The 288,358-nt window shown below is 42.1% G+C and overlaps 5 protein-coding genes and 1 long non-coding RNA gene across 19 annotated transcripts in view; 1 reads left to right on the top strand and 5 right to left on the bottom strand.

Annotated features, from left to right (window-relative positions):
- Nucleotides 1-8,370, bottom strand: part of SH3RF3 (SH3 domain containing ring finger 3) — a 259,308-nt gene extending 250,938 nt beyond the window's left edge. Inside the window, exon 1 of the mRNA XM_055802734.1 lies at nt 7,531-8,370. Coding sequence (XP_055658709.1) covers nt 7,531-8,124 — 594 coding nt within the window. The 5' untranslated portion in view covers nt 8,125-8,370. The remainder of the gene's footprint in view (nt 1-7,530) is intronic.
- Nucleotides 8,371-16,220: 7,850 nt separating this feature from the next.
- LOC129784339 (uncharacterized) lies at nt 16,221-18,509 on the bottom strand. The gene is made up of 3 exons (XR_008746942.1): nt 18,060-18,509; nt 17,421-17,615; nt 16,221-17,123 (listed from the first exon to the last, which is right to left on the bottom strand). It is a non-coding gene; the product is annotated as an uncharacterized LOC129784339 (long non-coding RNA).
- A 25,784-nt stretch (nt 18,510-44,293) lies between these two features.
- Nucleotides 44,294-117,654, top strand: EDAR (ectodysplasin A receptor). Of its 2 annotated transcripts, none has more exons than XM_005228650.3 (12): nt 44,294-44,602; nt 90,945-91,013; nt 91,721-91,843; nt 92,952-93,133; nt 97,888-97,973; nt 108,188-108,274; nt 109,404-109,529; nt 109,618-109,692; nt 109,992-110,064; nt 110,778-110,937; nt 113,904-113,964; nt 115,353-117,654. In XM_005228650.3, exons 2-12 carry the CDS (start codon nt 90,963-90,965, stop codon nt 115,670-115,672), a joined length of 1,344 nt encoding a protein of 447 aa, XP_005228707.1. In that variant the 5' UTR covers nt 44,294-44,602; nt 90,945-90,962; the 3' UTR covers nt 115,673-117,654. The 2 variants fall into 2 exon arrangements, with proteins under 2 accessions (XP_005228707.1, XP_005228706.1); XM_005228649.3 differs by having other exon boundaries at nt 109,401-109,529.
- Nucleotides 117,655-127,121: 9,467 nt separating this feature from the next.
- CCDC138 (coiled-coil domain containing 138) lies at nt 127,122-169,240 on the bottom strand. Of its 4 annotated transcripts, none has more exons than XM_055802487.1 (15): nt 169,173-169,227; nt 166,164-166,302; nt 165,308-165,423; nt 162,642-162,826; nt 161,464-161,622; nt 157,919-158,038; nt 156,394-156,471; nt 156,204-156,314; nt 153,881-154,045; nt 152,993-153,109; nt 151,704-151,896; nt 147,425-147,601; nt 146,722-146,799; nt 130,987-131,125; nt 127,122-129,875 (listed from the first exon to the last, which is right to left on the bottom strand). In XM_055802487.1, exons 2-15 carry the CDS (start codon nt 166,295-166,297, stop codon nt 129,704-129,706), a joined length of 1,944 nt encoding a protein of 647 aa, XP_055658462.1. In that variant the 5' UTR covers nt 166,298-166,302; nt 169,173-169,227; the 3' UTR covers nt 127,122-129,703. The 4 variants fall into 4 exon arrangements, with proteins under 4 accessions (XP_055658462.1, XP_055658460.1, XP_055658461.1 ...); XM_055802485.1 differs by lacking the exon at nt 169,173-169,227 and adding an exon at nt 168,781-169,023; XM_055802486.1 differs by lacking the exon at nt 169,173-169,227 and adding an exon at nt 166,967-167,748.
- Nucleotides 169,241-170,990: 1,750 nt separating this feature from the next.
- On the bottom strand, nt 170,991-205,983 carry RGPD4 (RANBP2 like and GRIP domain containing 4). Of its 4 annotated transcripts, none has more exons than XM_055801419.1 (30): nt 205,679-205,983; nt 203,235-203,302; nt 202,629-202,740; nt 201,603-201,755; nt 200,567-200,797; nt 199,983-200,128; nt 198,247-198,439; nt 197,461-197,551; nt 196,367-196,576; nt 195,683-195,861; nt 195,414-195,589; nt 194,978-195,101; nt 194,464-194,625; nt 194,067-194,204; nt 193,830-193,976; nt 193,181-193,357; nt 193,013-193,093; nt 192,403-192,541; nt 192,132-192,229; nt 186,962-191,549; nt 185,859-185,936; nt 181,375-181,542; nt 179,866-179,958; nt 178,778-178,974; nt 175,606-175,834; nt 174,927-175,025; nt 174,616-174,758; nt 173,508-173,781; nt 173,026-173,360; nt 170,991-171,559 (listed from the first exon to the last, which is right to left on the bottom strand). In XM_055801419.1, the coding sequence occupies exons 1-30, from the start codon at nt 205,751-205,753 to the stop codon at nt 171,254-171,256; spliced, it is 9,210 nt and encodes a 3,069-aa protein (XP_055657394.1). In that variant the 5' UTR covers nt 205,754-205,983; the 3' UTR covers nt 170,991-171,253. The 4 variants fall into 4 exon arrangements, with proteins under 4 accessions (XP_055657394.1, XP_013154906.1, XP_027636828.1 ...); XM_013299452.3 differs by having other exon boundaries at nt 181,375-181,539; XM_027781027.2 differs by lacking the exon at nt 185,859-185,936 and having other exon boundaries at nt 205,679-205,982.
- A 2,549-nt stretch (nt 205,984-208,532) lies between these two features.
- Nucleotides 208,533-285,001, bottom strand: LIMS1 (LIM zinc finger domain containing 1). 7 transcript variants are annotated; one of them, XM_055802385.1, is made up of 10 exons: nt 284,844-285,001; nt 226,759-226,918; nt 220,079-220,145; nt 217,943-218,063; nt 216,922-217,071; nt 215,583-215,733; nt 214,656-214,748; nt 213,206-213,254; nt 210,873-210,948; nt 208,533-210,040 (listed from the first exon to the last, which is right to left on the bottom strand). In XM_055802385.1, the coding sequence occupies exons 1-10, from the start codon at nt 284,885-284,887 to the stop codon at nt 209,926-209,928; spliced, it is 1,026 nt and encodes a 341-aa protein (XP_055658360.1). In that variant the 5' UTR covers nt 284,888-285,001; the 3' UTR covers nt 208,533-209,925. The 7 variants fall into 7 exon arrangements, with proteins under 7 accessions (XP_055658360.1, XP_055658362.1, XP_055658359.1 ...); XM_055802387.1 differs by lacking the exon at nt 284,844-285,001 and adding an exon at nt 279,343-279,362; XM_055802384.1 differs by lacking the exon at nt 284,844-285,001 and adding an exon at nt 252,529-252,588.
- Between the last annotated feature and the right edge of the window lie 3,357 nt (nt 285,002-288,358).

Genomic DNA, 288,358 nt, shown 5'->3' with positions numbered 1-288,358 from the left:
AGCAACCGGTGCACAGCAAGTTCTGTGGAGCTGATGGAAGCTGTGCTTAAAAGACTGGGCAGAAAGTGCTCTTAATTCCAGATGTTTTACATTTTTCTCTCTACTTTTGAAAACAAAATGTCTTTTTAATACCAAAAGTAATATTCCCTCCTTCTGTCCTTCCCCTGAACTGAGAATCTCATGTATGTGTCGTTAAATTAATGTTTGTTCTTTCCAACTGAATAAAAACATTCAAATTACATGCAAAGACAATTAGATTAAATTATTGGGCACAAGCTGTGTTTTTTAAAAAGCTGTTCAAACAGTTTAAAAGGTTTTTCAGCAATGCTCTAGCAACATAAGCAAAACTTCCCGCAAAGAGGAGGTAACGAGTTTAACATTACTGCTGAGGAAGACAGTAACAGAGCCAAGTGAGTAAAACTAGCACATCAGCAACCCCACCACCACCCCGACATGTCAGGAAAAGGCATGGCTCAAGCTGTCAAAGGAATCTGAACTGGCAGAAGAAAGAGGATCTGGGGCTGGTAAATGGGGAGAACCTGTTCCCAGGTCCATCTGCATGATGCACTAGGAAGAAATTTTTCTCACTTTTTTTACTCTCCTTTTTTGTTTTTTGATTTTTGGGGTTTTGGGGTTTTTTTGTGTGTGTTGGTTTGTTTTTGTTTTTTTACTCTCTTTTGCATAACGGTCAAGCCAGCAACCTTCCAGCCAAAGTACCAGTCTGCTCCATGCAAGAGGCTTCTGTAATCAGGAGCAGTTTGGTTTGGTGCAAGACTAGGGATAAATAGGTAGCTTTCAGCTGGCACTGCGTTTCCCTGTTGCTCCCTCCCCAGCTGCAGAAGCAAAGCTGCTGTGGGAGCTGGGGCAAGGCCAAGGTCATGCAGCTTTCTCAAATCCCATAGTTTATCTTTGTCCAGGCTCTCATGTCCTGTTAGAACTAAGCCTGGGTTCTTCCCATGACAGCTTACCCCAGATTGGGAAAACCTGTTGCAAAATACCAGATTTTAACAAGACTGCATTGAAAACACTTGCAAAAATTTGGCTTGGTATGAGATAAGTGAGTGCTGGAAAGCTGAAACAGCATGCATCCCCAGCAGTTTTGGTCTGCAGAAGCCACCAATTCCCTGAAACCTGAATGAATCCAGTGAGTAGAGGTCAGCAAATACAATGTTGCAATGCTTAAAGACATTAATCAGATGGAAATATTAGTTACAACTGGCCTTCTGAAGCATAAGAAAAGGCTTCTAAGGAAGAGTGATCTACGACTTCAAAAGAAACTGGCATCCCATAGTTACAGATATTAGAGGTGGGTTACTGACATTCAAGAGGGAGTTATGTTATTTATCTGAAATCTAAGCAGTGCTTCTTAACAGAGACAGCATGAAATGTTGAACAGAATAGTGAAATTAGAGGGGATATTCGAAACACAGCAGTGCAAAGCTCAAGAAGTACCCAGACAGCCTTTTCAAGTTAAAACCATAATGGGATTATTAACCTAAAATTATGGGACAGTAAACAAAAACAACTCTAAAGACCTTCCCAGAGCATAACATCCTCCACAGCATAAATAAAATATTGTTGTAGCATTTTAGGTGGCAGTTTATTGACTGCATGGACAGCTTTGTCTAGCAAGAGCATGCATAGCCTCCCCTTGACCTGTAAGTACAGGCACTGGGCATTAACAGCCAGCACCTTCAGCCGGTCTGACCTGTTGGGCACTTGGCCAGCACCACAAGTCTGCCTGAACATGAACTGATAAGATTAGAAACAAGGAATACAGTGTACTGTTACAGCCCATACACAGCGCTCGCTGCTGCATCCCTGCACCGACGTCCCCCACAAAGTGCAGCATCTCTGCCCAGCTCCATGCAGCAGCAGCAAATAACTGTTGTAGCTCCAGAGTATACAGTCGGTGCTTTTTAATCTTCCCAAATCCCAGCCTCTCTAGTAATAACTCTGTGTTTGTAAGGCAGCTTCCCTCTGAAGATCGCAAAGCACATGAGACTGGGTGAGCGCAGCTGGGGCTGGTTTTCAGCTGGGAAATGTGAAGCTCAGAAAGTTCAGGCAGCTCACAAGAGGTCAATGGATCTGCACAGAACCACACTCGCTCTTCCTTCTCAGCCTTAACACCACAGCAGTGCTGTCACCCCAAACAGCAGAGATTTAGGGGAGGTGGGAAAAAACTTGCCAGAATTAAAATGTGCACAAGATGTTAGGGCTGAGTCAAGCAAGTCTATCCATCTCTCCTTGAGTAACCAGCTACCAAACGCTGAACACTGTCATACACTAAGCGTTACCGGCGTTCCTCATGAATCATTCAGAGGGATGACGTGCAGGGATTAAACTTAGCATTCACATCTGACAGCAAGAGCAGTCCCACAGAGGCAAGCTACACTGACAGACTAATAGGGAGGGTCTGGGGCTAGTGGTGCAAAGTCTTCTCCATGGCCCCACACCTCTCTAGAGCTGACTGAACCACTGCTGGCCATTTCTATCCAGAAGGAAAAGTCCACTGTCAACAGTGGCATCCTTTGGTGACAGCAGGCCCATCATGCATTTTTCTAGCTTGCAAGTAAAAGTTAACAGCATCATCCAAAGACAGGTAAAAATACGCCATTTCTGGAAAACACCATGGACAGGTAGATGACACCTGCGAATGGCAGGCTTTCTGAAAAGCGTAAGCTCAGTGAATGACGAATTTTTCTGAATTCTGATGAATTTCAGCCCCTCAGCAAGCCCCTCTCCTATGTTCACTCACTTCCATGAGGACAGGTTTCATTACTGGGATTTTAAATACTCCTGGCTATATTTTTCACAACACTCTTGTATGATTGTTAATCTCCTGCATTGAAACATATTTTTTAGCCATCTGCCAGACAAAAAAGAAAAATCCTCAAGATCAGAGACTTTGACATGTGGAACATCAGTTCTATTCGCATGGCTTTACACCAAACTTCAGGCACTGGCCAGCCAAACCAAAGTATCAGAAGCAAGTAAGTCAGAGGGAAAGAACAAAAGTATGGTAAGTCCATGGGCCTATGCACACTGTGCACTGGTGACAGGAATGGCACTCCTGTCTGTGCAAATCTGACCATTAGAAACCCAAGTTGAAGAGTCTCCTCTGCCCAAGACCAAGTGTGTCCCCTACACAATCCACTGCTGCTTGTAACAGACAAAAATGCATATAAACACCAGAATCCATCTGCTTCCCTCCCATGAAACCCATGGTGGGATCTTCACCTGACAAAGTATCCAAGAAGGAAATGCGGGGGCAGAAAATTACTGCAAGGCCTACTCCACATTCAATCCACTGTAAGCAGTGGCAGGTGAGGCAGGATTCTCATTAAAAAAAAAAAAATATGCCTCAATGTCTCTTTCTGGAGAATTTCTACAAAGAAGGCGACCGAAAAGCCTAGGCAGCAAATTAGTGCTGCTCCCTCTGCTTGCAAAACTCCTGTGAAGCCAATGGTAATAATCTTTTTTCTGGGCTAGCAAATGGCAGCCTTCCACCTGAAACAGTGAAATAGCTCTGCAAAGCTGATACATGGGAGAAGCATCCAGTGCAACACAGAGGAGCAAAGCCCATCTGTCACTTCACTCAAGCATGCTGACACATCATTTTCCTTATGCGCACATCTTACTCTCTACTGTTACCTATATCCCCGTCTGGTAACCCACCACATGCCCATCCGTCACTTCAGCCATGTTCCCTCTTCTGGGGAAAACATGAGACCTTTTGTTTTTCTAGGTTGTTTTATTTTTCATGCTAATGTTGTTCTCAGTTTGTGTTGCAAGCAAGCAATAAGCCCCACGCCTGGAGGGGGATATGCCTGGTTCGAGAGGAAATTGGTAAAGACTTGTATGCATTTAGCTGGCCATTAGATCTCAAGAACTCCTGAAAAAAATTTGAAGTGATAAACTGCAATAATTGTTAAAAAGAAACCCCAAACCCCACACTCGGTAAAGAAGGCAAATTTACCATAATGCCTCAACAATCTAAGGGAGCCATTTACTTTGACAGAACCTGAATTCCCCAAGCGGTTTGACAGTGGTAATGGAAACAGAAGAGCCAATAAATTATAACCTTGTGTGTAATGCGCCTACCATTATAAACCACTCTTAGCCTCCTGCTTTATCCCCTGGGGGGCTACTCTAACAGTTGCTGGATTTCTTTTCCCTCGTTCTTCCAGTGCGCTCTTTCAGCAGTCAGACCCCTTTCTTTATAATGTCTAATACCATACCCTGCATTCACATAGCATCTTTAACATGAACATCCCCAAATATGCTATACTATTTAGAAACAGACCATTGCTTTTTTACAGCCTGAAATAGAGGCATTGGGCACCTAACTGGCTTACTAAAGGTCACATACCACTATATATCAATAGAATCTCAGATATTTTTCAAGCACGTGTTAGTAGGTAACCACCACTTCCAGTTCTCTCATACTGAAAATGTATATCACATATCTTAAAACATCTACAGTATTTCAGAAGTGTTTCTGAAGAATGGCCTTGTACCCCTTTAGGAGCAGTGCCAGTGCCAGTTCATCCCCAGATCCTCTCACGCTGGGTTTCAGCACTCTGGATAGACCAAGTCTGCGACAGACTATGGGAAAAGAAGGACCGAAGACCAGATAAAGAAATACACCACCCCCACCCCCCACAAGTTTTGCCAAAGTGATAAACAACATTCATTGATTTTAGAAAATACTGTCTATGCAACCTGAAGTATGAGGTGTAGAAGCAAAACACAGACATAGTAGCAACACAGAAGCTGGCCCTGCAGTGTCTTCTAAGGTTAATTAAAATTCTCATAGAAACAGATCCCTGGTGTGATTCTAACATATCGGTCCGAGGATCTGGGCAAGACTGAAGTCTGATAAAAGTGACCTTGGCTCTCTGCCACTGCATTTCACAATTAGCAGTTTCCTTCCCAACTAAAAAGCCCATAATGGTATGTCCCATTTTATATACCACATTACATAAAATGAAAGGTATTAATTAGTAAAATAGTGTAATTTGCATTTAAGCCCCAGGCAGCAAATCTACAGCACTTTCTGAAATTATACACACATATATATATATATATATGTATTGTCTCATAAAGAATCGCTGAAGCTCTCTCCAAGGGAGCTAAGCTGTCAAAGACCAACAAAAGACTGAAAGGGATGCAATTCTGCTCTTCAGTACCAGCCTCAAAAAGCCTAATTCTAGACTGGTTTGTACCATCTATTGTTTAGTACAGGGAGAGGTTCTGTACTCTTGTCTCCAGGATAGCTCAGCGATCAGCTGTATCAGCAGCTCCAAGGAGGATTATTCTCCCCTGCTGCTTTTTTAAAAAGCAGATTAGTTCAGACTTTCTTTCACTGTAATGAACCTTGTAAGGATCAAGCGCATGGCATTGATTTCCAGGATAAAATTGTGCCATGAGTCAAAAGGCCAAGCAAACAGTTTCGCAGACCCACTCTGCCCCAGCAGACCCACTGCCCCAGAATCACCCATTAGCCCTATCAAGGGGGGGAAAATTGCAGTTGTTAAACATAAAAGCTGACATGTGATTCTCAGGTCATGCGTAACTTTGTTTTCTATCAAATTCAGTTGGGTAAAAACCCACACAGAAGCAGACGATAGAACTGAAGATGCTCACCAAAGTGCTATACAATCAAAGCCAGAAAATGACAGAATGGGATGTGGTTTTGTTTACTATATGGTATCTGCAATAACAGATAGGGAAGTGACTTATCAAAAGCCTGCCAATTTATTGTAAAATAATCAAAATTCAACTTCTCTAAAATCTGCATTAACGTATAAAATTACTCTCAAGTAACTTTCCTCCTCAAGCATTTCCTTACATGCACACACACCACAACACCCACCACCCCCTGTAACATCCCAGCTTGACTAGGATTTAAATATATGAAAACCAGAGATTGCCTTCATGCTGGACAGTCACAAAAGCCTGGTCAGGGTGCAAGACCCTGCCTCTGCAACACAAACCCGGCAGGTGCAACAAGCCTTCCATGCAGACCCTACCTCCAGTAAGGTAAGACTCTTTGGGACACGAAACCAGACCATGAGGATACTGTATTATAATCTATCTGATGAATGCAAACTTCCCTTTTCAGAATGCTAAAAATCAAGATGACAGGAGTTGTCTGCTATGACACAGCTGTAACACTAACTTTAGTTGAAAAACAAACAAGCAAAAAAGCAGAGGACAGAATCCCATTGCCTTTTTTCCTTCTCTAAATTTGACAAATCGTTATTAAACACCTGAAAAGCATTGAGGACTACAGCTCAGTAATAAAGGATCTACCCTTTCAGAAATATTGCCAAGCACATTTCACTTCAGACTCCAAAACTGAATTTTATGGAACAATGTATGGCATTTGCCATCATTTCCTGTAGGCAAAACTTCAAAACGCCGGTACAGGTCTATTCATTTTTCTCAGGAAAAAAAAAAAAGGAAATTAATTAATTGAAACATTTACTATAGCAATACAACTTCACAAGGAATGTCTGCATCGACCTTTCCAAATCAAAAGCTTGTACACTAAACTACAGGCTCAAGCAGATTCCATGAGAGATCAAAGACAATTAAATATATCCACTATACATATATATGTATATATGTGACATTAGTCATAAGATGAAGTTCACAGTCTTCAGAGCATCTCCACTCCAAAGCCTCCTAAAGAGGTCCCATAGTAAATTTTATCATATCAGATTATACAATGATGTAGAACACCGGGAGGAATTGATCTTGTCCCCTTTGAGTCAATGAAACCCTCGCCATAGATTTTAAAGGGAGCAAGACCGGGCACTCGATTACCGTTTTGAAATAAACAAATGCATACGCTGCCGTCAGTGCTCTCCTTCAATAAATCACACACCTTATAGACAAAAATGAAATTACATTCCCTTGGGGAGGGAAACTTCAGTCCCCAGCCCCACTCGGTTCCGGCTGTCCTGCAGCCGGGCGGACCCTTCACGGCGCCCGGCAGCAGAGGGGGGCTCGGGGGAGAGATGCCGGCGCGGGGTACCGGCCCGGCCAGCTGTTTCTAGCGACTTATCCCCGCAGGCAGCACGGGAGCGGGAGCCAGCTCCTGCTGCACCTGACGGACACCCGGCAGCGGCCGGCAGCCGAAGAAACGCGCTTTGGAGGCACTTCGTGGTTCTTAACTCCGGGACCCGCGTCCAGCTCCGGGGCCCGTCGGGGCGGCGGCTGCCGGACAGCTCGTACGAGCCCCCGCCGGGGGGTCCCGCGCCGCCCCGGCCCCTCCCGCCGCCCGGAGTACTTCGAGGACACCCCCTTGCCTCCCTCCCACCCCTGCACCGCGGGGCGGGCACCGCAACCGCGGGCCGGGGGCGCGGGGAGAGGCCCCCGCCGCACTGCCCCGCCGGCAGACAGCCCCCGCCGCCCCGCGGGACGTCCCGCCGCCAAACCGCGCCCGCGCGGCGCCCCGCGGGGACGCGCACACGCCCGGCCGCGCTCCCCCGGCCCGCCCGCCCCCGGCCCGGCACCCACCTTTCCCAGCAGGGCGCTGCGGCTGGCGGCCGCCAGCTCCCGCAGGCTGGCGGCGGCCGAGGCGGCGGCGGCGGCGACGGCGCTGGGGGCGGCGGCGGGCTGGGGGTACGCGGGGGCCGCGGCGCTGGGGCTGCCGCTGGCGCCCCCGGCGGCGCGGGGCCGCTGTCGGATGCCGTCCAGGAGGCGGACGAGGAGGATGTTGGCGGGCAGCTCGTCCACGCCGCAGCCCACCAGGATGCGGCACTCGGGGCAGCGCAGCTCGTGGCGGGAGCTGACGATGCTCTCCAGGCAGCGGCGGCAGAAGGTGTGCTGGCACGGCAGCACCTTGGCCGTGGTGTCCAGCCGCTCCAGGCACACGGAGCACTCCAGCAGGTCCAGCAGCGACGACTCGTCCATCGCCGCCGCCGCTGCCGGCTCCCGCTCCGCCGCCGCTCCGCCGCCGCTCCGCCGCCCCCTCGCCTCCGCCTCCGCCCCCGCCCCGCCGCCGCCGCCTCCGCCTCCCCTCCGCGGGGCAGCGCAGGGCCCCGACGCCCCTAGGGCCGCCGCGGCCGCCGCCGGCGGGGGGGGGGGCGGCGGTGGCGCGGCGGGGGCCATCCGGGCGGCGGGGGTGCACGGGGAGGCGGCGGCGGGGCTGCCCCCGGCGGCGGACCCCGGCGACCTCGGGGGCTGCCTGGGCGGCGCTGCCCACGGCCGCGCGGCGCAGCGGCGATGCCAGCGGAGCGGAGCGGAGCAGGGCACCTGCCTGCCCGCGCCTCCTCCCGCCGCCCGGCGCGGCGCGGCTCGGCTCGGCGCGGCTCAGCAGCAGCGGCGGGGCCCGGCGCGGCCCACCGAGCCGCCCGCCGCGCCTCCGCGCGGGGCGGGGAGCGACGGGCAGCCCCGGGGGGGCGCCCGCGGCACGGCGGCCGCCCCGCGGGCGGTCCCCGCCCGCCCCGCCGCCTCGCCGCCCGCTCCATGGCTCCCTGTAACCCGACCCAGCAGGGCTCGCCGCCCGCCTTCCTCCGCCGCGGCTCCCTCCGCCACCGCCTCCTCCTCCTTCTCCTCCTCCTCCTCCAGGCGGAGGCTGCCGGACGGGCAGTGCGGCCTCACGCTGCCGGGGGCAGGCGGAGGAGACTCCCCTCGGGGAAGCCGAGGACACCCGGGCAGGGAGGGGGGGAGCCCCTGCAGCCCGGGCCGGGCGCCCCGAGGGCCGCGGGGGTCGCGGTGCCGGCCGGTCGGGAGGGGGGTCCGTGGGCACTGCCTCCCCCTCGGGGGAGCGGCGCCTGCCCCCGCGCCGCCGTCCGGCCCCGCCATCCCTGGCGGCGCGGCGCCCCCTGGCGGGCGCGGCGGGACGCAGCGGGCAGCCCCGGTGCATTACGCCCCCGCAGCCCGCGAGCTTCAGCGCGTCCCCATATAATCGTGTTTTGATCGTTATCGTGTCGTGCCCAAGCCCTGTGGGGGCTGCAAAGGTGACAGTAAGAGGGAGCGTCGCGCCCCGTGTCCCCGCCGGGTGTCCTGTGCCCCTGCCCCGTCCGGTCTCCCCCCAGTGCCCGCGTCCCAGATGCAGCAGCGGGACGGTGCCGGGACTCCGTGTGAACGGGTGCTCAGGCGCTGCTGGGAGAAGCGAGATCCTGGCAATCTGCAGTTACACATCCGTGGTGTATACTCACCACAGGGGGTTTTAAAAAATCAGGTGCGGCCACTTGCACGTATGCCATATGAACAGGGCTGCCCCTCAGAGAAGCCACAGGAGAAGCCCCATTCTTCAGATTACTGTATCTTTTGAAAAACCCCTTTTTGACTAATGTTCAACCGCTAGTACCATTAAAGGGCCTGCTTAAGGCGGAAACTACAACTGAAATATGTCGTAATCTTGCCAAAGGGAATTTTCACCTCTGGCCAAACCCCTAGCCCAAGCTTTCCCCTCTACCTGTGCTTCTGCTGTAACAGGGAGCTTCTGGATTCCGGGACTGCAATCCAAGCGCTTGCAGAAGCCCTTCTATTGCTCTCTCAAGTGACACTTTTAAAATTGACTTTTTGTGAGAGCTGTGTCAGGAAGGCTGCAGAAAAATCTTTCTGTCAGCTTTATGACTCTACAGTTAACTTCTGATGTATACAGCGAGATGACCCTGTTGTGATAAGGGTAATCGAAATACTGTATAGTAAAATTTACTAAATTGTGGTCTGCAGAAAGCCATGAATCTCTTGCTGCTGTTGTCTTACTCTAGAGGAGAAGGTGTAAGTGTAAAGCTAAAAAGCGCCTGATACAGCGCTCAGATCATTATTTGTTGCTGAGTAATGTCCAGTAATCTAACCTATGTCCTTGCAGAAAGAAATACCAAACTCAACAGTTTTAAACTATAAATAATACTGATGCCTGGAGAAATGTGAAATACAGTATCAAGGACTTGGGCTTTCTCTGGAGTAAAACTGTTAATTTAAGAAAAAAGAGTAATGGAGAACCTTTAAGGATAAAAGCCATTGCTTCAGCAAGGAGGGGGAAGTGCTGGAAAATCTGTAACGAAATGCATAATCGTTTCAGCACCTCCAACTGCTTCCTCCAGAGATGAAAACTTAAATATTGCTGTCAAAACATAAAAGCCAAAAGCGCTTTGTTACACACCAGTGTACCTCCAGGGACTCTTTTCATACATCTTCCTTCTGGTTGCTCCAGGGCTTGCAGCCAAACCAACCTGTCACCAGGTCTCCCAGAGCTGCCCAATCCTCAATCCAGGAAAAACACTCTGGAGAACCAACAGCCAAAGATGGTGAGAGGATTCCTTGTTATTGGGACAGCTTTAAAAAGGTGCAATGTGCAAATATTTTCTTTTTCAATAGAAGAAATTGCTGACGTGCTTAAAATGAGAGACTGCTGTAACCCACCTGTAAAGCACCCTCTTGGACACAAGCTGGTTGCCATCATGGAGAAGCAGAAGCAAAGCTACATCAGAACCCTGCAAAGGGGAGGAGGCAAGGGAGCTCTCAAACCACCCTGGAGGAGCGTGTTCGAGGGAGGGAGTTGCTGAGGGACGTTGAGGAGGATGGAGGAAATGGAGAACCAGGCAAAGACGGGGGAAAGGGGACACAAGAAGAAAAAGAGATGAGGAAAAAGGAAGGGAAGCAAGGATGAAAAGAGGGAAAGATTAACACAAGGTTACACAAGGGACTAGAGACAAGTAAAAGCACACTTCTATGAAAAGGAGGGAGAGACTTGCGAGTTGGGCTTCAACTAGAAAAACCACCTCCTGAGTGTTTGAAAAGTCTTTGATGAAAAAAGAAGCATTTTCACAGTTAAAAGTTTAGCATGTGTTTTTGTGCTTCCCTGTGCCTGAGCCTAAATGAGAGTTAGGCCAGGCCTGAAGGAAATAAAAGGATAAGAAAAAAAAAGTCATCACACATACTTTCTCTTCTTGCCAAAGAGACCATGGGAAATACTACATTAAATATTAAGAAATTAAATACTCAGATTATTAAGTTTGGAAACAGAAAAAAGATGAAACGTTCAGAAGCCCGAGATAAAAACAGAAAGGAATGGAAAGAGACACAGAAGTTGTAACAGTTTTTTATTTACTTTAAAGAAAAGTAGATTTTATTAATTTCCCTGTCTCAGCTGCCAAAACATCTCACTTCAGATTATACGTGTGAAGTGATTATTTGTGAACTAATTAAGTAATGTGATTAACATGGTTCTTAGGCAGAGGTGCTGTTGTACACACCAGGATAGAGCTGCACGTTTTGCCGCACGTCTCTTGGTGAATGTGAGGAGATAGCTGATAAGCAACTGCTGTTTCAGGCTGTGGAAGTGTCTTCACTCCCATGTGGATGAAACAAACCCTTCTTGATGCATTAACTTTGAAGAGTACCTGGAGACAAGAAGCGACTCAAAGAAGCAAAATACTATTGCAGGAGAGTAAAGTGACATTGAAGCACTCCAAGGCTTCATTTGTAGTTGTCCTTAAATTATAATAACTCACTAGGTGTTGCTTAGTGTCTCAGTTAAAAATAGAAAAAAGCCTGTTCTGCTTTCCTGGTTCTTTTCCCTGCATGATCTTTCTTGCTGTTCAGTTCAGAACAGGAGAAACGGACAGTTCTTGCTGTCTGTAGCTGTGTCTATGTTGGTTTTCTGGGGACAGCACATGGATGTTACACCTTCAGCTTTACCTTCATACATTTGCATGCTGCTCTTGAAAATAGCTACCTATTTTGCAGTCTTCTACCACATCGGATTTGATTATACAGAAATTATTCTCAGTCTTTGTTTGTATGCTTGGTCTGCTTATAAGTGTCTACTGCACAGTAACTATTCAGTTTGCACAGCTAGGGAACATTTGCCTACTAAACAATGAGTAGCTCTTATTTGTATGATTCTTCCCAAACCTGGAAAGCATTATAAGAATGGTAGGCATTATTATTTTAGAATGAGTCAATGTAATTAAACTTGCAGTGGAATGCACAGCAGTCCATTTTTACTATCGCATTTTTGCTATATGTTTAAATGATCATTCAGTTATGCTTACATTGCTTGCTTTATTTACATTTAGATTAAAAAAAAATTAAGGCATTCTTGGACTTCTGAAGTGAGTTATATTAATACTAAGCAGAAGCAAGGAGGGGGACTTGTCAGCTCTGCCTTTTCTCCCTTTTATTGGACCTAAACAGTCTAGTATAACTAGCAAAAAATAACAAACTGATTTCAGACCATGATAATACTTCTCCAAAACAGACAATTTTGATTTGATGATGGCATCTTCTATCTGCTCCTTTGATTTGATGGAGATGAGATTTTTGACCAAGATTTATGTATCTGTCTACATATACATCCCCCTGCACTGCAGAAGCCCACCAATAGCTCTGCAGAAAAGCTTTTTCTTACACATGGAGAGGGAAACAACTCTGTTGCCTGTCAAGAGACAGCTTGTACAGAATCAATGGCTGAAAATCCTTATGGAAGCTACAGCAGGGTCACCCTCCCCAAAGTACGTTGGCTGTTAAAATGCCTGTCCTGGCAACCTATGTGTGACAGCGTACCCTTGCATCAAGATCTGGAGATCGTATCTGGGATGCCTCATGTAAGACAGTCATAGTAAATCCATTTCTTTGGAACGTGGATTTTTTTCAGTGCCAACATGGAAGACTGGTTAAGGAGGACATATTACTTAAATTCCTCTTGACAGTATTTTGACACTGTAAAGAAAATCTTTAGTCCCTTTCTGTTTAACTACAACATTGAAATCCAGAAAGAAAAGACATCCATATACCTCTGCTCTCTCCATACACACATGCTGGCTGTGTTGGCCACAGGTCAGAAAGATGTGTGTTTAAGAGTGCAGTGTAATGGCAGCAGATGTTCAGGCAGGCTCTGCAGCTGCCCTGACTTATCTTCCCCAACAGCCCTGCCTCGCTCTTTTGTCCCCTCCCTTGCACCTTCCCTGTATAGTCAGTGTGTCTCCATGAGACTCATCCAGACAAAAAATAACCCTGGAAAAAAAAAAAAGAAAAAGAAAAAGAAAAAAGAAAATACTTTTGATCATAGAAGTGAGAGATAAATGTTTAAAGTCTATACATAAGGAAAATGATTGTATTGTATTGTGATTTTGTTTCAATAAACTTGTGAATTAAAACGGCACTTCCTCTGGGAATATGTGGTGTCCATTGCCAGTCTCAGTATGGCAGCCTATCAAACCACTACGGTTTTTCAACGAGTTTTATCACATTCCTTGTAGTTTGGGGTTTTTAATGACATGGATGGAGCCAGGCAGGCATTGTCTGTGTGCAGCTCTCACTACACATCCAGCCCTCCTAGCAAGGCATTGTCCTTCCCATGTGATTATACAGCATTCCTTCTGCGTGGCTTTCAAGATGCATCTTGGGCTTTTATAAAATTAAAACTTCAGCTTCTACTACAACTGATTTTTTTTTTCTTTTGAAAGGGCTGAGAAATCACTTCAAACATTTATGAGCCTACCTTCTTTGCAGTAAATTTGACATAAATGATGCAAGGAATTTTTAATCTTTGCAGGAATTAGCTTGATGGCATCAAAGGCTGAAGAAGATTATACTAGTACTGAGGAACTTTTTCAGGTCACGACTATAGTGAACTGTAGTTCCTTGTCCTCTCTAGTAGTCTGTTACAGTGCTGTAAGATAAAGAAATATACATTCCATTTTTTTCTCTTCTTCATAGATCATAAATTTGATTAAATTTTCTTCACTTGGCCACACAGACATTTTCTTAAAAGTTGAAGGAAAGATACTTCTGTTAGTGGCGAATTCATTTACCTTATTTATCAAAATACTTTTGCCAGTTTGTTGATTTCTTCCCACTAATTCACACGTAAAATTAACAGCATCTTTGAGGGTATCTGACAAAGTCTCTGTACTGGGTTTGCATCGCATTTTGGTAGCAGGGGGACTACAGGGGTAAGAAGCTGCTGTGAGAAGCTGCCAGAAGCTTCCCCGGTGTCTGAGGGAGCCGATGCCAGCCGGCCCCAAGATGGACCTGACACCGGCCAAGGCCCAGCCCATCAGCAACGGTGGCAGTGCCTCTGGGATGACGTATTTAAGAAGGATGGGGGTGGTGGGGGGTGTGGAGGAATCTGCAGAACAATTGCAGAAGAGAGGGGCGAGGAGGTGTGAGCGCAGCACCCTGCAGCCCCCCGGCCGGGCAGGAGGGGCAGGGGGGGCTCCAGGCGCCCAGCAGAGATGCCCCGGCAGCCCCTGGCGAAGCCCCCGCTGGGGCAGGCCGTGCCCCCGGCCCATGGCGGCGAACGGGGGAGCAGATCCCCCCCCGCAGCCCGCGGGGGACCCCAGGCCGGGGCAGGGGGTGCCCGAGGGAGGCTGCGACCCGCGGGCAGCCCGGCCGGAGCGGCTCCTGGCAGGGCCTGTGGCCCCGCGGGGGGGAGCCCGGGCCGGGGCGGGTTCGGGGCCTGTGACCCCGCGGGGGGCCCGGGCTGGAGCCGGCTGGGCCTGAAGGGCGGCACCGCGGGGGGGCCCGGCCGGGGCGGTGCGTGAAGAGCTGCAGCCCGGGGGAAGGGCCCCCGCGGGGGAAGGTCGCGGAGGAGCCGCTCCCGGGGGAGGGACCCCGGGCTGGAGCAGGGCAGAGCGTGGGGAGCCTCCCCCGAGGGGCAGGAGCGGCAGGGACCGCCTGAGGGACCCCCCAGCCCCCCCCGGGAAAAGGGAGGGGTCAGGGGGAAGGTGTTTTTAAGTTTTGATATTTATTGCTCATTACCCTACTCTGATTTGACTGGTAATAAATTAAACTAATTTCCCCAAGTTGCATCTGTTTTGCCCTGCTGAGTGATCTCCCTGCCCTTATCTGGGCCCACGAGCTTTTTGTTATCTCTCCCCAGCCCAGCTGAGGACAGTGACAGAGCAGCTTTGATGGGCACCTGGCATCCAGCCAGGGTCAACCCACCACTCACTGATATGGTGGCCCAGCTCTCAGTTGTGATTAAAGCAAACCTAGTGGTACCCACGCCTGTGCAAATTTTTCCTTTAACACTCCTCTTGTGGTACTTCACCGAGACTGCAGATACATGACGGCTGCAGGGAGCCTGCGGCGTGGCTGGCACAGCTGCACCATTGCAGTAAGGCCACCCCACTAGCAGAGGCCCCGGCACGGCATTGTAGTTATTCCTGCAATAACATTCTGCAAAACTGTGAGAAGACAAACTATTTCATCGCTGTCCTACCACTAATGAAATGTCCATCCTGTTGTTTTGGAGAAATCCATCGCAGGGAATAAGAAGAGATTGCTGTGGTTAATCTATAAATTTCTAATTGCAAGGGTTTTTAAGAATTCAAAATTAGCTGTTTAATCTTCTTGTGTTGTAGTTGTTTTTAAAGGCCCAGTTGCCAGTAAACTTACACTTGATAGCTGAATTTCTGAGATCTGTGTGCCCTCATAGAGGCTGGACTGTGTTCAGCTGGGGATGGTTAATATTTCCAGTTTTAGTCAGGGTTACTCAATTACTCAACTTACAGCAGCTAGCCAAGAAAACTGATTTCCCTGGAGCCCCGTTTTTTTCCCCAGAGGCCCATCTTGCTGATATCTGCCCAGTACTGCATAGGCACAGGGGTTGTGCCTGTGTCCCTGGGGCAGCAGTCGTGCCCAGGGGGCTGGTTCTCACCTCTCCAAGGGAAAACTCCAGGTCTCACCCCACCCCAGCAGGACCTGAACCATTGTGTTTTCAGTGTTTTCCTCAAACTTTAACCGGCACACCCAGCCAGCAGAAACTGCTGCTAGGCCATTGGTTAATCAATGCACGGTCAAATCAACAAGCCATCTGCAGCTAAAAGATGAAAAAATACTGTGCACTGTAAAATTCTTCACTTCTGTATCACACTTTTGATTTAGTAAATGTCTTTTCTTAAAAAAAGGAGAATTAACTTTTCTTTTCTTGCATGCGGTTCAGGAACAACTGACTTATTTGTAAGTTTGGAAGAATGAAGATTAATTACCATATGTAAGAGAGAACACATGTTCTTTCAATCAGCATTGACTTCTTTAAATTGAAGAGGGAAAACAGCAACCAACAATGCTGCCAAAATAAATGTTTAATGGAGCACAAGGTTGTAATTTTCTCTATAACGAGGCGTACCATCTTTAGGAACAAAATGGGTACCATCTCTGCAGACAGGCATGTACTTAGAAACATAAAGATGCAATAGGCAGAGAAGTCTTCACAGTTTCAGGCTACAAACAATACAGGCAGGGAATAACTCAATAGACTTTATTAATATTCAAACAAGCAGCTGTCAACACTTCATCCCAGAACAAGCTGAAGCTCCTTACATAGCTTTTACTACTGTAATAGTTAGGTTCATTGGTAGTAGACTGGAAAACATGCAATACTAATGAACCCTCCCTGCTGCTCCTGGCCTACAGTTTAATCCTTCCTAAAGTGAAAAACATTTACTACATATGCAATACCACACTCCCAAGAGGCTTCAGGTTCAAAAGAGACATTTCAATTTTGTTTCTTAGCAACATACATCCAATAAAAGTGAAACACTATACAAACTGTAATATGTTTGTGTTGTTTTAATCTATAACACAGTACTTTGCCAGTGCTAAGGAAGTACATTGCTACAAGATCTTTACAAGGTCTCTTATAATTGGACATATGCATTTTATGTTTTCCCTGCTAGATTACCTGCTGCAGAATATATTTCTGAAGACACTATAATGTGTTCATGAATAATAAATGAAGAGGTAAGTTCTACTCTCATAAGGGCATGCTCACCGGCATTATAGTGTGGTTTGTTACATAGGAAGAGATCTTTCGACGTTTCATTTGTAGGCAGCATTTGAGCATCCTGCAAGGACTTGATTTCTAGAATCAAGCCTTCAATGCCAGGCTAAAATTATTTGTACAGCACTTATTTCTTGGAAGGACAGCAGGCATGGCTTAGTATTTTCTTCTTCTGCCTCCAATGGCTGACTTGATGTGACCAAAACCAGTTTTGCGGTTTATCAACTTTAATGTCATGTTGAGGAAGAGGAGGAGACAGCCAGGTCTCTAGAGAAACACGCTGTACAGAGGAACTTTCAAAATTTCACTCATTGCAGCTATAGCTCTTCCCCTCCATCATTCAGTTTCGCTGCTTCCCCAGTGCCTGCAAAGAGGAATAGGAAACATGATATTTAGTTTCTTCCTATGGTATTTATCATTCTCCTGTATAAATATATATATATATATATCTTTAAAACTCAGAAATTACTCATCTCTAGAAAAAAACTATAGCACTTGTATTCTGTAAGTGCCTAGTAATAACAGTTCCAGCATGTGAACACTGCATTGTCAATAGGCATATATTAGAAAGGTGCAAACAACAAAATTCACTTTATGAAGAAGTGCTGGGGTTTTATTTAATGTAGTATGCAAGATAAAAGAAAATAGCATAAATGGTTACCTGTCTTCCATCAGCTTGGAAGTATATGATTCAAGAAACGGCCCAGGGTTTCCACTTCATGCCACAATTCGCCCTCCCGAGGAACCTTGTGCCCTGGTCCTCTTCATGCTGATCTTTATACATCATATTCCCTACGTTAGGCAATTCTGTGGACTAACTCATATTTTCTAGTAGTGTGAGCCAAAAAAAATCAGTCTGAAACATTCAGAGAAAATTGGTTTGAAGGGAGGCCCATAAGTATCTAGCACCATAGATATAACTTATGAATTATTTAACATTGAAGGTAGCTAAGGAAAACAATACCACGCAGAAACACCAGGTGGAACTAGGAGGAGAGGAAAGAAGGAAAGAAAATAATCCACTATAGTTTGCCAAGTTTTCTGAAGAAATAATTTTTCTAAATGCAGCCTTGGTAGAAAATTACTTATTTACTTATATTTCACTAATTATCAGCTTCTCTGGATGCCTACAAAATTTCATAGGTTGATTGGCCCTTTAAAGCAAAGAAGCAAAAAATCTACTCTGAAATAATGAATATGATAACTCAGCCTAATATGATATAGCCCAGCTTGACACCTCCCTTTGCATGCAAAATCCGGTGGCAAGACATAAACTGTCCTCATACTGTGATCTAATTACCTGATTATTTTTTTTTTTAGAAAAGCTTAATACTTAGTTGCTCTTGCTGAAGTCAACTGAAAGTTGTGGTTGCTGCCTGCTTTTGTAAATGAGGTTATAAAAGTCAACAAGCTCCATCAAAATAGAAGAGGAAATTAATCACGTGGTGAAAGGGCTCAGCTTCTCTCGTGGAAATAGTTAACTCAGCTGACTTGAATCACCTGAATAACATGAAAGAAGGGTTTTTTCCCTAGTTCAGACCAGTGCAATGCAAGTCCCTGTGGATCAATAGCTACTGCCTAATTTCCACTTAAACCCTGAATAGGAAATCACCCTCAGCTGCGCTGAAGTGCTACCTATACATTTTGTAGAGAGTAAGAAGCCAAAGACAATCCTGAAGTGAAGTTTTGGAGCAGCCCCTGCTTCTTGCCTCATGGAGAGCTCTCAGAGGAGATGCTTTGTGGTGGCGACTCTAAATCATCTCTGTCCTCAGTAAATAAGAGGAATGCACATCCGTCTCTATATAAAGAAATTATATTAGGAAGTACTTAAGATTTTGTATTTTTAGCTTTTGCTTCTACAGGAAACACAATTGCAGAGTCCTGAGATTTGTAGGATTCAGCAAAACAGACGATAAAATCTTCCACTACTGTTCATGTGCCCTGTGACTATTTTTATAACTTTATGTTGGTTTTGCTACCCATTTATATGTCACTGTTTAGCTTCAAGTGACTCCCCTAGTTGAAATATTAAGTCTTTTTTACCATTAAACAATCCAGGATACATTTAGAGTTTGGGGTTTTTTTTGTTTACTTGTTTATATGTCAGTGCATTATGCTCACAAAGGCACTAATAGCAAAACCTTTACAATTCTATTTCTGTTTAATCAGAAATATTTACTGGAGAAATGATGAAAAAATGCATTGCTTGTAATACAGTAATTAATCAAGTATTCAGTGCCCAGCACTGAAGGTGATTTTCTTAAGTGTGATGTTTACACGGAGGCATCCATGTTTTCTGCATAGAGAAGAGTGATAGTTAGTACTGGATTTTCTGTATTAATATCCCTTCACAGATCAGCATTCACTATTCATATGCTTCTCTGGGATTTGCCTTCCTCAAGATCATTACAATCAGAGCACTTATTTGCTAGATCACTTACAGAAAGAAAACACAAAAAGTCCTGAATATAATCAAAGCACATTTTCTTCCATTTCCAGAATTGATAACTATGCAAATCGAAAAAGCACCAGCTTTCTATTAAAAAAAAAAAAAAAAAAAAGTATTTCTTCCTGCTGTGTTAATTTTCCCTTTTTTATTTCCCATCTGAGAAGCCAAATTATAATAGCTTATAACTGGAAGGCCAGTTCATACTTTCTTACGCCTTCTGTAATAATTCATCCTTGTGCAAAAGCGTTAATGTTGCCCAGCAGAGCGCCATTTATACCTCATTTGCAGAGCATAAACTGTATAGTCCAGGGTATTGCACATTAGGTTCTCCACCCCATAATTTAAAACTGAACATAATCAGTAAAATTACAGACTCTACAATATTGCCTTTCCAGATCACATACGCATGTTGTCGGTGTTACTGTGTGTTGTAAAAATCAGCACACAGAGGAAATGCTGGTGCAAGAAGACAATAAATTTGAGTGGAGATCTTCTTTCCCCCAGAAGAATCATATCATAAACTGTTTTCTCAAAAAATTTGGCTGGAAACTCACCTCTGCTGGGCTAAGGCAGAACGTAATAGAGGTGTTTATAACTGAACACTAGTATACAATAGGTATGCAAGTAATAGCATTTAATAAATATTATTAGGAAATTATACACTTTGGTCCAAAGGAGCAAACAGGTTCAGAAGCAACACTATCATGTGTTTTTTTAGGAAGTCATGCAACAAAAAAGTGGAAAGGCAATGTGATATGACCTCTCTGGCAGTGGGCCTGATACTGATTCAATCACTTCATGCTGCCTGTTTATGCAAAGGGATCACCCAGGCCCTGTAATATTAACTTTATGGGTCAAACTACTATAAATATTCCTGACAAAATGAGCTGTGTAAATAGATAAAGCTTTACTGCTTCCTGCTTTTACTTCGACTTCAATATACTAACAAATGTTAATAATATGCTAAAATGCCGAGCCTGGAATATAAAGGTTTTATAAAAGGAATTATAAAGGTCCCCTCATCTCTCTAACAGACAGGAGAAGGAGAGTTTCCCATCAAAGACTGCGACTCTTCAAGTTGTGCTGCCCAGGTATATGTACATTAAGATGCTGATGATCTCCAGGCATATGAGGGAAGATGCAAAGGGGCAGCCACATCCTTCACCACTGCAGAGTCTGGGGGTTGTAGGCAGTGGTTAGAACACATCTCAGGAGCTACTGGGACAAACTTTTAGAAGCATGGATGAAAAGGAGACATTTCAGGCATGCAGCTGTTCCAGCCTTTTTTTCTTCTCACACAGAAATCAGTATACATCTCTGAAGTGTTGACTGGGTACACCTGTGAGGCATTTTTTCCAAAGCAGGAACCTGAACATGAAGCCTCAGCTACGGAGAAGTGTTAAATAACAGCATGGGCTGACACTACCATCAATACCTCAGAAGTGCCTGAAATACAAAGCTGTGCTGTCAGTTCCTTTCCCTTTTGGTGGACTCTGGCAAAGTAGCTTCTACCTGTCTTGGGAAAAGAGGTCTAAAGAGTTGAACTTCTTCCTGGCAAAGGAAGAAGGAGATCTAGTGCCTCCAGGGAGGGCTTTCTATGACAAGTGGTGCTCAGTTTGGGTCTTTCTATTACCTGTTTTCATTTCAGATGGCTGGCAGCTTTAGATCTGAAGGAAACAATTTTCTCTCCTTCTGCAGGAGTATAGATTTGCAGAGTGGTTTTTTTTTTTTTAACTATTTTGTGTGGCAAAAATGTAACAGAGAAAAGGTATTAAGAAGAATCAGATGCCAGGAAAAATCAAAGAGAACTAAGGCCAGAAGCAGTTCAATGTGTTTTGGCTAAACCAACAGCTTAAGCAACATTGTCTAACTCTCCTTTGGAGGCACATCCCTGCCAAAGATGCTATGGACACCTATGCAACCAGTTCCCTCAGTAGTGAAGAGATACTTTGCAACATGTGCTCAGCAACTTGAATGATTGCCCTGCTGTGGAAGAGGTTGTCCATGGTTCAGCGTGCTTGTGTATCCCTGCAGGCAGCTGGTACCCTTCCTGGTACTGGCAGAAGCAGCTGCTTGGCTCTGGGACACACTTCCCCCACACATCACACAGACAGACAGACAGACAGACAGACAGACAGACACGCCTGCTATCAGCTGTTTCTCCATTGCCCTCCTATACACACCCTTAACCCTTCAGACTACCTGCACACCCTCATCTACCACTGCTCTCCAGACTAAGGCCCCAAGCATGTGCTCCAAAAATAACTCCAAAAATAGCTGTCCCGTGGTAACATCTGCTCCATAAGCACCAACCTACAGGCTGATCTATAGAAACCATCTGCAAGGCAGTTTGGTGCATGTCAGCCCCTCCACCTCGGGAGTGCTACAGAGCTGTGTGAAGAGGTTGGTGTACCAGTGGCTGAGAGAAAAGCACATTTTCAGTGCTTATTTCTATTTTTTTGTAATATCTAATGAAGTGGCACATCAAGATAATAATGCAATAGACCGGGGGAAAAAAGCATTATATATTCACCCCAGTATTTTTTTAAATCAGAACAAGCCTCATTCTGCCTCAGAAAACAGGTAGGAGGCTTTTGCAGGCTCTGTCGCTTGCTGAAAGAGAAATAGTTGGGTTTTAGAGTAAACCACCCTGTACAAAAAGAGAAGTGAGGTTTTTTTAAATAACCTTGCATAAAAAGGAAATGCCATCACAGGGAGAGACTGAAGCAGCTGTATTATTCGACCCTCAAAGCAAAATCTGCCAAGATTTTTTAATGGCAGAAAAAAAGAGAGGAGCATCTGACAGGGAGGAGGAGAGCACCCCAGAACCCAGGTGGGATCTCTTTCCACAGCCCAAACAAACTAGACAGAGACATGACTAGAGTTATCACTTGGTCAAAAGCAATTTTTCATCAGTAAACCTCAGTGCAAGCAGTGGAGCAAATGTGGATGTACGAGCTCAGATGCACCGTATCCCAGGAAAACACATAATGCAACCACCAGTGCAAAAACCAGCAGGCGACAGAGGTGTGATGTCTAAGGTGTCTTACGTACAACTGTGTTCCATGGTCTGCTTGCTCTCAGGAAGGGGAAATGAGTGCATTTGTCAGCACACCACAGGGCCGTATACAGGCAGGGTTAGCAGTCCCCCATATGGTGAGGGCAAAGTTCCCCAGGAGCCCAAAAGTTTCCCTTAAGAACAGATCAGACAAGTAACTACCAGGAATGATGTAAGTACAGATCATCCTGTCTCAAGCAGAGCGTTGGACTAGATCACCTCCCAGGGCCTAGTCTGGTCTTATTTTCTATGTTTTCTGTGTTAATACCCAGCTAAATAATGAAGTGGTAGAATTTGGAGAGTTTATAATATCCACAGCTGTGTTGAGAATACAAGAGAAATAGGTGGAGGTTTTACAAAGGAGTATTTCCTAGAGAAATATTAAGGAAACAAGGGGTGGTTTTGCACTGTTAGAAAAAAAGGCAAATAGAAAGAAGAGCACAATGTTCTGCCATTGCGCTGCATTTAAGAGATCTGTTTACCACACAAGTAAATGGAGGGGATGGTCTGCTCTAGATGGGAATTGCTGGCTTGTAGTCAGACTGGAGAGTAACCCACTGCAGAACAGGCAATATGCAACTATTGGATGAAAACCAAGAGTTTTGCAAAGACAGCACCACAGGCCCACATCTTAGGGCTAGACCCACACAAGTGCGCTGCAAAAGCTGTGGGAGGAACTGGAAGATGTAAAAATATCTCTGGATTGCCAATCACCAGCAAGTGGCTGGAAGTGGCCCTTTCTCAGTTTCCCAAGCTGCGAGACTTGTTTGCAAAGAGAGATGGAGCAAACTAGATATGTCCCAAGTGGTGTCAGAGCCAGAGTCAGCAAGTTCTGAGCAGGGTTGGACATGGGGACAAGCTGGGTGGGATGGGTGGCTCCTGAGTCAGCTGGGCACCTCCAGGGATGCTCAGAGCATGGCTGGGTACTGCTGGGGGGCCCTGGGCACATCCCATAGCTGTTTGGCACCTTCATAGCTGGAAGTGGTTTGAGGAGCACCTGTAATGCATTGTAATTTCTATCCTTCGAAGAGATAGAAAAAATACAGTTTTGTGAATTAGTGCATTTTTTCTGAAGTCAAGTAACTACAGAATATCTTAGAAAGTTTCTAGTTGCATTATGTTGTCGTTTACGATTCATCAATGTGTTTTGTCCTGTTGTGTAAAAATACACCTGTGCTTTGATGGGGAAATAAGGCTTTTGTAGAAGAGAGAAATGAAGTAATTACAGTTGGTGGAGACAGGACTCTCCACATCCAAAAACTGCGTGGGAAAAAAAACATTTCATAACACCAGCAAATACTACTTGCTTTGGGCATCATTTTGAGTCAGGGGAGTTAAATTTCAGAAGTATCTTTTCTGGGGAAAAGAAGTCTCTTTCTGATAGATCATATGGTGCTGGTGAAAACAGTGAAGCTGAAGATAGGCATTTTCCCTTGGGTAACAACCCAGCAGCACTGAGTCATAATGACATTTTTTACAAACTCTCAGAAAAAATCCATGGAAATTGCTCTGGAGATTGAAAAGCTCCAGGCTTGTCTATGCCTAGAGCACCTGGGAGATGGACACAGCCTATGCCTGAGGACCAGCTTCCTTACAATGCCAGCAAAACAGCATTTATGTCATCAGTGTCTGCTTCCTAAGGTAAGTGAAGACCACCATATGAACAAGCTTGTGAAAAAGGGTATGGAATGACTTGGGAACCCAGCACCCTGCATCAACATTAGTTCTTGATCTACACCCCTGACTCCGAGGTGTTTCCATCCGCTCCTCTCTGACATTTGTACAGGTGGAGGCGGAGGAGCACAGGGCTGGAGGGGATCTGCTGGGTCACTGAATCCAGTCCCCATTGACTGCAACAAAGGCTTCGATCGAAGCACCATTTCCCATGCCCTGCACCCACAAAGGTCCTGTCACAAGCTTGAAGCCTGTAGGAAAAGATCAATCATGATACCTTTTAAGGCAGCAGAGTGAAAATCAGGTGAAACTGAAACCATTTCCAGTTCCCACAATAACAGGATATCTGATGGATGCTTCCAGGTAGATCATGGCCTGTATTGTGAATGAAGGACACACTCTGCCCCTTGCTGCTGCTGTCCAGCAGGATAACACCTTTCTGATGTCAGATTGCACACTGCCTTAACTCTCAATGTGTGAACTGGACACACTATGTCTGTCTTAGCAAGTAACAAACTCAATAAATGTGAATTTGTAAAGCAAAACCATAGGCAATGACCTAGGACCTGTCGTTGACACAACACGGTTTGGGGAGGATAACTGCTGGTCTGATCCCCAGGACCACATCGGCACATGTCAGGTGTGCAGCTGAGACACGTCTGGTTTAACCTCCTTTGGGGAACCCCATTACACCCTGTGGCGCTGCCATGACACAGCCCACACTGCAGTGAGTGGGGACAACTAGGACCACCACTTCAAAACTACATTCCTGGTCTGGGTTGAAACACTGACGTAGATGCACCTGCTAACGACCCACCTGAGAGCATTATGCCATCAAGAGCACCTGTCTGTGCCCTGTCTCCCAGCCCCTCAGAGAAACGTGCATGTAGAAAGCAGCTGGTGACAGATTATGCATTTTAGATGATAGAAAGGAGTTCCTCTTTGTGCCTTACAGGTGATCAGCAGACATCCAGAGGGGAATAATATTAGGTGAAAGGATGGTGCAAAGAAGCAGCAGAATAGCATCAGCTCCTCTTGAAGGTATTGGCATATCACAGACCTCTTCTGTCTTCAGTAATTCTCCTTTCTTTTTGCAGCTCTTGCTGCGAGAAGTGGCTAGGAGGGATGTGGAGCACTTTGATGAAGAGCAAACCTGAGAGCTCAGAGTAGTTCAAAAAAGCTCTCACTGCTTGTAAGAGCCAAGGCTTGACAAGCCCCTCTCCTTTCAGACTCAAGAGGACTCCTTCAGATGCTGAACTTCAGGGAAACGAGCCTGTGCAGTTCTCCTTCGTTTTATTTTTAGAGAAGTAGGCCATGCGTCTTTCAGAAATGTGCTTGGTGTCTGTCACTAAGACCACAGCCTCACAAACACGCTTTAGACTGAGGTAACACACACCCAGCCATCGTGGACTGGAGCCTGGAAATTGTTATGCCCTCTTCACTCCTGGCTTTTAGAGAGAAAAAAAGAAATTCCTGTTACAGTTGATATGGCTCAAACAATAGAAAATAATTAACTGTTTCATCTTCTCTTAAATAGGAGTCAGTGCTCAGATTATTCCTTATATATAAATATATATCCTGCAGTGGGATTACAGCATCTAGAAGTGCAGACACGGAGTAGGCTGTAGATAAAAAGAGCCACTGGGTTTCAGTGAGATCCTGTTTTTGTCAGGAGGCTTCAGACTGACAAATGTTCAAGAAACTGACATCTAAGAAAGAAAAAGGACATCATTTTTCCCCCAAAACTCAAAAGGAACATACATGTATGGGTTTTAGTGCTGTTCTTACATCCAGTACGAGAAACCTTGCTTTAGCCACTCATTAAATCAGCACCCATTGATCACCACAACTGACCGAAATGAACCTAACGATAAATGGTTTGTTATACAAAAAACGAGTGAGGGAGAACTAGTGACATTAAGAATATTTCACAATTTAAGTTATAATAAGTCTTCTTTCCTGTAAAGTTATTTCTTTCAATAATCCATTCTGACTTTAGCATCTCCTGAATTAGAATTAGTGACATTAATACATTTTTTTACTATTCAAATGATGGTCTACCTTTTTTCCATAGCTGGGTATTTAACTTAGGAAAGGAGATAAAATTAACATCCATACAAGGAGATCGTTTAAATTAACAAGAAAACTTTCCATGGTTGGGTGAGGTAATAAAAAAGCTTAATTATTGAAAGTTACTGATAAAGTTAAAAAAAAATCTTCATGAAAGGTATAACTTTTATGAGAATCTGGAAATTTCTGTACTTTTCTGTTCAAAAGCAGGCTCTCTCCTTTTCATGTGTACTTGTTATTCTGGAAATCCTAGAGTTCATCAAGAAGGTAAGAATCACAGCATCATCTGAAGAACATAGAACTTGTACATCTAACATCTATTTTATCATTCACAGGCTTGTGCAGACCAAATTAATACACACATTGAGCTCTTTTTAAAAAAAACTAATGGCTTCAGAAGACTTGGAACTACTAGATTTATGGGAGACAATGAAGATTTATTGAAGAGAACTAATTACACCTTGTTATCCATAATTAATGCCTTTCCAATTAATATTGTAAGACCAGAAATTACAGGGTGAAAAAATCTAGTCACAGAAGGAACAGGCTTCTGAGTGGCAGCCCTAGTGGCAGAGCAGCTCTCTGGAGAGAGGGCCAGATCCAGAAAATCTTTACTGAGGCTACCCTTAGCATATTATATTGCTGTCTATCTCTCCATATCTGATATATAATGCTAGCTTTACAGAAAATGTAATGAGACTTGTAATGGACTTCATCTGCCTTTTAATAACACCGTGCTTGCTGAAAATCATTATGAAAAGCAAAATCATTATTATGAGTGGTTTTACATAGGCAGGAGCTGAAAGACGGTAATCTAGGTAATACAGCTATTTATTAAAGCAAAAAAAAAAATTAACCTGGAGAAAAAGTACTTTCAGGGCCTAATCCTAGAGATTTTTTTCATCCTGCATGGAATCTACTAAATCTACAAGCTATCAATGTTTTACAGAAATAGGTCATTTTGTAGTATTTTAGTCAAGCATCACAAAAACAACTTAAAGAACATGGCTTGCATGTTTCCACAGTTACCTCTGGTAGTGAAATTAAAGAAAAAAATAGGCAAGGAACCCATTTGCTTCTCAAAAGAGATACTGAGAAGGGATCACAAGCTTGTGGTATGAGCCCAAGTCCTGCACTCCAGCATGACCCAGAAACATGATGCATCCCTGGCAGTCCACGAGTGCCACTGATTAACTTTGCAATAGCAGATATTCTCTTTTTAGGGCCATAGAAAAAGTTTAGATGGGCCACCAAGCTGGTATGCACCTTATTATTGAAGGTTGTAACACAATACTGCTGCCTTCTCTTAACATAACTCTTGTCTTTATTTCATTTGATTGAGTGATGGCCTGAATTATGAGTTTGAGAGCTAGACCAAGATTCAGCTTTCCCATTACCCAGGGCACTGGATTTGGCAGAGAGATTTCAGCCCATATCTGCACTAATGGGAACAGTTTCGACAAAAATGTAAGTCTGGAAACTGGAAAAACACAGCCTTACCGGACTGTGGTATTATGGTGTGTTCTGGTAAAAGAAGGCTGCTGAAAGGCCACTGGATATGTCCTAAAGAACGGGGGAAGAAGCTGCACCTGAACCCCAGCTACAATTCACCTCCCCATATCACCTTTTGTGCAAGGAAGGGCTTGGCCACAGCAGGGGACACACAGCTCATGTCGTGCTGGGGAGGGCAGCTGGTGTGACCCTCATGCACAGGACAACTCCTCCAGTGACAAGGTGCAGAGGGATGGCACAGCAACCACAGTGTGTATCCACACCGTTCCCCCCCGGAGCAGTTCTTAACTCCAAAACCAACGTAGGTCAGGGGTTTGGGCAGCTGATTCAACCAAAAAGCCTGCCCTTACTCCTGCCCCACATCTCTGCCCATTCTGCAGGCACTGTGAGTGATGTGTAAGGGCAAAGAGCTATTAGATGTCAGCAGGTGCAGGTGCCACAGAATTTGTCACTGGTTAATGTAGCACAATGCATGACACATACCCAACAGTGCAGCCTTATGTCTTTGTATTAATACAAGCCTTACGCCACATGAACGTGTTATTTTCTAGTTTTAAATTTCTAAAGCCACTACATTTTCAGGTCTGCATCTTAACAAAATACATACTTGAAGTGCACAAAATGTGTTTTCATACCTCCAGAATCCTTAGCCTCTGTAAAGTATCACCAGACCAATTCAAACAAAACCAATCAAAACCAAAAGCCAGACTGCTGAAACCCAGTGTCTAACACATTAACTTCTCTTGATTTGTCTTGGTTAAAAGGCCAAGCAAATCAAAACAGATTATAGAGCTATAATTGCTGCTTTACTTGAGATATGACAGTGAAATGAGCTGGTTTACAAATAGTTATTTAATTTGATTTCTAGTTTGAAGATTGATTATGCAATCTTCATCAATGATTTATGTATTTGCAGTTCTTTATCAGTCATTTTAGTACCAGAGGCAAAGCCAGTCCTCCTGTGGGCAAACTTCAGTGTAAGATTCAAGTGAAGTATTTATGGAATGAGGTATTACCTTCATTTCTGGAACAAGTGAAAATGTGCCCTCCACAGTGTGGAAAACAAGCAGGTACTCCAAGTGCCTGATTTCAAGTGCACTGAACATTTCCTTAAGCCATACAGATGGGCATAGCATATACAGTTATAGCTACATCTGTAATAGCTACATCTATAGCATACTTACAGATATCACAAGCTGTTCAGGATAAGAATGAAGTGAAAACATGATTTCTATAAAAATTGTTTATAATTATAATGACACACCCTCTGCATTTTTGACCTGTATTTGCTGCATTTGCTATAAACTTGCCATGCCCTCTCTACTTTGCTTTTCTTTGCTAGCTGCTGCTTCCCGCTCTAGCCTAGACATAACTGCGTTGCTCTGCTACAAAAAGAGCTTGTGTTCTCAGAAGGTTTATAGGACCTTTTCCTTCAACCACAAAGGTGACAAATGCATCTATGTTCTGCTTTTAATCGAAAAAAAGGGAAGAGGAGGGAATAGGAGCCTACAGAAGATCAGAAGTGCCCAAAAAATTGCAACTATAGGATTTCCTTTTATTGAGAAAACTTGTTTTTTCCCCCACATTGTCCTTGTGGTTCTGCACAAAGTAGAAAATTTACATAAAGTCACAGATTTTAGTATTATTATTTGTCTTGACAGTTCCAGAAGAAAGGAAAAACTGAGAGGCAGCAAGAGGAGGACTCTCTGGTTTCACCTAAGCATGGTTGCAGATGATTTTAAACAGAACCAGTTTTAAAGGTTTTATTACACAGTTCTGTCACTGTTCACGAGAAAGAGAGATAAGGGATCAGACTCACTTGAAGCCAGACGGCTCCTGAGCACATACAGGAATTCATGGGGCTATGGGATATAGATATGTCTCGGACAGGTACAAAATACTCTGTGGAATGACAGTGCCAGGACACAACAGTGTAAATCAAAGCCCAATACCCTACCACATTTAGCAACCATGCTCCTTGTGCTTTACTCTATATAGATCTGTTGTATTCGATACCAGAAGTAAATTGGTTTTAGTGGAGGAACTTGAAAGTAAATAACGTGCGCTCTGCTGGGAAGTGCCACATCCCTAGCAGTGGCACTGTCCCTTGAGGAGGATTTCACACAGGGGGAAGGAGGGAGGCATCGTGCCTTCAAAAGATTTCACTGCATAGGAGACTGGTAATGAGTAACACACATTATCTCCATACCCTACTGAGACACTTTCTTCCTCTCAGGAAAAATTATATTTTATAAACACATTTAGACTTTTTCTCTGAAATACAGTTGTAAGGACAAATCCAGCATAGATGGAGACAGAAGGAAAGATGGGATCTCCTGGCACTGTTCAGGGAAAGCTATCTAACTTGATGTCCCAGCAGGGAAAATGCTGTGCACTTAGGGCGGACTATCTTGCTCACTTGAAAGCCATTCTAAGCCTGGAGAGAGGAAGTGGTTTGGCTGCATCTTTCACAGTACAGTAACTCCAGTCAATTGGATTCTTGAAGCAGGCTTTCTAAAAGGTGTACCATTACTTCCTCTTGATATTTTTTGTGTCTTTACTCATTAACGAAATATATGAAGAAGCACTCTGGGATGGAGAGGGAGGGAGCTGCAACAACAACCATTTGCAGAATCCCACCAGGTTCAAACATCACTACTACCTTTTTCAAAGTCAGTAGAGACATACCTTTGGACAGAGGCCAAAACTAAAGGTATATTACAGGCCCAAAACCTTTGATATGTTCCAAGCGCAGTAGGTGTGTCTAAAGCTAATACATAGAAATGCATCTGGGCTAAGACATGCCAGGAGAGAGTTGTCCTCACTGTGGAAGTCAGGTCTATCTTCTCATGAGCCTACCCTACTCAGATGGCCATTGCATGGGGAGGATGGCCATCAGTGTCTCTGCGCTGGAATGAGGCGCATAAGGCATATGGAGCCCAACTGAGGACAGGCAGATGGATGCTGTAGAGCAGTGCTAGGGCTTTGATGCTGAAATGAAAATAAAGGGTGTGGTGGTGCCAGTCTCTTGCCTGCCATAGGTAAAATAGTAGAAAGCTTCCTGAGCCTATCCTGCACAAAATGTAGTGACTGTTTGGTCTCTGATGGAAAAATGTTAGCATAAGCAAAGGGCTTTAGGCCAAGGAAGACTGATAATGCTTCTCCCTAGTCTCCCTACCTTCTTAATTAAAAGGGAAAATGAAAAAAGGATTTAGATTATATTGAAAGAAAAGACACCAGGGAGCAGATTCAATTTTTGAGTCACCACAGAAATTCTTTAAAATTAAATTACAGTGTTGTAGATCTGACATAGGATGTATTATTATAGTGCCCCAGAGAAGGTCAATAAAGTGTATTGTAAGGTCTCCGCAAGATTCTATCAGGACTATAATATAGATAAGTCTCATTATTTCACATGTTTTGCAGCTGCTGTAACTTAATTTTCAGGGGTGCCATCATATAATTATCAAAGATGATTAAATTTTATGCCCCCAAATCTTGCAGGTTATGTCTACAGGGAAAGAGTTCAAACATATTATATAATAGCAAAGATAAAATTAGACTCCAGAGAATGAATAAATAAATCACACTAAGCAAAAAAAGGCAACATATCTACCAACAGACCGGCACATTTACAGCTGCAGTTACTGCCATATGATGAAAAGACCAATTTAAAGCACTGCAAATTTGCAGGTATTTCCCAGAACCTTGACTCTTAACCACTTACCAGTAAAATATCTCTGGTCTTTCAGATACAAAATCTGTCCACACTGACTGATGTTTTCATCTTCTCTACAAATACAGATGGACCACTGTGTCTTAATATTCCATGTGTGGGCCAGATTTTGCCTCCAGCACTCACTGTGAAATTGCAAGAGCACAAAATTTATGTATATTTAAATTCACATTAATTTCACAAGGAAAAAAATGGGAAAGATTGGTGGTGGGCTTATTTAGTCTAACCAAAGGTGCTTACTGCCGTCTGACATGCCCTCAATATCTGGGACATCTGAATTGGGCTGGCAGTTCAGACAAAAGACTTGTGAAAGAGGTCTGCTCCTTTGTAAAATAACAGCTGAAGGCAGGGGAGCATGGTGGGATCTAAAATTAATCTAGATGTCATTATATATTAGCAAGTTATTTTTTTCCTGAGGGGTTATTTAGCTGGGGAGTTTGATCCGGTGCCTGCTGAAGGACCCAGGTGTTTTGATCACTGGGATAGGTCCCAAGACTTATTTTAATCATCAGCCTATGTGGGCCAGGGATTTAACCTAGGACTGGCCATTTATCAGTCTATACCTTTTGTGTGGTAAGGGAATAAATTAAGATTTGCTGATTGTGGTAACTTTAAGTTGAAAAAATGTGGCGGGAATAGTGGCCAAGAGATGATGAGAACAAGGAGGAATGTGCAGAGGCTGAAAAGACCAGCCCATCAGGGAGTGGAGGAAACGTGGACGATGCTAGCTGTCCTTTTTGCCTGTTTGAATATGAGGCCAGCTGACGTCAATGAAAAGCATGCACTGAAAACTGAGGAAAAGACTCTGTATGTGGAAATTTCATGCCATAAGACTGAGTTCTTTAAGCCATGTCTGAAGCATCAGGTGTCGACCACTTCCCAGGCAGGAGAAGTCTCCTTATCGCTCAAGGTAGCTATGCCTGTGTGTCAAATCCTCACCACAGAGAGGCTGATTTACTGCCCCACCGTAGGGTCTGCCAGCCCCTTTTTGACTGCCTGGCACAGCCCTGGGCTGTAGGAGCACCCCCACAGCCACCCAGCCTGGCCCAGGCTTGGCCTTGGCAGCCCCACGGCTGGTCCGGATCAGTCTTGCTTTCACCAGATGCATTTTCTTTGACAATCTTCTGTTGATTCACCAATTTACTTGAAGCAGCTGTGCCTGCTGCATTTGTAGTGTGAGGTGAGGGGAGCTTCTGGGGAGAATTCAGGGAGCCTTATGGAAAACGCAAGTTTTTGTAACGAAGTGTAGATTTTTGTGGATTTAATGGTAGTACAGCTGGTGCTGCTTGGATGAGGCATTTCTGAGAAGATGAGTAATTAATCATTGCTACTTATATCCAGACTGTTTACATTTCAGCTTTTTGTACTACAGTATAACTCTGATAAAGTAGGTATGTTAAGGGCAGTTCAAACTATTCACACTATCAGCTAAGACTCCAGGTTTTTCTTATGTCTCAGAACACCACTTTTGCCTCTGGTACCACATGAATAAAACCTACACAGCAAAACCCATTCTGCTGTGAACTCCATAGTGATGCTGGGCCAGCATTACAGTTCCCAGAGCTACCTCAGTTCTCCCTCTTTTGGCACTGGCTGTCGTCATTATCTGAACGACTTCACCTCAATGCTCTGCAGAGCCCTCTGCACTGCTTCCCAAACCCCTGCACCTCCCCAGTCTCCCACCACCTCTCGCTACAGTGAGTACCTGCATCTGATGTCTTCCCCCCATGACCCCTCCTTAAAATCACATCCAGTTTCCATCTCTCTTCCTAGCTCACATTCTTGCTACCCTGCTCCCAGTCCCAGTCTCCCTCTCCCTCCTTGGTCTCCAATGCTTCCTCACCAGGTTTTCCTCCTAATTTGCTTTGCATGCCCACTCCTTGCCCGCTTAGAATTCAAATCATCCTTTTTCTAGGCTTTCCAAGCACTGGCAAGGTTGTTGTAATTACTGAGTTGGTCTTCCAGTGCCAGAGCATTCTTATTCTTATTACTTACCTAGAGAAAAGGATTTGAAATGTGGTGCCCTGGAGGGGATGGGAATGCCTACTTTAGTCTAGAGCAAGAGGCTAGAAAAATATTCAAAGACCCAAAAGCCCAAGAGCAAAGAATATTTCTAAGATTTTTAGAGAATGGACAGGCTGGGAGTCATTTGTAACTATATTTAAAAGAAGTGTAATATTCCTAGTATTCCTAGAATGGCTTTATATCAAGAAGCTCAAAATATGCCAGTCATTAACTAAGCTTAACAGCTGTTAACTAAGTGCTGCTGCAAGGAAAGCATAGGCTCCATCAAGCCAGCAGATGAGAAGCTGCAGAGGTAGATGCAGAACCCAGAGCTCTCATTTCACAGGGTATTCTGAAGGACTAGCTCGAAAAAATTATAGTACAATATTTAGCATTTTTATTTGTGTGAAAGAAGCATAGAAAATTGCCTTCAGTGTTTACCTGGGTATCATTTTGCATGCTCCCTTCGTATGAAAATAATGTATGGATATGTTTAAATTAAATGATGTATTTGTGCATGCAAATCAGTTTTCTTACACGTAGGCAGAAGTCTCTTCAGATGTATGTGCAATTTAAGAAGCAGCTTTGAACATTTGGCCCTGTATTTGCCTGAAGGAAAGAAATCCAGTACATTAAGATCACATTCTTCTGTGCCCAGCCTTAGCAGTTCATAGAGCATGTTGGGTCACTGACTCTGCTAAGCATTTAAATTAACTTTTCTTAACAATTACAGTAATTAAGTCTCTCCTAAATTACAAATTAAGATCATCTGGATGCATTATAGAAGCAAAGGTGGTATTAGCAGGGGGGACAAAACAAAAAGCTTACCAAGTCTTCAATTACTCATAATTTTACAGAGAAATGTGTGTTTTTACAGATGAGGCTGTGCTGTTGCTGTGGGTGTGTAGGCTGAGGCATCTCTGCAGTACATCCTGGCCGCTGCTTCTGTTCCTGCTGCTCTCCCTGCTCCTCGTGTAGCCTCTTTGGCTGTTTGTAAGATCTTTGTTAGGTATGCCAAAGTGCTGGTGCGAGTTTGCCGTGGCTTAAAACTCTTGTATCCATACAATATGTTGATGTCCTCTACCTCCCTGTCTCTCTGAGCACTTGCCTGACTGGTGAGCAGCTGGCTTGTTCCAGATGTAAAACATTACATGGACCAGTGTATAAAGCACTAAGATAATGGGGGAAATTTGGCTTAAATACAGGCTTGAGCCTCAAGCTAACATGGCAGTATAGGCAGAGCCATTAGGAAAGCAACTTAATTTTTGTTTGTCCAGCATGTACCACAAATAAAGACCAGTTATACTGTAAGCTTCTGGTGTAGACCTGCATAATATTTGGCCAGCAAACGATTCACTTAGCCTTTGTTTTTTGTGGTTAACAGAGTAAAATATCTGGGTAGTATTTCAACAGGAAGGCAAAGGACACAGGAACATTGCAAAGGGTGTGGGTGGAAAGAAAGGGGTGCATTGCAGCCAGAGGATTTAATTTCAGATCATTAACAGGAGAGAACCATTTTCTACCTTTGAAGGATATAAAAACAAAGGAGGCATTTCAGAGCCTGCATAAGCTGTAGAAACAGAATGTCCAAAGGAGACTCTTGGAAGAGTTTAGCCAGGATTTACATAGTGAGAAGTCAGTATGAAGATAAATCAGCCAGTGTGGATGCCAAAGTGACTGGCGCAAGTGAGATCTATCAGTCCAGCTTACGTTATTGTGCACCAGGTATGACCTCATGACCCTTGTTCTTCTGTCTTCCCAAGCTTAACATCTTGTGAAAGTGTTTTCAAAGTCAATTCAAGATACAAACAAGAGGCCAAACTGGCTCCTACATCTTTCTTTTCAGGCACAAGATCTTAAGGCATCTGTGCAGGCTGCCAGCACAGAGATGTTTTCCACTGCCGTTGAACAGTGGTCGCTTCAACTGTAGCTCATTGACTTCACAGATACTATTTACATGCTCACTAATGTTTCTGAGGAGTCTTGCCCAGAACAATCTGGACCATGGGCCAGAGAAAGCACAGAAAAATGCATTGGTTTAAACCAAAATCTTCGGCTGCTGCCAACACCCCAGTCCAGTTTTCACCATCTCCACCCTTTAGTTTAAAAGAAAAAATGAAGAAGATAAAAATATTTAACCAGCAAGCAGTGAAAATGCTTGGAAGAGTTCTTGGTTTAAGCCCTCGGTCTAATTCAGGCCCTATGTACCAAGAGAGTACTTTGAATACTGTGTTGTTAGATGTGCTGGAAAGAGAAACACACACAGGCCTCTCACACATCTACATATGCCTTCTATTCTGAGGATATTTTCCCAGGAATTAGCATTTTAAAACAATTGTGGAAAAAGCTTTGGATTCCTTCTGGGAGATGATCCCAAGAAGCTCGGTTGATATATTGTAGGAACAAAAGACAAGGTAGGGAAGTTGGGTTCTGGTCTAAGAAAGGTAATGAACTGCTTCAGGGCAAACAGAACTAGAATCCTACCTCTGAGCAAGCACATGGCCTTACAGTTCACCTTTAAAATGGAAACAAGAAGGATGCTTGGAGAACAGCCTGCCAATGGGTAGCAGACAGTGCAGACAGTGGTGTCAGCCATGCCTCCTGATTGCCTGCTAACCTTCAACCACCTGCACTCATATGGCGGTATTATTGCAAGGCTGGGTTTGGTTTTTTAACCAGCTGACAGTTTGAATGTATTGTGTATTTTGAAGGTTAGTAATATACCATAGTCATACTTTACAGATGATACAACACCCTACTAAAATATTAATTTTTTTTAAATAATAAAAAAATACTATCAAATCTGCAAACCATCTACATTCAAGAAGGCAAGTAATCTGCCAAGAAAGAAGTTACAAACAAAATGGAAATTCATAGTAATACCTTTGAAAAATATGCTACAAGCATGTATTTGGAAAAGCATCCTGAATACTTCCTCTTCATACAAACTTCCTAGATTAAAGGTGTATTACATATATTAAGTGTAATAAGAGTGTAATTGATTTTAAGGGATGTGAATTTAAATTTTCCTGTCACTCTGGAGAAAGAGCATGGACACCGGATGGGTAGTGAATGGAATGGGATATTCTACTAGACCCAGAAATTTGTTTTGGCCAGATTTACAACCTAAGCTTCCTTGATTTTTTCCACCATTCAAGTGACAAATTGTGACATCATTGTGGTTAGCTTTACATATAATTTTATGATGCAAATTTCATTTAGGTTTTGGGTTTGAACCAATGGCTCAAATCACCACCAACTTAGAAACTTGTTTTAAAAGGTGTTTATAAGGTCAAAACAGTTTATGTCCTGTTTATAATTTTTTATGAAATTGAAGTCAAGTGATGACCATGTATTTGATAACAAAAATCTCTAAGATTATAAAAATTGTAACAAATGCTTAAAACACTGCTTCAGTTACCCCTTCTAAGCGATTCCTCCAAGTCAGATTACTCCAATGTTTTATTCAACGCTTACATACAACAGAGAAAAGCAAACTCCAAGCCGAGCGCCTCCTGGTTTATGTCAAAAGTAAGGCATTTACAGGCTCAGGTCTTGCTTGAAGTATCTATGAACAATTTTTTGCAAGTTAAATCACTTCTTAGGTGGCTAAATGACCTCAGTATGCCATAGCTATTTGAGAACAACTGTTAACTAAAGAATTCCCTCATGTAACTCCCCATAAGTGTAACAGTGAAATACACGCTTTAATATGCTGGTGACTACTGCTCTTAACAGGTGGCAGGGCTTGCTGTCGTCACATCAAGGTTCAGATCCCTTCTGAGGGATGCAGCCTGATCCATCAAAAGTGGAGGCTGCCAAGTAAGATGGTTCATCATTCAAGCACCTCCTATGCCTACTACTTCTTGGCTTTCTGCTCAGATCTTGTAAATTCTAGTGGCATAAGAAATGCATTATTTGTGCTACTTAAACCCACCAGATAAGTGTTCCTCTGGCAATCAAGTGTGAAACTGCTGGATTCCCAAGTGTCCTGCAGGGTTTCAGTTACCTGTTTGGACAGGAAAGCTTATGGCTTTTGCTGAGGTAATCAGGAGTAAAATGTTTTTGAATAATCTGGGTCTTATACTCTTACTGGTTTATTTCTTTATAAGAAGTCACCAGATGAGTATGACGGTGCTAAAGACGAACTTTTCCTGACTGGCAGGGGTTACACAAGATAAGGTAGAATTAGGCACCTGAGGCTGAATTTAAAGAGTTACCCAAATTACTTTGCAAGTGCAAACTACAGTACTCTATTCAATTATAGGCTAAGGTATTGTGCTTTTTACTAGACTTTTCCTCCGCTGTAATGTCTAAACAAGTGAAACTCCTAATCATAGGGGTTGTCAAAGGCAGAGGCAAAGGGATGCAGAAGGAGAAGGAGCATATTCACACTGCAGGCAGCTGAATACTGTCCTGGAAACTCTGTCTCTGACACAACTTTGTCTCAGAGGCTCCCTGCCTTATTATCCTGCTTCCCACGAGACACACAACACAGGCCTGACAGAGCAATAAACTCTTGTGCTGGCTGCTGCTGAAGTCACTGCAAGCTCCTCTGGAATATATCAAGTGCTGTACACTGTGGTGTAGCCTGAAAAAATCAGTACTGAAGCATTTGAAATCAAACATCTGAAGTTATTGGGCATATTTGATCATCATTTGTCCTCCGTTTCTCTCCTTTTTCTATTAAATCAGGCTAACATTACCCATTTTAGAGAGAAGTTGAAGATACAATCAATATTGCTTGTAAAGCTCTGGAATACTAAGTGTTTTACAAGAGACATCCATAATATCTTGGCAACAACCATAAGAAAGTTAATAGATGTGTAGCAGGGCTTGCTATTGTGTCATTAATAATACTCATGCTTCCACATTGCATAAGGAAGAAAAAAGGATTGCAATAAGAGCTACCTGTTCAATGTGCATTGACTGGGGTGGGTACACGTCCGATGTCTGGGGACAGAAGCTGCAGAGGTAACCTTCACTGTGGGCATACCATGAATTCTTCGCTGCGTTAATTCTGGTCTTGTACTGCATCCTCTCTTCCCTTCACAGCCATGCATGTGGTGTCCAGCCATGGATATACATATAGACCCAAGAAGCCTGCAAATTTTAATTTCTGATCTCAAAAGAAAAAAAACTGAAAAAAACCCCCAAGTGTTCCTTTGATATTATATTGACCTTTGGTCATTCCCAGTTTTCTCTCTCCCTCTCTCCCTTTGCAAGTTTTCCCTCATCTTGTTGTTCTTGCTAATTTTCATCACTTTCTTCTCCCTTTATGCTAATACTCCCATCCTTTCTAGCCTGTCATTGTCCCCTTCTCTTCCTTTTTCCCCGCAACCTAACCATTGCCCTGTGCCTTCCTCTCCTCCTTTCCTTTTCTTTCCTCCCTGCACTCACTCATGTTTCATGTTCCTTCCTAGCTCATGTATTCTTCCTGTGCATCAGACGTGCCATTAAAAGCACAGGAGGCAGATTTCTTTTCCTTTCAGATCAGCACTACAATGCCAGTAAGACTAACAAGGAATAATTACAGGGAAAAGTTTGTCTGGCTTCTACAGTGTTGGAGCACATTCACAGCAGGAGGAAAGTTTGGAAAACCAAATAACTCACTTTTCATTGTGAAATGCAAATAGCAACACTCACAGACTCATACCTCTCTGAGATTGGTGTGGGTAGTAGCAAAAAGCAAACTACAAATTTTCCTTTCTCCAAAATATTAATACTTAAGTCAAAATCTGGGTAATGCTAAGGTTTCCTAAAGAAATACTTTGATAAATATTAGCTTAGGGAAAATTGCTCCCTTTCTTCTGTGGTCAAATAACTTGTAGTCTGACTTTTCAGAACTGTTATAGTCTCTGACAGTTTGATACTAAAGACAGATAAGATAAAGTTGGACTGTTTTGAAAAGATAGAGAAAATACAAGGTCAGCGCACATTGTCTTCTTGATTTTGGACAGAACATCAGCATGTGCGTAAGTATTCATAATTTACATTGAATATATACATAACCTAGGGACTGCCCTAAAGGTTAGGGTGATAAAGAAACTGTCTGACATTGACATCTTTTGGGCTGGATGATTTCAGCAGAGAAATTATAAAATTAAATGAGATAGATAAGAACATGGAAGATGAAGATGGAAGAAATCTCTCATAGTTGAGATTTCATGCAAAAGTTTGGAACAACAAACAGCAAATCCAGAAGCATCAGACATTAATGTGCTTTAAAACCATAGTTTTATCTCCTCCCCAAATCATAAAACCTCATAAAATGTGACAAAGTTTTAGAAATATGAATATGGTAAGTAAAAGAAACCAACTGTATGACAAATGTTTTGCCTGGAGATTATGCAACAAGGAATAAAAATAAATGAAACTACATAGAAGAATTTTGATAAAGCAAATAATTTTACAACAGTAAGTACAGAAATGTCAATGCATAGGAAAGGACAACATATATGCAAATGACAAAAATTGCAATGCAAAACAGTACATACGAACAAAGATGCTGCAGAGAATGAAGCTACAAATTCAGAGTGAAATACAGTGTAAGACAGTAAATACCCACTCTTCCCTGGTTTAGAATTTTATATCCAAAGTCTAGCTCAAAAAAGCTTGAGCTACTGACCGTCCTAGCATCCAATCTTTTTATTAAATCATCAGCAAAACTCCAACAGACATTCATAATCAGGAAGAGGCCTCTTTAGATTATTTTTAATACAAGTTCCTACAATAGTGTATCTCAAATGTCCTGTACTCCATTTGTTCCTGGCCCTCCAGCTTAACTCTTTCCTAGCTTCCTCTCTTCCCTTGTCCCCTTTTCAGACATTAGAGAAAGAGTTGTCCTTGGATCCATCCTCCTGTGCTCTCCAAAGCCCATCTGATTTTTTTCAAAGACTGTGAAGAAGATACCATATAGCATATAAAGTGTTCTCTCTCAACAACAAAGGAAAAGGTGGTTTCATTTGGTTTTCATTTAACTACTTCTACAGTAGTTGGCATGAGGTCTTCCTTCCAGGAAAGGAGTCATAGTTAATACATTTGTTAATTACATACACTCTAGAAGGCACAGAAATACATTGTTAAATATTTCAAGTATTACAAACACGAGAGCATGGTTACTGTTAGCGTTTGAGCTAAGCTAATTGCTTCGTCATTTTCAAACGCTAGCTGCCTTTCTTGTAGAAAGACATAATTCTGAAAATTAGGAAAATATTTAAATGAGCTAGCCCGGAACAGTCTGCCTAATGATTTGAAAGAAGTTCTCCAAATGCTACATGGAGTTTTGTGACTGTTGGTAATCAGCTTCAGTTCCCAGGTATCTGTGGGGCTGGGGGCTTCTTATGAGAAATAAACCAAACCTTTCTGGCTGTAGGAAAGCTTTCTCAGACTAGTCTCTGTACAAGCCAACAGCCATGTGCATTTTCTCAGACCTAATAAAAAAAGCAGAGGCTGAAAGGGAGCGCTGTGGTTCATGGAAAAAAGAGAACCAGTGAAGGGCAGAACCTACTTGCCAACCACATTGGAGGTAGAAAGTGTTGGGGGAGAAGGGCTGAGGGTGGCAGTAGGTGTTACAACAAAACTGACTAAAGGGACTGGGTGAATTATGAAGGAAAGGAAGAGGGTTGGAAGCCCTGGATGAGCACATTCAGGTGTAGTCATCAGTTTAACATCAGTGAGTCCAGCCTTTGAAGCCGGTGGATACTTAGAGAAGGTGGAAGCCCTCTGCAGGAGTGTGCTTACGATTCTATGTTTTGGGAAACACATGTAAGCACTGGGGAAGGGGCCCTTTATCAAGCATACCCCCAGAAGTGCTGCCTTTTAACTGCTAGGACATCCTTTTCAGTTATTTTACTTTTCCTTCTTACAGTATTATTCTCTCTTAGCCCTTAGTTTTGCAACAAGATGGACATCACATCTTCTGGGAGAAAAAAAGGGTCTTTAGGTGGCTCAGCTTTAGGTATAAAGCAGATGATTTTCTACCACAAGAGGAGAAAGGATCGCCAAGGACCGAAGTGTCTCACAGTCCTCTCTCCTTCTCCTCCTTGTGTCACCATCTGTGGATGCAGATGTCCTGCACCACACTGGGCAGGGGAGTACCAGCCCCTGCAGAAAAGGAAGAGGATGCAAAATGCAAAAGGGAGAGTACCATCAGCCTTACTTAGTTGATGACAGCAGCAAGAACGTACACAAGGCAAACCCCTGTGTCTGCTTTAGTTATGTAGTGCAGGCACTTTTCATGCCACCCTACCTCTTCTATGACCTGAAGGAAGACACGGGCCCTTTGGATAAACCTAAGGAATATTACAGTGACATACCCTGCCCTTGTGTTGTCTCTCACATGACCAAAGGTAGGGTGGAAGGATGATTACGTGACAACAGATAGCCATGTGCCACAGAACCCTCCACCCCAATAGAAAAGATAAGCAGTAAGAAGCCTCACAAGTCTGGGTGGCTGAATCCATAGGTTATCACGACCCAACCCTCCTTTCCTTCTTCATGGCCACATCTACTTATTTTTGCACTTGTGCTTGCAGGTGTCCTCATTTCAGCTGGGTGCCCAGGGTAGTAATTTCAGCTGTGTCAGAGAAGGTAAGTGGACACACATGGATGTCATAGGGGCTGAAAGGGGGAGTTAATCCTTTCAGCCTGATACCTGATGGGAGGCATTAAAATGACAAAAAAATGCGTTCATTTTGGAGGCCTTTTGACAAAGGTAGCTCTTCTTCTTTCATACTTACTTTTCCACTGTAACTGGGTCAGCAAAAGATGGTATGTTCTTTTCACACAGCTCTTCACCACTAAAAAGGGCACACACTCAGCATGACACACAACCTGCTGAGCAGTTCCTCTGGGCCAGCTGTCAGCCCTGGTAGGATGTGGACTTCAAGATGAAACCATGAGAAGTTCACTCACAGGCAGGGCCCTGGGCACCTGTATTGCATTGTGATTTTACCCCAGGTATGGCCTGGATGCCCTGACATCAGCAGGGCTGCTAAACAGCTGAAAGCACATTCTCATTGTGGCTTTTGATTGCCTTCTGCTTAGAAGACTGGGAGAAACAGAAGAATGAAAAATACCTTAATTTAGGTTAAAGATATAGAACATAAAATCCTATGGCGCCTCTCAGATCCTTGATGATACACCATCTTCAGAAAAACATTTTGCTCCAGAAGTACTGGAACTAATGAATCCTGATTTCCTACAGATTTCTGTCCCGTGGGTTGACTGACTTGTGTGGTTCAAGAAGATGTATGCTCTTTGGGTGGCTGGAGAACGTGTGAGATCTCTCTCTGCATGGATTTGTTGCTTTCTCATAAGGTGTGTTCGCATTGTGCTTTCCTCAAATCTGGGCAACAAATTGGGGATGACTGTCTTTAGCCAGCTGCTTATTGTTAAGAGACTTCTGAGGTCTTTGGTGGCCAGTAGATTCAATAGTTGTTAGAAGGAACACAAACTTCTCAATAGCCTCACTTCCATAGGAAATGGGGCTAAAAACCTGTTGTTCTCCTTCTGCCTTTTGCTCCACACTTTCTTCTGTCTTTCATGGTCCTGCAGCCTTTGCCTCTTGGATGCACCCTGTGGGCTGTAGGGAGGCAACCTCATTCCTAGTGTATTTCATCATTTCCAGTGAACCTGCCCAGCTCAGCTATTACTGCCTTTGTCCTTGTCTCTCCTAAAACTTCATCTCAGCAAGGAACTCAGTTCAGGAATGATTCAGTTGCTGCTAAGAGAAGCAGTCCCTCTGGAAGGCCAGCCAGGCTTAGCCATATTTTGTCTGTGCTGTTGTGATACCAGCCATAAGCTTTTCTTCTCTGTAGGTAAGAAGTAAAAGCAACTTGCCACGTAGCCCAGGGTCAGTCTTTGACAACTGGAACCACTGAATTGAATGGCCTGCTTAATAAAATGAAAAAAATGCCCAATTATAATGTAATGTTGATTTATACCATGGAGTTTGTTATGTGTTAGATAAGAACTAGTGTGTGGCCCTGTTTTCAATGCACACATTTGCCCAACAGTGCAGTGACTGTCAAGTCAGCAGTGGAGTTACAAGAACAGCACATACCAAAATACAGATTTTATGAATCTTGTATTCCAATAAGGCTGAAAGATCTCCTTTGAGAAATATTTTCTACTGATCTTCCAAGCACTGACAGCTTTTCGTCGTACGTGTTGGATGCTCACAAAAAAAACAGTTGTAATGTTGATGTTTCTACTTTATGATCTCTGAGTTAAATGCTCTAGTTGCACTCAAGCCATTTCCAGGTATGTTGTTTTTGTTTGGTTGGGGGTTTTTTTCCACATTTCATTTATTTTCACTTCAGTGTTAAATAATGCTATCTGAGTAGGTTATTTTGCATTTTTCAATTTTAAGGAACACTGTCTTTGCAGAAGTGCTGGCAGTTCCCTCAAGCAGTAGTTGACAGCCAGAATTTCCAACCGTTAGAAAGCTCAACAGTGTAAGTATTGCTGTTCTGCTTTGAAAGAAAAGAATCAGCAGTTCAGAAGGGTGGTTATGACATTTTCAATTTGAAAAATATTAAAGTTATTCCTTTAGAATTTGTTAAAAGCAACAGGGAGCGGTGTGTTCCCTGGGCTGCCCACAGGTCCCAGGGACCCGGTGACTCTTGGGGTCTCCCGTGCTGTCCCGCCCCAATGCAGTCCTGTGAGAAGTGCGGGCGGTCCCCAGATCTGCTGCTGAAGGGTAGGAAAATGAGATGGGCTTCAGAGAAGTCACCCCAAATTCCCTCAAAATCAAGGTATCTGGGCAGAATAGCTTCATTTTCCATATCAACACCCGCTGAACCGAACCAGTTCCATCACCAGGCTTCCCCCTCGCCCCTTCTGCTCCCGGGAGCCTCCAGAAGCCTTTCCCTGCCCTGCGCCCCAGGGTCTGGCTCCCCTCCTGGGAGCCAAACCTGATAAAACCTTCTTTCCCTCCTGTTCGCCAGCAAAACCCGAACGCGGCAGGAGCGGGACAGGGATGCGGAGCTCCTCCTCATCCTGCGGTGCACCTCTAGGTGGGGTAGGCGAGTTTCCGCAGCGAGCGGAGCCCGCTCCGCCGGCCGCGGCTTTGCGAAACTTGCCCAGCAGGGCGCGAGCGGGACGGAGCCGTTGGGGCGCCCCGGCGAGGGCAGCGGGGCCGGCGGCGGGGGCTTTGGTGCGCTTGGGCTCCCCGCGACCCCGCTGGGGACATTCATGACGAGCTCTGCGAGAAGAGGAGACGTGTGCCCCAGCTTCGGCACCTGCGAGAGCCCGACCAAGGGGGTACCCCCAGCCCTGCACCCGCCGGAGGACCTCTTCCTCAGGCTTCGGCGGTGGTGAGCCCATCTGCACAAGGTAGGCTTGCGTCCGGCACCTCTGCCGCCTGGCCCCAAAGCCGGCGTGGCTCTGGTACGGAGCCGCTCTGTCACGGGGATGTCACTGAGGGCTGTGACTGGAAATCGTGTCCCTGATAGGTTTCATTTGAACGAGATCTACCGTTCAGTGAGTTTCTCTGCTCCTGGCACTGGGCTAAAGAACTGTGTTTTTCTGTGAATGCTAGAAAGCAGCTACAGTTCCTGGTAGCATCTTTGATTAAAAGCTAAAATTTCCTCACATCGAATGTGGTTTAGACTTTTTTTGTTACTAAAAGTACCGATGTTCTGACCAGTTCGCAAACTCCAGAGGATCCAGCGGGTTTGTTTTATTTGAGTGGAAGTACGTATTTCTCCAGGCGGTAGTGGAACTGCTGTTTCGGCTTTTGTGTTAACATGGCAAACTAATTTGCCTGTACATTTTAGACTGTTGCTATACTTTTGAAATCACAAGCAACGCTGTAAGATATCGCAGCATCGGTAGTGTTGTGGCTGACTGCATATACATGTGAATACATGTTTGTAGCATGCCAATTTTTATTTTCCCTGCTTCCTCAATCTTGCTGTAAAAGGGTGCTGTGGGACTGAGGGCCAGAGAAGAAAGCAGGCTGTCCGCCCATGCCAAGGATCGTCTGGGCAAGCGGTGGCATCGCATGCCTGTTCCAAACACGGTATGCTGTAGCCATATGGGCTGCCGGAGCAGCTCTGAGAAGCCCAGCTCAGCTACCTCTGGGGGTGCAGAGAGCTCAGCCAGGGCTGCAAAACTTACTGCAGCAGTAAAGTGGCCTGCTTGAGCCTTGCACGACTGTGAAAGGCTGTCACTGGTACTGAGCTGGGCTTTTTTAGCTGCTGCTGCCATGGCTACGGCACTGATAATGTGGATTAGAAAAAGTGCGGCTCAGCACTTGTATGTTTAAGAGAAAAAGTGTTTTCAGTTTTGCAGCCAGTGGAGCTTTAGATATTACATGACGGGGCACTGGGTAGCACTTCAGATCTGTCCCCCATGGGATGACTGGTGAGCTCCTCACCCGGTGCAACGGTGCCAAGGAGCTTAGTGATCACTGCCCCCTTGGGGTACCACCCAAAACCTCTTCATACGCCTCAAGCTACCAGGAAAGCTTTCACACCTACAGCCGCTGCTCATTGGAATAGACAAGGCCTATGGCTACTGCTGCCACTCCTCTACAGCAGAGCCAGGAGAGGTAGTTTCAAATGATCGGTCTTGAAATGTTTTGGACAAATGGTGGAAAACTCTGGCAGCTTTATAAGAAAAATCATGTGAGAATGCAAATTTTAAAGGGAAAGTAATGTGATTGTGCAAAATGGAGTCAAACCCTGTGACTATGATCAGAATTATTCAGTTCTTTGTTCTTCTCTGTCAGAAACAGAAAGTGAAAAGTAAAGAAAATTCAGGCATCCTCTATTGAAGAGCAACACTGATAAGAAATTAATTTTGAAAGTAATAAACAAAAGCAATCAAATGAAGGAATATATTCTATTCATTAGCAGCCCTTTTGGCTCCACACCTCTCAGTGGAAACAATTTCACCTTGGGGTAAGCTCCTGTGAGCCCCATTTCACTGGAGATGTCTGACAAGGGTCAAACTGTTACCAAAGCTTGGCGCAGCGCATTTGGTTGGTAGGGTACAGCATAGTTGTATTGCTGTTTGCAATAGCATAGTCTGACCACAACAAAGAGCTCAGATGAGAATGTGCCCAGAAAAAGCCAGCAGGCTTTTTTTTTTTTTTTTTTTTTTTTTTTTTTTTTTTTTTGTAGATAGATAGCTTGTACAGAAAACTGCTGTTCATAAATAAGCATTTTTTTTTCTATTGCAGCTAGATGGAAAACATGTGATGCTTTCATTTTTCACATCAGATCGTGAGATGGTCATTTTCAAGGGATCATACTGAATTGTATGCCATGGAAATCATCTCACTGAAAATGTTGAACTGAATGTAATTGTACCATAGAAGTGTTTAGAATTCCTCTGAAAATGGCTACATGTAAAACATTGTAACTTTACATGCAAGGGTGACATTTCTTGGAGGACTGGAGTATTTTGACAGAGTCTACAGTTTCTAATTGAACCCATATAGCCATGCTAGATAAATGTTCCAAGTCTCAGTTTTCAAAAAACAGCAGCATAAGCTTTTGAAGATAAGATTAATATTTAGATAATGTTTTTCTCATGTTGTCATCAGTGGAGGAATTCCCCCCTAATATCCTTAACAGAGTTGTTTCCTTTAACCATGTTAGGATGGAACTGGGTTTCAGATCATATCTACCCTGCTTCTCTTCTCAGCTAAAGGGTAGATAAATTGCAACGTGAGCTACTGCCTATAGCAGAATAACCCAGAGGTTCCAGCATGGCCACACCCTACATGAGTCATTGGTGAGGAGCTGGGGATAGATCAGCCTTTCCATTCACTCCCGTTAAAGGTATCCTGTTTCTTCCTCCAATTATTCTCCAGACCAGGCCTTTGCTGCCTTCTGGTGCCCTCCTGACCCTCAAGACCCACTATATTTTTTTATGATGCATCCAGAACATAACAGGTGCCCCTTTTTACCCAACAGCTCCTGGAGCAGCAGCTATTGTTGGAGAAAACCCTTCCTTCCTAATATGTAGAAATGTTCTGGACAGTGCAACGTTAGGGCAGGGAGTCGTTTGCAAAAACATGTATATTCTATGTATATTCTTGCCATGCATATTCCAACGAGGTAAGTCCCTGTAAAGGATTAGATATTACTGAACAAGGATGGAATTTTGACATTTATGACTGTCTGCCTCGGCAAGTATTATTGACCTGTGCCGGTGGTCACCGTGTGGTCAAAGTGCTTGGCCATACTTTTCCCAGAAAACTAAGAACCTGGCTTCATATAGCAGAAGATTAGGACATCCAAATATTATTTGGAGGTCAAGTAACTTGTTGGTTTCTTGTTTGATTTATCACTCATCCAATTCTATAAGAAATGAACTGAGATCCTGGGCCCATGCAGTCAATGGCAGAGCTCCCACAAGGGTGGTGGGCTCAGCTCTTGCTGGCTCTGGGGCAATATTTAGTGATCAAACACAGCTTCTTGAAGCATATTAGTTTTGCACACATTTATTCTGACTTGACATAGCTCCGATCTTTCAGTTTCTTCCAACCAGGGAAATCAGAACAAAAGTACAGAGGAAGCTATTTTCAAATTCAGAAGGAGTCCATTAGAAACAAAAGAATAAAAGATAAACAAAGATGATTTTAAAGCATTATCTGCTATTGTCTTTTGAAGAAGCTAAAACTTTGTCAATGGAGTTTCAAATCTCTGCGGAGACAGATCAGGGCCACATCCTCCTGATCTGTTGCTAGCAACTGCTGGGTTTGAACTGTCACAAGTGGCATGTGAAGTTAATCCACAATGCTTGAGCTGAATCACCCGCCATGAATCTAGCAACAGGTTTTACATTACCACATTACCATAACGTCTGACAATCTGCAGCGCAAAATCAATAGCAAAGTCCCTGGTGGGTTTCATAGAGTTTCTGGCATTTATTCTTTTTCAGACTCAGTTCTGCAGAGCTGATCTTTTTTTGGATTCAGTGCCTTAAATTCTGCTTGTTTCCTTTTTGGGAGGGGAGGGCTGCGAAGTTTTTATGTGGCAGAAGGGACTGCCAGAGCTGCTTCAGTTTTATAGCAGAAGGGCTTTTTCAGGAAGTCAATGTTGCCCCATTCCCTGCCCCACAAGAAACCTCTCCAGCAGTTGGTGGCATCTCAGCTGACCCTCGCCTGACTTGCTGTGCACACAAGGCTAGGAGGGTCTTGATGAACCGATTATCCAGGGGCCTGCTCTGATAATAAACATGTGCTGGATGAACTGTGCTTTGGGAATGTTACTTAGATATAGTCAATGGCCACTAGGGAATTGGGGAGGGAAAAAAAAAAATTATAATATTTAGCTTGACTACACTTGTGACATTCTGAAATGCTGATAGACCTGAGACCCTTTTGATCTTAAAGGCCAAGATCAACCTGGTTGCAAACGTCCGGCATCCAAACCTTCTCAACCAATCTTGAATGAGATGTTTGCTTCCCTACTGGATCCTGGCATAGAAAGATACATGAGCTCCAGTTTCTCACTGTCTTTGTCTCTGCTGTACAAATGCTGATGGATGTACATCTCCTGCAGATCATGTTAATGAGCCTCTGGTTCATTAAGCTTTATAGCCAGGACATGGTGCTGCAAACTTGGCTGAATTGAAGTCCAAGCCAGCTCTTTGGTAAAAAGGAACCCTGGAAAGATTCACTTTTTCCCCCCATCTCCCCTGGAGGTTGTGTTGTATATGAAGCTCTGTTAGACCACCCTTTATCCTCTGTTCAGCAATGTAACAGGCTGGGGACCAAAGCAGAAACATATGGCCTTTTAATTCTGACAGTGCATCCATCTCTTCCTTCGCATGTGTCACAAAGAAAAACTACTGAAGTGCCAGTTAAGCAGCATACAATTATTTGCAGATTGAGTGTCAGGTTTTTTCTCTTCATTTTGAGCAAGAATCATCTAAATAGTTCAGGATTAGATATATTACAATCATCCAATGCATTCTTGTGACATGCTCCATTTTTCTCTCACAACTGTGTACGCACTCTGCTGCTTGGGAGGAGGACCAGGGAGGGGGAAAGATCTGTATACTAATAGTTGATAAATTAAGACTTTGTAGAAGTTGGCTTCTGTTGCTGAAAAGAAGAAGACCAAAAGGTCCTGTGCACCCAGATCACACGTCTTGGAAGATGAAAACTGGGATTGCAAAAATATGAGGAACAGATGAGACTAAAGGCTAAAAATGGCACAATCTGTTAAACTACCTGGTGCTGGTTTATAACCTGTTGTAGTTAGGCACTATGAAACAGACAGCATCCTCAAACATGGGACTTCAATTTGCCTTATAAATTGGACTTATAACAAAAAGGAGTTTGAAATTACCATCCTAAAGTAAAGTTTCTCTTCCTATTGGATTCAACAAAAACAAAAAATTGCAATAGATTTCAAAGCAACAGAATTTAGTCAGTGCTGAGCACAGTTTAATACAGTCCCTGCAGGGCAGTTGCAAAAGAAAATCATAGGATCATAAAATTGCTTAGGTTGGAAAAGACCTCACGTCCAACCATTAACCTAGCATTGCCAAGTCCACCACTAAACCATGTCCCTAAGTGCCACATCTACATGGCTTTTAAATGCGTCCAGGGATAGTGACTCCACCACCTCCCTGGGCAGCCTGTTCCAATGCTTGACAGCCCTTTCAGTGAAGAATTTTTTCCTAATATCCAATCTAAACCTCCCCTGGTGCAAGGTTTCTTCTTGTCGTATCGATTGTTCCTTGGGAGGAGAGACTAAGTCTCTATCACTGACTGACCCATCACTACAGTCTCATTTCAGGTAGTTGTAGAGAGTGATAACCCAGTCAACCAAAAAAAGAAAAAAAAGAAAGAAAAAAAAAGGGGAAAACCCCACCAACCACAAAAACCCAAGAAAAGGCTGATAATGTGTTCTCCTTTTGTCCCTTGAGATTTTGCCATTTCTTCTCTAGGTGGGTAGCTGGTGGCAAGGGGTGCCTCAAGTGAAGAAACGTTTGCATTTCAAAAATAGGAGAGGATGATCCATGGGCTGCCACTGGTCCAGTGGCCTCTGTGACAGGGGGGCAAGCAAAGCAGCACCACCTTCAGCTGACCCCTCCTGTCTTTCTGAGTCTTTTCCACCTGCACAGCAGGCATGGCTCAATGGCTCACAGACTTGCCTCCAAGCTGCAGGAGTTTACGGGCTAGCAGATCCACGTGAGCCGAGGCTGGTGTGAAGTCTGGCAGTCTGAAACTGGATTCATGAGGCGTTCAGTTGTGCTGGCTGCAGGAGGGCAGTAATTTCCAAGAGAGGGGCAGAGCGCACAGCTGAGAGCAGTAACTATCTCAGCTGTCACTATTTAATCCATCACCAAGTCTGAGTGTCAGCACCCTCCAAGAGAGACAAAAGCAGAAGTGAGTATCCAAGCATTGTGGGGTGCAGATTTATTTCATTACATTCAACTGCTTTCCTGTGATGAGCTTTGTCTCTTTAAATTTTCTGCACAGAAAAAGCATGTGCTAACATATTGCCAGTTGGAGAGTTGTATTTTTGTGTGCATGTGTAGATCCAGTTGGTTTGTTTGGGATGTAAAATACAAAGGAAAGAGCCATTGTTCTTTCCTTGCTCTCAGTCTTCAAAAATTACTAGTTCTCATAAGCAGACCAAAACAGATAACAGATGGCATTGGCTAGCAACAAGGAAACCTAGATGCAAATACAGTATGGTATAGAAGGAACGTCTCTGATGTGGCAGGGTTATGTTTTCTATCATGGTTTCTAACCGGTTGTGAGAAAAGATCCAACACTAGCAGTTCGTGGTATTTAACTGGACGTCAAATGTGCAAATAATGCAGCTGATGATCAAATGACGAAATTGATAATAAATAAATAAATAAATGAACATACAGGGGTTCGATCCTCTTCCCAGTGCAGACACCAGGAGACTCTCCACTAATGTCATCAGCTATTTGGATGGGACCTGCATGCCCATTTCTGATTTTCATCCAAGGTCTAGATGTGCATAGACTACACTACAAAAAAGAAACAAAAGGTGCTGTCTGTGAATGCTTTCTTGGCCCAAGCAAGAAGCCACTGGATTTTATGACCTCAAAATCAGACACTGTGCAGGTCACTCAGAGAAGGCAGCAGGTCCTGCACATCAGCCACAAGGGTCCCAAGCAGCGCCTGCTCCCCTCAGCCTGGAGATCTTGCTGATGAACCAGGAGCCTCAACCAGGCTGAACTACAGGGGTTTGGCTGTAGCTGTGTGGTGCAGGTCTCCCGGGGCTTGTATAAGGTTGGTTTTAATTTAGCCTGGGTGGAAGTCAGACTAAACAAACAAGCAGATATCTCTGCTGTGAGCATCTCTGCATGGGGAAACACCAGGAGCACTTTGAGGAGGCAGTGGACGGTGCCCTCGGGGGTACAGCTCATGGGTGAGGCGCACCCACATGTAGATGAGACATCTGGTAGCAGTATGATGACTACACACATTTTCCACTCACTCCTGCCCACAGTGTCACCTCTGCCTTAGCTTTTAAATTCCAGCCTGCAGAGCAGGGAAAGACAGCACAGGTTAAAAGAAACTAAAATCCCACCCACTTCTCTTTCCACTGAGAGTGAATTTCTTCTTGTAGCGAACAGGTATTGGATCCAGCCCCAGGAATGAACAAAAGAGGTCTGAGCAGCTGAAAAGTTGAGGTCTGATGTCTTGGTTGGGTGAGACTACAATTGCATGCTTTCTTCCTGCAAAAATGGATGCTTGCCAAATCTGCAGTATAATACAGAGCACTTGCTCCTTGTGCTGCAGGGCCCTGAGATACAGGGCCTTCAGTGTAAGGCAACAGGCAGACAAACACATTCAGAATGACAGAGCGATTTCTAATATTTACTCTCTTTGCCTCTACCCCCAGTGCTTGTACAGGCAGATCCATGGCAGTGAGCACAGCCTTACCTTGTTGGTAGAAGGATGTGGTTAAATGTGCACTGTTTTTTCTAGAAAATGAGTATGTTGATGTGGTGCCAGTCAAATGCTGGCAGAAATTTGAGAAAGCTGTGTAGCTCACTTATTCGTTGATGCGCCACTCGTAAGTCATGTGCCAGTCCCGTGACTTTGCTGGTAAAATACGTTTTCTCTAGCTCTTCTCCCACACAATGCTGAATCGATACCTATAGAGAGCATCAGAGCATCAGCAGTTTTCCTCATCGTGTAAGAAATGTATAAAATTCAAATTTTCTTTGAAGTACTTAACACTCCTTTTGTTTTCAAGTAAAATTGTCACTGAGTTCACTGAGGTTTGCCCACGCGAGGAGCAAAGACTCTGTCCCCTTGGGAGTATGCAAGCCATTTTCTAGTAATTTGTCTGCTAAGGTGACAGATTTCCTTATTATAGCACTGAAAACAGGAACTTCACTGTCTGCTAACAGAAGTGACTTTACATATTTTATGAAGCTGAGCCAAAGGCACTGCTCTTGTTAAATGGAGTTGGTGGCTGTTTGGTTGGTCTGGACATGAGAATTACCTGCTTCCCCTTCCTCTTTTTTGTTTTTGTTAATGAAGGCTTTATGCCTGACTAAAATACATAGTTATATTTTTCCCTTCAGGTCATGTTATCGGAAGCTTTGAGTTGGGGGTGGGGGTAAAAAAGTTCACTTACTAAGTAAGATTAAAGCAATTAAAGGCTAAGGCTCATATTTAGTTTTCCCTCATAGATGCTATTTTTCATGCAGTGACAGCATCAAAACCTTTTCAAGTTTTATAGCTATTTCACATTTGGCAGAAACAACAGGAAACCATCTGTAGCAAAGCAGGATTGTTGTAAGCATAATATTCAGTAATGAAAAAAAGATTAAAAGAAAACACTGTTATCTTTATGTGATAGCTTTGAAGGTGCAAGGAGCAGGATGCTTGCATTTGCCCATCTATCTACTAACATCGTAAAAATTTTCTAGATGAGGCAACCATGTAGAAAGTTGATTATTTCAGCAAAAGGAAGAAGTCCAATAGGAAATTTGACTTTTGGTTTCTTGTTGAGATTTCTGTGATGACTGTAAAGATGCTTGTGTGGATGAGGTTGTATATGACTGTTTTCTGTATACTGTGACTTAAATGGCAGAGCTTATAGGCACACACACAACTTCAAATAGACAAGTTGTTCCACAGAAGACGAGTAAGCTGTGCATGTTCTTAAGCTTGAACTCCTTGCTTGAAAGTCTTTTCTGGATCAGGGAAATAAAATAAATTTTAAAAAGTAGAAATTCAGGTGGCTCATATTGCCTTCTGTTCCCTTATAGCAAAGTGTATTTGTTCTGGCTTTGTTGTGTTTTATGTGCTAGAAAGGAGACATCCAGACTGAAAGACTGCATACTCAGGAGTCGCAGGTGAAAAACAGTTTTGCTGAAGCTTAGTTTGTTAGTTGGGGTGTCACACCCTGAGGCTGCAGTTTTAGGGGAGCTCATGATAGCCACTGTATACCTCTGAAGACCGTAGCTGATCCTGCAAAGTTATTACAGTACTATAAGTATGCTCAAATTTCTGGTCATGCCAAAATACTCGTTAGTATGTCTGTTCAACAAAGGGAAAGAACCATTTTTTCAGGTGTGTTCTAAGATTTAGCCTGGGCTCTTTTCTCAAAATATGTTGGAATTTTGACTAGTGAATGAGAAACAAATCAGCCCATCTTGTAATTTCTTTGTCACTGACAGTGTTTCACATATTAATAATTAGACCTGGTTTTAAGACAGCATTTCACTGTGCAAAAGTCAAAATATGTCAGGGAACTGCAAAATCTTCTCGTTATTAATGTCTTAAATTATGGCTAGACACCCTGTTTTTCCAGTTTTCAAGGCAAGTTTTGAAGGCTTTTTTTTCCAGTGCTGAGCTGATGAGACATTAAAGGTTTCTTTTTCAAATAGTTTGGCTGTTGGGTTGCTCCTTTCACTCACACCTGCCCCTTGACTTAGAATCGTCTCCGCCTCTTCAGCATCAAACACTGAATTTACATAGGCACAAAGAAAGTGTGGAAGGCCAACAGCTCGCGCTGTCATTAAGATGGGAATGCAAGAAGAACAAAGCAGCACAATGGTAAGAGAAATATCACAATACCCTACCTTTCTGCGAGGCTGACTAACCAGGGCTTTCCCACAGGAGGGAAGGGTGCTGAGGATACCACAGGATTAGCAGATGCATGCAGGGCTGCTGGCAATGACTAAGCCGGTAACAGTGAGGGAGTCAAGGTTCTAGACATGAGTCAGGTTTTGAACTTGTTGCGGTTTATAGCGGCTCAAAGGGCTTTGTACGGCATCACTGTACAAGTCTGCGACTGCGAAGTGATGGGCTTACAGCTGGCAGAGCCACTGGCTGCTGCAGGAAGGAATGCTTGCTTTCAGCAAAACGTTGTAGTCAAGCTCAGCTCCACACGCTACTCACCCACAGTGCAGCCTTGGTTTTGCCTCTCACTTCAATTATTTTAATGCCTTTCCAAAGTACTCCGGCTTATTAATTCAGTACGTTCTTCCTAATCATACAAGTATCCCTGAAGAATTTCAGAGATGCACATAAGAAATGTGGCAAAGATATTTCTTAATAATACATGACAGAAATAAGAAAAAAGCGGTGGAATGATATTATGTGTTTACCACCTAAAGTAAGTAATTTTTTGTATGCATGCAAGGGGTTTTCTTCTGGAATTTTAAAACACAGAAGCAAAGAAAATGAGAGGGAAGCATGGTGTCTAGATTTGTTTTTTTCGTTCACGACTTTACGTTTATCCTTTTTAAAACAAGTTTGGTGGAAAGACTTGAGGTGCTCCCTCAGTCCTGATGTTGTGTGTGGTTTTGCCATTTCTTTTAACAAGCTGATGATGTGCTTTTATTTGCTGTTGCCTGTGCCTATGACAGAACTGGACAAAAAGAAAAGGTACAATTGCTGCATGAGCTGCCAAAACTGTACTAGTTTAATCAAAATGAATGCAAGAGAAAGGCATCCACTTTTCCTCTTGCAAAGCCAAGTGCAAAGGCAGTGCTAACAGCTTAGGTTCCCAGGAAATACATACAGAAGCAAAGCTGCTATCTGTGGTATTTTCCCTATCATTACTGATGCTAGCTGGATTAATTTAACAAGCATTGCACACAGACCTTTGCTTAGCTTTATAGACATGTCCATTTTTGCAGAAAAGATGAAAATTCATAAACAGTTCTGTTTAACTTTGCAATATTTTTCATCTTGAGTTTTCACTCCTTTTCATATATACAGGTGAAACACCTTGCCTTAATCACAGAAGAGCAGTTAGCAATGGGTCTGTGAAAAGTGCATGGACTAGCAGGCATCTTCTGAATCTTTGATTAAGAGGTGCTCTGAGGTGGGAAGCAGATACTTTCTGTTAGATCATCTTCATGGACTTAATCCCATGGAGGAGGAATTGGATGCCAGCAGACCTGTCAGTTCACATGCTAAATCTGAAATTTAGATCCTAAGAAGCCTTGCTCGCCTGCCCCTTCACCCCAGAGGTACCTACATACTTTAACACCCACATCTGCATCCACTGAGTTCCTTGCATGCCCAAACACGTGCTTCTGGACATGCTTTACCTGGCCTGGACCGTGCTGGATGAAACAACCTGCATGCCACGCATAAGCCCTGCTGATGGGAATGGTCACACTGTTAGGTTTAGCCCATGCTTAGGGAACTCAGCTGGGAGATCTGAACTTGATCTGCTCCTCAGCCTGGGGACACTTTAGCTGTTTCTCTCACAGCAATGCCCCTGGCCTTGGCTTTTGTGCGTTCTGGAAGAGACACCTGTACATTCCTCCTTTTTTTAACTATTACCTTTTCCTAGGCATAAGTGACTGTTTGGAGAGCAAAAGAAAAATAATGCTGCCGTGTGGTGACTAGGGTACTTGCCAGGGTGTATGGAGATGCAGGCTTTGGGGAATACTAAGATCTTTAAATTTTTGTCAGAGTAAGAACTGGAGCCTAGTTTCCAAACCCTGTCTCAGGTGGTGCCCCAGTCACTATGTTTGGGAGTCATGTGTCTGAGTGAAAAAGACAAAAAAACTGTCTCATGCAAAGCAGAAAAGCATCAACAGGAGGGGACTGGACAGCCCTGCGAGGGAGCCCCTGTAAGCTGTGCTGCCCAGCTGGGGGCTCGGGGCTGTCCCAGCTCTGTGGAGCCCTCCCAGCCTGCCCCTAGCCACTGGCAGCAGGGAGATTTCTAAAATGATGTTCGAACAAAGGAGGATGCTTTCTGCAGGCAAGCAGAGACATTTGGCTTTGTGTCATTCTGTGAATGATGGAGTTATTAAGTGCAAAGATACGGAGCAGTGGTAGGAGGGGCTCCATAGGCTGGATTTTGGGGGAAGCCTGGAGGACTGGATGGCAAAGCCTTGCCAAGTTCCTAAGCCTTGCCAGGGCCATGGTTGAGGCATATCTGCTGGCTTGTGAGGATCTGTGTTTTGAGGCATCCCACTCCCAGCAGGCTCTGGCTGTAGCAAGGTTGCTACCAGCTCCTGCAGCTTCCCCAGAGCACCGAGTCCATCATGGTACCGCTCCTGTTGTGAATCTGGCCTGATCCCTGCTTTAGCAGGGAGCTTTCTTTGGAAAAATGTGCTAAAGACTAGCCCAGGCTAGATTAAATCAGGGATGGCTAAAAGGCAAGTAGCTCCAGGAGCACCAGCATGGGTGAAGGTTGATTTCTGATGGATCAGTGTCTTGTGGCTGATTGCCAGCTCCAGCTGAAGCTCTCCCCACTGGGATATTTGCAAAGACCTTGTTGCCATGTGCATTTGTCCGTGGCTTACACGAACAGGGATACTCCTCCCACACTGAAGTGCACCAGGTGCCCTGCCCTGGCCACCTGCACCATGAAACCTTTAAAACCACAAATATACTTAAAATTAGGGTAAGTTAAAAAAAATTAAAAATCACCCCTCCTGCAAATATCCAGTAACCCCTGTGTTTTGGTACTTTCTTGAAAGACAGGGGTTGGAAGTTCAGCTCCCTGTTCCATATTAAACAGAGGGAGTATTTTGTGTTGTCCAGTTTTACTCAATGTATGTCATACTACCCTACTAATAAATTGATCTGTGGAAACCATATACCCCTCTGAAATGTGCTAACCATACCCTGTATGCAAGCCTTTAGTGCTTGCTAAGAAGAGGAGCAATGCTTTTTGATGTGTTGAAGAAACAGCCATTCAGAGTGCAACTGGAGAGCACGGCAGAGATTTAGGAGAAAGATGTTGCAGGGGCAAACTTCAGTGAAGGTGTAATAGGTGGTACGAATGTAGTCATTTCAGGTGTTCATTTCCAAGCTTTTGAGTGGCTTTGAAGTAAAAATGGTCTACAGGAACCATAATATTTTGTGAACACTCAAGGTAAACTTCAAAAAATCACTTCTATTGCAGACTATTTGGTTTTATTTAGGAGACTGCTAACTACACTATTACACTTTTCCCTGTGATTTGAGCGGCTGATGCTGCTCTGCGAGTGGGTGCAGCATGATCTGGCCTTTATGTTTTGAGGACTAAAGTTATCCCCTTTTGGAGAAGTTTGTTTTATTAAGCACAGGAAGAGCTATTTTGTAGCTCTGTATACAGTTTTGGCTTCTGCCTACAAGAAGAATATATTTGTGAGAGATAAACAGGACTTCAGGGATTCAGGTGAGGAGCTTTATATATGTGTAACAGTCTGAGCAAGGAGAATTTGCAGAACTGGCTTCGTGCAAACAGGCAGACTGAGTCATTGTTTCCTTAAGGCTTTAAACTTACATCACCATGAAGTGCCAAGAGAAGACAGGGCGGCCTCGTGGCTTTTTTTTTTAACAGATTTGCATACCCAGTATGTCATGACATGACAACAAAAATGAAACAGTTTTAATTGACATAAAATGTATGTGGGTTTGGGTGACTTTTCAAACAGTAAGAATAGTGCAGAAGAAAAGTAACAAACACAGCTTATTAGTAGCAAACAAAAATGCTACCCTTTCCATTGCACACTGGTTGGTCGAGCTTTGATGTAATTAAGTGTAACATAAAAATAACTCATCTGTCAATACCATCGTTTATCATGAAAGGATGAGCTCTCTGTAATGCATGGCTTTAATTAACTGTCACTTGCTGTCGAAGTTGAGATGCAGTATACACATTTGGCACTTAGGTGCGTACATGAGTTTGGAGATGTCTTAGAAGGCAGAGCCAAAAAAGCCAACAACCGACTCTGAAAGCAACCTGAGCTCACATGTGAACACAAGCATTTGCTATGCATTGAAAGCTTTGTCCTTTAAACAAGTTTCCTGCTTGCACCCTTTTTTGGAGAAGAATTAGCTTTTGCTGTTCACCATTTAAAGCACATCACTAAAACATGCCTCCAGGTCTCTGCACAGTGTGACATTTCAGACAAGCTGTAAAAGAAATGTGGTTCCTTAGTTGCTGTTGTGCACTTGGTAGTTGTACCTTCCAGAAATGCTGTTTCTATAACCCCTTATTTACTTCAAGCAAACAGTCACAGAAACGAGGAATTTTCTGTTACAGCCTTTTTACTATAGACACATTGCTACAGCTACAAGTGTGTGATTTTTCTGGTACTTACCCGGGGCAATGCATGTAGGCAGGCTGAGCTGTTTTCTGAGAGCTACCCCAGACAGGGGCCTGGGGGACTGCAAGGGACCACCTGGACCAGGTAGGCTGTCCTTAGCTCTTGCAGAGGAGCAGTGTGCCAGGGGGCAGGAAAGGGCTCTTTCCACAGCCCTCACAAGTCGCAAATGTGACTGTGTTGTTACATCTCACTTTGCAAGGTGATCTTGACATTACCCACCCTGTTGCAGGCAGAGGCTGATGATGCATGATGCCACATTGCCCTGGTGGCAATGGGCCCCAAACAGGTGAGGGTGAGTTGCCTGGGGTTTTGCTCCAAGTGGGATGATTCTGATGCAGAGGCAGCACATGCCCAGCATGTCTTTGCCTCCTCCAGTTTATGAGGGAGTTGAACAGCCATGGAGAACGGCTGCATGAAAGGAGCAGGCAGAGCAGAGGGACAGGATTGCAGCACATGTGAGGGTCAGAGGAAAGGATGCTCAAATCCTGTTTTGGCTCCCAGGTGCATGAAGAGCAGCAGGGACAGGGTCAGTGGCTGCAGGCAGAGCACGGGATGTGGCCAGGGGAAAGGGGTTCCTGCTGCTTTCCACCACTGTGCTGCTCCAGCTGGAGCAAAGTGAGGAAAGGCAGCGGGAGGGGTCATGCAGAGTTAGAGAAGGAGTCATCGGAACCACAAAGCATCTGTGTTGAGGAAGAAGCTGAAGTAATAGGAGGCAAAGCACTGAATGGGGACAAAAATTGTAAACATTTGGAGGACAGGGAGAAAGGTAGCATCTCTCTGGGGGCCAGAGAAGGAATTGCTGGGGAATCCAGGGCATTTGCTGCCTAATTCATTGCTGGTGCTCTCATTAGGCCAGAAGGCTCTGGTAGTGCCTGTAACTGCTTCTGGAAAACTGCAAGTTACTTTTAACAGGCAGGCAGCAATGGAGCAACTGCCTAGAGACACGTATTTCTGTTTCCCTCTCTTGTGGCTCGCTGAGAGATAGGGCAAGCTGAACTGGCCTTGCTATCACTGCTTTTTTCTTTTGCAAAGCTGTGCTCTGTTTATTGCATTTGACTTTGGGTTCAAGCAGCATTCTGTAGCATGCTGTCAAGAGCTGCAATGTCAGAATGAAATACTGAATGCTATTTCCTCAGATGCTTGGTGTCGGAAATTATGGAGGCTCCAGGCTAAGTGTTCACAACAGATTCCCATGATTGCTGCTGTGGAGCCATGCTCCATTTTTCAATACATTGGTCACAGGCTGAAGAAACTGATTTCTTGAGAACCTCTAGCTGGCACCAGATAGAAGACATCATCCCCCAAGGGGAGGGGGGGGAACACAAAACAAAACAAACAAAAAAACCCAACAAACCCAAACAACAAAACACCTCATAGAAAAGAAAAGAAAATGTATAAATGGTAAACCTTTCAAATGTGTAAAGAGAACAGGATACCTGTGGCCAAGCTGAGACTGATGCTGCAGCTTCACAGGCGGTTGTGGCAGTTCAGTTCAGCTCAAACATAGATGTTTCTCCTTCCATCCTAGTGGGCAGATGTTGAACATGTTGTACAGGCGCTCTTCCCACCCTCCCTTTTGCCGTATTTTAAATCTGCTGCAAACTTAACCTGCTTTATTCAGATTTGTAATGGCATGAGGTTTATGTGCTAGCTGGGACATGCAAGAACACAGAGTCCTAGAAATGCTCATAATTTGCATTCTTAATAAAACATAATTTAAAATCCTAAATATAGAAAGTGCTCTATAACTGAAAAGGATTAAACCAGCTCCTTTTTCCCAGATCTCAACATCCCAAACATCCCTGTGAGCCCAGAAATTTTGGGAGAAACCCCGTAAAGGCCTGGCTCTGAATAGTTTGAAAAAGGCAAATCAGAAACCCAAATCTAGAGCTTTCTGTTGGGTTAAATCCAGAACATGCTGTTGGGTCCTCCTCAATGGCAGGGCCAATCTGTGATGCTAGAACAGCCCTTAAGGATGCTTAGTTTTTTTGCTAATCCCATATTGCTTTCTGGTTCCAGGTTCAAAGATAGGCATTATGAAATGCTCAAGAAGGGCAAGTTTTTCTGACTTTAAGTTTCATATTAACCACCAGTACTGTAATTTTTCTGCCTTCTTTTCTCTATCAGTGTGATTTCTGAGTGTCTCCTCATGTATGTTTTTGAGTGCCATGGATTAATGCAGTGTTATTCCAAATGCCGAGATAATTCTTCACCCTGGAAAATGCTCTTTAACTGGTTCTGCACCACGAATGGTATCCTCGTGCCTCAACTTCTATTGGACTTTTGAGTGATACAATGATATGGACATTAAATGTCTTTGCAAATTGCTGGGTGTTTTGCTCTCTCTTTATGACAGACATTTTATGCCCCTGTCACTTCAAAGCCTTTGGCAATTAGCATAACACCTGCTGATGCTAGATTTTCAGCAGCCTGAGCTTTGGGGTATTCAGTTGTGTTTCTCTACATCCTGGCACTGTCCTGAGTGCTTTCTTCTTTCCCTGCCATCGTTTGCTTCATATATCTTAGTGTTCTATGTCTTTGCCTCCCATCAGACAGGTTCATTGTAAAATTAAGTCGTTATTACCATGGGTCTTCTTCCAGAGGAATTTAAGAGGCTGAATGAAAGTGTCTAACCACAGCTTGCTTAGGGAGAGGATGGGTATGCCTAAAATGAGGAAAACAGGCTTTTCTCAGAAAACATGGGGACCTCATGAGCTGATGCCATAGTCCTTCTCATCATCTCCCATCAAGTCAAAAACTTCCTCTTGGTCCTTCACAAGCAGCCGGCATGCTACTGCTTCCTGGCAGTGGTGGTGGCTTAGGCATCCTGCCCGGCGCCTGGTCCTGCAGCCGGGCTGCCGAAGGCAAAGGAAGGCTGTGCCAAAACACAGGTGCCCGCACAGGCGGCCAAACCCATTTCATAGTTGCACCCCATGCCGCAGACTGCCTGCCATCACCAGCTCCTTCCCTGAGCACACCCCCACGCACTCCTTCGTGCCCCTCTGTTTTCCCTCCGCCCACTACCTGCATCAGGGAGTTGATTTATTTTTTTCTTTCTTTTTTTTTTCTTTCACCTCAAAGTGATAGCAATTCCTAGTGCATTTATCTTAGATGATGTGGTCGTTGTAAGATGAAGTACCTGCAGCAGCCAGTCTGCGGTTGATTTGAACACAGGCGAGTCTCGACAATGAGCTTAAAGGAGGGTGTCAGGTATAAATCTTGTCTTCAAACAGCCAGGGTGCATTCCAGACTTCAGAGACACCTCTTTGTGTGGAAGGGTGGTTTTTTTTTTATGCCTCCTTTTTCTTTTTCTTGGACCTGGAAGAGGATGAAAGTGGCGGGGTGTGTGCGTTCGTTTAGGCTGATAATGAGAGCAGGGCTCACGGGCATGGTAATTTGGCAGCCTCTTCACTTCCTGTAACAGTTTTAAAAAAAAATCATCCAAGGGCTGCTTAAAGACAAACATTTTTTGTTTAACTACTGGTGGTTCATTTTCTGAACAACCATGCAATTAATCTTATTTGTATTAAAGAAGCAGGCTGCTTTTTGTAAGCTTTTCTGAGCTATAATTAATGAAGATCAAAAATGTTACAGAGACATAATATTTAACTTTTCATAGGTGTGACTACACAACATCTGCAGCAATTAGAGAAGCAAAAGAAAAAGGCATTGTGTTGAGATTTTTCCCTTCAAAGTGTCTTTGTCAAACCTCTTTCCTGCTCACAGCCCTTCAGTGGTCTAGCTGTGAACAGTTTTCGGTGAGGAGACTAGTCAATGGTAAAACTGCAGAATGTTTTTTAACTGCATTGAGAGATAAACATATGGTCCAAAAATGTTATCAGCTAGGTCAGACTTGCAAGGACTGAGTACATGAAGTGCAGTACTACCTGTATTGCATCTTGAAGGACTGGACCCAAACAAGAGTGTTTATTGCTTGCATAATAGTTTTCAAGCAAATGCATGTGTGTGTTAAAACTTCAAAAACATCACAGCAGTTTCATGATATTACATGTAAAAAATCCTGGATGTTTTGCCACTAGGAATTCTGTAGCACAGATTATCTTTTAGCTGTGCAGCTTAAAAGGATAATTAGTTTGTAATAAGTAGTAGCTTATTTATCTCTGGATGATTAAATGAAGAACAACTCTGGAATGTATCACTTGAAGATGTATGACAAGAAATGTGCATAGTTTTACCTTGGCACTAGCTGCCTCCTGCTCCACCAACCTTTCAGCTACTCTAGCAGAAGGAAAATCTGGTTTCCACTGGCCTGCATTCAAAACGCAGATGGCTCCAAGTGTGTCACTCGGATTCACAAGACAACAGCATGCTTTGCCTTTACACACAAACAACGGGCGCATGACTTCATTACGCCAGGGATCACTCATTTCATGTGCATGTGTCATTTTGCTAACACTTTGCAAAAAGAAGCTGCAGCTGCATCATTCCTATTAGTATCAGAGCTCCTCTGGCACCTGTGTGATCTGGGGCAACTCTGATCTCAAACATGGTTTGAGGAACAAGCTATCCTGGTGTGATCCCAAAACCAACAGAGGCACCATGTTAAGACTGAAAGAGGAATTGATCTTTGTCCTTTCTTTGTGGGGTGTGTCACCCGGGAGGTGACATGCAAAGTCACAACCCAAGGATGTCCACCTGTACATCTAGCTGTACCCTAGAAAAATTTGTGCTACCTGACGTCAAGTCTCTCTGTCTCCAGTAAAAATAAACTGTACTTCTAGAAACTCAGAGGCAAATATGAGCAAGCGGTGCAGGGCAGCACTGAGCACCCTGCTGCTGTGCCCCAGCAGCCTGCACCCCAGCCACTCCTTCCCAGGGAGACAGTGTTTTGGTGCCTTTGTGACTGGGGTTCCTTGCGTTTAACCTGTGCTTGATGTCTGAAGATAGATAGGTTTGGTCTGGAGAAATGTTTGCAAAACTGAATCATGGAAAGTTGCACATGCTGATTATATCGTACCTATTTCTTTTACCTTGTGACTCATAACTTTCCTAAGTATATGCAAGCAAAAAAAGTCTAACAATTTCTTGTATTTAAATAAAAAGCCATCTGCCATATACAAGAGACATCTGGTCCCTAAAGCTGTCCTCCTAATCCCTCTCAAGGTCAGAGCCCAATAAGTTGTTTATGGGATGTTGCGGTGCTGATGTGTGCATGTTGCCCTTAGATCAGGACCAGTGGTTTGAAAGAGGGTGCTTGGCTTGGTGCGGGGACCAGCTGCAGCAGGGTGGCACATTGGCTGCCTTGGGGTTGTCAGGATAGTTAGCAGCAACACGCTACCTAAGTTCTAAGAAAACCAAGCACCAGCACGTGTCAGTAGCTTCACCTTTTTTTCCTAATTGCAGAACTGTTACACACAAAAAATACACACTTCCAGTACCAAAATCTGTATGTTCTTTGAGTGATTTCCAGATTTTTATATTTTAACTGAGGTGAACGCCTCCCATAGTCCCCCCACTTACTCATCTTACCGAATAGTCTTTCATCTTCTTATCTTTCAGACTGTAAGATCTTTAAGGAAGAGACAGTCTTTATTTGTGTACTGTACAATACCCAGCATATTTAACACTAAACTCAAATGTTTGCCTACACTCTAAAATAGTTGCCAAACAGTGTGGCTTAAGAGGGTGTCAAGGGTGTTGATTTCTAACTATTTAGAAATAGGGAGTGAGAAACAGTGTGAACACACTGTAGGTTTTGTTCAGAATGAAATGATGGAGCATGGACCCACCTGAGGACCTCAGTCAGAGAGGCCCAAGTGCAGCGTTGGTCAGTGCATGGCTGAGGTTGCCTGTGCAAGAACAGTTTTGCTCCTTAGCTTCTTTCTACCCCATGCAACTTGCATGTTAATCATAGCCATTTTCAGGGAAATGTTCTGATAAGGACATTTTCAGGGAGAGTCAGAGAGGTCTAAGAAGATACAGTCGCAGTGCTCACACTTAACATGTTCTGCTTGTTCAGGGAAACAAGGTGGTTTGGGTTTGTCTTTGCCTCTCCAGCCTGTTTCCTTTTACCCAATAAATATACTGTGTGAGGCCCCAGATATTTTATCCTGCTCCCAAAATGCAGGCCTGCTTTAAAGTCAGAGGAACAGTGTCTTTGATGGCTTCTACTTATACCGTATAATCTTACACATACGTTCAATTTCTAGGTAAAAACACAGCTAGTTTGACTCCATATGGCACTTTTTCATATGTGATTCTTTTCTCTGGTGACCTGCAAGAATATGAAGGGAGTCAGTCAGAAAATAGTACTTTCACCCTCAGTTCATGTAGGAATAACTAATTGCGTGGGCATCGACCACTGGAAGTTTATCTGTTTTCTTCCCCTGACTGCCATCATAACCTGAAATCAGAAAATCACTCTGCATCTTGCTTTTTTGTGGTCTTACAGATGAGATCTTTCAGTGTTGCTTTTTTTCTGCCTGTGATTTTAAATGAGTAAAAGATCTTTTTGAAGAGCTGTATTCCTTTGCCTGCCTATGTGTGGCTCCTGCCATTTAAGATGTGCTATACAAGGTGCCCATGTGAGGCTGGCAGGTCTGGTGCAGGGCCCGGAGGGGACCTGCAGTCTTTTGGGGGGCCACACTGGGTTCAGGCAGGATGCCATAGGACATGTCCGATGGCACCAGGCGCCTGTGTGTGGGCACCTGTGTTCCAGCCCTTGTTGAGTTCAGCAACTAGAAGTACTGCTTAGCTAACAGCTCCAGAACGATTCTGATCATCTCCCTAGTCAAAAGATTACTTCTTTTTCGCCAAGTACATCGTGCGTTTCTTCTTTCTTGCTCCCATGGTAGCTCCTGGCTCTCCAAGTAACCACAACCCTTACACTTGCTAGTGCATATAGTGGATTCCTAACTTGAATATAAATACAGTCATTTTACAGCATCCTAGTAGGGTTTAAAAATTGTGTAGATGTTTTAATATCACAAATATGAACCAATTACTAATGCTTAACAAACTTTTAAGAAAATCACACTGAGAACAGAACACCAAAAGACTGGCTGAGAGATAAGATCGAAGCCATTTTTTGGGGGGGTCTAGCTCCAAAAACACTGAACATCCAAAAAGTGAGCTCACTCTATTTTTTAAAGATTATTATTATAAATTTCCTGTGCCTTGTTGCCTTGTGTAACTTACCCTCGTGTTTCCAAAGAAGCCTGGAAAAACATCAGACCTGTGACATTACTGAACAAGTAGTATGAGATTTACTTCAATATGTACTACAACTGCTAGATAGAGAAATTGTACCTAACTGGTCATGAAAAAGGCTCTTTTTCAATCCTGACCTATAGCAGTTGCTAGAGATTTAAACTAAAACTTTGTCCGAACCTTCCACTCGGTGTTATAGAGAGGGAGATCACTAGGAATTTTTTAGTCAAGATTTGCTTCTTTCTGTATCTATTTCTTTGTTAAAGACACATGACAAAGTGAAGTTAAAGTATATCTGCATCTGAGGCAGGTCATGGATTCTTCTCTTACAGTGGTAGTAGGCTGGTGAAGATCAACATACCATATTGCTTGTGAGGAATAATCACATTTAAAAGTTTAGCAGAGAATTGCACTTCCTGCATGCCTTCATGCCCTTGACCCCAGATTTCCAGTACTTTAAAGAAATCCTCTTTGTCCCCATTACACTGAATCTGGGAAAAGCAAATAGGAGTGTGTGGTGGCATGCATCTGTAGTAATGAAGTGTTTGTGATAAACGTTGTTTACTTTACCTTGTTGCACTTGAAGCTAGAGGGTATAACACAACAGCTGTCTCAAAACAATATTCCTGATGCCGCTGAGCCTTGGACAGCTCGAGTTCATGGTAATTGCCATCAGAAGTCAGAGTGGAGCTGTCACACCAGGGATTCAATGTCTTTTCTAAATATAAGTTTAGGCTGGCTGGTAGTTCAGAGGAAGTTGTACGAGGCATGAAGTCTGGCACATCTGAGGATTGTCTGTACATTGGTTGCAGTGCCTTAAGTGTGTCAAGATAAGGGCTGCTCTCATCAGCCCCGTGTCCACCGCTGCAGAGTTCCACAGGCCATTTTTGCAGAGGAGTCTGCATTAAAGTTAATAAAGATTACACATAGAAAGGGGCAGTCTTTTCAGCCACTAATTTGTTCACACACATACACAAACCCTGCCAACACTGTTTCTAAGCAACTGAAACCATTTATAAATTCAACTCTAATTCAGGAAAGAGTTTTAGACAATAAAACTGGGAAAAGGTTTTGGAAAATACAAACCGATTCAAATGCAGCATTTGCTAAGTGGAACAGTTTATATGTTTGTGGTACCTTACCTGAGAAAATTGCTTATTTATTTGAAGGGAAGCTAAAATCTTTCTGAAAACCATGGGGAAATACTTTTAACCGGGACTTCTTTGTATGTACAATTCCACCCCATCTGAACTCAGCCTTCAGTTTGACCAGTGGAGCTCCCTGGAAGCCTCCCCTCCAGTCATGCTGGCAAAGCACTAGCTGTCCCGGAGGCACAGACTGCCAGACCTGGAGCAGCAGGAGCAAGCCGTCCCCATCCCCAAAGCAGCTGTGCTTGGCCCAAAAGCTGAGGAAATTTTCCCTTCCTAGACGAAAGGAGTGCTTGACATAGTGGGTTCCCATCATGGAAAGCTAGTTTCTTTTCTCACTCCAAAGCAAAAAGAAAGGGGAAACCAGCCCAAATCACACCACCATAGCTTTAGGACTTAGCGTGTAGCGATCCCAATGTTCACAGTGTGAGACCCAGCACAAGACACAAGTGGTGAGGTGTCCCTGCCAGAGAGCCCTGGAAGGTGCCCTGGCAAGGGTCGCTGACCCCCTGAGCTGCCTGGGTTGAGCAGGAGCGTGAATTAGAGAGTATTGCCTACCTGCTCACTGGCACGTTTGGGATATGGTGCTCGGGGGGATATATAAGCTTCCTCAGGATTACTGCTCAGTGCCATAATGGATGTCTAATTATAGGTCTTTCAGCAAAAGAAGCAGCCCCACAGAGATCTTAAGCGACTAGAATTTAAGTAGAGATGTTATTTCTGGGATATTATTCCCACAGGCCAAAGTACAGTTACAGTGGCATTTTATGTTTCCTCACACACAAAAAAAGTTAAATGAGCAAAGCGTAGGGTTTTAATTTAATCACTTAGGCACAGTGTTTCACCTTCTGCTTCCTCCTGGTAATGCCATTGATACCTGGGAAATTGTTTGGTCTGAACCTTCACACGACACAGGGCAAAGGGTCTGAGCAGGTACAGCCTGGCAAGCTTGATAGTGCAAGCTTGGGTACCTTCTTTGAAATCACCAGAAAACCTGATCCTGTATACCAAACAAACAAACAAACAAACAAGACCCATGCTATCCAGCACTCCTCCAAAACGGCCAAGGGAAAATAATTTTCCCTCCACGTGCAGGAGAACAAGTTCTTGAAACAAGTCAGAGGTCTCCTTTGTTCCTAATGAGAGCCTAGAAATAAGGCTAGCTATGCCTAGCCACTTCAAGGTGAGTGCTTCTCTGCGTGCATCCTAATAATGGCCAAGAAAAAGGTTTCCACAAGTTGTCCATGACTGATCTCTCCCCAAAAGATAAACCGTATGAGGAAAAGATAGGGAAAAACAAGCGGTCTGATTTCCAAGTAGGTGAGAAGCTGTTTTGCCCTCTCTAAAATATCACTTCCTTGGGCAAAGTGACAGAAAGATGGTACAGTCTGAAAGCTTGGAGTTGGCATGGAAACAGTCTGCCGGGGAGTGCGCACATTTCTGACTTGGGAATAAAAATGGGCAGAGTACACCAGGATTAGGAGCATTTGCAAGCTGTGCCTTGGGAATAGGCAGTGGAAGAAAGAATTAACCCATCAGAACTGAGGACCATGCCTTTACTTGTTTACTGATGTGTCTGCCTGGGATATTTTCAAAGTCAGAGTATTGTTTAGAGGATCCTTTGAGTTTACTCAGGATGTCATTGAAGCGCAGAAGGCCAAAGCTTGTACGTGTCCGACACATTGTGCTGTACTACTGAGAAACAGCATGCAGTAGGATGGTGAGAAGTCATTAAACCAGAGGGAAGACAATAGATAGATTGTATTTTCAGTCTTATTCATATAACAAATTCAATCCCAAAACACATGGAAGGGTTTTACAAAAGGAGATACAAATTGTGCATAAGAGCAGGCTTGTTCATACCAGCATGCCACTAGCTTCATGACACAAGGTAGAAAACATGGGACTGTGCTCAGCAATATGTTCAATGTCCTTTTGGAGCATGTGAACAGAGGGCTTATGTTTTAGCTGTTATGGAAAAATATCAGCTGCTGAAATGCAGTTACAAAAATGGGCTCTGGACTGTGCAACATGGCAGTGGCTCAGGTATTTAGTTAAGAAAGGGCAGCGGGGCTTTGGTTGCACAGCCACCCTGCAAGGATCGAGGTAGTCCTTTGTGGTCCTGTGCTCCCTAAATGCTAGCGTGATAGCACTCCCTTTCCCAAGAATCAAGGATCCTTCCCTAACCATAGATAAATAGGGTGCCTGTTTACTCATCTTAAATAGCACCGTCAGCAGTTTAATACTTCAAAGATCTTGCTAGGTTGCTGGCTGGGTGCCATCACCCTGGAGGAAGGATGCCCACATCACTTGGCACAGCTGCCTGTGCTTCTCTTTCTCTCTCCTCCAGTCATCAGTGCCAAACGTGCCCCTTTGGTGAAGCCCAGGATTTCTCCTAACACCATGCCTGCTGACGACACGCCACACATACAATAGCCTTTACAAACACAATTAATTGTCTCTGAGATGTACAGCAGCCTGGGGAGTAGCTCAATCTATAGCAGAAAAAAAACCCTGTTCCCTGAGATACTGGTATATGGGAACTAAGAAGAATGGATGTGAGCACTTTAAATACCAAGCCAGGTAGACTGTTGCAGAACTATCCCAACCCCCAGCTCCCTGAACACATTTCAAGGATGAAAGTGAGTGATTCATGAGCAAAGGGGGATCTGGTTGTGACCAAATATCCCAGTCCTAGAGTAAGCTGAGTATTGTTCTTAAAACCTGTTGGCTTTCCAAAGATTTCAATTTGTGTGACAGGATGCTGGATGTATTGCCCAAATGGTCTGTCAAATCTGTCACAGTGACAAGGAAATATTGTCCTCTTCTTCTTCCTTCTGAAATTCCTTGAATACCTGGTGCCAGCAGTTCAGCTGATAATGCAAAGAGGGATGAAAGCAGACAGCCTTGTCTAGAAGAAGTGACTTTTCAAATGGGCTGTGACAGGCTCCCTTCATCTTTCTGTAACATGTCATTTTGATGTAAGTAACAGACTGCAAATAAGCCCTTTGGTACAGCAAAGGCTACAACAGCTTTCATATTTTCACTAATTGTGAACTTTTACTTACTTGTTAATGTGCTAGTGACTATTCCATTACTCAGAATATATGGAGTGTTGCATTTCAGGCTCTGAGCTAGGATTTGGTTATTTTCAAGAGAATATTAAGGTTTCTGATCACGCTGCTAAGTACGGGTTTATGCTAGGGTAGTTCTGTGGTGCTTGTACTGGTGTTGTTTTGGTAGGGATGTTATACGACTACTTCCTTTGAGCACAGTGAACGCACACTGCTTTTATCTACATGATCATCTTTCATTAATTCTGTCAACTACCATAGTGAGTGCACTCTTTGTGTGTCGTGGCTCAAATCCAGATGCCGCCAGGATCACTGAGAACTTCACCGCAGATTTCAGTGGGATTTCACCTGCACAGCTGTGCCTGGTGCTCCACCTCAGGGAAGGAGCAGTCTTGTTCTTCCTCACATCCCAGGTTCTTCCTTTTAACTAGGTTCACTCAGACAACCCATGTATTCTCAAGTGTCTCAGTCCCTCCTAGTCTAGGGACCATGGTCTCTACCTGCGGCAGGTCTGGAGGCAAAGTCCTCAGCAACCACCCTACTTCACAAGATGGAAGCTCAGAGCATGGGACTGTGTGCGAAGATGCAGCCATGTCCCTCAGTGCCTTCCAGCAAACACTACTGGAGATGAAAGGTTTTAGATCTTTGATACAACAGAAACATCTCGAAAGGCCAGGGCAAGAAAGCCTACTAGAAAGCAAGACAGGGCTGACTAAGTCTGTTTTACTTAGGGCAGGCAAGCACCATCTGAGGTGTGACCAGAAGCTACTGCATGCCCACCATGGAGTTAGCACAGCAGAAGAAGTATCCCTGTGGCAATGCTGGCCTCGGCACAGAGGCTGATGTATGCCTTGGGCTTCACCTCTCCTGGCTTAGTCCCAATGTACGCTAAAGTAGCCTGGGGGCTGTTTTAACTTGTATGCAACTGTAAGGGCTCCAGTGGACCACTGCTGTGCACAGACAGGGTGTAGGAATGGTTACAGGTTTTCTAAGTTATTTGAAGCATCTATGGCAACTTGTTTGGCTGATCCATAGGGGGATAACTAAAGTCTACTCAGCTGCACATGAGCTCACCCTTCTGAGACAGGTCCAAGGCTTTACAAAAATAAACATGTTTACATAAGAGAGCAAATGTTTCCCGTATTTGTCGCTTCCAAGCTGATCTACAGCATTCAGTCTATCATGGGAATTATTCTTCTGCTTCAGCCCCTCCCTTTAAAGCATGATCCTACTATGCAACACAACAAACAAATTCTGCTAGGCTGCTTACTGTGCAGGCCCCACTCCAGCCTCCTTCACTGCAGTGTGCTTTCAGGATGACCTCCCTTCCCTGCAAGATGGCTTAATGGATAATCTTCCATAATGTGAGGCCAAGAACAGGAACAGGAGCAGCGCTGCACAGTGGGGTTGACATGTTGTGTTTGAGCTACCTAAGAATATGCATCTGATAGGTCTGTATGCCTCCTATAGGTTAGAAAAGTAGTACTAGTCCTTTCTGACACTGATTTCTGATACACCTATGAACAGATGTTGTCTTTCCCAGTGAGAAGAGACTCCTGTTTTCCAGCTGCAGCAGAGTCAGTGAGGTTCACATGCATACATCTCAGATAGTTGCATATACAAGCACTGCCAACGAGGGCTTTAGCCCAGGACGTCAGCGGTAAGTATGTGAAGCATGAGAGAACAATTACATTTGTGGCCCTCAGACTGCTTTCTTAGCTGCATGGTGATGTAACTCTTAGGCTGTTCCAGGTTTTCCCATGCTGGATGTTAAGTTAAGTAAGCAGACTGAGAACGCTCTAGCAGCCACGTTCAGAGGAAGCCTTACAGGTTTAAGTGCTTAACTTCATGGGTTTAGTTCATTCCCCCACTCCAGCTCCTATCCCAGACTTCCCCCGTGTTTACAAGCCTTTAGTGTTATTTTAGCTTCTCACTCTTGCATTCATCATAATCTGTGAAAATCCGAGTTGACATGATGACAAAAGTTGTCACATTGAATACATTGTTTACTTGGCTTGAACAGTTATTTTTATAGTCTCTCCAGAGAAAGTTTCTTATTCAAATTTGCCAGAGATACTCAACAAGTTTAACTAGAAACTTGGCATTTCCTCTTCCAAAAATTCTTCGAATGGTATTTTCCAGCAACAGACTAATTGACAACATCTTGCTTCACAGAGGCACACATCCTTCTGCATTAGATTTTCTCCACACATTCGCACCTGGAGTTTAGAGACCACCAGTTCAGCACAGCATTGCACAGCCGGTAAACACCTCACCTAGGAGGCATGCTGATCAATCCCCAAAATTCAGTTTTGAGTAAAAAAGAGATAAAAATTCTGCCAACTCATGGCAAGAGTGATTCTTCACACCCAGACCAAGATTTCTCCAGCATTCTGAGCTGTATATTTTACATACTGAATCTCTCACCAATTTAATTTTCCCCAAGGCTTTCATATTGTTCTGAGGGAAACAACAGCTACGATCCTTTCCAAACCAGTGGAACGAGACATCATGTTTGACAGGAAAGGCCTAAAATTTATGTTTTGCTTGCTTCATGCTTAGACTTTAATTTACCAAAACAACTTCTCTAAGAGGGGATAGTCCCTTGTTATTTATATCCACTGAACACCGCAGTTACCTGTGGGATCCAGGACTGTCTGCATCTGCCTTATTTCCGTATCGATACCTGCAGACATTTTAACCCAGAGGATGGGTAGTCTACTTTAAATTTTATTTGTGACCAATGAGGAATATCCACCCCCTGGAAATTTTAAGCTTGGCAATAATAATAGCTCTCACAAATTTGGGCTAGGTAGATTCACTAGCACCATAAAATATTTTACGATACATGACTTTGGCCTCCAGAAACCATGCACCAGTTTGCAAGATGTCTGCAGCAATCTCTATTAGAGAATCTCTATAGGGCTGCAAAACAATACTTCTAGGTATAGCCAATTGGTAAAGATCAGTGTGATTTGCAATGTACAGTGTAGTTAAGGTAAAGGGGAGTGAGGAGACAGGGTAATCCAGTGGCAGCAGCCATGATTTCAGGGTGGTCAAGAGATCTTGCCACAAAAAAGGAGAGCTCTGCATCCCATAAACACGTTTATTTAGATTATGAAAAATGTAAGGCAAGATCACCACTAACAGATGATCCAGCTCTACAGCAGGCAAAAGAAATGGCTAAAGAAGGTTAGTGGCTGGCTCTCCCACCAGCCACCAGGGAGGCAACAAAGCTGTTTATAAAAGAAAAGACAACCCCCCCCCCCCCCCCAAAAAAAAAAACAAAAAAAACCAAAAAAACCCAACCAACCAAACCAAGCTTTGTCATTCTACAAAGTCTCATCTATTCTGTTTCCAATTTGTAAAACATTTTAGGCTTTAAGGAGTAAACAATGTGTTTCTCCTTCTGGCTCTTCAAACAGCTATTGGATTTACCTTTCTCACCTCTAAGATGGTGCATTTACTGCGTGTCCTGCCTTGCCTCCTGCATCCTCCCAGTGCCTGGATGCCGAGCTGAGTGCAGGCAGCAGCGCCAGGTCCTCCCGAGCCCGCACTGCCCAGAAGCACTGCAGTACCCAGCACTAGTGTCGTGTCTCATTTGGGCTGTTTAGTTTGCTAAGCCACCCATGCCCTGTGCCACCGTTCTTTCCTCCCCACTGCTATAAATGTCTGTCCCTTCGTATATCACACAACAGATGTGGAGGCATTACATTGCTGGACATAAGTTTTTTTTCTAACTTGCCCTGCAGAAGCAACACACACATTTTTAACATAAAAGGTAGCTAATTAAAATATATCAAACTGATTTAGGAGGTAGTTCTCAAAATCTGTCCTGTTCAGAGGGGAGGTTACCCCATTACCTAACTCTAAGCAGCATCTCAAGGTCCTCCAGAAAGTACTGAAGGTGGTACTACCAGTATAAGCTAGTTTTGTGTGAGCTGATCCCGCCAAAGAGCAGGATTTCTCCATTTCAGACGAACCCAGCAGACTAGAGCTGACTTTGATGTACATACTAACTTTCTAATGAGGATAAACTCAAAGTGGTGTGGTCCCAACACAGCAGCTACGATTGAGGATAGCTGATGGATCAGACACACAGTCTTTCCCCCAACCTGTACCTCTCCAAAGGCATCCAGTTAGCACTGGCTTGCTCATGTGATGGTGTAAGTAGAGCCTTGACCTGTTTGTTAGACTCCTTTCAAAGCAGATACTTGACTCCAGCAATTGCTTTCTCTGGGTTCAAACCCAAGCAAGGAATAATACACCTGCAAGGCACTCCAGTCCATTTTTAATGCACTGTCTCTTGAGGAGAAAGCTAAACCCATGTATTTTCATCATCCCTGGGGCTTGATACTACTGCAACCTCTAGGACAGGGTCCTTTAAAATTTCACCACTTGTAGCAATGCAGAAATTCCACTCTATGAATGCCCTGACTTTCTGCTTAGTCAGTGTGACATAGTGTCAAGGATGGGAAATTTTTAGGGTTTGTATGAGATGGAAGCTTCCCATGTTTCTTCTGAGTTGTTGATCTTCAAAATACAGAGGTGCCAGCGCTGCAGGAGCAGTCACTACTTTATATAAAACAAGGCTTCTGAGAAGTTCACTGTCTATGCAAAAGCCATCCTTCAATATTTCATGCAGAAAAAAATACAGACAACACTAAACCATTGCAGGTTTACTCCGAAGAGAGTACCATCTCCTAGGCTCTACACATTACATATCACTCTGCTTCGCTTTTATGTTTCAAGATGGCAGTTCAATAGCATTAGTGACTCCCATTTTTCTACAGGTCACTTAAGGAGTTAACAACCTAATTTTAACATGGTTGATCAAAGAGCAATTGAATATCTGCAATGTATATTTGCTGAGGTCTATAGTTTTGTGTGGTTTTATTAAAATAGATGTTACCTATTATGACATCCTCCAGCAGTTTGAGCTTGGGGTTGGCCATCAAGTGACATACAAGATACTCAGAGAGGTTAATGGACAAAGAGTAACAATTTCTTCGCTCTTTTTAAAGCAGAACTGTTCTTGCCAGCCCTCACAACTGGAATCTCTCCTGACCATGCAAGTACGTTTGCCTGTAATACGTTGAAGTCCTCAAAAAAGAGATATTAGAATTTGAGGATGAAAGCAGACTTTTGTAGCAGAAATATTGCAAAGATGTTCTGCCAGAAAAATCTTTTTCAGCAACTTGAGCATCCGACTCAAAATAGCAGATCATGATGCTGGAGTCATTGCTTTCATCCAGCACCACAGTGAAAAGATTTGAGCTGGCATGGCTCAGCAGTCTGCAGGAGATACGATGACAGCTTTCTGAGGGTGCAGATTGCTTTTGTTCTCCAGATGAAAACACTCTTGCCATGACAGTCTCAACATCTACTTCACCAACCTGGCAAAGCAAGGGACATGGAGAATGGGAATGTGTTGCTATGGCATCACTGGAAAAACAACAAATTTGGTGGAGTTTATTCCAGCAGAATGAAAAACCCAGGGCAGTTGTTAGGCACAAAAGGAATGTATTTGCTGGTGCATAAACAGCAACACTATAAAATTGATGTATATCTTACAAATGCAAAATATTTTTTCACATCTTGGTAGCAATGCCAACAAAGATTATGGGGAAGGAGGGAGAAGAGCAAGTAAAACATTTACCACCTTCAAATATCTAGTAGCTTAATAGATGAGATTTTATGGTTTCTAGCAGATCCCTAGCTGACTGCGGAAACCTTATTCTCTCCACAACCTCATCTGGGGGTGCGTGAAAAAGAGCTTGTACACTCTTCAGTGAGATGCTCTATCCCGGATGGCTGAGGCCTTCATAAAAATATTCTGTTGCATTTTAGACATTCACCTCAAGAAAGCTGGGGACAAGCTGGAGGAAATCCAGGTAGAAGCACAGCCAGTACACTAGAAATCAGAGCTTAGTGGTGCAAGACTGGATGAGTTAGGACTGTTTTGCATAAAATACGATCAAGCTGAGACATGAGGTCAGACTCAAACAGCTAGGAGACTACTGCAGAGCAGAAGGAAATCAGCTGTTCTTCAAATCTATAGTGGGTAAGACAAACAGCAGCAGCTTCAAGTGAATGAAGAGAGACGTGCATTAGACATTAAGAGAAGCTGCCTAATACCAAGACCAGAAAAGCATTGGAATAAATAGAGGAGAGGAAATTGTGTGATCTCTGTCACAGCAGGTTCCCAAGACTCAGTTAGATAAATGTTTGCTGAGGTGGTGGAGAATGATTTTGTCTTAGTGTGAGACAGAAGGGTAGATTAGATAACTTCTTGAGGTCCCATCCAGTCCTTTTCTTTTTGGTGATTGAATTATTTGATAATGATAAGTATATAAGCACAGAACTCAGAATCACCATTTTTTTTACAGGATGCATTTTACCGTACTGATGGATTGAATTGGCAAAAGTCTATATAATTCTCTGTAAAATCTAATGGCTTTATAGTCTGATGGTTTTGCTGCAAAGTGTCTTGGAGGTACATAGAATTTTAAAGAAAGTACAGCTGAGAAGATGCAAGAATCTTGTTTGAATTAAGCTAATTTAATGTAGCTCTGAGACTTGTTTCAGTATAAGCTTTATTCTATTAATGTTACCTTATCATCAAAATCACTCCTGCAAAAATAGTGAGATGAAGTATAGCAAAAAAAAATCCATGCTGGCCTTGCAAAAGGAATTTCTATCTTAAAACACTTGGCCACAAATGTCACGCATATATCCACAAACTAAAAAGCTGTCAGATGTCATAGAAATTAAATACAGGGAGAATTAATTTTTTTCCATGTATAGTAATAAACTGCATGAAGGGCATAAAATGGAGGTGCAATATCCAAACCAGTAAGCATCTATTATCCATGTTTTCCAATAAAGGTCCATGCGAACTGAAGAACTGTTTGCAGTACCATCTGAATTGCAGGCAAGTTTAATCCAAGCAGAGCCTTCAGCCTCTCATTGCGCAATTATGGTGAATTCTTAAGTGCTAAGAGAGTAAAAAAATACTTGAATTTACAGCTGTAAGCTATTCTTTTCTTTCTTATAATCCTGATAAACATGAATTATCCATTAATTACCAAAAATTATTTTTAATCCTCTTAGAATTATGTTAGTTTTAGTGAGCTCTGCTTTCTGCCTTGCACTTCTGCCCGCAAGCTGAGTGGAGTGACACAGCTCCAACCAGACACAGGGTGTTTCTCCTCTGTCGGGACCTGCTGCGCTGCTTCCCAACAGCCCGTCTTCCCTATCCAGAGCCTGGCATATCCGACTTCACCCCTCATCTTCCTATAGCTAACCTATAGTTTCTCAACTGTGTGGGACCTAGTAAGACAATTTCTTTGAGCGCCTCCTCAGCCTCCTCCTCCTCCTGCTTCAGAAGTCTCTTCCTTACAAAGTCCAGATGTGCTCCACCAGCCTGCGGTAAGGTAGATTTGCGTTCTTGGCCACAAGACTCTCAGACAAAGCCATCCATGGCATGTCCAGCCCTGAAAAAAAACCCAAAACAAAGCAAAACAAAACAAAACAAAACCCACAAAGCACAGTGAGAACCTCCTCCTCCACAAGCTCCAAAATCCAGGGACTGATGAGTCAGCACAACCTTCCAGCAAGTTCTGCCTCTTCCTAGCCTAGAGGGATCCTAAATAGCTCTAACACTTCTGCCTAGCTCTGCTCTGAAACCCATTCAAACGTACGCCAACAGGGCTGAGAGCAGTGACTTGGACTAGCTCAAGTCATGGGACACAGGCACAGTCCTGGTGCAGGTATCAAATGTGTGCTTAACATTCCTCTATGGCCTGAAAAAAGACACAGAGAAGCAGAGAAGCACCCATCTCCTCTCAAGAGGGTACAGCCGTGCAACTGCAAAAACACTACAAGGGCCCCAGCGAGAGCAAATTAAGGTGCCAGTCAGAGAGGATTTGCTGTGGCACGGGGAATGGGCTGCAGGCATCACTCTTCCCAGGCAGTCCCTGTCCAGCCGCCAGTGCAGGCTCCTCTCAGCAAAGCAGCTCCTCTACATGCCCTGCTCAGGGGAAGGGCTTTTCTTGGAAAGGCACAACCCACCCAAGTGCCTCCTCTGCTGCGGTCCAGTTGCTGTGTTTCACCTGTAGTACCTGCTTTGTGTATGTGTCCCTCAGCCACCCAGCTCCTGGGTTCAGGCCATAATACCTATACTTCTCCCTTGGGGTGGTGTGTAACCAAGGTTTTGTCCTAACAGCTAGCTCTTTGCTCTAATTCTTGTCACTGTCCCAAGGCACTTGGTGTGGCATTGCAGAGCTTTGCCAGGGGAAGTGCAAGCAGCTCACTTTCTGCTGCCATGGAGCATACAACCCTGCTCTCGGTCGAGCAGTCTTCTCCCATGCCTTCAAGTAGAAGCTTGGCCCAGGTTAGGTTTAAGGCTCACCCTCTGCCCCATCCCACCACTCAGCGTGGGATGGTTGCAGTCCTGCTTCCTGAAGCTTCGGCAGCCTGGGCAATTCCCTTGTGTTGCGATTGCTTCCATCCCTGGAGCCCCCATGCATTGTGATTGTCTCCAGCCCTGGGGGCCTTGTGCCATTTTCTGGAGTCCTGTAACCCAGACCCAACGAGGCAACTGTTCCTACAGCTTGCTGTGGAGGGACCGGCAGGCAGGACCCCACCAAAGGGCAACCACAGCCTGTGCTTGGCTCTGCTGCCTTATAGTTATGTCATGTTCCCCACTCCTGTCCTCACCCTTGGTGCCCTTTCTCCAGCCCAGGGCTCCCGATCCAGACACCAGCCCTCCATGTCTCCTCCAGCTCCATGCCTAGACTTTTGCCCTGGTTCCTGCTTCTATCCAGCTTCATCTCTCCTCTCTGGCTGCCCTCCGGTCTTCATTTCTCTTCTAACCAGAGAACAGGGAGCCCTGTCCCACCCAAACCCTGGTATATAGGTGTGGCAGCACCTTGTGGGGTTTAATGCTTAGGCGGTGCTCAGAATAATTAAGGGGCCAAATGGATTCCTCCCACAGCTTGGCAGCCCCAGAAGAGAGGGGATATGCATACATTACCCCAGCAATCCTGCACACGGTGTTCTGACACCACACAGCTCCTGTTTTCATGTCATTCCAAGCAGCCTTTGACGGATACAGGTTTGCAGCAAGCAGACAGGACCTTTGCCATGTTGAAATGCCTCCAAGCAGCAACCACCCATGTTGGCAGGCTATTAAGTTTCTATAGAATTTTGACAAGCCTCCAGATGAACATCAAACCATCCCAAATCTCCTGAGGGGCTAAGAATGATAAAAAAAAAAAAAGAAAAAAGAAAAAAAGAAAGAAAGAAAAAAAAAAGAAAAGCCAAAAAAAATGATTTCACATGTCATTATTCCCTGCAGCTTTGTAGCTAATTTTGAATCTGTTGATCCTGGTGCCAATAAATATTTTATCTTTAAACTACCTCTGTACTCAGACTTGGTTTCATTCTCAGGTTAGTGTTGGTGGTTCAGCTAGCAAGTCAGTGATCTAACAGCACGTATAGAAGAGAGATTCGCCGTATGTATCTACCCGTGCATATTTGTTCCATTAAGCACAACCTCACACGGCAGCTAAGTATTTCTCTGGGAAAGCTTCCTTTCTCAGGAGAACGTGGCTGCAGCACCAATATACGTGCTAATGCACTGCCCCCCAGTGGAGTCGGGGCCGGGTTTAGGAGGCTGAGCCTTGCAAACCTTCCCTTGCAGGGTGGGTGCCTAAAGAAAACACTCACGGGACATATAGTAAAGTGAAACGTGAAATTAACCCTTCGTGAGGCAGTGTTAAATCTGTTCAAAGGTGTTTTATGGAGAGGATCATTCACATCCGATTTTAAATTTGCAGCACAAAGTGATGCTGTGCCAGAATACCTCCTTTCTCAGCAAGCACTGCGCTCAGAGGGAGCAGAAGGTCTTCAGATGCTTGTGGATGACACTTCACATTTCAGAGCTTCTGAGGGGAGCTATAGGAAGTTCTCTATTTTTAAAGAATAGCCAATTCCAAAATCCCTCGAGGCTGATGAGGTGTTGCACATAACTATTAAAGCAGCTGGAAGGAGCTGCATTCATTCAGTATACCATCCTTCATCATCCAGTAGGAAAATGTGTTCTGGTCTGTAACAGAAAAGATTATGTTTCTTTGATCATAATAACGTTTCTGGAGATAACTTTAAACCCTCTTAGCGGCTCCTTGTCTTTCAGACTTCTTAGGACTGTCATTGCTTCCTAGAGGTCCCTTTCCTATAAGCATTTGGATTTTCCTACAGCAACACCGAATATTAAAAAACCTGAGGTTTGGTTCACAGTTGCTGTCAGACTCTTGGCAGGTCCAAAGACTCTTCTATCAAAAAAACCCCAGCTTTAGATGAATATAATTTTTAAAAATGCATGCAACTGAACATCTAGGTGGTAGAAATCAAGACCATAAGACCACGATGTTCACCATTGCTTTATTCTTTTCTGTGTTATCCTCTTCACTTTTCCCACAGTCCTTTTCCACATTTTCATCACATCACCTCGGTATCAGGACATGGTAATGCTTCTGAAACCACATCTCCACATTTTCTTGTGCTTGTGTCACTGGAATGGGATGAGGCAATAGATGTGCATACGTGTGATAAAAATATATTTTGCTGCTCACAGCATAGTCGGATTGTAGCACCATAAAAGGCCTCTGAATCAGCTCAATGACCAGTTAATGGAAGTGGGGGAAGAAGAAATATAAAGCCAATGTGAAATACAGTATATTGGAAGAGAACGTGTGGGCTAGGCTTAGTCTTCAAGCCAGAAGGAGGCAACTGCCTCCCCCAGGTGACTGATGGAGGCAGTCATGAACACCCTCGTAGTGCATGTAGGAAAAGCAGCATCTGGCATAGCACAAAGAGTATGGCTTCCTTTCTGTACATGTATTTTCTGAACACCCTATAGGCTTGCCTTCCAGATCATTAGTTTGCCAGCCTGAACCCCCTCCTCTGCTCCCAGCTTTGTCTGTGCCTTTTGGGGTGCTTGCTGTCAGGTCAGCAGGTGGCAAAGCCTGACCTTCAGACAGTGTGGGGTGACCAGCAATCTGTGCAATGGTTTCCATTTACCCCCATTCTCAGGTTGCAGGCATCCAGGCTGAGGCACCAGCAGGATCCAGCTACATGCCTGCCCTGGGGCAGCCAGCCTGGTGGGAGACTTGCTCAGCTACCGGCAGAGAACAGCCCCTGGACACCGCTGGCCCCCTTCTCTCAAGATGGGTGCTAGCAACCTGCTCTGTCTCCCACTCAGCCTCCGCAAGCTCCTCTCCCTCATCAGACACCTCTCACAGATGGAAAGGATTTGGGCTGGTTGGACTGACAGTCATTCTTTCTTCTCATGCCCTGCCTTGTTGTGCTTGCCTCGCCTGGTTTCGGCAGTCGCCTGTGGGGCTTGTGGGGAGGGGGGAGATGGTTTTTGTAACACTTTTGGCTGGTGGTACACTAATCCTGAAAATATTGTTCCCTGCCCATCTACACTTGGGGTCAATAGCGCCAGTTGTTTTGTTAGTGGGTTTTGCACAAGACGTGCACCTATGTCTTCTGTAAAAACATAGAAGAAATAGAGACATTGCACAAATTAGATGTGCAGTACAGTACGACCTTGGTAGGTAATAGCAGGCTTCTAAGTTATCCTTGACAAGAAGATTTAATTCCTAAATCAAGCAGGTACCATGGGCTGTCTGAACTTCAGTAAAACATTTGACACTGGTATACGTAAAGAAGGTGGGAGAGGTCCAACAGGCAAAACTTCAGCAAGCAGAGAGCTATGGACGGGTCGTGTCAGAATAGCAATTACTGAACTGAAAGCTCCTGCCTGGTCTCTCAAAACCAGTCTTATTTAAGTGTCCTGAAGTTGCAAACAGGATTGGCTGAGCGTGCCAAGCTGGAAGGCAATGTCCATGCTGCAATGGCCAGGATGCAGTCACAAGGTTGCTGCTTCGTGGAAAGGAGGTCAAGTGGTTGCTCACACACGTTTGCACCTTGCGTGGCATCACTGGTGGTGGTGTCTCAACGTTCTCATGAGGTGCACGATGGTGGTGGAGGTGGGAGAATAGGCATGGAGAGAGATGTCTGTTATTAGACCAAATGACAGACCTAGAAAAAATAAATGTATCAGGCCTAGTTCCTTCAGTAGGCCCAGAAAGCAGCAGTAAAAGCCATGCTAAATGCAAGGTAGAAGTAATCACTCTTGGATCAATCTTTCTATGCTAATCAATCCCACCACATAAGAGAAAAAGGTGGTTAACACCTGTGGTGCATGGCGGGTGTTACCTGGGAGCAAAGTGATGGGCTGTAAGCTCCTGCAGAGGGGAAAAAATGAAGAGGAGGGAAGAAAAAAAAAAAAGGTCAGTAGCACCTGTGTTATATTTTTAACACTTTATTACATTTCTGGTATTTTGTAATTAACCCAAGTTAATTGCAAGCTCTTGGCTTGCACACTTTCAGCCCAGAGGATAACCAGTTTTTAAAACTAGCTTGCTCCCTTGAAAGGCTCTGCTTGACATAGCCTACTAACGGGTTTATCAGATAAGGTACTACTAGGCTTAATGCATTCCTTAATTAGGAATGTAAACACGTTCATTAAAAAAAGAAAAAAGAGAGCTTTAGAGAAATTATTAAGAGATTTTATGATTATCGACTTGAAAGATAAAGTATTCCAACAGGGAAAGCCATTTCTTCCTCCTTCCCTAGGAGCGGAGGAAACCTACTTTCTAATTGTAACCCTACATGACACGTTAAGCACAGAGATTTCCCTCCACTGGGACAGTATCTGATCCAGGCGGAACAGAGATGTGAGGGATAGCCAGCCCCTCTGAGGGCATGTGGGTATAAATAGATGCATTTGTGAACACACGAACATGCAATTTCTATAGGCATGTCCGTATCATGGGCTGTGACTTCAGCTGCTGTTAGCCGAGGTGGTGGTTGCTCCTCTTTTAGCCTGTACACGTGGTTGTTGGCATAAATAGCAACCTGGCAGGTCATAGCTTGCAACTACCCACGGATACGAGGGATTTGTTTGCTCAGGCATGTTCCTCTGCCTGGTGTTGGACCGGGAACTGTGTTTTGGCCTCTATGCCCCATCCCCTCACTGTCCCCCTGGGGGGACCCACGACCACAAGATGGGTGGGTGGATGGGGTGGGAGGCGGGGGGCTGCTCCCACGTACCACCCCGCATCCCTCTGCTCAGGGCACAGGGGCCCGCAAGCCCTGGCTGGTGCTGCGGGCACCCCATGCTGTGCCCCCCAACCGCCTGTCCCCTTGGGCACCCCCAGCATGGCTCCTGCTCGCTGTGTGGCCCCTGTTCCCGGCGGAAAGCTACCCCTCCCCGTGCTCCCTCTCCCTGCTCTTCCCAACAATGGTGGCCCGGGCAGCTTGGGATGTACTTTTGAATTTAAATGCAGCCAGCCTTTAATTTACAAAAATAATAAAACCCCTTCAAACAGAGTTATGTAAAAAGTAGGATAATGAAAAAACTGATGTTTGTTGGCAGTGTGTGTATCCCTTTGTCTGCGAGACAGAGGCCTGTTGACAAACAGGAAGCTTTTCTGGGACTCTGAAGTCAAGTACCAAAGTATAAACGGCCACCACCTAGCACTGACTTCATTGCATTTGCCAAACATGTGAAACTCTTCCACTGTTGCTCAATGCACTTGTACAAGGAAAGAAAGTTTGTGGCCAGGACCCTCCTGAGACCTCCTCCCCTGCGCAACAACCTGCTCAGGGTTGCCTTCAAAGGTGCCACTGTGCCCTGCTGCAGCCCCCTCCCACAGAGCCCCAGCTGTGCCTCTGAGATGCAGTAATTCAGATGTTTTCATGTAAACCGTGGAAAAAACAGAACTGCATGCTGACCTCTCTAACAATTTTCTGGCTTTTAGCTAAGAGATGCAGATGTGCTGCAGAGCTAAGAGCAGACATTATTTATGGATGGTCACCATGGGATTTACCATTTCAATAAATTCTGCTGATGATCAGTGTCAGATTTCACCTCAATTTCTTCCTGTAAAGTATTTCTAAATTACTCCACCTCTGTCCTGTCCATCAACCTTTATTGTATTAAAAAGATGTAAGTCTGCATGGTGCTAAAAATCTTTCACTTCCCAAATACTGGGAGATTTGAAGGTACTGGGCAGCTCACAGGATCAGACACTGAGAAATGGAAACAAGGTGTGAGCTCAAATCCTTACTGATCTTAATAATGCAAGCTAAGACTCAAACTGTTCTTATTAATTATCTGTCATCCAGAAAGCATAAAGCCTAGTAAAAAGGAAAAGGTGTTAGAAAAACATCATCGTTGCTTTGGTGGTTTGTATTTTCCTAAAAAGCCTTTAATTTTCTGCTCCAAATGGGAAGTAATGCTTGTCTTAGGAACTAAGGAGAGCTTCTGAATCTAAAGTCAGTTGTTTTCGTACCAGCAATTTTACTTCACACCTGGAAGCAAAATGCCAAAATCAAGTTTCCTCTCCTTCAGGTAGGGGCAGATGGGGAAGCTTCTCAGGAAGCGGTGATGGAGAAAGCACCGAGACAATTCAGCACTGGGACGACCTGGTAGATGGTGAATGGCTGTACTGTTGTTTGTAATTCTCACCTTAGAATTACTAGGCTGGGGAGTCTAATGTGCTCATTTGCAATTTTTCATGGTGATGTAAGATCCGCCTTCCAACTATTTCCATAGAAAACTCAGGTGCCCTTCGGCAGCTGCGAGCTGGCAGTGGGGCAAGCTCGCCTGGGCAGTAGAGCAGGAGCTCTCCGGGGAGAATGAAGCACAGCTCTGCTGTGCCTCCAGCATGCTGCTCCCATTGCTGCCATTGCCAGTGCTTCTTAAAAGAAAAGCCCAACCCCTCCTAAAGCAAATAAGTAAGCATGCAATCCAGAAGGAATAATATGCCAGTTGTAGCACTTCCCAGCAGACGTTGGGGAGACTGAAAACAACAGGGAAGTCTTCATGTAAATCACTTTAGAAAAAATCTATTTTCCAAGAGATGGAAAGCAAGCCTCTCCCACTAGAAAATCTTCATAGGGACCAGCCCAAAAAGCCAAGATATTTTTCCCCATTACAAATATAAGGTTCCTGATTTTTTTTTAATTGTGCATCACAGCAAATCCCTAATTTCATTCCTTATTTATTTATTTAATTATAGAAAACAAAAGAGATCATGTCACCTAGCCTAAGGGTTTGGGCAGCCTTTTGACTGGGGAGGTATGAGTACCTGCTCACATTTTTGCTCTAGTATTTTCTTGTTTGTATAGAGCAGCACCACCCGCAGCAGCCTCCATGGCAGGAGGTCATGAGTGCCTTTTCTCTACTGCATCATTTTCCCACCAAAATATTGGCTTTTCTAGCAGGAACATCACTGAGGTGGATGCGTTGTGATGGCAAGTTGTGAGATCAAGGAATTACCATTTCCCTGACCAAAAAGCTGTCTCATGATCACCCCCCTCTCACCTCCCCGGGTGGCTCAGGTCACTGGGACAGCAGGGTGGGGGGTTTGCCTGTGAGCCATGTGCCCTGGGAGGACTTTGGGGTGGGGATGAATACCGCCACGTTCCTCTGGTAACCCTGGCCTGGCAGGGTTGGGTTTTGGAGGGATGCTGCTGGCAGACTGGTAGATAAGACCAACATCAGCCTAGAGGGAGGCTGAACTGGGGCCATACCAGTAGCAAGGGAATCAGGGGGCAGCTGGCTCAGCACCAGCTGGCTGTGGGTGCGCTGGGGCCAGGCAGGGAGACCTCAAGATCCCCTCAGCCACGACACCTCATTAGTGCTCCCGTTTCTGCAGAAACACAGGCCAGCCATGCAAAGTGTGTTGAAAAGAGCCTTTCCTTCTTTCTTGCTTTTGCTTTATTCCTGCATCATAGTCTCTTTTTTTTTTTTTCCCTGAAAACCTTTTCAGAAAACTGCTGGCCCATCCACATGAGAGCCAACACATGTCTTTATATAAGGTGAGAAAGCAGATTCGGATACACCTATCCAGATGTAGTTTCCAGATAAACAAATCTGTAATAGGTAGATAGCTCTTCACTAGGCTTGATTGCTCCCACGTCCTCAGCACCCAGTGTCCCCATTAACAAATTAAAGAACCTTTTATGTCCCCTCTTGTCAATGCAGATCTCACTTGAAAATATCTTGTTTCTGTGCCCAAGCAATGAATTCTTTTTCTGACAGAGTTGCCAGATCACAGGGGCAATTAAAGTTTTATGCATAGCTTGAGCTGCTGTCACTTCCTTTTGATGTTTCAGGTAGAAGGAAGAATGGAGTTGTATCATTTTAGTGCTTTTTACATCTCTCTCTGAGGTAATTCTTAAGGTATTTGCAAGGTCAAAGCAATAAAACACAGATACGGGGAACAGTGTAGTTCACGTTGCCCTACAAATGTAATATTGTTCTGTGCAATATTTTTTCACAACAATAAAAATGGTAACCAAGGCTACAAAATAGTTTTCTTCATCATCTCCTTGTTTCCATTTGCTCATATTTCTCCAAGTTTATTCTCTCCCCGAGCTTGTTCTGCCATCATTGTCATTCAGTGATGGGCTCAGAGAACCCTATTTTCTCCTGAAAGAAAAACTCAGACCGCATCTTTTTTTCACAAGACCAGAGCCAGACTGAACTCTACTGCTGAATTCTGAAACCTGTGAGGCCCTGCAGTGAGGATTATGTGTTTATCTCAGTTAAGGAAGATTTAGCAGCATCAGGAGCATACAGAGATTGTCTGCTGAGCCCATGCAAAAAACTGTGATGATCTGTGGTAAAGGACGTTCGCCAGGTTCTTCTCATAAACCCTGGGAACTCCAGGCAAGCACTGGGTTTTCTGGTGGCACCTGTGAAGTACATACAAGCTGCCCACATTTGTTTATATGAAAGCATTTGTCCCGCGTTCTGCTGTTGTTAGTAGTGGAGATCTTGGGTGTGGATTCGTGTTTGATACCAGTTGGCCAGCCTCTCAGGAATTATATTCATAACCACAGTCCCCGTCAACCAAACTGCTTCTTAGAAAACCCAGAAGACAAATGCATATAGAAGTATCAAGGTGGTGTTGTCCAAGACAGCAGTTGCACCTTTCCCTCTCACAAAGTCAAGTTTTGTGTCCTTGAATTATGTGATATTTAGCTTCATTAGTGATGCAAGAAATGCAGAGACATCAAAAAAAAAAAAAAACCACAAAAAACAACCCACCTCTCTGTAGCATTAAGAAAGATGTATTTCTGTACTTCAATCCATAGGTTTGTTTTCCTCCTTTTTTCAACCACATTTTTAAAAAACAGAAGATTTATGGTAGGAAATTACCTTTTGCACTGTGTCAGTTACTGAAGCCACAGAATTAAAATAGCAGCAAAGGTCATCCATCAAAAGCTGTGAGCTTTAGCTTAGACCACCAGCTGTGGTAACCTCATTGTTTGCACTTTTCCTATATTTAGTTTCCTATATTTCCTATATTTACTCCATTTACTCACAGATCCTGTAAATACCATAGCAGTGCTACCTTATCATCTAAGTAAGTTATCACTTTCAAAGGCTGACTGCCATGAAGGGTGCTTTTTCTCTTTTGGACAGCATGAGCTAAGCATTTTCTGCCTGGTGATTTATTTATTTATTTGTATCTACCAGTTCTTGGTAATAAATCCCAAATAACATATAGAAGAGCCTTTTGTCTGGGAGGAGAAATATTTGAGTAATAGGGTCCCAAGTACCTCTTTTCTTATGCCCCCTGGCCAAATTTGTGCCTTGCATTCTACTGGAGAGATGCTGAGACAAGGAGTCTCTAGCATTTCTTGCTGTGATTGCCACTGGGAAAATAGTCTTCCTTTTCCTGTCAGCTTATGTGTATATTCTTAAGAGATATTAACAAATATGCCCCAAAAGGCAAATATGGCTGTAATTAGCAATCCCCTCTGGTCATGACGAGGCTTGCTGCATGTTGCACACCTGATCCACAAAGAGACAGGTCTATGTTTCACACCTCCTCTCCAGAGACACCCACATGGCCTAAACAAAAACATGAATCAGGGTCTGTGGAGGGCTTGGCAGATGAGCTGCTGGAGATCCCAAATTGCTTAGGAGCAATTGCGTGGTTCCAGCAAAAATAGACCTCCAGCTCCTTCCTGCTCGCCGTTGCATGTTGTCCCACAGGAGAGAGTCATTTGCTTTAGTCAAAGCATGGCAGAATATGAGGGAAAGGTGCAGCATCTGATCATTTATTGAGAACTAATTGCTTTTAATGATTAGGGGCCTTAATAACTGGCCACTTCTTTTTCCTGCTTCTTGGCAGAGGTTGGCTGATTGTCTGAGCTTTGCATGTCTTTACAGATGTCAGCTAGAGACAAAAGTGATCTTAGCACTAGAAGATGCCTTGTTGTGTGGATGGGGTTAATGTGTGACAGATAATACAGTGCAGGTATAAATTAATATACCTGAAAATTGACAGCAAGCCCAAGAGCAGCCTGGCATATCTTGGTAGATACCTTCAGGTATCACTCCAGCTGATGAGTTACCTATGGCCCTACTGCCAGAAACCTCCTGCATCCACCTTCCCTCACTCCTATGTTACAAAATTAAAGTTTTGTAAAAGCATTTTGGATTTTAACTCCAAAGGAGGCGAAGGAGGGAAACCAACGGAAAATTACACTGCCAGTTTATGGCAGTGTGCTTGAATAGGGGAATGAACAATTAAATTGAACTTTTTGGTATTCCAATTTGGGGAAAAAAATCTCCCCTGGAGTTCTAATCTGGCCATATTCAGCACTTTGAACTGGCTTTTCCAGTTAAAAAAAAGCATTTCCCATATGCTTGACATATTGCTGTGTATAATGATGGAATGCAGGGAAAAAAATGTATGTTTACATACAAAACATACCCCCACATGCATATTTATATTGAGGAAAAAAAATATTTTATGTATGTATGTACAGCTTGACACTTCCAACATTTTATGTAAATAAATGCCAAATGGATGGAGAAGACTGTATTATACATTAATGGGCTACACTTCTTCATTTCCATTTTTCAAATCTGGCTATGATTGCATACAAGTACCTCAAACAGCAAACATCTGGGTGGCTTGAAATCAACTGAAGCATGTTTGTACTGTGAGACATATTCTTACTGTAAAGTTACAGATTCAAGCTTTACAAGTGAAATTTTTGGTGCTGAGCAACCTCAGACCCAGTTTACAATAAGTATGATCATTTTGCAGTCTGAGTGGGGACGCAACCTTAATAATATTCATATTTAAAGTCTAACGAGCTCTTTTATAATTGGGGTTCAGTTTAACAGACGTGTGTTAAGACTATAGCCTTGGAACTTTTCCAAGCAACTGCACTGTCATAGCCAAAGCCTTCGTCCAACTTACATGTTTGACAGTTTATACAATTGCATGACTATTTTCTGTCTCTTACCTCCAGATTTAGGACAATTTATCTCGGATTCTCTTTTGTTTCTAGGTTTCAAAGTGCAATTTCCTGCAGAAACGAATATATTCATAATTCAGGTTGTCCACCCACCCACCCAGTTACCTGTCTCAGCTAGCCCAATTGCTGGAAGGAACATATAAAGCAAGTTCATAGCTTAATGCTGGAGTGATATAATCTTTGCTTAATCAACTTAATGTTTAAAAATGTAAATGTTAGCAGCTATCTCAAATACTAGAGTGCTGCTTTCATGTAGGTTGTATGCTTGAATGTGGCACAAAGCAGTAATTGTACTTTTCTGGGAGACTAAAAGCCTTGCAGTGACTGAGGCCTGGAAAAGTTAAAGAGTAGTTTACAACTGCTAGGACCAAAGTGTTGCAACTGTATCTCAAACATTTGCAATTTGAAGCTGTAAAATCCCTAGGGCATATTATGTGCTGTAACAATACCATTAAATATGTTGTATCATGCTAACGAAACAATTTGTGCCTCCTTTTCGTGTCTCTTTTTTCCCCTTAGAAAGAAACCCAGTACATGAATATGTAACATTAGCTTTTATTTAAAATTATTCATTTGAAGAAATGAAATAAATTGGCACATGTGTTTATAACAGAGATTGCAGCTTTTCTTTTCCCCAACCACTGTAATAGCACTTAAAATAAAAAGTTGGCTTCTTCCTTGGGTTTAACCTCTTATATCTGCAGTTTGCTTATCAAGAACAAAAAGTAGCCGATGCTCCCTACAGAAGGCAGCTCTGGGCTTTCTTGGTGGATCTGCAGGAGCCGTCAAGGAAGGCGCAGCCCGGGCATGCTGATTGCCCACACTGCTTGCCATCAATTCATCCCCTAGCTCTGCTTTGGCCTGCTCCATCTAGATCTTTCCTAGACAAATCTGACCTAGTGGGGTTGAGCACTAAGCGGTATGGACACAAGCCAGGCTACTGATCTCCAGCCCTCTGTCATTTGGCAGCCGAGACGTAGCTTTCGGTTCCTCTGTGGGAGGATTTCTCAGCCAGCCAAGAAGTGCTGGGTCTCAGACCTGGTTCCTCAGCTTCCACAGATTTTTATAAACGTTGCAAGACTGGACTCCCTTACACCACCAGGCTTCTCAAAGAGAGGAAAGAGATGTGCAGTCAGGGTGTGTAGCGCACGCATGTGTGTGTGTGTGTGTGAATGCACGTGCACATCTCCCCCCTCTTTGTTTACACCTCTGGGCATCGCTCTCATGCAACCCTTGTTCTGCTTATGAGCCTTTCTGTTCTTGTTTTGGCAACACATGCAAATATTTACTCACATCCATAAACAATCACCTATTCTATCTTTTCAGGTAAAATATCAAGACAGCATGTCTCACCTGGGTGAATGTAAATGGGCTCACGTGTTCCCTTTTCTGGTGGTAGGTATTTATATTTCTGTATATGTCTCCCCAGTGTGCAAAGATAACTGGGTTCTGCTTGGGTCTTTGCAAACATCTGCCAATTGTCATGGCACAGCCACAGATGACACAGAGACTGAACCCCAATGCAGGGATCGATTTCCATTCAATAAAACTGGGCGTGTGCTGCTTAAACTGAGGCTGCTAAGGAAGAGGACGAAGGAGAAGAAGCTAGAATGGAGCAGAGGCAGAAGATGCTGGAAGAGCCGATTAGGCTGGGTGTCACACGAAGCACAGCCTTATCATGGTTGAGGCCTGAGGCAGCACATTATCTCAGGTTGTTATAATTGACCCCCACGATCACATTTATGAAGGCTCATTAGAGCTAGGAGGGGTGAGGGTGCAAACTCGGGCATTTGTTGTGCAGGAGAGTGTAAGAATTAATAGGCTGGGGATCACGGACTTCAGTATTTCAGGGAGTGGGTTTGCCAGCAAGCATGAATGTCTATGCTCTGAGAAATTCTTAGAAGGACCAGATTGCTGAAAACTGTATCTGCCTCCATCCCGTATAGTGGCACCACTTCTGTTTCTGAGCTTTAGGGGTGTTTCATGCTACAGTGCTGGTCCCACCACCTTCTGAGCCACAGCAATGGGGCAAGGCAGGGGGGCTAGGCATGGGGGATGAAAGCAATGGAAGTGACAGTGCTCTCGGTGCTCTCTCATGACAGGTCTCCCTGGTGTACTCTGCCAGCGCTGAATACTCCAACTGCGGCGAGAACGAATACTACAACCAGACCACGGGCATGTGCCATGACTGCCCCAAGTGCGAGCCGGGCGAAGAGCCTTACATGGTAATTTCAGCTTCTTCTGCTGGTAGGGGGACACATATTGAACACCAAATGCAAAAAGCAAACGCTGTGTTACATGGTGGTAATATATGGATAGGAGAGAAAATGGGGAAGGACAGAGATGCTTAAGCGGGAGCACTCACGCCTGCAAGCGTGTTGTGGGAGCGAGGCACCGTACATGCACACTAGTAAACAACATCCCAGGAACAGCCTGCTGAAAGTGTTATTGTAAGAGTCATAAGGTAAAAGTTTCACACACAGTCTCTGCCAGTCCATTCTCATCTCAATAGTTATTTAAAAGTCTGATGCTGTTATTCCGGCGTGGTGTGATAAATTGGTTATTCTGGCATGCTCACTGGCCCCCCACACTGAGAATCTAATTTTGCTCTCCCGCTAAGATATTTTGGCACTAGAGGAACTTGGATGCTTCTGCAACATTTTAAATTATGGTTCCTAAGTAACCATTTGATTTACAGCAGATAATTGTTGCTTATTAAAAAAATAAATTACTGAAATCCTGTTTGGTTTTAATAGGATAAACATCCTATTGCAAGAATTTCACACAGTTGGTAGTCCAGAACAAGTATGCTTGAATAATAACCAGTTCGGTTTAGTTTTATTTAATCTAAACATAATGTTCAGCTGGGACATGTGAGTTCAGAGGTTACAAAATCTCATCCAAACATTGCCTTTTGTGATGTTCCCTCTGGGCTCTCCTAGCATGAAAGTAAGATTGTCGATATCCCTGCTGCAGCCATATTTCCCCTGTCATCTTCTCTGCTCTTCAGTTCTCAGTTCACTTTCTGTCTGAGCAGCAGCTGAAATTCACTTCTATTACTTGCTGGAATATGATAGAAAGAGCTATGGGGGGCCATGTTCAGGGAACACCGTGCTCCGCTTCCCTTTTTCGCTCCCCAGCACAGAGCGTGCTGCATCCTTATGCCCCTCCATGGACTTTTTGGGACAGATGCTAAGGGACAAAACACCACACTTCTTTCCCTTGGTGTGACGTTGTGCCGCAAAGCCAGCGGGCCAGGCTATGAACGCTCCCTTTTGCTAGAAGCCAGCACGCAGCACAAGCCTGCTTGTCAGTGACTTCGTATTGTTGCAGACATGTGGATACGGCACCAAAGATGAGGACTACGGCTGCATCCCCTGCCCTTCGGAGAAGTTTTCCAGAGGAGGTTACCAGATATGCAGGCGGCACAAAGACTGCGAGGGTTTTTTTCGAGCCACAGTCATGACACCTGGTGATCAGGAGAATGATGCAGAGTGTGGTCCTTGTCTCCCAGGGTAAGGGACTTAATTGCAGACCTTGGCTCTACCGAGGCACTGCAAAATACTTTTTTAATGTCAAAATACTTGACAGCCTCTCTTCACGTCCTAGCTGACTGTAGGTGCAATACTGGTGACTTATGCTTTTCAGTCTCTGCTAAAATAATACATTTAAATGTTTCAAAAGCATCGGTGAATGTAGTAAATCAGAATATGCCATTAGTCTTACTGAAATCTCACTGAAGAAACAACTGTTGGGAACAACTAGAAAAGCTGAAATTTCTCTCACTAGAAGTGGAAAGGGAACAGCTCATATACCCAAGCGCAGGTGTGTGCTGCTGTTTTAGATGCTCTCAGAAGTCCAGCTTGGCCTCCAGCTGCCGCTTCAGGGGGCCACCTTGTAAGTCCTGCGTCCTACTAACGAGCTTCATGAAGGTGCCTTAGATACAGTGTTTAGGAACATAAAAAATCCTCTCTCCAGGTGTGACCAGCTAGCAGATTTGTTGGTAGTTGACAGCATTAGCTAACACAGCTGTTAGGTGAGATATACCAAGGCATTTTAGTCTCTCAGGGTCTTTCCTAGCCAACAGAAAGGGGTCTAAAGAGTTGCTAACGCGGGGTGTGTGTGCTGTTGTTCAGAGTCAAAACAAGTTCCAGGGCTGGATGAGGGGGCTTATAATAGATGCTGTTTATTAAGTCCATCTTTTTAATGGTCTCTTATGCTCAGGATAATTCTGATAGCAATGGTGAGAAAGCAATTGCTACACTGAATATGTTAGCAATATATTCTTGATTATATTACCTTTGAAAGTCTGCAACCCCAAGCATACACCTGCTTTCTCAACAGTTTTTGGTAGGGTGAATAAATACTCTAAAACACCACCTCACCTGACATACCTTTGCAGGTTCTGCCAGTGTGGCTCTTTGGTTTAGAGAGTAATGCCTGCTGACATTTGGCTTTGGGCAGTTTGCAGACACTGTATAACCCACACCACTTACAGTGCAGGAAACCCTTTTAAAAAGGCCCTGCAAGCTTCCAGGTTTATTACATCAGTGAGCCTGTGTGAAATTTTCACAGTTTACAAATAAGAAGAGGGGCTTGTCTAGCTGCCAGCTGAACAGACTGATGATGTGATTTGAAAAGAGCTCCCTCTTGATGTCCCCTCATACATAATAAAGAGCAAGAAAGTTAAATAGTGGCTACAGTTGCTGTTCTGCAATTTTTGTCAGGGCTAATGAGGTCACCTAGGTGAGAGCAGGGTGCTAGCTGAAAATAATCAGCTTGCACAGCTGGTGCTTGGGGAATAATCTCAAAATACTGTGTTTGCACAGGTGTAACCTGTAGCAGAAACTGGCCTGCTGGAGTCTGGCTGCGTGCTGCTCTGTGTGTGACTCTCAGGTCTTGAGAATGTTTGGCAAAGCCAGCAGTTAAGGAGAAACACCCTCTTCCTCTGAGTTTGAAGAGATGAAATTCTTGAGATAAATTAAATATGAGCTAAAAGAAGTTCTGAAGCTGCCTTAACTCCTTGTGCGACTTAGACACCCCAGAGGTTGCTCCTGTGGGATGGCGGAGAGAATGCAAAGCCCCTGCATCAGAGCAGAGAGCTGGCGAGTGGCATGGACTGAGCAGCCACCCTTCCCTGTTGGCCCTAGTGGCACCGGGACAGCCAGGTGGCAGGGTGAGTGGCAGCTGGCACAGTGCTCCCTTGCCCAGGCAGTAAACCTCAAAGAGTCCCCGAGGCAGTGGGAGGGAAAAGCCAAGGTTTCCATTTCCATAGGATTGTGCCTCCATAACGCGCTGCAGACCTTCCCCAAGTAACAGCCACGTGCCACGATCTGTATTTAGGGGCACCTCCCCCCTTTGCTCTTTGTCACCCTCTCAGTAAAGCAGCCTGAGGAAAAGTTGAGCATGTGGCGTATTCTGACCAAAAGGGTCTATCATTTGCCTTAAAATAGGTGCTGGAAAATTACATATTTTCCCCTCTATTTTTTCACTATTATTGATGATCAATTTTAGGGAAGAAGGAGACCTTTGGTACAAGAGCATGGGTCATCCACTGCTGATCTGTGTACAGGTTCCCTTCCATGTAATATAGGAATAACACTATTTGTCATGCTCACAAGAAGAATGCAAGGCTGTGACCAGGGAAGAATGTAAAGGCTTAGCTCCAAAGCTATGATCCTTAAAACTGAAGTTCAGCTGCCAGTGAACTCTGGAGGTACCTAGCCCTAACCTCCTGGGACACTGCAGACTTCATCCTCCGATTCTGGCCAGAAGCTCTTCCATCTTGTTAAACAAGACAGGTAAAGAATGTGGAATCTAGGTGCAACTCGGACTATTTCCCTCAATCCATTAGGTAGGTGTTCCTGGTTTGGGACTGAAGTCATAACCAACTAGGAGCAGCCACAGCATGTCAGAGCAAGGGTCCCTCTAGCCTGGTCATCTGTCTTCAGAAGTGGCCACGAGTGGAAACCCCCAGAGAAGGAATAACAATCCAAGTGTACATGATACATATCCCTCATGGTGTCTCAGCACCTATTTTCAGCTTGGAGCAAGTCTCTAGCCTCCTCACAAGATGGAATTGCAACGGGGTCATTTTCTTCCCCTTTTCATGAGTTTGTCCATGGTTACAGCAAATCCAGGTTCAGTTCTCTCCTCTGCGGTGTTTTAAGAGCAGGAATGAGCTCTTTCCTCTGTTTTCTGAATGGAAAGTGAATTTCTAATGAAATAAGAACTCCTTCCAGTTCTGGATTAGGCAGCAGATGCCTGCACCTATGTGCTCATCACCTCCCTGTTGCCTCTCTGCAGACTGTCCCCTGTTGAGAACAGTCGTTGTCCCCAGTCCCAGGTACCCTGGTCCTTGCAGGAGGGTAGACCTAAACCTGGGCCTAAGTCTCTTGAGTCTGACACGATACCGTGAAATTCGCCCTGAGATAAACCACCATGGGGTCAAGTGGGAAAACACTTGTCTGTTTTTCAGTCTAGCCTTTACTCTTGTATTTTACAGTTCAAAATCCGAGCCTGGCAGGTGCTAAGGAAAGAGAAAGAATAGTGGAAGAGTAAACACCATGAAAATTCACTATTTCATTCCTGGGCCACTTTTTCTCCACAGATAGTGATATAAAGGGATCAGACATTTCCAACATTGCCTTTAATATTTCGTGCATTGCAAAGTAGCCAGAAACACAAACCTGTTGCCAGCACTTCACAGAGGTGAATCATTGATGTTTGCAGCTGCAGAGCTTCCTACTTATGTGGGTGAACAGTTGCTTGCCATGAGCATCCTCTTCAGTTTTCTTTACATGTCCTCTACCACTCTGCATTGCGGTGAAAACCTAGAAATATTCCACCAGCTTGATTTAAGTGTCAGAAGGGTTGTTTGTCTTTCCTAAACCTCTGTAGCTGTTAGACTGTGGATCCTAACTATCCTGTATTTTTTTTATAGATTTGTATGTATCTTTGGCCCACCACTCTTCTTTTTTGTAGTTTGGCAGTCATTTCCTCCTTACTCATTAATTAATGTTACACTGGTCCCCATAAGAGAGGAAAGATGACTTCTGCTCCTGAGAGAAGGGTGGAGTGGCAGATGAGGCACAAGACACATTTGAAGGGAAGAGTTAGGGTGATCTTTTTAAAACTTTTAAGAAAGAAAGGAGGAATCATGTTCAGTTTATCTGCTCTCTGAGGTACCTCCAGCCCCTGTCTCCCCTTGCAACTCCGCATACTCCATTTCCTGGACCTATATGCCTTACTGGTAGGCTGGGTCATTCACTAATGACCAATTGATTTTGATAGGCAGTTTCAGCAGTAACTTGCTAACAATGCATGAATTTTCCAGAAAAAAAAAAAACTGCACATGCATTGACAGGTACATAGGAGCAGAAAACAGATTCCCCATTGCATAAAGTGTTTAGTATGTTAAGTACCTGTCTGCATAGAATGGATTATGAATTTATTCATTTCCTCATTAAAATTTGTAGTGATTTACAAGTGATTTGTAAAGACATATCTATAACACCAACTGTGTATGATTTTGATGTAATTTACTCATTAGGCTGCCTGTGGATCCAGTTCTTCCATAACCAATTACTTTGTTTCAACGCTAACTTTATTAGCAGCCCAGAAGTTCAAAGCATGAAAACTTTTCCTTCATGCTGCAATTCCATTATCAAGGACTAACTTACAAACTATACAGCAAAGAAGAAAAAAAAAACACCCAAAACCAAGAACAGCAACCACAAAAAAACCCCAAACCTGTAAAACCTATATCTGACTTTCCTTGTAAGGGTGGTGTTTTCCTGTATTTTTTATTCTGGTTTGGATCAGATTTGATTCTAATGTTAAGGAAATTATTATTGTGGTTTTTGTGAATAAAATTAGCCAACCATATACAACTGGTGGTCTTGCCTGAAAGGTTACTGCTTCAAAAAATAGCATTCCCTTATTTTGAAAAATCTTATTTCAGGGCATGCTGTAAACTGCAGCTTGAACTCAGAGGGGAGAATAATGTTGTTTTAGGCAAGGGTACTACTTCTTGTCATGTAGGCTTGATGGTTGATTAATTGTCTTTTAGGAGGAAAGGAAGAAAAGAAACACTGTCTCTATTCAGACAGTTTTTTTTAAAAAAAGAATAATCTTTGCATCAAATTGCTTATAAAAGGTTGTTTTTTTTTAAGTGATTTTATCTCAGTATAATTGGTTGCTGGTGAACCATGCTCAGTTGTAGCATATTATTTTACACTGTTTTGCCTATTCTTGCCCTTCATTTCAGTTACTACATGCTGGAAAACAGACCTCGCAACATATATGGGATGGTTTGTTACTCATGTTTGCTGGCACCTCCTAACACCAAGGAATGTAAGTGTTCCGTGATTTCTATGTATTTCATCTGGTCTTGACTTGGAATCATCTGGAAGCACAATATGAAGCCTTTCAGCGATGATAATTATGTTCAAACAATAAGTTCGTCTCCAGGAAAGCAATTTCTGCTTCCAACTAGCTTTGCCAGCAAAGGGAGCAAATGCTGAACATTTGGGGAGGGAACAGAATCTTTGATTTTAGAACCTGCTATTGTTCAGTTGTGCTCCAGTTGTCATCTGTTAAGACATACCATACGGGACTTGCTATGGTCACTTAACCTGTAGGTACAGGGAGTCACAGATCTGTGTATTTTAAAATTCAGTTTCAGTTCAGCTATGAAGAAAACATAGGACACTTTGTAGATGCTAGTAAAAATGCATCACACCTTTTCATATCCTTCGGTTTCAAAGTGATACAAGGGTTGATGTTGGCATGTAGTCAGCACTGATAAGAAAGCTAATTCTGTAGATTTAATTGATGAAAGAAGCTGTAGTTTGCTAATTGGAAAAAGCACGTATGTATGTGTGTGTGACATCCTAGCAGTGCCTATACACTTGCATGCCATGTACGTGCAATGGCTGACCCATCCTCATGCCATGGAGGGAAGGGACAATCATGCTCCAGTGATGTAATGCAGAGTCAACCCCCCATCCTCCTTTAGGGGGTAAAGAAAGAGAGAAAAAGAAGGAAAAATTAAGTTCTCTCTGAATGACCAAATTACTTTGACAACCCCTCAGAGAATCTGGAGCAGATCAGGAAAAATCCTGTCCATGTTCTGTTCTTTTAAAAGTCTTTATCACGAAAAAGAATTGCAACTTTTTGCCTGCTTGATTTGAAAGCAGAGGTTGACACAAAAGTCCTTTTGCATTTGTTTGTGTACATAAACAGCAATTACTTAGTTCAGATGCTGCTGAACTGTGTATCATCGGTGCTCTCTCTGTGAGCCACTTCAAAGGAGGGTAGGTCATGAAGAGCTGCCACCTTTCCTGAAGAGCAAGAGCTCAGATGAGCCAGGGGATAATTACCACCTCACAGAGCTCCTGGTGAGTGGTAACAGCCCAGGTGGAGGCATCTCCCTGAACTGTCTGCATGCAAAGTGGCTGGTCTGTTGTACAGCTGCTCACCCTGTTCGGCTGCAGAAACCCACCTGGTCCCGAGATGTGCACTTTGTCTGAGACAGCGGGAGTGGGCAGGGGCAGGGTGAGCGTGCTTTTGGGAAGATAAGGTCTCTATTAAGAGGTGAGGTAAGGGTGCTAGGGAGGACCCGAACCTGAGATGTGGGAAGAAAGGGGAGAAGTAAGTGAAAACATGAGGATGGGAGTGTCAGTGGGAGGTGAGGGTATGTGGTAAGAGGATGCAGGCACGCCTCCTCCTGCATGTGTGTGTAGGCTGGCTGCCCCACTGGTGGGAATACAACCATGCCTGCTGCTAGACGATAGCCAGAAATTAATCCCTTCCTCAGCTCCGATGGTCTGTCTGAAACACATGCTGAAATCAGTTTTTAGTAGTATCAGACATGTTGTAGCTTACTGATTTGGCAAGGAACTACCAGAAGATCTTAAGGCCATTGCTGAGATTGAAAACCAGATCTTTGTCTTTTCTAGGATACCTGGCAGAATGATATACAATGTGCTTAGTTCTGTGAGGCAAGTGTGAATTGCACAACTGATTAACCACATGCAATTTTGAACTCGATGAACACAAGAATAGAAATATATTATCTTTGAGAGGAATTTAGGCAGGTGCATAAACCAACAAATTGGCTGGGTACTAAGGTAGGAGAAACCTTAGTCCCAGAAAGAGTAAACATTACCATTTTAATCAAGTCTACGGAACCAACCATTTGATTACAAGTGTTCAAAAAGTGGGAAAGCTTCTTAAAATCCAAATTCCTCAAATCACGAAGCTCAGGTAATTTGGTTTATGATGTCTAAACCTCTGGACTCTGTTTGGAATGGCAGCTCACTAATACATAGGCAATAATGTGTTCTGCAGATGGAAAAGTCAGCCTTGCTACAGGAACCTCTTGAAAGGCTCGCCGTTGTTGTAGCAGGCAGCATAAAATCTGGTATCTGCAAATGATCTTTATCACACGTTTCACTGTCATCAGATTATACCAGTCAGAGCAAAGAAAAGGTGACATGTCAGTGTTGCACAGCTGCATAATTTTTTGAGGTTCGCAAATTCCAGACTCACCCAAGCACTGTGTTGTGAGCACATAACCTTAATGTGAGCACGCGGTTTCTGTCATCTGAAGGATAACATCAGTTCTTTGGTAGGAACAGTTCCTCTGCACGGAACAGCTTCTGCTTGTTGACTGGCTGTCATGGCGGAGGACCCAGAACAAGAGCTCCAAATGGTCCCAGGAATCTCTGTTCCTTCCTTGAGATTTTGAAGTAGCATCGAACAGCGCTCAGGAGCCTAAACCCACACCAAATGGGTGCCTCTGCCCCAGAGCTCCTTTTCTTCCAACACGCCTGCGTACAGTGCACTGCTGGAGAAAGGTGACCCAGTGGGTTGCAAGGACACAAGGATGGCAAAGTACTTACAAATAGGAAGTCGGGGGTGACAGGCTCTGGCTTTACACCCCTAGACAGAAAATGAGGGCAAATAAATCCCATTTCAGGCCTTCATTAGGTCCAAGACAGGGTTGGAGGGCAGTTGTGCTCTCCTTGGCTAGAAGAATACCTTGCTGGGGCAGTGCCTGGCCGGCGTGTTGCCCAGGGCCAGAAGGAAAGAGCAGCTGGGGGAAGTGTGCGTGTGCGCGCGCGTGTGTGTGTGTGTGTGTGTGTGTGGTGTATGTGCCGCTGCGTGGAAACTGCGCCGAGAATTTGCCTGATGATATATTTTATCTGGCAGAAAAGTACTTGGACTTGATCAAAGGGTAAACAAACAGCTTTCAACGCCAAGAACCTGCGGTGCAACTTTCGTCTCCTACACAGTCAGTAAACCCTGAAATGGCTGAGGAAACAAGATGAACACCCCATGCCCCAGCATCTGGAAGTGTTAGTGTAAAAAGGACTGGAAGTGAGAAAGAAATTCCCTGATAGGCCTGTGTCACTGTGTTTTCTTTTCCTCTCAAGGGACTTGAGGCATAAATAACACAAAATCACATGGAAAAGAGCTGGAGGAGAGGGAAGGATTTCACAGCAGTCAGAGATTTAATTGAGGCAAATGTATCACCAGGTTACCACGTTGAAACTCTGTCTGTGGACTGAAGGATGGAAGCAACAGTGTTCTGCAGCCTGGGAGGAATACCAGGCATCAGTGGCAGCTTGTGGACAGCCGGCACGTGTGAGGAAGGGGCTATGCGTATGTGAGCTGGAGGATGTGTGTTTTGTAGCAGGAAAGCTTTTTCTTGCTGGAAAAAGGGTAAACATCACTGTAACGACTGCACGTGTTTGTTTCTTGTGCACTGTGAAATGCCTGTGTCAGAATTCCGGCCTCTCAGCACGCCGCTTGCTCACTCCTACACCACCGTGTAGGAGCCTCAGGGCTACTCCGCCAAGCACAGAGGAGCACACTGCCAAAGCAGACAAGGTGCGAGAGCTTCAGCTGTGCATGAAGCACATCATGAGCCATCAGTGGCCCTTGCTGACACTAAATTGGGATATGACACCTCTGTGATAAATAACAGCATTGCAAAAAGTAGGGGAGGCACGTTTTCTATGCAAATCAAAGAATGAAGGTAATGAGCATCAAACCACTTTAAGATGCGGCTTCCCACAGTTAATGGTGCTGGATTTTCTGTCAACACCTCTGGAACTGGAGTCACTTGAAGCATCTGACTACACAGGGTCGTTTTGTTGTGCATCCTTTCTTTTATCCAGCGTAAAAGTATATGCAAAAGACAGAAGACTTAAACGTATACGGAGTTTCTCTGGCAGAGAGTACAATTACTGCTGGAGGACATTTTTGTCTTTTAGCAGCTGCACCTCTCTGTCAGTTTATGTATATTAACTCCACTGTTCTCTTCAAGCTTTGATATTTGCAGTTCCAGTTCAAAAATGATGGAGGAAAACAAAATCAAACCCTGCTACAAAAACTTGAAGACCATTTACTCTGACGTTGTATTTACGCAACTACATCAAATACACAAATCCTTTTCCACTCACGGATTATTGATCTAGAGAACTTTGGCAATTGATTGAGGGTTTTCTTTTTAGTCTACCGGACCTATTTCTAAGTGTGTATGGGCACAAAATATTGTTATGTCTCTCACCCTTTTTTGCTTGTTGTGTATACGAAAACAGCTGCAATAATCAATCTGTGTAGGTTTTTAAGTCTAACACCTACCAATGATGGCTTAGGAAAATTAAAAACAAACAAACAAAAAAGTAAGGAAAAAAAAAGAAAAAGAAGAAAGGAAAACATATGTAGTCAAGTTGTTTTTTAATTACCAGAGAGAAAATGGCATCTAGAAACAGAAAAGATCATTTTTTATTATTGCATCATTAGAACTTCAGAAACAACTAAACAGATGAGATGGAACAATTGACTAAACAGGCTGATGGCTTCGTGTGATGAGCTGTAATCAGGGGGTCACGTCCATACCCGTATACTGAAGACTGAGAATTCAGCCTCCTTCATTGAAATGCTTAGCACAAACAAGCCTAATGCCAAAAGCACTTGTATCACTGAAAAATAATTCTTTCAGAGATTTTTATTTTAACTCTCCATTCTTTGTAACATCACTAATTTTCTTTCCTTGCCAGTTTTGTCCTTTTGTAATACAATCAACATCAGGACTTCTTTTTCCTGCTGTTTCAAATTATGCTTACAAATGAATAGGCTTGTTAGCTGAGGCTAACAAACTTGTGTGTGTGTGTGTGAGTTGTTTGATCTCTGAACACTCCATTCCTCTTCACATGTGGAATGGGAGAAATGTTGAAGGCAGTGCTTTATTGTGCACCGGTGGTATGGCCTAATTCTCATCCCCTTAGGGTTTGTCTATATTAGGAAAGGTACCTAATCTTAGGACAAAATTGGCCAGCCTCAGCCATAAACTTTCAAGGGGAGAAATCTAAGAAGCGAATACGGGGTTTGATGTCTTCAGTTGTTGGAAAAGCTGGGCCCAGGTACCACTCGCGAAGGCATCTGGTCCCGGTGCAGTTCCCCTGAAAGAAAACTCCAATGCCTGATGTTTTCACCCGTGCCAGAGCTGCAGCTCCCACAGCAAGCACCGCCTGTCCGTGGGAGATGTTGCAGGTTTCTGCAGCATCCCTCTGCCCAGGCTCATGAGCTGCAAAACCTGCAGAGCTGCAGCATTCCACCACTTGTACAGGCTGGCCACCACGCGCAGGGGAATGAGCGTGGTTCCTTGCGGCTCCATTCTCTTCCTTCCAATGCTCTGAAGTCACTGTAGTAAGGCTTAAAAGGCAGTTATCTCCTTCGTACTGCACAGAGAGAGAAGTGGCAACACTGAATTCCTGGACATAGGCTTAGTTCATGAAGCATGTGCCTATGACCTTCCAGTACTGTGCGATGATTACAGCTCCCAGTGAATCCTAACCAAAACTTCAACAGATTGACAAATAAATTGTCAGACTAAGGCCACGTGGCCTATAATTGTCACCATTTCCCTGCCCCGGCAAAATAAAAGGAGAGAGACATAAAATAGTTAAAGACATTACAGAGAGACAATGCATAACATATTTCCTTTTATGTGTCTGAACAGTGGTGGTTACTTACAGTGAGAATGACCAGATTGAAAATAAAAGTCTGGGGGAACTTAGCTGTCACCATTTTTAGGAGGTTCAGTTTCAGGAATTAATTAATTTCACTCTTCCTGGTTTAATAACAACCTACACTAACTGAAGTATCTGCCTGTGGCTGCAGGAAACATTGGGGGAACTTGTCTTATAGGATTCTGTGTGTCCCCTGAAAATAAGACTGTTATTAGTGATTTGCAGAATTTTAAGAGTTGGTTCGTGTTTGATTACCGAAGTCTTATGTAGACGCCTTACAGAGTGGCTTGGCTTTGCTGCTTCAGCTTCCATGACTTGCCAAGTGCACAGGGTTTCCATTTGAAGTGTTGTTTCTTTAAGTCTGAAACCAAACCTGTAAGTACCTGAATATAAATTTACATTAATTTGAAAATCCTGACTTCTGCTTGCTACATATCTAGGTCTTTATTTATGACTAGGTTTAGTTATAACCTAGTTTTCAATTACTTTGTCAGCCATAAACTGTCTAACTTTATTGAGTTTCAACTCAATATAATTTATTTTTCATCTCATATTCCAGGCTGCTAGTTATTTATTTGTGTGTGTGTTTTACCTTACTTTACTCTTGTAAAACAGTCTCGCTGGCCCGAGCAGCTCGGCTGGCAGTAGTGAGTGTGCGGTGCCGTTGCTGAACGGACCGTGGCTGTGAGAAGAGGGATGCATCAGGAGAAAGCAAGCTGCACTCAATGGCAAGAAATAGATGCATATATACACAAAGACATTTTAAAAACGCTTCTTATTTCAGGATCACTCTGATAGTCTGTTGTATACACACTTTGGGTGTTTCTAGAACATATTATTAAGTATTCAATAAACTTTATAAAAAGCTGTTGCTAGTTATGAGCAGCAGTTCTCTGCATGGACCAGTAAGCTGACACCCACAGCAACATATGTCAAGAGCACATATGGTCTCCAACTGCAGCAGATTTTATTCACTCACAAACACTTGCAAGGGTTCATGTTGGTAAAACTTTCTTCCCTGTGCCCTTCTCTCACAAATCTGGTAGTTTTGTTTGTCACTTCATCTCGTAAGTCTGTCTCGAGATACATGAACTGTAATAGTCCTGTTACATAAAGCAGAAAATTCTTTGAAACAAAAAACAAACAAAAAATGTTATTGCTCAACATTTGTTCACTATGAGGATGAAAGGCTGGCTGAATGGGAATTTAAGTTAAAGCTATCTTTTGAGTTCAAAAACCCCAAACGAGAATACAGATCCAATTGTTCTTTTAAACAAATTTTTTTTAAAAAATGAGACTGTATTTAGACTCCAAGAAAGTTATAACTAAATTACAATGTTTGAATAAAAACATTTATAATGCAAAAGCTGACCAATCTTCAGTGATAAACTTTTTTCCTAATGTCTTTATCACATTCCTGCAATATTACCTACAGGTGTCTAGGAATATAAACCACTCTCTTGCACAGCTGTATTACAGCCATCTATCTTTTTTTGTGCTTAAAATAAAGTTGTTTCCATATGTTGCACTGTAGCACCTTAGGATGTCTCTGCCTGAGCTATATCTAAGTCTTTATAGATTATGGGAGTGTCACCTATATAGGAACCAGAATTAATAATGTGATCAGGATACAAAACTGGATGTGCACAGCTGATATTGCAGTCATGTTGTAGTGCTGGACGGGGAAAAAGCAGCAGCTGAGTTCTGTTTCTTTTTGCTCACACAAAACCGATATGAAATGAACTTCTGCAGAAGCTGGCATTTTTGGTTCCTCTTGTAGTGCAGGTGCACGAATTGGCACTTTCTTCTAAGCCACATCTAAAGAAAAATCTTGGCCCATAATGAATATGCCAAATTATTAAATTTGATAATAGGCTTAAAATATGCATAACAAGTAACCCCCACCTAGGCATATGTAAAAGGCCACCACGTTCTAGCACCAGCCTTGATTTTGCCATAACAGGCACTAAAGAACAAACAAGGTGGGCCTGTTCCCATGCAAAGAAAATTCTGCACGTAGGCTCTGGAGCTCACTCTTGTGCACAGGAGAGGCACATGTGTGCACGTGCGTGTGCACATGGCTGGGGCAGCATGCCGTATCCCCACGTGGGGCAGAGCCGACTGAAGCATGATAATGGTGTTGAATGAAGAACGGATGATCTTCCTCCTTACTCTTCCCATGCTGTGTGCTGCTGCATGACTTCCCACTATGGAAGGCTCTACTCCCTTTTAGAGACAGGTGAAAAACATGAGGTTTTTCATGGGTTTTTTGGTATCATGAGATACCAAACAATAGAAAGATTGATTAGGCGGAAATACTTCAATGATTACGTATTTCAGATGAAGGAAAAGAGAGAGAGGAGAGTTTGATAAAACTTGCTTCTGGAGGAGACGAGCTGAAGCTTGTTAGATAAACTCCACACAGACAAAGCAGCATGGCTTGCCCGTGTCGACTGAAAGGCAGTGTAAGAAGAGCTATTGTTGACTTGTTGCAGCTTGCAAGGACTGCACAGAGTTACAATTGGCTGTAATTGCATTTGCCAGGGGGACTGCAAGAATAGGCACAAGCTGGTAGCTACAGACATGAAGTATGGGGCTACAGCACTGGCCACTTACTAAACTTCCTCTGATGTCCAGCCATGATGAGTAAATACAGAGGTCGAGACCAAGGATGACTCACTCAGTTTTGTGAAGAACTGCAGAAAATTACCTGTCTTTAATCTCTGCTACATGCAGATGACATCTTTATCTAATGATACCTAGATGGCCTACTGCTGTATTCAGTTCCTGGAGCTTGTAACTAACTCTTCTTAGAAGGATGTTTGTCACAGAGAAGGGACCAGAGGCAAGAATCTGCCTGTCATTTATGTAATATGAAAAGCATCTGAATTAACAAAATAATGTATTTAAAGCTTTATGAAAACACTTCTCCAGTTTGAAAAAAAAAAGCCTAATTATAATAAATGAATCCATTTCCTTCCAACAAATGAGGTTTGAAAGAAGTTTTACCATTGTTAAAGGAAATTTCCTTTGAAGACATCTGCAACTCATACTTTGTGGCCACTTTAAGTGTACATTTCTCATTCACTACATGCAGCCATATTTTATGTTAGGTAGTACTTTTTTTTTTCTTTTTAAACAACATTTCCCTTAATTTGAAGAACATGTATATTGCTTTGTTCTTAACCATGGAACATTTCTCAGACCATTCCAGACCACTTAATTTCCTGCAAAGTTTACCTGGTGGGGCTAATTTCTCAGAATATTTACTGGGTGAAAAGAACGGCACAGTTAGTTCTCAGCTGCTCTAGCTGCCGAACTAGCTTGTGGAGCCGTGGGCTGTGTGCACCTTACCAGATGACTGGGACAGTCTTTTGTCTTCAGGTCTGCTGAATTTAATTATCACTGGGCTTTTTCCATAGCTAACACAAAGCAGGAGGGATTTCATACCCCTTCCAAGCAGAAGGTGGTTTTCAGTGTCTGTTGATAGTAGCTGTTTGTATTACCTGCTTAGCAATGATATCAAAGTTTATATGAGAATGAAGAGAATGTTTTCTCCCAGGCCTCATGCTCTTAATCTGTTTTGAAATGCTATGCCAAGAGCATCTTGTATGAAAGCATTCCCACCAAAAGTCTTATTCCCAATACTATGTGGTATTGTCAAAATATGTTGATTTATGAGTTGGTCTACCGCTTTGAAAACTTGGTGGATGACACCATCTGAAAAATTTATATTAACTTTTAAACTTAACTGTAGAATTTACACATGAAAACTCCTATTGGACAATCTCACTCCTCTGCCAGCATGAAGTATTCCTCTGAGTCCTTCATTTCACTGTTTTGGTGGATTTGCCCCCTCCCCAGAACACAGATTTGGACATGATAAGAAACGTACTGCCCAGCTAGATTGCAGGAAATTCTAGTATTCCCTGTTATGATAGTAAAGCTCCAAGGAACAAAGAGGCATTCAACACTATTATTTGCCACCTTTCCTAGGTTTCCCTGTAGGGTGATGAGGTTTTGCATACTGTCAGAGTTTCACAATGATCCTGCTAAGGAAGGATGCTTGTGAGAAGCACTACTTTGATGAATCTACCATCTGGTACTTGGGGTCTGCAGTTGCGAATAGTGGAGTGGGGGTTATAAACAGTTTGAGTCATCGGCTGGATCCTGGGAAACTTTCTGCTACCCAGGAAAGATCTGTTATATAGGAATCACCGTATACCCTGCCTGTGTCTGAAGATGCCTGGGTTTCTTCTAAGTTCAAAACCATTCAGGAGCTTTGACTTCTTCCACTCCCTCTAGATGCTATGCAAAAATGTAGTCTGTAACACAATTTTCAACGTGCGAGAAATGCATATTGGGATTAGCAACATTTCAAAAAGCTAAGAGTTCATGGGTTCTTTGCTAATGAATGGGAAATGCAATCAAGCTAAGTAAAGTCTCTGTTTACTTGGGCTAAGATCTTCCTTTGGCTGAACAAAGTAACCGTGGAATTTTATGTCATTTCTGTTTATATTGTAGGTGCAGGGGCTACCTCTGGTATTTCAGCCATTTTCCCAAGTACCTCTGGCACAAGCACTTTCTCGCCTTACCAGCATGCTCACAAAGGTAAGAATGTATTCACAGATTTAATTTAGCAGCTGTTTTGAAAATGGCATCAGCAAAGTGCAACCAAACTGAAAATATCTATTGTGAATTTTATTGCCACTATTTCTGGATTTCTAATACTGCTGCTGAAAATAATTCAGAATGAATTTTGATTTCTTGGTTAATCAACACCACTGTTTTAGTCAGGTGGACTTAAAATGGACTTCAACTGTAGTCAGTAATGCCAGCAATAAATTGATCTTATTTGTAGCCATATGGAAATGGCACTATACCTCAGCAAAGCTTAGCTTAGACTGGTGAAAATAATTTAATACACGTATAGCCAGTGTTTTATTAAGCTAACACAAACAGTTCTTCAGCATGATTATTAGGTTTTAAAAATATGTGAACGTGAGAAGACACAACAGGAAAGATGCAGTTAATGAGGTACTGGCAATGCTGATCTTCCTGGTATTGTGTGGAAACATGATCACGAGGATCATGTTTTCAGGAAAATTAATGTTTCATGCATTTTTACATACCTGCCATTTTCTGCATCCTTTTGTGGCTTTTCAGTTCTAGTCTTTTGCATCCAAATTCTGCTTCTGAATACCTTTTCACATACCGTATTTTAAATTCACCTTCTAGCCACGCTGCATTTTAAGTCTCTGTTAAAAAAACATCAGTTCTTCTACATGTGCAGTGCATTTTCCTTTTTAATGCAAAGCTTTTGAGGAAGCCATAGTTATCAACAGTCATTTCAGCTCTCATCCCATTTGTTTATTTATTTTTTCTCTTTTCAGAAAGTAAATGTTAGGAAGGCTCCTACTCTTGTTTACATATAGCTTCCTATATTATTAGCAGATAATACAACTTTCTGCATCTTTGTATCTGATAGATCACACCATCAAATATATTTAATGAATAGTGTTAACTGCTCAGTACAGCATAAATGTCACAGTTTTGAAAAACTGTTAACTAGTTTGCCTTTGAGATGTAACAATAAGTTTTTCAATGTTTAACAAGTAACCAAGACTCAACTAAATGAGCATGCAGGATGTAAGAGTAGAGTGGATCACAATCTGTTAACTGCTCTCTGATGCTAAGAGTTGCTCCCTTATGAAAGTATTTGTTTTGTTTACTCCAGCAGATCTTTCAGGACAAGGACATTTGGCTACAGCTCTTATAATTGCAATGTCTACCATCTTCATAATGGCTATTGCCATTGTCCTCATCATCATGTTTTACATTGTAAAAACAAAACCTTCTGCTCAAGGTAATTGTTCAGCAAATGAAATTTTAGCTGCAAACACTATTTTTAGATAGCTTCTGAGAATAATTGGTATTATATTTTTATATTCTAGCCTGTTGCAAGAGCCATTCAGTAAAAAATGTTGAAGCTCAGGCTAACACACAAGAAGAGAAGAAAGAAGTACAAGGTATATATTGCTTTAGTTTTGTTTTTTTCTGTACGAGACACCATTGGGCTTAAATACTCTTAATTACCATAATTACAATTTCTTTTTTGAATTGTACAAAATCCATGTCAGTTTACTAAAGAATTGTGTATAATAGTTTTTGTACTTTGAGAATGTCATTTAATCCTCTGACAGCAATTAAAAAGGTAGCAGAGTGACTTGTGTTTGCAGTAAGGTTGCCAGCAGAACCAGCACTTGAGACAAAACACTACTTTGGAAACTCATTGCCAATTTAAGTTTCTTTAATTGTTGATCTACAGATAATGTTGTGATATTTTCTGAGAAAGAAGAGTTTGAAAAACTCACAGCAACTCCAGCTAAGGCTGTTAAAAGGTGGGTAAAAGACAAACGTACTTCCAGTCTGACCGAAGTGAGGGAGGGACATAGTCACCATTCAACCCGGTTACAGAGAAATACATGAAGAACAAATTAGATGGGTATGCTTGTAGTTTACTGCAGCAGGGAAAAGACTAGATGCCTTAGTAGACTTTCTCCCCTTCCATTTCTAACAAAGGATGACAGATGTTACCAAAGAGAAACCTGTGTCTTCCCCACTCCCTCTGGGACCAGCTCTTACAGCTCCATTTCCTCTTTTGACAGGTCCATTTTTGAGACCTGAGTGCTGTTCTTGCATACACACACTTAGTAAGGTTCCCTTTCACCTCTAGGCAGCAGGGGGAAAAACAGCTGCTCCAGGCCTTAAGGAAACTCTTCGTAGCATCATCTGGGTGGCACGGTGTGGTAGTTTTCCTCACCTTGTGTCTGCCTGGTGGCCAAACTTGGTTGGGTAACATGATTAGGGGGGGCTAAACACTGTCCTCATCTGGAAAATCCCTCTATAAAAGGATTCTTGAAAGCTATGTATGACTGTGTAGCTTGGTGGGCCTTGTATGTATGCCCTGAGCAGGTGAATGCAGTTACATTCAAAGGATTTCAGAAGAAAGGCATTAAGATGCTTCTATTCCATTACTCTAGGATAGCAAAAAGATGATCGGAGTCAACCCATGAGAGGCTTCACTAAGATAACAGTATCCTTCATTTTACAGTGAAAATGATGCATCTTCTGAGAATGAACGACTTTTAAGCCGTAGCATGGACAGCGATGAAGAAGCTGCAGTTGACAAGCAAGGGACTCCAGAGAGATGCTTGTTATCCTTAGTGCATTTGGCCAGAGATAAATCTTCTACAAGCAATAAATCAACTGGGGTAAGGCTCTTTTGAAATTTAAAAATGAAAAGCATTTTTCTGCATTGCTTTTTTTTTTTTTTTTTTTTTTTAAGAAAACAATATACAAACTATCACCCCTCAAAATGCATTATAGTGCAGACCAGACTAATTTACAAGAGCTTCTCCAGACAAATTTATTATAGAGTCTCATTTGCATAGTGACATATATGTACATAGATGCTGTTCAGGGCTGAAAAAATAAATTTCCTACAAGAGCAATAACGTTGCTATTTTGACTATCACATTTTATAGCCTAAAGAAAGAAAAAACAAGCAGCAACCCCCCAATATAGCTAATGCTAATATAACTAACCGCAATGCTACACTTACCACAGAAAATCCAAGATGGAAAAATAATGCAGCAGCATGTCTGGCTTTGTACGACAGCACAGCATCTGTGTACCTTGATCCAGTAGCATTGGTATTTCCATGGTATCAGGTTTTCAATAATATCTGGTGTTGTGCTTGGACTTTGTGTATAATTTTGAAAACCGCACATGTGCTTTGAAGGTCACTCCTGTGCTCTGAAAGACACGGTAAATCCACTGTTTGCTTTGCTCTGGAAAATCTTCACTTCATCCTGTTGAGTGTGTACTGCTTGGGGTGTTTTATCTCACTTGGAGTATTTCAAGGCATATCTAAGGCCACACCTCATCCACACAACTTTTTAGCTTACAATAACATGAAACTATTCTTAAAATGAAGATGTCTACTCTGATAGTTTTGATGGTTTTAGTTCTTCAAAAATAATTTTTAAATGGCAATAGCTAGTATAGAAACACATCATTAATATCAAACATCAGATATTTTAAGAATATAAAAGATTTAAAATGCATCTTTTAATGTTTGCATGTTTTAAATTGCTGGGATGGTTCAGCTCAAACTTTCTAAAATAGCTCATTTTTCAGCTGAGACCAGTCACACACAGTCTCACACAAGAGAAATATTTTTGTACTTGTAGACAGTTATGACCATCTGAAAATAACTTATTCCTCCAATGCTTTTATTTTAAAACTCAGTTTTAATATCTCTAAATATCCCACTTTATCATCCTTCTGTGTGCACCCGTTTGAAATTCCACAATACAAGCTGGATAGGCATGAAATTGGAACATGTAATAAGAAGCGGCTTACCTTTTAAAGACCATGTATAATAGATACATTCTCCAGAGTCATTTAGATGGGTTGCTCGTAAGCATGCCTGAAGCACAAACTATTTCTTCCGTACCTTCTGTTCCAACATACTTTTCATGGACTGGAGCCTGCTGACAAGGCTGAAGACAAACTGCAATGAAAGTGCAGATTGTGTCAAGACCCTCTGCTCTATACCTAAGATTTCACAATTAAGCCAGTTGCAAGAAGTTAGAAAAGCAGTAATTTGCTTCAGGCTGGGGAATAAGTATCATTTCTAGTACAGGAAAGAGTATTTAGTTATTGGACAAGGGTAAGCAAAGTTAGAGGCTTGCTCTTAACCAAGTGTGCTCCCTCCTGGTTAAAGCAAAAGCCATCACACAATGAGCTACCACACGGAGGATCAGCAGGCTCAGCTTTACCTGTTTGCTTTCAGCATAAGCTTTACAAATTCCCCATCTTCTGGCTCCAGTAAAAAAAGCATCCTACACAATGCATAATGGGCATAAGTCTTTAACCTCCCTTCTTGCCCCAAAAATGAGAAGAGAAGGAAAATCAGCATCCAGTAATTTGCTTAAGAGGAATTTTAATAAATCCCATTAAAAGAAAATTTTCTTTCCAAGGTTCTAAAACAGCTAATCCAGGCCTACAATAGCAAAACAACCGATTAAGCACATGTAAATTATACCAAGAATATGTGAACAGTCAGTGTCTGCATTGCATTGCCCTGCACATTTGCACAGTGTCTGTGCCTGCGAGACAGGCTTCGGGTGGAGCAGCCGCTTTGTGGTCTCCAGCTGCAAGTCTGTGTATTAATCCAAGTCATTGATGTGCCTTGCCCTTTAAAGCCCAAATAAACCGAGGAAAGTCTTTCCACAAAACAAAATACTGAAAGCAGAGCTTTTTTCCTAGCTGAGTTTGCAGTGAAAAGTGGCAAATTTGTGGAGATAATAGTGGCGTCCCATCAAAAAGACAGCTTTTCAGAAAGCTCAGTCCTAATGAGAGCTGGCAGAAGGATGATAATTCCAGTCCCTGAGAACTCATGACATTTTGACATTTGTTTTCACTCCACATTGAATCCAAAGCCAAACCTTGAGAATATTTTTGCTAAATGAAACTCTATCAAAATGTCCATTTTCAGCTTGGAAAATGTCAGGCTTTCAGTCTGAGTTTCTTTCTTGTCAAAAATGACTAGAGCATCCAGGACCTCACCCTGTCCAAAGCTTCACAGATTTTTATTTTTTTTATCCATCTGCAAAGTGTTTCAGATTCATCCAGGCAATATATCATGGAGGAAAATACAGTTAATTAGTAATGCACTAAGTAGTTCTATGTCAAATGACAGAAAGGAAGATTCCCTCCTCTACAGTCCTCTTAAGACTACTGGAAGAAGGCAATTTCAGTCTGAATTTAATTCCCTGCAGCCAGTCCTGTCCTGGTTTACCTGGTCATCCCTGCATTAACTGTCTGTGTGCGTGCTATTGGGTTTGTCCTCATTGTCAGGAGTTTGCTTCGGTCTGAAAGAGAAATAAAATATACAAACACTTGGAACAGAAAAGTTATTGATCTAAAAAAAGACTAGAAGATGGAAAGGAAGATTTCTAGCAGTGGGAAGTGAAATTGGAAATAGGTTTATGCTTCATGGAATAATTACTGTGTCCTTTTTCTTTGAGTCTTCAAAAGGGACCCTTGGGGACATGATGTGATAGCCCCTAGTGCCATGAAATGAAGGTCTCCAGCAGAATTTCCACTGCTGTCTACTAATTGTTTACTCCCATGACTGAAAAATTAATGAAATAAAACTCTTTTCATTTAGATTCAAAGCCGAAGGAAAAAGATACTTGATGTGTACGCTAACGTATGCGATGTTGCAGAAGGTGAGTGTACAAAACCTGTACCTATACTAACAACATGAAATTATATCGCAAGTGGTTGCTGTAAAATAAGAAAGGCCTCTACCTTCCTACAGAAAGTAGAAAGTCCCAATCTAGAAAAGACATTCCTATAGGCAGATTGGTACTCACTTGGCAGGGAGCCCCGTGGTGCCCTGAGCCCAGAGCTGTCCGGGCTGGAGCACACCTCGGCTTCTCTCCAGGCGTGTGCATGGGCTTCCTTCCCATGGAGAGCGGGAAGGGCAGTGTTGGGTTGTGCTGGGAGACACACACAGACCAAGTTGCAGAGAAGCATTCTGGCATTCCCCATCTAGAGGAAACCTGTTTGATTTATTTGGTTAGTTCCTTGGATAGCAGAGAGTAGCGATTTGGGAAGGGTCAGAACTGAAGGTAAGACACAAGTCTTGACCTACTCTGCTTCTCTAAATACTGTCCCACCCCTCACAACAAAAAATTGAGTTTCTAAGTTTTGTTTTAACCCTCTTTAACACTTGACTACCTAGACTGTTTTGGCAGAAGAGACATGAATTAATTTCCCTGCAGAACAGGAGACGTGACTGCACTTACTGCCCTGCTCCGCCACCCCATCCACCCCCAAAGACACACACACTGTGTGCATGTGTGTGTAGGAGTTTTCTGTGGTTCAGGGAGATCCATCTCCCACCAAATTACTGCTGCTGAGTACGAAGCAGGAAAACTACCGAAGCAGAAGACTAGTTAGGGGAAAATGCTGATTCTCTCCTCAGTTCTGTGACCATGAATATATAGAAAGAATGCCCAGGGGAAAAACAGCTTTTTCCCCACAGGCTGAATGTTAAATCCTCTCTAGACATTCAGTGATAGTGATGACAATCGAGCACTTGCAGAGACTTTTATGCTTGCAAGCATCTAGCATCACTGGTTCACCTCACTCCTCACATTCCTACAGAGGCAACTTCCAGTATGAAAGATGTCACAGCAGCTGCTCACAGAAGGCTCAGGGAAGGGTCAAACCTGTCTCTTGAGCTCAAACACTGTGCCTGATGTGCAGAGGTGTATTAATGGAATGCTCACTAGGGATATGGTTGCAGTATACTTTTTCTAATGGCTAGCAACTTGTTAAAGGAAGGGGCAAGGCCTTGGGAATTCATATGACCCATCTAACACTTTTTTCCCAGATGTACTCTAATTATTGTACCCTATTGTCTCTAGGAGGAATTAATTTGGTAATACACAACCATAACTTTGGAGCTAGACATACCTATCATGGACAATCACTTAAAGATTTTAGCTGTACTTATTGCTAACAGTATATACCGTAGTATTTTAATAAATGTCTTGACTAGTCAAGAGCCATGCACAGAGCCATCTGACAATAAACATCTCACTTGCAGGTCTGAGCCCTACGGAGCTGCCATTTGATTGCCTGGAGAAAACCAGCCGAATGCTCAGCTCAACCTACAACACAGAAAAAGCCATAGTGAAAACGTGGCGCCACCTTGCCGAGAGCTTTGGACTGAAGAGGGATGAGATAGGTGGTATGACAGATGGCATGCAACTATTTGATCGCATCAGCACAGCGGGTTACAGCATCCCAGAACTGCTAACCAAACTGGTGCAAATCGAGCGGTTGGATGCTGTTGAATCCTTGTGTGCGGATATTCTGGAGTGGGCACAAGCAATGCCTGCTCCTGAGCCAGCAGGGACATCCTGACATGCCTGCCTGGGACCCATGCTTCCACATCAACCACAAGAACCATGATTCCAGCAAGCACCATGTCAAAGACTTTGGACAAAAGACCATTGATGTTTCTTCCACATAATCGCTCCCAGTAACCAACGGGAAGCTCTTCTCTTTTGACTTTTTAAAAAAGTGAAGTTACACATCTACCAAAACAAGAGCAAGAAGCTTGGTATGAAACATGTCATTAAACAAAATGATCACGTTAAACAGTTACTGATAACGAGCGGACACACAAACATCCATTTTGCAGTCTGTGTATAAGTGCAGATAACCCTGCTGATACCCTTCCCACCTGGCCTTCAAGAAAGGCATGGAATTGCTTTCTGAAAATATTCCTGTCTCTTAGAGCTTCATTCAATGGTTTAATAGTCACAGTCAAAAGCAGTACCACAGCTACAGTATCAATACACATTAGGCACACACATTTCTATTGGCTCTAACATATTTAACATGTAACCAGGTTCCTTTTCTATACTTCCTATGGTTTTTTTGAATCTAGAAGTATGTGCATAGGTGTATATACACAGTCCTCAGATTAACTAACCATACTATATGAAAAAAAAGAGTCAACATAATCTACAGATTGAAGTGCTTCAAAACGCTGTACATAATGCACGTAAATGATCTCTTGGTCCATACTGACATTTCAGAAACTGTAAATTCAAACTGCTGACTTGCTGAGGACAAGCTGGTTAGCAAGTGGGCAGTGAAAGTTAGCAGACACTCCCTGTAAGTTGAGAGCAGTAAATTTTTCTCCTCTTCACCATTACAAAAAAAAAAAAAAAAAAAGGCAACAAAACCAGATTGTTCAGTACCATGAAAAATGTATTTTTCCAGTAATGGTATCTACATATCAAATTATATTCCAAAAAGAGGAATTACAGACAACAGTGGTGCATATTTGAAACTAAGAGCAAAAAGGGTAGATTTCTTTAGAGACACTTGAAATGCAGAGGAAAAAGTGTTTTTTAGATGTTATACTCTTGTAAACACTGACCATGAGCACAGAATCCACAAGTGAAAATGAAATCCTCTGGAAGGTAAAGCATTATTTTGAGTTTGTGTACAACAGAAATTAAACTTATTTTTTTTTTCCTTTTAACTAATCTCTGATTTTCACAATTGAAAGTTCTCTGAAACTTGCTCAGACTACAAATCAGTAGCTGTTACCAAACCTATTTGCTTGATTTATAGCTAAAATGAGTGATGACGGATTTCAACAAGTGCAACCACTAATTAAGAGACGTGTCAGTTACAAAGCAATACTTGTTAAATTCCAAAATGCATGACTGAACAAAATGCTATAAAAAATATTAACCATTACCCTGAAGTTAACAACCAGTATTCCATCACTTAGTAACCAGATCTTGTCTATGATGGTATCATACTTGCGTGGAACATTTAGTATCACCCTTTAACATCTATATTTAGTACCTTTCCAGCACTTGATTTGTACAGCAGAGGAAGCACATACTGCAACATAAAACCTGACCCACTCATTCTTCTTCCACCATTTCTTTCATATATAACACCCTTTTCATTAATTTGGATATGCCAAATTTGTTGAGAATTTTTACTTTTAATGAAGCAGCAAGCTGCACTTATTTGAACATTTAACTAGCGAACCGATGTTTAATTTAGGGTGCAATTCCTGTTGTCTTGAAATCAATGACAAATTCATACAGATTTCAACAGGCTTCAATAAGAGTTCTAAATCTGCTGACAACTCGGCAAACTTCAACAAGATTTTCAAGACTGAATTCGCAGTTTAGTACTATTGCTAGTAGAATAAAAAAGGGAAAGAAAAAAAAAAAGAAAACATGAAGATTCTATTTTTCTTGTGCCAGTGTGTAACTACAGTGTTATTCAGTGGACTGCCTCCTACACTTCACATGTCATTTAATAGTACACATCATTTATTTGTTTAAAAGAAGATACAGGAATCCTCTTTTTTATGTTTATTGGGCCATGAAAAGTTAGGGTCTTGAAATTGATGGTGCCAATGTGAACACAGACTATTTAACATTATTTTATTTAGTATACAGTATTTTTATTGTTACACAAAAGATGTACAGGAATGAAAAAATTTCCTGTAGATCTTGCCAAAGCTTACTTTCTAAGATTTTTGTTTAATGCTGTATATATAACTTATTATATTGTAAAGTATGAACATAAAATATCCTAATTAAAGAAAGAGGTCAAACACAGTTGCATTAGCCATTTCTTTGATTAAATCATATATTGCCTTATAAATCTGCAATTAAATGAGTTAGCCAAGGGCTAGCAGGCACATTCCTGTGGTATGGGAGCGTCTAGGTAACATAGACATAACATGAAGGAATCTTTGTGTTCCCATAGGATAGTGCTTCACTGCATTACACCTTGGAAACAACTGAAACAAAAACCATTTTGTCAATACAGTTTGGGTTTGATATTTCTCCTTGTAGGTACTACAGAAATGCCAAACTCCTAGCAACACCTTGGAGAAACCGTTTACATTATTATCTATGTATTGAGAGCTGGTACAGACTGTTAGACTGGTGACTAATCTTACAGTAGCAATGCTCTCTCATTAACGTCATTTCATTTTGCCTTCCTAAATTAGCAGTGCTACACCACATTATCAGAGAGCTTAACTGGAAGCCTTCACTGCCTGACAGGATAATTATGTTCATCCAATCTGAGGCTGCACTGGTGAGAATGCCAGCAGAACTGCTCGCTTCTACAAAAAATAGAGCACCAAGCTGCATTTCCCCCAGACCCTGGTGGCTAAGCTAAGACTTGTGGAGTATTTCATACAGATCAGACTTTTTCTAAATGTAAGAAACACTGTCCTACTTTAAAATCAGTTTGGGATTTTGTTTATTCAGACGCATATATTGGTTTTAGCATGATGAATACATTCTTGTTCCATCAAAGATTAAATGAGAGAAAGGCTACAGAAACTGCAACAAATCTTTGAGCTTGCCAGCTGGCTGGGAGGAACTGATGTTCTCAGTTTCACTTTACTGTCTTTTTACTCCCTGTTAACGTCGTGTGAAGCACACTCCAGCAGGCATTGCTGCATCTAAACACGTCACTGCCTGAAAGGCTTGAGGGTTCTGTTTTAATGTGCTTATGGACAGCCACCCAAAGGAGAAACTTTGCCTTCTCAGGTTTAACTTGACAAAGCACAAACTCGGGTCTGGATAAAATACCCCTGTCCTTCCACTGTGCAAAATAATAAAACAAAAACCAGAAACATAAAAATCAAACCACCTGAGAGCTTCTGTAGGATGTTCTCTTTGTTTTGATTTTTCCTTCTTTCTTTTTTCAATTTTTCATTCACGTGCAGTGCTTCAAGCACACCGGGATGTACTTGTGCAAACAGAGGTGCTTGCAGTGACGCTCATCTTGTGCTAAAGCAGGCATCTAAGGTAAGATGGGTTGCATCCTCAAACTATGGGCTGTAGTGTCTCTAGGCTATAAAGAGAACCTGGAGTGACAAACTTTGGTGTAAGCACTTATTGTACAGGTGTCAAACGTGAGAAGAGTCGAATCTTACCAGGTAACGAATGAATTTCATGTGTGTGACTGTATTTCAGCTCAGTAACATCGCTGAAAGAGCTGCAGTCAGCAAGTGTAGAATAACGATGAACCTGAACCTATTACAAATTATGTTAATTGATGTTCTGTTTTGGGGAATTACTGGATCATATGAATGCTTAAGGTGTACTTAAGGTTAATTTCTCTGGGATTATGTAATAGTGTTCTTAGTATTTACAGCAAAATTGGCTCATGTAAGGTTACAGAATCATAGAATAGAACCATAGAATCATTTCGGTCGGAAAGGACCTCTAAGATTGAGTCCAACCGTTAACCTAACACTGCCAAGGCCACCACTAACCATGTCCCGAAACACCACATCTACACATCTTTTAAATACCTCCAGGGACTCTGCCAATCCTAATGACGATAAGTGATTTCCAACAAGAAATTAAACAAAAGTTTCTGAGTTTTCATGTAAGACCATTAAAGATTTTAACTTGTTACAGTGACTTTACCTCAAATGTAAGCACATTTCTTAACACACAATCTCAAATAAAACTCACTTCAACGATCCAAACTCTAAAGAAAGAGTTCGGATCACTCTTGCTTAGAAGTGGCTCTTTTCCTCTCCAGCAAGCAGTTGATCAACTTCAAACTGTCTTCTTCAGAGCAAAATATCAATCCTGCTTTTGGTGTGGAGAAGCCACTTTTTATTTTTATTTTTAGAAAAGATTTTTATTTTCAGCTCCTGACAGCACTTCTCTAGGAAACACTCATTATCTTGGTCTGAGCTTTTCAACCTAATGCTGACCCAGACCAGACTGAACAGGGGGGAAAAAAATCATAGAATCAGATTTGCTTGGGTTGGAAGGGATTTTAGAAGTCATCTAGTCCACCACCCCTGCAATGAGCAGGCTTATCTTCAACTGAAATTAAGAGGTTCATCTTCAACTAAATCAGGTTGCTCAGGGCCCCGTCCAGCCTGACCTCGAACGTTTCCAGGCATGGGGCATCTACCACCTCTCCGGACAACCTGTGCAAGTGTTTCACTACCCTCACCATAGAAGATTTTTTCCTTATATCTACTCTAAATGTACCCTCTTTTAGTTTACAACCATTAGCCCTTGTCCTATCACAACAGGTCTTACTAAAACCACCTGTCCTCATCTTTCTTATAAGCCCCCTTGAAGAACTGAAAGGCTGCTATAAGGTCTCCCCAGAGCCTTATCTCCTCAAGGCTGAACAACCCCATCTGTCTCAGCCTGTCCTCACAGGAGAGGTGTTCCATCCCTCAGACCATCTTTGTGGCCCTCCTCTGGACCCACTCCAACAGGTCCATGTCTTTCCTGTGCCAAGGACCCCAGAGCTGGATGCAGCACTGCAGGTGGGGTCTCACCGGACCAGAGCAGAGGGGCAGAATCACCTCCCTCGGCCTGCTGGCCGCGCTGCTTTTGATGCAGCCCAGGATACGGTTGGATTTCTGGGCTGCGAGCGCACATTGCTGGCTCGTGTCCAGCTTTTCATCCACCGGTACCCCCAAGTCCTTCTCAGCAGGGCTGCTCTCAATTCCTTCATCCCACAGCCTGTACGGATACTGGGGGCTGCCGCAACCCAGACGCAGGACTTTGCACTTGACCTTGCTGAACCTCGTGAGGTTCATACAGGTCCACTTTTTGACTTGTCCAGGTCCCTCTGGATGGCAACACGTCCCTCAGGCATGTCAACCACACCACTCAGCTTTGTGTCATCTGCAAACTTGCTGAGGGTGTGCTCAATCCCACTATATCATTGATGAAGATATTAAACAGTACTGGTCCCAGTGCAGACCCCAGACCCCTGAGGGACACCACTTGTCACTGATCTCCATCTGGACACTGAGCCATTGACCACTACCCTCTGGATGCAACCACCCAACTAATTCCTCATCCATCAAAGAGTCCACCCATCAAATCCACATCTCCAACTTAAAGAGAAGGCTATTGTGGGGGACCATGTCAAAGACCTTTGCCAAAGTTCAGATAGATGACATCCATAGCTCTTCCCTTGTCTGCTGATGTAGTCACTCCATCATAGAAGGCCACTAGGTTGGTCAGGCTGGACTTGCCCTTGGTAAAGCCATGCTAGCTGTCTTGAATCACCTCCCTGTCCTCCATGTGCCTTAGCCTAGCTTCTAGGACGATCTGTTCCAAGATTTTTCCAGGCATAGCGGTGGGGTTTAAAATTTGGTAAACTCCCAGGGTCCTCCTTACTACCCTTTTCAAAAAAAAGGGTGCAATGTTTCCCTTTTTCCAGTCACCAGGGACTTCACCTGACTGCTGTGACTTTTCAAATATCAAGGTGGGTGGCCTGGCAACTACATCAGCTAATTCCCTCAAGACTCTGGGGTGCATCTTGTCAGGTCCCATAGACTTGTGTATGTTCAGGTTCCTCAGGTGGTCATGAACCTGATCTTCTCTTACAGTGGGAAGGACCTTGCTCCCCCAGTCCGTGTCTTGCAGTCCATCCCCTCGAGAGGTGTGGGGGAGAGGCTGCCAGTGAAGACTGAGGCAAATAAGTTGTTGAGTACCTCAGTGTGCTCCTCATCTCTTGTTACCAGTTTGACGGTTGTATTCATCAAGGGGGTACGCTTTCTTTGACCTTCCTTTTCTGGCTGACTTACCTGTAGAAGCCCTCCTTAGCACTCTTTGCATCCCTTGCCAAGCTCAGCCCCAGCAGCACCTTGGCCTTCCTGACCCCACAATGTTTACTTACAGTAGTGTATGTGCTCAGGTATAGTGATTTTAACTTGACTAACCCATAAAGTATCTTTACACAGCTACAGATCCACTTTGATCCATCCCTGGATGTCTTATTCATCACAGGAATTGCCACACAGCCTAAGTGTGCCCTAGCAATAAAAGAAGATAAGCAAAAAATCACAGTCACCGTATTATATCCCTTTAAGAGGCTGCCTTTTCACAGCAGAAAGGCTACTGTTTTACCTTGTCCTAATTGACACAAACTGTCTCAGACTTTTCCTCTGGGCAGAGGAAAAATTGTGCCTTCCTTCAGAGCAAAGGAGCATGCCAGCAGGAAGAGGGAGGCTCAAGAAGGCAAAGTGGGAAAGAAGAGACTGTAGCACAGCAGGGAATGGAAGACGACTGTTAAGGGCAGGGGCAGGTACAGGACAAGGCCTCAAACAGCTGTGATGTAAAGATGAATGTTTCTGGGAGTTAGACGAAGCAAACAGAATTTTCTGCAAACAGAAAGTTATTAGAGTTCAAATTAAAATTAAGACCCAACCCCTAAGGAAATGAGCGGGTCAGGGAGAAAATTACCAACAAGACCTTTCATTTCCTTTTGATGTGCATTTTTCTTTTTTTTTCTTTTTTTTTTTTTTTTAAAAAAAAGCTAATTGTTCTTTATACTCTGATAAAACCCAGCTTTCAAGTTGAAAGGACCCTGTAAGTCCTTGGAAATGGTTACTTAAAATAAAAGACTTAAGAGCCTCATACAAAGCTCTGGTCAACTCAAGGTTTTGCTGCACGGACTTCTACAGCCCATGTCATGAACACTGTAAAAATAGCATTAGGGCTTTTTTCTTTTGTTTTCTATCAGCAGGCCCTCCTAGAGAGAGCACCTAACTGCAAGTCTACAGATAAAACTAGTCCCAACTCCGTTACTAGCCTTTTAGGTGACTTTGTGGAAAGTTCCTCCTAGGCAAGATTAATACTTACTACCTTGCAAGACCTTTCCCACCTAATCCCTTCCTAGCCTGACCAGTATCGTCCCAGTATTTCCTTAGAGAAACTTGCTGGACTTCACAGACTGTCTCTGATCTCAGGTTGCAGTCAGGAATTGCCCTCTACATAGCCTTTGATACCTGACGACATTAATAAAACAACACAACAGGGGTAAGGCGGGCTGAAAAGGATGGGTCTCAGCTTTGCAGCATAAAGCAACAACAGCTGACTGCCTCCATATTCTATAATTGGGGATCAATAATCTATTATCCATGAACAAAAAGATTATGTGCATAAATGCCCAGCAGTATGGGTCGGAGGATGAGCTGAAAAGGCATGCCAGTTCAACCTCTCCCCGTTGAAGTCAAAGGCTCAATCAGTTTAGAAGTCCTGCTTTGTTATGAGGAGGGCATATTTAAGAGAAAAAACCCTTGCTGCTGCAGATGAAAAACACGACCCAGAGGTAAAACAATGACTATTGTATGCACAAGTCTTCTGCAAGCAACCTCAATACTCCTCTGTGATAATGAAAAGCAAAGAGAGCTCATGATCTTACTATGTATTGGATAGGCTTCCTAGTGCATATTCCAGTAAATACATTAACACAAACAGGGTAAGAATGCACTGGCTTAGTCTATAGCTAGTTCTAGACACATAATATTGCATATATATTCTATTTCCCCACATCCAAATAAGCTCTTTTGATTATTTATTGTGCTATGATTTGTAATGCATAGCACCTGTTACCTCAGGCATTATCACTATCAACCACTCTTCAAGGACAGAAAAATGTTGATTCCTTTTTGTCAGTGTTCTGGGACTAGACCATCTGAATGCTTACAGAACAATAAGAAGCCTTTGCATGCTCTGCTGCAGAAGACATCAGTGATTAGCTGTTATACAGGTCACACACAGGCATCTCACTTGTCTACCACCACCTTTTTTTTTAAAAAAAAAGGTAATTCATTTTTTTTAATAGGTGAGGTTGCTTTAGAAACAAGTTTGTAATAGGATTCAAGTTAGTATTGCAAGACAATTCAGGAATACACGATAACTTTCCAATTTAATCCACCATGTAGAAGTAAATGAAAAATCAGCAGCAAGTAACACCGAAGACCAATCAGCAGAAAGACAACTGGAAGAGGAAGGAAGCAGAGTTAGGTGTCTATTTCTGGAATTTGGCTTTGGCGTGCCAGGCTGCTGTGAAAAAAAATAAATAAAAATTGTAGTCACACTTCAACATGGAGTAGGAAAAACCAGGAGGACATCAAACTGCCACATTGTGGGAAGGACCCTGGAAGAGAGAAATTCTGTTTATTTGCATTTCTTATATAAATAGCTCTTGAATCCACATTCTAGAATACTGTTCCTTCCGAAGGACAAAAGCAGTCTGGCAGCGCTATTTATCTCCTACCTTCTTCAAGGGCATACTACTTTTCCAAAAAGCTGATGTGTGAGTAGAATATTATACTCCTGTTTGAAACTCTACCACATTATTTTTTTTTCTGTAAACTAGAAAGATTATTTTTATTTCTTTTCTCCATAACTAACTGTACTGGTGATGCCATTTTATGGAGCTGAAGATGACCTTAAAGCAAACTTATTAACATGAATGTTATCCTATGCTGAGCTTTCATAGCCACTGTTGTTAGCAGCATCCTGGCCACTGAGTTTGCAGCCCTAGTTTGAGTATGTCTACCAGAGCAGTTACTTACCATTAAGCTGCAGTGTTCAGAGAGGTCCTATATGCAGGGACACATGCCTTGGGAAATGTCTAAATATCCTTGAGTAATGGGTATAGAGAGAATTGAGTTTGGAAAAAAAAATAATAGGGCTTCTCAGATCTCTTTTTCTCAGGTAATTCTCTAGGTGTGACTTTAGAGATCAAAATGTCTTGTGAGTTACTTCTCGTTAAAATTCAACTCAGGACCATTCACTCAAAAAAAGTAGCTACAAACAAGTAAACAGTGGTTTTGTTCAAAGTTACCTCTTCTAGTAGTGATCAGGTAGTCATAAATATATGATACACTTGCTTTCAAAATTACATGAAAAACAAAACAAACAGGAATGCTCCTAACCATGCTCAGAAGATGGCATTAAAGGCTTCTGTCAGCCCAAAATGCATCTATTTTTGGCAATGGATAGTGGTGGTTTTGACACATCACACTACAAGAGTCAGTATAACACATAAAGATGCCTTTGCTCATCACAGCGTTTCTCAGGGGGATGTCAAGGGTAGGATCACAACGTTGCACAGCACTACTACTTTTGCAATAATTTGTGTGAGTTTTAAAAACATGGGAGCACTATATCATTGAGAGGAGCAAAAGGGGTCGCTGCTTTGCCACCACAGTTCCTCTAACCATTTGGAAAGTGGAAGATTACTGAATTGTTTTATAGATCAAATTTTCAGACTTTCTGCACTACATTTAAATACGTTACCCTGAAGATAAACGCTTTCTATCAGACCATGATAGAAAATCCCTGAAGCCATATAAGTTTTAGGTGAAAAACTCAGTATATAATTAAAGGATCCAGTGTCATAGGTCTGAATTATGAGCTCTACTTACAGCTCCTTTTAAAATCTGGTCTGGTAAGTTAAATCATATTTTAGACATTGATGCTGATGGTGAATAAAAGTTCCTCAAAAATATGTTGCCTTCAGCATACTTTCACCTTCCAAGTTAATTTATCTGCTACAAGAAATTTTCCCCCATAATATATTAAATTCAGTTATATAACATTAGAAAAGATGCAAGCCAGTCATGTTCAGGAAAACTGGAGGATAACTGTGAAATCCCACTTTAAGAGACAGACATTTTATCAGCTGGTGAAAATCCCAAATATGAAGGAACAGAGCACAACTGTGCAGGCTGGCTAATGTTAGCCCTCTTTATTTAGATCTGCCAAGTTTCTGCAAATATAACTGTCCCCCATCCAGGGAACAACCTTTCTTACAGATCTGCCAAATCTAGACTTTGTAGATCAGGTCTGAAATACTGTCTTGCTCATTTATTGATAAGAAGCCTTTGATAAACAGCAAGGGTGATTACAATTCCACAACAGATAGGTTTGTTAAAAAAAAAACAACAAACAAAAACAAAACACCAAACTATTTCTCTTCAAATTTAGTAGCCTTTTCTGGGATGAAAACTATACTAACATGAGCAGATACAACATCTTGTTGACTTTCCTAATGAGGACTCTCACAGCTGGGCCAAAAAAACAGCAACAAAAAAATACAGCTTAATTCTTTATCTTCCTTTAAAGTGGTAGGTTGCAACTACCAGAAACTTTCTTCGTTTCATGCCAGTGATGGTAGTTGCTCACTTCTGAAGACCTACCTTCAAGCAAGACATGGCAGACTGTAGGAAGTCTGAAGCCACATGTTCTGACTGACCAGCTGGCTGCTCCCAAAAAGCGTGAGTCTCTGCCCTTCTTTTAAGCACAAGTATTCATAAGACCTCTCTTTTCTCCTCAAATTCTCTCAAAAAAATGGTTGAAAATTGATACTCCTGCCTGCTGCCAAATCTGGCCAGAGGTGGCTGGCATACTCAAAATAGTGTATCCCTTTTCAGGAATGCTGATTAACAGTGATCACATAAACCATGTTTCCTCAGGGATTTGGGAACCGTGGGAAATAGCTGGAGTTACAGTTAACTTATTCAAATGCCTCTTGTAGACAGTCTTCCGAATGAAGGATAAAGTAGTAGAAATTCATACTCATATTATAGTACCCAAATGCTACAAAACCAAAAAACCTCCAGGAAATTCTAGATTCCATTTGAGAAGGCAAGACTATATAAAGAGATGCCCAAAGCGTGGCCAGCCTGACAGAAATCCATCCTTCCAAAACCAAAACCAAACCAAACCCACAAGACAGCAGGGAATGCAACCAACTTGCTCCGTTCCCCTTCTCCACGGAGACTGCCAAGACTACTCAGGGAATGGTAACAGGATGGGGGTGTTTGAGCAAGGCCACAACATGGACCGGTGTGGACAGCTGGGGTAGGCTGGCCCACAGGATTGATGTTCAAGACAAGTACAACAGGCAGGTGTGTACAACACTTGATATACCAAATATTTAGAAGTAGAAATATAGAAATAACTGGTTTTGGTACAGTATTTATCCTAGTACCTACTTCTGCTTGTTAATGACAAAGGCAAGCCAGGTTATCTATGCTTTTAATGTAGAAACCATTATTAATTAGCTTACTCTAGATAATCAATTACAACTTTAAACAGAATAGATCTAAAATCTCTATTTCAGTTTCTAATTTCCAGTCATTTTAGTTCCATTTTTGGTAGACAGGCATTTTACTTCCGTTGAAGTCTTGGATCCTGAAATCATGTTGTTGTAAGACAGTCTTTCCACTTGTATTTATAGTCTGCAGGTCTCATAAAACCATGCACACTTAAAGATGCAATCCAACGCAAACTGAAAACCTGATGCAAATAAACCAACGCAAATAAAACCAATTCCAAATCCATCACTGTTCTACCTTTCTAGATATTAGGAGGCTTCATAAATATTTCTGCATTAACAGGATTGATTAGTAATAAATCTGGGAAAAACCATGGCATGGTTTATATTCTTTAAAGATATTCACTGAAAGTTTTATGACAATGTCCTAAGGAACTACTGTAAGTTGTCTGTCAACAACTGGCTTAAAAAAAAAAAAATCACTTCTACCATTGCAAGTCTAGCCTCTGTATGACTCTACTAAAGTGTATTTGTGACTTCCATTTTCTGCGCAAGAATTATTATCCTGAGTTGAAAATCGACATACACATTTTGGAACTTTATTATAGCTTTTTTAATTTATAGAAGTAACTATTCCTCACAAGACATTTCATATTTATTTGTAGAATTAATTTATTTCTGTTTGTGCTTACTGTAACATGAATGTGAAATCAAGAACTTGTATTTTTCTTCACAGAAAGAATATTTAGTTAAATTCACTTAAAAATCAAAATTTTTAGTCTCATCCTTAGTTCATCAATTTAACTGCATTAATATTTAACAGATTCAATTTTTTTTTTTTTTTTGCATTTTAACAGAAACATTCTAGATGATAAAAACTTGAAATTAACAGTGATTCATCTTTTCAGGCTGTAAATGCTACTGCATATAAACCACAAGGGACCAATAGTAAAAACTACACCATACTCTATGCACCTCTTTTATTGCATTACCTTTGCCATTATTAGATGAACACATTGTGTTAAATTGGTACCACAAGGAAGATTAGCAGATTAACAGTGATGAAGTTTGAAAGCCAAGAGCACAATCAACATTCCTGTGGATACAGGAAACCTAACAACTTTCTATAGCTTTTTTTGGTTATTAATTTTCTAGTATTTTTAATGACCAAACAGATGGAGAAGCACATAAGGACTGGGAACACACTTCCTAAATATGAGAATTTTGTCTCCAGCCAAAGGTATATGCAAGATTTTGCACTGCTGGTAAATCTGACGGAAAACCAAAACTACTGATGAAGAAATACTTATTCCAAAACACTGTCAGCAAAAGCTTTTAGCTATGAATAGTGTTATTTAAAAATTACCTAAAATTGGTTTCCTGCCCAAAAAGCATGCACTGCTTGCTCTCCCTTCATACTCTGCCAAATCTGGTGTAGAGGCCTTTCATAGGAAAGTGTGTCAGAAATGTACATCAAATTGCTAGAAAAATATTTGCAGTTAGAATTAAACTTCAAAGACTCAGTTCAAAGACTTCTGGTAAAAAAACCAAAGGAAAACAAAAAAAAAAAAGTATGAAAATGAGAAGTAAACCCCTCTGAAGTTTTATATTGATTGCCAGTGTTATTCAAAGACTAACATACAACAGATCTTTAAATTTTAACTGCCGTTTCAATTTTACAATTACAGAGTTTCAGTAATTACAGTACAAATCAGAAATGGAAGACTAAGTTGAATTTTTAAAAAGTATCTTATTTCCTATGAGTAAGAACTTGTGAACACTGAACGGTGGCAGACAAAAAACATATTCATTGCACTCAGAAATGTGGATACTATGAGGACTGTATTGCAAATTAAGACAAAATATAGCAGAAACAATAAAATACAATAATTTTTACATCAGGGATCAATATTACCAGGTATTTTAAGAAAAGCTTTTATTTACTTTTGTAGAGATACTACATCTCAAAGTTACACTAGAAATTCATTCGAAGCAGGACAAAATACTAAACGCTACAGAAATACAGGAAAAGATCAAACACTATGACATTCTGAAATCAAAACAAAATTTCTCATTCAACATGTCTAGTTATATTAAAGCAAAATCTGGTTTTAATCATTAAAAGTGTAATTATCTCAAAAGATACCTGTCTTTTACTTATCAACCATAAAAAGAAATGAATTTGTAAAACTCTCTGAAGAGTTAAAAGTAACTAAAATTCATACCTGTAAGGAAAGGCTGGTATTTCTGATCTGCTTACTCAAGGGATCCAATTCCTTAGATTGCATGAGTCATTCAGAACAGCAACATTAGTTCACTTTAAAAAGTACTGAAAAGTGATTTATCATATTATGCAATTTTTCAATTTCCTTTTTATGAAAGAGGCAAGTATCAGTGAGATTCCACAAGATACAAAGTAACTTATACAGTACTGAGGTTCTGCTTAATTTATTTATATAAAACAGTATTAAAAAAAATTCCAAATTTCAAGTAACATATGCAGGTGGTATAAATTACGCAGAGCAACAGGCAGATAGAAAGATAATGCTAGTGACTTGTGCTTAGACTGGAGGTAAGAGAGTTACTCCTCAACGATCCCAAATTCAACAGAATTGAATTGAGGTTTATACAGAGGAAAGCATGATCTGGATTTGTAGCCCTATGCAGTTCTTGGATCATTTGGTGAAGAGCAAACAATTCAAACATCTTCTTATTGCTTCTGTAAAAAAAATTGCATAAAATAATTATCAATTGAAAATTGAGAGGTTTCATCTAAATACTAAAGATTCTACAGAAAATTATTTTTTTAATGAAATGTACATTATATTGGGAGTTTCATATCATCCCTTCTATGCTGCATACAATGTCTCTAAGCAGAAGGTTATTAATCAATGGTGAGAAAAAACTTGCAAAAAACACCAAAACCTACCTTTTCACTTAAGTGGTATGTACATGTAGTATAATGAAAGCTCAAGGAAAGGCTGTAACAGGGTTTCACTCTTGTGACATAAGATTCCAGACACATAAAAAGATTAAATAATTAGGATTTCTGAGAAAATTTTACTTTTAGTGTATTCCCAATGTAAGTTATGATTTGTATTCGATTATCGTACATGAAAAGATATTTTTTCCCCTAGAGTTCAGGTTTGTTCCTAATAAAGTCAAATGAAAACCTGTTTTGCCACCAGCTTTAAGTCTAATGGAAAAAGTAGCTCATATATGCTTTTATAAATGAAACACTCGCATTAAGTAATGCACCAGTGGAGTCCAGCAGCACATTACTAGTGATACGATGAACACCTTTGTTACAATAAATGAATAACCAGTAAGCAATGGGAACGTATAAAGATTAACATTCCCAAAAGGGCTTAAATGGCTCAAGACTTTAAATTTTGTTTTTGAAGGAAATGCAAACTGAAGCAACTTGAATGCAAGTTTCAGATTAAGCTAAATTTCCAAAGGAGATTACTGCCAGGTACCGGAGTAAAACTGAAGGTCAGGAGGAAAGAAAAGAAGGGTTCTCTTCTAAACGTTCTTGTCATCTGCATACATAAGGAGCATTTCCTCTTTAGGGTAGGTTGCTTGCTGGGGTTTTTTTAGTTTGTACTCTGTAAATTGAACTAGAGTTATATGCAAATTGAGAGTCTTGTCTTACAAATCTGTGACACATACAGTTTAAATTTAACTGCTAACAGAGAAAGTCCAGCATTATCTACGGTAGAGTGAATAAAAAGCAAAACAGAGATGAGGTTTTTAAAAAGGAGAAAGATAAAGGTCCCCAAGTTTGCTAATCTAATAATAACTAACAGAATAATGGTTATAAGGATTACTTTATTTTGGAGAGTTTTTGCAGTATAACACAGAGCTTTTCCAAAATCTGAATATCTAGCTTAGAACTTCGAAGCAATACAGAGCAAGCACGGAAGAAGGATTCATGACTGCAGGCTTCCAGGAAAGGCTGTAAGGAACCTGTAAAAGAAAATAATTAAAACACTTTATCACAGAGCTCAGTGGAGGGAAAAGTAGAACAGTTATCGATACCTTTAGAGACCTTTAAATGCCACATGATGTGCAACTAGTAGAACAATGAAATAATTCAGTTTATGCTGACTGTGTGATGCAAAACTCAGGTAAAACTAGGAACTGAAAAAATGCAAGTTCCTAAGAATTCTGACATTACTGACCCTTGTATTAAAAGAAGGCCTATCCCCTTGAGAACAAAGAAGAACAGGAAACATAATTTTAAACTCAAAAATTATCTTGAACATATTTATTCAATGCTCATTTATCATGGTTCTTTCCTTTTGATCATGTGAGAGGAACATTAAGCCATGCAAAAAGACTCAGAAGGAAATATTTTAAGCTGCTGCGAATCACATGGACAGGGATTGCACATGTAGAAGCTAATGTGGTACCTGACAGCCTTTCATTATCAAATACTGCCACCATACTCTGCTTCAAGACAGGCAAAATAATAATTGAGAGTTAAAAGTAAGAGCTGGATAAGAACAGTCAAATACCAACAAAACTCCCTTAAAACAGAGGATGAGTTTTTAAGTTACATTGTATAACATTGCCCTCTACCCTGTTCCCCCAAATCTGTAATTTCAGAATAAGGTTCAATCTGTTCCCTTGTTATCTCATTCTTAGTTCTGGTATTATAGATTCATTTATAGCAAAACCAAGAGAATAAGTAACAACTGATTTTTTTGTTAAAATGAAAACATATAGCACATGGCATTTGCATTAGAAGAATACAGATGTGAGGGAAGTTTTTTAATGTTTACATAACATTAAAAACATTAAATGTTATACTTAATAAGAAACTGCAATATGCAAATTACAGCATAAACCAATAAACACAGATGTTAAAATTCTTTGCACATAAGCTAAATACTGTAATTTATAAATAGGATGTCAAGATGCTTTTATCAGTACAAAGAGGACTGGATGTATCTTTTGGTCAAATTTTCCCTTTCCTTGTCCAAGGACATACAATTTACTAAATATAACAAGTAGCCTTGGAGTGAATTCAAGGTTTTAATTTCTTTCAGGAGGCTTACTGATACAAAATCAGAAGAAATGCTACAGAAAACTGCTTGGAATAGGGCTTAAAAAAAAAAAAAAATCAACTTGGCAATTAAAGTCAGCCTGACAGCCTAAACAACTTAGAGTCTTATCTCAGAGCCTGGCATTTATACTGAATATTCAACAAGGACCCAGCAGTCCCCAGACCTTACTGTTAAGAAAATCTTTCAAAACCTGCCTTTTTTTTTCCAAAAAATACATGTCATTTGGCTACATCAATAAATGATCCTGTGCCACCCCTCTTAATGGTGAGTACATCTTATCATGCATTACACTATACAGTGAAATCAATGAGATTCGTGGGCCTTTGCTGGTTTACACTGTCAGATGAAGACACTGAGAAACAGCAAATGCCTTTAGCACAGATCAGAGAAGCTATGGCTACATGTAATCTTTCCTCTCTTTTCTGTGGAGGTGCTTTTGGCAGAACTGACTTAAAATGCTGGATTCAAAAGGCAGAATCCACGAAGTATGTAAAGGAATGTGTGGATGGAAACTATACAGATGCAGGATAATAGACTTCAGTAGCAAGGGGTCAACCTTGCAGCAATAAAAAGCAAGACATCAACTGATGTACTGTGAAATTTGGAAAAGGCAGGCAGATGTTTTCTCATTTGCACAGGTGAAGTGCCCTCTATTCTTTACCCAAAGCAACACAAACCAATGTATATTTATTATCAAGGCAATAAATGGTTATAAATTAATTTGTTTTTCTGTTTACTTCTGTGTTTCTTGCATTTTTTTCTACCATGTTCAATGCACCTGTGGGTTTATGCATACTGTCCTCTCACTTTTAGTACTATCTCTAGTTACAACTTGCTGTCTCAAAATAAATATATAGTAATAAATATAAAACCAGAATGAAAGTAAAGTAGAAATGTAAGCAGCAATCAGTAAAAAATATACTGAAAAAATACAAGTACATATATATTTCTATGTTCTGCCAGTGAAGAGACAATTTCTTATTTTATTTTAGCTTACGGTCTTCAATTAAGAATCCCATGACTGAAGTGATGTGTTAAGTACCATTGAGAGCTTCTAAGACAAGAAAAACATCTTGGATATTAGAATAAAGAACTACGACTGCATTTTTATAAACCTGCAGATACCACAATACATTAAAAGCAAATTAACTGAAGACTGGAAGTTACAGGAGAATTCCTAAAAGGAACAAAGAAAAGGGCACAGCCTCCTTAAGATGAAAATAAGGTTCATGCTGAAGAATTACATTTTACATGTCTGCATAAAGAAGTATTTTATAACAGATACATATAAAAAAAAACATTTGCCAGATATGTTTGAATTGACCTGAAAATGCCTCCTTATCAAATATCACAAGGGACCAGTGGAATGCTGATTTCACACACACACACACACAAAAATTCTCTAAGGAAAATTTAAGTTGGGAATGGGAGATTATGCTGATGTACAACTCAATAGGTAACAGAACTGAACAAATTTGTCAGGAATCCAACAAGAGAACTCAGTAATGACTGCATTCTGCCCCTGGCATGTTATAGTTACTCAGGGCATACCACTTTTAATATTTCTCTACTTTTGCTGCAGAAGGTATAATTTTTCAGAAACTGTGATATCAAAACCTCAGGGCTGTCAATTAGAGCAAGCAGAAAATCCTTAGATTTCAGTATGTGCTAAATTTAGTGATACATGACTGACATAAACTTAAGATTCAGCACTCTTTATTGAGCCACTGCTATGACAGAACTTTGAAGTTATTAAATACATACAGCAGTGTCTTAAACCTGGAAAAATAATTAACCCAGAATTCACTTCTAGTATGATGGTAACATGCCCTAGTGAGTCTAACTTGCTAAAATCCATGAGAAGAAGCAACACAACTACCAACAGAAACAGCAAGTAAGCAAAGCCCAATGAACGGAGTCCTACCATTTTAAGAATACAAAGTATCAAAATCTTTCTCTCACCTAAAAGTGTTTGAAGTAAAAATTTCTACAAAGATATCGAGATAACTTTCTCTAAAGTAAAAAATCTAGGACTACAAATTATAACAACTTTATAGAAATTCTATAGAACTACAACTTTATAGAAATTCTGCTACAACTAGCTAGAACTCCTACAGATGACTGCCTGTTCCCAAGAAACAGAAATAGTCCTATCAATCTGCACCGCAGCACTAATGAAGTCTGTTTTAACAACAACTTGAAACAGTATCTCTTACTTACCAAAGATGTTTATCAGAAAGGTAAGAAAAGTGTAAATTAATGTGTGACAACACTGACATTCAAGAAGTAAACTGAGAAGAAAGGTTTTTCTTCTTTCTATTGCCTGTTAAAACAAGTAGCTTTAGAAACCTCTCATTTAACATGATGTCTCACTCAGCTGAACTCTGATGCACGAGAGATGGTAACAAGACTGCTGGGATGAAGAGGGTGGTCCAATAAATTATTCCTACAAATATCCTTGAATAGCCATAAAATGCTTTACATTCTTTTTCTGCAAGGGTAAACAAATACCATATTCAGGTGACCTGGACATTTCTTTGCTGCCTTGCTCTTAGAGGTTCCTTAAAAATACACACACAGTTCCTAAAAAATACACACACACATATATACGCTGTAAGAATGTTTTGATGGTCAAGTTTACAAACTAACATAAAAAATATGCATTACTTTTAAGACAAAAGGATTTTTACTATAATACAGGAAAGCCAAAGTGGAAATAATTTCTAAAAGTTCACAAAGTTGAATTATGTGAAAGTATACTGATAAAGGCACATATTTAAATGAACTTTCAGTACACTGCTTATCCATTCACTTCAGACAAGTTTTTGCAGAATATATTTTAGGTAATCAGAAAATGTACAAAACAAGCATACAATTTAAATGCATGTCTAGCTGATGAACAGAATATAAGCTTCACATTTTAAAATATTTTGGTAGTTTAGATCCGCACAGATTTTGGTTTTATTAACTATTTCAGAAAAACTGAATTGTAATTCATCTTGACAGGACTTTGGCACAATTTAAATTAATCTGCAAAAGCCTCCACTGTTATCCTTAAAAAACCACAGCATGTTGTAGTTGCATTAGCTTAACTTGATTGGTAGACTTCAATGAACAATGAGCAATTTATCACTGCTGACAGAATTCATCTGAAATTTACCCTCAAAGTAATCAGTCATGCACAGCATAAAATCTCACCAGCTATAGTTATCTGGAAAATTCTGTTCTATACCTTAAGCTATGCCACCTCAGTAAATGAAGACTGTCAGGAATGCTAACTTTAAGTTCATGTTTTAATAAATTAACGATTATAGTTTTGCCTCATTTCTAATTGCATGAGGATCTGCTGGAGGAATGAATGGAGAACACATGAGAGCAATGCGAGCGAGTGATGCAGCACTGTCTACTAGCATGGAAAAGTTAACACAAAAGTTAAATATGCAGCACAGCAGACACACTTAAAAGGAAACAGTAATAGCACTTACATGTTGCTAATATCCAACTGTCTATAATACAGTCACCTATAAGATTTGAATTTAACTGATTAATTTGCTGGATTTAACTTTTTCTCCTGTAATCAACAGCAAGGACTGTTAAATGCACAGTTGTTTGTTAATGTGGTTAAAGCACAGTGGAGAGATGCTGACTGGAATCTCGAACATGAGGCACCTCAAGTGTAGATGCCTATGTGGGTGACCCTGAGTTAAGAGAGCTCAAGTGGCAATTTCAGCTGGTCACCCAATATATGTTGAATTCAGTATACTCTGAATTGCTCTTCATTTTCCTAGAATGTGCATGACATTCAGGCAGACATGAGACTGGACGTATGGGAGATCAATGTCATTCTCAAATGGTAACTGGAGGTTATACCCACAAAAAAATTGTAATAAAACCAGTTAAAAATTAGCAGTAATACTTCTGTCAGAAGAGGTGCCTGGAATGAAAAGAAGCCTAGAAGGAAAACAAAAAAGAAGGTCTTTTAGAGGTCAGAAACAATCTTTATAATAAAAAGCATAGTATGAAAACTCAAGTTAAGGCAGACCTCATTAAGAAAGAAGTTTTCCCAGACTTTTAAGTAAAAATAGAACAAAAAAGTGGTAGCAATGTCATCTCACTAACCAGGCTCACTAGATATCAAGCTGGGGGCTGGCATGCCAATGTTTGAGGAATAGTGTGCTAGCGAGGTCCTTCAATCTGCTCTTTCAGTGGAGGTAGGGGACAGAGAACCATGCAACAGCAAAGATACAAGGGCTACTGATGTGTAAGAAACCACGGAAGTGCCTGAGAATGGTCACATAGGAATTAGGGCTTCTCCCCACATAAAGGTGGCACAATCAATGCATGCAGTGTGGGCAACAAACAGGAGGAGCTGGAAACCCATGACATAGTTGCCATCATGGAAATACGGTGGGATGACTCACACAACTAGAGTGCTTCAATGGATGGATATAAACTCTTCAGAAGGGCTGGGCAAGGAAGGAGATGTGGTGGGTTAGCCCTGTATATTAGGGAGTGTTTTGACTATCTAGAGCTTGATGGTGGTGACGAGAGGGTTGAGTGTTCATGGGTATGAATCGGGGGAAGACCAGCAAGGCACATATCATGGCAGGAGTCTGTTACAGACCACCCAAGCAGGATGAAGAGGCAGATGAAATATTCTGTAATAGCTGGGAGAAGTCTCACAATTGCTAGCCCTTGTTCTTGTAGGGAACTTGAACTTACCAGATGTCTGCTGGAAACGCAACGCAACAGAGAAGAAACAGACCAGGAGGTTCCTGGAGTGTGTGGAAGATAACTTCTGATCCAGCCAGTGAGGGAGTCTGCTAGGGAAGGTGCCCCACTGGAATTGTTGTTTGTGAACAGAGAAAGACTTGTGGGTGATGTGGTGATTGGAGGCCGTCTGGATTATAGCAATTGAAAATGATAAGACTTTTTGATTCTTGGAGAAGTAAGGAGGGAGGTCAGCAGAAACGATACCTTGGACTTCCAGAGGGCCAACTTTGGCCTGCCTGAATAGTTTAGGAGACTGCCTGACAAAGTCCCTTGGGATGCAGTCCTGAAGGGCCAAGGGGTCCAGGAAGGCTGGAGATTCTTCAAGAAAGAAATCTTAAAGTCACAGGAGCAGGCCATCCCGGTGTGCCAATTGGCCTGGCTGAACAGAGAGCTTTGGCTGGAACTCAGGAAAAGAGAAGAGAGCTTATGATCTTTGGAAGAAGGGGCAGGCCACTCAGGACAACAAGGGTGCCTTGAGATTATGTAGGGAGAAAATTAGAAGGGCCAAAGCCCAACTAATCTGGCTACTGCCATAAAAGACAATAAAAAATGTTTCTATAAAAAAGCCACAAAAGGACAGCTAAGGAAAATCTCCATCCTTTACTGGATGCAGGGGGAAACAGTGACAAAGGATGAGGAAAAGGCTGAGGCACCTAATGCCTTCCTTGCCTCAGTGTTTAACAGTAAGACCAGTTGTTCTCCAGGTACACAGCCCCCCGAGCTGGAAGACAGGGATGGGGAGCAGAATGAAGCCCCCATGATCCAAGGGAAAGTGGTCAGTGACCGGCTGCACCACTCAGACACACTTAAGTCTGTGGGGCCAGACGGGATCCACCCAGAGGTGCTGAGGGAGCTGGTGGGAGTGCTCACCAAGCCACTGTCAATCATTTATCAGCAGCCCTGGCTAACGGGGGAGGTCCCAGCTGACTGCGGGTTAGACAGTGTGATGCCCATCTGCAAGAAGGGCAGGAAGGAGGATCTGGGGATCTACAGACCTGTCAGCCTGATCTTGGTGCTGGGGAAGGTTATGGAGCAGATCATCCTGAGTGCCATCACATGGCACATACAGGACAGCTGGGGGTCAGGCCCAGCCATCATGGGTTCTGGTTGAGTAACCTGATCTCCTTCTGTAACAAGGTGACCCGCTTAGTGGATGAGAGAAAGGCTGTGGATGTTGTCTACATACTTTAATAAAGCCTTTGACACCATTTCCCACAACGTTCATCTTAAAAGTTACAGAGAAAAGTTGGTTAATAAGTTCTGCTAGCCAAATACAAAAATTAAAAGGTGGGTATTGAAAAATTATTTTTTTAATTAAATCACACTTTAATTTCTTTGAATGAAATCATTTATGGAAATCTATAAAAATGTAAACTGTTTATAAGCAAGTGCAAGTTTAGTAAATAAGAGCAAACAGGATCCTAGTTGAATAAACTTCACTCTTATACAGATTTCATAAAATAAATCTATTTGAAAAGGGATGTGTATATCCAAGTACTGATATAAACAACTCCTTTGTATATCAAATGCTTTTAAAAATTTAAAAATGTTTTAAATAATAAATAAAATTTTTTAAAAAATCAAAAATTTAGCATTCACATCTACCTTCAGAATGGTATGCTGCTTACAAAGTACGGTATTACCCTGAATGAACACCGAAGCTTTGCCTATTAAGTGACTACTTGGCTCTGCCTAAATTTACATTATTCTTCTGTTTCTTACTTTGGAGCGGATGAGACAGCAGTCAAAAATTCACAATGGCTAAACATTACACAACTGTTACTAGAACAAGACGAAAATAATGACAAGAACATTTTCCCTTATTAGAGAGAAGGCTACTATTACTTCACACTACATGTATTTCATCAAAATCTAAGTATGCAAACTAAGCTTGCAATTAATTAACAAAAATGTGTGCAAGCCTTTGGTGTACTTGCTTTCAGCAAGTATACAGGGTGGCTCTAACATCATCATAGGCTGCATTTAACAGAGTTAAAGAGATATTTATCTGTGGTTAGATTATTAAACTAAAACATCTATTAATCCAACTATTATTCACTGTTTTCAGAAGAATGAATAAAAAAAATTACAAAGGTAAGACAGGATAATAGAGGAAGGATTTCCTTTTAAATGGTTTGTATTTCAATGTTCATCCCACATAAGCTGTAAATCATTCCTTTCTCTAGAGCTTCAAACACAGCTCCTCGGGATAACTTCACATCTGCCTTTCACACAGGTGAAGGGGAATCCTACCTTAGTATGGTATTCACAGATTTGACATTTTTACCCTTTCGGTACTGTAGAATAAGCTCATTTGAAAAGTTTCAATCTTGCAGTTACCAGTAAAGATAATATGTGGGAAAAATACAGTTAAGTTTTAATCTGTTTAAGCATACAGGCATTTTTTTTACTCCGTATCTTCACTGCTTGTAGTGTTTAAAGTCTCAAAATGCTAAGACTCACGGAAAAAAAATAATAAAGGACTGGGTTTGGGTTTCCTTGACAGATTCTGATCATCGACTTTTTAGAAGTACCTGTTGAACAGTGTGAATTGTGGAGTACTTAGCATTAGTTATGGAAGCACTCCAACACTAAGGAAGATGGGGAGTGTCCATATAGGCAGACCATATAGAAACATTCAGTTTACAAGTAAATAATCACAACTTCTTACCATAGAGACAGTATTTTTATGTCCACTGGCTTGATTAATTTCCTTATGAGATGAGTAAATCTGGACACAGACTTGGTTATCCATGACCATAATATTTTCTTACAAAAAAGAATTTGTAAGTAAGGTTCAGTGAATGTGTAAATACAGCTCACTTCTGCAGTTACTAAAAATCTTAAGTGACATTAATTAACTTACAGTAAGCACAAGAGATTAATTTAGAGAATTTTTTCAATACACATTCATCTCAGTTTGTGAATAAGCAGACACTAATGCAAAATACTCTCTGTAAAACAGAAGTAAGCTTGAAGACAAAGTAAACATAGGCTTATTTAAAGCAATGGTCAGTGCTTTGTAATGTCTAACAAGCAATTAAGTTTTGATTTCCTTAAATGAATGTAAGGTTGGGAAAGGGGAACCTACTCACCTACATTATAGAAGTCAGCTATTACTGCAGGAGGCATTTAAGGCATACGCTGTCCTTGTGTAAAACTGCAAAGGGCAAACTGAGGCAGGCAGCTGCTGGCTAATAGCAGACCTCAAATCAAGCATGAACCAGACTACAGTTCAACAATGGTATTTTTGATAGGTGACTATAAACTCACTACATCCTTTGGAACTCTTAACTGATTCACAGGTAAAAAAAACCACAGTAAGCTGCATGAGAAGTGAGAAGACAGGAACCACAGTATTCAACAAGATTGTATATGACAACTATTCAACTACAGAGTGATTTAATACTAATGATGTGATGTTCTTCAACACCCACAGAACAAATTTTCTTGCTGAGGTCATGCTACTTATTACTAGATTGTTTCCAGAAAATGTTTCGTGTCTGGCATCTAGGAATTCTCTTGAACAATGTGTTACAACTAGTATCCTAGAAACAAGGTCTGCTGAGAAAAGAATCTGTATCCTTAGGGAGAGAACCTGAGGCATGAAGATGCCCTAGAAGCCACTGGTGTTATACTATAACAATCTGGCTGATTAGAAGTAACTATTAATTTAATTATTAAACATTAATTTTAATAGTAATTTAAATGAGAAATAAGAGCATTGTTGAACAATAGATACATTATAAATCATTTGACAAAACTGAAACATATCATTACTTAGCAGTTAATACTTCTTGCTCCCAAAATTTCAAAGGCAGTCAGAGCACTGCATCTGTGAAAGTATATCTATTTTCTGTGACAATACTATCAGAGAGGGTTTTGTTCTGTCTTCGGACAGGTTCATAGCTTAAACCAAATATGGCTTGGTAGCCTGCTTTCCTTAATGAAGGTAAGCAAACCTTCAAAAGCCTTGGTACCAAAATCTTTCTTCCCTGTCAAAGGAGCGGGAATATCTCTCTTCCCTTTGACTCAATGGGAAGCAAGAAAGATGTCTTCATAGACCACTCAGTTTCAAAGACCAAAAGAAGGACCAAGTTGTATTTTATGGCACTCATCTGAAGCCTCAGTTTTGAGCAAAATACTGCCACCATTAGAAAAAGACTGCAGGAGCTCCCTTGATTGTGCTTTTATCAGTCAATCTTCGCAGCGAAGGAAAGATGGGCATCCTCCAGAAAATGAACATGGATTCAAATGCTGGTAATGGGTATGGAGAGCCAAGTAAGAGATTGAAAAGGATAAACCTGAACTGGCACTCATCCCATCTGAGCATGCAACAAAATATTGATGAGATAGCGACAGTGAAGATATAGCTAAGCTGCTGCTTTGTTGCTGTGTTCCCATCTATCAGCTATTGGAAAGTACATTTAAGACAGAAGACTGAACAGGTTGAAATGTACCAATTTATGCACTATTATGGACATTTTTAGACAAAAATATCAGCAGAATGTAGTAAAAGAAAAGGGATAAAGTGTAAAGGGATAAAGTTGAGCTGATTTTTCTACTGTCAGGTTCCTAACAAGTTGTTAACTCTCCCAACTGTGGAATGTAGAAGCAATCTATTATTTCCACTGAAGACAGTAGACTAAACCAACTAGAATTCAACTTAGGCCACTGAGCTCATCCAAAGGAAAAGAATCGCTGCAGCATGCAAATTACATGAAATGAAATATTGTTCATCCTAACAATTACCTGCAACTTAATTTCAGCTACTTATTAAATTTCTCATGTAGGTTAAATAAAACAACTATTTGCTAACAGAAAGCAAATGGTAAGGCAAGGACTTAGCTGCAAAGTTTCCTTCCTCAAATGTAGTAACAGTATAAGTAGTGAACAGAATCCACAGCAGCACTGGAAGATGTCAAAAAAGCCCCAAAATTCTAGTACAGCATGAAGGTAAGCTGAAACTGAAGTTCCCTTGATACAAAGCAAACTCTCTGAAATTACTGCATACCACCTCCAACAGCTCCTCTCACTCATACGTCCTGAGAAGCTGGGTGAAACTAACCTCAACTTTTTTCACCCGACATTTAAAAATCTGTCTTTGTTCCAGCTATAAAATTTTTTTGTATATTAAAATAACACTACTCAGTGTAACATTTTACCCTCCTCCTTAGGCTTTAACATTTTTTTAGAAGAGGTGAGGCAAACAAAATTGGCACATATAAATATCTATCTGTATTCTGTATCCGTGACATATTGTTACAGTTTCAAAAACGTTAATGACTAGGTGTACTGGTTCTGGCTGAAATGAATTTTCCCCAGAGCAGCCCTTACAGTGCTGTACTGTGTATGGGTAGCATGAAAGGTGCTGATAACACACCAGTGTTTTGGCTGCTGCTGAGCAGCGCTGGCACAGCATCGGGGCTCTGTCTCAAACATTGCCCCTTGCCAGTAGGCTGGGGGTGGGCAAGATCTTGTGGGGGGGACACAGCCAGGACAGCTGACCCAAACTGACCAAAGGGATATTCCATACCATGCGATGTCTGCTCAGCAATAAAAGCTAAGAGAAGGCTGGCTGGGGGGGGTGTGGGGTGGGGTGGGTGGGTGTGATATTAATTATTTATGTTTGTCTTCCAGAGCAACCACTACACATACTGAAGCCCTGGCTTCCCTGGAAGTGGCTGGACATTGTCTGCTGATGGGAAGCAGAGAATAAATCTTTTGTTTTCCTTTGTTTCCATGCGGGGCCTTTGCTTTTGCTTTATTAAATTGCCTTTATCTTGACCCACAAGGTTTTTTTCCATCTTATTTTCCACCCCCTTGTCCTGCTGAAGAGAAGAGTGACAGAGCAGCTTGGTGGGCACCTGACATCCAGACAAGGTCAACCCACCACACTGAGACAGAATGGTGAGATTATTTTTGGCTGGCACCATACTTCAGAATTATACAATGGCACAAACACTCAATGATGTCTCAGAAATGCCAGTGCAGCTGGAATACTATTCAAGTTCTGACACCTAAAACATAACATCTGGTGACAAGCATGCACTTTGAGATCCCAATCTGATAAATACATACAACTTGAATCCTTCCCAAGAAATAATGTGACTGTACTGTATACTATAATGATGAAACTAAGTTTCAGGAAACATACACAAATAAGCTTCCCAAGGGTACCAAAGTTTTAATCATTTCTTCACAGAATTCCTGTGCTGTTAAGATCACTGTGTTTCTATGGTCTAGCTGGACAGGTACAATGGTGTTATCCTGTCTTGTACAGAATACCTGTCAATTCAGACAAATTTTTCATGAAGCTGTGGACCTCATGTGTATTTTTAATTTTAAATAAGCTTGCAGCTGGTTTATGATATCTAACAGACTGGTTTCATTCTTGTGGAATATGGTAAGCCCTCACTAACCTGAAATCAAGAAGATTAAAGAGTAAACCCTGATCCTAGTGGTGACCAAAAACGTGCCAAGCTTTTGTAATGTAAAGTAATACTGAGAGGTGAACCAAAAAGAGCACCTTGAAGGCTGATAGTCCATCTTGTGGCTCTAATGAGGAAATGATGACAAATGGTTTTACCACTAAGAATGCAAATGGACAGACCTCTTGACACAAAGTGGGTCAAAATAAGATGATACTCTCCTTTTGTCTTTGGAGTAGGAACAAAATGCCCAGTCCCTGATTACTGAGGTTACATTTTCCACTCTTCTGTCATCTAAGTGAACATTCAGATGTTGCTTCAACAGTACCTCGTCATGAAGGCATGGATGGGAAAGATAATGCAAGAGTACAAATTCACAAAAAACTATCTGAATGCTCATATTTTCTGGCTCTCGTTAGACCTGGGGATTCCAAGTGAGGTTTCCTAAATGAAAGTCTGCCACTAGAAGTTGTGTAGGGGTCATTTGGTGTAGTAAGCTGTGCTTCTTCCTTTGTACTTCACACAACCCAGTTGTGCAGTGCAAAGAAATGACATGTGCTTCCTTCAGGCTGGAATGTATAAGCTAACATGAAATACAGAGGCGCTCCAGACTCTCAATGTGCAGAGTTTCATTAGCCTTTGAACTGAAGGGGTACTGATCTTTAAATTAAGTGCATTTTATGGCTTGAACTCCAACCCTAATAGTTACCTTCATGAGCCACAGTCTTAAGGGCATGGATGTGCCCAAACATCCGAAAACATGTGCGGGCATACTGTATACAAGGTGGCACGACACACAGAGATTTTGGCTATCAGCTGCCTCTCACCATACAGATTTTAATTCTTCACACCTCTGTGTGAGTCCCTCTTTATAAACAGACAACCTGTTTTATTAAAGTTAGCCTTACCTTGACAGAAGCAAATGGTAAGTGTCAACACACATTTAAGAATGACAGAGAAGTAGATCTTGCCAAACAATTCCTGGTTTACTATCCTTTTTCTTGTAACTAAACTTACCTTAAGTGATCCTTGTTGCTTTAATCTTTCCCAAATAGTAGACATGAAATGCTGACTAGTGAAAAGAACGCCTTGAAAAGAATCATGACATCTCTAAAGTGCCAAAAAATGATGCTGCAGTTCTATTACCAAAAAATTCCTTGTCAAATGTTATATGTTATTCCTAGCCTAGCAGGCAAAAAAAAAAAAAAAAAAAAAAAAGAGGACAGAATGTTTAACACACTATTTGGCTTTCTGGCCACAGTTTCCAGGAGGAACTGAAGAATCTGAACTTCATGCATTTTTTTCAGGTTTTGAAATGACCTGAAGCCACACTCTTCCAAGCTTTCTCAGACCAGTAAATCACTCTAGAATTAATTACTCCTCCACTTCTGCCTCGTGATCCTTCTCTTCCTTGTGAAGAAAAGATCTAACAAAAGGTGGCAACAATCAGAACAGTAGAAGATATTATGTATGAAAGTGTACCCTGAGCTGGCCAGGACTGATGAATATATAATGACGAAGTCATAGGCAGACAGAGAAAAAAAGTAGTGAGGAATGTTACCATTTCCCACTGAAATGGTGTTGTCAGGCCTCTCCCAGATTCTTGATGTGAAGCTCCCGAACAGAAATATAGAGGGAGTGCATAAAAGGGCTGTGTGCCAGTAGACGCACAGCAGTAAGACTATTAATTTTAATTTGCCATTAAGGTCTTGCACATAGACAGAAAACAGATGATACCAATGCCTCAACTGTTGCATTTGACATTGTGTTTTCAGTAACTGAATGACTTATCAGCACTGTCAATGTTTTTATGAACATGCATGAATTGCAATAGAAACTTGGATCCTGGGCCCATTGTACCAGATATACTATGAAGCCAAAAGCAATGATACTGTTCCAAAATCTGAAAATGTGCATACCAAAATCAAATCAGTCAATAGGCTTAAGCATTACTTCAGATTCTCTTGTGGTAATTTCTATCCACAGAAATATCCATCTTAGACTAGTAGGTACTTATGCGTATGCATATATATGTGCATCATATGCAGCTTAAGTAATTTTCCTTAATATACGATGGGAAATCTAGGTTTCATTTCTGGAACATAAGGAAGATAATTTTTTTAAAGGAGAGCCTACATGAGGACCTCAGGCAGGCCTGGACTGTACAGAACCATAAGCATTCATTGCCTCTTATAACAAAAAGTACATGCAGTTACACAGAGAAGTAGTGTAACCTTGCAGTTATTTCACATCTCAGTCACATCTTTCAGCCTGGGCAACTAAAATCTGAATCTGTAAAAGTACTTCACAAGAAATATCAAAACTTGAAAAATGAAGTTATAGAAAGGAATAGCCCAGGGGGTGGGGATGGGTGTGAGTGGGGGTGTGTGCCTAGGATTGTGCATCTTTCAGGAAAAAAACGTCTAGACTGCCTCCTGTTGTTCAGATGCTGTTTTTACAGGTAATGTGATTCCATATATGGCCAGCTACCTATGACTTCATATTTAAGGCTGCACACCAACACAGCTTTAAAATGGAGCATAAATTCCTGTTTTAATCTAATAGACCACCCTCTGAATATTCATTGCCACTTTCCAGTTTGTCCAAAAAATTTTTAATAGGGAACTTACAAAGGAATGAAAATATAACTTCCCATCGACAAAACTACTTCTCATTGTTAACAATTTCTTGCACAACACTAACTATGTATTGGTGAAACATGCCTACAACTTGTGTATTGGCAATTATTCCACCAAAGAGAAAGGCTCTGCATAAGGCTTTTTACCCAGTTGCCAAGAAATAAATTCTCAATCAAACGTCAATTCAAATAAACATTATTCCTCCTTCCCTGACTTCACATATATACACCTTCTCTGAGAGGCAACAAGGCAAAATCTGAGTCTCTCACAATACATCTCCATAATTCTTTGAACTGCAGGCATCTAGTGTATTGGAATGACTACTGCTAGGTAGCAGAAGATGTATCGTTATTGGCATTATCCAAAGCAATACCAGACACCATCCACCTTGCCTATGTTACTTTTGCACATACAACTATCGCCTTCCCAAACACTTTAACAACCATATTTATGACTATTAGGGAGAATACTTTAGCGTAAGACTACACTAACTACATGGTCAGACAAAGAGTCTGCAAGGAAGAAAAATGCTTGAAATATTTCTGCCACTTACGTTGCTACAAAATGGCTTTTAACTCAATGCTATTCCACCCCACATCAAACACGCTTTCTATTTTTATCACTATAATGCATGGTAATAGAATACTTACAAAATAGCAACACATACGTCAAAAATAGCAGCAGACCCTTCCCCTCTTCTGTTCTAAAAGGCAGTGAGTGATTTTTATCTTTAAAAAAAAAGTCACAAGGTTTATTCCACATGGTACTGAAATGCCTCTCTACCTTCATGTTCATTCCAGTTAGTTACTGACTCTTAGCCTCTATCACTTGGAAAAGCCTGTGACAAATGAGATTATTAACCCTTTTATAATGCCACAGCACAGTAAAATTCAGCAAAACATAACCATCTCTTCTAGAAATGCCATTTGCAATTATTAGAAGCTGGGAAATTACTGGGGATGAGCCATTGATTCAAACTACAAAAATAATTTAAATAAAGCCTATTTTTTATCTCCACCTCCTGGCAGGTATTCATGATATGGCTACTCTGGCACAGCCTGACTTCAAAGAAAAACATCAGCAAGGGAATACAGTGGAATAAATTGAAAAGTCAAACCAAAAATAGTAACAAAAAAATTCACATTAATATATAATTCAGTACAACTCTGAAAGAGACAGACAATTCAGAAATACATTTTATGTCTCCGATGAATTTACATGATACAAACAAATGCTAATACTAAATTAGATTATTTACACAGAAGAATCACGCTACTTTTATGCTGTATTTATGCTTATCTCACCTGTTTCCATCACAATTTTATCTATTTTTTTATAATTACCCAAATTTACCAGATTCCATGGTCATCTGAAGTAATCCATCAAGAGCACTGGAAAGAAGACCTCTACTGGATACTTTTAAGTGACTTAATATGACAGGCACACATTGGTATTCCAAAAATAAGGCCTTTCCTTCATCTGTCTTCAAGTCTATGCAAAGGGAATCAAACGCCTGAGCCAGGTAATCCACTGAAAGATATTAGAGCACAGGCAACAGAACTTCTATAATTGTAGTTCCACTAAGCAATATATGAACAATTATCCTGAGACTTACTGTTGCAGATATATACTTAAAAAGCTAAACGGCTGAAAATATTAAATTTTATTTTTATTTAAAGATATCCTCTGCCTGCTTTTACCCCTTAACTTGTTGTGAGTGGAGAAAGAGATTCATATGTTGAAGAAAAATATACTTACAAATATGAAGTCCTTCTACTATTTTGCTTAAGAGGAAAAAAATTACAAGTTTGCATAGTTTGAGACAAATGTTGGTTTCAACATCTGGGAAACCTCTGTTAAAGGAGTCAAGGCCTGATTTGCCTGAATAAGAGCAATTACTTTCATGAAAGCAACTACTTCCATTCCTTTCTATAAAAAGCTGTAGTTTAAGTTTCATGCATACAGTTTACATACTTATACGTTGTGGCACTAAATTATATGAAAAACGTAGATGAAGTGAACCAATCTAGTTTTCTTAATTTACTGATGTCAAATCTTTCTCAGTATCTTGCAATAGAATTGATAACTAGAGTGCAGAAAATTAAGTACAAGGAAACAATCTATCCCACAGCAAAAGTTTAACTATGGTGACATCTACTGGAAGTTTTGCAGGAAGTGGGATATAAGTTCAAACCAAATGTACTACTTTATCACTAGATCATTAGTGTCATGTGGTCAGAGTGATCAAAATTCATACACAGTGGTATTCGACATATGCTTAATGACAGATCATATTTTCCATGTTATAGAAGCTAGCAGTAAAAAGCAACCATGAGAAGCCAAACTGATTCATTCTAATCAAGAATGTTCATCTGCTTAGGGTAAGTCTCTCCAATAACTATTTTTTGTATTCCAATTCTTCCTGCACCGTTTTTATCAAACATTTCTAGAAATGCGAGTCTCAATTTTTGAGTAATTTCATCAAAATATCTTGACTGAAATAGTTTCTTCCAACAGTTGAAATACTGTGTTTGTTCATTAATGATGTCAGGGTGGTCTTTCACCATGTTTAAATCATGTAAATTTTAAAATTTACAGTTTAAATATTGTAAATACCCATAATATAAATACTGCAAAGGTCAGCTAAGCATAAAGACACGTAAACCTGTTTAACGAACTAATCCAGAAGGATGACTCTCATGAACAAGAACATTGTTCATTACCTATAGATTTAAAATCTTTGGCATCCTCATTTAGTGTCAATCAGGGTGCCAGAGACTGCAGCAATTTTGTGATGTGGATCTCTGCTGTCTAAGAAATGGCCCAAAATTCTTAACGTATTTCATGCAACAGACTGAAAAAAATCATATGCCAAAGTAGGCATCTGATTCTGATATTCTGGCATGTTTTTTCAGGATTACCTTGAAAATTAACATCTCTGTAACCTGTCTCCATCTCTTTGTGTTACTAGCAGAGGGGATGTGTTACTAGTAAAGACATTTTAAAATAAAAACTGTTTTGAGAACAAAAGACAGCAAAAATAGAATCATGGAATAATTCAGGTTGGAATCTAGTCCAACCATCCTGCCTAAAGCAGGACCACCTCTGAAGTTAGGTTAAATTGCTCAGTCATAACTCCACTGAACAATTATTTGCTATCAAAATTATCTGTGCTTTTAATATGTCTTTGAAGAGGGAAAAATAAGTAGGTAGTATCACAAACAGTTGGAAAAGGGTTATAAATACATTGCTATACTATCCTTCCAAAACTTATTACTCCAGTTACGCAGCACCACAGTACTCCTAAGTTGCTGCAGGTAGGCAGTAATGACCTCTTACACCTGCTCTTAATGGTATATAATTAGCGTGTTCTGCCTGACTTCCATAAAAAGGACCTGCAACACCTCTTGTTCCCCATTACCCTTGAAGAGTGAAAAGGCTCTGTAACTGAAGGCAGCAGTTAACAAATCAGCTGAGAGAACAGTTACTCTATTCTTTGAGATAGATTTTCCACAGCTTTCCCTTACCCTGTCCAGACACAATCTGATTCTTAACTCATAGTGTCTGCTTTGAAACCTTTGCACGAAAGACCCAACATCCTCTATTTCTTTGCCAATACAAAATAATATAGGTTTTAAGTAGGGAATTCTACTTTACACTACTATTATACATATCTGCTAGTGTGAAAGGTGGAAGGATCCTGCGAACAAAGTGGAAATAGAAAAAAACTCACAGTGAAAGTGAAGAGTCGCCCTGTGATACCCCCCTGCATAACCCCCCTGACTCTTTTTGGTTAACAAAAGGCAGAAGCATAAGCTGAAAATGATGTAGCTGTTTCAGATACAATAATCCCCTAAGAGGCACGAAAGGCTGCCTGGACTATATTGTTTAAGAGGATATTTAAATTGTTTGGATTTTATTTTTTTGCCAAAGAAATAAATACACTCCCTCCAAAATCAATTCTTTATATAGTCAGAAGCTCAGCTTGGTAATATGTGGCAATTACGTTGCATTTAGGATTCAGAGGGGACCTATCAACTGCTGCTTTTATGCTGATGGACTCTCTTTGCATAGGTGATCAAAACTGCTTCACAGCAATCATTGAAGCCATTATTGAATTAAAACAATTAAGTCAAAAGAGAAAGCTAATAATAGAAGTCAAAATAAGACATTATTTTGGATCACTCATCAAATTGCATATTTATGAATGAAGAACCTTCAAGCATAATTCAGATCACATACTACTGTTGAAGTTTTCAAAAAGATCATACACAAATTAAAAATGGGTAAGAATCTGTTTAAATGACCAAGTTAATCTACAATTTTATTTTAAAATATCTCTATAAATCAGATCAAAGGTTTTTCTTCTCCGGCTTCTGACAGAAAAGTGTATATCAGTCTATATCAAAAGGATAAGGAAGGAAAACATTAAAAATCTGAGTTTGTGCCTCTTCTCAGTGTGCTGAACACAAGCTCACAAGAAACAGTCTATTTTTGTAATTCATTTAAATAAAATGTTTTATTCTTTTCAGATCATATCTGTTTTCAAAGAAGGCCCCACTGAAAAGATATGCCACAGCACCTTGAAAATTGCACAAGTGGAATAACCTGTCATGATCTGAAGCAGAAGTCACTGTGTTATCTTCTGATATGACCTTGTTCACTTTTGCCTAGTTTACAAAGTACAATACTATACTACATCAACATAGAGATTTTGGAAGATTTTGGATAAAAAGGTCGCTTTTCATGCTAGACAGGTGGCTTTAAAGTCTAAAACATTTTTATATAAAGAGAACATGGTGCCTTTGTAAATGAGTAACAGTGACATCTGAACAGACAATTATATCATGAACTGACAATTTCATGGAGTAGCATTTTTCAGTGTTTACAATATTTTATGGATAGCCATTTGCAGAGCCAGACTTGGTAGGAGAGGAGAGGCGCAGCACATAGGTAAGGGCTGGAGTATGAACTGTACACTAAACTTAGACCAAGGGACAAAGCAATTTCAGGACATCTATTGTATCACAATTCAATTTAAGTTCTAATCCACAACTTAAGTGGCTTTCCTTCTGTGACTACAGACTTCTGTGAGCAAGAACACCCATGAACATCAGCCTTATCCATAAAGATAAATGCAGAAAAGCTGTAACTACATCAGAAAAGAAACACTTGACACTGCAGCTGATCAGCCTTTCAGGGGATAGGTAAATAACCTACTAGCTTAAACAGGACAGTGAAATTCTAGAACTGTGCAAAACCTGCTACTTATTTCAGTTTAGAAAAAAGCAACTAGCTCTGCCATTCTATGCAGTAAAGATCTCTGCAATCCAGTCACTGCTGTAGTGACAGTTTGACAGAATTATCAGAATCTATTGTCCCCTTTAGAAATGGTGATGTGTCTGACCAGAAGTCATCACATTAAAAGGAATGCACAAATTTCAACATGAAATGAGTAATAGCAAGATTCATACTTGTTTCCAGTATATTTTGCTTCACAAGGTAGTAAGACTCAAGTAAAAACACTTTTCACTAATAAAGAAGAATAGACTCTACAGTATCACCAAAGTGTTTTTTGTCCAGGCACATACAGAAATATATAAATAAAACATAAAAACAAATCAGAACTTACCTTGTGTCACTGTTTTAAGCACAATTAAAGTTGACAGAAATCTCAAAGGCATACAGGAACTCTTAAAGAAAGCTGCCGATTTTGATTTACTCTCTGTAGACTGTTCAGAAGAACTATGTGGGTTTCCCTTACTTACTATGCCTTTGAAAATATCTTCACCAAGTCTCCTCATTGTTGATTTCATTGTTGCATGCTTTTCAAACAATGCACACAGTTAGTGTAAACATTAAACCACATCAAAATCCCATGTACTATATAGAGATACTAATGTTCATCTAGCAATTAAACAGAAAATGGTTTGACCATGTATTGGAATATAATCTGTATAGGAGATACTACTTTGTGTTCCAAAAGCAGCTGAAAAACATCACAGCGCCTTATCAACACATACTTCACAAAGAGACTAGTTGCCAGGTCCCTTGATAACTGACATTAAGCTGCCTCTGGTTCCAGAGCAAGCTCAGCTTCAGCCAACTCTGTTTTGTAAGGTTGCCTGAAGTTATATCCTGTAAAACCATTTACAGGATCAAAGTCTAAATATGAACCTTAAGAACACTGTACAGGTAAGAACTATTGTCACCATAAGCTATACAGAAATACTACTTCAGAATCAGACTTTGTAGTATGCTCATTTAAAATACAGTTTCTCATTAGCACCAAAACCAACAGATTACTATTCTATTGAATTTAAAATCAAGACATTTACAAAGTTTCCTACCTTCTGCTTTAGCAAAAGCACTATTGACAGCACTATAGACTATATATTGAGTCTTAACAGTACAACTACTGTCTTTTTCTTTATTATACTACTAAATATTTTCTTTTAGCAGTCAGAGTAAGGAATGCCTTGTGGTTAGACACTGAGCAGAGAACAAAAAAATCAAAATTCATTTGCTGCTTTGCCACACACTTCCATCAATCTCAACAAATCACATGCATAAAATGAACCTAAAAATACTGCCTTTTTTAGTGCAAAAGTTTTGTAAATACATATATAAAAACAGAATTTCTGAGATGCTTAGAAACAACAGAAATCATGTACTTATGAAAACTATGTTTATATACACAATGCAAAATTTAAAATTAACTTGAAAAAGATTTTTTTTCTTTTGCCATATATCTGTGGTAAACACTATGAATTTACGCTTTGCAAAGACAGTAGAGTTTCTTTTATACATACTGCCTGAAAATATCCACTTTTCATATGTATTGGAAAGATAAAATCCCTTAATATCTTCTGTGAATTTAGTTTTTAAAAGAACATACTGCAAGAGCAATATTTGTTTTACCTGAATACCAGCGTCTAGCTGTCTTATTGACCAGTAAATAAATCTAATCACAGGTATATGCAGTTTAGGATTCACAAATGGCATCCACTGGAGTTGCTCAGTAGCTATAGGCAAAAGCTGTAAAACATAAAAAATTAAAATTACATGCAATATATGACAGTACTGTATAAGCTAACCATAAGGGAAAAACAAACAGAACTCCCAACTTTTACTTGGAGTTTAACAGATTACATATGCAAATACTCACTGGGCAGATCCAGCTAACAGAATTATGCACATACACAGATTTTAAATTTCACAGGGATTTACATGCAAAAGTGGCGATACATCAGACGAGCTCAATCTCAGTAAATCCAATCTCAATAGCTACAATTCTTTAATATAGTGAAGAATAACATTAAAAGAAGATTTTCTGAACACCTTATTGAGTTTCAAATCTTGGTATCTCCAGAAGGAAAACAAGTTAGAAATATAGAATAGTATCACCTTTTATCAGTCATAAATTGAAACTTTTCTACCTAATATACACATCAAAATATTTTAAATTAGACATGTTCATCTCCTTAGATAAAAGGAATTATGTCCAGTATTACACAAAAATTATAAATTATCAACTGACAGAAGTGACTTGAAATAAAATGCTGAAACTTTCAAGTTGAAGCTGAACACTTTTCCTTAAATTTTATCTGTATGCTTTACAAATGACGAATTGTCACCTTATATCTCACTGCCGCAATAAAACTGACTTACCAACTGTGATTTTATTTTAATTACTGTATCCAAAGCATGTATAGAACAGGCTGACCTGTTATAGTCTCAAAATCAAGTAAGAACTCCTATAAAATCTCAAAACATATTCACAGAAGCAAACAATCCAACCCCCTTTACCTTCATACAGCTTTCCTGGATGCAGACTTTTTTGGAGGTCTGGGTAACCAGAAGTTTATGACTATCCTCTCTTTCTTCTTGTATTTTTATTTTGCTAAGGTGCTCGTCTGAGATCCAATCCATAAGAAAAGCTAAGAGCTCATAAACTTGTGAATTCAATGGTAGCTGTAATACATCCACAACAACAGATATTTCACCTTTCAAGTTAATGATTTTTCTAAGTCAAAACAGTAACAGACTGAAATATATGAGAGTAAATTAGTTCCGAAATATTATGCATAATTTAAAGGATGATGAGCATATGCCTGATAAAACCTGGGAGGTATGTTACTGTATTGGGAGCCTGTGGAAAATGTTATGTTCAAGGAAACCATAATCTTGATCAAGCTATGTGTTCTCTGTTGGGCATTGTACCTAGGGTTTGAGAAGCCTGTATGTTATTAATATAATCTGTAACTTACATTATCTCTGGGAAAGGTAAACCTATGTGGATCAAGCAGTGGAAGGCAGCAATCCTGACCAGGAGACCACCGTACCTCAAGGAGTCAGAGATCTACATTACAGTTAATCTGAGCAGGTGCAGCCTGTGCTGTGCTGCATAGTTTATACTGTGTTTGGCCACACTATAAACTCTGCCAACAGTAACAGGAGCCTGCAGGCAGCTCCAACTCGGTACCAGTGATCATGCCTCCTGGTTGGCCTTGCCTTTGTATAAAAGGGCAGCAATAAGTTCTCCTGTGAATGTCCTTCAGGAACAGTATTGTTTTCTTGCAAGAAAATGATATAGTAGTTTGAACAGCCAAACAGGAGGAGCTTCTCTCCATGGACAGGACCTGTTCAGCCTGCCCTGGGAAAAAATCCACAGATGCTGCACATGTGCAAGGTTCCCAGCATCTGAAGGGACATAAGATTTACTCACTATCTATATTCCTCTTCTGTCTTATTAAAAGAGCTGTTTTATTAAGCCATCTGTTGTCAGGCCTTTCTTACAGAGAATCAGAAAGAACGCTGCATCATTTCTCTCTCTCACCCACACCTCACTCCCTTGCCCACTGCAGAACGAGTACTATTTGTGTTGGTTTCTGAGTATGAAAAAATACCCACGTCATTTATTTTGTAGATAGACAAACAGTTATAAAAGGCCTGGGAAAAAGATTTTCACATACAGTCACTCACTTTTTATACTTCTGGCCAAATAAATTACAGGAGAAGGAAATGTTTAATGTCCTTTGAATGTCAAAATTCTTACTTCAACATCCCTTTGCTTTATTTCACAAAATCCAGTTAAAATTTAACTGGGTAACCAGCATTGTTAGAAAAAGAACAAAGACTTCAACAAATTGTCACTCTGTCCCTGTACTACACTGCAATGAAATACTCTATGGAAAATATCCAGAGATACCTGAAGACAGGCTGCATGAACAGTTCTCTAGGGACTTCAAAAGTTTTCTTCTATCTATCTTCAGACAACTGTTTTCCTCTTTGTTCAGAACTGTAACTACCAATACCATTTATATTTCACTTGCAACCAAAGTACACTAAAACCTATGTAAACAGAGAAATATGTTGACTATATATAGACAGCACAGTTCTAAAGCATCTCATGCGGAATAAGTAGGATGCTGTGAATATCTCTCATTTCACAGTTTAGCCTCTAGCTGGAGAAAATCACCAGTTGGGAGATGTTGGTAGAGAACTATCAGAGAACTTGCTACTAAATAGAACAACACGGAGACAGAAAGCATTTCATTATGAGATGTAAGAAGATATTTTAAGGAACACAAGGTGATAATTTTGGAAATGTGTATGAATATTTTATTTATTATCTTTTCCTAATTAAAGACTACTTCTCAAAAAAATTACAGTAGTACAATCACTTTTGGCTTTAAAAATTAAGGTTATTTATCTGATACTCCTGACTGACTACTTTTTAGCTGGTGTTATTCATAAGAACGGCGCTGTACTGTAGCAGTAACCAGAATGAGTTTAAGATTTGCTCTGACACAGCAAAAGAAACCACATACAGTGTAGGCAGGTTATAATTTTAATTGACAGATGAAAGATGAAGTGACAGGAAGAGGAAAACATACCATATAAATAAAAATATATACATATAACATATACACAATGTAAAATCCACTTATTTTTAGCAACGAGCTTAATTATTTGTTAACTGTTTCCCCCCAATATAATCTGTATCTTTTCTTACTCTAATTCACTCATAAAATTGGAAATTATATTTTTTAATTCCTAGCAGAAGCACAGGGAATACTCCACTGCCTAATGTCTTTCAAACGAATCTTTTATTTTGCCCAGTTCTTACCTTAGCAATTTTTGATGTTACCATTGCTTTTGCCTGCTTGACAGGTTTCCTTTGTTGCACCACTTGACATATATCCTTAGACTTCTGCACCACTAAAAATTCATGCTTCCTCTACAACAAAATGTAACAATGAATTATATTTCACTTGTTACCTATAAAGGAAGCAGGTACATGCAAGAACAAACCTTACTTGTAGATTCTCTAAACGAGCTTGTACTTTTCTTGCTTGACCTTCCAACTTCTTGTTCAGCTCAGTTACATCATTTAACTGAAAGAATCAGGAAATATTAAAGTATCTGTAAATTCAAAACTCACTCGACTTAATTACCACACTTAAACTATTTGATGTTGTTGCTGAGCAGCTAAGTTGTTTACGTTCAAGTTTTTTCTTGTGAGCATGTAAAATGATAGAAACAAAACCATCATCTACCTCCTCAACAAATCACAGAATCACAGACTGGTTTAGGTTGGCAGGCACCTCTGGATGTCACCTGGTCCAAACCCCCAGGGTCAAGCAGGGCCACTGAGAGCAGGCTGCCCAGGACTACATCCAGACAGCTTCTGAATACCTCCAAGGTGGCAGACACTACCACCTCTCCTGGCAATCTCTTCAGGACAAATAGGACAGCAGTAACTGTTTGTTGACCTGTAGCCCAACCTTTCAGTTTGCAGGGGAAGAATAAGGATTACAATGCCACTCTAGATAAACAGGCACTACCCATTTGATTACTTTTCACAGTAATCATAGAAGACCTTTCACAGGAGAAGTGACATAAAAATGGAGCACACATCTCAAGAATGGTCTAAGAGTCTTGTTAATGGGGACAGTGAATGTTTTATCCTCTGCAGAATGAAATAGTTACTGACCATGCTACAAAAAGTTTGCTCTGTGAGAGAAGATGAGGGAAACTGTACCCTCCGTTTAAATATAAGAAACATGGTCTATGCATACAACAATGAACAGCATGATTATCACAGAAGCCCTCAGTTTGCTCAGAAAAGCAAAGATTTTTTGCGAGGGGAAATAAAGAGACAGATGAGTTGTATCAGAACCATCAACATTCCATGAATTAGGTCTGACCATCCCTAAGAGAAAGAATAAGGCTCTGCTGTAGACTTTTACTGTACTCAGAATATCAGAACTGTAATTAATTCAATAAAAAACAGTCAAATAGTTTAGACAGACTTAAAATGTTGACACACAAATTGCTAACTTAACAGTCACAAAATTCTTATTCTTGGTTTTACTATGAACCATTGTCTCAGTTTAAGAACTGCAAAAATACTACCTTAATAAACATTTGTAAAAAGAACTGAAAATACTCAGCAAAAAAAAGCTAGAAGTACATATTCTGTTTTTTATTTAATAGAATCAGCACAGCAATTCAGCACAGGTGGATTCTATTATGTTACACAATACTTTCTCTCCATCCACTCTCAGTTTGCTTCAGAGGACATGGATCTGTCCTTCCTAACAATTAGATGTTGCTAGTGGATCAGAGGAGTAAGTCCGACTTTTTTTTACACTGTAGAAGATCAGAGAGGCTAAATTTCGAGTATTGGAAAAAGGTGTGGAAAGTACTTTCAGTCATTCATCAATTAGTGTCTTACAGAAACAAAAAATCACCAGTTTTGCAAACTTAAGCTGTTCAAATATTTAAAATTGTTGACTGTAATTTATAAAATTATTGATAACAGGAAATAACTAATTTTACCTGTTTTTTTAAAGAGTCATTCATTTTCTTCAAGGTGTGAAATGATGACTTCAGCCTCCTGTTTTCTTTAGTTATTTCTCTTAAGGCTTCTGTCAGCTGTTTAACTTCTGCCTTGTGTTGCTATAGAAATAGCAAATTTAAAAACATGATTTACAAGGGAGTATTTAAAAATTCTAAGCTAAATTCTTTTTCAGTGTTAAAATAGTAGGACAAACTTTCAAAGATCAAGTTTGTAATTCTGCATAGCCAAATTTGCACATTCGACCAATAGTGAGAAAAACAACATAACAACATCCACACTGCATATTAAGAAGAATCTATAAAGAAACACAGCAATGTACACAGCCTATTGCTCTTAGTCTTTCCAGATTCTTCCTCAAAACAGATTATATCAATATGTACATTTCTCAAACAAGTCAGACGTGGGAAATGTTTGTGAAATAAAATCAATGGCAAACCTCTTATTTACAGCTTATTCTTCCATATAATTATAAAAAATTGTGATTCTGTTTTGCAGCAACTTTTGAGGTCTCAACTAGCTGTTCTGGCTTTGCTCACTCTGAATGATGCTGAGCAAGAAACTAACCCTGTGCCTCACAGACTAGTGAGTGTTCTGGTTTACAGCGCAACCATATGAACTGTTAACTACAACCTGCATATCCACTACTGTTCTTCTCTTTCCCCTGAATCTTATGAATGATTTTAGATTTCAGTTTCTTTGGACACCAGTGAATCTCTAGAGTACCTCAGATTTGATAAAACAGCAAAGTTTTATTTTATTGAAAAAATATTCCAGCTATATATACTATCTTTCATTTGTCCCCTTCCATGAATTCACTACTCTTCATCATTCACCTCATTCTCGATTTTCCCATTTCCAATCATAGCCTCTCTTCCTACATGTGCAAATGATAAAATTAAAGCACAGTAGAAATTTAAAGGACACAAGCCCTGACGAGATACTTCTGTATATTTCTGCTTGGAAGCTCAGTAACTTCTATTCCAGCTATACAGGGAAACTACCCATAACTCCTTTTCCTCAAATGCTGCTCTTCTCAGGCAGCAGGCTCAGGACAGCTGTGGGCAGGACATTCTTGTCTAAAGCACCTAGCAACATTTGCCTAAGACGACACAGAATCATAGAATCATTTAGGTTGGAAAAGACCTTTAAGATCCTATGATCTTAGGATTCCAACCACAAACCTAACAGTGCCAAGTCCACCACTAAATCATATCTCTAAGCACCACATCTACACGCCTTTTAAATGTCTCCAGGGATGGCAACTCCACCACTTCCCTGGGCAGCCTGGTTCACAACCTTTTCAGTGAAGAAATTTTTCCTAATATCTGATTTAAACCACCCCGGTGCAACTTGAGGCTCTTTCTTCCCATCTGTATGAAATACTATTCATACCAATAAACACACAGATGCTGACAACATACAACTGAGGGCACCCTATCACATCACATGGAATGTTTCGCTTCTGTTTTGCACATGCACCGTTAAGAGCTTTATCTGAAGTTCAGTAGTTGCTCTAGGAAGAATCAGTAGAGAACATTTAATCTAAAAGGTAAGTAGAACCAATTCCATTGTTAAGCCATAAGGTTATAGGTGATACCAGGATGTCTAAGCTATCCACTTCCATAATCAAATCAGGTGGTGTCATCCGTATCATAACTAGCTACACCATCTCACCCCTGCCAGACATTTGCCAAGTCTGTTCTTAAGTCCTCCAATTTTGGAAACACTACAGTCTTACCAATCTACCTGTTCATATGCTTAACCATTTTTGTTAGACCTAGTTTTTCCTATTACCTAATTTTCCCTTACTACCACTACTTCCTTTATCACAGGCATGAAAAAAACATTAGTTTCTTTTTCTTTGTTGCAGCCTTTTGTGTAGCTGAAGATTGGCCCATTTACCCTCAAGTCATCCTGTGTTTAATCCATGCATCTGCTCATCATCCTCTGTTTCTGTAGCTGGTATTTTTATTCAAATGCAATACTGTACACTCACACCTTCTGAACAGTATACTATTTTTTTCAGACCTACCATATCTTCAATTTGTCAAGAGAGATTTTAATCCTTATGTTCTTTTTCAGCATGCTTGAAATTCCCCCTCACTTGCTATTTTCTTCAAATTTAATAAACTGTCTTCCTCAACATCAAACTTCTTATTGAAAATACTGAATAACACTGGGATGGAAAAGATATTCCAGAATCCACTATGTACACTCCTTCAGCTTTACTGTGAACTACTGTCTCACTACAGCTCTACACCAACTCCATTACATTTATGTTATACTTTCCTAATATGATTACGCAAATGCTGCAAAACTATAAAAAAATTCTAATTAAGTCCAGGCATATATATAAGTACTACTCCTCCATTAGCAATACCCATTACCTTGCTAGAAATGAGACTAACTTAACAATTTATGATTAACACACACTAGTAGTTATGTATTGCATTGTTTTCTGCATTGTGCTTCCTGTGGTTTGTTGATAGCTTGTCTCAGGATCCATTTATTTATTTATTTAGAAATCTGACCCTAAGTTGATGGCTGTACAACTCTTTCCCTTTTGAAAAGAAAGGCACCACATTTTTTCGGTCTTCTAATACTCCATTTGACCTCCACAAATTTTCACAGATAACCTGTAATTTTTCCCAAGTTTTCATCAGCTGGTTCTCTAACTGGTGTAATATTCTTCTAAGCTCAGAAGATTGGAAACATCTAAATTAACACCTTAACTATTCCCTCCCTGTTCAAAAGTTGAGGTCCCGCTCCTCTGACACCCATTTTCCCCTTTTTAACACGTAGTCTATCCTCTCTCTACAGCTTGTGGGAAAGGTTTATCTGCATACTTCAAAGAACTGTAATTTCTCAGCTTATGGGTTTGACACAAAGTACACATATTTAAGGACTTCTCTTAGTGACCTTTTGGATAATAACTAAAACTTTCCACAAGACCTAAATAGCAAATACTCACAAGAACAGTGTTGTTAATTACTACTACTTGTTATAGAAAAGTCATACCATTTCCTCCCACACCCCCAAGTTAGGCTGATCTTTTCTTCCTTTGAACTTTTTGAGTGGTTTTTTTGCCAGTACCCTCTGCCATAGCTGTTACGTCATAAGATCTCATTGTGTCTTAAAGTCTTTCCAAGGAAATCTACTTCAACTACAGCTAATGCAAAGATAGTCATGTAAGTTACATGCCATTACAGATAGACAATATTTTTTTCTATAATACTGGTCATATAGTTTTTACTGTTTTAGAAACAAGTTACCTTCTTTTCTAAATTTTAACAGTAAAATGCACCTACACATCAGACAATTAAATACACCATCCTGAAACAGAAGCCATACAAAAACTCTAAGAACATTATTTGGTACTTCTAATGCAAACCTTTCATTTGGGAATTTCAAACATTTTAAAGAAATAAGCATTATATCCAGCAAACATGTGATGGCTTAAGATAAGCACAAACAAGTTAAATGGCATGTAGAGCAATAAATATCATCAAATATACTAATGCACCTCTTCCACAATTCCAAATTTTGTGTGAACTTCTTCCTCAACGCCTTTTATTTTAGCCAAAGCTGCTTCACGTCTAAAAAGCAATGCTTCTCGCTCTGTTAGAAAACACTCTCGTTTCTGGAGTTGCAGAGCATACTTCTGCTGTGCTGAACTTTCTCTCTGTATTAAGAAAAAAATTAATGTTGAAATTACTTTGAAGCCCATGAAATTGTCACAATTTCTACTGAACTTGGATTTTCTCTTCCAGAGATATGCTTAGCTTTTTGTAAAATTACAGTGTTACACAATAGTTGTTTAACTGATTAAAAATTTCTCACATCTACATTCAGTTTTCCCACATGTTAACCCAAACGACTTCAATGTGCGTCAGGATGGCTTGGCCTCCCAAAATACTAAATTCAACTCTACATGGTTGTTCAAGTATAAGCCTAGAAAAATGTAGGCTTTTGCTTCCAAAAGTTTTGGATAACTGTATTAATTGTAAGACAAAACAGAGTCCGATGCAAATGTCTGTGCTGAACACTAGATTACTATATTGTTTCTTCAATTAGCGGGAAGCATCCTTGAAAAAGTGGTGAAGAAAGAGAGATACAAAATTATTTTTTATCTCATATGTTGCAAAAGAAAGACCTGGCAGGGAATAAGTCAGAAGCATGGGAGCTATTACAGAAAGAAAGCATACAGGAGGTTCTTTTGTAAGTGGCCTAGGCCTGTTAGGGGGTGCACTGCTGGGATTCCCCAGCAGCACAGAAAGGTTTTTGCAGGAGGCCATCAAGGCGAGCACTCTGCAGTACCCAGAGTCAGGACAATAGTTTCAGGTGCTCTCAGGAGAAGCAATGGTTGCAGGTGCTTCTCTCCGTACCCACAGTGCATCAGAAAACACTCTTGGATGTAGCAGCACTGTGTTCAAATTCCCTCAAGCTCAATTTTATCTGATTTACCCACTACGCAAGTCAAAGCACCACCACCAAATCAGTGAATTAATTTAGGGAAAGAGGCAGATGATGACAAGAGTTTTAGCATGTAACTGATTGCGATTAGCTACAGTAACAGTAATAAATAATAGTTTTAGTACATAATAGCGATTTAACATATAAGTAATTTCCAAATCCTCTGTCAAAAGCAAGAATCTTCACAACACTACTCAACAAACATTTTAAGGCTATTCCAGTTCCTACCTGGAGCTTCTGAAGTATGACAAGTAATTCATCATAAATTTGACTGATGTGAGGTGGTATTAAGCTTTTACTATCACATGCTTGAGCATCAGTTCCACTCACTATTTTCCTTACCAAACAATTGGTAATATTTTGGCCACTATTTTCTTGTATATTGGCAGCCAAATGGGATGGTAAGGTACCGCCTATGGAAAGAAAAAAAACATTTCACATTAAAAAGTCAGTCTTAAATACTGACATGATTGTTGGCCCAAAAGAGCAAACTTTAGGCATTTAAAGTAACAAGTATAGAGCAAGAGGTATCAAGATGAGAAAGTGATCTAAAGAATTCTGGAGAATTGCTCAAAGCTAAGTTCCACGACTTGCTTGAATTGATCAGTTATCAACGGAGTTTTAGAAGTAAAACTAGGTCCTCCACTTCAATATAGAAATCCCATAGATATCTGGATGAAATTTATGCACAGGTTGAATCATAATGTAGCCAAAATATCCTATTATTTTTCTAAGGGCTTCAGGCAAGTGATTTGCTTTGGCTTGCCATTGGCCTGACATCTCAGTTAACAGAAACAGACTTAAACTACCAGACACAACACAAGGATCTGTTGATCACAGTGAAAGAAACTGATGAAAGTTGCAGATAGCACAGCGAGGAATGGCTGGGTTTCACAAATAGTCAAACGGCCAAAATTCACACATAATTGAAAGGAAGTACTGAGCTTTTCTGGGGAGGGACACCTTGCAAGGCCAGTTGTAGCTAGGTATCACATCAGGCCAAGTTTACCCAGGTGACAGTATCAGAAATACAAATTTGGGTACTGTGCTGGTTTTGGCTAGGATAGAGCTGATTTTCTTCCTGGTAGGTCATACAGGGCTATGTTTTGGATTTGTGCTGGAAACAGCGTTGATAACACAGTGATGTTTCAGCCATTGCTGAGCAGTGCTTGCATAGTCAAGGCTGTTTCTGTTTCTCACATTACCTCACCAGCAAGTAGGTCTGAGGTGCACAAGAAGTTTGGAGGGGACACAGTCAGGGCAGTTGACCTCAACTGACCAGAGGGATCCCACATCATTATGACATCATGCTCAGCAATAAGAGCTGGGGAAGAAGGAGGAAGGGAGGACTTTCAGAGATGTGGCACTTATCTTCTCAAGTCACGGTTACGTGTGATGGAGCCCAGCTTTCCTGCAGATGGCTGAACACCTGCCTGCTGATGGGAAGTGGTGAATGAATTCCTTATTTTGTTTTGCTTGTGCACATGGCTTTTGCTTTACCTATTAGAGTGTCTTTACCTCAACCTGCAAGTTTTCTTGCTCTTACCTTAACTGATTCTCTCCCTTCCTACTGGGGGAGCAGGGGGGCAGGGAGCGTGAGCAAGTTGTGAGGGGCTGAGCTGCCTGTGGGGCCCAAACCACAACAGGTACAGCTGTAGCAAAACTCAGACCAATGATGACAAAGTAATTAGGGATAGGTTGTTTATTTGACAGTCAACTAGGGAAGATAAAAGAAGGACAACGACAAGGACCCTCAAGAAACAGGAAAAAGGTTACTAGATAAGCAAAAGATGTAATCAGGGCTAACTGGTGGCATGCATTATGCAGCCCTGTGGTTGATCACCCAACACAGCTGGAGCAGGACAATAAACCAAACCTGTTGTTCTACCACAGCGTGATTGCTTCACAGGTGAGGAAGGAGACTGTAATTATTACAATGCCACACAAATCTTAACAGAAGCATAAAAAAAAAAAAATGAAAAGAAACCAGAAAAACAAAGTAGTCGTATCTGAAACAAATGTATGTGACATTTACCAGAGTTTGTATTTATTTTCCCTTCGATCCCAGATAGTAATGCATTTTTCCTAGCACAAATAAATTTATTTATTTTCTTTTCACAGAGCATGTGTTTTCAGAAAGCTGTTCTTATACTCTGCCCACCAGTTTAACACAACCCTTGGTGAGAGTCTATTACAGTTCCATTGATCTGTTCTGCCTGGCTTCTGAGATTCCTTTTGGCCACTTTGGGGTTGGTTGGCTGGCTGGTTGTCACCGCACTTCCAGATACACTTTCAAAAGAGCAAATCAATGTTCTTCTAAAACTCCCCACAAGAGACAGAGCCACACTGATTCACAAACTCCTCCAACTGCAGCAGCATCTAAAACATCTGCAGTGAATTAATGCCACCTGAGCCCTGCTACAATCTTCTAGTTAGAACTTCCTGAGGTAACTGAACAACAAGTAACTCTTTCCTCATTGACAGTTCTCCATCCTTAACTGACAAAAGACATCTGACTTATCAGAGTTGCAGTATTCGTTAATGCAGCTAGCTACTTAAACCAAAATAAAACCAACCAAACAAAAAAACCTCAACCCCACCCTGTTTCTTTGTTTATATTATAAAGTCACCTGGCAACCAGTTTAATAAAAAGGTCGATTTTTATTTTTAAAATACATGTTAGTATTGCATCAAGTACGTCTGAAAATCCTAAACTGATTCTAAAGGAGTTACTCATATGCACATAGAAGGTTAAATCCCCAAATCAAAATACATTTTAGCTGATTATTGTATTTATGAACTGAGCAGAAATACATCTACTAGAAAATTTTTTAAACTACATGTTGTACTTCACACATGAGCTGTAAAAATATTTAAAATTCAGTATTTATTACCTGTTTTCACATATATAGCTGTACTTTGAATTACATCAGTTTCAGTGCAATTAATGGTCTTTTCTTCTATTTCTAGACCACTTGAACCACAGAAAGAATCTTGCTCACCATCAAAACTAAAAAAAAATAAATTAAAAAAAACAGTAATTTGAAATTACTCTGTTCTTTTCTAACATGCTACATATATAGAGGACTGAGAGAAGTCTGTACAAAAAAGGAAACATTGCTCAATCTAAGATTTTGATATTTGACTGATAACAAATAGCAGAGTTAAATCATTTGGGTGGAAAGCATTATTACTCACAAGATTTTAACCACAACAGTTAATAATGTTGCTGACCTAAAAGTAGTAACAATAACTAGAATTTTCATGCTGTAAGCATATGTATACAGCAGGTAAAACCAACACTCTTCTCTCACCACCAACCAAATTCCAGAAAAGCTAAAAATATAAAATCTCTTCTTAAATTATTTTTACATATTTGGTGTAAAGTAGCCCCGAACAGAGATTTCTTGGCTTTTGGAATCAAATTATCTCTAAATAAACTTAAAGCTGTTCATCAGTCTGAGCTATCTGCTTTCCTCCTAGTTGCGTTTATATCATCCCTGTATCCCATTAGCAATTCCAACATACACAGATTAGATCAGAAAGTGAGCAAAACAATACTTCTCATCAGAATCAGCATTCACATTATTTCGTACATCAGCCACAAACATTTCTTTACTTAACAAGAAACAAGGATCTTAAAACTACTTCTGTATCAGTGCAATCCAAACATATTGTTTCATCATGGTTTATATGGATTATGAGAGATAATAAATGATAAAGGAGAGCTGAAGAGAAAACACCTCTTACCAATCCCAGTCTTTATAAGTCTGCAGAAAATCACCAGAAGATCTGATGCTCTTCTCTCTTCCACTTTCAGTAAATTCTGACTCTAAAGAACATCTGGATAAAGAAACAGTTGTATTTTCCAGTAAGCTGTCCATGTCACCTGGAATACATAAAATAATAACATTTTTATTTTGCATTTGAGAAGCTGACATTAAGAATTGGAAAAGGACTTGTTAGAAATACTTGCTTTGTAATCAGGTAGGTTTAAGAACCAAAAAAACCACTGACGCAGCCTGACAAATGAATTAAAAATTCTAACAGCTTAACCTATAGGAAGAATTATTCAGTTTTCAAACCTGATTTGTCTTTCTGAAGCTGTACAGCTTGCCTTCATATACTAATTTTTCTATAACCAAAGTCTGATAAACACATCGTTCTACCCTGCTGTCTGCATGTACCAGCAACACGTGTTTCTCAAGAAGCCCAAAGACATTCTAAATATTAAACACATATGTGTCTTTAATTAAAACCAAATGTATCCATTACAAGGTGGACTGCTAAAACTACTTCAAGTAGGACAAACACAAACAGGTTGGGAACCATTGTTCTAAAGCATTCTTTGTGCTCTTTATGTGAATGTTAACATTCCCAGGCTGGCTCCCAGATATCACATTCAAGAATGTCTACCTATTTAAATGAGAAAATACAAACCTTGAAGTAAATTTAGGAATGAGACAGTTTTAGTATATATTTTGTCTGAATATATATATTTGTATATATATGATGCCTGAAAAAGACATCAAAGCACCATTGTTTGTTATTACCTTTGTGTACCAGGGAGCTTCCACTTTTATGTTCAGTATGTAACGCTTCTGAAAGGCAATCTTATAAGAAAGCACAAACCCACTGTAATATAGTCAGAATTTTCAGGGAAAGTGTAAGTTACAACTGACTTGTTTAACAGTTACAGTGCCTTGTGACAGAATTCCTACCACCAACTATTGACTTTGAAAAGGGAAGTGGGGTTTTTTTTCAATATCAAAATGTAAATGCCCCTCATATTAAGAGGCAAACATAGTCCCCACAGTCTAATAATGAAATAATCATAGTGTTATATGTTAAAATATTTGAGATACTGTAAGACACTATGAAGACAGTAACATAAAATAAGGGCATAAAAGTAGGATCAGGTAATCACAGAAACAGTGCCATCTATCTTGATAGCTAAGCTTTTTATGTCAGTTTCCTTCTCCACTTTTTCCTACTAACTTTTAACTACATACTAAAAAACAAATGACAGAAGTATTAGGCTACAAGCAAAATCAAGTAAACATACATTAGAAAAGATCACTCAACGCATGTCTCATGACCTTAGCTGCATTTCACTGCATCTCTCTGCTATGCTCTAAATGATGAGATCGACTGCTGTATTTTCTTGTACTTAAATACTGCTTTCTCATGAAATAACAAAACTTGAAAACAAATCTAGCATTTCCTTCCTTGCAAGCATTACACTTTAAAGTCTCAGTGATAGTTTTTTTAAAGATAACTTTTGGAAATTATTTTTCTTTAAAGAATAGTTCTGTAATTCAAAGCAAAATATTCCTCAAGAAAAACATAGCAACTAGAGCACTACAAAATGCTACCAGAGTTGCAAATCTTTCTGGAGAAACTATGGGCAAATACATCCAGATATTAGCTACTATAGAACTCAAACCTTCACCTCATATTTTAAATGGTTTCTGATCCTAAAATGGCAAGTCACACTTCCTCAGAAAAAAAAGGCTGCTTTCTGTATTTGATGATTCCCAGCACCAACTTAATCTCCCAATCCAACTACAAGTTAACTCAAATCCACCTTTCAATCAATCTCTCCCAGTCTTCGGCTGCTCACAGGTATTTTTTCAACATATTAGTTCCTTTGCAGCATGAGTTTGAACGCTTAAGGTCTGTTACACCCTGGACGTGCTGGAAGCATTTGACCCACGGAACTCAGATGCAAGCAACTGCAAGTTTGTCTCAGTGAAAGACAGACTTCAGGCAAAATAAAAGTAAGTGCCTAGTGAATGAGCATTCCTTCTACAAAGTGTCAAAGACTTTTGAAACACCAGCATGTGGGAGGAGTCTTTGCTCCTGGATTTTTAGGCAGATCAGTTTCCTAACCCAATTTGCAGACCCATACATTTTTACATCAGCACAAGTAGTGAAAACAGAGGAGAAGCAATCCAGTTCCTTCATTCCAATCAGTACAGAGAACCTGGCTTTGTCTGGTGTAAAATAAGACGACTTTACCTCAGCAAGGGAATGATACCCATCATAGTTTACTTCTGATCATTGTGGCAGTCTCTTTATGAACTACGGGTTTGATTCTAGGCGACAATTTCCTGCTCCCTGAAAACAGAACTAATCACTAGGCTTTGCAAAAAATCACAAACCCTTCTAACACATTCTAAATAAAGCTAGCAATTGCTGTGGCAAGAGAAGATATGAAATAAATGAGTTATCCTATTATATGTATTTCATATATGCCTAGCGTACTAAGAGGATCTACATATTATCTTGCCCAACTGACAGGTACCAGAAGGTGGTAGGCAAAAACTAAGTGCCAAGCTGCTCAGACTGTGTTTTGGGAACGCACCGAATTTGGAGTTGCAGTTTCCAGGGGAATTCCAAGCCCAGACAAGGACGGCGCTGCAGCTCTTGCACCGTAAAGCAATCAGAACCGAGGGGCAGGGGCACTACTAGCGGGAGGACGCCTCACACGTAAGCTCCTACTCTGTTTCAGTCCCTTTTCTGGCTCTACACCGTACGCGTACGCCACACGCCAGTGTTTACAATGGACCCTATGGAAGGGGACACAGACACCCCCGCCCCAGGCACCTCAGGGACCAGGCGAGGGACCAGCGCTCCTCCTCCTCCCGCCCCACCTCCCCCGGGCGCGCTACCCGCGCCCCTCCAATCTCACCCCCGCCGGCCCGCGCAGGCAGCGCCGCCAGAGACGCCCGGCCCCGGGGCCGCGGCCGACCATACCGCGCCGCCGCACCGCTCCCGCTCAAAGAAGCCGCCACCAGCCGCAGGCGGCGGGCGCAGGCGCGACAGGCCGCGGCGGAAGCAGCGGGCGCGCGGCGGGGCGCAGGCGCACACGCCCCCATCGCCCGCTGGGGCGGGGCTGGTGCCCCCGGGCCGGGAAGCGGCGGCGCCGCCGGGGGAGCGGGAGCCGGGGGAGCCCTCGGCCAGAGCGGGCAGGGGCGGGCGGGGCACCGGCGGGGCTGCGGAGTGCGGGAGTGGTTTCGCACTCCCACTCGGCTTCGCGGTGCTGTGCTGCGCCTGCCGCCCGGCCCCATCCCTTGGGGTTTATTGTCCAAGAGTCTTAATGCTTCTGCAGGAGCTTTAGGGAAGGAGTACTCCTACTAGCCTTAAAAAACTAATAAATCTCAAAGCAGAATATTCAAATTACATATTTTCAATTTAAAAGATCAAAATGCCAGATCGGTTACCTTGAAGAAAACTTTGATAATGGCAGCATTAAGATGTAGAGTAGGAATAAAAAAACCCCACAAAACCACAATTTTGCTCATGCTGATTCACTATTAAGAGACAAGTTTTTGTCCTGGTTTCAACAGGGACAGTTACGCAGTGCTGTGGTTTGGGTCGGGTGTGAGACCAGTGTTGGTAACTGATGTTGTCAGTTGTTGCTGGCTGATGTTTGTATCAAGTCAAGGACTTTTCAGTTCCTCAGGCCCTGCCAGCGAGAGGGCTGGCAGGGCACAGGAGATTGGGAGGGGACACAGCCAGGGCAGGTGACCCAAGCTAGCCCAAGGGATATTCCATACCATGGGCCGGCAGGCCTGGTGGGGGGAGGGGTTGGCTGGGGGCTGCTGATGGCTGCTCAGGGACTGGCTGGGCATCGGTCAGCAGGTGGTGAGCAACTCTTATCATGCATCACTTGTTTTCTCCCTTCGGGTTTCCTTCCTCTCCCCTTCTCCCTCTTTTTAATTATTATTATTTAAAAAAATGCAATTACTACATTGTTCTTACCTAAATCCTCAAGTTTAACTTTGTTCCCAATTCCCCTCCCCATCCCTTGGTGGGGGAGGAAGGGATGGGGAGTGCCATCCCTTGGTGGGGGAGGAAGGGATGGGGAGTGCCATCCCTTGGTGGGGGAGGAAGGGATGGGGAGTGCCATCCCTTGGTGGGGGAGGAAGGGATGGGGAGTGCCATCCCTTGGTGGGGGAGGAAGGGATGGGGAGTGCCATCCCTTGGTGGGGGAGGAAGGGATGCGGAGTGCTGTCTGGTACTTAAGTCACCAGCTGAGGTTAAACTACAACAATTTAAAAAAGATAAAATGACCCATGGCATATGTAAGCCACACTTAAAGTCAGTTCTGCAGTGAGGTCAGACAAGTTGCCACAGCAAACAGCTAATAAACGTTGAGAAGATAGGCAAGACAGCCATGTCATAGCAGCTGCAGCGGGTTATACTACAGCATTTCAGGTAAAATCCCCATGTTAAGCAGATGTCTTTCAATAAACTAAGACCTTTAGAAATACTCTGTATAAAAAAAAAAGTTTGTACACTTCTCTAGCAAAATAGAGATTGAAATATTTAAGAACTATTCTCTAGCTTTCAAATATTGACATGCTATTCTGAGACTTCAGACAGCACAAGCCAGAATCTACCTGCCTCAGCTTGCTTTCTGCACATTTGAGTAAGCATTAAGTTTCAAATGCCTTCAGTTTACTGACCAGTAATTAGTACTTACAATTTACATATCTAAAATCGAGATTTGACAGAAGCCAAATCATGCAAGTTTTTCTTTTCTAAGCAAATCAGAGTGAAAACAAGACATTTATTTTAACAAGACTAAGATTTAATTTTTAAAATTTGACATTTAATACAAATATGTCAGGATAACACAAATACACCTGAAATATGCCAGTGTCTGAACTTATTTATCATGCAAAAAATCAATTAGAACACATAAAAAATCCAACTTTAAGCTGTAATTTTACATTTATACATCAGAAATGTCCATTTTAACAAGTTGAAATAATTAGTCAATAACATCTAAATACTGATTTATACTCCTAGAACATCTGTATACCCAAATTCTATATTTGCCCACAGTCTGTAATGACAACTCTTCCGCTCACTAGTCCTTTAGGAGAACCAAAGGATTCAATCTTTCTCACAACATCCATTCCATCTTTCACAAAACCAAATACCACATGCTTGAAGTCCAAGTGTTCTGCTTTTTTAAGTGTTATAAAGAACTGAGAGTTATTTGTATCCCTGCCCTTATTTGCCATTGACAACAATCCAGGACCAGTGTGTTTCACTTCGAAATTCTCATCTTCAAATGCTGTTCCATAAATTGACCGTCCACCTGTTCCATTATGGTTAGTTATATCGCCTCCCTTAAAAAAAAAAGAGGGGGGGGCACACAGCATTAACTTAAACAAGTCCTGAAACATGAACCAACAGCAAAATTATATCCACTTTCAACAGTCAGGACTGCTTTGGAAGCACTCATTCTTAGTTTTCCACAAGTACCATATTTATTTAGATACAATGCTTCCCAGCTTCATTCAAGGTAATGGAAGCAGTAATGGAAAGTTTGTCCCTTGTTTATTCTGAATACAGTGTTTTATCTTCCTGCTCCGTGTAGCAACCATTCCTCTAGGCCAGTCTTTCCCACTGCCTGCTTCCTGCATCACTTGGCCTTGATAGCTGGGACCTGGTTATCTCACCGAAGGCCTGTCTTTGCTTAATCCCTGCAGGCACAGAATTGGTCACTTGAAAAGGGTTAAGGTACCAGTGACCAGTAACTTCCTGCTTCTGTGCAGGCATCGGCTTTTCCCACATTACTGCTTCTTCAGGAGAGCAGCTACTGCTAGTGAGCAGTGTCTTTTGTCTTTCTGCAAGGCAGCAAGCTTCTGTCTCCCAGTTACTGGACTGTACACATAAAGGTAAGAGCGTAGGTTATCATATCTTTGAAGGAAAGCCTTAATGCTCATTAAAAAGCTTCTCACTGTACCTGGAGAAAGTTTAGGCAAAGCAGAGCAAACAGAATACCCCAATTTGATGTGATAAAAACTCACTTTTTCTGAGGGTATGCACAGTGCAGTTAACTGTTTCAGAAGGAAGTCTGCTCCTTACGGGGTGTGGAATACCCCACAAGTTTAAACCCTACATGAGCAACACTGCTTTCCTTATCAGAAAGGCACAAAGTTTTAACAAAAGAGCCACAACGGGCATACTTCAGACACAGGTGACATCTAATCAAGAGACCGGATAGTTTTTTATTCTGGTGACAGGCCATTCATATATTACTGCCTACTTCTAAGTTTGTAGAGGGTTGTACCTCATCTTCAGGGATGTAGTAACATGCAGGAACATTAGTGCAGCATGTAGGGAAGTTGGTTATATAAGAGAAGCCTGGAAATATGTGTTACTAGCAGGTCAGCATACAGAAGTTCCTCTCCATAGAGAGAGGAGGCTGAATGGTAGTTTTGGGAACCCTTACTGTCCCTTGAGTTTCTGTTCAGCAACAGGCCCCTTGTCCATTTTAAGAGGAGATCCCTCTCTCTCTTCTTTCTTCCACACTAACATGTCAGTGCTAGGTAACACTACAGCATCAGGCAGCTGGCAGACACAGGTAAAAAGCATTTAGCTTAGGGCAGCATGTGCTGCTTGTAACATTTCTCATCTCCTGAAATGGCAGGAAGGCAGATGCCTGGAAGGGACAGATGAGCGTATCTCGCACACCAGATTCATGCTGCCAGTAAGAACGTGCTATCCTGTATAAGTGATTCTTTTAATTGCCATTGTTAGTCAAGATGCATCTCATTCTCTCAATTAAGAGCCTTCCTGTTATACTTACCTGACACACAAAGTCAGTGACTATTCTGTGAAAGCAGGAGTTCTTGAATCCAAATCCTTTCTCTCCTGTGCACAGGGCCCTGAAATTTTCAGCAGTTCGAGGGACAATATTTGAAAATAGTTCCATGGTTATGTGTCCTAAAGGTTCATCATCAGCAGAAACTTCAAAATACACAATGGGGTTGGTGTCCTTTGACAGTCCTGCTGCCAGAGATAAGTGTCCCTTCTGTAACTCTGACAAGCTTAGCTGGCATTCTTCAAACCTCCTCTTGAAAGAGTTAGCCATTTCTTGGCTTTTAAATCTGACTGCAAGCTGCTCTACTTTTACTTCACCATCTGAAAATAAATCCAAGAACAGGTTTCTTTAGTTCTGTTAAGTATAGTCAGAGACAAATAACTTTCATCTTACAATCTCCAGGGAAAAACCAAAGCCACAGAAACTACAGACCACTTCAAAAAACAAAAAACACCTGACAAACTCACCAGCATAATCTGTGGCTGTCCAAATTAAAGCATTGTTGGATGTATCAGAGGGCACTAAGTTCATTTCCTTGGTGATGACGTGGTTTGCACAGACCTTAAGAACTTGGTCTCTTCTCATTAGGACTCTGTAGTATTTCTTCTGTGTATGGAAGAGGATCTTTATCTCTCCAACACCACGCTCCTTCCACTGAGTAGCATCTCTGTCCCATCTGTAAAGTTTTGCCCTCTCTTTGAAGAGAATTTCTTCATCTTCTTCTCCAGATTTTACCTCCACCTAAAAAACAGCAGAGTACCTGTGATTTCCCAAAGAACTGCTGTCATCAGTGATATTAAGTATTACATACACTTACGATTCTGACCTATTACAATGGAAATTTATTCAGTGTATTCCTTTCTCCAACATCATATTCGCCACACACCAAAACGAGTAAAACATCTAACCTTTCCATAATTTAAGAGCCCAAGAAATTCCACTGTTTGAGATTAATTATAGTATTGCAATACTACTTCACCATGCTGCGTATCGTTTTGGTAGGTATTTGTTCCTGTTTTGTGTTGGGAGTGGGTTTTTTGTTTATTTTTCAATGGGTTTTGTACATGCATGTTATTTCTTAAAAATAAACCCCCCAAAAAACAACAGAAAACCCAAAGCACCAAGTGTTCTGGCAAGTTTCCCAGGAAAGGTGCAGGTTTGCTGAATGATGTGCAAAATGAGAAGCGAAGATACAGTACTGTTACCATTTCAGGCATTACCTTTTGAACATTGTTAAAGAACTTGATATTTGCACTTGAACAGAATGAACACCGAGTATAACAAACTGAGGCCACACGACAGCCGTATCTCCTCCTCACTTTATGTATGCATATTACTGGCCTCTAACCTCCTTTAGCTAACATTATCTTCCAAAGATAAGAAACACTTGCGAGAACTGGAAAAGTAGGTAACCAACAACTCTTTGTGGAGAGAGAAATGAGACTGAAGAAGGGAAACAGCAAATAAGAGAACAAAGAAAAATCACGGAAGTTGCAATAAGCATTTTTTAAAAACTTGCTGTGTTAGCAGACATGCTTATATTAGTGTTGGTTTATCATCTAGAAGTCACCTTACCTCTGGTAAGGACACAATTGGCTCAAAGTGGATATCATCGCTATGTACCACCTCATCATCACTACCACCTTCATCTTCATCTACTTTATGGGCTGTCTCTCCAAACACAGCTGCTCCTGTATTTGCCCATTTGAAGTTTTCATCTACAATTAAGACAGTTACATTTCAAACTTTGTGTAGTTTCTTCTTCCCGACAAGAACTTACAGAAAACTGGTGTTAACTGATGGATCAATAGAAATTTGGTGCATAAAAGGTATACTGTATCAAGAAGTCCAGCTGAGTGCCTGTCTCAGAGACTAGTTTAACCCACCTTTTGAGCCAAAAGCAAAGTCTCCAGAGCTTTTGGAAGCCAGATCTGCAAACGACAAGCCTGCAGTATTGCCGAAACCAAATGAGATGATTCTGTTTTCTATCAAATAAGAGAGGAAAGTCAAAGGTTTTTTTTTCTCTGCCTTTCTTAAAGAAAACGCATTTAATATTATATATTCACAAGAATAAACTGGGAAGTATCTGTGGTATTTTTGCCTTCCAATAAATTTAAAGTTTACATAACACTTGTCACAACGATATCATTTAAGAAAAAGGCTCAAGACTGTGTGAGATTGTTTCAGTATGCTACTTCTGTGCAGATCCACAGAACTAGTAAGTATTCACGCGCTATTTAACAGTGAACTAATGAGAGAAAGTACATCATATATAAATTATGTAACAGCCACTAGCATTGCTCTGCAGTAGCGCTATCTGCACACAGCAGAATTTGATGTATATAATTATTTTAATCCCCAGTCATGTTTCTACTAGATTGGTACTTATGCTTCTAATTCAGTGTTGGTACTACTTCTCTCCAAGGCTACTACATTAGATAAACCAATCTACAGAAAAGCATACTTAGCTTCCTATCAAAAAAAAAAAGAAGAAGAAACCTAAACAAAAATCCAACCACCAAAAAGCCACCTCACACACCCACCAGAACATACCCCTGACCTTACCTTGTGTTGACTCTGAACAGTCCGACTCATTTTTTTTACTTGATAAGTCTACAGGTTTGTCATCGGCTCCTGATGAAGCTTGCGATACATGCACAGTTTCCATAGTGGAATCTGGTTCTTCATTGTTGGTAGCTGACTGGACAAATACTGTCACCTCACCAGTTGGTGGGCAAGGTACTTCTTCCTTACTGGTACAAACTAAGTCAGTTGAGCTTGTACTGTCATTCTCCTGAGATCAATACAAAAAGCAAAGTAGTAAGCTGTGGGAGAGGAGGATAGAGAATGTCTGAAGAGGAATGTGTGAGAGAAGTATGGAGAATGTCTGACCATTACTGATGGGAGATAAGAGAGAGGAGGATGGAGAATGTCTGAAGAGAGGTACATGAGAGGAAGATGGAGAATGTCTGACCTGGCAGGAGATGAGAGAACAGGTGGGTATTGTGAAGAAGAGCAAGAAAGACAAACATGGTTATCTAGTAGCAACTAGACAGGTTTGCAGCTAGTGACTGTTAGAATGGATCCGTGACAAAGTGCCGGACTTTCCACCTGATGGCACTTTGCAAATTCCTGCCTGGCAAGCAGTCAGCAGACGATTGTATGATGCTGCTGCAGGGGGGGACTCAGCAGCAGGAATGCATTTAGCACCTTGGTAGCAAATTCTGACTACTCTTCACCAAGTGTGGACTAATTCTACTTACAGTGCTAAACCAGGGGAGGATGTAAATTCCATTGACAGCGCCACTCTTCTCAACATACTGTCAATGATTGCACTGACCCTGTTTGTACCTCCTCTGCCCCCAAAGCTCCTGTCGCCGACTGCAGCAATCCTCACAACACAGGACCAAGTGCGGAAACAGGACAGCTCAGACAATGCATTGACACTGATAAACCTTTTGTTCCAGGTCCCACAGATCCAGAAAAGGAACTAGACCTTCTTCCTCCCTGCAATGGGTTGACTGTATTTTTGGGGAAGGTGAAAGGGGGTCCGGGGGATTGGTGGCGGGAATGCAAGTGGGAAGCACAAGCAAGGGGATTTGGGAGTTGCTGTGGCATGTCCAGTATTGTATTGGCCAAATCAGCCTCCAGAGTGGCAGCCTGTGCAATATAAGGCTGTTAAGAGTTAAGAAAAGCAGTACAGGAAGGGGGTATTCATAGTACATTTGCTATATCCCTTCTTGAAGTGATGGTAGAGTCTTACACACTCACACTGCGTGACTCAAAGTCATTGCTTTGTATGGCACTAAGTCCAACGCAGTATATGATGTAGTTATCTGATTTTTGTGAGCTATGTCTAATGGCCTTGATTGAAAACCTTAATCAGGGAATTGCTGTTAACTATGAGCAGTTGGCTGGCAAAAATTATTATGCCGCTTCCATGACTCAGGCAAGGTATCACAGGGACGCCTATTTGCAAATTAAGGAGGTAGCTATTAAGGTAGTCCCGAAGACACTGAAGTCTGGGTATGAGTCCAGTGAGTCATCTGCCAGTCCTGCAGGGTCCTAAAGAGTCATATACTAACTTTATTGATTGGCTTCAGAATATTTTGCAACAACAAGTCAAGCATGGAGAGGAAGCTCAAGGGTTCCGTTTAAAACAACTAGCTATGATAATGCCAATGAAGATTGCAAGCGGGCATTGCAGCCCTTGCAAAATCACAACCCCACCACCTGTCAAATGTTTCTAATGCAGACCTCACAGCAGCCTGTAACTCTCGAGTTCTGGAATGCAGCGCAACACATTTTTGCTTCTCTAATCTCTTCTGTAGGAATAGTACATGCTCTTAACTTGCTTAGTAAATTAGGCTGCTAGCTTGCTGAAGAAAGTAATACTACAAACGCTACTCTTTCTGCCTTATTAGTTGATGTCAACCCTGTCCATTGTGCATCGCTACAGAACCAAGCTGCTATTGATTTTTTTATTGTTAGCACAGGGACATGGGTGTGAAGACTTTGATGAGATGTATTACGTGAATCTGAGTGACCACTCTGAATCAATTCACAAAATCTTACAAAACTTAAAAGTCTTTAACAAAGATTGGCAGCAGAGCCAGGGGTGGGATGTCTTTGGTCTCTTCTCACGGCTGGGAAACTTTAGGCTGTAGATCAAAAGTATTGCAGGATTTATTATAATTGCCTTAACCACCTTATTGATGTTTGTCTTATGTCTCCCATGCCTTTTTTTTTTTCCTGTATTCAGTGTTTAGTTGACCATAACATAAATCAGGTCACGGTCACCCAGCTACACACAACCTTTGCCTTGTCACAATTAACAAACCAAAAGCAAAGTAGTAAGCTGTGGGAGAGGAGGATAGAGAATGTCTGAAGAGGAATATGTGAGAGGAGTATGGAGAATGTCTGACCATTACTGATGGGAGATAAGAGAGAGGGGGATGGAGAATGTCTGAAAAGAGATATATGAGAGGTGGATGGAGAATGTCTGACCTGGCAAGAAATGAGAACACGTGGGTATTGTGAAGGAGAGTAAGATAAACATAGTTATCAGTAGCAAATAGGCATCTGCATGCTTGTAGTGATATGTAACTGCATGAATGGTTTCTACCCTGAGCCTGGTGTTACATACAGCTGGAATTTGTATCTGGGCTCAGAGATACAAATATGAGCTTCTCTGTACAATGAAGTGTCTCTGGTTGCACCACAACCCGAGTCCATGCCTTCATATGCCACAGTAAAGCCAGAAGAGCCTAGTATGCAAGCTACTTCCTCAGGAGACTAACAGTCATTTTAGAAAAAAGTATACCAAGAAAAATTGTTGTTGCAAGCTTTCTGAAGTTCATTATGCTTAACATGCAAAGACAAGAGACTGAAGTATCTTTGTAGTAGTATGCTTTCAAAAAAACCCCCACTATTATTTCCTGAAAGCAAATTGGGGGGGGGCGGGCAGGCCAGGGAGAGACACATAAGATTTTACTAGCCAAAGCAGTGTATAATTTATGAGAACAGCTGCACCTCCTTTCCCTTCCTGAGGAACTTAAGGCCTAAGCTTCCATTTCAGTTGGCAAAGGTAGGAGGCACAACCACAAGAGTCAAATATTTTTTCCCCACTGGATGTTTTAGTTCTCACAAGGTGAAAAAAATATGTTAAGTCTCACATGTATATGAAGTAATTGCACAAGTTTAATGACAACTAGTTTAGGAAGAGTTTAGTTCTTACTTTCCTTTCTTGAATCTTAACTTTTGTCTGAAAGTCTTCTGGACTGTTATCCTTAGTGTCACTGCTGACACCACCGACAGATGTAGAAGGAACCTGGAGAGCTGCTGTTTCAGCCTTCTCCTCAGGAGTTGGTTTCTTTTCCTCAGTAGCAGCACATTCTCTTTCACTGTTGACTTCACTTTTTCCAGTGATGCCCACTGCAAAGAAATTTAAGTGGAAACTAGTTGGGAAGGCAGCTAAATACTGAAGTAATTTTTGGCACCTACATTATAAAAGATAGCCAAACTAACCTGAAGACAGACTTAGGAGTTTTTCAAATAGTATTATTGTTTAAACAGTGGAAATGCAGACCAACTAACTTAACTCCACTTGGGGTGAACCAGAATTGGAAATTCATCATACTTTGTTTTCTATTGCTATCAGGGAATTTCCATGAAATGATTAAAACTTCAATCTTGCAGCTGCCACTGCAATAGCTTCTTTCCACATTTGTTCACATTTCAGATGGCTCAATACATACCTTCTTTTCTAGCACACATCCTCAACCCGCCCCCCCCCCCCAAACTTCACTTCTAGAAGTATCTATCCAAATCTTCAGTTATACAGCACTGAACTGAGGCACAAGCCAAAGCTGACAAACATAAGCAGCAAATTCACTCTTCTACAAAATATACCTGTATTTTTAGTATAAAGACCAATTTTTAATTGAACAATATTAACTCATAAGCTTATTTTAAACCTACTATCTGCACAAGTAGCAAGCATTCACAGATGTAAACAACTTATGTCTTGGACAGTATCAAGGCAAGCTGAATTCATCATATTCAAAAGGGGCTCAAGGTAGGAAGACACTTGAATGTTTTTGTTTAGAGGCCACCTGAAATGTACATTTCTCATTCAGGTACCACTTTACTGCTAACTAACAGTTCAACATACTACACTTAAAGATTTACTTTGAGATGCTCAGCATCATTGCTTCTAAAAACTCTCTCAGGAAACAAAATTAGTTGCAGTGCCCCACATCCTTCAGTTTTAAAGCTTGTATTTCAATATATAAGAAGTTTTAAGCACTGTGTTTTAAGACATACCTTTTACAGGATCTTGCAATTTCTTTTTCTTTTCTGAATCACTGGGATACAATTTCCCATTAAGTTTCTTAACAGCTGTTTCGTAGTCTTCATCTTAAATAGAGGAAATAAGGGATACTTGAGAACTTATGCTTAAGTACAGAGAAGTCTGCTAAGCCCTTCAGACTCATAAACATAGCAAGTATTAGTAATCTTTGCTTAGGTTTTAAAAGTTCCACAGATCAGCACGTAAGCTTTCACTTCCTATTTTGCATACATGTGTTTCAGTGTGCTATTGACACTTTTCTCAGCCTAGACTGTTGCAGATATACGGCACAGGTTTTGTTTTCAGAAAACACATTTCTTATTGAGTCATGTTGATTACGAGTACCACTAAACAGAACTGGGAAGAAGACTGAAGATCTTTTTTATATAAGCTAGCAAGCTCAGATGTTTGTGGGAGGGGGCTTGCCTTCTCACATTTTCTATTGAATGCAATGCTTCAGAACTTCAATTTAACAGCTCTGCTGCTGAATAAATGAGGAGTAATGTAGTTGCATCCAGTAAGATTTGATATAGAATATGTGCAGTTTTAGTGTCAGGAATTAGTTTTAGAGGAAAAATAAGCCATTAGTCTAGCATCTAGTGAACCTTAGAATGCTCCTTTTTTGATAAAGGCTGCCTTGTATTTGTCTCTAAAAATAGCTATAGAAGTAAACCTCTTGCTCAAATATCCGATTAACCAATTGCATCGGCAATGTGAGCGGCAACACCCATAAGACACCAATACAAATTCCCTCTAGTCATTCCTGGACCTCCGTTGTACTGTTCTGTCTCAAAGAAAGGAGTGTACATCCCTGGCCATAAGGAAGGTAACAGGATTATTTCCCATCAGTCCAAACAAAAATATTTGAGTGTCTAATGGTTCTGACAGTATCCAAAGAATCACAGAATATTTCAAGTTAGAAAGGACTCATAAGGATCAGAGTCCAGTGCTCTACTCCTTACAGGACTACATAAAAGTAAACTATATGATGTTGTCCAGATGCCCCTTGAACTGTGACAGATTTGGTGCCAGGATCACTTCCCTGAGAAGTCTGTTCCAGTGACTGTCCACACTCTCGGTGAAGGGCCTTTCCCTAATGTCCAATCTTAACTTCCCCTGATGCAGCTTCATTCTATTCCCTCATGTCCTGTCACTGGTCACCAGACAGAGATCATCAGCACCGCCTCCTCCTCCGCTGCCCCCCTTGAGGAAGTTGCAGACTGCAATGAGGACGCCCCTCAGCCTTCTCTTCTCCAAGCTGAACACACCAAGTGACCTCAGCCCCTCCTTCTAAGTCTGGCCTTCAAGGCGTTTCACCACGTTGGTCACCCTCCCCTGGACACACTCTTAATAGTCTGACGTCCTTATTACACCAAGGCACCCAAAATTGCACACAGTGCTTGAGATGGGGCTGCACAAGTATGGTGTGTTACACCCTTTCCCCACAAAAAGGCAACACAAAGATCAATTTTGGCACTCCTTACCGTCATCCTCGTCACTCACATATCCAGGCTTATTCTTGTAACAGAAGAATGTTGAAGGTAGCTTGAGAAAGCCAGCGAGAGCCTTCTGTTCAGGGGTAGGCATTAACTCGTAAACTATTATAACCTCATCAGATGGAAGATAGTCTTTTGACATCGTTGTCTTCTCTGCTTTTTTTACAGAAATTGAACAGACCATTAAAACTGAGTAATTTCAGAACAGGGAATAACATTAACACACTGCTATTATTACAGAACCAAGTTAATTCTAAGGCAGTTAGAAATACATTTGGAGCCTGCATTTTGTGCTGATCCACAAAAAACAATCAAAGTTAAAGGATGCTAGGACAGAACATCCTGTTAAAATTTAAGAAATTCTAAGCTGCATGTGCAACAACATCCTATTCCACTGCCTTTGGAATTCAAGTATCAGAACAGAAGCAACCCTGCATCTTTATATTGTTGTAACGATTATTTAACTCAGTCCTCATGTCAAACAAAGTACAGCTACAAAGAAGAGGGACAGAGGTGTTCTTCTAGAGGCAGAGTGACAAACTTCAGGCCTGAAAGAAGAAAAAGTAGTCTACAGCAACATGTCATATTCCATTGCTTAAAAGTGCTTTAAGTTCTAGACAATATTCAATATCAACTGAATAGAAATTACTTCAGATTACCTACAGGAAATTTGAACTTTTTGATAGCTAATCTCAATTTACCGTAACAGCTGTTGCTGAAACTTTTATTGTTACAAAATAATTTTTAGTTCCATCTTGTTGAAGAACAAAAAAAAATATTGCTTTCAGTCTATTTAACTAGCTTTTCCAACAAGGACAAATAACACTATCAATTTTATTATATAGCTTTTTCTCCTCTCTGTTTCAACATTAAGGTGTCCATTCCACTTGTATTGAAAAAACCCGTGCATAATCAAAGGTTAAAGCTGAAAGCACAGCCTAGAGCAAACTGCAGAAAAACATAGAGCTATAAGAACAAGCAGACAGCTTTGAAAACAAAGATTTGAGTTCATTACGAAGAATGGAAACAAAGAGGGAGAATATACCAGTTTAAGCATGTATTGTTCAGCGTGGTTTTTTTTTTATTTGGGTTTTAGTGTTGCTTCGAGAGGGGGAGTTTGGAGGTAAAAGTGTAAGAAACTGATTTGTTAACCATATATAAGAATTACCCCATAAGTGAATCAGTAGCAACCCAACAGCTGTTTCTAAAATCAATTTGATAGCTTTAGTAGGTCAACCTATTTGTTAATGTTTTCCAGGTCTGAGTTAAACTAGTCAGGAAAATTTGAAGGGTGCTCCCAAAACCTCACTGTTCTGTTCATTAGAAAATATTTGATAAGTTTGTGGCACAGTGCAGTCAGTGTGAACCTAAATCTTCAGCTAGCAACCAGACTATTACTCATTTCCTGAGGAACACCAGTTTTCCTGCTCGTGCAATTTGATATGCATGATTGCAAGAGGAGACAAGGGTGGAAGTGGAATATTTATAGAATGCCCCTAGATCCTCTGACACAACTGACACTAAAATAAATCCGCTTTTTAAAAGCATTCTTCCCACTAGTATCTTCCAGTAGATAAAGAACAATATAAATAAAAATAGACTACAAACAAAATCCAAAGTACTAGTTTAAATTTAAAGTGTTTTTTCCAAGTGTTCCCTCCCCAACCTTTGCCGCAGCTGACACTCCTTTTGATTACAATTTAATCACTTCAGGCATTTATACACCAGAGTGTAGCTCAAACTCATTACCAGCACATACACTCCTGTAAAGTAATGCTTTTCACTCACATTTTAGATCGCAATAGCTCTTCTGAGCCTGTATAAAGTAAATGTAGAATAAAGTTCTTGAATAGTAGATTTCTAAGTTCATATCAAGATGGCAGGCTACAGATGTTTTCATGTATTTTCTCAGAATTTAATGCAAAAAACTCACTAATTCCAGCTGATTAAAGAATTAGGAGTACAACTAGTACTGTGTTATGAAGATATGCAAGTATCCTGCATATTAGCACGTGTTTTATTCTCTCAGATCAGTTAAGCAAGTGTCTCAATTCGACTGTGTAAGTCTGCACCAAATTCACCACAGAGGTTTAAGTGTGGAGTATTTATTTAGTCTTGCAGCCATTAAAGGTTACAGCAAAAATCAGCTTTCCTTAGATTAGAGAATTTTCAAAAAAGATAAAATTCCTTCTAAAGTTAGTCAGGTAGATGGTAAAAAAGTGTGGGCTTCCTTTAATCTGAGCACTATAAAGCTAGCTAGAAGAACCCAGCAACAGATGTAACAGTCCATCTATTCAACAGACAGCATTCCAAAAGCGTTATCATGCAGGCTCTTTCAGTAGCCTTTGTGCAAAGTAGCAGTAAGAGAAACACATTAAGAAATTGCTTCAGATTAACCCATAAAGTTCTCCATGAAGATGATCTATGAAACACTGGCTTAAGATTCTAGTGTTCCAAACATCCAAAGTGACAGAAGGGTTCAACACAGATTAAGATTACAACATGTATTTGCCCTCAGAATATTAAGACTGAGCAAGATGTTCACTGGTTCAGTTCAGTCAGTTTCTACTCAGCCTCCTGACAAAAAGTTAACTTTTGTTACTCATTAACACTGCAAAACAGCTTAAATATATCTTCACAGGCAGCCATGAAAACAATGAGCATGCATAGGTACAACATTCTTAAAAGACTGTTTGGTTTGTAATTAATAGAACTTTGAACTCAAGGGAAAAACCCAAATGAAACATTATTAGTATATGGAACAACCAAAATAAAGAACAATACGATGCACAACAGTTCTTATCACTGCTGTATTGTATTTTTCTTTTTGTTTCAACTGACATTAAGACCAGGTAGCCTAAATATCTAGCTAGTTACAGTACCGGTCATTTTTTCTCCTCACACATACATCCAGAAGATATTGACTGATATAAGAGAAAACCACCAGAATTTAAATGATAATGCATGTAACTGATACAGTAACATGCCACTGACATAACTCTGATTCAAACTTGGAAAGAACTTACAAAAAGCTCATGACCTGACCTGAGAAAAACTTAAGTACTTTTGCATGGAGGTGCAGAACTACTATGAGGCTGAACGTCTTTTGAATGTTACTCCAGCACAACTCAGAAGCTGCTCCCCAAAAGACATTCCCCAGGAGGAAGCCTCAGATTATATTTGCATTGGGTATGCTTGAAAACCCAATTTAGAAAGGACTTCTCAGAGTCATATGCTATTAAGTCAAAGCTCAAAACAAAGCTACCAAAAAGCTACAGTGTAAATCATTAGCAACTGTAAATGAATCACTAAGTATATAATCATACCCTAACTGTCAGAAAAGTAGAAGTGAAGCACAGTTTGCCCTCACACCCTCCCAATATAAAACCAGGATCAGTGTGAGTTAGCAAAAGTTCTTGCATATATGCACTGGAGCAGAATGCTTTATCACTTCACATTATGAACATCAAATGATGAAAATAAAACTGAATCGTTAATAAACTGCATGCACAGGGATACCTAAAAACACAGAACAGCTGACTTTAGATCATATAAACAAAATAGGAGTTCAGTGTTTAAATAAGAACAGCTTCTCTAGAAATACAGTTTTGGGAAAATGGTGTCTGGAATGATATTTTGGCATTTTTAAACAATGTAAGACACTAGTATTAGACAACTGTCTTGCGCAGACCAGAAAAATTTGCTTTTTAAAGTTAAATTGCTGTTGAACTGTGTAAGTTGAGTATACAGTAAGCATACTTGCAAGAAGCACCATTAATAATATCTTACAATGACAGACAATCAAACTATAAACTGTAACAGTTTTGATTAGAGGTTCTGAACATAAATCGCAAAAGTTTTCTGACCAGCTAAGGTGGACTTCACATTACACATGGGAGATATACACAGGAGCAGTAGTAAGGAGTTGGCTTTCTCATTTCTGTGCGCTTCTTGTTTTTAAAAGTGTAGTAGTTAACATAATGATAATAGAGAAACTGAATTAATTATTTCCAAGGGAGGCTAAATACATTCAAGCCTTCTACTGGATAACCTGTCTTAAGATCCTCAAGTGTACTTCATTAAAGTGCAAGACATCAAGTCGCTAAGAGATGTAGTCTCTAAAAATAAAAGAGCTAAATTTCTTCAGAAAACGGGAATTTTAAAAATCCAGTGTGCATGTTGAGCAAAACTGTGACGGAGCAGTGCAAGGCAGATACCCTCAGAAAATAAGGCAAACAAGCCAAAAGCTTAAACAGGGTCACCCATTATGCTAGTTCATATTAAAATACTAAGGGCTACAGACATTCTCCAACAGGCCAAATACAGTAGTCAGACACAGAACTTTAAATACTCTTCCTCAGCATGCATGTTAATTACAAGGATTACTGAGCCAACTGCTCTGACACAGTTGGGTTACTGTCCATGCCTGCTAAAGTGTTTTTTATCAAACATTCAGTGCAGTATGTAAATACCTTTACTATCAGGTTGCAAGGAAGATGTGCTTGTCCAAAAGGCCATTGGATTAGATTTAAAAAGGCTAAAATTAAATCCTAAAAAAATAAATTATTTGGATGTAAGTGTTTACATAGAATTTTAAAAGGGTAAACGAGACTTATCTAGTTCTGGAAACATTCCATAGTTGTATTTCACAGTAGGAAATTTCACCTGTTAATCCTACACAGCTTATCCAACCCATGTGATTAGACTGCAGCTCTCATCTTCCGCCACATCGCTTACTATGCTTCAGTTAATAAACAGACAGTACATCTTCATAACTCCAAGATTAACATGGAAATTAAGAACTATAATCTGATTAAACAGTCTCACACTGATGGGAAGCAGCACACGAAGCCTTCAAAGAGAAGTACTCTACCATTAAAACGCTAGCAAATCCCATTCTTCTCAAAGACACTGCAGCACATTATAGTGGTCATGTTGCAGCAACAATTTCTGCAAGTGCATCTCTTTCAGTGAGTGTCAGAAACTGTGTAATTGAGGTATATAATCAGATGATCTCTTTTCAAGCTAAGGAAAGAGACTAACACCTGATGTTACTTAAGCTACACACCTGAAATTGCAGAGGCCAGTAATCAAGACTTTAAACATATGTACAGAGAGTAGTTTTAGAATACCCATCTGTTCAATCTGGTAATTCAAACTTTAGCCGAAGCATATGTTTGCTGCTCTCACACTTTACCACTCAGAGCAAAGGCCCAGGTACAGACACTACCAATTCAACTACCTATTTAAGTCTTCAAAGTGAATCCATCCCTCCTTCTTTAAGCAGTTAAGTCTGAGATTCAGGTACAGGACTTCAGAGTTACAGTTCTACCTGAAATTCCCCTTTCTCACTAATCAACAAAGCTCCATTCTGCATCACACACTTTCATTTAATTATGACTTAAAATTCACTCATTTAGTTAAAAGTCTCACAAACTTGTAAAGATGTGGGTACCTGCACTGGAACTGAAAGAAACTATGTATTATTAAGACAACAAAGAGTAACCAACAGCATAGAGATGACTGCTTACTAAGCTGTGTGGTTGAATAGATTACTAGTTCAATTGACACTCACCTTTTTCCACAATTCTAAATGAGAAGTTACAGGGTCCACCTTGTGTTGAAGTTGGCAAGTTGTTTACCTTGCTGCCTAAAGGCATCTGAGGAGCACTAAAGCTTTTTGGTGGTTCAGAGATCAGTTCTTTCTGTGCTGTGTTCCGAGACGGTGGAATATGGTCTTCACTCTTTCTGGGAGGATTAAAGCTGAAGCCAAACAGAGAACCAGTGGCTGAAGTATTTCCGAACGTGAATGTCTTTGTCTTTTCATTACTGAAAATGCTCTTGACAGATTCAGATCCAAATACAAACTTTGGAGGAGAAACCACTGTTTTTGTTGGCGTTTCAGAAGTGTTTGACACCTCTGCAACCTCTACAGCTAAATCAGAAGTATCATCACCATGGCTGAGGTCAGTTCTTTCTCTGGTAGTTTCTTCTAATACGGCTACAGCATTTTTACCACACGGAGATTCCTTCGGCGTGTTGTTACGAGAAGAGAGAGGCGTTATCAGTGTCTCTCTCTCTTGGGCATGCTTTGCTTCATCAAAAATTTGCTTAAATGAGTCTGCCACATCTTGCAGCTTGAATCGCACAGCTAGAAGTTCTACTTTCCTTTCCCCATCTGCAAAGTCACACGCAGTCCATACCCATGCTCTATCAGATCCTTTCATTTGTTGCATATTCATATCTGGTGTTATTCTGTGATTGGCACAGAGTTTTAGTACCTGGTCCCTTCTCATTACTATGCGCACTTGTTTGTTGTCATAGTTCTGCAATATCTTGATATCCCCAATACCTCTCTCTTTCCACTGATTAGCATCTTTATCATATCTGTAGAGTTTAGCTCTGTGACTGAAGACAACTTGCTCATTTTCCTCACCACTGGTCACTTCCACGAGATCAGGCAGAGGTACCACAGGTTCAAAGTACTGCCCATCTCTCTCCTCTTCTTGAGTCACATCAGAATCTTCATCTGTGCCTACTGATGTTCTACTCTGGTTCTGTTTGGCAGGAGATTTGGATGGGCTCAAGGCAGATTTAAAGCTGAAACTAAAACCTGTTGTAGACTCTCCGAATCTAAAAAGGTTTTTCCTTACAGGGCTACTTGCAAGAGGAGATGCATATACAGAACTACTTACACTATCATCCAACGCTTCTTCACGCAAGTCATAGTTATCCCATTCCAGAGTAGGCCCAGTACTTTCAGCATGTGGCTTTATAACCACATCAGAAGTACTGCTGGCACAACCAGAGGTTACGTGTTCCTCTTCTGACAGTTTGGTTTTGTCATCTGTCAGAAATGTTTTGAGATCTTTTAAATCACACTTCATTTCTTCTGCTTTCTGTATAAGTTGAGCTGTCCTACCTGTATCAACAAGTTTATGAGGTGTCTGCAGTGGTATATCTAGTAGTAGTCTCTGACATTCTTCAAACTTCTGTTTGAACTCCTCAGCCTGCTCTGGTGTCTTGAATTTTGCTGCCAGATGTTCCAACTTTGCATCACCATCAGAGAAGTCATTGGCCATCCACATCCATGCCTTGTCTGAGCCAGACAGCTGTTTCAAGTTCATTGTTGTTGTTATCCAGTGGTTTGCACAGACCTTCAGTACCTGCTCACGCCGCATTAATATTCTTACTTTGCCGTTAACTTCATTTTTAAGAATCTTCAAGTTGCCCACCCCACGTTCTTTCCACTGACTTGTTTCTGGATCGAACCTGAACAACTTTACTCTTTGGGAGTATAGCACTTTCTCATCTTCCTCTCCTGTAAATGGTTCTACTTTTTCAGGCATTTGAACTATAGGTTCAAAATGGATATCATCACTGTCCTCTGTCTTATATACATCATCATCCTTCTCACCAAGGTCAGCAGATGTGTTTGCTTTGTGATCTGTTTTAGAATCCTGTGAAGAGAACAGCTTTTCACCTGCACCTGAAAAGCCTTTGAAGTTAGGATCTTTCTTACCAAATTGAAAGCCTTCCCCAGGAGTACTTTTTGCAAGCTCAGCAAAAGTAAAAGTGCTGCTGTTTTGCCCAAAAACAAAGTCACCTTTCTCCTTGTTAGCTGTTTCTTGAAATTGGAATGTAATTCTGCTATCTGAAGGAGGTTCCTTTTTGTCTTTTTCATCAACACTTTTTGAGAAGCCAGTCGTACATTCTTTGGATGGTTCATCTTTCTTGGTGGTATTTTTACTAGACTCCTGTATTCCAAATTTAAATCCGCTTGCAAGCACTGGAAAGCTAAATCCTTCCTTTGCAGACTTAGCTTCAGTATCAGAAGGAATGCGAAATGTAAATGATGGCATCTTGCCTGGCTCATGACCAAACTTAAAGCCCTTTTCTGAGAAATTACACTTAAAGCCTGTTCCCAACTGTCCTGCAGCAGGTTCAGATAATTTACTTTTGAAGCCAAAAGTAGGAGCGGATGCAGCATCACTCACAGGCTTACCAGCTGGATTTGGTGTTTGGAGAGCTATGCAGGCTGGCGAAGAACCTTCATTCCCCATCAGACAAGTATTACAATCCCACTGCCCTTCCTTTTTAGCAAAAAGCCCTTCAAATCCATTTTTCTGTGGCTTACTTGCATCACCAATGGAGCCAAACCTGGGAGCAGGGGATGCCTGAACAGTAGATGTAGGCACATTTGGTTGACTTTGAGAGTTAGGATTCTGACAAGAACGACAGTTGACATCCTTTGCTTCATTCTGGACTAGGCATACAGAGCAGTCCCACTGACCTTCTTTTTTAGAAAAAGCAGTTCCCAAGTCATTTTGAATAGCCTTTGCAGCAATTGCTTGGCCAAATTTAGAGGAACTTTGTTGACCAGATACCGCTGTACTAGTTTTGTTTGGATTCTGGCAAGCACTACACTTGGAGGCAGTGGGTTCATTTCTCACTGAACAGACGCTGCAGTCCCATTGACCTTCCTTTTTAGCAAAAGCAGATCCAAATTTGTCCTGCACAGTGTTACCACTGGCTTTGAAACTCGCAGCAGAGTCAGGTAATGGGGTGCCATGTGTTTCCCACTTATCTGAATTTGGACTTTGACATGATACACAATTCTTTGCAGTAGCTTCATTTGGAACTAAACATACTTTACACTCCCATTGATCTTTCTTCAAGAGATGTTGTGCAAAACCACCAGAAGAATAGGTTTGTGGGGCTTCCTTTCCAAATGAAAAAGTAGTAGGGCCAGATGCAGTTGATGTAGCTGTAAGGTTGCCTTTGCCATCAGATTCACTGCTCACCCCATCTTTCGGGAACTGAAAGCCAAAGCTCAGGGTCCCAGAAACAGATTTGCTAGGCTCCTTGATGTCCTGATTTGTTGTTTCTCTTGCAGTCCCACTGTTCTGAGTCACAGATGTGTCAACATTTGATCCCAAGGTTTTTAAAATACTCTGTGACTCCTCAAACTTATTTTTGAAAAGCATTGCTTCCTCAGGTGTCTTAAATCTAATTGCAAGCTGTTCTGGTTTTGGCAACTCATCTGCATAATCTAAAGCATGCCACACAAATGACTTATCTGATCCAGCATTTGGAGTTAATTTCATATCTGTATTTATGTAGTGATTTGCACAAATCTTCAGCACTTGGTCCCGTCTCATTAAGAGACGAAATTTCCCAGATACTTTATGTTTCAGTATTTTTACATTTCCAATACCCCTTTCCTTCCATTCTTTAGATTCTGCATCAAAACGGAAAAGCTTAGCTCTGTTGCAGAAGAACTCCTCTTCATCTTCCTCACCTGTCTTTACTTCAATCTTGTCAGGGAGTGGCACCACAGGATCAAAATGAGGACCATCATCATCCTCATCTCCACCATGGGTGCTTCCTCCCTCTGTTTCATGACTTCTATTGGCCAAATCCGAATTTGAAGTCACAAATACAAGCTTGCTTGGTTCTTGGACACTAAACATATCACTCTTCTCAAAAGCCAGGTTTTTGTGTGCATTTTGTCCCATGCCTTCTTTAAAAGAGATGCCTGAAATATGTTTATTGCCAAAACTGAAGATATTTCTTTGACTGCCTGTGTGATCGTTAATTGGTTTTTGTTCAATGTATCTATCATCCTGTAAAGATTTATTATCAGATGTCAGAAGACCCAAGAGGCTTTCGCTACTATTAAAACCTGCATTAGGAGGCTGCATTGCAACTTGAAGAGAAGAAAAGGTGAAGTCTCCATCATTAGACTTGAAGTTAGTATTGAATTTAAAAGTTGTTGACTGGCTTGACTGTGCTGGTGTTGGCAGGGATGTTTTTGATCCTTCTGCTGTTCCTGGCTGGCTGAATTTAGATTTTGAAAATTCTATCACCTTTGATTCTGCAGGCTTTAAAGTTGGTGGAGCAACTGAAGGCTTTGTGAAATAGCCTGGTTCAGGTAATGGTGGATTTGTGCTTGCCTGTGGAACGCTGTAGTTGTAATAATCATCACCCCCACGCGGAGAAATGAGTCCAGTAGCAGGAGAATCAAAACGCAGAGGTGTGCCATATATTTCTTGGGAAAACATACAAGCAGAAGTGTTTTGCAGAGGTGGTGTATGCATTGGTTGTTGATAAGCATATATATGTTGCTGAGGTGCAAGTCTGTTCACGCCATAAACAGGAGCCTAAAGAAAAAGCAGAGAACGATTTCTTTGCTTATTATGACATATCATAAGATGTGGAAGACAAAGTCTTACTGCGCTGAAGCCCACATAACATATAATCTTAAAAGCAGGTCATGCTTCCATACCAGTTTAAATCCAAACTAATTTTAACGTAGTTTGAACAGATTAGTTTAAATCTGGAAGGGCATCTGAAAACAAGCATTGAAAAAGGGCCACAAGATGAGTGGGTTTGTTCTTTTATGAAAAAAAGCTTGAAAACCACATTCTCTTTTGCCGTACTAATTTGCTGGGGGGGGAGGGAAACAATTAAGCACTACCCATCCTTGCTCTGTAGGGACATGTACTAATGTATTGCAGACATTTTGCTGGCTTTTCCTCCCAAACTCTACATCCCAAAAATCAGGCAGAAAGATCAATTACTATCACATTATAAATTATAATCACATTAGTTTATCCCTAACAGTCCAAGTTTACCAAATATTCTAAACAGAACTGCAACTACATGCAACTGCATACAGAATCAAAAGCAGTCATTTTCAGTAAGTCATTGGAAGTAACTTAAGTAGACAGATTTGTTCTCACCTTTGTTGGCGTTACATTGGTTGCAGTAGTTCTGAGAAGATACTGAGAGTTATAGGCAGGCGACTGGCTGTAGTAAACAGACGGGCCAGTGGTAGCAACTAAAAAGGAACAGCAGGGAAAATTTATACTTGATTTTTGTTGTTGTTTTATTGAATGGACTCTCCCAGGCAATCAGTTTTTAGTTGTGAATCATTACAACATCTCTGCATTGTTTTCAGAAGTCTTACTTGGTTTAGCTAAGCATTTAGATAAAAATTCAGCAGCAACTTACCTGTTAATGGAGCTTCATGAAGATTCTGTGCTCTCTGATATCCCTCTGACATTGTATCTGTTCCGTAACTTTCAGCAGGCCACCGATGAGATGACACATTTAAGTTGGAATTATTAAGTTTCATTTCTTGCATTTCATTCTGTGAAGACAGTGTACACTGAGAGCATAGAGTATATTTTACATAGGTATTTGTAGAAGAACACATAAGGAATGATTCAAGCTTAGGAAAACAAATTTAAAAAATTAAGAGGTACTTGCCAGATCATGCAAGATCTGCCCATGCAGTACAAGGTACTAAGATTGCGTTCTAAATCCAGAAGTAAAAACAGAGCCAAGGGATGAGAACCAAGATGATGAAAGTGGAACTCTTTCTGCACACAGTCCTTAAGACAGGTTGCCTCTGCATCCCTGCCCAAGTCCCAAATAAGAGTTTTTAAACAAAAACATTTACTCTTGCACTCAGTTTAGGAAGGCGTTTACAGAAGTTAATTCCACTGATTTCAGTAATAGTCTAGGAACTGTAAGTCAGCCCATGCTATTATCCCTAAATTCTCACCAGAAGTAAAAGGCCAACTGTTCTTCACTGAATACGATGAACAGAATTGTTTACCTTTAAAGCTTCCACTTGCTGACAGATCATTTGAAGTATAGACCTGTGATCTTCTGCCCACTGAGGAGTTTTAGGAGAAAACTAGGGGAGGGAAAAAAAAGTTAACTGAATCTTTTGAGTTTTTCTTTAAATATAATAATTCCCTGAAATAACAGCTGGCTAATATACCTTGTAGTTCTTAGATGGTGAAAGAGAGAACTTAGTTGGTGATGGAGCGGAATGTTTCATCTCTGAATCTACAGACACACCATTTCTGAAGGCAGGACTTCCATCTTCACCATTCTCACCAAGTTCCTGGATCACTGTATCTAGCATTTCCCTTACAGTTTCAATAGACACTGGCAGCTAGGAAGTTATTTGAAACATTAGTCATGATTGCAGTTCTCCCTCAGAGCAAGACTGACTACATTCAGAATTCTGGCTGAACAATTCACAAGGCTATCATTACACAAATGCTGTTTTTTCAGCAAAGCTCTAAATCTGTTAAGATTAGTGTAAGGAAACAATTCATACAAACATGAATTCCATTTTTTCAAACTACTGACCTCTATAAAAAGCTAGTGGCAAAAGCTATTTGCTTACATTAAAGCTTTCATGCAGAGTAGCCTGAATACTGCATGATCTGGTAGGTTACAGAAGTTACCCAGTTTATCAATCGACCAGTATTAAGCAGGTTATTTATCTTGAGCAAAAAATAAGTTTAACTTGCCTTAATGCAAAGACTGGCCTAAAAAAGCTAACATATGTGCAGTTTTGAAAGAGTAACCAAAACCACTGCATCTCTTTAAAACCAGTTTTTAAAGCAAGACTGAATTACTTTCTCAGTTACTGAGGTGTCTGAGGAGCCTTCCTCAATGATCTTCATTAGATAATGCTTGCTTTTAAGAAGATAGGTTTTGTGTTCTTCTTGCTCTTCTGGCAGCATGGCATCATTTTCAATCTCTTCTGCCTTTCTTTGGAAGATCTAAAGAACAGGATACAGATTAGTTAGGATCTATCAGAAGACAACTGAATAAAGCAAAGCATTTCAGGGTAATCAAACTCATGAACTTACCACAGCAAGATTCCAGTATGAAACCACATTCTTAATAGCTTCAAATGCTAATAAAGCATCATCAGTTTTGCCATCAACTGCATCCAACATTGCAAATGCTATATGTGCCTCTTCTTCATATGCTGCAACCTGAAAGGCCTACAAAGAAAGCGAAAGACAACTCATACCTAACAACAGAATGACAATGGTCCTCGTTTTTTTTTTCCTACGTACACAAAGAAAATACGTTTTAAACAAAGTTGGTACTCAGGGTGGTTCAGTGCCTCCCAATCATATAGATAGTGTTAAAGTTTTGTAGTAACAACAGAGTTGTACAACACAGAGAAGAATCCCACAGCTATGTAAGTTTTTGACATAGACCTCCTCTTATTTCGGCCTTGGCTTAATTGATCTGTACCTGAATGTCTACACTATGGAAGTGTTTGAAGAGAGGATCAATAGGTTCAGGAATACTCCTCTTCTTTTTGATAGTTTCCAGCACAGGCAAAACTTTCTTCCAGTAGTAAACACTTCGTCCAATGTATTCCTTCTGGTCATAGAAAGAGTTAAGGCTAATGCCCTGGTGAAGAAGAGGGCATACAAGCACATGTTATTTCAACAAATTCAAGTCAAAATGCTAATCGTCTTGAAAAATTTCAAGAGTGCTTCTCCAACACCTGACACGACAAATCCCCCAAGGTTTATCTCAAGAACTAAGTAACACTAAGCTAGAAAATAATGCTTCAGTTCAAGACAGAGTACTTTACAGAGTGACTAGAGCAACTAATTTACCTGACAAAATAAAAAGCAGTTCTCAATAATACATTCTCATCTGATTGCCACATATCCACCCCCACCCCTGTCTGTTTATAGCTGGAAGATAAGATAAAAATACCTGTGCTTCTACATACATAAGAATAAAACGAGCTTACTGTTTTTTGCAGGCTTTTTGCCCAGTGTATAATTAAGGCAGGTTGAAGGCCATGCTTCTCCAGTGTTCGCAGAGTACTTATTCCATGCTGTACAATAAGTCTCAGTTTTGCTGCTGTTCCCGGTCTGAGTATCAAAAGAAACATTCCTCAATTAGTATTCTCTATTTTTCATCTGTTCACATGCCATTTTCTTGATAAATACAGCCCACAGTTTTAGTCCTAACTTGCCTCTAGTTTAGAAATACATTGTTAGAAATGAAAATTCTACTTTTAGAATTCTAATTTTAGAAGTCCCTACTACAACAAAGCTTCAATGTCCAAAACATGTCAAAACATAAATTTCATTATACAAGAATCTATTGGGACCAGTTCAAACTGCTGTAGCAGAAGCTGCCTAGCTGTTTGGTCAAACATTTCCAAACTGAAAAAGCCTTACATTGCTTTTCTCTGAATAAGAGTACGAACAGCATCCCACCAGGATCTTTGCTTTTCGGTATAGAGCTGTTTGCACACTGGCAATGGTAAAAATTGAGGCTGATGTGCACCAGAGTGAGAATTGAACTTCTCTTGCAATTGTAAGTTGCTAGTGAATACCACACCAAGTAGGAATACCTGTTTTTGTAAAAATAAATAAATAAAAGGTATTAAATATATAAAAAAACTTCAATTGTGTAGTATGTTTAAGAACTTGCAAAGTTTACTTACTTCAAGGTCCAACAGGCAAATGGATTCGGGAGCATCTGTCTCAAGTCTTGATGTTTCTTGGGGCAAGTGAAAAAGCTGTTTTAACCATTTGCGCATTGGTGGTAAGACTGACATAGAGTTCCACTGCAAGCCAAGCCACACAAGGTGCTGAAGACTGCCATTGTGCATTCGAACAGCACCTATGCAAAAACAAAGTTGGGTGCAGATGTCACCTTCCAACATGACTGCAAGACTTGTATCCGATCAAAGCTGGGTTTCACATTTCGTTCTGTCAGAGCAGCCAAAGACACTGTGCAGAGCAATGAGCATCAAGATTCCATTCACTTATGAAAGATTTCAAACTTCAAATTAGCCAAATATATTAAGTGGCCAGCTCATCTTGAGTGTTCAAGCCATCAACCTCTTAAGCCTCTGAGGGGGCAACTCACATTTCCTTTCACTTCTATCCTCACCATATTCAGTCCAAGAGGCAACTATTTTTATCAAATCCATTTACTACTTTAAAATCTTTAAGGAATTATTCAAGAAGCACTTTACTTTGCAATAAGTCTAAGTCTTGCCCAGGACATTAGGGCAACTTTGCACAGCTATTCCAGGTATTTGTCTCTTGTTGCAATATGAAGTATTCATAAAAGTTTCTGGAACAGAGAATTATGTTGTGTTTTAGAAAGTAAGCTCTCTTACCAATATCGTATTTATTAAGTTCCGTTTGCACTGGTGCTTGTACACTGACATTTCCAATATCATCTGTGCCGATAAAAGATCTCTCTCTAGAAGCTCCACTCTCAAACAGGCTATCAAACAACGTAAATGAACCACTCTTGTTTGCAAATGATTCCACAATCTCTTTAAAAAAGTCCTGCTTGCCATGGCTTAAGTTCAGGAGCATATGACCTAGAAAACAAAAACATTACTTCACGTAAGGCAGTGAACATTAGTATTTGATACACTGGATTTTCTTGCTACTGAAGTCTGGGTGGAAATCAGGATTTCCCTTTATGAAACGTAGATTGTTATGTTCTCCCTGTAATTAGGTCAGTGTTTCAGCACATAAGCTTTCCAAGCTTTTAGTGACAACAATCCCAAGGCATTTGTAAATCCAGTTCTTCAGGAAAAGAAAGCCATCTTACTATTATTATTCTAGGGGCATTCCAACTGTCCTTATAATAAGTAGCTGTTCATACCAACAGAAGTCTTACCAAAATCTGTTCCGAAACAATTGAACCTGATGATGACAACAAAGGAACACACCAGACAAGGCCCTGCAAGAATTTGTAGACTGAAAAACTGTCTATAGCATAGCAAAAAGAGCAAAGCTGATGAACAAGTAAGACGATGGAAGAGACAGGGAAACAGTAATACTTCCTTTTCCTCTTGGGGCTAACAATACTTGCAAAATAGTATCAGCAGACAGAAGACATTTCCAGTAGATTAAAAGACCATAAAAGTTAATCCTATCTTAGTGTGCTGGAGAACCAAAAACTAGGAAAACACACCCCCACGCTTGAAAAAACAAACAACCCAACAACAAAAAAAACAAAACAAAAAAAAAAAAGAACATGCTCTACTAGCATGCTAAAGATGAGTAAAAACCCTTCAGGTGCTAGGATCAAACTACTGTTTTATTTCTACATATGTAGTTGGAATCTGGAAGGTTTTGTTGCATACTGAAGTGTTAACGTTACATTTCAAAATAATGAATGTGTTCACAGACAACTTAGCCTTTAAAGTAACTATCCATAACACTAAAAATGGAACTAGGTAGCTATTTTTATTACCAGACTGGCTTTTTCGATCACAGGCCAACATTTCTAGCACATCTTGTCCAGTTTGATCCCCCTTTATTAGTTTTGACTTTGGTTTAGGAACCTGTAAGGAAGGAGAAAATTGTTACAGCTTTTTCACAATAAAAGCAGATTTTTTAAACTAGTTTTAAGAATTAGGAAAAGCTTTTTAGCATTAGGAAAACTAAAGAAAAAAATACATAATGCATTCTGAAGGTACTATATGTCACATATCTGGGGACTGGTGAGGGAGCAGGGAACCCACTCAAAACTCTGAGGTGGGCAGTTATAGCTATTTTAAGTAACATTAGGTGCACAGAATAGCAAGTAACATCTGGAAGGTAAGCGGTGGCATAAACAGCACAACCAATTTTACTTCACAAGGCAAAGAATTAAACCTGATTTCTTAGCTTTGCTGTGTACACAACAAATATATGGGAACTATTCAGTTCATCCCCTTTTCCCCCTACAGCAATAAGCCTAATTCCTAACATGTGTTCAGTGGTATTAAAACGGAATATAGTGTAGAAAATAAAGTCACTAACATTTAAGAGTCAGGTTACTCTGACAAGTGAAACATGCAAAGACACTTTTACCCTACACATGTCATTTGAAACCTTTTAAAGAACTGTGGAAGAGTAGGGTTTTGGCACATGAGGAGGGAGTCTCTCCTTAGGCACACAAACACTAGTTCATCTCAGCAATACAGGAGTTCAACACACGTACAGCAAGAACATTTCAAGAGCTGCATCAACTAAAGGCATAAATTGAAAATCTTACCTGGAAACTTATAAGATAACACAATGCTGCTAGTTCACACACAACTTTCCACTGTGCCTCATTGTGTTGGGCCATTTTCAGTAGCAAAGTTCCAGCATGCATGTATAGCTGTCCTTTCATTTCCACATAGGTACGAGACAACTCATCAGCCAAATTCACATATGGTTTCACTGACTGAAGCGCACGATCAAAACTAAAATGCAGAGAAGACTCATTCTAAACAAAGTCCTGGTAAAAGCTATAGCAGACGTTTTCAACTGATGTTCCTTAACTATGAATCAAGTAATTCCTTAAGTCATTCCTTAAGTCAATGGTTAGTACTGTCTCTTGCTTAAACCTGAGTTGCGCTAGAAAGTAACCAATGGTCTCAAACTCTCAAAGCTCTCAATTTGTTGAAGTAAACCACACTAAATATTACCTAGATATTTACAGTCCTTTTCAGCACATATGCACAGCTGCTTTCAGAACTACTCTCCCAAACTATGTGGACAGATTTGTTCACTACTGCAGATTTAGAGACATACAGGAGGCACCAGTTGCTCTGTTCTTCCCTTTCCTTCATTTATCAGAAAGGCCAAAAATACAGTTAGACAGGCTCTTCAAAAATAGAAGGTACTGTAGAAATCTGAGTAGCTGTAGGCTAGTATACAACCCACACTCAGGATAGGCTTTCCAGGAAAGTTAAAACACACTTTTGAATTAAACGACAAAACTATAACGGCTGTTAGCACTGCTATGATCTGGAAATGCTTCAGATGTGATCACTTTGAAAGGCTCTAATAAAATGGCACCAGAAAAGCCAAGATGGTTTTGGTCAATGTTAGAGGAGAAAAAGAAAATAAAACATACTTTGGCATTATGTATTCCTCATCCATTATCTCTATTGCTTAAAATACTCATTCAAGACTGAGGAATGTAATTTAAAAAAAGATAATGTTAACAGCCGTCACATAACTGAGGAACAAAGGTAAGTCAATAAAAGCCAGTAAGAAAGGGAAAACAGAGAGAAAGGGACACAGATCACAACATACTGACTACGAAAACTGTTCTGTACTAGTCTAGGTGTGCAAAGATGATATGCCTTGAAGTCAGTTGGCTTAGCTGGCCCTGTAACACCACCAGTTTTCCCTTAAGGAAAGCATTCTTACTGCATGTGGCTTCCTCCCTCCCAATTACACCAAAGTTCCTAATTATTCCAGTATGAGTTGTGTTAATTTAGAACAAAATGAGCAGGAACAAGCTGACACACAAGAGGTGGCTTGGTATTTTTGTTTGGCTGGTTTGGGGGTTTTAGTTGTTTTGGGGGTTGGGGTTTTCTTTTTAGGGGTTTTTTTGGGTGCTTTTTTTTTTAATTGTCTGAGAAATCTGTATTAGTTAATTGCCGAAGTACAGAATAATACTCTCTTACTGAAGGGAAAGAATGTACAAAGTTAATTGACCCAGGATATCAACAAGTACTCTCCATGGCTGTGTGCTGACTATTCAAACAAAGCTTGCATCTCTTATCAAAAGTTAGCTTGGGGTTTAAACCCAGTAAAAACCATGCTTAGTGGCAAGTAAGAGAAACTTCTGTCCCATCCACAAACAAGTTAAGCAGTGAAATAGAAGCCTGTTAAGATATTCTGTGACTCAGGAAAGAATTGTGCGGTGTGCTTTTTTTCCTTAAGTTGTTGTTTTTTTGTTTGTTGGTTTGGTGGTGGTTTTTTCTTTATACTACAGGAAAGTTAAAAGAGTACCTTTCAAGTGCCTCTCTGCATTCCTGAACATCTCTAGAAGAAAGCGTCATTTTGACAAAGCTGGAATAGGCCAGCAGATGATCTTTCTTGATAGTTCTCCAATTATTTTTATCAGACTCCAAGTCTTGTAAAGATTCCAGATATTCCTAAAGAAGAAAGTTCATCACAGGATAAGGAACAGTCATCCTTCCATGAAGGCAAGGGCAGTACTTCTCCAAAACATACTAGTAGCATTTACTGCATAATCCAGTTTCACAGGTGAGACCTTAACATATTCTTCAGCAGCAAAGTTCCAGGGAAATATTTGCCTGAGCAATTTCATCCCTAATGGAACTGCTGTATCTAACTCAGCTTTTGAAGTTAGCAATTCAATAGCTCTATAAGGCTTAATTTTAGGGAGAAAATTCCAATTTAAAAAAAAAAACAACCAAGAAGTATTTTGTAATTCCATTTTGTTTCAGTAGACTTGCATTTGAAGGAGTTAAATCCCTCGAGAAAGTGTCATTACTCTGACAGCTCTAAGAGAAACAGACCAGTTAAAAAGATACGGAAGACTATCACAGGATCAAAACATGATTAAACACCTCAAATGTCTCTACAACACAGGAACACCATTCCAAGCTTGACTGCAAAGGTATTTTCTTCTCTGCCTCCTGACAATGGAGCACAGCATCTCTTAATCTATTATTTGAACGGTAAAGTGCAACTAGTCTGATGTTTATGTAGACATCATCTGGTCTTGCATAAAGTTCTGCTTGAATCAAGTCAAAAAGCTGATTCCATCCATCTTCACCTTTGCAGTCCAATAACTGCTCCTGTTAAGCATGAAGGCAACATGTTAATATTTCATTTCCCACGTAAGTCTTTTCAACATCTACAGTAGCAGACATTTTTCCTTCCTCCACTACACAGACTACATTACTCTTAATAGCTTTCAGGTATTACGTAAAGTTCGATGAAATAGACATTTTAAAATGTAGATAGTGATCACAGAAGAAAATCCTCAGAAGAATTTGACTCTTACCAATGGTAAGTAATGCTTGTCAAACCACTTGGTTCAATGACAGCATACCCTGCCACAGACTACCTTGCTTAAAAACAGACATCTTAAGATGTCAATGTGATTGCTGCCTAACTACACAAAATTAATATACTTGTGCAAAAGTGAGATCGCACAACAAAACATTTACACAATATTTGAGAATTACAGCATTTCTCACATTCTGCAGAGTCCATCATAACACAGATTTAAAAACAAAAAAGCAGCGCAGAGCAAGGAAGTCTGAGTTCACAGGCCTGCTACCTTCCTGCAAGTGACACAATAAAAAGGTCAAGTAGTGCTTATCTAGTCTTAACTTCTCTGATGTGGCAATTAACACAGTTTCTTGGCATTTTTGAAGAGGATTAACCTTGGAACATTAAAAAGGGTATAAAAGCCTATAGCTGCAGCTGTCTTGAAAGCTAGACAGAAGTGTCAACCTGCAAAGAAAGTCACACCTAACAGATTTAAAGATCCTAAAACAATTTAGCCAAAGTTTTGTGTAAGATAATATGCAAAAAGCAGTTCAGTCAGATTCTGAAAGGTTTTTTAAGCCAAAAAAGAGGTAATTTGGAACTTACCTTCAACCTGTAAACAGCGGGACTCCCAGGGAAGAGTTTAGCTGCTCTCTCAACCCAGTATTTCGCTCTTCCATCAGTAATGTCATTACTGCATAGTAACTCCGCAATCTTCAATACAAGATCTTTCTGTGTTGGGTTCAACTCCACAGAACGCTAGTTTTCCCCACGCACGCACAGAAAGGAAAAAAAAACGACCTTGATCTTATGATCCATATAGAACAGGAAAGAGTTATCCCCCCACAAACAGACCCAGCTATTCAAATTAGTTAGACCTATCAACACAGCCTATATTAAGAAAAGACCTTCTAAACACAACCAGTAGTTTACAGCACCCAGATACAACTGTTGGAATTCAGAAGCACATAAGAGATCTGTGTCTACGAGTAGCTACTGCCATATGCAGGCAGTAGGACTATAAGGTCCTCTCACCTAGCCAGATGTGGACACTTCTAAAAAATAAACAGTTAAGACACACACTTTTAAAAAGTGTGATAGCACTTCGTGGAGTTATGTTGGCAACCAGACTTCTGAGCTCATCATCTCCCTCCCCAAAACCAGAACAATAACATTCCAGTTGGGAATTTGACATTCATAGGCTTGCCTAATCAAAACTAGATTTGCCCCTCCCTTCCGCCCTGCCCCCTCGAAAACCAAACAACCCACCACCACCACTAGTAGCAACTAGATTCCTGTTGTCATCACAGTCCACATTGAGGAATTCTACAACAGTCACAGACCCTTACTCTAAAACAACGTATGATGTGGGAAGAGTTTTACAGCACATAGCACAAAGATCAAATCCCGAACAAAACACAAAGAATCAACTTAAAAATACACTACTGAAGCAAGTGAAGAATCTCCTCTGCAACGCTTCATATGCTTTCCTTTGTCAAATGTGTACAAATACTACAGTTTTTCCAGGAACATGTTTTCTTCTGTTGTTTGAGAATGTCCAGTACAGAAGGATTTTAAAAGTCCAATTACAAAGGAATAAAGCAGGACATTACAGGTCTATGTAGTACTTGCCTTGTAACACCCAAAAGCTTTTTCTATGTTATCCTCAGCTTCGTAAATCTGTCCAAGAAATCTGTGTGCTTTGGGATCTCTCTCTTGTACACTGAGGTATGTAGATATATACCTATGGAGGGGGAAAAAAGTCGTTTACTTGACCAGTATTTTTCAGTAATACTCCCTCACTCTGAGCTACAGTGATAACTTAATCTGCCACACAGGAAATACAGATGTATTTTGTTCTAGATTCTTTGTCTGTACCTTAAAGTAAGAAGCTACATTGTATTACATGTACAGATGCTACTTACTTGCCAGCAAGCATTTCTGTTTACTGAATAATTAAAAAAAAAAAAAAAAAAGCAGTAGTTTGCAGATGGTAAGAACTACCTAATACACTGAGAAAAAAAGCCATTTCAACGAGGTAAGTTTTTCAGTACTATATAACCAGCTTCTTTTAAACTGCTGTTTTATAAAGATTTAAATGGCATTCAATATCCATATAGTTACTACTACCTTAAAACAGCGTAATATTGAGCTTTGTTTCTCTGGTCTAATTCATATTAATTTAGCTTTTCTTTTACATTTAGAAAACAGAAAACCAAACATACACCAACACATTACCTTTTAGCAAGCTCATATTCTTTTATTTCAAAGTACAGCTTAGCAAAGAGGAATCCTTTAATTGATTTCTGAAGGAGAAAAAAACATGACAGTCATACTTTAGATGTACGTTACTTTTAAAATAATTCAACACTGTGACAATTCCTTTCCGCAATGCATAATACTTTTGAACGACTAAATTTGGCAACTAGCTATCAGTTCAAATCCACTCCTCATACTTATGGGTTTGGTTTCAAAAGGTGTAAGATTAAGAATGAAAAGAATATGTTTTTTTTTCCTATAACTGGCAAAGGCTACTAGGCAGAACAGAGATTACAAGTGAAGTAAGCAACAAGCCCTTTATGTGTGGTATTTCATAAACATTTCTGATTAAAAGAGAGTGGAAGAATGGGGTCATAAATGAGCTACATTTAATCTCTTTTGTGGCAATGTAGCAAGGGGGAAGAAAAATTCCAGCAAACCAAGAGAGATAAGCCCTTTAGACCTGCTGTGTAGACACTATGGTTTTAAATATACTTGATGAAAAAGCAGTTTCTACCCAAGTCATTCTCAGTTTGGGTAACGCTTATGCAGTAGTTTATTTCTGAAGTTACCAGCCTAAGATACACAGAAGGCAAGCAGAGGGCAAGATGGCAGAAGCATGGACAGGAAAAAAAAAAAAAGAGCGAAAGGAATGAGTTAAAGTACAAAGTCACAAGCAAAAACCTTAAGGTAAATGTAAAACAGACAAATTTAAAGCTTGAACTCCCAGTATCGGTTCAAAACCAGATTTTGCTGGTGAACCACAAAATACCAGAATTACTTACATCTATGACTGCAAACAAGTGTGTACATTTTGAATACGCTTGAATTACTAGCCTCCCATCCTGCTATTTATGCAAAATTTTACAAAGTGGTTTAGAATGAAAGCAGGCCTCCTAAAATACTTCAAGTTTTCAGCCCGTATTTTTGAAGTATGTTATAAAAAGGAAATACTGAAATGTCAAGAGTGCAGTCACACTTGTCACCTCTTTTTAAACACGGATGAAAAGAAACCTCAAAATAAATGCTTTGCAGCCTTATAAGCACCACCCCTTAAAATCAACACAAGAAAACCAGTAACTATTTCCACCATTGACTGTACTAATACTATTAGCTGTAAGCATTACTTAACAAACAAACCAACCCTAAATATGCACCAGTTGGCCTTAAGCACATCAGAAGAGGATTACTTTTTTTTTTTTTTTTCCCCCCGGTGCAGTTCAACAGGAACATCAAAACAATCTAAGAGCACCTCTGATTCTGGCAGTGATGTATTTGACATTTTCTAGTCTAAACAGCACCCAGGCCAATTACAGTCACCGGACAATTTTTTTGCTGTTGGGAAAAGGAGAAATGATTATGACAATGTACGGAGGCCATGCATAAAGACCCTACTGCATAATGGTGAACACTGATGCATTCACGCTATAGAACACACTGCTGAATACTCTACCTCTGCAATAAAAATCAATGCAGAGCAGCAGAACAGGATCTTTCGGGATTAAATAGCTCCCATGAATTGCATCAGACTGCTGTGACCTGTATACCATTTTCCATTATATCTGGAAAATGGTAACCAATTATGCAGAGTTCCTCAACCTTCTGTCCAGTTACTAATATACAGTAGGAAAATTATTTCCCCCCAGATCTCCCTCTCTTAATACTATTGTTTCACAAAGCAGTCACACAAACAAGAATATTAAATCATGCTGCACATAAAAGAAAGCTGAATGTGTCTCACATATTATTCCCTTTTTGTTTTTTTTGTGTTTTTTTTTAAAAGAGAAACTTAGAAAACGTAGGAACTATGCTCCCACAAAACTGAAGAATTCCACACTTCGAGAGGCGGTGGGCTCATCAGAACTACACTAGGGCTGACCGGGTGTAACAGGCAGGTGCATAGCCCTGGAAAACCACTGCTCCTGGTAAGGGAGAGCACCTCCATCCAGTAAACAAAACCCCATGCCCTTCCTCACAGCAGCTTCCCCAGTCTCACTCGACTTCTAGAAACCCTGCGCAAATATGGACTCAAAAATACTCCCAGAGGCACCAGAACCCCTTTTTCCTCTCACCGCGAGGAACGAGGCAGGGCAAAGCCCACCCGGCCCCAGCACCCGGCACGGCGCGGGGAGCCGCACCACGGGCGGAAAGCAGCCGCCCCCCGCCGCCAGCAGGGCCGGCACGGCGAGGGCTCCCGGCGGCGCGGGAGGCCGCCCTGAGCTCAGCAGCCGAGGGAAGGCCGCCGCTGCCGCCCCACGCCAGCCACCCCTCCGGCTGGGCGCCACGCGAGGCGGCAGCGGCAACGGGCGCCGCCGCGGGCCGCGCCGGGCCTGGCGGCCGCCAGCAACCGCACCACCCCCCGGGACCGGCATGGGCGGAAAGACCACGGCCTCCCGTCAGGACGCGCCACCGGCAGCACTCACCTCTCGGGGGGAAGGCGCGGCGGCCTGCACGGAGGCGACGTACCGCTCCACTTCAGGCTTCGTGCGCCTCATCATGGCGCCGCGGCGGGGGCCGCGCCCGGCCTTCCTTCAGGCGGAAAGCCTTCCCAGCCGGCCTTCGCGCGGCGCCTTCAGAGGGGAAGGAGGAAAGGAAGGAGGAAGCGACGAAGGGACGCGGCAGCCGCCGCGCCTTACGCAAGTTCCCGCGCAACCGTACAGAGCGCCCTGCTCGGGCGAGTGCGCAAGAGCCGCCCCGCACCCTCCTACCAGGCCCGGCCGCCTCCCAGCACCCGCGGCCGCAGGGCTCTGTGCGCCTGCGCCAGCCCCGCGCCTGCGCCGGGGGGCAAGGGCGGGAACGCCGCTTCCCCCGCTGAGGGGGTCGTGCCGGTGGCGGGGCGCGGAGCCTCTGCGTGGCCTCCGCGGCGCTGTGCGCGGGGGCAGCGGGTGCGGAGCTCTAGGCGTTGCTGTGATACCAGTCTCTTCTGCTGGTTCCAGACTCTGTCGTCACAGGGAGACTGCTGGGCGCCGCCTCTGAAGAAACGTCATTAAAAATCCGCCCGGTCCTCAGCCTCGAGGAACCCATTGGCAGCTATAAGATTCCTGCTACGCTTAAAAAAACCCCGACATCCCCACAGCTCCTGCCGTCTTTGCAGGGAAAGTGTGGAAACACAGCCAACTTGCTCTGTAAGGAGACAAGCACCTGTAACACCCAGAAAGAGTTACCCCTCTTCTATTATTTCTTCTATCAATGGTGAGTTATTCAGGCGCTGGATTAAATTCCCTAAAAAAGAGAGTATTTTTTTCTCTGTGCTTTTTAATGTTGTGTCTACAGTTGGGGTTACCAGCACTTGCCGGGCTAAGTAATAAAAGCCTTGGTGCTGGTACAGAGGAGAGCACTGGGGGAAGGCCCTGCTCTTCATCTGATGGGGAGGCAGGGGGAACTGCCTCCACACAGGCAAGGTCCAGTGCCCTGCACTGGTCACTGTTTCTCACCCAAGCGTGTGGAAGTGGCATGTCCCCAGTGGTCACACCACCAGGAAGGCAGCTCACTAGGCAGCATTGCAGGTGACTAGCACTGTCCCTGCAACCTGACTGTGCTCAGCTTGGCTTGCTGCCTATCTGTTGGGACTTGCCACTGCCAGCAGGAGAAAGGCTTTAGGTTCAGCTTCTTCCCCCTACGGCTACATCTGCTGGGCTTTCTGAATTCTGAAGGAATCTCTCTCACCCATGCATGACTGATCCCATGCAGCAGAACGGGGCAAAGCTTCTGAGACATCCATTCCCAAATACCAGGCTTACAGCCTTTCTGAGAGACCTGGTACCCTGGGGTCATGGGTAGAAAAACAATAATAAAACTCTGCCTCTTTCAGGAAAGTACATGCAGCTATGCAAAATATTTATAATACTGACAGCCAGGAAGTAAGCTTCAACACCAGGTGTGAAGCTGTCCAGGCTGCCTAATTGCTAGCTTGTTTCCTGGCTCTGTTTTAAAACTGCTTTTAATTAATCCTCTTCATGACAATGTCCAGGGTTTTTGTTTTAATGACAGTTGCCTCCAAAGACAGCTCCCAAGAGAGCAGCATGGATTTGGGGACCCTTCCACTAAAAACAGAACTCCAATAATAAAAAAAAATTCACCATGAGGGTGATTAAGCACTGCAACACATTGCCAACAAAGGTCTGTAAAATCTCCTTCTGCAGAGATACTCCCAGCTTGGCTGAGCAAGACCTTCAATACTGATCCAACTTCAAAGTTAGACGTGCTTTGAGTGGATGGTTGGGCTAGCTGATCTCTACCTGTCCCTTCCAGTGAACATTTTTCCATGATTCATCAGGCTTTGAACCCTCAAGTACCCTTGGATGCTCTCAGTGCTACATTGCGGCGTCTGGGATACGTGCATTTACGTTCATAAAACACAAACTGCTGCCTTGGGGAACCGTAGCACAGCATCCACCATCAGGACCTTGGAAACACAAAAAAACCCTGTTAGGGACACAGGGCTACCACAGAGTCAGGAGGAGACCCATGGCTGCACAGCGCAAACGAGGCCACTCTGTGGCAGATGGATGTAACCCCAAGCAATGCGGATGTGAGCCATGTCTTGCCATTTAGCCTCGGGGTTAGGGACCATTCCTGACTCTTTGAGCAGTAAGGCTGTGCATACAAGAACTGAAGGAAAAGACACGCAGTCAGTGTAATGTGAAAAACCTAGAAGTGAACTACAACTTAAAGGAAGTGTTGCTGAGTGTGGTCTAACTGAATCCATGGCACAGTCCAAAATGCCAACAGGGCTACCATGCTAGTTATGTAAACGATTTTAAACTTTTCTAGTCTTGAACACAGGCAGCGTTGCATTCAGTTACTGAGCTGTTATGGCATTTAATAACATTATTAATTATTAAGTATAATTAATAATTATTTTTAATAAATAAATAAATAAATTTAATTGAATAAGACAGTAAAAAAATACCCTACCTAGCACTGAACTGGAAGTTTGAGGTGACAGTTTCATTACAGTGAAAGGAAAAGAGAAAAAATTGATAGGAAGGCATATGCTTTAAACTCAGACAAGATTATTTTCTTTAGGAAGACCTAGTTACTATGCCAATTCAGAAAATATCCAGAAGAATCAAGCTGTTCTTTATGAAACAAACTGCAGTTTCTTTCATGAACCTAAGAACTAACTACAATGGGATATTTAGGAAAAGCATGTCTCCTTTAAATCAAGATAATAAGTAAGTATTTACATACAGTCACCCATAAAAGCATAGGGAACCAAGAGAGCCTAGTTGCTTTCCCACCCTTTTCAAGCACTCATTTAAATGAGAGGTGATACAAGGTGTAATAACATAGCCTTTATTGATGCCACTGGAAAGCAGACATTTTAAAGCAACTAATTTTTCATAAACAGGAAATAAAATTTTACTTCCTATGATCTAATTACAGAAAATCTGTTTAAGTCACTAATATAAAAAAAAAATTAAAAAAAGTGTCTGCAAACTTCATAATGTAGTACCGTCAAGAAGTCCTAAGTAACTGTATTTTCTATGACAAAGGGAGAAATGAAACAGATTTGTATGGACAGAAGTCAATACTATAAAACATTAAATGTATGTTCTAAGGAATTCTGATGATTTGTGAGCTCATCAGTTCTTGAGGATGGCTAAAGAAGTAGATCCTAGCAGGATCAAACCCTGTATATTTACACTCATAGGTGTAAAAGTAATATTGCCAGTTAATTGAAATACATATTTTCAGTATTGTTCTCAAAATTAATGAAGTCTAGAAGCTAAATATTATGTTCAGGTGTGCACATCTGAAATAAAGTACTTCTTGCATCCTGTCTAATTAAGGCAAAGTATGTTATCCTTTGAAAATACCTTATATATAGTTTCTGCATAAAAATATGAAATAAAAAATAAAAAAATATATATATATATAATGGAACACTGTTATGTATGGTCCAGCAGAATAAGGCACAAAAAGTAAATAGAATGCAAAAGCATATATAAAAGTTAATGTGTTATCTTGAGTGGAATATAGCAAATTTCAAGTAGTTCTGATTATGCTCATTTCTTGCAATAGGAATACATATATAAGTATTTCATGCTAAGCCTGATGTACAAAGATTCATAATGTAAGCATAATCTATCAGAAGTAGGTCATTTGTACTGTGACTGTATTAAGAAATCTGATACTTTTCAAACCATCTAAGACAAGGCTCCTTAATGAAATGACTTGGCCTGAAATCCAAGCATGAATTTTTCCACAAGGCAAAGTATGTTTTCTTGCCCAAGTCACTTGACTTGGGCAAGTTTTGTCTGCATGCTTAATATGAAGGTTAATACTTCCATTAATATAGATGAAAATACATGCCCCTAAAGTTGGACAAATTTGCAGTTTGTTTTTGCAGGTATTCACAAGCAAATTTTCTTGCTGTAAAATTCCACAGAGATTACTGTGCAGAATGGGCCACCTGCATCAGTCCAACTGCATTATCAGGGTCAGAAACCTTTTTGTCAGCTGGTATTTAATTTAGTTTGGAATTATGGTCTGTTTATCAACAAATAAACATACGTGTAGGGAGAACAGAGAATCTTAAGTTATTTTGATTTGATAGATGGCACACATCATCATTTGTTGTCTGACTGCAGCCTCAAAGCAGCCCTCCTCCCCCAAGTAATATACGTAAGATTTTCACAAAGGAAGGGGAGAGCTGATGAAGTCTTTACTTCCTTCCCAAAGTTTCAGCTAGTTTCTTCAGTCTTTTCTTCAGCTCTAGAGGAAACTTCTCATAGCACTTTTTGCAGACAGGTTTCATATCAAACTCAACAAATTTATTCCTAAAATGACAAAGCAAAAACCAGAAAAAGTTTTAGCAGCAGCGATAGTGAAAATACTATTTTTTAAAGTATCCTATTAAAGATGCACAGGAAAAAAATTACAACTGCAATTTATACATATCTATTAAGTTACTTTTACAAGATTATACACTATAGACAGCAATTACAATACCCTGTTGAGTAAGTCATGTAGTTTGTACCCAAATGTCCATATTTATTAACCGTGTTAATTAAAAAGCCTTTCAAACCTAACTGTAGAGCTAAACAGACTAAACCTAAGATAATGGAATAACAAATTAATATTTCAGGTTGCAGTTGTGTGAAAAGTATTTTGTTTTCGATTGCCATGAATTCATGTAAACACTTAAAATAGAAGCATCCTTAGCACTGACCAAAGAAGAAAGGAGTAGAGGTGGTGGTGAGAAGGAAAAAAAGTTTACAAACAGATTGGCTTTTTCTTTTTCTGCTTCTCTTTATCCCTTGCTTCACGTTCACGTTTGGCAAGTCGTCGCTTAAATTCATCTGGCATTTTCTCGTAACAGTGTTTGCAGACAGGTTTTAGGTCAATTTCAACAAACTTATCCCTTTAGAGTTAAACACAGAAAAAATAAAGGACAGAAAAGAAGAGTTAAGAAGACTAACTGAAGAAAGACCTGAACAGACAGGTGAAAGAGATGTAAATTAGTAAGTGGAGCAAGAGGAAGAAATATGCATGTATTTCTTAATGCTGCTTATTTGTTTTTCATACCATAGCAGTTACACTGTAGCAACATCTACACATGGAAGATAACCACTGATCTGGTTTAAAGGGATCACACATTGATAAACTTACTTGAGTGTTAACTTAGTGTTGCAAGTTGAACAAGCAAAACAGTTCACACACCATGCCTTATTCAGAGCAGACACAACTAGGGTGATGAGAGAAAAAAACCAAATCATTAGTGTTACAGAAACAAAAAAGCTAGGTAAAAATTTTAAACTCACATTTGTGAGGCATGAAGAACAGTCATTCGATTCTTGTATCAAGTATTAAGGACCATAACAATAATGTGGCAAGACTAGGTAGGCACATGTGGGTGTAGTGCAGTAGGACTGTGAAGCATTGATGAAGCTGTCTCTGAGACAAGACCCATTTAACAGCCACCTGTTTCTTGCTTCCACTTCATCTCATAGCATGCTGGCCTCAGGCAGCTGTTCTATGAGGCCATGTTTCCAACTCAATCAGGGAAACATCTTCAGCTGAAGAGTAATCCAGCAAAATTGTGTTTATGTTTCATTCCGTTTCATTGCTCAGACCCAGTTCAGATTGCACTATCACCACCAGCAGCACTTGCCCAGCCAAAGAAAACAATGTGAAGCCAGCAGTAAGGATATCGCCGGCAAATCAGCACTAGCAAGGTGAAAAAACATTATGAACTCATGGGATAAATTACCTGATCAGGATAAACTTGGATGTATTTTTATTCTTTGCTTTGGAGAGAAAGTAACTATCTCAGTCTGTTCTCTGTTCTTCTTCTCTTTCAATATACCTTCCCAGTTTTTCCTGCCAAAATTTGCCTCTCTTCTTAATCTAAGTTAGAGGATGCAGGACAATGGTTTTCTCATAAACCCCTGTATTTTTTCAACAACAAACAGAACCAGAGAATTGTCACGCAGAGCTTCTTTCCTGCACTATGGGGCAAGAATGTCCGCACATCCACAGATGCATAGTTAATTCACTGCTTGTCAAAATAATACCAGTCAGATGAAAGTCCTCGTTCCCAAGCAACCTCTGTAATACCGTCAATAGACACTCTCCTGAAAAACTCCTGCCACAGAAGTTTGTTTCATCAGACAGAGAGAGAACAATATTGGATACTCATAATTTGTGATGGCAGTGTCAAATTTGTGTGCATAAACAAAAGAAGAAATGCAACTGAAGATGTACATTGAAAATAAAGAAATTACTGTATTACACTATATTCTGTTCAGTTCAGAGACCAAAACAAACAACATGGGTGTCAGATTGTATGGTGAAAGGTCAGAACATACAGAGATGTAGTTATCAGACAAAGCTGAATTTATTAATTCACCTCAAGTTCCAGTTCTACTCATTCTAGCAGAATATTGCTGAAGAGGATGACACAGTTTCCTCTAAAGCGTTCTGGATTGTCATTCTGCAGGTATGGTCCAGTCCAGAAAACGTTGGGAAAGCACATCTCTGGAATGTAGGTCTCACCCTATAGTTACATGACTATAGACTAGTTTATGTCTGGTTTTATATGTTAGAGGCTTCTTCCTTGCCCACTTTGCTAATGGCTTTGGCTTAGGTGAGGCTAACATTGGTATTATAGTATTTATTTTGGGCAGGGGTAACTAGGCACATAATGTTGCATTATTTCAGGCAGAATAATTTGCTTTTGGCATTTTATCATAGCTGGTTGTCAGAAAAACCCCCACCAACTCAACTGCCCCCCAAAGAAAAAAAATCAAAAACCCAAACAAAACCCCCAAACCAACAACCAAGCAATAAAAACCCAAACAAACTTAAACCACTTGCTTCCAGTTCTGCCTTTGCAGGACACATCTATCCAAGTATGATCTTTCCTGGTTTTGTGACATTATCATCAGCCTAGATTTTCAAAACACAGGTGCCTGCAATAGATGGGTAAATATCTCTAGGAACCAAACTGACATAATGGGAACTAGGCACTTTAAAAAAAAACAACAAAACCTTAAGAGTGCCCACCCATGTCTTTCAATATCTAAATACTTTTTCAAATTTGGTTCTTGGTTCATGATCCCTAAATTCATTTAAGGAGATGCCTGTGCAGTCATTCTCACCCTTGCATGTGTTCTTTTTGAAGCTGGTGGGGCAGGAAGCTCCTTCTGTGCATCTCCCAGCATCCCTGGCCTTTGAACATCACTAGGGGGTTTCCAGTTGACCACAGGTCTCTTCAGCAACTGGGTGGTCTTCTACCACCATAAAACACTTGCTGTAAGGTTTACTTGCCATTTGGTCTCTGACTAATCAGCTCTAACCTAATTTTCTGATCAAGAGAATGGCTGGTTTTGTTTTAAGGAGAACAATCAAGGATTCAACAGGGGGCTCCTTTCTCCCTTACTTCCACTTTTAAAGAGATCTTTCATCAGAAAGTAACATTAAGGAAATAGAAAAGTGCTTACCATCTCCCTCAATTACACGATTGCAATGGAAACAAACATCACCAAATAGCTGAAGAAGAAAGAAAAGTAACAAATTTTTAATGTAATTACTTTACCAAGGGTAACTTTTCAGACTAACAAAATAACTGTATTTAAGCTGATGGGCACAGTAGCTTTCCTATTTATTTTAGTAAAATAAAGAGATTGATGGCAAGTCTGGTTTGGTTTTCCAAGTATGTTTTGCATCATCTCATCACAAGAAGTCTTTATAATATTAAAGATGAAAACATTTGTTTACCTGTTTGATCCTCTGTAAATATGATTTTGTTTTGAATTTGAAATACAGTTGACATACAGCAGTTGGTGTCACATACACATCATTACTAATCAGCCAATTTAACATTTAGACTTACATGCATGACTAGAACAATATATTGCTCTTTCTGGCAAAAACTGTAAGAAATGTTATTTTATTGGAGAAAAAAAAAAAAAAAAGGAAAACGGAGGCCAAAAATTATTCATTCTATTTCCAGGCTTAACATTTGTCCATGATATAACAACTCAGAGGTGCCAAAAATGTCACGTATTTTTTCTAACTGTAGTAGTTAACCTAGTAAAAGACATCTACTCTAGATACAGCTCGTTTGGTATATGTGCTTGCCCCATCACGGCTGCAACACTATTGCTACTAATGTCATGGCATTTATTGTCCACAAGTATGCCAGCAACATTTCAATCATCTACCCTTCATCACTGAGAAATTAAAGAGTCCATCTGTAATTAGCAGATGCCTTACAACTCCCAAATGTAACCCTTACTCTTGTATTTATTTAAGGGAAGAGGTGGACGTGACACTATGCAGATGGCTTCCAAATAAAAAAAGTCTACGCATCATGGTGCTGGACTACACAATCAAGGGGGTCTGGACAGAGATGATGGTACCAAGACATAGAACTCCTACATAAATGCAAGTGGTCACTAGGTGGTGTCCTCTGACAAATTTGGTGTTTGCAGTCTTCAGCAACCTAATGAATGAGCTGGATGGTGACTGTCATCCTGGAGTAGCAGCTGTAGAAAAAAACATGCTACTCGCTAGGGCCTCCTCTTAAACTGCAGCTACTGAGTGGCAAATCTTAAGCTTCTTGGGAATGACTGGGTGTCATTAGCTGCTCTGGTCTCACAGACATGTAAATAACAGCTCTATTTAAGTACCACTAAGCTCGAAGAACAACTCAATAGTGATTGTCCTGGCTAGCCTTTGTGAAATACCTGCAGTTTTCTTTCTCAATACCAGACCAATGCATGGAGAAACCTATACAAATTAACTGCAACAGAACATCTGCTAACTGACATTACACCCACAGGTGCCTGTAAAAAAACAGAAGAACATTCACGGTTTTCCATCTCTATCTAATAAAACCAATTAATGAGTTTACCAATCAACTCAATTTTTAAAAATATGCAACCTTACCTGATTGTAGTGGGTTTCACAATACGCCAAGCCTTTTCTTTCATAATGGCGATGACCCAGGAATGGCTTTTCACATTTTGCACAAACAAAATGCTACAAAAAAATTTACATACATTGTTTTGGATTATTTGGAAGTAATGGCATTTTTTCTGGAAAGCAAACCAACCAAACCCAGTACTGAACATGACTGAAGTCTACTGAGATAGCTCTGCCATCTTGAAAAGGAGAGTTAAAACTATTTTGTTTCTACATTTAGACCATAAAATAATGTTCCTTTTAATGTCTTCAACATTTCGATCCAAAAGTTACCACCCCCACCCCAAAACAAATGAATTGATTCTCATATGTTATCAATGATCAGAGTGAAGAGATATTAAGTAATCTGCACCATTATTATACTCTTGTGAAGAAAGCATTTGCTGGAAGAGATTTTCAGAACAACAGGAGGAATAAACTGTTTATCTTTCTAACTTAAATGGAAGATGTGGAACTACATCTTGCACGTAGCCTTCAAATATGAACTCTCACACAAAGTGCTTTAGAGAGATTTACACGGCAGGTGACTTCGGAAGACCTAAGGGTATTACGATGCTCAGTAACATTATGGTTGCCACTGAATTTTACTGCCTTTCCAGAGGTACTGCTTTGCACTCTGAAATCTTATTTTGTAAGGACCTCACAGTGCCTCCTTTGATTACTGATCTTAGTTTCACAGTCAAAGCTCTCTGTAAGGTAAGATGTAACTCCTATTTCACAGTGGAAGACCAGTCACAATAAGGTTGAAGACAGGATTAGCAGAAGATATTTAATGATTTAATAAAAAAAGCATACTTTGCTAATCCTTTCATTGAAATTGATCAACAAAATCACAGACAAGTATGTTAATGTTTACATCTGTATAAGGCAATATGTTTCATCTGATTTTACCTCCACATGCCATTGTTTGCCCATAGCATTCACCACACGGCCTTCAATTGGTCTTCTACATGCCCCACAGATGGGGACACCCATTTTGTCATGGCAGGGTAAGCAGTATAATTCTCCCTTCAACTCGCGAGCATCAGCAGTAAGTTCCTTCCTGTTCAGAAGTTAATGAATTGAGAGCATGAATAAAGGCACTGAATAATGTCAACTCTTGAGAGTTTCTGAAAAGAAAAAAATATTTTTTGGCATTTATTTTAGAAATTGCATTTGTACTGCAGTAATGTAGCTGCATCAAATATGACATAGTTCAACATATCTGATCACAGTGAACTGAGAACAGGCTGCTAAGCAAGATGCACTAAGTCCCTCTGAAAACAGCTACTGAGCTATTGTCATTCTGCGTTCTGGTTACGTAGCACGAATGACTGTATGCAAGCTCTAGACATATTTGGTTTATATTCTGGCACTCACATCACCAGTTTATTTTAGATTTGCATGACTGAAACTAAAACGTAGTCCTCTACGTCTAGGTACATTTTCCTTGTTGTACCAAACTTCAGAGAAAGAAAACTATGAACTCACAGGAGCTAGCTATGTTTATTTACTGCCAACTGAGGAATCTCACATACTCTACTTTTTTTTTGCATGGCTAAAATACTGAGACCAGCTAAACTTTAAAAATGACTGCACTCACTAATACTTTTAACTGGTTGCCGCTGACATAACATTACATGTTGTTATTCAAATCAGCGTTTGTTAACGGCTCTGAAATGGTAGCTTCCTTTGCACCAGAAATAAAAAACTAAGAATCCACACTATATCCTACAATGATTCATGTTCTGTGCATCTGTGCAGGATGTAGAAATGTGCAGCTTCATGTACTGTAGTTGCAGAAGCTGACAAAATGAGGTGGGAGAAAGCTGCTAAGAAAAAACATAGGCTTCAGAAGGAGAGAACAGTCTCTTTTTGCATGCCACTCAACTAAAAAGAAGTAACATAGGCAAGAAGGTAGCTCAAGCAGCCAAGGAGGACCATTTTTCTTCCTCTAGTAGCAGAATAACAAAGTATCATTTCACTGCTACAGAAACTGTTATCTGGGTCCATACTTGATATTTTGTAAGGTACCATCTTGTCCTGCAGAGCCCAATCTTTACTCCCCAACAGGTCAGCTGCTGTTTGAACTCAAACCATCCCAAAAGCAGTAACACACATCTGGCTGCACGGCACCTAAAACCCCACCCGTCTTGCCAGCTGTACAGGACGGGTTTTCATTTTAAGATGTAAATTGATGAAACAAATAAACCCAGCATTTTCCTGTTTTCCTTTGCAGAACTCAAGTTACCCGCAGTTTGCACAGTTGAAATGATCAGGGTGATAAGGATCATTTTTGAATATGAGAGGCTGTTCATCAATAATGGCATGACACTTCTGGCAAATGTACTTTCCCAGGCCTCTGGCTTTTTCCCTGTTATGGCAAGGACGGCAGAGATGTCTGAAACAGCATAAAAAAAGAGAGGTAAGTACTGGTATCAGGTACCACAGTGCAAAATATAAACCAAAAAATCTATTAGAACCTCATTTCAATGAGCCCTATTTGGACGGAAAGTAAGTCTTTAAAACAATTTCCTTGCTAGGCAACCCAAGATTAGAAGAGGCAGGATGATAATTTTATTTTCTGTCACCACAGCAGTATTGTTTCTTCAGCTTATTTGAGCTTAAGCTGTGTTTTACTCCCAAAATCTTAGAAATTCAGTTTAGAAGCTGGACGAGCACACAGGTCCTAATTCTGCAGGTAACACTGTATATCATATTATACGTATGGAGCCAATGGCCATAGAATCCACTTGTAAAACATTCTTCTGATCACAGCTGGTAAAAATATCCTACTCTGTGAGGAATCCCACTGAACTTAAAGCACTTATTAATAAATAAGGTGCTAAATTAAACCAAAATTGGAAAGCCAAGTTGGAAAAAGAAAGTAAAAATTTCTATTAAAAAAATTAAGAAAGTGCTTCTGTGTCTGAATGTTTTCTCTCCTATTATGTTTTCCAATGGCCCCAAAACGTCACCGGGTAGAGAACATGTTTACCAAGAAACCTGGTGTTGAAGTAGGTAAACTGTTAATATGTTAATTATATTATAATTATATAGAATAATATAAAATAATTATATTATAATAATTATATTAAGTGTATGTTTAAAATACTCATTCTTCGTTTTGTGATGCACTCTTAGACCTTTTCACTACAGAAGGTGCTTCAGTTGTTCCACCTCAGCTGGAAAACTTCAGGAACCAAAACCTCTCAGTATCCCCTCTTAGTTCATTTTATTCATGATCAGTTAACCGAAGGGTGAAGACCTACCTGCCAGCATTCTTGACAAATCCAATATCAGCCAGTACTTGTTGGCAGATATCACAGCAGAAGCACTCTGGATGCCAGCTATTGTTCATAGCTTTAATAACACGACCAATAATGAACTCACCTGTAAGAAACACAGCACCAGGATGTAAAATACCATGCTAGGCAAAGTTAAAAGCAACCCACAACCAAATTGCTACAATGACATCATCATCCTCTCTCTTCCCCCCAAATCTGGCATGATACATGGCTTTCAGTATCACTGCTCTGGTTCTAAACTCTGGAATGTGGGTTTGTTTCAGGTTTTTTTTGCTAGGGGTCAGGAGAAAATGTCCTTGCTAGTGGAGGACCTTCTGTTCTTTACATACAAGCCCTTCTAGATACACAGTCCACCTTCTCTCTGTAACCATCCTTTTTAAGTCCCCTCCCTGGTTTTACTTCTCTGTTCTCAAGCTGTTTATTTAATACAGCTTTCTTGTGTCCTAATCATCTTTCTCCTCCTTTTCTTTAAGATGACAATTTTATTTTGCAATGTACACAGTAGTGGTTTCTACTCCACTAGGACCAAGCCTTGAAGGGGCTCTATATTCAAAGCACGCAGAACTGAGCTTGCGTGGCTGTGGACCTCCTAAAAAAACCCTCCCGTGGAGTCAGAACACAAAGCTGCAGTGAAGCAGCAGGTCAGTCAGTCCAACGCACACAACTTCTGACCTACCACAAGCGGTCCTGTCCTGTGAGTCATTAAAAAAAAAGCAGGAGAACTACTGCATGCATGGTGTGACTGTGCGGGGCAGGCAGCGGAGCGTCCAGCACACACACGGTTTAGTTGTTCTCTATGCGGACGTTGTGGCCAAGGCCCCTGAGCAGTGCAAAGGCTCTGCTTCAAATGTGCTGGAAGCTCAGCTTCCCGGTGCCGTGAGGGGCTGAGTCCTGGCTTTGGAGAATGTACAACTCCAACAGCTGCCAAAGGAGAGCGGTCGGGCAGGTAACCAGTGCAGACAATAACTGGTGTTCCCATGAAGTCATAGCTTTTCAAGAACAAAACCCAATGGACTCCAGAAATGTCAGGAATGCTCGAGGCCACATCGCTGACAACAGCCCCATCGATTCTGGCTGTGCTTACTAAATCCAGGCAGTGACAAAGCCCAGCTCTGCACAGGACCTTGATGAGGTTTTGAGGGAGCTGGCACTACAAGCAGCCAGGGCAGAAGTGGGAGCTATGCCAGCTGGGTAGGAGAAATCCTACCCAGGCAACATAGCTCCTCAGAAACGGCCACGGACCCATTCCTTCCTCTTCCCCTGCTTGTTCACATCTGCAGCCTTGAATTCAAAGGTCCATAACATCTGCTTCTCTCTCCCTCAGTGTTCAGTCCCTCCCTCCACATGAGGAAAAGCCTCACTGATCAAATTGAAAACCATAGCAACTTGTCGAGGTGCTACAGAAACACGAGAGCTTCCAGACCAGTTTAAGCAATAGCCAAGTAATGACTTCCCAGTCCTGCCCGAGCATGATGTGTCACACACAGGGGGAAAAAAACCCATGCAAATGATTACTGCACATCAGACACCCAAGCATTTACATCAGCAGTGGCAAATAAAAAGCAGCCCTCAGCGTGATGTTTGGTGGACATTAGACGCTGAAGCCTTAAAGATATTTGTTTCACAAATACAACAGGGGACCAGCTGACCATCATTTGATTATAACACTAGATGATGAAGACTGTCCCCTCTTGTATGGAGTAGGACAGCATGAGTGGGTTACAATAGTCAAAGCAGATGATAAAGATTTGTTGCAGGGTTTCAGCTGCATGAGAAGGGCCAAATACGAGCACATGCAGATGTACTGATATATATAATCAGGAATCATGAATGGTCTGTTCATTGGATCATTGGATCAACAGCTAAACTACTCACTCAAATAATGCAAACTTTTTTTTTTTTTTTTTAATACTATTGTTTGATGACCTTCAGGAAAAGCAGCTACCCAGATTCTCTGAAGTCTAGTACATTCTGGAAGTTCAGACGCCCAGATGCACAGTGCCACCTCCCAGAGAACACATACAAGGGTTGCTCATCTTCCCCCAGTGATGTTCCCATTTGTGAACAGTGTGAAGTGTTTCACCTCGATGTAAGACTTACCACATTGATGGCAGCAAGGGGCAAAAAGCATTTGAAAATCATGTTCGCAGTACTTTCTCCCTTCAAACTGCAAATGGAAAAAAACCTTGAGCATTAGAGGGACGAGGATCGTGCCCTTAACATAAATGCTGTAACACACCAGTTTGTTTCCAGATGCAATTAGATAGTAAAATGTGAGGGGCTGCACAAAAAAAACAGACCATGTGCTAGGCATTAAATCCACCCACCTTAATTCAGCTACTAATTAGCACGTAGCATTAACAGCACATCATTCCTCTAATACTGCTGAGACTGTAAGGCATTTTCTGTCATGCATTTACATCACAAGAGACATCTGAATGTTGACAGACTGCTGAAACTGATGCAACTAAGTAAATTCTAGGCAGGAAATTAGCTAACAAAAACCTTTCCCAGGGGGAAGCATTTTCCCTGGATCCATTTGATCCCTCCTCCACTCTACATTTCCTGCAAGAATGACCCAGCATACCAGAGGAAGTAAGTACCGGGGGAGGAACAGCACCCAGGGACAGAAATCTTTGTAATTTATGGAGCAGTACAGCCCAAACATGAAGGGAAATAAGGCTTTTGCATTGTGATGCTTATTTCATAGAACCATAGAATCATTTAGGTTAGAAAAGACCGTTAAGATCATAAATTCCAAGTTTTAAGGAACAAAGTTCACTACATAGACCAGATGAAACAGGGAACCGATCTTAGGGGATTTGAATCTGAATTTTATCACAGTTAGGAGAAGTTCAGATGCAGTTCAAGCTCAGGTAGAAAAAAAAAAAAAAGAAAGAAAAAAAATTCTACAACACTGCATTAGTGACTTAGCCAAAGAATATGTAAAAACATGTAGGCAAGTATGTCCTGAAATGAAGGCAAATGTTTAGATACCTTCAGGCACGTCATTACTAGACACAAATGCCAACTAGCATGTCAAAACCAGACAGACAATATTAGGAATGCTATAAAATGTTTGGATTTGAATGTCTCAGTTTTTAACAGTGGGAAAAGGGGGACAGCAGGAAACCCCACTCCTTTCTTTTTACTGGGTCTAAGACAAAAAAAGCAATAGTGTAAAATAGGACCCACAAATTAAGTTTGATGCATGGACAGAAAATACAGCAATGTGCTTCAAGATTTCCTGTTTTATACTATGAAATTCCAAGGTTCAAATACAATATAAGTACAGTAATTACTCATGCAACAGCCAGGATGGGGATCTAATGAAACACTCTAGAAGTCACTGCGTAATTGAGCTCAGAAACTTAATTCCTGTGCCCAACATGAATTGCCCTTGCTAAAACCAGAAAGACATGTGCTCAATACAGACTTTTTCAGAATTCTCTGCTAGCAATTTATCAAGTGTTTTTCCAGTGTAATGCTCTAAAACAGATGATGTTCTTAATTGGAGCTTTTTTTAAAGAAAAAAAATTGAGAGACAGAGGGCTATTACTTTCTCAAAGAGTAATGGAAATTACTGGTTCATCGTGAATCGTGCTTGCTTCCTGCTGGTTAAAATCCTTTTTAAATTGAAAAAAATCCGAAAGCTTCCTGTTTTGTGTAAACAGGTGATCCAATGGGAGATGCTTAGGTTTGCTTGGATTTCAGAGCCACCACATGTTGATCTAGGTGTACCAAACAGGTTTTGTTCCCTTCTGGTTTGCATCACACAGGTTGGTTGCTATTCAGTCTCATTTATATTTTCAGCCTTCTTGGCTCATTTGTGCTTCTTTTTGTGGATGACCCAGCAGTTCATCCATTGGAGGAAGCCTTGACCTTCTGTAACAAATCCCACAGTACATTTTAAAAGCAAGGTAATTTGACTGTTGTATGCTGGACGGCCATGAGTTAAATGGCTCTGCATAGAACATTTCACCATGACATAACCTCCAGCTGATCTCCAGGGTTAGCTAACTTAGTGGAAAGACATGCACAAACCCCAAGTCTTTAAAGACCCTTTCTCCAAGGCAGTTTCTGGTAAAGCCCGTTTTAAGAAAACACTCCAGGTGCAACTGGAATGGAAACAAATCTGACAAGCGCATTGCAGCTGCACCTTCCTTTTAATCTTCCTAGAGTATATTACAAACATCTTAGAAAAAAAACCCAAACTGAAAGGAAGTCCCTCTCATTTAGGATACAAAAGTCACATGCTATTTCATTTTATTATTTGAGATAATAATAACAACAATAATAGATACAGATTCCCCCAATTATGGCTCTTGTGAGTAATCCATAAGGATTCTGCTGCATTTCTTCTGTTGTGGGATGCACTGCCCTAAGCCCTTCCATCTCCCCCACCTCAGAACAGTGCAGAGCAGGTCGGGCTGCTTCTGAAAGCACCCAGCAAGAGGCTCTTAACGAACAGCTGGACCACGGGTAGGACTCATCTCTCCTAACCTCCCCTGCCTGAAGGTGAGGTGCCCACAGTCCCCAGTGGGAGATGGGGCAACCTCAGTAAGGAGGAGCCATCCTTGGACCCACGAGTAATGTGGGTTGGAGGAAATGCTCAATGACTGATTACGGTGGTGTCAATCTGTCCTTCTGAGCACACTGCCACTGAAGCGCTCCATCCAAACCAGATGTTCTGCTATCAGTATAGGACTGTACACTGCTACCTATTGCAAGACTCTGCAACAACAGCTGTAGGGAATACACAGCTTCCAGATGGTGGAGTAAAAGCAGACCAGAATTACTACCACTTCACACCTGACAGCAAAGCATGGTGAGTTGGAAAACTGCTGGCACATGCTTTTGCTAATTTCTGGTTAGGTTGAGCGCATAAGAAAACATGCTAAACTGATGTGATGATATTGAGCAAACTGGAACACAAATATAACCTAGCAGGTCCTAAACCCACAGTTCCTGTACAGGATTAAGCACACAGCTCTCACTTACACCCTTATGCAACAAGGCCAACACTAGCTGGTTACAAATCCACACTACCATTTCTAACAGGCTCACAAAGACATCAACAAAATTCCTGCTGTGCTGTGCAGACTCCAGGCTGTGGATGGGCACTGCTCTGGCGTGAAGCTGCTTGTGCCTGCAGGCAGCTCATCTCTGGTGCCAGACCACAGCAAGCTGTGCTGCTCAGGGTCCTTGCAGGCAGCCTGGAGACACGTCCTGTGGTACACGAGACCTGCATTGGCCTGACCAGTTCAGCTCCCACCCATGGAACACAGTGTAAAAGCTTATCATGGCAGCATTTGACAGCAAATGTGATAAGCAGCTTAATGACTAACTGGAGGAACTCTGCAAGGCTTGCAATAGGCAGGGGAAGAATAGTTGACTTCCCGATTGCTAAGACCTGCAAATCATTTCTAAGAAACACTATCTTAGCTAAACCAGGCACAGAATAAACACAACCTTACGCTGGGCAACTCACAATGCCTGTGTTTACCCACAGCGAACATGCTCAGAAAAACATGTTACCCAGCCATACCTCCAAACACAGAGTCACAGGAATGGCATGGGTTGGAAGGCATCTCTGCAGATCACCCAGTCCAAGCCCCCGCTACAGCAGGGTCACCCACAGCAGGTTGCACAGAGTCGTGTCCAGGTGGGTTTTGAATGTCCCCAGAGAAGGAGACTGCACAGCCCCTCTGGGCAGCCTGTCCCAGGGCTCTGTCACCCTCAAGGTGTTTTTCCTCACATTCAGGTGGAACTCCCTGTGTTGCAGTTTGTGCCCGTTGCCCCTTGTCCTGTCACTGGACACCACTGAAAAGAGCCCGGCCCCATCCTCTATGCACCCATCCTCTCAAAGAGCACATGAAGCCGGTCAGAGGAAGATACACTTTTCGCCCATCTTCTCCAGTCACTTTTCCTTGACAATGATACAGATCATCTCAAGTCCTCAGAACACTGTCAGCCATCTCCTGAGCACTGGCCAGCCTAAGACCACCCTCCACCTGCTCAGGGCTGTCCCTCTCTCTCCCCAAAATGCTGTCACCCCAGTACATTCTCATCTCTAGTATCGATGTGCCAAATGAAAGAAGAGCAAGCTGTGCCCTTGTCTGCTCTTCTCCCTGAGCAACACCACCGGAAAACATGTTGAAGTTTCCACTGCAATCATCTCACTGGCCACCTCAGTGCTAAGTGAGTCTTTCTGGCAGCATGGGACAGTCATGGACACCCTAAAAGGTGTGGAGACAGAGGGAGACGGCCCTGCCAAAGATTGCTCTCAATCCCAGTTGAAACAGCCCCAAAGGCATGGATATCCGCTGACCTCTCCATGCTCTAGAAGCCATCCAGGACAAGCCAGTATAGATGGGGAGGAAGGCTGGGTAAGATTTATGAGCCGTGACCTGAAGGCTGTCAGACCGCTTAAACAGACCAAAAAGTACCTCTCTTCCACAGCAGCAGACAGACTCACTGGTGTGGAGAGAAACTGCAACATTTTGTGGTGGACACTAAAAGGGCCAGTGGCAGAAGGGTGATGTGAAGTTCAAGCCACACACAAGTCTTTACGTATTAATTTAATCCTCAGCACAATTACTTTACCTTTATAATAGCTGTGGTAAAAAGTGTCTATTCTCAACTGAAACTTTCCACTTTCTATGTAACACCTCTCAAGAAAAATGTTTCTACTCAGCCTGAAAAAACCCTAGCAATGTTAACCAAAACCTGTTACCGAGCATTGGAACAGGCTATCCAGGGAAGTGGTGGAGTTACCATCCCAGGAGGTAGTTAAAAGATGCGTAGATGTAGCAGTTAGGGACATGGTTTAGTTGTGGACTTGGCAGTGCTACGTTAATGGTTGGACTCAGTATCTTAAAAGGTCTTTTCCAACCTGAATGATTCTATTATTCTATGTTTTAGTACATGGGGCTATTTTCATTCCCAGGACAATGTACTGACACTCACTTCTGACTTACTGTCTTTAATAGGGAGCATCACTTTGCAGTAAAAACAACCATAATGAATATGAATATTAACAAGGTAGCAGTAGGAAACAAAATGCCTACATCCAATATATCTAAACACCACCAGGATACTTGCTCCTGCCAAGGAGACTCAGGTGTGGCCACCCGTGAGCAACAGAGAGGTGGTAATGTTCCTGGACTAATTGCAAAAGTAAGACTTTTTTTCCCCCGCAGTCCTTGTCCATCACCTAGGAGATACAGGCTGCCTAGAGCAGGATTTCTCAAACTTTTATCTTTAACAAAGGACCATTCAACTTTCTGAAAGAGGTCCCTGGAATGTCTCCCTGTTTTTTGAGTCAGAAAAAGGATGAATAAAGTACTCATTATTTAGAGAAAATACATTTTATTGTTTTAAGAGAATTTTATTAACACAATTACAAATATCTTAGTTTTAAAACATTTGTATTGCTTTATGTTCGCCTGACGTTTTAACATGTCAGGGTTAACTCCTTACCATGCGAGCAAGCAGGCAGCAGCTCAGTATAGACTAACAATTGTAATGCAACATGTAAGTATATAGAGGGTGTTTTGGTTTGTTTTTGTTTAATTGCTCCTGCCTTGCAGCTCACCTTTTGATGTCTTATAGAACACTAGTGGCTCATTTACCACAATTTGTGCAAACCTACCCCTACAGCACCGAAAAGTCTTTTGATCCTCAAACAAGGTGAGAGAAAGCAAACCCCAGGAATCCCCTTTGCCAGTGTCTTTTCCAATCCATGCTCCTCCCTCAGCTTCTCCCCATCGCTATGCGACGTGGCTCTGTAAAATCAGAAATATTACTGTGGAAGAGCAACTGCTCTGCTCTTACCACAAGGATGGCACACATGTGAGAACACAGCATTGTGTTTTTAACACATTGCTCTCCTTCCTTTTCAGATCACAGTATGACACAAACCCTGTAACTGCTACTGTAAGTTGGACTACAAGCTACCTTATCCTTCAGACAGTAATTCCCTGTCTTACCTCATCTACCCTTCCTTATAACAATCACTTAATATTTTATGAACTGTCTAAAGTTTTCACTAAAGCTACTTTGTGCTTGACATGGCTGAGCCACATCCTGAATCCCCACAACAGGGGAAGGTAAAAAAGAAAACGACACAGATATCAAAACACCCACCTGAGCTGAGGGCAATCTACCTGGGGCTGAGAAATATAAGTGACAGGCGGTTTTAACCCTTGGAAGCCTGTAAGAACTACTAATTTTGAATGCTCTGGTTTGTTAAACCTAGAGTCGACCCTATGTAGGCCCCATCTGGTTTGGGCTCTCCACACACCCTGATCTCAGCATGCTGACTTACAGGTCATCTCTATGAGCAGCTTTTCAGATGCTGTGCTGGCCTCACTCGACTCAGCAATAAACCATCTATGGACTGCAGGATACTGGGTTTTCCCTCTGCATGACTGTGTTCCTCTAAGAAGGATGCTTTCTCTGTATTTCTGGTATGATGTATCAAATTTGCAGATTTTAGGGAGGAAAAAAAACTGCACTGAGAAAGAATCTCCAACAGTTTTTTCCCCTGCCCTGACAACATTAGGCTACACATTTAAATAAGGTTATATACACACATGTCCTCCAAATTAGCACATAAACACTTCTGGTTTTTTGTCCGTTTACCAGGCATATTCTTTCAGAGCCCAGTTCTTCTCACGGGACTTCCTGAGCTATCGATCTGCCCATAGCTACCTCTGATATGGGAATGAAGGCAGAAGGCAAAGGCTGGGGCGAGAGGGACGCTCTGCCCCACTTACCTCATAGAAGAGTCCTTCAGGAAACTGCTGAAAGCACTGGGCGCAGACAAAGCACTGCTCATGGTACAGCTCACCATTGCTGTTGACAATTTTCTCAGCAGGGGCAAAGCCACCCCTGCAGCGCTCGCAGATGGCATTTGCAAGCGCATTCGCCATGTTGCTGTTGTAAAAGAAAAAAAAAAAAAGAAACAGAAATAACATTAGTTCAAATAGCCAATACCACTGGTTGTGGGTCTCTTTCTTTCTCCAAATCCAAATGCATCAGCCTAACACTAGGCTGCTCAACACAAGGTTTTCAATGGACTTAATGACTTGTGGCATCCCACCAGAAATAAAGTTGCTATTTCCCCCTGCTCCCAAACTCCTGAGAAACAAAACCCCCACAATGCACTCCAATAACTATCAATTAAAAAAATCCAACCAACCAAACAGAAATGTTGTTATTACAGATACATTTACAGGCTTTTTATGATGAGAAAAGGCAGGCAATTCAAAATAGTACTAAAAAAATGATGAAATACATTAGAATTACAGAAAACAAGGGCAAATATTAACAGTAATTGAGGACTGGCACCACATAGAAAAATATAAATGTTAATTCCAAAATAATTCCTAATTCTAAAATATATATATAACAGTGTTGGCTCCAAAGCTCTAAATAAGCAATGTGAAAGAGTGTATGGTATCTAGTCTGGCAAATTACTGAAAACCAGAGCACTGGTTAAACTGGTTAAAAAACAATTACTTCTTATGTAAGCTCTGCATAGCTTGACGTAATTTTACACATTTGGTTTGAAGTCATGGGATTTTTGTTTGGTCTGTTAGGGCTCATCTCAGGAAGCGCAGCTCATGGTATGCTGGCGTTTGTGCAGGGCCAAGGGGGAGGGTGGGAATGCCCTGGCTGCTCCACTGCAACCCACGTGCACGCCAACACAAGCTGACAAACCTGTGCCAGGGATGCAAAATATATTTGGTTGCTTCTCAAAGGCACATGACCATAAAATGACAGTGCAGTAGCTGCAAAATATGAGAGGAATTAGCTACTGCACTAGGATCATGTCCACATCTGCAGAAGACAGTACAGTTGTGTTTCAGTTAATTAAGGCTAGAAAAAGGTTCACTTGATTCTTCCTTTGCAAATATGTTCTTACTCATATCTAGACTCTCAAAGCTATGCCTTTCAGGATCACCTCTCTACCCCTAATATCATTTGATAGCAGAGAGCAAATACAGCGCAATGGTCTAATTTCATTACAATCTGACCACAGCTCAGAAAACCACTGACTCGGACATCTGTCTGGAAGCTTCTTACACAGGTGACATTATTTTAAACGTATGTGCATGCATGCACACATTTTGGTTCAGCTATCATGCTGCGCCTGTAAGTGCAGAGCCCGCAGGCCTCTGCAAGATGCCAAGCCTTTCCCCGCCAAGACCTCTTGGCTCCCACCAGGTTCAATAGGAAATTAATTCATTCCTTGCACAGCATCCGAGGGAGCAAGCAAGCACCTAGCACGTGGTTCAGAAAGGAATGCGCTTTATCTATTTCTTACACTGTCTCACAGAAGAGCCCTATGCAAGGTCACATTTGACCAGTTATTATTAGTTGGCTTTCCCCCTCCCCCTCTCTCTCGAGATCTTTGCAGAAGAGAAAAACACTAACTGCTATCCAAATATTCACTGCCCTGTTGGTGAAACAAGTGGGCAGATTTCACAAGGAGATCAGATGGATGATGGTCTATCTCATACATAACAGACAAGCCTACAGACAAACTGCAGTGATTATATGTATGAACTGTGGTTAACTATAAAGCTCGCCGATGGTCTCCATAGATTGTGTATGCTTTCTGTGGAGGAAAACCTCAGCCACTCCACCTGTCCTCCTTATCAACCTGAATGAAGAATAATCACAACGAAACTGGGATCTTTCATCATCACCTCAACAGTTCTCGAGCACTAAGGGTGTTAAGTGCTGCCAGACATAAAGTATAATCCAAGCAAAAACACAAAACAAAGTTCAAAGACAAATGAAAACAAAGCTTTCCTCCTCAGTATGCAAAAGTACTTCACTTTGAAATACATCATATATGTAAAAAGTGATGTACATAATACTTTGCATTAGTGAATCAGTTTACCCATTTACCCAAAATAATAGGCAAACAACCTAAAGTCAGAGAGACAACTTGACAAATTCCAACCCCATTTCAACTGCCAACAAAAATTTCTGACGCAATTAATGTTGAAGTTTAAAGTAACAGTTCAAATTTTAGTTGATGGTTACAACTGGCAACGTATCAAGCAGAACAGTGGCAAAGGTTGCATTAGAGAATGGCTTGCACAGCCTGCCCGAAGCTCAGATAATAGAATACATATGTATGTTACACCAATGTCATCGTAGCTATACCCCAAAGCTGAACAGAATGAACTTACAATCTTGCATAAAAGTCACAAAACTCTTTGTAGAGTTTTATGTCACTGTGCCTACGTTGCAATTTTGACACCGGTTTCTCGCCTTCGTTTCCTGTGGAGTTGTGAGCATCAGGAGTGACCTTGTATGCAACTTCTTCATCTTCTGGGATGGGGTAAGGGTGAGCTCTGCGCTGGAAGTCCATCTCTCTCTAATTGCTTTCCTGGGTGTATATATTCTATGATTATACTGCAAAGAAGCTGTAGGCAAAGTCCTCAAACCAATATGCTGGACTTCCCCTTGTTCCCAGCAAAGTGATTTACTTTCACAGCTCCGTGTCATGTAGCCGGAGCTACTCAGCGCCCTGCTAGAGCTTCAAGTTAAAAGTTCAGTGGCGGGGCGGTCAGCCTGTCACGCTGTGATTTACTGGCACTGGCTGCAAGCAGAGGAGCACATTCCCCTGACAAGCCCTCATGCAAACTCGGATGCTGGAAAAGGGCTTTGCTGACGGCTGCTGATAGAAGCTTCCCAGGAGGGCTGTGGTGTGAGTAACCTACGTGAGCAAGTACGTTCACCACCAAATTTGTCCACAGCTACTTTCTGCTGAGGCAGGGTGGAGGTGGATTCCAACACTATTTTATCATGGGCAAACCAGCAGTGGAAAGCACGAAGAGAAGACTTCTGTCATTAGGTAAATATTGCTTCAATACTATGGTATATTAATTACATTTTTAAAACAGCCTTTAATGTTCCTCTTGTGTCTTCTAAGTCATATGTGCTGAATTTATCTATAGGTGTCTTTCTTCTTGTCAGTACTTCAGAGAAGGGGTAGGTACAGACAGGTAGTTCAGCTTCTGTCGTGCTTCCCAGGCCATTAACTGAACTACCAGGTATGCTATAATGAGCAATATATGGAGGAAAAAAGAAGCTTGATTTCCAGTGATGTGCTGCATTTAGAACAATTATCTAATGTAAGAACACTTAGTGAAGTAATTTACTCTGGATATTAGGGAACTGAGAGAGCAAGACCAGGAAGAAAGAAGAAAGAATGAAAATTAATCATTCCTTCACCACAGAATGCTCTCCTAATGTTGCAATTATTTCATGGTTATGTTCTATTTAAAAGAACTTGTGCACTACTTACTAGGGAAGGCAGAGTCGATCAGCTGCACATCTGCAGCTAGTAATTACACCCCTGCAAGGTCTCCCTGCCTGAAGCACAGCGCTTGCGGCAGACATGGGACACTCGGCTTCCAGCAACTCGTAACTGTAGACAAAGCAGGCTTTGGGGGAAGCTGTCCCAAGTAATTATCTCTTGCACTGAACTGACTCAGCCACGTTAGCAATCTGTTCGTTGAACAACAGAACCGCCTGCGCTTTGTGCTCATGACACATGGCACCCTGGTATCTGAAGAATCTGCTCGTCTGCGAGGGGGTGTGAGAAAGCAGAGGAGGACGGGGGGAGATGAACAGAGAAATTAGGACTAGAAGGTGACAAAGGATGTGACGGGAAGTCCAGTCAAGGCTACTGCTTCTTAATATGCCTTCACTTTCCTAGGACCTACTGTAGAGGGTCTGGCTTATGGTGGTTTTGGGCCATCTCTCCCAACAGTACCTGGGCTAGCTTGCTCAGTAAGCGCACAGCAGCATGCACACCACTCTCCACACAGGCCTGGGCTTGCACGTAGCCACCTTCCTGCAGCCTAGCCAACACAGCATTACCCTTCTGCCGCTGCCAGAGTTGTGGAATGGGTTTGGTCAGCCATCTTTCCTTCACCTCCCCGCGGCAGGAAGCAACCCCTGGGCAAGTTATTCCCCTGCACCACGGGACACCGGTGGTAGGTGGGACCCAGGCAGCATGACCCCGCTTATTTACCCGTCCGTAGGTGTGATTATACAGCTTGCACCAGAGCTACCACAAGTCACAAGCTGTAACAGGCTAAGGAGGCTGCACCCTCACCACTGACACGGCTTGGCTGGAGCTCAAGCCCTATTTTTATCTGTCATGGAGCAAGCTCCAGATCAAGGAACACTCAGGTTGTAGCCCTAGGCCACGATGATCTTGCCAGAGCACTGTTGCAGGAAACTGTGCTGGAAGAAAAGGTTTCTGTGTCTGCTGGAGCACCAGTGATGAAAACGAGCGCTGTTTGCCAACAGAGATGCAGGCATAGTGATCTAAGTGATCTCTTCTCCTCCATCCTGCTTCCCAGCATTTCCTGCACAGGTCAATGCTGAGCCTCTCTCTGTATGAAAAACTTCAGGGACACTGACTGCAATGGACTAACCATGCTGATTCATCCAGGACTAGTACAGGTGCATCAGGCCACTAAAATAAGAAACAGCAAGTCAGGCTGTCTCCTCCCCTTATCACTGACCATCTCCTCAACAGTTTCCTTGCATTTTGTCCCAGATGGCAGCCAATTCTCCTCGGAGGCTGCTGCTGTGAATCAGAGCCCTGAAGAGTTTCTCTCAGTGGACTACTTCAGTCCCTGCAGTAACCTGAAATTCACAGGTTACCAAGGTGGCTGGAAGCCACTTCTACTGCCTTGTGTTTTCTGTGGTCAACTGGAAAATACTTGCTTCTTCAGCTTGCTGCTGTGCAGTCCTCTGCGTGGCTGTAGCAAAGCAAGTAGTACAGCAAGTCAGTGCAGTAAGATGTCCATCCAAAAAGCCTGTTTCAACCTTCCTAGCTTTTTTCAAGAAGCAGGCCTACAAGTTAATAGAGCTCCCTATGTGCAAGTAGAAGCTGCCTGGTTCTCGAGGCCTATTGCCATTGCTGCTGGTGGAATTACTCCCAATTTGTTTTCCATTAAGCAAGGCAGGAGCCTGCCAGGAGTTTAAAAAGGGCCTTTCTGCTACTGAAGCAAAACAGTTTCTACTGTGAACATTTGCTAATCCACAAATCCAGAGCATCTGGCCATCTTTCTCTTTTCTGTCATTTTGCTGGAGGCACGTTGCCAAGATCTGAAATAGTCTGTTAAAAATACATGGCATTTTCATTAGGGAATTCTAGGTTACTCGGAGGTGAAGCCATCCATGGGAGTGAGAAGCATGTAAGAGGTTGTTGATTTGCAGCAGCAGCTTCCCAAGGGCATTCCTTGGGATCTGGGACAAAACTTGCCAGCCTGCTGTTAAGGAAGCAGTGATAAGGAGAACAGGGAGAATCTGAGTATTTAACTGGAAAAGGTACGTAGGAAGGAAGAAGACAGAGAGGCTCCTCCTGGCACACTGAGGTTTTTATCAGAAGCCAAAGCCGATGGTGGGGAAGGTGCTAGAGGAAACAGCAGAAGTGAGGGGAAGCGTCCCACTGCAGCTATGGAGAAAGGCTTCGGAAAACAACAGCAAAAATAGCTGCACTGTTTTATCATTGCTGATGGACGACTGCCGCCCCACTCACTTGCTGCTTTTGCTGGAGAGCTTTCAAATCCAGCTGCCCGCGCCGGCGGCTGCCAGAGGCAGACGGGGACTCTTACAGAGAAGGCTCCGTGGCCAGCCAGCCCTGCTGAGCGTTTCAGTCCATGCCACAAATAGACGCGTTGAGCAGTCACGGCTCCAAACAAGGTGCTTGGCAAAAGCAGCTGCTGCTTGGCAACCTACTCGTGCCACCGTGAAATATCACTGCGTCACCGGCGCTGTTGGGAGGCCATATGCCCCATCGAGTTATGCAGCAGGGGGATAAGTAATCACAGTGTATCCCTCCCCTTCCCACATAGGCAAGGATGATTTCATTTTAACGATATTTAACACAGATGCTATGCAATAGCCCTCAGACGCAAAATACACAACAACTAGAACAGAAGTTTTGCTGCAAAATATCTGTGGACTTGCAGTGCCCTGCACTGATTTCTGCACCAACATTTTAAAGCACTAATTGACCTTTTGCATCTTTCAAAATTGAGATTAAATACAGTCTTGGGTTCTGGTTGCTGCAATTGTTTATCTCTTAAGCAATAAAATACTTTCCATGTTAAGCTGGTCTCCTAAGGCAATTTGAAAGAAGGTACAAATATTTTCTATAATAAAAATGGACATTATGGGTTGGATTTTCACATGTGCTCAGCACTGCTCTAACTTCTGCTACTATGAAAAAGGATGTAAAACCACCTTGAAACCACTGTAATAAAAACCAGGTGAATTCTGAGTGCTCCTAAAGTTTCATCCTTTAGTCTTTGCCACAAAAAGCATCATTAAGCTGATGTGGTGAAAGTTTAAACAGGGCAAACAAAAAGGCAACTCTAGCTGTTTCATATACTTCAATATAAACTCATTCCAGTATAAACATGTCCAAAAAATGCTTCGGTCTCTGCAAACAGAGAAGGTTCACATTCCATCTCTTCATAAGGAAATGAACATAAGTGGAACAAACAGGTAAGCAGCACCTTCTCATACAACATTTTATCAGCCATACAAGCACAGTGAAAAATCAGTCTCCGAGAGAATTTGTAGAAAGGGAGAGCAATATTTAACTGTAGAACTTTCCTGTTGTAATATTTTAAAAAACGACTGTATTTTCTTCATGCTGGTTACAAACACTACCAAATGAAGCCATGCCTCCTGTAAAACATGATGTTACTTCTTCTGTGTACAGACGTTCGATACAGCCATCTCTTCCCCCCCCACTACTATTTTCTGATTCCTATGCAGACAGGAAAAACAAAAGAACAAAAAGATGCAGTATGGCCTATAAGAAGCTCCTGAGAGGTCTAATAAATTTGTGCTGCATAGGACAAAGCATACTATCAGTTATTCTTAAAATCTGAAACCTGTGTGGTTGACTGCATGTATACTTCAGTATTATAAATATACTGTATCCAAAGTATCCCAACTCAATACATTTTAAAGATGCATTTGCACTAATGCATTCATATAACAAAATTTATATCCCTATTTCCAATTTAAGAATAATAAAAAAGGTCAGCTACTCATACTAGGGGCTGCACACCAAATGCCTCTGAGACGCTCACTTTGAAAAGAACCATTTTTTCAAGACCAACGAGACAAGATCAGGCCCACCAAGCTCTAAAGTGTCCTTCCGTTTGGACATACACACAGTGAACTTTGTAACACCAAAGCCATTCAATTCTAAAATTTGAAAGTGTTTGGACAGAAAAACGTTTATATTGGTGAAAACAACACCACTGGAAAGTCAAGGGATGCACAACAGAGTGTAATCAAGTAATTGCAAGCAAATTACAATGCAGTGCATGTGTGCTCCTCCACCATTACTTAAGCAACAGATTTAAAGTTAAAATATGTAAAAATGTATGAGGTTGATCTTTGCATTTTCTGACAATTCAGGAAAACAGCGTCCTGGCTTGTATCCCAAACAGTGTGGCCAGCAGGACCAGGGCAGTGATCGTCCTCCTGCACTCAGCACTGGTGAGGCTGCACCTCGAATGCTGTGTTCAGGTTTGGGCCCCTCACTGCAAGAGGGACATTGAGGCACTGGAGCGTGTCCAGGGAAGGGCAACGGAGCTGGTGAAGGGTCTGGGGCACAAGGCTTGTGAGGAGCACCTGGGGGATCTGGGGTTGTTTAGCCTGGAGAAAAGGAGGCTCAGGGGGGACATTATCACTCCCTATAACTACCTGAGAGGAGGCTGTGGCCAGATGGATGTCAGTCTCTTCTCCCAAGTAATAACCAACAGGACATGAGGAAACGGCCTCAAGTTGCTCCAGGGGAGGTTTAGATTGGATATCAGGAAAAATGTCCTCACTGAAAGGCTGGTCAAGCATTGGAACAGGCTGCCCAGGGAAGTGGTTGGGTCACCACCCCTGGAGGTATTTAAAAGACACATAGATGTGGCATTTAGTGACATGGTTTAGTGGTGGACTTGGCAGTGTTAGGTTTAGTTGGGCTCGATGATCTTAAAGGTCTTTTCCAACCTACACGATTCTAAAATGCTGCACTACTGTATTTCTCTTCAGTTTCCTAGCAGCAATATTCAGCTCCTGTCATCTCTCTTTGAAATTCACCAAAAAACTTTCGCTGAATCCTTAGTGTGAGCAAACTCCAGCCTTTGCTTCTGCCTTAGCCATCTACCCCGTGCTAGCTGGAACCCATGTTTTCACAAGCCGAACACCATGACCTGAGCAGTTCATCCAGGAGCTATAATTAATGCCGTGACTCAACATAACAGCCGGCTACCAGGAGAGACTTCCAGTACATCCATGCAGTCCCTTGTAGGACAGAGGTAACTGCGACACCAGGCTTCCCGCCTAGCAGCCACGTCCTTTACTACAGTAACACCACCGGAGACACCACACTGAGGACTGACCCTCAGCTTTACTAACACATCATTTCCACATGTCTCCCCTCTAATATTACTATTAATCTTCACCTCTAGCAACATAACCCCAGAAGCCATTTTTCACCTTCATTTTGTTTTTCTATTTTATATGAGGAAGTGCAAAGCTTTTCATTGCTTGAATTAATATATTTTGGGCAGAAGTCGAACGTGGCAAAGAAAACACTTCCTCAGCTGTTGCTCTTCTCTCACACACATGTTAAATCATAATTACTAGTCACTCTAGGTTTTGGTTTCACATTTTTCTCTTCCCACATTCACTGCAGCATCACCAAGCTTTAAAACCAGCAGAAGATGGCAGACAGCTGAGCCATCTGCAGTTAACATTGCCGAATTAAATAACGGGCCTAATATTCAACACCTGAAAGAGAATAACCTGAAACAGTTTATGTTGCTAAGAGTCAAGCATGAGCAATGTACTGACAAATAAAGCTAATACAAAATAGCATTGCTTTCATACTTCATTACGATGGTCTTAACATTTTGGGCGATACAAACTGAAGGTCTTAATCTTGTACTTTATATTTATTAGCTATTCAATGCTACTAGCAGACCTGTCAAGTAAGCATGCATGAATTTCAGTAGCAGTTAGTGCAAAGCAAGACTTCCACGCATTTCACAAACTGAAGGCTTTGGTAACTATAGCAAGGGGTTTTTTAAAGTTAGGTTTCCACCTCAGCAACTAACTAATCCTGAATGGGTAAAGCAAGAGTGAGTAGTTATAATAAGACTTGTGAGGGAAGATGTAGAAGTTACCCCTCGCAACAGCGTATTGCTGGGATTATCTGAAGGAGCGGCGCAGGTTATTTGCTTGGCAGAACAGAAGCCAAGAGAAAAAGGAAGATGGTGGGGTTACGTGCTTTGCATCAGAGGGGCTCAATCCCTACTAAACCTCCTTTCCCTTTGCTACATACCACAAAGAAGCGGATATAATTTGAGGATTAGCTTTAGAAAGGAATGTATCTTAAAACTAAGCAATTACTTGTAGACTTCAGGCAAAATTCATGACATGCAACCTGGTAACTCATGGCGCTATCCTATCCTGAAGCTGCACTGCTACCATGTCCTTTAAAAAAAAAAAAAAAAAAAAAAAAGTATAAGGAGCAGCTTTTTTCACATATCAGAATTATAGTGTATGCTTCAGTTTCAGAAATCAGTGAGGAGAAACGTACAAAACTATAACTGAAAAGCCAAACATCAAGCAAGACAAACAGCTTTCAATGCAAACTTTCCATACCGGAACAAGAAGGGGACCAGCCAGGGCAGTTTTGAGTCATGACTCCGAGTGGGTAACATTTTTCCAATAGCTGCATAGAAACAGAGTTCAAAAGGTAGACTGAACTCGGATCAAGAACTTTATGATTTATGAAGAGTGTGGCATGCATGCATTTAACATGCTGGAAAAGACAAACATCATTTCACATCCGCTTCACCTTCATCTGTTCATTCCTTGCTGGAACAGGTTGAATCTTTTGAATCTCATTTGAAAGGGCACAGCTGAGAAATGCTGCCAGGTATTGCTAGCTGTGTCTGCCAATATGTAACTTCCTTTGAGGATAATAGCTAATGCTTTTTAATTAATTTTCTTCTAGCTCTATCATGGCCATTACAGCAGAAAGAAAAGGCAGAAAAGCTACAGGGAAATATGTCACAAAAGGCATAAACAAAATTTCTCTTGTTGGACAAAAGGCTCCAAAAGATCATGGAGCTTCATCTCTTTGACATATAAAGACGCATCACAGGGTGATTTAAAATCTGCTAGCAAAGCTGAGCAGTATCATCCAAACACAATGCTCATAAAGCACTGTATATGAAACTGTCATTTCAGAATGCTACCAGGAACTAAGTAAAATCAGAAGTTTCTGCAAACCGGTAGATACAAAGATGAAAACTGAACAATGCCTGAAGCTGCTATGACAAATCAAGCAAAAAAAAAAAAAAATTAACACACAACCATGTGCACTACGGCATCCAATCTTCTTCTCTGGAGACATTCAAAACCCATCTGGACGCGATTCTGTGCAACCTGCTGTGGGTGACCCTGCTGTAGCGGGGGCTTGGACTGGGTGATCTGCAGAGATGCCTTCCAACCCATGCCATTCTGTGACTCTGCAATCAGGTAATACACATGAAAACTCAGTGCATCACGCATGTTTGGGAAATGCCCCGAGATTGCTAGGTGTAAGCCAAGACTGGCAGAGTTAACCAACGGGAAAAACACTGTATGTCACAAACTGTAGGAAGTCCCTGAGCCACAGCTGGCAGCAAGCTGGGATTACTACCAAGGGAAATTCCATAAAAGGCCCACTCTTGCCTTCTACCTCCTTCCACAGGCATCAGCTTTTGGCCACCATCAGAGGCAACATACTTGGCAAGCTGAGCTGTTCACATGTCTGGAGAGCACCATGTACAAGGCTCACAGTCCTCTCGAGGTCACCATGTCTGTTAGCTTTGCATTTCCTAGAACAGCGCAGAGACCACAGGAAAACAAAATGAAATAAAAAGGAACCCAAACTTACGGTCTTTAAGCTTGTTCTCCCTAACGCCTGCAAGCTAGTAATTTTTATTAAGTGGTGACATTGACAGGATTTAGTTTTCTCTCCACTGCAGAATACTTCTGTGCGTAAATACACTGAAGTGTGACTGACTGCATTCAAAGGAGAGCTTAACCATAACGAAGAAAAAGGAGGAATCACAGTACATTTTCTGTAGAGAACACCTCTGATTAACTGTTTTCAAAACACATGAAAGCAAAAGCAGAAAATAGGAACCTACAACTTACCATTAGCCAGCTAATCCTGTAAGAAAGAGCAATGAAAATCCTAATTGCTATAATCATTGAAGCTTAACAATTTATTGAAATCATAGATTATTACAATGAGGCAAGTGTAAAAGGAACAGTAGTAATTGCTTGGGTTTCTGTTACACAAGCAGCTACCTCTGGTCATTTGGAGTCACAGGAGGTGATAGTCAGGTGAGCAAGTCAAACAAAATTGGAGTTATTATGCAACGCAGGAGACAAGGGGTGACAGAGAAGGCAAGAAGAAAAAAAGGGTGTGTTCCTCATGAGTTATTTTCATGCCTAGAGACATGAAAAGTATAGCACAAATGAAAAGTAATGCCTCTGGTCATTTGGCTACCTTGGAACAGAAAATCTCAGTATCACGATACTAAAATAAAACCATGAAACATACTCTTGCTGGCTGGAAGTTACTATAATTAATAACAACAATTCAGTGTTATGGTTACATGTACAAATCCTCTCTTCAATTAGAGCAGCTAGCCGATGAGGCAAACTGTTTTTTAATCAAGAGCTCCCAAGCATCTGATTCAAATTAGTATTTCTAGGTCCCAACTCTCTATTATTCCAGAAGACTTACTAACCACAACAAATGAAGAATTTTCATTTTTTTGTGGCTTAACATTTATTTTCAAGCTCTTCCTCGTTTAATAAATTAGTCTCTTTTTTTACCAATGTATTGAATAATTACTGCTTTACCTGCTGACTCTGGCACCATGAGCACTTACAGAAAGCAGCTATATAAATAGTAACATTTGTGATGCTATTAAGAAACATTACCACTGGAAATCAAATTTAAGAATGCTTCCAGGTGCAGACAGGTCTCTTCTTTCTGCCTTCCCCCATCCTCAGTACTCTAAGGCATCTGAAAACTCAACACATGATTCCTGTTTTCTCTGATTCCTGATTCTCCAGGCAGTCCCCGACCAGCATCTTCTCTCCCTCCTAGGAAGACCAGGTCTTCAGGGGGGACATGCAGCTGGAAACAGCTGCACACCTTGGTGGCTGTTACGTACGGGGTTTTGATGGCAGGCTGAAGAGATTTGTGACCTCACACAACTGCCAAATGCTGTATTTCATGAAGAAAGGGAAGCACTAAGCCCTACTGCACTGCCAATGTTTGGGGGATTTTATTAATTTGATTCTTTTTATAGTCACCTATGAGCTTTGCTGTGCAGAGCCTATCCCCCCAAGGCTCAGTGGGACATAAGAATGTGCTTATGTCTCCTATTTTATCTGCATGGGCATCTGTGTGTGAAATTTTGGGGCACAGCCACATGCCTTCCAACCTGGAGTTGGCGTGCAGGGGCAGGCGGGAGCCTGAATGGACCCCGTAAAAGATTGCCTGCACCTACTCACGCAGATGTACCCATCAGCTTCAGCAGCAGAGAGCAAAGAAAAGGCAGACACTTTAAATCTATTAGTATGGAAAACATCTACAGTGCTTTCTGCAAAACACAACAGAGCAGTGAACTACCTGAGTAACTGACAGCCATCAACTGAAGCTTGCCAATGATTACTTGTTGCAGATGCTGAAATTTACTGTTTGGTAAAAACTTGAAACTAACCTCTTAAAAAGTTGTTTACATTTTTAATCACATTTGAACCCATATGTACTTAGAAAAGAGACCTACCAGCACTATTGATCAAATTGATTTTAACTGTAATTATAAAAAATAAATAAATAAATTACCCCTGTTCTTCCCAGTACCTTTTACTGAGCTTTGGAAATTAATAGTATCAAATTTTTTAGAGAAATAATTCTATTTTTACAAAGACTATGGGATGAGAAGGGGAAAGAGCAAAAGTAGCAAGCATACTTCTAGTTAAGTGACTCCTAATGATTAATCATAAATGTATGCATACAATTTCCTTTGCATCCCGTTTGCTGAGAAAAGCAAGAAAGAATAGCTCAGCATACAGTCAGAAATTTTTACATGCCATTTCTAAAGAAAACACAAGTTGAGATTTATCAGAGATGTCATTTTTTTCCCCCACCAAATCAATATAGCTGGAAAAGGACAAGTCTTCCCCTCCATTCTGAAAAGCAGACTTCTCAGGTTGCGGTTACTTCAATGACTGTTGCATCTGCTGCAGACAAAGGAGAGATGAAGGTGCAGGGCAGCCCCCAGCACTTTGAGCTCTGCACCTGGGGAACATCCTGCGTAGTGAAGGTCTAGGCATTGGTGACCCTAGCTCAAGCAGGGGAAGAGGACTGCATTCAGCATCCCTACCCAGCAGAGGTCTAAACCAAGCACTTTTTTTCACTGTGCAGGTTCAAGAAAATGATGAGCTATCCAGACCACATTTTACATGAGGCAGGGAGGCAGGCTCCAGCTCCCTATAAGGTCAGAAAAGCACCAGGAGCATGTACAGCAGCAGATTAAAAGGCTCCCAGAGAGGTTATGAGGTTTGTTAAGTGATACATGGAGTGGGAGATGTAGAAAGAGAAGCCAAATTTCCCATTCCCATCAATGTGCTGTGCTGTCAGGACAAGGGCTCCTTTCACCTCACTGCAGCTGCAGGGACAGCCTGGGCATGGGTTACCACCAGGAGGAGGTGGGGTGGAGGGGATGAGAGAGGCTCCCTGGGAAGGCAACTCACTCCAGCCTAGGATAGGTTTTTAAAAGAGGGGGATGAGTCCTACCTTCCCACCCCGGTCCCAATCTCAGTTGAGCTTAGGGCTTGCTATTTAAGGCTATAGGTGCCATCCCTTGAAATGTCCTCACTCTCCTCAACTGGGTAGGCTCTGGTGGTCCTTCTCAGCCCCCTCAGGTCCTCACCACTGCCAGCGGGACAGCTCAGCTGCTCAGCCACTGCACCATACCAACTTGCAATGTTGAAGTTACAGCACCAAGCACCAGCCTGTAAACTGCAGCAGGGCAGTGGGAGCAATGCAAGGTGCTGGACTCTGTCTGCAGCAGGATGAGAAATTACAGCAACTGGGTAGGCAAAACGAGCAAAACCATGCACTAGAGTAAGCTCTGCTGCTTGTGAATCAGGCCCTACAGATAGCCACAGATGCGTGAGAACAGTTCTCCTCAAGACGACCTGGCACCTACTTGCTAGAGCAAAAGATTTTTGGAGAGAGACTATTAAATATATTTAAGTATGTATTTAGAAGATGCTACTGTAAATGGAAACCTGACAAGCTACAAAACTTAATGGAAAGAGCCAAGCTATATTCCTATGGTCTTTCCTGCAAAAGACTGAGGGAAATGTGTGTAGAGACTGACTCATCATAAACTGAATAGCAGATCTGGAAGCAAATGATGGGGGTGAAATGACATCAGTGGACACAGATGCAGAAGCTAAAGCTCACCTTCCTGTTGTGGAGCTGAGTCCCATGGCACATGACCTATAATGAAGCTATGTCAACATAAGAAATTATTTTTATACTGTAAAGGTAATTGTTTTAAGAAATTTTGGTTCCTGGAAAATAAAATGTATGGGATACATTATATGATAAACATGCACTCTGTACATGTTTAAGAGTTCCAGTGCATTGCTGCATAGTGCCCTAATTATTAGTGATATCAGGTGGTTTAAGTACAAATGACACTGACAATGTCCCAGGAAGGAGCAAAGACAGAATTATGGCACCAAGCCCCCCCAAAGCTGCTTTGCAGCACTGCCACTGCCAGCGCTTGGCTAGGTTCAGCCACAGTTTGCACGCACACAAGCCCCTGTCCTACCAAGCAACGTCCAGCTCCTGCAGCAATGGCCGGACCCAGGAGCCACAATTACAGCGGTGCTTGCAACAGCAGAGCAGAGGCAGTCCCAGGCACCCTGCAGCCAAGGCAAAGGGGTGTGAGAAGCTGGGTTACTTACTGCTGTTTTGTGCCTTACCAGAGGAACACTCACCCCAGCCTAGATGCCAGGAAACCACTACCTAAGGAGACACAGACCTCAAAAAGGGCAGGAGAGAGAAATTTCATACTGGGGTAAGGTGTGAAAGGCTGTAAAATGAAAACTGGCAGAAAACCATGCATGACTTCAACAAAGAGTGATTTTCATTTTAATTTTTTTTTAAATACAGAAATTCTCACAGAATATCCTGAGGACATTGGCATCTCGATTACATTTTGGCTCAGGATTAGAAAAATACGGTACTTGAACTGAGAAAGCAGCTTTCAGTAAACTGTTCCTCAAGGGCTGATATTATTTAACACGTGGATTAATATGTATGTAAAATGAAACACAAAGGTACTAGAACAAAGAACTGGGGAGAGAAACTACAGGAGGGCATTGCAAAGCCATGGAGGATGGCAAGCTATATTTAGCAGATGAAAGAAATCTCTTGTCTTTCTTGTGAACTCTGCATACTCTGAAAGTATTTGCTAAGGACAGGCGTCTAAGTGTCACCAGGGAGAGCATATGAAAAAAAAGCTAGAGGTTTCCAGTTTTGGAAAACTACAGAACTTTTTCTCTTCATTCCTGATTGCTCTTTGCCCTGTTGTTACGTCGTTATTCTGTATTTACAATGCCATAGCCTTTTGTCATGGAGGATGCAGTAAAAATGACAAACAAGGCTGCTTGGCAACACACTGAAATATCACAAAATGGGTTAGGAAGGAGCAAGGTTTACTTTGAATAAGAAACAACTTAAGCTGTTAGCAAACATAAGAGAGGCTCTGTCTTTAGGTATGGGTTGTTCCCCTGCTCTAGAAGCATCATCTGACCATGCTCTATTTACCTTCCTGTATCTCCAATACCCTGCCCTGGGCTGATTCATAAGTCCCCTGATTTGCTGTTTCCCCCAACTTGGATTTTATTTCTCAAGATCGAGCCCCATTTCACATATTTCTCATCTTTAACCAGAAGAGGCTCAGGAAAAGATCAAAACACTTAGACTTACACTGGTACAGACAACCCCTTCCCCCCACCCAGCCCAAAAAGGGTCTCGTTCCCATCTTGGTTGTACATACAAATAAGAGAAACGGCAATACAACTGTAGAGAGCTAGTGCTCTTTTGTATGTACATACTTTAAAAAGCGGCTTTCTCTTCCATAAAAACATCTATTCTTCCTCATTCCTGAGCATAAAAAAGTCAAGAATCTCTGCACATCTCTTACTCTACTGATTATTTTTTCACCTATAGTCAAATTAATATAATATATATTGCTAATGCTATTAGAAATCCATCTAGGAAATCAATTCAGAAATACTACTATAAAGAGTTACCAAGCACACATTCAGACCCACAAGTTAGCACATTCCTAGAGCTGATCCTGTATTTCTGCTGTCTTGTGGCAAATAGTATCAGTAGACTACAGTCATATATTTTGCCACAGTGATTTTTAATTAAGGTGCTTGGTTATTACAAAAGGGTAATTTGAATGCCCATTGTACTGAAATTGCTAACTCAGGTAATGAAAGCACAGCAACAAAAACCTTTTAAATTACACAGCACTCCAATCCGATGCACAACCACCACTGAAAAATAACCTAAAAATACAACACAAGAACAGGCATTAGGAGATAGGAAGTACTTCCTCTCCACTGAGGCTTTTGTTAGCATTTACACAGGATCCTTTTCTGCGGAGCTTGAAGCGGGAGGAGATTGCTTTCACACGGAGCACACTTAGAAAAAAAAAAACTTTGCATTTTTACTTCTTTTTTGTGTGTCTGCACTTACTCAGGTTACATACAATTCTTCAATCTCCCTGCTCCAAACAGAGGCTTTTTTGAAAATCCGCTGTTACTCTTTCAAAAGGCACATAGCATCAGGAAGATAACCCAGGACATTAAATGACTTTCCGATATTTGGTCACCCTTCCTGGGTAAGGTCAGGCTAAGTGGTCCTGCTGCATTCTTTTGTCTAAAGCCCTTTCCACAACAAAGAACCCCCCATGAAGAAAGCCAGAGCCCAGGAGCCGACCCAGACCCTCTGCAAGGAAACCAGCCCAGCGGAAGGGCTGCGCCAAGACCCCCCGAGAAGCAGCACAACCCACAGTGCCCGGGTGACCCGAAACTGACTTCAAACCAGACCGAGCAAACTTGTCAGCCTGCAGAAAGTTATACTTGCAAGCGCTGGCTGTCAAAAGGGATCCAGAAGCAGCCGCTGGCTAACATTTGCCCTTCCCAGAGCCAGGGATGGGAGTCACACCATCGCCAAAACCCACAAGGTCACTGTATGGCTCCTGTTATCCTTCCTTTGGGTTTTTTTTTTCTGTAGCGCTTCGGGACTGCTTCTCAATGGATGCGTTTTTTAGTGACTTTCCAGAGCTGTGTTTGCATTTTATTTGATAAAACCACCGAAGCAAGCAGGCTGCCGAGAAGGGCTCGGCGCCCCGGCGGTACCCGTCAACTCGCACTCACCTCAGCTTCTCTTCATGTGACCCGGGCAGTCCCACGCTATCGGGGCGATCCCGTCTCCTTCTGTACAGACCTGAATGTGACAACTCTTTCAGCTGCAAGGCCGTCATATTTCTCCTCTACCTGGAGGGTTGGTTTTTTTAAGGGAGGGGGGGGTGTTGTGCTGTTTTGGCTTTGGGTTGGGTTTCTCCCCCCTCCGCCTCTTCCAGATGTTGCTGCGAGGAGCGTGCCTGCCAAGACGCCTGGAGAGAAGAGTCTCAGCGGCGTGTCGGCACACCTGCGCCCGCCCGAGCTACCAACCTCGGCAGGCAGGCAGGCAGGCAGGCGGCCGCTGCTCGGCTTCCTGTTTCTCATAGGTACACACCCTCCCGAAGGGCACCACATTTCCTTTATCACTCGATCACACCTAAGGGATGTCTGCAACAAGCTCACCCGCTTCCCTCCAGCTCTCTCCGAACTCTCGCTGTCCCAGCAGGCGCAACCCCGCCGTGTGCTGTGCAAAGCAGGCAGTTCTCCCAGCGCCTGCTGCGATCAGCTAAAAAACTCCAGGGCTGCAATGAGCTGTGAACTTTTCCATGCTATAATTTACGATAAAAAGAAAGTCATCAGTGCTATGAAAATTCAGTTACTCAAGCATGTGAGCAAACTCTGATAGGGAGATTAATGCAGCAAAGTGTGCCGCAAAGTAACTTCAGCAACCAGCATTAAAATACTCTATTGGAAACACAACAGCACTGTGCTTGTCAGAAATGGCTCTTTTCCACACATCTTGAAAATCAGAAGAAAACCACAATGTGTTTTTCTTCCTACTCTCAGCTATTAAAACATAACTACTTCAACTATTTGTCATATTTTGTAGTGATGGAGTGTCCTGTGTAATTGTAAAACAGGAATGAAAGCGCTTAAGGTTTCCTGTAAGACAGGAAGGTGACTGGCAGGGATCTGCATGCTCTGTGTCTCACCTTACTTAGTAATTTTTTAGTAATAAAACTCTCCATTTCAACTTAAAAGGAGGCTTCAAAATAGCTTACCACCTTTTGAAACATTTTTACAGTTTGACATTATCCTAGGCAGATATAAACAAAAACTTTATTCACAGTTTCTACTTCTACATTGAGAGTTGCAGAGGGTGTGTTTTTAGAATGAACTTGCATTTAATAAAAGCCAAGAAATGTAATAATTTGCAAGGACTGTTTTGACTAGGATAGGAAACATAGTTTACTATTCAAGTGTTTATTTTGTAGCAGGATACATATAAGAGTATTTCTGAACTCTTGTAATGGAGAAAAGCATAACATACGTAATACTGGGTGCACCACATGACACCAATTTTGTCAGGATTACCAGACTGAACACAGGCACAGTAATTTTATATAATACTATCAGCATGCTTCAGTCTGGAATGTCATCAACATATAATATAAAACATCACACAATGGAAAAATAACAGAAATTATTTTGGAAAAAGAGTCACATAACATGCCAAATAGATAATGGCTGGAAAAATTCAAAGTGATTTATATGATGTTAGAAGGTTGCACACACCGAAATGTCAACAAGTGCTATACATCTGAGCTCCTGTCCTCAGAAAATAAAAGAGGGAATGGTCACGATGTTTGCCTAAACATGCTGCAATCCAGTTTCAAAGTATTTAAAATTGTTTCTCAATATGCAGTAGGATAAGCTTAAACATAATTAAATGCCAATTCCCTGCAGTCAGTCAATCAGCGATTCAATGAAAAGTTAATGCTGTTAGGAGTGGAGGTTAAGGACGGCAGATGACAGACGCTCATGGCACAGCAGCTTTTAGACATTACCAACAGTTTTTACTGTGCTTTAAATATCACTGTACCAATGATTCACCTTTGTCCAAGCAATCAATTTTAGATCATACTAACCTAAAAAGTGAAGACAGTGTACATTTTTTTGCTGTGAAACAGCTATTTGTAAATTAAAGAAATTGAACTATTACCTACAATTGTTCATAATCTTTTATTCACTACAGTAGCACTCTCTCCAGTGTACACTGAATACTTTTGTATTAACACAAATCTATCAAAAATTAAAGGACAACTCTTCACCAACTTTGCTGCAAGTTGCGTTCATGTGAAATACACAGCATTAAAATTCATGTTTATCTGCATGAACAGCCACTGCACTTGGACAGCCTATGGGACAAAGGCTTTTACTAAAATACACTTGGAAACCAGAGCTGCACCAAATTGGTATTATTAAAATTTAAAATCAACACCACCATACAGACCATGTAAATTATAGGAATACAAGAAGTCCAGACACAAAAATGTTTGTTATAGAGATCAAATCCATTGCAACATTTATTTAGGAGGGCAAGATGGTTAGTTTTTTACAACAGACCTGGCAGTGAGCTCCACAGCAACATTATTTCAGTGAACTCCAACAGGGGTCTAAGCTGATTTAGAAAAAGACTTTCCTGGAGGACTTGAGAACAAGCCTAAAGCTTTCTACAAGAAGAAATCCAAACTGGACACCTTTTTTGCCCTAGGGGACTCTCCATAAATTCTCATGAGAGATGAGGTTTCAAGTCTGAAATTACTCAAACAGCCAAACCTTAAGTTCTGAGTATCAAATACATATTGTTAAGGGCCAACTGTTTTTTTGGAGAGATGCTGGAGAATGCAAGTGATATTTCTGCACTCACTCGATTAAAGGTTGCCAGAAAACAACTCGGATGGACCTCACCCTGAAGGAAGAACTTCCTTAGCGAATGTCTCCTTTTACCTTCCAGCCCCTATCTGCTGTTTATAATTCCTTTTTTTGAGAGATTACATTCTTCTCGTGTGGGATGGGGCCACTTGGAGCTTTCACATTCCATCCAAATTTTTGAGGACTGGCCAAGTTACCACAGCTTTTCTTATTACAGGTAACACGCAGCTTTCTTTTACGTCCTGTACTTTGAAGGTTCACTCTTCATTTTCCAGCGCATGCCTCTTCACCGCCTCACTCATGCAACCAACCATCCTCCCACCCCCAGAGAAAGCTAACATTGCTACTGCAATCTGATGGATAGGCATGGTATTATCAGTATTTTATTAGAGGAAAAAAATCACGCATGTCTAAGCAACAAAAGGTAGAACCTAGACAGAAACTATGCAGTTCTTCATTCATCCCAAGCCATAAATAACCTTTTATTACGTGGGACATGGCTCATGCTTGAGTTTTCATTGCAGTCCTACAAAGTATTTGTCTTGATATACCAGGCCTGAAGTGTGCTTTCTTAAATTTATGTGAAAAGTACAGCTTTTCTGGTGACTGTAGGAATTCAGCAGAATTTTGCACTTTAAAAATCATTTAAGACAGGTTATGTCTGGTTACTTTTCACTGTGTTCAAAGGGATGTGAACAGTAATCCATGTAATTGAATTTAAGAATAACAAAAAATACCAAGTATTTCAGATTCAGTACATTTCTTCATAAGTCTGTATTTACAGAGAACACGTTAAGTACAGAAACCAGAAAAGACAAAGTTTTAGCACTTTTATTCCACACAGAGAAGCCTTTACTGAGGTCATTGCTCTTTTTTCCACTCCAGTGCACGTTGTTCTGGGTTTGGGGGTTTTTTAAACTTTGAAGAAACCACCATATTTCAATTAAATTTAGTTGAAGATTTTCAAAGTGATAGAAAAAGCTGTTTTCAGGGCAGCATAAACAGTCAAAAAAATAATCAGGAGAGTGTTATAAGAACAGTATAGGAATATCAATAGCATGCACACAGTTAAAAGGTGACTGCAATGGAGGAGCATGTTTCTGCATCTTTCATCGCTCACCCAGCTTATCACAGGGATGAGTCTCCAGAGAAACGTGTCCAGGAACATTGGTTTTCTACTGTTTCTCACAAGGTTTGAAGAAAATCACTTTTTAAAGCCAAGGTAAAGGCTTGTACATCAGTGGGAATGCACAGGACTCACTGGAACAAGTGAAAGAAGGTGGCAATAACCCTTCCAGCAGTTTTGCCAGAACCACCGAAGCACCCAACTGATGTGCCAACCACAAATGAAGCTTTATGCCTCTCTGAATTAGGCTGCTGAGGCGAGTCCCCACAGATGGGTTTGGGTGTTGGGGAATAGCATACTGTGCCTTGGGTCCCCGCTAGGGCAGGCGGTGATAAAAGGAAATGAGCAGAGAGAAATCAAGCCACAAATCTAAGGATGCAAACCTTGAAAAAAAAATTTCAAAGCTTCAAGGGAGCCTAAACTGTTGATTCAAGGAGTTAAGTAATTAACTATCTACATGTTTCCTTCCTTGTCTAATGTGACTCCAACATCTGCTTCTTCCACTCAGCAATCAATCCTGAAGCACACACATTTAATCTGCAGATTAGGTTAAGTACTGAGGCACTTGAACTATATACCTAGACACCACAAAGCAGTGCTTTGGATTTATGTCCATGCTCTAGCTGACCAAGCATGTTTGCCACAGTTTAAGGTAGTTGCTGGGGTTTTTTAAACCTCTTCTATGGATTCATGCCCCTGCCATACAATGTAAAGTAAAAAACCTACATAACGGTGTGCTCTGCATCCTTCAGAGCAGTGACACACTCAACCCACCAAAGTCCTTTGGGGTTTCAGGGGGCAGAGGGAAGGCAAGGAGCTGCTGTGCTGAGCATGGGGTCCCTCCTTGTCCTGGCAGAACCAAAGGCATTTCCACCTCCACTGCAGGCAGCCCATGAGTTTTGGTGAGGCAAGGCAGAGGTCCCTGCTCTCATTCCAACTATTCTATTCCAATAATAATAGAAAAAATATAAAAGCAAGCATGGGAAAACGTTCTGGCTACCTGAGTGAGGCAAGGTCTCTTGGCTGCCTCCTCCAAGCTCTCTACACACGCTGCCCCATGAATTCCTAAAATTCAGGGAAAAAACACCCTGCAAAGGCACATTTTTCTCCAGCAAGTGGAATCCTACTTTAGCTGAGCTTTACAATACCTCCCTCTACCGGGAAAATGCTGCCTTATTTCTCAATGCCAGTATTTCCCTCTACAGCCAGAGGGAGGTATGCATTAACCCGCGTATATTTTAATAATTCAGACTGGGGCTTAGCTGAGAGCAGAGAAGAACGACAGACCAGCAGCTGAAGATACAGGTTAGCATTATAGCTAGAAATGTATGCTGTTCATCAGTGGATAATCAATGCTTGAGTAGCTGTGCAAAGAAGAATCCATGTGACACAGCATGAATCAATTTTGTCCTGCCATTTATACATAACCCTCTTTAAAAAAAAAAAAAAGTGATAAGCATGCTGGCAAGCAGTTGAATCTTTAAGATAGGTACAATTAATCAAATGGACCCTGAACTCCATGGCATAAACATCTTTAAAAAGAGAAAAAAGAAAACGGGAAAAAAAAAAAGAAACCAAAAAGATGGGGGAAGGGAGGGTTTAAAGCCACCAAATTCAGAGTTTAGGTTAATCTTCATAGCCTAGAACATGTAGAAAAACACATGCAATTCCCAATCTGCATATCTAGATATGGGACATTCCCTTCAGAATAATTTTTAGTCTTGGGATTAAAAGCTTCTTCCCTTATGAGATTTTCAAACAGAGTCAGAAATATACTTTTTACATTTAAGCACTTTGTTTATGATGCATGAAGATGCTAAGTCTGAAAAAGAAAATTAGAAAGTCCTATCTTTAAACAAGGTGACTTGCATCCTACTACTGTATATATATTCAGGATGTTTACTTCACTGTAATGGGATAAAATGCCTTTGGAAATTGGGGTAAAAAGCCCCTGGTGCCAGCTGGCTTACTGGGCAACTGAAAGTCCCCCAGCAGATGACACAAAAGACTGAGGAAGCCCCCAAGACAAAGACAAAGACAGAAGCGAACCTGAAAATGGGTGGAAAGTGAAAAAAAAAACCTGCCCAGAGAACTGCTGCCCCAGATACCCTGTGGAATTACCTGCTCTGACAGCCAGTTTGTGCCCTGAAAGCCAGCAAGCCCTTCCAGGGCTGCAGAACGGCTGACAAAGCTGTTCCAGACAGGCAACCACTGAGACCTGGTTTTGCTGGAGATCTAGTGGGGCATCTCAAAACAGGCCTCAGGCTGACTCTGCCTTTCCACTGAAGGAATATAAGGACCATTAGGAAGTCTTCATTTTTGTCCAAAACATCACTCATCAGGATTAAATCAATGCAAACAAAGCCACAGCAGCCTATAAACTGCTTATTCTGTTGACTGCCCAGCAATTATTCTCCTGGCCCCTTTGTTTTCCATCTCACAAATAATTTTCAAATTACTAACACTACATTACAAGTAGAGAAAAAAAAGCCTCTTATCAAGGTTTTGTGTTCTTTACACTGAAATTAAATTAAATTGCCAAGGGGAGAAAATGGCATGCTCACCATGAGAAGGATGGAAGAGATGCTGGTGACCCTGAAAATGTGCACATGCTTTGAAGGCACCACCACCACATTGCACACAACCAAATATGACCACCAAAGTAGCAGGTGACACTACTTTAAGGCTGTGAGTGCTGGGGTTTTGGAAGAACAACCCAACCCTGAGCTCCTGAGAGGGTACTGGAGGCTTTAAATGCTGTTGCTTGTAAGAACAATGAGCCGAATGGTGAAGGACAGTCAATTTAACAGCCCTGAGGAAGCACTGATCCTGACTGTACATCTGTGAACGTACCATACAGCCACCTCAAATGGTTCCTACTGCCAAAAAACAAGGTAGGGGAAACAAAGGAAAGAAAGTGAAGCAGTGAGGGCACAGAGAAAACACTTGAGATAGCACAGGAGACCAGATATGCTAAAAAGTGGTCCTATACTCTGACCACCATTTCCAGGAAAGGTAGAAAGCAGTGGTTCCTGTGAGATGATCACCTTTAGAAGGTCAGAGACTAGTAGTATGATGTTTTCTAGTGTAAGAACTAATGTACTCTCTAAAGCAGAACATACAAAGTAGCTCACGTGTCTACAAAAATGAAGCTGAATACATGTAAACACTTAAGAAACACAGGCAAAGTGCAATTTTCAGCCACTCAAAAAAAATACCTTTAAGTGTAGGCATTTTCATTTTAAAGTTATTAAAACTTGTAATCCATATCCATGCAGAAAAAAATCCACACTGAGAAAGAAATTCACAGTGCGAAAAAAAATGAAACTAATTAATCCTGTAAATTCAGAATAATGTAAAACAGAAACACCACCACCCTCCCCAATGCTGCAAAAATTACCTCTGGATTCAGCACAAAAAATAAAAATATGATTTCACACAACTTTTCATAATATTTTAAAGCACATGAAAAACACACTTAAGATTCTTAAATTAGAGCAAAAACCTTAAATCAAAAAAGCACAGCTGCCCTACCGTAAAAGGTTTGCTTCACTGGAAGAGTGACCAACTTCTGAACACAAGACTCCCTCAAATCGTATCAAAAGTGATAAAATTCCTGTAACAGGTGGGACAAAACTATTCCTTCCACTGGAATTACACTTTCAGGTTCAATTACTTTGTCGCAGTGCCCTCTTCCTCAGCCACCGCCAATTATCCCATTGCTCAAAAAACCCCATCAGCAATGAGTCATCTTCAAACCGACCATGAATCTTCTGTTCTGGGTGGGGACAAAAACACTCCAGAATGGCAATGGATAAAAAACTACTGGGAATACCAGGGCTCCTTTACACATTTCAAGAACGATGAAGGACTTTTCTCAAAGCTCTGTTACCAGTGCCGCTCGCTTTTAGTAGTAATAAAACCTAGCAAGCAAAACTATTATCCATCCTCTTCCTAACTCTATTTATCACCATTCCCATGTGTGGCTCCTGTTTGTTAGAACTTCCCCAAGAATGGCTAAAAGACTGTAGAATTAGTTGCCAAGCTGCCAGCTTGGAAAGCAGAACAACATGCACTGAGGCAGACATGACAGACAGACCTCAGCCCGAGTGACTGGGTGGACACTTACCAGCACCGTGTAGCCTCGCTGGCAGCAGGTTCACAATGAACAGCCTTTCCCATATATAGCTTTACACTGAATACTCACTGTTCACATGTTATTTTTGTGGTTATGACTGGTAGTTGTGATAAAATTTTTTTAAAAAACAAAAAGTGACTTGGCAAACCACTTCCTTCTTTCCCCTGTAAAAATTTGATGCTGTAAAGAACAGGGAAAGTCCATCAAAGCTCACAGTTCAGCTCCTCAAATTGTGTCACGACAATTCTCCATCTCAAAACCATCAAGGAGAAAGAAAGAAGCAAATCCTCTATCCCACAAGAAAGGGTTCAGCTTTAGTTATACCATCGCTATTTTTTAAATGACAAAAGTACAAAACATGGAGAGGGAACAGCCAACAGCTGTGGAACCACTTCTTGGGATCACTGAGGTGTTTTCATCCTATACATTTCCTGATATTCCAGCGACTAAAGATGACTGTGACAACTTCAGTCCCTCTGGAGGTATACATTAACTTCTGGTTTTTTACAGTGTTATTCTAGGGACAAAGAGAAAAGGAACAGGCAACAACCCTGTGTGCCTAACCCCAGACATCTCAACAAGCATGACAGGGTCCCAGGTCCCTACTGCACAGGGCCACCTTATACCACCACAAGCACTTCTGTCAATGCCAAGGGGAGAAGGAAGACCCTCTCTCCCCACCTTCCCACCTGTTGAGAAAGGAGGGAAAACCCTCCAGTCCTCTTCTTTTCTGAGACAAAGACAGCCAGTTTCACTCTCCATCTCCTGGAAGACCACTGCCATCTCTGACAACCTCAGCACAAGGCAAGGACTAACTGGGAACAGAAAATCACCACCACCTCCTAGAGAAGGTTAGGATGATCGACCTGCACAACCAAGCAAGAGTTGAGCTGTGTCTCTCTCTTGCGGACAGAGGCTCAAAGTCAGTTTTCCTAAAGCAATCTGGATCCCCTGCATGCCTCAAAGGCCCCAGGCAATCCTTTGCAGCTTAAAGCAGCAATATCCTCCAGATCGACAATGTTCCCCTGCCACTCGCTGCACAGAGCTGTATCAAGTGGAGCTTAAAACCTCGCTCACTGCCAGTGACGGGGACAGAGAAACAAGGCCTCAACATGACCTCCACAGGGGACATGCAGGACATGCCTGCAGGCAGAACTTGTCCCCAGCTCTGTTCGTACAGCAGTATGGCTCCAGGCCACTTACAAGAGCAAATCTACCCACCAGCATTTTCTACTGCATGCTCATAATAACCTGCCTTTTGGCTTGCTACTGTTACAGAAAAATAAAAGTATAGTTTTTATATATTGTGCAATCCATTTAAAGGCAGCTTTCTTCCAGGTACATATTGGCTTGGACAGAGCAAGCCAAAAAGTTTTTACAGGTTTAACAGTTTTAATTGCAAATATCTAACCCTCATAACAGTATTTTACCACTCATTGACACTAATGGTTACAAAGTATGTTTATAAAATTTACACAAGAATTCAAGAAAATGGGTATTTTTTTTTCTTGGTCACTCAGAAGGTTATTTATTAATTTGTCTGTTTATGGACAAACATAATTTAAAAAGCAAATACATCATGTGAAAACATGACTGGTTGCCCTCCATGCTCCCAAACTGTGAAACTAAGTAGAGCCAGCCCCAGAACTATAGCAGCATTTAATGGAGAAACTGATGTGCTGCCTTCAGACATAACATTTGTGCTGGCATTCAACAGTGACCCTAAAAGCAATACAGAGATATTCTCTATTCAGATATTTTAAACTGTACTTAGTGCACTGTTACGTGTTCATCTGCAAAATTCAATGCATCTTGGTGAAGTCTGGTGCACAAGACCTTGCCTTCTTATGAGATTTTTGGCAGATAATGCACATGCATCTCATTAATCTTTCTTACCTGCTTTCACCAAATAATGCTATGAGGGGCCTCATTTAATGAGTCTCTTTTTACTTTCCCCTATCCACCACATCTCTCTACATACTGCTTCTTGCTCCTTCTTTCTGTCTCCAGGCCACTTAACATTACCGCTAACCCTTTTCTGTGGGCAAATTAACAATGTAAGTTATCTTTCCAAGCTGCTGTTTCCCATACTATCGCATAGCACTTCCTCATTTGAACAACTTCTCTCCTGCAAAGGCCCTTCAAGTACAAAAGCAGCAGCAAAGTTGCATTAAACTTATCATTGGATAGTTGCTAACCTAGGAGAAAGAATGCACTACAGCTTTGTCTCTCAAAATAAGGTAGCAAATGTCAATGTAACAGCAGTTTGTTCTCAAAGATGAAGAAAATCACAATAAACCACTTCCATACAGAATCAAAGAGAGGCCTTGCTTGCTATTGCAATGCATGTTATTTCATATATTACTCATATGCCAGCAGTTTCACTTTTATAGGAAGACAAGGGCAGTTTGCTGATTCATGATAACTGTAAAAGCTGCAAGACTTCACAAAGAATGCCAATAAGCATCTGTTAAAAGGTAACTAGGAAAACAAGCATTAACTCTTCAATTAACACTTTTTAAAGCACGTCTGAGCCATTTATTAACCAGTTTGGCTTGGCTAAACTATGTTTTGTAATTTTGTTCACTTTGCAGTAGTTGGCCCTACTGTATCACCAATCCGTTTTCTAAAAGGGCTGTGCTAAAAGAAAACCTGTGAACAAAGCAAGCCTATCAGCTTGATTCTGGCACCAGGGCTTCCAGCACCAGCAGAAGATGGGATAAGCAGCTGTGGCTTTACAGTGATGATGAAGCTCCTGAGGTAGAAGAGAATGAACTGGACCTGGGCTAGGCATGAAATTAGATCAGTGGTGTCAAGCAAAGGTTGACTGTGGGAAGGAACCATTGTTTCAGACCCACATTCCCCACAGTATTCTTCTTTGCTCCTCTAGCAGGCCACCATGAACCAGAACAGCAGCATATGGGTGGAGACAGATCCCCAGGGCTGCTCCAGGCTGCTTAACACTTTGCAGCTCCTGGCCAGGTCTGCGTCCTCTCTGCTTCAGGCAGCTTGTGTAACCCTCCACAAGAAGATCTTTGAGGTGCCCGCATTGCCAGGAGCTGGAGGAGAAGCCAGACAGTCATACCCTGCAGCTGTCTGCCTTGCCACCCTGTGAGATCACCATTCCTGGAGCAAAATAAGCAGAAGGAAATACGTACACATGCCTCAGCTGTTCCAGTTCACTGAGGGTGTATACATGAGATGACTGAGCTGATCTAGAAGCTCACCATCACTGAAAGGGCAAAGTCTACTTCCTTTTCTCTCCTTCTGACGCTACTCCTTCCTCCACCACCACACTCCCTCCCCCTCTCACTCCACCCCAGCCCCAAGGAACATGTTGCATGGGCTTTAGGCCATCTCCTGTGCCTCATGAGAGCCCTCTCCTGGCCTACACAGCCTGCCAAACCAGCGTAAGACTCGGGTTTGGGGGGTAGGTTAGTGAATGCAACTAGTACAGAGCAAAGGACCCGTGAGCCCCATACCCAGCATAAGGGAGCAACTTGCAAGAAGCATCATATGTAAACTCTGGAAGCGTGTGTTAGATGAGCAGACGGTGGATTAAGAACAGGTTGAATGGCAGAGCTCAGGCAGTTGTGACCAGCACCACAGAGTCCAGCCAGAGGCCTGCAGCTAGTGCTGTTCCCCAGGAGTCAGTACTGGGCCCAGTCCTGTTCAACTTATTCATCAGTGACCTGGGTGAAGGGACAGAGTGTGCCCTCAGCAAGTTTGTGGATGATACCGAACCGGGAGGAGTGGCTGCGCTGCCATTCAGTGAGACCTGAACGGCCGACTCTCGTTGGGCAGAGAGGAACCTTCACTGAAGTTCAACAAAGGCAAAAGTGTAAGGTCCGGCACCTGGGGAGGAACAACCCCATGCACCAGTACAGGCTGGGGGCTAACCTGCTGGAAGGCAGCTCTACAGACAAGGACTAGGGAGTTCTGGTGGACCCCAAATTGACCACGAGCCAGCAGTGTGTCCCCATGGCCAAGGCCAATGGCACGCTGGGGTGCATGAGGAGCAGCGTGGCCAGCAGGTCGAGGGAGGTGATCCTCCCCCTCTGCTCTGCCCTGGTGAGGCTGCACCTGGAGTGCTGTGCCCGGTGCTGGGCTCCCCAGTTCCAGAGGGACAGGGAACTACTGGGGAGGGTCCAGTGGAGGGGTGATGAGGGAATGGAGCATCTCCCTTGTGAGGAAAGGCTGAGGGAGATGGGCCTGCTTAGCGTGGAGAAGAGAAGACTGAGAGGGGATCTTACCAATGCATACAAATATCTTAAGGGCGAGTGTCAGGAGGATGGGGACAGGCTCTTTTCAGTGGTGTCCAGTGACAGGACAAGGGGCAACGGACACAAACTGCAACACAGGGAGTTCCACCTGAACGTGAGGAAAAACACCTTGAGGGTGACGGAGCCCTGGGACAGGCTGCCCAGAGGGGCTGTGCAGCCTCCTTCTCTGGGGACATTCAAACCCACCTGGACACGACTCTGTGCAACCTGCTGTGGGTGACCCTGCTGTAGCAGGGGCTTGGACTGGGTGATCTGCAGAGATGCCTTCCAACCCTGACCTTCCTGTGACTCTGATCTCCCCATTTCAGCAGAAGTGCCATGTTCCCTCAGCGCGGGTGCCCTGCGCGGGGATGAGGGCCACGGGACTGGCAGACACCCTGCGGGCTGGGGAGCAGGGGGGGGCGCGGGAGTGGGGGGGAGCAGGCCATGGGCACGGGTGTACTGGAAGAGAGGGGAACTTTGCGAAAACTTTGTTTGTCGTCTTTTCAGGACGCTTAGATCCCAGCCTTGTCCAGGTCTGCAATCATCTCTCCCAATGAGCCGCTATCAGTAAAGCACTGGCAATTAGAGGGCGGCCCTCGTACATTTCAGAAGGCACCCGCATGCGAACTGCGCGCGTCCCCCTGCGAAGACCCAGCCGGGTAAAACGCCCGGCTCAGGGGCGGTGCAGAGCCACGGCCCCCTGCCCCTCACGCCGAACGCTCCTAAACAGCTCCTGCAGCGCCCCGCCCGCAGCCACCGCCGCCCGCCGGCGGGAGATGCGGCCCCGCAGGGGGAGGCCCCGCCTGCAGCCGCGGGCTGCCCCGGGGGCCGTGCCCCGGACCCACGCCGGGGAGCCGTCTTAGCCCGCCGTCCCGCCGCGCTCCCACCGGCAGGGGGAGCCGCCGTCCCTCAGCCGCAGCCGCCGCCTCACGGCCCGCCGGGCCCGCCCGCTCCCCACAAATCACCAAGCCGTACCGGCGCAGCCGTTCGAGAGAAGGAGAGGGGGGACCCCCGCGGACAGAAAGCCCCCGGGGTTTCCCCTGCAGTCCTTCCTTTCAGCGTCATCCAAGCGGCCACGCCAAGCCGCTAAGAACGGGTGACGGAAGGCTAGCAGAAAATCCGCTGAAATCAAAGCCGGACCTCCCAACCTGCCTGACTCAGGCTCAGGCAAGAAGTCAAAATGGCAGCCGTTCAAATGAGGAGGAACTTCTTCACGATGTGGGTGCTGAGACACTGGCACAGGCTGCCCGCAGAGGTAGTAGATGCCCCATCCCTGCAAACATTCAAGGCCAGGCTGGACGGGGCTCTGAGCAACCTGAGCAGGGGCAGGCGTCCCTGCTCTGTGCCGAGGGGTCGGACCAGATGACTTTTGAAGGTCCCTTCCAACCCAAACCGTTTTATAATTCTAAGAAACGGCACCATTAAAAATGTCTCCTACTCCCAACTGGCAAGAGGACTGACAGCCATTTCTCTCCTCTTGAACACACTGCAATATTTAAACACAACTTTTGAAATTGTGCTATCGCTACACCCGGGCCAGGCCTGGAGCGATACTCTGGGATGAACTGCACTGCTTGGCTGAGGGCCCCTCGCCAAGTCATGGGGAACACCAGCTCCACTGCTAGACCCGCTCTCCTTGCCGAGTGTCCTCTCCTGAGCCTGGTGGCATCTGCCATCTGAGCAGAGCAGGAGCAGACCACAGGGACTCGAGTACCAGGCACAGGCTGATGGCACACCTACTGCACTGTGGGACTGGAGTCGCAGCAGCTGATCAGGGGAAGTATTTGATGCTGGGAGCCGTCAAAAGCTTCCTCTCCTCTAATGTGCTTAGGAGTAACAGCAGAAGGGCTTGACCTTTCTGCCAGCGTACTGCTGGGAGAAGCGAAATGGCATTCCTCTTGTTTAGCAGTTAAACAATGGAATCTGCTCCAAAACAATAAACATTACATGCTGGTTACTTTTTGAATCCCAAAGACATTAATGTTCATCTATTTTGAGTCTGCCCATGGTCCTGGTTACTGTTATAATCTCATCTGCAGAGTCCAAAGCCACAATGACCAGATCCCAACTCCAGGATCCTCATGGCCAGAAAGGGAAGACATCATCCCTGCCGTTCTCCCCAGCCGCCTCCTCTGCAGTTCCCATGATGGGGGAAGACAAACAGAAGGGCTAAATATTGCCCAGCATGGCTGGATGGTTCCACGCAGCCTGCACCCTAATATGTGGGGAGATGCGAATACCCTGCTGCATGCAGACAGCACAGCCATGGGCACTTCTCATCCCAAACTGACACACAATCATCAAGAATTTGTCAGGGCACAGGTCCTATTCTGGCGATCTCTTGTTTCCCCTACCTACTTCTCTGTAGCCATGCCCTTTCTGGCATAAGAGCACAGAAGGAGGAAATGCTGTTTTGGAGAAAAAAGTGATCTTAATTCCTGGGTAGGGCTATCATATTCCTCCTATTTCACTTACAGAGACTACAGACATATTAACAACCGAAATAGATTTGCCATCCATGGACACAACCCTGTTACATTTCAGTAAAGCAGCACGCACCAGCTAGTGGCTGCTGCACTCTTTCCAATCTTCAAGTACATTGTTGATTTAACAAGGCCTCTCTGTTATCCTCCTCTGGCAGGACAACGGCTCTTAGGCTTTTCCAGTAATGAATACACAGTCTCTTAAAAAAAAAACAACAAAAAACTAGGTCAACCCCTCTTTATATTTTACAAACAACATTTCCAAAATAAGCTCTGTGCAAGCACATAACAAGACATGCTAAATCTTTTCAATACATCCTCCAGATGGCCCAGCCCACATCCATTTGAATTCTCCTTCATGCGTACAACTCTTAGCACTTTGTGAAATTTCAACTTCATCGTGGACCCTCTCTCCCTCCTGCCACAATAATTTTCAATTCAACTCCTATGCCCCTCGAGGTTCCTCCAAGTCAAGGACACCCACAAACTTCCTAAGCTAACTTTCAGCTCCAGCATCCATATCACTGATCAAGTTATTCAATGCAAGTGGGAAAAGAGGAACTCCTGCACGGTGCTGTCAAGAAGGTCCAGGGGTGGGGTGTGTGTGTCCGTGTCCATCCTGTTGGTGGCTCTGTGAAGAATTCCTACCCAAATGCTTCTTTTCAAGCAGCTGCACACCCCCCTTCTGGCAATTTGACCTAGACTATCACTTCCAAACTGCTATATGCTTTTCTTGAACAAGGCCAGCAGCAGTGAAAACTAGCATTGAGTCTGAACTAATACATCTCGCAAGAGGATGATAAAGGAAGGTAGGACAGCAACAAACCAGTGGCAAGAGTGGATGGGCCGATACTTGAAGAAAGAGAAGCTGCAAGGCTTGTGTTCCAAAGAAGTTAATCACCATGGCTCTAATTTTAGAGCCTCTTGTTTGCTTATAAAATTTTGTGCAAGAGGGCATCAGCAGATACACCTCGTTTATTCCCTCCCTTCTGTTTACATGGCATGCTCATCTGTCAGAGTTGGAAAATTGGCTGCTTTGAAACTATCTGTTCTTAGAAATCCACACAGCTTTTTTAATGCTGTACTGCTCTGTAAGTGCTTGTATATTGACTGTTAGTTGCATTCATGCCTTGCTAGGGATCAAAGTTAGGCTGACTGAGCTTTAATTCTCTAGCAGCCTATTTTTGCCACCATTTTCAAATATAAATACAATGTTCCCTCTTCTGCACGTCTTCTGAGGCCTCTTACGTGAGCTCTGAAAAAGCATGCCTTATGAGCATTACAGCAGTCTGTGAACAATTCAGTACTACTGCTGGCACCACGCGCATAGTATTAAGCCAAAATATTACAGAAATGGTATCACACTATGCTTGATGTGAATGTTAAGAAAAGCATTCTTCCTCACCATTATTACTGCATACCATTATCTTTAAGGATTAAACAAGAACAGTGACAGCCAGGAGAAAATAAACAACGTGCAAACTGGAAGGTTAGGCCTGTCGAATGGTACAAAAGGACCAAAAGACAAATCTCCTGTGAGAAATTATTTAAACATTTCAGCCTGGTTTTGGCTCCATTCACTGCCAGGGTTTCATTAATCATCTCCCCCATCCCTGGGGTTACATTAAAGGGGAAATGAGATAAGGCCCAACCCTTCATTCTTACAGGCGCCAGCCCTTTGAAGAGCACTCAGCAGTCAGACTCTGACTAGCACTCTGACACCATCAGTAGCTGCTTTCCTCCTGCTTTTCTCCCAAACTTGCTGGCAGCGGACCAGGGGTCTCCCTCCGACACGTGCTGCCATGGATCCAGGGCCAGCTGGCTGCCCTGACTCCCTCTGAGCCTCTGCCTCCCTCCTGTCTCACCTCCCTCCCTTTTGCGCCCCACTGTCTCCCATCAGGAGTGAGGATATGAATTATGCCTTTCCCCCTCTCCTCCCACTGATATCAAGTAACTTTTGCTTGCCAGTGTCTCACCAGGCCACTGCAAGGGCTTGCCCTACTCCCCAGCCTTTGCAAGACGACAGCAGTGGCTCAGCTTGTAAAGAAAGTCCATGCACCCACTATATCAGGGGACATTTACTTCGTCTTCGAATCTCAGAGCCACCTCAGGGTTCTCTGGCTGAATGATCAGCCAAGATAATGCCTGCCTGGACTTGCCCACCCAGTCAGGGCTGGACCACAGCGAAGAGAAAGCTGGGGCATAAATGGCTGCCCCAGTCTGAGGGAAAACTCAGAAAAACCTACTCGCTGCAAAACTGAACTTCTTTCTAGAGCTATTTGCTCAATGTCCAGATTAACAGAATTATGTTACCTGTGGCAATCCTCCATGCACTGATGAACCCCAGGGTTACTGATTGACCGCAGCATTAACAAAAAAAAAAAAGTCATTAAAAAGGTTCACATTTAACAACACTACTAAAGGAATAAATTTAGGCGGCAGCAGAGGGAAAAACAAGTTGCTACATATCAGACTAGTGAAAATGAGCTCACTGAAATGGCTTAATTGTTTGGAGGGGAAAATACAGTGAGTCACTCTTCAAAATTTCAAGTGTTCTCAATATAATCTCTCACAAGACTGAAAAGTACTTTAAAGACTCAGAGAGAGACTGCAGGCTCTCCAATTCAAATATCCTACCTAAGAATAACTGTTTTGATTATTGGACTTCATTCACATTATCAGCTGGGTCCCCAGTTTGAATAAATCTTTGTTTCAACATGAAGCTGCCTTGAAGTTTTTTATTACATACTGGTTGGCATATTTGCATACTACACAAGCAACAGAAATTATTACCACCTATGTGTAGCACTGACTTCTGTGCTCACCATTCAACATCCCACCTCACCTACCACACTGCTTTTCTCTTCTGCCCTTTTCCCACCCTATTTTGGGAGTCACAGAAAATGAAGAGTGCAAAGACTTATAAGCCATAATAGCCTGAAGTACGTCTATTCACAGGACAACCCTTTCTAGTCCACACGTCTGTCTTGCATGTCAGTGCAGTGACCCTCAAGAACTCCTCCACCCCTGCAGGTCAACAGCACTGGGGTCATGCACTTGCAGAAGTCACCCAGGCATCTCATCCAGCTCCCCTTCCATCACCCAGGTAGATTGCCAGTCCTTCCTCACCTCTCCTTCCTCAGCACTCTCACCCACTGGCTTATTCAGGCACTTACTGTGCTTTTATAGTAGCGCAGGGAGAAGGTGCAGCATTAAGTGCAGTAGCAGAGAGGCAGAAGTGTGTGCTGCATGTTTAAGCAGGTAAGGAGCAAAAGGATACCTTTCAGAAGATTAAAAAAAAAAAGTAACAACTTATCTGTAATCACTCACATTAAAGTCTTGTGTTTGACCTTAGAAGCATAAAGCTCTGGCATAATTAATATCAGCAACTCCTAAGAGCACCAGTTTGTAGAAAGTCAGAACACATATTGCACATATTTTAAAGCTCTTGCAAATAATTCTTCTTTATGTAAGAGTAGCTATGCAATAACTTTCCAAGCTGGCACCATTATTTCACTCTTCTTTTTCCCCTTGAAAAATGGGCACACCTTACAGCAAAGCAGGACACTCATATCTGCAGGATAACCCAAGGTACTACTCCATCCTGCTGGCTGTAACAAAAGCAATTGTTAAGGGGAAGCAGAACTACTTTCATTATAAATCAAGTTCAAGTTCAATCACCCTACTGCTTAGTACTGAATAATAAATCATATTGAATTAATTTACCATCAGTGCTTTTTTGTTTGTCTGCAGTTCCTCCTGTGAAATACTAAACACACTGCAGTTTCACCTGATTTTGCTTATTTTAGGTAGGAAGAAGGGGATATCAAGGCACGGACCTGCTCCCCAGATGACTAACCTTTTACATATCAGTCCTCCACTGTCTGCTTCCCTCTACTGTGTACGGATCTGACTGTAGTGTTTGAGCATCTTATGGTCCTTAAATTATTTGCCCTCAAGCTCAGCTGGCAGCCATGGAGCTGGGACAGAGGTAACACCATTTATCAAAGGTCCAGGAGCAGGAGGTGGTGCAGTGCTGGGGACCAAATCCTGCTCTGGGCTTGCACCCTCACCTCAGACCACCTGGAGCCTAGACATAAGCCCTAGCAGAAAGGCTGCTTAGTTAAAAAGAAAGGAAAAAAAACCCAAATAGATTAACCTGAGCAAAAGGGAAGGACTTCAGGGCTCTAAAGCTTGCAAGCAAAGCACTCATTAGCGGTGCAGTCCCACCTCAGCTGGATCTGCAGCGTTCCTGCCAGCCAGGGCTCTGGCATTTAACAGCTGGCTCTGATAGCGCTGGCTGGGGACACAACTACACAGGGGATGTCCATCTGTCCATCCGTTCCACTCTTCTTCCCTGCTCCTTTGCCGAAGTTTTTACACCAGGCAGTGCAAAGAGGAGCAAATTGCTTCCCCTCTGTGGCTGCCCACTTGGGTGCCCATGTGGTGGCCATGAGCATGAGCCCATATTTCTAACCCCAAATGGGGTGAAATCGCGGGTTCACCCAAGGCTCATCCAGCTGCCACTGGGAGCAAGATCCCACTGCTCTGCCCCACTAGAGGCCATCTTCCAAAGCACCTTGGCAGGCTGCTGCTTTTTCATTTTCAGAGAGGGCAGGGAAGCACCACTCCAAGAGAAAAGGAGTGGTGGACAGAAGGAATCCGGGCCCGGAGGCACAGCGGGGCGGACCAGTAGGGATGCCCCCTGAGTCACCTCACCTCTGCGTTTGCTGTGCCCCACCAGCCCCACAAATTTTGGCACTGCGCTTGCTCCCCTGCCCCGCTTCAGTCACCCTGCTGCCTGGCTGCGTCCCTTCCCCTTTCCTTCCCTTAAGCGTCCTCGGTAAATTGAGCATCAGACACTGGGCATTTCACTTTAGGAGAAGAAAACAACTGTTTTGCCTGAACCGGGAAACCAACCAGCTCCCATTCAAGTCAAAAGGAATGCATCCATCACGTGGATGCATTTTAATTAACTGTGCTGGAGAGGCAGACTGGCAAGCATGCTTCCCTCTCAGCCAGAGCCTTTTATTTGTGTCTTCTGTTGGAGAAGGGGTGGTATTCAGCCAAATTACCCGGGGGATTCATTTCATTACACAGTGGCTAAAATGTGGGAGGGGGCTGTATTTGTGGAGGGCTGAATTTAGCAAAGCTATAATCAGGTGGCAAATTAGGGATAAAAATTAAAGCTGATTTTCCATCTGCTACAGCTGTGGTCTCCAAACTATTTTGATTGCGTACCTCTACCAGTAAAAAAATTTTGAGCACGCACCCCCAATATATGTACATTTATTTATTTATAAATTATGTGCATGTACTACTGAAGTCTTAATATTTTCTTCCCACATTCCAATGCATCATCCTGCACACATACACCACTTTGGAGATGGCTGTGCCAGATAACATGGTGACAGTGGCTGCTTGGTGTCAGAAACAAGCCTCATATCAACTAGCAGACAATTTCTGAAACCAAATGCTCAGTCAGATGCCAGCTGAAAAGATTTAAAGATAAATGGTGAAGGAGATTGGAAATGAAGACCAGAGCAAGTTAGCAGGAGATCATATCTTTGTGTGCCCCCTACTCCCTTTTTTATTTCACCTAGTCTTCTCAGAAGTGCTTGTCCCAGGAAAGCTGACCCCAGACAGCCCCTCCACAGCCTGCTCTCCTTGGCAGGGACTAAAATAAGGACCACATCAAGTTCTACTTTTCTGCAGCTATACCTGCTCAGGAAGCCACCACAAGCAAAAATGCTGCTTGTGGGCTCTGCAGAAATGAAAGCACATGAACAGCCAGAGAAAAAGTGCACTTGTTCATACATGAAGACTGCAATGGTTGAAGTGCTGCTTCAATTTGACTTGGATAAACTGGCACAACCACCTTTGTTTGGATCTAAAGATCTTTTTAGGTTTAACTTTAAGGATGATCCTATGCACAGCTCACCACTGGTTCAAGAGGGATATAGATTCATGAACTGTCATCTGGTATCAGCCCCACCATGCAGGCTCTTATGCCAGTACCACCATGGCAAATACTCCATGGCAACTTTCAGGTAGCATGCGTATCTCAGGAAGGAAATAGAAAGCAAAAGGAAACACAGCCAAAAGAAAAACAGCACAAGGCTTTTTTGGAGCAAGAGGGTGTGGTATTTCTCTGAAATGTTCTCCCTTAAAAGTAATTTTTAAAGCCTCTGTGGGCACACACCCTTCATGAAAGAATGTGAAGAAGAACCATTCACAGGGATCCTAAAAACAATCTAAATAGGGGTCGCATATGAAGTGTGTTTGCATATAAATAATCATGTTCAGATAAAGAATTACTATCACAGCATACACAAGCATTTAAAAACAGAGGACTAAAGTCAGTACTAATCTGCAGTGGGTTTTGGCATGTCATTTGTGCTTCCTCTAACAGGCATTCCCATTTCTACTTCCATTTACTTTAACTGCTGTAAAAATAGCAAGTCATGAAGTTCCATAGCACATCAAATAGCATACAAATAAATATAAACATTAACATCAGGTTAGAGGTAAGGTACAGGTCACTTTTATTTGTGTGGAAAATAGGGCAAATGTAGAAGAATAAGGACAGTATCAGAACTCGTATGACAATTATATGCTTATTTTTTCCCTTAATTCATTCCTTTACGTTAAGTTACATGTTTATAATAATGATAGGAATAGATGAGGAAAACATAAGCCCTAGAAGGAAATGGCCTTTAACCTGGGACTTCCATAAACACTCAAAAGTTATGAAGAACTCATTTGAAAATACTACTGCCACACAGCTCCAAAAAACCCTGATGTACTACTTTCAGAATAACCATCACCACCCTAATTTGATCATTTTGCAGAAGAAACTGAAATCCCCAGATGTTGTGCCTAACAAAAAGTAAACACTAATTCTGTGTACTAGATATTCCAGTAATAGAAAGAAGTAACTTCCGAAATTTACTTTGTTGCTTTCTAATTAATACAGAGCTGCAAGGATTCCAAGTTATTCTGAACACTGCCCATAACAGAATTCATTCAGGACAGCAAAAAAGTGCCAGCCCAAAGCATCTTTATTTTACTATCATTTTTAGAGCATGGTAATGTCAATAACATACAGTTATCAATCCTGATGTTGGAAAAGAGTACCAGGCTAATTCTTAAAAAGTAACTTTGCTTGTCTAGCAGACACCTTTTTTGGTAGCTCTGATCTGCTAATGAAAAATGAGGCATCAGTCCAAAGTAAAGAGTAAATCCAGGGAGTGGGGAAAAAAAGGTCTTTGAATAACACTCCAAAATCTTTCCACTAGTTCTTTTGACAGAAAGAAAAAGAAGAAAAGCATTTTCATCTGAAACCACACATGGAAAAACAATTTGGGTTCCCTCAACTTCAGGGAAAAAAAAACCCACAGAGGAAGTTTTTATTAACAAAAAAAAAAAAAAATCAAAAACAAACAAAAAAACCCCCCAGAAACAACAAAACACAACTCAAGGCAAAACCACGCTCGGCAGCTGGGAGCTCAGCCATGGGAGTCCACCTCCCTGCAGCATCTCCCACATGCCCTGCTCCCTGCCTCTCCCCGGGTACCACCCCATCGCTGCAGGGGGGTTACAGGTCTGCCACGCTGCGACCTGTGAGCAGGGGCAATCGGGAGAAAAGCGAAGCTTTCTGTCATCTTTCATTCCCACATGACACTAAACTTAAAGCCCTGGAAGATACAGTCAGCCAGACTGCAGCTGATGAAACCTGCTATTTAATGCTGGCACTTGTGACAACCAGAGATTTGAGAGACATTTTTGACTCCTGTTTATGTAAGAGCTTCGAAATACACTGGGCAGTTACAGAAATACGAAAAGACACTTCCCATTCTAAATGCTTAAAATGAAGAAAACAAAACAACAAAAACCCCTGGGTGAAAACAAGAATTAAGTAAAAGATGTGATGTTGGGCACGTACTCTTAATTCAAGTCTTATCTTTCAGACTGGGCCCCTGGCTGCTTTTCTGAGCCATTTGAATTTACTCAAAACTTCTTGCAGTCATTGCAGATGAAGCAGTTCAGATGGGATTTGCAGAAGTCAGTACCAGAGGAGCCTTCTGCCCCCCACATATGAGCAACTGCAGGCATGTTTTCCATCAGGACCACCCTGGGAAGAGACATCCACAGAATGGGGGGACAAAGGCAGCAATAAGCAGGGACAGCCTGGGTAGAAAAAGCTGGTGCAGTAGAAGAGGACTTCAGATGACTGAGGGTGGGAGGGAGGGGAAGGCAACTGCCAGCCACTGCCTGTAATGGGAAACAATGAGATTTCATCCTGGGAAGCCCAACATCCCACTAAGTCCCAATATGTTCCAGATTTATTAGTGGTTAGCAGTAAATGCTTGAAAAGAAAGCATAGGAATTCCAGTAAATGGATTCAAGGCAGTAATGCAGCCAGACACGATGATATACCGACCAGTATGACATGAAATATATTATGTGACATGGGAGTAAGACTTAGTTGAGCACCTTCAAAAAGATGGTTAGGGCAATACATCTGAACTTCTGCTGAAATGAATGAGAATGGCTTCAGATGCTCGGTGGTTCCCAGAATGGGACTCATAACCCAGTGCCTTCTCTTCCTGGAATCATTACAGTAAAGCAGCTTTTAAATTATCCAGATTTAAATTATCTTGAACGATCCTGTACCTAGAATTTGAAATTAAATATGATTTCCACAAAGAACACACTCAAAGTGCCCTGAAGTTCCTTTAAATTCTAGACTTTCCATGTCCTGACTTTCAGCCTACAGATGTGAAAAGATTTTTAAAACAAAAATGAAACCAGTTCTCAGCTTTGACCAACAGTACCAGGAACCATGGAACAGCAATTAGAAACTGGAAGTAAGAGGGAAAAGGCAAGAAAGACAAATGAAGATAAAACTTTCCTTGTGGTGAGATCAGCCATAGGATTTCTCACTGAATTCCTTTCAGCTATGGAGACCTTCATTAATATGTTATTCGCACATGGGTAAAGTACAACAGAAATGCATATTTTCAATAAAATCTTTAAGAATGTCTTTAGGCCAACCATGCCGAATACCTACCCAAAGGGAGGGATGAGATGACTGTTACTGCGGGCACTGTGCTATGCTACCATCACCCTCCAAACAGGAGCTGGAGGAGAACACTGCACTTCAGGGTTCAGAGCAACATCCTCTGCTCAGCGGGGAGGAGGCTGCTTTATCCTCAGGTCAATCGTTAATGTATGCTGAGATTGTATGCTCAAAGGCACCTGCCCAAATACAGAATAATCAGTCCAATCAATCTATAACTGAGGGTATAAAACCAAAGGATTTGTAAACCAGACACCACTAAGGAACAACAGAGACTGTTTTTCCCCCCTAAGGCAGAAGACGGATGCCAGTTAAAGAGCATCTCATCACTGATGTACTTAGGAGCAAGACATCTGGCACAGGAAAGGCTTCCTTTGTTTGCTGCTTGTGTGTTTTCTTATAAGCTCTCTTCTTCCCAAACAAACAACAACAAAATCTATAGGCCATTCCCAGCCCTGCTCTCTGACCTTCACCAAGCTACAATCTCCTTGAAATCGCAGTTCACAGAGACAGTCTCTGCACAGCCTGCTTCACAGCTTCTAAGGTAGGATCAAACATGCTGCCGTAGCATGGTGACGAGTACCAATCCACTATAAACTCTCCTACCCAGATCAGATATTTTTAACAAATATTGGCAGGTGACCTGTCCTGGTATAAAACCTACCAACATGAAATTATCTTCAGTCTTCCCACAGCTGGCATAAACACTGTGCCGTGTGCTCTGCCCAGTTCAACAGAGATGTCATTAGTGCCTGTGCCTGACCACATTTGTCCCACTGAGTGGTATTGTACATGGGTGTAAGCCCAGCCCCAAACTACACTTAACTTACACATAATGTGTGCCTCTGAACATCACCAGCCATTTGTTCTTTCAAAAACTGGGATGGGAATCAGAGTTGTGTATAGCGTAAGTGAAATCTGCCAGTACTGTTAACTGGAATAAAACACATCTAAAAATGCTAGCCTGTACTTTTATGGCATATTCAAATGTCAAGGCCATGCACAACATGCTCTAGAAACTTAAAAGCCTGTATTCCCACCTGGATGACCCATCAAAGAATATCAGCATTATAACCCTCCTTCAGGAAAAGATTTAGAGGACAGATAGCCTGTAATATATATGAATCCATTTTTTCTAATTTTTTCTAATTTTTTCTAATTACTGGGCAGCCCTCAAGTTTTTAAACTTCTCGAATAGACACCGCTTTTTTTGTGGTCAGTCATCTTTCACTCTTCCTGAGTGCCTGGGGAGAGGCTGAGTGAGATCTGGCATCCTTCCAGAGGAGTGGCAAAGGAGCTCCTGGATTTCCACCCAACCCTCTGACCAACGATGCAGGTGAAACACTGACCAGCATATGGACTTGAAGCTGGTCAAGTCACTTTTTGGAAGAACCTTTCCTCCTCTGCTCCCACAGCTAAACCTTGCTGCTGCCACCATACCAGCAAGGCTGGACCACAAGAGCAGCCACATGCAGAGGCTGGACCCACCCCTGCCCCTTTCCAGGCAGCAGGACCAAGCTGAGCATAGACCAGGATGGACCAAGGCACTTCATTACCCTGCTCCTGCTGAAGACTACATAGCCACAAAACAAGCCTAGGGGAAAGAGACCTTTCTGAAAGTGCCCCTGCAGCAGAGACATACTCTTCATTTTATTGGCTTTTAGCAACTCTCGTAAACAAAGCACTCCCTCTCCCACCCCCTCGCCTTTGGGGATGCTACAATGGGAATCCTGCACAGAGGAAGCAAAAGTAGTCCAAGCATCTGCTTAATACCACATTTGGTTGCCACTGTTGTTGCCAGGGCGGGCAATCCTCTGTTCTAACATTGCCTTGCAACTATCCCCTTCAGAAGTTGGCTTTTCCTCATGTATTTATGAAGGAGATAAGAACAGGCAGCTCTGAACAGCCTGACCTGTCACTCAGCATTCAGCTGAAATCACCAGCATAAATTAATTAGGAACACAAATGCAATGCAACACACACAGATTATTGTTTCAGCAACTTAATGGATAAATCATTACAGTATTCCAGAATCCAGGAGTGGGGAATGATACTAAATGAACAGAAATCCTGTTTTTACCATTAAGTCCCAACGTGCTGTGGCTAATGTCATTGAGAAATACTGGTATAATGCCAGATAAGACAGAAAACATCTAGCAAGCAGTACAAATACACCAGGCACTTTAGACACCACAGTGACTCAGACATTATAGGTGTTATCTTCACTTTCCTTCCTTCCTTCCTTCTTTCTTTATCCTCTTCATACCGAAGTGCCCAGCCACAGGCATTTCAGAGCCCTGCTGCTTATGGGATGCACCATAAGTGATTAAAATCCCCTTGGCCAAGCTGATGTATAAATGCCATCTTCCCTGCTGCTGTTTTATTTGTGTACATCTTTCACTAACCACTGCTACAAGGTGCAGCACCTCTCCCTTGCTCTCCCTTTCCTGAAGAGGAGTTTCGGCTTTTTCAAAATATAACTACTGCAAAACACCGCCAGCCCGTGGCACGAGCTCCTCAGACCAGACCCACGCATGCCCAGCAGATCACCTGGACCTCCCCTCTGCCAGTGGCAGAGTCTGGATCACAGGCAGGTCACCAGGAGCCCTGCAGCCTGCAGTCCCATGGGACACCAATCCCACCCTACTCTCACCCACTTGCAGTAGTAACTCCACTGTCAACCCAGACCTCTGCTCCCTTTCATGACGCAACACTCACTGTAAAATTCACTCCCCAGAAATCATACAAGGATCCACGAAGGCTCCCATGAAAAGGCACCTCCTTCTTGCTTACTCATCTGTAACCATTTTATTTGCGCTGAAGCCCAAAGAACGCTGTGCAGGTCAGCAGCCAAGTGGCTACTGGGCTAAAACTGTAAATTAAATTACACCAGTTAGCAGCACACTGGGTTAATACAAGTTCTTAACACTGCCACATAAGACTGGAACCAAACTGTCATTTGAGTGCCAGCCTCTTGAGCAAGCAGACCTGCACTGACTCGCTTTTTGTAGCCTGCGGATCCAGACTTCAGTTTTCTTTCCCACATTTACATTTGCATGACTGTTTGCCAAACTATGCAAACCCAGTTATGGCAACAAAAGGGCGTTGCCAAGATCTGTTACAAAATGCTGCAAGTAAAACTATACCATCATATAGTACAACAATCACTTTTTAATCAAATTCGGGGGGGGGTTATATGAAAAAAAAAAAAAAGCTGAAACAATCTCAGTTGCTACTTACAAGCAAGACATAAATTATACAAAAGATACTTCGCTCCGTGTAAAATCCAACTTAGAACAACCTCACCGAAGGCATTTATCTGTGTGTGACACTGCATGTGACACTGGGCAGGCATGTCATACCCATCTATCTAACAAGCAGCTGCTCTTCTTGAAATATGAGAAATGACAGATTAGCACATTATTTTGCCTTATTGGGCCATTGATGCTCCACTTAAGGACCCTGGAGTCCAAACCAAGACCCATTAAACAGAACAACGGAATTTCAATTGGCTTTGAGAAGAATTGGGAAAGACTTGCTGTAATCCGTAAGCACCAAATCAGTTAATCATGCTAACATTTAGCATTTGCACGTTATCACAACATTAAACAATGAATGATCAAACCATATGTCTGGAGGTATTTCTGTGTTCCTAATGACTTGCAGGAGATAATAAAATATTGCCTTAAACTGGTGCTGAATTCTTTATTTATAAGCATGCAGTCTTGAGGAATTGTCACAAAGCTCCACTAATCTATTTTTATTGAAGTTAATGATACAACCCCTGCAGATTTGAAAGGAACTTGATTCTGAGTAAGGGAAAATCACCTATGTTTCTGACAGCTAATCATGTCAACCTTTATTATAGAAGCCGGCAAAGGTATAAATCAGAACAACCGTTTTTAATCAAAACTTTCTTTTTCTTTTTGAGGAGTTTATTTTCTCCATTAGAAATTTAGTTCCTGTCTGAGGCTACAAAACTCTCATGTGACTGAAAAGCTATTAACATGACAACAGCAATGGCAAGTGGGATGTCACAGTAAAACCTTAGGGCTCGTTCACAAACGGTTTTGTACTAGGACAAACTAATATCCGTTCTCAACAAGCATGCCCCAAATCTTCCAGATATAGGGCTCAGGGAAGAGAAAACTGATGGGTTTAGAATTAAAAATAAACAAGAAATAAAAAGGGGTGCGGTGGAGGAGGGAATATTCCTAAAACCTGTTCCTCAGGTATTTTCATATCACTGTCAAGCAGCAAAAAATGAAGTTACCCCCACATTTCAAAATACCTCTGCAAAAGCTGCCCTGTTTAAAAAATCCTAAATGCAGCTGGTGGTCCATCTAATTTCCCTCTTGATATGGACCTGCAGAAAACCCCTTTTTGAATCACACTCCTCCAGTTTTGAGAGATGGACATGCTTCTTCCCCCGTAGAAGACACTTCTGTATTCTTAGAAAACGCTCCTGTATTCCTGGAAAAAAAATCCTGCAATTTAATCTTCATCTTCCCTGGGTTGCTGGCCTCACCTCCCAAAAGATACAGCCAGAGGGGTGATGCAGACAGCGGTTCTGCAGAGACAGCTCAAGAGAAGCAAGCAGTAGCAAGTTGGCCAGCTAACTAGAAATGACCTCAGTTTGGCTCTTTGTAACTAATGAATAAGCAAACAATTCCTGACTTCAGCTGCAGTTTCCTCTTTTCCCCCATGTATATAAAGTGCGATCAGTTTGTAGTGCAGCCTCAGTGCTGAGGAGGAAGAGAAAGTCACTGCTGTGGTTCAGGTTGACGAAGCATTGAAGACGTCCTCTGTAAAAGCACACATTTGTTAGCCCAGAAAATGCGTATTTGCAGAAGTAAAGAAACAAGATACACCTCAGCTATTAGCAAATCAAACCTTCTAGCATGCCATTATAAGGTAATAAGAAATTATAAGGTACACAAGAAAAAAAAAATAATTTGGTGTTGAGAATAGACAGGAGAGGTGGCATCACCACCTGGCAAGGTTGCCAGGAGGGTGCCCACACCCATGCCACCATGCAGGCTGCCGACCACTGCTTTGTGTCTGGATGTGTCTAGATGCTCTCACCATTTCTCTCAACTCTTTTGTTACTTATATGGAGCGAATCTTGCATTTCAGTGCACGTAGCCCACTGGGATAGGCACAGCAGGAAGGTCTGTAACTTTTACTGCTCACTGAGCAGCCACTTGGCACACCTCCTACAGCTGTGCCATGCCACACCACCAGCTTCTCCTCGGGTATGGACAGCACCATCCTGCCGAAGGGCAGCTGCAGCTTTCCAGCATCCATGGGAAAAAATGCCAGCAACGATAATCTGTGAAGGTGGTAGGCATAAACAAAGCACCCCTTGCCACAGTGCTTCTGATGCTGTACCGTCATCCACTGAGGTTTTAAAATGTTAGCAACTCTTGTTGATGCATTTCTTGCTTCAGAAGAAAGGCTTCAGTTAGGGGCACCCTGTGTTTATAATACCTGTGTTTATATACCTGACCAGGCAATTGCTAGTAATATTTTGGAGGCAACATCCTGTTGCAACATCTGCTTGTACACAATGAACAGGGTTATGGAATGAATAAGTTATGCCAGAATCACTTAAAAAAAAAATCTGCATTTTCTCCTGCCACATTTCCTACCTCTTGGTAGTACCTACCTACTTGGTTGTTTTAAATACTTCACATGCTGAGAAATATATATCTTGTTAGAAAGCTTATAAAGAGAATGTGGTAGCACAGATGCAGTTTAACCCTCACATGAGGGTGAACCTAGGCCCTGTTAGTAGACGTATATCATGTCAGCTCCATGCAGTTTAGCTCCTGGCTCCAAGGATATGTAAATTTAAACTCATAACTTGACCTGAGTGAACTCAGGAATTTAATTCAAGCGCTCTGCATAAGCAGGACTCTATTGTCTTCAGACTAAATATATTAATCCAATTATTTTTATTTAGATACATTTCTCTGTCTATGAATTTCTGAAAAGCAAGTATGTCCTTTCTGTAAATTTTTAATGTGCACTTTAAGATAACAATATTTGAGACAAATAATATGAGGTCCTTGTCCTCCTCAATTTCTGTTAATATCATAAAGAAAAAAGCACATAGAAGAGTTTTCAGCAAATGCAATTATGTTAATATCCTTACAATATTTCCACTCCAGCACTAATTCAGCACTACAATCTGAAATATTGGATATTGATGGCATAAACAGTTTTGGTTTATTAAACTTTACATCAACATGAACTTTAGATATTTCCATGGTATGCAGAAAAATGTATTTTTAGTGTGACAAGTTATGTTTTTCCTTCTAATTAACTCAGGTAGACCTTGCATCCCCAAGACCAGCTACAAGAACTTTATCATTTAGACCATGAACACAGAGTGGATAACTTACTTTTTCCAAGTTTGATGGAAAACCTTTTCATCTACAACTAAGGCCCAGCTCATTCTGCACATACTTTCATGGCAAGGGATTAATGATATGTTAGAAAAATCTGGACTCAGCAGTTCTTTATTATATTCTCCCTCCACTGTGGCAGGGAGAACCGATAAGTATCTGTAATGCAAACCAAACAAGGAGCATTACTCAACACATGACAGAAAAATCTTCTGCTTGACATTTGTACCATCAACATCCTTCATGCCTACAGAGGTGGGGCACCAGAAGACAGCTTTCAGTGACGTGGTTCCTCCTCTGGGAGGATGAAGTCCTTCCTCCCTAGAAAATGTCCCCACACCATGTTGCTACCACCCAAACTGTCCAAGTGATGGCTGCAATGGTGGTGGTGGCTCTGCTGGGCACACAGTGACTTACAAGCCAGCATCTGCCACATCCCTTCCGTGGACTCCGGCACTTGTTTCTGTACATGCATGGAAGTAACACTGCTGCACATTTTTAACTGTGCCTTTATGGACTTAACAGAAAATCCATTATGGAAATCAAGCCACTGCACAGCTACACATTATCAAAACACATAGGGTAAAAGCAACTAAACCAATTTTACCTCAGATGACACAAACACTCATTTCACAATTCTGCCTACCTTGGAAATCTGTCCATGCTGATACTGCTCTGAAAAGACATCAGGATCACGCAACAGCATCAAACTCCTTGAATATCTCTTTTAAATACAGCTTCACAAAGCTATTTATAAATTAATAAATAGCCCAAGGTGAGCAGAAAGCTTTTTCATGAAAGCTGAGCAATAACACAATATTACTGTTCCTGGATCCTCTGGCATTTTATCATGTTCTAGTAATTTTCCCAAAGGTGATGTCAAGGATCCTCTTAACTGTACTGTTTGCCCATCTCTGCATGGTGATGATAGAACTATTGATTTTCACATTTGTGACTCAGATGCAATTCAACACAAGAAATCCAAATAATTTCCCGCTTGCAGTATATCAGCTAAGCAATCGCAAGCACAAAGAGCTTTGTTCACGTCAAAATGAAGCAGCATTGTTAATATGTGACACTTAAAATAGCACTTTATTATCTCTGTATTTTTTAAAACAAAACCCTGGTCCAGCAGCTGATTTAATGCAGGCTGAGGAAGGGATGGTCTGAAGAGCAGTGTCTGCTGGGTGAGGTTTGCCTCAGATGTGAGCTGACACCGAGGAGCATCCTGCCTTCCCTTGAGAACAGAACAGTGCTGGGATCTGTACTCACCCAGCCAGAGCCGGGCACTTAGAACACCCGCACCGCTGAAAACCTTGGACCCTTCTCCAGGTCCCACCGGAGAGCTCAGGGCAATCATTCCCATCCTGCATGTGACTAAGGAAAAGGCAATTTTCAGTCTTAGACGAAGATTGGAAACTCTGACCTTTGGGCTTACACCACACGTAGCCATCGGCAGTATTCTATCCCTCCTCCCTTGCTTCACCTTGCTGCAAAGCTATGGAACTCATCCCCCTGCTGCCCCAGCCACACCTCAAAGCTACACTCAGCCTGGCGACTGGATGGCTTTGTACCACTGCCTGAAGACATCCAGCTCCCAGCATGGCATCGAGTGGGGCTGAGCGATGCTATTTCACAGGCGATGCTATTTCACAGGGGACATCACATGAGAGGGATGCCCAGGGAGAAGGGGAGCCTGTCTCTCTGAAAAAAGAAAAATTGTAACTGCTGAAGATTTCAACAGAGGGGGATTCATCCCAGGGCTGTGAGCCCATCAGTTTCCCCCAGAGACTATCCTGGCTCTACAGGTTTCTTTTATACTTTTTTTTTTTTTTTTTCTTTTAATGTGAACCTGAAACAGTTCCTCAGTGTTTGAATGAGCAGGAAATCAGCCAAAATAATAAGCCCCACTGGCCTTTAGATTATTTCAAACAATTAACAATAAGTCACTATTCTTTGACATAGTTATAGAAATCACACTTCTTTGATGCACGACGACAAACAAGCATGCTGAAGGGGCAAAAGGAGGTAGATTTTTTTTCAAGAGAAGAAGTACTTTTCTAAGTAACACCTACCCTGAGGACCATATTTATACAACTATTTCAACAAGCGAGAGTTTTGAACGTCCACTTTAATCCACTGATGAGAAAAGAACAAAGAAACTAACTGGAAGGCCAGGATGCAATCAAAATATTTAATCAGTGAGAGGTTTCTTATCTGAGCCATAAACTCAACGGCATTTCAGTGGGAGCTGTGGGAGGAGAAGCCGCGGTGAACACCTGGAGGCTTTGTGGCTGTGGCAGGTGGAGCCCCATGGGAGAATCTTCCCCTGTGCCCTGCCACCACCCCTGTACGGGTCACCGCTGACACCCGCCATCCCCCATCTCCCATCATTTTCAGTGCAGCTACATTAAACAACCAAGGGTGGAAATTGTATTCATTCCCCTAAATCCCACCACCTCCCCCGCCAAAGTTAAATATTTGGCCTTTGGTCAAACTAAACGTTTTTGGGGATTTTTTTTTTTTTCCTTTTAAAGCAAAGTCTCACGATCCCCGTGTGACCCCCGTGGGAGGACAGAGGGAGGCAGGGAGACCCCGCCGTGCACGCACAGCACTGCTAGAGCCCAGTGTCAGCGCACTGAACAGCAGAGATGGGTATAATGAGATTTTAATTACTTCCCTTCCCTTGGGGATCCTTTTCGATTTTCTGATTTTCCTCCTCACACTTTTTTTTTTAAATACACACTTAGCAAACATTAAAGAGCTACATATCTGGATGCAACTCACATTAAACAACTGCTTTGATAGTTTAATTTTTTTTAAACATAACAAATTCTCACTTTCTTTAAAGGCTTTACTTTTATTTGTTTGTATATTCCCTAGGTTATCAGGACATCTCCCTCAGCTTTTCTGACAGGAATATACATATCCTTGTAACTAGAGAAGTATGGGAAACTCTGGAAACATCCAACTGTGTACAAACACTTAAAGCTCAGATACCCTAATGCAAAACAAGTACCTCTCCGAAAAAAACATCTGGAGATGTTTGAACATATTTTTATATAGATATATATAAGATGTGACTCAGGCACGGAAAGCCAAAAGAATGTTCTCATTTCCTGAGGCTGGCTAACAAAAAGGAAAAAAACATGAATGAAGCAACAAAGATTTCGGAAGTCAGCTTTTTCATAACAGCAGCAGCTTTAAAATGATCCACTTCGATTACTTTTTCATATACTCAGAATATTGCCTCTCTCTTGCAACTGCATATACTCACAAAAGGAAACACAAAAGGAAGAAAAAACCCATTGTTTTCTGGGATGTTTAAAGTACTACAGAAATGTTGCACTTGAGAGGCTCCTGCCTTTCTCCTTTCAGCCCCAGTGAAGCTCACGGACGGCTCCCCTCAAGCCCCCTTTCCCACAGCAGCTTGCCTATCTCCACGGTACAGTGCTTGAGCAAAACACACAAGTGGCCACGTGCACCATGCCTCTCCCATAGCTGTGTCTCTTATATGGTGGGACTCAGCCTGCAAGACCTCACAGACACAGCTCTTGCTCCATTTTTTTTCTCAACAGTACAAGTGGGTATAAACAGTGTTGAGTGCCTCTGGGACCCGAAAGCAATGGGTAAAGAAAGCCTCTGGGCACCCTTGAGATCATGAAGTCATACCATGCCAACAAATGTGATGTAGATTTAAACAGGCATCGATGTGTCACTATTCTCCGTGCCCCTTCTAACCATAACCTACATGTCACAGGGACGGGACATGGGGTCTCCTTCCTCTGAATCCTCTGAAGGTGAATTTCTGCAAACAAGCTTTGTGACAACCATGACAAAACCACTGCTGGGGTGGTTTCCCTTCAGGCAGGGCTGTAGGAGGGAACAACAAACTGCAGAGGGAACATATCCAAGTGTGCTTTCAATAGCAGCAAGCAAAAGTAATTGCCCAGGAGATCCTCATACAACAACCTGCAGGCAGGTGATCCCTCAATCCAGTTCAGCGGAGCATGGACGTGCTGCTTCCCGACACTGCGCCTGGGATGGCCGCACGCAGTCCCCAGCCCAGCCCACCGACACGCACTGCTCCCTCCTTATTTAGATCCCCAGCCCCTCCTCACAGGACCCGAACTTTAGCACCTCTCTTCAGGCCATGGCTGCATGACCCAAGCACAAATCCATGTGTCTGCCGAAACGGGTGTTTCCACCTTTCCCACGTCCCTTCCCCTCCCAACTTCAGCACCACTCACAAGATCAAGGAATTGATCCAGATTGAGACAAACTCAGTTTTAAACCTAGATATCTACCAATGTCTCTCACCATGGGCTTTCAGCTGGCTCAGGTCCCCAGTGCTAACATGAGAGATATGGGGGGACAGGAGTGTGCAGGTCACCCCATTCAGTTGTAGCGCAACCACATGCCTAATTAAAAAGTCTCTGTAATCACCGCCTGCGGGAAGAGCAGCTGCCCTGGCATGGCCCAGAGACAGTCCGTCCGGCTTTGTGACACTGGCCAGAGCTGGGTCTGGGAGATGATCGCTGCCAAATGAATCTCAGCCCACTTACCAGCAGCTCCTGGCAAAAATGAATTACTTAATCCAGCACAAATGTTGGTCTCTCTGCCACGGAACACAGGTCTGTCCTGCGGCCGACACAGCTCAGACGTGCATGGCGTTCACCTGCAAAGCTGCAAACTGTATTACGCGCCGGTGCGCAAGTGCTTCCTCGTGACAGGAGGGTTCACCAGATTTGCACGCAGAGGCTGCTGTGCTGATTCAGCCCTGAATCTGCAGGGGCCACCTTCCCCTGAGAGAGGCGGCTGCCAGCCCATGCTGCCGCCCCTGCCAAGCTGTATTCTTCACTCCCGAATCAGAGGTGGAGACACGGAGGGAGCACGGGGGGATGCTGCGGCTCCAGAAGGTGAGAGTCTGACAGCCAGTCCCTTGCCCCCGCCAGGCAGCACCCAGCCCCAAGCAGGGATGGCCAAGCCAATCTCCAAGGCAGAGAGTCCTTGCAAAGCGCCAAGGCCCCCTTCCCCCCTCCCAGGGTGGATTTGAAACTATTTCTCTGTGTGGTTTTCTCTCCCCACATCAATCCCACAGCTGTTGCACGTCAGTGTGAGGTCTGGACAGGAGCCACTCTGCCATGTTGTTGCCTCCCAAATATTTGCTGGCGTTACTGCATTGCTTTGCTGTGGTCTTTCCCAGTGCCCCCAACTACACTAAAACAATACATTAATACAGAAAACCTTTATAACTCTGAGCATGGCAGCTTCCCCATGCTGCTCTGGCCACCCAGGAAACATTCGTAATATCATTACATTGCCTTCGTTTCTCAGATTATCCACACCAACTCCCCATCCACGATGTGACTGAAAAACCACAAGGTTTTAACTCCACTGTTCCCACCAGTTTAGCTTTTACTCAATTAAAAGCCCATCCACCAGTGTGTTTGATTTCTTCAAACTATGTAATGCAAGCAGTGATTGAAACAACCTTAAACACACCAAGTGATTTTAGGTCTCATCTTCTTACCAAATTCTGTAGAAGTAGCTGGTGGGTTCTTGTAATGAGTTAAAAAGTGATGAAAAAAGGATGATCAAAGGTGGAATTCAAGGACTACTTATTTAAAATCTAAGGAAAAACAATATGAAAATTATAGAGTATAAAACTTCATCCTGGGTGCTGCTCTTGTAATGCTATTTTTCATGCATTCTAGGATACTCTAGACCATGCTATTTTTGCAGAGGAACATGGTTTCACTTTGCCCACAAATAGTTTGTCACTGGGCACACCAGCAGCTTCTGTCCCCTAGACCTTGCCGACAGTCTCCAGGCACCGAGACAAATTCATAAAACTGTTTTGCATAAAGGGTTATTTGGGTGCACAAAACCAGACAAAGAAATGACAGTATCTTGATTTCTTTTTTTTTTTTTTTTCCTTTCTATCTGCTTAAAAAACATAAGTAAGCATTTTCATAAAGGCACCACAGGAAAGGAAATGCTGAAGTAATTGCAAAGGAGTGTCCTAATTTGAAGAAAAGTATTTAACTCCAGGGCACAGTCCCCTACTACATTCAATTGTCAGATTGAATAAGGACCTTCCCAATCTTTCACCCTTTCTGTCCCAACATCAGTGCTTCTGTGCAAGCTGTGAGGGTGACGTGCACTGTAACACATCACTAAAACAAGGACCACATACATGGCTGCTTGATTCATGGTATGGATAGCTTATGCAAGGGAAGGCTTTGGCTATCAAAACATGACTGTCAGTTTGATTTTCCTTGTCATCAGCACCTGCCATCATGGAAAGACCTGACGTGAGTAATTTCCCCAACTATCAAGCTGCTTTTAGCACAGCTAATAGTTAAAGCCTGTCTATGCTGAAAAGTAATGAGAGACCGCATTATGTTACAGAGTGAAAAACCTTTAAACTGGGCTTTGGAGATAAACAAGGCACAGATGAATCAGGATGTCCAACCTAACACACTTAGCACAAAGCCACAGTTGCAGGAGCTGAAAAGCCTGCTTTAAGTGCTTCAATAATAAATATTTTATTGTGACTTCAAAAAGAATTTGTTAACTATGCAAACCATCCTCCGTATATTGCAGGACATTAACGGCTCCCCTGCAGTAACTGTATGGAGCCAGTTCTAAGAAAAAGCCTTCTGCATTAAAACTGAGATCGAACTGCAGCATCACATTTGGCTTCTTATTTATGGAGTCCCCTGTCAAAGCCAGTAACACTACAAAGTGCCCACATTTTTGAGCTTCACAGTCTACAGAGGAACAAGAGCTGTAAATCCACTAAGTCTATGCTAGTTTTTCAAATGTAGCTATGCTTTGAATAAAGAGGAGCTTGCTTTGTTCAGTATTTTACTGCATGCTGGCCTGTATCATTGCTACAAAGGAAAACTTAGTTTGTGCTAGGAAACTACAAAAGCTTAAGATAATAATGGTTCTGAACTGCAAGCACATGTTTTTCTCTGAACCGCACAAGAAACTTACTCCAACGATAACATATCCAGATGAATTCAGCACAACCAGCTGGAAAAGCTGCCCACAAAACTCAGAGGACATTTATAAAGCAAGCTAGCTATCAGCCCCAAACAGCGCGGCCAGCAATCCCAAACGACAGACCACTACCCAGCACCAACCCAACTACAGGGCACACTGCACACTGCACATCCCTCCCCAAACCTCTCTCCTTAGGGCACGCTGATCTCCCAGTGTGATGCCCAGTGAGATGGCGGTGCCTTGGGTAAGGGGTGTTTAGGTCACACTGCCAGCCTGCCGGTTCCTTTCATTGCAAAATAAAAGCCGCAGCAGAGACTCAAGTTCAAATAGCCTCCATAAAGTGGAGGGGGGGGGCCGGGGGGGGGAGTTAAAAAGAAAAGTTTCCCTAGGAGAAAAACAAACCCCATGTGTGTACCTGCCAACCAGATGTCTGCTGCTCTTCCGTGTACCAAATCTGGAGAGAGACCTCAAGTCATTCTTTCCTTTTTTGTTTTCTTCCCCAAAACTCAGGTTAAACTCTCTAAATCAGAGCAAGAAGTCAAGATCCAAAACTTCTGAGGAGTTTCAGCCTGTGGAAGCCTTTGAGATCACCTTATATTTTGTTAAAATGTGATTTTGAATGAAACATTTGCATTTTCAGTGTTTTTTTCCCCCAAAGAATCAAAATAAGAAAATGAACCAACTTTTTTAATTTCCTCTCCTTGCATTTTACTAAATCAAAATGTATCTTACACAAACCTTGCCCTTTTGCTTTATTTTGACCTCAACAGACTGGAATCACCCAAAGAAAACCCCTTCAGCCAGAAGTCTTGTAACCAGCTCCCCCAAAGGAGCTGACCCCTGCAGCCTCTACCCACCTTGCCACCCTGCCAGGGGAGCCACACTCCCTGCCCTGGCCAGCAACTCCCTCTGCTCCCTTGAGCCACGCTTCTGCAAGAATCAACTGCACAGCACCTTCAGCTCCTCAGCCACAGCACAGCACAGTCCTTGACAGGACGATTCACCCCAAAAAAGTGGTGAGAAAAGACAAACAGAGGGGGCCAGCCAACTTAGGCAAGGGGCTCCACATCCAGCCCTTGCTGGGCAAGCAGTTCATATCCAGAGCACGTCAGCAGCAGTGGGACTCCAGGCTGACTCTCAGCCATGGGAGGATTTGCTCGGCCAGGAGGGAGCACGGATCGTCCCCGCTGGCAGGGAAGGATGCTCAAGTCACCGGCCATACCCCAGGATAGGCGCTCTGCCGCTGGATGTGCCGCCCACCCGCCTGCCCACTGCGGGGCTGGATGTGCCGCCCACCCGCCTGCCCACTGCGGGATGCACCGCCTGCGTTTTGCGCTGAAGAAGCTCCCCCCCAAGACAGTGCTGAGGGAGGTGGGCTGCTCCCACCAGAGCACTCTGCTGCTTCATCTCAGCAAGTTTGTGCAAGCATTGGCTCTCGCCTGACTTCGTCCCAAAATTTCTCACCATGCCAGGGGTGTAGCCTAGTTCATATCCTGGGAAGCGTGTACCAGCAGGGCAGCTGGCCTGCTCCCCAACAACTTCAGCAGAACAGATGCCAAACGTGTAATTGCTCTATTTACCCGGAGAGGTGAGCTCCACACCCGAGCTGAAGCACCTGTGCGGGCTGGATGACACGCAGATCCTCACAGTCACAAGAAACTGATGCTCAGGGCACATACACCGGCAACCTGGCCACTTTTGGAAACACAGAAAGAAGCCCGGCCTGGAAGCACCCATCACCCACTAAGAAACCAAGTGGCTTTTGGAATGACTGAAGAAAAAACAGCTGTCTTAATACCGATGAACATCTGAACCACGCTATCATCTTTTTCTCAGCATGTGGCTGCACAGCAGCTAGGACTAAAGCTGGGCAAGGCTGGTGAGATCCTGCTGCCTCCCTTGCCTTTGCCCAGGGCACTGGGGCGCTGACCCTGGGAGCGGAGCCGGCTCAGCAGCCTGTCCCGTCCCACCGCACTGTGTGCCACCATGGCGGACCCAGCTCAGCTTGGCTTCACCGCTGCCACAGGTTTCCTCCAAAGGCGTGGTGCGGAGCTGGAGGAGTTCACAGTGGAGATCAGGTGTGGGAAAGATAAGGCGGTCTTTCGCCAGGCTAAAGTCTGTGCGCCAGTAGCCGTCCTCACCCTGCAGCCTGAGCCAGCTACAAAATCGCTCTTTCACCCTCCTCCACCTCTGGTTTCCGCATTAGCGCAACACTTGCCAAATGCTTGAATTAGGGACGTTGCTTCCCAAGACGCTACCACAACGGGTGAGGCTTCGAAACAGCAGGCGATCAGAACAGCCTTTGCTTTCCGAAACCCTTCCCCATTAACCTTTCCCGAAAACGACTCAGTAGTTACGGGATACGCACAACGCTACACGGATCTCGCCACATAAACCCCGAGGTGATTTCGCACCAGCCTTTTAAAACAACCACCTCCCGCAGGGAAAGGCGCCTTTTCAGGCAGAGGGCACCGACCCGTGCTCACGCCCCGTCCCAAGCGCGTTACACGTGAGCTTTGGGTACCAGCCCCAGTTCTCTGCAGCGGGGCCGCGCCAGCACCCCCATCCCCCCCCCATCCCGCTCCGTCCGGGAGCGTGACCCCGACGGGGCGATGCAGGGGCGAAGGGACCCCCGCCGTGCCCGTCGCTGCCGCCCGCCGCGGTGCTGCCGGAGGGAAGGGGAACGTTCCCCCCGCGAAATGAGAACTCCACGGGGCGCGGAGGCAGCGCACCTGCAGGGCTGCACCCCCGGCCCCCGGCGGGACCCCGGCCCTGCACCAGCTCGCCCGACGGGCCACCCCAGCGCTTCCCCCCCGCCAGAGCACGGGGCCGCCGCCCCCCATGCCCCGCAAGGCGCGGGCGCGGCGGGACAGGGGATGCGCCTTCCCCGGGGCACCGGGGTGAGGAGGGGGGGGGGGTCAAACAAGCGGGCAGCGGCCGGTGACAGCGGCCCGGCCGCGCCGCGCCGAGACAAAGCGCCGCCCTCGGCAGCCGCCCGCCGCGGGAGGCGGGACGGGACGGGGCGGGCGGGCGGCCCCCGCGCCTCTCCTACCTGTTACAGGTCATCCCCCCCGCCGCCGCCGCCACCCCCAGCATCCCGCCGGGGCGCTTCTGCTCCCGCGGAGCGCCCGCCGCCGCCGGGAGGAGCCACGCCGGGCGGCGGTAATGGCGCTGGGCGGCAGCACCGCCCGCACCCGCCCGCCGCCGCCGCCGGGGGGCGCGCTCCGCCCGCGCTGCTGCCGCTGCCGTGTGCCGCGGGCAGGCCCCGCCCCGGGCCGCGCGGACGGGCGGGAGCGGCGCCCTCCGCTCCCCCAGCCGGTGAGGGGAGCGCAGCCGCCGCCGGGCGCCGGGTCGCGCTGCTGGCCGCAGCCGCGTCCCGGCGGGCCGGGGGCGGTCAGTCGGGCCGAGCCCGTGGCACCGGGTGACCCCCGCCCCGTACCGGCACTCCGAGGCACCGCGCGGGGGCCGGGCTGCAGCGCCCCGCCGCCTCACCTGAAGCAGCTGCCGGTCGGGCGCCCGGTGCTGGTTTCCTTCCAGAACAGAAAACTCCTGTCAAAACAATTCCAAGTATTTTTACTATTTCTGACACGTGGTTGCGCAGAACGGTGGTGTTTCTCTCAAGAGAGCTGTCGCCTCGCCTTAAGGTGCCAAATACGTTCAGGTGAGTGTTTGCTGGACCACGATTCCAGCTTTAATCGACGTTATTTAATAATGTAACGGCACCGACAAGCAGTTGTGTGGGAAAAGGCCAGCCCCTTGCCCAGGTTCAGCTGCCTTTTTTAGAAAGTAAATACAAATAAGTAACCTTCGACACTAGTGCTGCCAAAACGGAGGGCAGAGGCCCCGCTTCACTGGGGGAGAAGCAAAACCATGCAAGCTTCGGAGACACACAGGCAAACCAAAACAGCATTACAGAACAGGCAGGATTGTTAAGCTACCCCGTGTCACTACCCCATTGCCATCCTTAATAACAGAACAAGGGAGTGGCGTGGTGAAAAAGAGAAATGCAAATGTTTGACTGCCAGGATTAAGGAAGTCTCTATGGCTCCAAGAAGATGGCATGCTCAGGGAATATGTTAAACCCAGGAAAAACCAGCATAGGCAGGTACAAGCGAACATGCATCAGAAAGAGTAATTTGAAATACATGTACATGGCGTACAGCTACCTCAGTATCCATTAAGACCAGGAAAAGAATGTAAATTCTCAGGGCTATAAGTCACAAAAGACATTGATGACTGTGCTACCAGCATAGCTCTAGAAGGAAGTACAACTCTACAAACAAAGAAACACCATCCTGCCTGCTGGATTTTTGTTTGTTTGTTTGCTTGCTTGCTCCTTGGCAGACTTCAGTTTTGCTTGCCAAGTTTAGGAACAACATTTTAGCATCACAGGGAATACATTTCTGCACAACGAGGGAAATAAAGTATATGCTTGAAAAACAGGGGATGGTAAGCCAGAAGAGGGGGAGGTGATCCTTCCCTTCTACTCAGCACTGGTGAGGCCACACCAGAGGGCTGGGTCCCCAGTAGGAGACACATGGCCATACTGGACAGTCCTAACAAAGGGCCACAAATATGGTTAGGGGACTGGAGCATCTCTTCTATGAGGACAGGCTGAGAGAGCTGGGACTGTGCAACATGGACAAGAGAAGGGTCTGGGGGATCTTACTGATTTTCAGAAATACCTGAAAAGGGAGGGTGCAAAGAGGATGAAGCCAGGCGCTTTTCAGTGGTGCCGAGTGACAGGACCAGAGATGGTGGGAATAAACTGAAACACAGGAGCCTCCCTCTGAACATCAGGAAACACTTTCACTGTGAGGGTGACCCAGCGCTGGCACAGGTTGCCCAGGGAGGTTGTGGAGTCTCTGTCCTTGGAGATACTGAAAAGCAGTTTGGACATGGTCCTGGGCAACTTGCTCTCAGTGGGCCCGCTTGAGCTGTGAGGTTGGACAAGTGACCTCCAGAGATGCCTGCCAACCTCAGCAATCCTGTGATACTGTTAAAACGACCAAAACAGGACCACACCACCCCTACCCCAAAAAAACCCAATCCCCCACCCCAAAACCAAAATATCCACTCATTTTAATGCGTCTGTCAGCAGAGCTTCCTTGTATCATCTAAGTACTCATTCTGTGCCAGTTGAAGGTAATAGTAGTCTCTTGTTTTTTTCTAATCAACTTTGGGCAGTCTGCCATTACTTGTAGGCAGCGTCATGAATGTCTTCAATTAACCTCAGTTTGTCTGCAAGGATTTCAGGGCCTCTCCCGTTGCATCCTCCTGGGGAGCCATACAAGGCAGTTGTCCCTGCCTGCTAAGCCCCAGATGAAGCGCAGCACTTCCCGCCAGCATAGCCTGAAACAGGGGGAGGTGGCTGGGCAGACATGCAGCTACCAGGGCAGCAAACTCCAAACAACCAGTAAATTCTGGAAATAATTAACAGGTGGCACCAGCCAGCAAGAGCAGCCGTTAGGGTCCTTCCTTTAGAGAGCACATTAATAGATTTAATGGCAAGTGAATTGCACCATGTGCAGTTTTCCCATGCTTTTAAGGACAACATCCCTAGAGCCTAGTTCGCTAGCAATATAATCTCAAAAGTAGCAAAGGCATTCATACAGAGTGGGAGAGCCTCCCCCAAACATGTACTTATGCCAAATGCTAAGTCCTCGCAGCTTTCGCAAATGCTGTACCAAGCCAGGAATTCAGTTTCACATTTTGCCTCCCTAGGCTCTGCGCTTTGTAGCAAGTTTGTGCCTTAGCTTTGGGGTCTGATTTAAATTTTTGCTGTGTCTTGCTGTAATCATTCTTAATTGTTAATAATTCCCCATTACATAGTATTAGAGCATGCTGACATTCTAATAAACTTGTAAAATTCAGCCCAGAATACTTAGGCAAATAATTTATAACAGGAGGCACAAACACACACTGCAAACTTAGAAGAAAAAAGGTCATGCCTTCCAGTCCAGTATAATGACAAGCTACAACCATTTTCTTCCTATGCAGTTTTTAAAAAATATGGTAATCTGCCTACTTATTCATCTTTACAAAACCATCACAAAGTTAAACATCCTACTGCTAATGCACTTGGCATCAGGAGGAGAAGTGCCATTATCCTCAGCAAACAAGTGAGGAAACAGAAACAGAGAAATTGAAATTAAATTCACAAAGGAAGCATGTGGCAAGACCGGGACCTTGGACTCCACGTCTCCAGACCAGCGTATTAATCACAAATGTAATCTCCCCCCACTGCTAGATTAGCGTGAAAACCAGTTTTAGGTAGACATATGTTTTTGATATTCTGTTTCCAGAGCACTTTAAGTCTTCCACCACTGCTGAAATGCCAACATAATGTACCGTGGCTGGCAGTGGCAGAAGTGACAGGACAGAATATTTACCTGTTCAGATCTATACATATTATCAGCTTTGCTGACACCAAACAATACCATTATTGTAGGTAGAAAGGGTTATTGGGGAGACAGATGAGAAGGCAGCTACTTGTTGAAAGAATTTGACTGCCTGTCTCTGATCACAAATTTCAGCATTTGTACATGAAGTTCTAATTTCAAAAAA

This window comes from Falco peregrinus, chromosome 4 (assembly GCF_023634155.1).
Source record: "Falco peregrinus isolate bFalPer1 chromosome 4, bFalPer1.pri, whole genome shotgun sequence".
NCBI lineage: Eukaryota > Metazoa > Chordata > Aves > Falconiformes > Falconidae > Falco > Falco peregrinus.
This window is presented reverse-complemented; position numbering and strand designations above follow the sequence as displayed.

Excerpts from the sequence above, each read along its gene's own strand:
- EDAR (XM_005228649.3), top strand. The coding sequence starts at position 90,963 with ATGTCTCACCTGGGTGAATGTAAATGGGCTCACGTGTTCCCTTTTCTG. Across the intron at positions 91,014-91,720 it reads ACGTGTTCCCTTTTCTGGTG|GTCTCCCTGGTGTACTCTGC; the intron begins GTAGGTATTTAT and ends CTCTCATGACAG. Across the intron at positions 97,974-108,187 it reads ACCTCCTAACACCAAGGAAT|GTGCAGGGGCTACCTCTGGT; the intron begins GTAAGTGTTCCG and ends TTTATATTGTAG.
- CCDC138 (XM_055802487.1), bottom strand. The coding sequence starts at position 166,297 with ATGGACAGCTTACTGGAAAATACAACTGTTTCTTTATCCAGATGTTCT. Across the intron at positions 161,623-162,641 it reads TCATACTTCAGAAGCTCCAG|AGAGAAAGTTCAGCACAGCA; the intron begins GTAGGAACTGGA and ends TTCTTAATACAG. Across the intron at positions 147,602-151,703 it reads GCTTAAAACAGTGACACAAG|TGGATTACCTGGCTCAGGCG; the intron begins GTAAGTTCTGAT and ends AATATCTTTCAG.
- RGPD4 (XM_055801419.1), bottom strand. The coding sequence starts at position 205,753 with ATGATGAGGCGCACGAAGCCTGAAGTGGAGCGGTACGTCGCCTCCGTG. Across the intron at positions 195,862-196,366 it reads ACTTAATAAATACGATATTG|GTGCTGTTCGAATGCACAAT; the intron begins GTAAGAGAGCTT and ends GTTTTTGCATAG. Across the intron at positions 193,358-193,829 it reads ACACCTCAGTAACTGAGAAA|CTGCCAGTGTCTATTGAAAC; the intron begins GTAATTCAGTCT and ends ATAACTTCCTAG.
- LIMS1 (XM_027781208.2), bottom strand. The coding sequence starts at position 229,370 with ATGGACTTCCAGCGCAGAGCTCACCCTTACCCCATCCCAGAAGATGAA. Across the intron at positions 215,734-216,921 it reads TTCAACTGTGCAAACTGCGG|GAAGGAACTTACTGCTGATG; the intron begins GTAACTTGAGTT and ends ACTTCTGAACAG. Across the intron at positions 214,749-215,582 it reads GCAAACAATGGCATGTGGAG|CATTTTGTTTGTGCAAAATG; the intron begins GTAAAATCAGAT and ends ATTTTTTTGTAG.